General features: G+C 40.6%; 12 protein-coding genes and 1 long non-coding RNA gene across 39 annotated transcripts in view; 8 read left to right on the plus strand and 5 right to left on the minus strand.

Moving 5' to 3' along the window:
* Positions 1-5,449, minus strand: part of LOC144052927 (adenylate cyclase type 6-like) — a 55,885-nt gene extending 50,436 nt beyond the window's left edge. Inside the window, exons 1-4 of one of the 2 annotated variants that reach the window (XM_077567043.1) lie at positions 5,286-5,449; positions 4,285-4,424; positions 2,378-2,981; positions 2,102-2,296 (exon numbers count right to left, since the gene is read on the minus strand). In XM_077567043.1, the coding sequence (XP_077423169.1) occupies positions 2,102-2,296; positions 2,378-2,980 (798 nt within the window). In that variant the 5' untranslated portion in view covers position 2,981; positions 4,285-4,424; positions 5,286-5,449. Of the gene's footprint in view, positions 1-2,101; positions 2,982-4,284; positions 4,425-5,285 lie in introns of both variants that reach the window. The other variant, XM_077567042.1, reaches the window with a different exon arrangement.
* A 19,458-nt stretch (positions 5,450-24,907) lies between these two features.
* LOC144053142 (voltage-dependent L-type calcium channel subunit beta-4-like) lies at positions 24,908-34,739 on the plus strand. Of its 5 annotated transcripts, none has more exons than XM_077567259.1 (11): positions 24,933-25,004; positions 26,083-26,135; positions 26,873-26,892; positions 27,039-27,119; positions 28,872-28,930; positions 29,266-29,366; positions 29,434-29,585; positions 30,184-30,279; positions 30,857-31,027; positions 31,316-31,354; positions 31,431-34,739. In XM_077567259.1, the coding sequence occupies exons 4-10, from the start codon at positions 27,075-27,077 to the stop codon at positions 31,343-31,345; spliced, it is 654 nt and encodes a 217-aa protein (XP_077423385.1). In that variant the 5' UTR covers positions 24,933-25,004; positions 26,083-26,135; positions 26,873-26,892; positions 27,039-27,074; the 3' UTR covers positions 31,346-31,354; positions 31,431-34,739. The 5 variants fall into 5 exon arrangements, with proteins under 5 accessions (XP_077423392.1, XP_077423385.1, XP_077423400.1 ...); XM_077567274.1 differs by having other exon boundaries at positions 31,436-34,739; XM_077567266.1 differs by lacking the exon at positions 26,873-26,892 and having other exon boundaries at positions 24,908-25,004.
* Positions 34,740-37,415: 2,676 nt separating this feature from the next.
* LOC144053094 (voltage-gated delayed rectifier potassium channel KCNH8-like) lies at positions 37,416-63,865 on the minus strand. Of its 5 annotated transcripts, XM_077567164.1 has the most exons (16): positions 63,509-63,865; positions 58,735-58,968; positions 57,659-57,790; positions 57,408-57,547; positions 53,995-54,253; positions 53,744-53,901; positions 52,666-52,873; positions 50,351-50,728; positions 50,066-50,265; positions 47,624-47,873; positions 45,375-45,589; positions 41,316-41,590; positions 38,495-38,589; positions 38,369-38,418; positions 38,031-38,289; positions 37,416-37,940 (listed from the first exon to the last, which is right to left on the minus strand). In XM_077567164.1, the coding sequence occupies exons 1-16, from the start codon at positions 63,582-63,584 to the stop codon at positions 37,747-37,749; spliced, it is 3,123 nt and encodes a 1,040-aa protein (XP_077423290.1). In that variant the 5' UTR covers positions 63,585-63,865; the 3' UTR covers positions 37,416-37,746. The 5 variants fall into 5 exon arrangements, 4 of the variants coding, with proteins under 4 accessions (XP_077423290.1, XP_077423281.1, XP_077423271.1 ...); XM_077567155.1 differs by having other exon boundaries at positions 37,416-38,289; positions 52,693-52,873; XM_077567145.1 differs by having other exon boundaries at positions 37,416-38,289.
* Positions 38,818-59,070, plus strand: LOC144053181 (uncharacterized). Of its 3 annotated transcripts, none has more exons than XR_013294351.1 (4): positions 38,818-38,934; positions 39,439-39,526; positions 57,453-57,583; positions 58,751-59,070. It is a non-coding gene; the product is annotated as an uncharacterized LOC144053181 (long non-coding RNA). The 3 variants fall into 3 exon arrangements; XR_013294350.1 differs by lacking the exon at positions 58,751-59,070 and adding an exon at positions 57,687-58,166; XR_013294349.1 differs by lacking the exon at positions 58,751-59,070 and having other exon boundaries at positions 57,453-58,166.
* A 1,930-nt stretch (positions 63,866-65,795) lies between the features above and the next one.
* Positions 65,796-110,463, plus strand: LOC144053079 (protein FAM184A-like). Of its 3 annotated transcripts, XM_077567123.1 has the most exons (24): positions 65,796-66,326; positions 70,349-70,426; positions 70,589-70,723; positions 71,945-72,043; positions 74,495-74,701; positions 75,865-76,038; positions 76,119-76,280; positions 77,369-77,504; positions 79,814-79,995; positions 80,085-80,270; positions 88,618-88,740; positions 89,410-89,571; positions 89,801-89,922; positions 91,623-91,773; positions 95,610-95,724; positions 96,615-96,712; positions 99,350-99,503; positions 100,217-100,344; positions 100,793-100,977; positions 102,209-102,355; positions 102,436-102,553; positions 102,636-102,740; positions 104,192-104,317; positions 106,753-110,463. In XM_077567123.1, the coding sequence occupies exons 1-24, from the start codon at positions 66,108-66,110 to the stop codon at positions 106,759-106,761; spliced, it is 3,321 nt and encodes a 1,106-aa protein (XP_077423249.1). In that variant the 5' UTR covers positions 65,796-66,107; the 3' UTR covers positions 106,762-110,463. The 3 variants fall into 3 exon arrangements, with proteins under 3 accessions (XP_077423249.1, XP_077423242.1, XP_077423259.1); XM_077567116.1 differs by having other exon boundaries at positions 104,192-110,463; XM_077567133.1 differs by lacking the exon at positions 104,192-104,317.
* On the plus strand, positions 105,570-135,223 carry LOC144053112 (T-cell surface antigen CD2-like). 8 transcript variants are annotated; one of them, XM_077567188.1, is made up of 12 exons: positions 105,671-105,702; positions 112,351-112,451; positions 113,882-113,926; positions 120,064-120,215; positions 128,571-128,760; positions 129,242-129,532; positions 129,967-130,040; positions 130,612-130,786; positions 130,865-130,939; positions 131,019-131,096; positions 131,172-131,356; positions 131,478-135,223. In XM_077567188.1, the coding sequence occupies exons 1-12, from the start codon at positions 105,677-105,679 to the stop codon at positions 131,556-131,558; spliced, it is 1,473 nt and encodes a 490-aa protein (XP_077423314.1). In that variant the 5' UTR covers positions 105,671-105,676; the 3' UTR covers positions 131,559-135,223. The 8 variants fall into 8 exon arrangements, with proteins under 8 accessions (XP_077423331.1, XP_077423341.1, XP_077423314.1 ...); XM_077567198.1 differs by having other exon boundaries at positions 130,886-130,939; XM_077567205.1 differs by lacking the exon at positions 112,351-112,451 and having other exon boundaries at positions 105,570-105,702.
* pln2 (phospholamban 2) lies at positions 113,820-120,080 on the minus strand. 2 transcript variants are annotated; one of them, XM_077567301.1, is made up of 2 exons: positions 120,057-120,080; positions 113,820-114,430 (listed from the first exon to the last, which is right to left on the minus strand). In XM_077567301.1, the coding sequence occupies exon 2, from the start codon at positions 114,307-114,309 to the stop codon at positions 114,148-114,150; it is 162 nt and encodes a 53-aa protein (XP_077423427.1). In that variant the 5' UTR covers positions 114,310-114,430; positions 120,057-120,080; the 3' UTR covers positions 113,820-114,147. The 2 variants fall into 2 exon arrangements, with proteins under 2 accessions (XP_077423427.1, XP_077423436.1); XM_077567310.1 differs by lacking the exon at positions 120,057-120,080 and adding an exon at positions 115,590-115,781.
* Positions 135,224-137,174: 1,951 nt separating the features above from the next.
* On the plus strand, positions 137,175-200,486 carry LOC144062079 (prostaglandin F2 receptor negative regulator-like). Its single transcript, XM_077583015.1, has 15 exons — positions 137,175-137,569; positions 147,055-147,167; positions 147,254-147,512; positions 155,863-156,270; positions 161,302-161,733; positions 169,574-169,720; positions 169,819-169,979; positions 170,080-170,200; positions 171,405-171,624; positions 171,705-171,892; positions 174,888-174,995; positions 194,743-194,929; positions 196,003-196,121; positions 196,207-196,257; positions 198,628-200,486. Exons 1-15 carry the CDS (start codon positions 137,509-137,511, stop codon positions 198,738-198,740), a joined length of 2,688 nt encoding a protein of 895 aa, XP_077439141.1. The 5' UTR covers positions 137,175-137,508; the 3' UTR covers positions 198,741-200,486.
* Positions 200,487-211,877: 11,391 nt separating this feature from the next.
* Positions 211,878-235,524, plus strand: LOC144053190 (ATP-dependent RNA helicase DDX3Y-like). 3 transcript variants are annotated; one of them, XM_077567338.1, is made up of 20 exons: positions 211,878-212,211; positions 213,819-213,870; positions 214,123-214,170; positions 214,383-214,436; positions 214,507-214,713; positions 214,817-214,919; positions 217,522-217,635; positions 217,950-218,049; positions 218,129-218,264; positions 218,344-218,441; positions 221,011-221,109; positions 221,229-221,389; positions 226,185-226,329; positions 226,396-226,540; positions 226,692-226,742; positions 227,203-227,384; positions 227,461-227,578; positions 229,642-229,795; positions 229,895-230,019; positions 230,875-235,524. In XM_077567338.1, exons 1-20 carry the CDS (start codon positions 212,167-212,169, stop codon positions 230,952-230,954), a joined length of 2,217 nt encoding a protein of 738 aa, XP_077423464.1. In that variant the 5' UTR covers positions 211,878-212,166; the 3' UTR covers positions 230,955-235,524. The 3 variants fall into 3 exon arrangements, with proteins under 3 accessions (XP_077423464.1, XP_077423483.1, XP_077423473.1); XM_077567357.1 differs by lacking the exon at positions 226,692-226,742 and having other exon boundaries at positions 211,879-212,211; XM_077567347.1 differs by lacking the exon at positions 214,123-214,170 and having other exon boundaries at positions 211,879-212,211.
* A 425-nt stretch (positions 235,525-235,949) lies between these two features.
* tgds (TDP-glucose 4,6-dehydratase) lies at positions 235,950-240,012 on the minus strand. Its single transcript, XM_077583499.1, has 12 exons — positions 239,811-240,012; positions 239,663-239,729; positions 239,441-239,509; positions 239,240-239,330; positions 239,014-239,162; positions 238,188-238,286; positions 238,037-238,096; positions 237,923-237,966; positions 237,691-237,856; positions 237,572-237,627; positions 237,285-237,382; positions 235,950-236,711 (listed from the first exon to the last, which is right to left on the minus strand). The coding sequence occupies exons 1-12, from the start codon at positions 239,915-239,917 to the stop codon at positions 236,530-236,532; spliced, it is 1,188 nt and encodes a 395-aa protein (XP_077439625.1). The 5' UTR covers positions 239,918-240,012; the 3' UTR covers positions 235,950-236,529.
* A 442-nt stretch (positions 240,013-240,454) lies between these two features.
* Positions 240,455-246,246, plus strand: gpr180 (G protein-coupled receptor 180). Its single transcript, XM_077583488.1, has 10 exons — positions 240,455-240,678; positions 240,840-240,983; positions 241,339-241,433; positions 241,835-241,937; positions 242,033-242,213; positions 243,236-243,285; positions 243,372-243,529; positions 243,614-243,802; positions 243,867-243,944; positions 245,266-246,246. Exons 1-10 carry the CDS (start codon positions 240,540-240,542, stop codon positions 245,419-245,421), a joined length of 1,293 nt encoding a protein of 430 aa, XP_077439614.1. The 5' UTR covers positions 240,455-240,539; the 3' UTR covers positions 245,422-246,246.
* Positions 246,247-246,890: 644 nt separating this feature from the next.
* gart (phosphoribosylglycinamide formyltransferase) lies at positions 246,891-263,494 on the plus strand. Its single transcript, XM_077552522.1, has 22 exons — positions 246,891-246,950; positions 247,201-247,292; positions 248,555-248,704; positions 250,267-250,362; positions 250,427-250,601; positions 250,678-250,789; positions 251,406-251,474; positions 252,241-252,366; positions 253,404-253,491; positions 253,568-253,822; positions 254,914-255,145; positions 255,344-255,438; positions 255,515-255,624; positions 256,966-257,164; positions 257,242-257,493; positions 260,040-260,192; positions 260,302-260,505; positions 260,589-260,726; positions 260,802-260,932; positions 261,288-261,429; positions 262,973-263,088; positions 263,165-263,494. Exons 3-22 carry the CDS (start codon positions 248,560-248,562, stop codon positions 263,360-263,362), a joined length of 3,036 nt encoding a protein of 1,011 aa, XP_077408648.1. The 5' UTR covers positions 246,891-246,950; positions 247,201-247,292; positions 248,555-248,559; the 3' UTR covers positions 263,363-263,494.
* Positions 263,495-263,759: 265 nt separating this feature from the next.
* Positions 263,760-267,009, minus strand: hemk2 (HemK methyltransferase 2, ETF1 glutamine and histone H4 lysine). Of its 4 annotated transcripts, none has more exons than XM_077555066.1 (6): positions 266,730-267,009; positions 265,801-265,887; positions 265,640-265,730; positions 265,484-265,567; positions 265,253-265,394; positions 263,760-265,050 (listed from the first exon to the last, which is right to left on the minus strand). In XM_077555066.1, the coding sequence occupies exons 1-6, from the start codon at positions 266,864-266,866 to the stop codon at positions 264,935-264,937; spliced, it is 657 nt and encodes a 218-aa protein (XP_077411192.1). In that variant the 5' UTR covers positions 266,867-267,009; the 3' UTR covers positions 263,760-264,934. The 4 variants fall into 4 exon arrangements, with proteins under 4 accessions (XP_077411192.1, XP_077411209.1, XP_077411183.1 ...); XM_077555083.1 differs by having other exon boundaries at positions 265,640-265,740; XM_077555057.1 differs by having other exon boundaries at positions 265,801-265,890.
* Positions 267,010-288,358: the final 21,349 nt, after the last annotated feature.

Consider the following 288,358-nt stretch of genomic DNA (forward strand, 5'->3'; position numbering starts at 1 on the left):
ATACGAGTGTGAAAGCTTGTTTGTGTATATATATATATATATATATATATATATATATATATATATATATATATATATATACTGTATATATATATATATATATATATATATGAGGTCTGGCCAGGAATCCCGACTACAGTATAATGACAAGTTTTCTCCATATGATTTATTTGGTTGTTACTAACATATCTACACACACTTAAGTTTTTTTTTACTTCCTCCTACCCCTTTTTGAACATATAAACTCTTTTCTTTCTTCCTATTCTTGTTTTCTTTCTTTACTTCAATTTATATTTTAGACTTGTATTGCGTTTTCTTTGTGTTTATAAGTTCAATAAAGAACCCAAATCACAGGATTGTTGAACCAACTTAATTGAATTGCTTCAAGTGGTAACGCACAATTGAATTAGGTTAATCCAAGTTAATACATTAAGTTTAATTAATTATGAGGCCATTAAGTTTAATTAATTGAGTAAATTAAACTTATTTTGGATTAATTTAATTTAACTTTGATTAACTTGGATTAACTAAGGAAAAAGTTCCCCACGGGGAAAATAAAAGTATATCGTATCGTATCGTATCGTAACTTATTTCAATTGTGTGTTACCGCTTGAAGCAACGATTCATTTTAAACTGTATGAGATTCATTTTTCAAAAATAATTTCCATATTAATTCATGCATTTTGCAGGAACTATTTTTTTGTACGGACGCCGCCATTGTTGTTTACGAAAGCGTGGTAAGCCTGGTAGCGTTCCTAAAGGAACAATCTGCGATCGGAGAGCTCTCGAGAGCACGGGGGGTGGGGGGTTGGGGGCGGGGGGGGGATGCCATTTTGCCACTTGCTGTCGACTAAAGATGACATCAATGTTGCTCAGTTTTCTGAAGCCCAGATGTGATTGGTTGTTACCTGACACCTGAGCAACATTGATGTTATCATGTTCAGAGTAGTGAAGTCACATACATTAATTATTATCAAGAAATGTTTAAGGTTGAAATCCACTTTAACCTGGGTTTGATTGAACCCCAGGGGTTTGGTGAGTTAGGTGATTTTGCTGCTTAAAGGAATACTCATTGAGCCATTTTCAACAGCAAAAAGTTAACATTTTGTCCCAAAATAATTTGATAACTTCATTATTTTCCATGTACAATTAGTACCTTTAAAAACATTTTTTTTCACTTGTTGTCGACTAATGATGACATCACCTGTGCTGACCAATCATGGCTCACCTGTTTTCTGGGTTTGGTTGGCAAACTGTGACATGATTGGTCGTTCCCTACTTCCTCAGCACAGGTGATGTCATCTTCAGTCGACAGCAAGTGGACAAAAATAGACTTTAAAGATATTAATTGTGAATGAAAAATAATGAAGTCATCAAATTAATTATTGACCTTTTTATTGCTGAAAATGGCTTAATGAGTCAACTATCCCTTTAACTCATATTCCACTAACACAATATTAATCAGAATACCATACTTAGACAAGTGGGGCTGCAGAGAACATATTATTGTCAAAAAAACAATAAAATTGGGGGTTAACTTCCCCTTTAACTCATTTGCTCCCCAAAACGTCCAAGTACGTTTTATCTTAAATACTTCTATGCCCCAAAGACGCATTTATACGTTTTTTGTTGTTGTTTTATGCTCGAGCATACGGAAGGCTTTGATGCAGCCTCTGAACTAAAGAGAATGCTTGAAGCAGTGGTAGTTATTAGAGAAACGGCCAGCAGGTGGCAGCAGAGTATAAGAGATCAACCAGGGCTATGTTGCAAAAAGCTTTTTTCCCCCCAGTGTTTTCAACAGATTTGTGAATAATGATGAAAGAATAGACTCTAATCTTTCTTTTGGTAGGCCCATGTTTTTATAGCACTAGAACACAATATTCTGTGGGCCTTGCAAAATCAGACAAAATCCAGTAAAACAATTGGGAGCGAAGCGGGTTGCTTCAGTGAAAATGGCTGAGTGGGTGAATGACTTAAGATGCCCTTAGATGAATGTTGGCGGAAGTTAGCCTCGTACCCTCAGAAAACACCGCACAAACTCCACACACAGATTGTATTGTAGCCAGGACGGAAGCGTAAAGACAATCAAGCTGCAACTTACCAGCTCCGAGATGAACTTGTCCTGTTGGTTACGTTGCCAGGCCGTCACAGCGTGGATGACGGACAGCGCGCCGCCGCTTACGACGGCGGCTCTCATTCGGACAGGCAGCAGCGTGTAGATGATGTAAATGAAGAAGACGGTCCACCAGACGCCCTCCGAGGCACTGCGGGGGTTGACCATCAGCAGCCCGTGCACCTGCACCACAACCAGCACCCCGATTACGAGGTAGCTCACAATCCACATGTAGTCCTGGTGGAAGCAGTTGCGGTTGCACACCACCATCACGGCCAGGAAGAGCGTCATGGCCACGCAGAGGACGGAGACGTAGGCCACATCCGGAGTCCGCTGGATGCAGTGGAAGGCCAGCATGACCCCGCACACCACAACCAGAACCCCCATCAGCATGGTGAGAGAACTCTGGTTGAGTCGGAAGAAGTAGCGCTGGTACAGACGCTCCAGTTTAGCTGACTGGAACTTCTTGGAGTGAAAAACCCACACCACACGCATCCAGCAGTCGGCGGCGCTCATGGCCTTCCAACGGCCCTCGGCGGACTCCCCAAAGTCCTCCTCTTTCCGCCCCTCAAAGCCCAAGTCGACGGCCTTCAGACTCAGATCGACGCCTTCGGCCATCCTTTTCCCGTAGTGGTCCTCTTGCCATGCGCAGTGCGGGCCAAAGTTTCCTCCGCTCGTACCCGTTCGGGTGTGGTAATGCTGGGCGGCCACATTCGGGGGCTCCGGGTCCTCGGGGTCCCTGAGGCAACTCATGTAGCGAGAAGTGCACAGCGAGGACTTGTCCTTCTTCTTTTTGCCATTGCGCTCGCCCCACGTCGTCTTGCGCTCGTCCACTCTGCCCACAAAGAGGCCTCGCGCCCACGACATCCTGGAGACAGCGTGACGGACAATCAACACAAATCTTTGCAAAACCAATGAGTTGCAAGTAGTTTCTTGGTCAATCATTTATTTCTATGGACTATAAATGTACAGTGTTGTTCAACTGGGACATTTGGGGAAGAAAAAGTGCCTCAGAGTTCAAACAACTTGTGAAATATGAGCCGTCAGCGCTGCTCACTAGACGTCATTTCGGCCAGCTTCAAAAGATGAACTCTGCATGTTTATTTGGCTTTTTTAATGAAAGGACGAGCATGGAATGACAACAGGAAGAACTTAGCATGATGATAGCGTGCACTGATTCTAAGAAAAAAAGATGCTGGCGTACTTTCAGTCCAGGGTGTTTGGATTTAATGACTTGCTTGTTCAAGTGGAAGTCAACGTTAAACATTTCTTGACAATAATGTTATATGTGACCTCACTAGTCTAAAAATGACATTCTGATCATTTGAGTTATGAAGCTAAATCCAACTGTTTTGATCCATTTCAGGGGCGGCCATTTTGCCACTTGCTGCCGACTGAAGATGGCATCACAATTGCTAAGGGTTCAGGCAACGACCGACCACAGCTCACCTGTTTTCTGAAGCGGAGCTGTGATTGGCTGTTATCTGAGACCTGAGTAACTGTGATGTCATTTTCACTCGACAGCAAGTGGCAAAATGGCCGCCTTGTGATATTGCTTAACTCATATTCCACGAACGCAATACTAACCAAAATACCTTATAGAACATGGAGGGGGAATGGCGGGGTGGGGGGGGGGGGTGGGGGTGGGTGCGCTTCCACTTTAAGACGCAACACTGACTTTATATTGATAGATTGCCACTTCCTGTTTTTGTCCCATTGCTTTCGGCTAAAAAAGACACAGACAAAATCTTGTGGTTTTTTTGGGTGTGAAAAGAGACTTAATTTGGATCTTGTGTGCCCAGGATGGTTTATTGGAGTCTGTTCGCGATGTTTTGCAAAAGTGAGCGACGACAGAGTGCTGAGCAAGCTAGCTAGCTAGCACTCAATAGTTAGCCGGTGTATATGTTTGTCATTTGTGATGATTAAGGTGGAGTGTTTATTTGTGTGTTATGTTTTAGTCTTTTATTACTGGTCGATTTATTACTGGTGTGACAAGTAATAAAAAACATTTAAAAAAAAGTAGATTGTGACATTTATTACTCTTCCTCATTAAAGTTAACAGCATTTTTTGTTGGTATGTTTTCTTTACATACTTTTGGGGGGGGGGGGCACCCCCACCCCTGTAAAGAAAACCATGAAAATAGCAAGCACAGGTGCAGGTTTCCACTTACCTGGGTGGTCTGTTGGATTTAACACTTTGCGCTTAAGGCTAGTTCATGCCAGCGGGTGTACACATGTTTCTGCCGTCTCCCAAAGTGTTAATGTCTTAGCCCCGCACGCCACCAGTTGCCTCTGTAGGCCTTCATGTCTCCTGGGAAGAAAACAAAAGCACACAAACACAAATCAGCTGCAGATCACAATCAGGCCTCATTGCCTTCAAACCATAATGGTTCTTCTCACCAGTCCACTGCTCTCCGAGTCTATCGCAATAATCTGCTGCTGTCATGGGTGTGCTCCATTTGACAACAAAAGCCACTGGAGTGGCCACCAATCAGACATCAAGAGCTCTCTAACCACATGCAATTGTCCATGCGTCCATGTGCTCTTATGACTCACTCAAGATAAATCCAATGACACTGACCTCCAAACCTAATAAGCAAATCTCTGCTCTGGACGGCGGAGGACAACCCGTGTGGAAGTTGGGAGGTGCACGAGAGGCAGACGATCAGCAGCAAGAGCCCCGTTCCCAAATTCACCTCACACCCAGCGTTATGTCATACAAACTATGAACTAGATATCCGTGAGTGCAAACCATGGGAGCGGGCATGCCATTCCATTCCTATATACGACCAAGTGGAACAGCCAGACCGATGGTGGTGGCGGCGGCGGCGGCCAGTTGTTACATAACGGGACGCTCGCTCGGTCGACAGCCCTCCATGTTCACATGCAGCAAGCAGCACCCCCGCGAGTGCACGCCGCCGTGCAGCCCGCGTGCACGCTGCCCTCCCTGACTCATTCGAGTGCTGGAGCCAAACATTCCGCGGGGCAACTTCATGCGCGGCCGGAGATGTGCGGCACAGTCCGGATGTTTGGACTCTGAACGGACTCACGTGTAAAGTGGACAACGCGGCGGAACGGTGCGAAATTAATCAGCACTTTTCTGCGGCAGTGCCACTTTGACGCATTCGAGCGCAGGCTGCCGGGCGCGGGTCCGCACGCGCACATACTGTACCTCTGGCGAGGGACGATCTCACAACACCAGCAGCCGAGGAGCTCCAGGTCCACCCCGAGACTCCAGGATCCGTGTAGCCGCCGACAGTGGAGCTTGATCCGGATGCAGATGCGACTGTGTGCGCCTACGAGCTCCTGCTGAAGTCTGCTTCTTCTTCTCTCTCTCTCTCTCTCTCTCTCTCTCTTTTTCTCTCTCTCTCTCTCTCTCTCTCTCCCTCTCTCGCTCTCTCTGTGTCCCTCTCTCTCTCTCTCTCTCTCTTTCTCTCTCTGTCTCTCTCTATGTCTCTCTCTCTCCGCGTTTCAGTGGAGCGCATTAGCACCACCTAGTGGTTATTAGGTGCAAGAGTCCCGTTTTGGCCATCCATCCTGATATCACACTTGGAGAACAAACCTCATGTGCAGTGCTTGACATACATACGCTGCTAGTACCACTGGCAAAGTGCTAAATGTTAATTAGTAGAATTTTACCATGACTAGTCGTCTACCATCGCACAGTATTAGAAATATCAGTAGGCTGTATTATGGAAAAATGCATCCAGTACGCAGTATTTGTTGTTCAAGTGCGCTGAATATTATAGTCGGGACAAAGATGGACCTTAATCTATATTGAATAAATGCTCGTAGATGACTTTCCATATGCCAACAATTTAGGTGTAATAGTGTTGCTAGTGCAGCAAAGACGTTTACGAGTACATTTTATAAGCATACTTGTTGGCCAAAAGTGGTACTAGTAGTGGAAAGAATGTTACTAAGACAGTCAATTTAATAATTGATTGTATGCATTTATAGAAAAGCACAAATGACTCTCTAACAGCCAGTATGGTTTCAGAGCGGGCAGATCAACATCACTGGAAATAACAGAAGCGATTGAAGAAATAACAAATGCTCTTGATCAGCAAAAGTATGCTATTGGAATATTTATTGATATCAAGAAAGCTTTTAACACAATTAAGCATGATATATGAATTAACTGGAACGATTTGGCATCAGAAGTATTATGAAGCTCGGTGATCTTTCTTCATCCTACTTGTGCCCCAAGGGTCTGTTTCAGGCCCTAATTTGTTTATTTTGTATATCAATAACATTTGTATGTATCGGATGTTCTGAAACTGGTTTTGATTGCAGATGACACCAATATTTTTTGTTCTGGGGAGAATTTAAATGATTTAATGAATGAAATCACTGAAGGAATGGAAAAAGATTACAATCTGGTTGGACAGTAACAAACTTAAATTTAAATAAAACAAAACTAATGTTGTCTGGGAATTGCAGGACAAATGTACAAATACAAATAAATATTGATGAGGTGCAAATTGACAAAGTTGAGAAAATTATAGTGGAAGTCACACATCAAATACATAAATACCAAATTATCAAGAAGCATTGCAGTGTTAAATAAAGTGAAATGGATACTTAATTACAATTCGCTCCGCAGCTTGTACTGTTCCATAATTCTGCCATATTTTAGTTACTGCGTTGAGTTGGGGTAATAATTACATACTGTAAATTCAATCAGTTCATTTAATAACTTTACAAAAAAAGGGCAATAAGAAACAGAAGGTTGGATATTTGGATTATAAAGTTAAAATATATATATATTAATATGTTACCACAAAACATTTTAAAAATGTTTAGAGAGAAAGAGGCGGGTTATAAATGTAAAAAGAAATACAATTTAAAAACTAACATTATCGTACAAACAGGAGAAGATTCTGTATATCATTCTGTGATGTGAAATTATGGAACAGTCTATGTGAGAATTTAAAGCAATGTACAAATGTAAATCCATTTAAAACTAAATATAAAAGTCACGTATTTGTGGGATAGAGAGGGAGTGGCGACGAGGAGTGTTGCTGACATTTATGTTAACTATTGTTCGTATTTTGTCTTGTTATTGTTGGCTTTTTGGATCTGGGTTGGATTTTACTATCTTTTCTGTGGATTTATAATGATGATCTCTGAGTATTTATTTTATATTATTAATATGTAGTGGTTTATCATCACTACTTTCGTTGTCTTCAGTGTTTTTGTTTTTTTGTTTTTACCATTGATGAAGACTAGATATGTAAAGTCAGAAAATATGGAGAAGGGGTGGGATTTAATAAGTCATGTGACTTCTTTCTACTCCCTTTTAAACATGGAAAAATGATGCTAGGTGCGCTTTGTTGAATCAAGCCTGTTTTGTAGTATTTTTGTTATGTATGTTTATCATTCTCATTATTTTTATTATTATTATTATTCATATTCAAATAAACTCACTCAATTTTCAATAGCGCTTCCTCATTAGGGTCACCTTTACGGTGAGCTGGAGTCTATCCTAATGAGATGGAACAGTGGAAAACTGGTTAGCACATCTGCCTTGCAGATCAGAAGTCGTGGGTTCAAATCTGGGCTCTGGCTTTCCTGGTTCCTGAAGAGTGAATGGTTGTTTGTCTCTATGTGCCCTGCGATCGACTGGCGACAAGTTCAGGGTGTATTTTCTGCCTTTTCAGATAGGGGGCAGCACACGCACGCATGATGACAAACTGTACAGATGGATGCCTCACCCTTTGCTGTTGTCTTTCCATTGTTTGCCCAGCAAGCGACGCCATTCGTCACAAACAGCAACTAGAATTTGCTGGCAGGACATACTGTAGAATCAATAATGAATATGGGACGTGTTTTTGAGGGAGGGTCACAAACCTTTTTGAAAGTGACAGCTACTTCTTGGGTAATGATTTAATGCAAAGGGCAACCAGTTTGATGCGCACTTCTCAGGTTAACTGGTCTCTAAATTGTTCATATGTATTTGTCAGGAGCAAACCATTTCAACCTTACCCCCACACACACACAAAAAATCATATTTATTCTTTATTATATTTTTAATGCACAGTTTGAAATTTAACCCTGCGCTTAAATAGCAACATCAAAACAATAACAATTTAACCCATTCACTGCCATTGACGTCAAATATTCATTTTAACAATTTCTATTAGTTTAACACATTTTTTCATTTTTGTTAAGAGTATGAAAACCTATAATTTTTTATTGTACATTTAGAACAGAGAAAATTTGTGATTAATCGTGAGTTAACTCATGAAGACATGCAATTAACTACTATTAAAAATTTTAATCGCCTCTCGCTCCTAATTTTAAATTTTCTTTTCTTTAATCGCGTCAGGCGATTAGAATTTTTAATTGTAATTAATCGCATGACTTCAATAGTTAACTCACGATTAATCATACATTTTATATCTGTTCTAAATGTACAATAAAAAAAGTATAGGTTTTCATACTCTTGTTAAGAAAAGTGGAAAAAATGTTAAACTAATAGAAATAGTTCAAATGAATTTTTTACGTCAATAGCCGTCAATGGCAGTGAATGAGTTAAACAGCTCTTAAAGATTGAAAGGAAATCTATTGAACTTAAACGTTAAATGCAATGGAACTGTATAGTGATTCCTTGGTGGACCAGAGGCATATAGTAGATCATTTGTATTATTTTTTTTACTCGTGACTGCCACCCTCTGGCCTAAAGTGTAACTGCAACCTCTGCGTCAAGCTTGTGCATGGCGAATAAACGTCATTTTTTTCAATTTGGGTCTGATCTGAAGTTTGGGCTGTGCTCGAAGCAGGCATCTTGTTTGTTTGTTTGTTTTCCCACCAAAAAAAGTGAATTCCCTTTTTGAACGGCACAATAAATATATAACCAATAAGAATTAACACATAGCAGGTGCTGTTCAATTGTAAAAAATGTAATCGTTCGACAGCTCTAATATGTATCCCAAAAATCTGGTGCAGTGACTTCCTGTCTGAGGTCATCGAGTGGATGAAAGGATTCCTCCAGCCAGGTGTTTTCTTGCTCCCATCAAAAATTCAAAACACAAACCCGTCCCTCCCACTCTGCCGGTGCCTTAAAATAGCTGCCGCGCATCCATAATGCACCAGCAGCAGGACTCTGCCCTCAGAGGCTTTAAATGGGACGGACGGACAGACTGACAGACTGACATGTGCACTCCATGCTTGGCTGCAGTTCTCAAAACAGAAGCCATTTTCTGTTTAACTTTCAAACCTCCATTCATTCATGTTTTATTCACATTTATTGCTCATGTGGAATTGGAATGGATGCCTTGCTCCCTCTTTTCTCCTTACCACCCCCACCATTCCACCTTCCTCTACACTGTTTCTTGCAACCCGTCCTATGAATTATGAATCTTTGCTCGGGTGAGTTCCACAACTGGCACAGTCATGTTTTTTTATTTGTACTTATTGATTTAAGAGACTTCTAATGTCTTTTATTTTGTACTTGTAGCTGTGTATTACATTTAGTGCTGTCACTATCGAATATTTTTAGAGGCGATGAATATATCAATTATTCAATCGATTAATCGACTAATCGGATTCATTTTAATTTGCATTAAAGTGTATTACAAAAGCATTTTTTCCCTGATTACCGTTTATTGTCCAGTGGTTGGTGATTATTTCGTACTTTGTATTTGTATAGTGATAAAAAAAAAAAAAAATCTTCTTTCATGAAGGACTATAAAAATCAGTCATTTACTGTTGATATGCTGAAGTTAGATGATTTGGACCATTTTAAATAATAATAGTAAAAAAAATTTGTTTTAATAGTTATCGATGAATTTGATAATCAATTACTTGTTGATTAATCGATTAATTTTGTTGGCAGAACCCAGAAGGTTCAAATGCATTGTGATGTTTATTACTGAATTTAGAGTTACTGATGGTATATGCATCAATATTATTTGGTTATATGTTGACGCACTGACGTGTCGCAGAGTGTGATGTCATCAGTGTGAGACCGAGTTGAATGTACCTCGTGAGCTGAGCTGTTGCATTGCGATTAAAAGTCTGCGGCCCAGTTGGGTTCAAACTCGAGGTGTCAGGCGATTAAAATGTTTAATCGTAATTAATCGCATGACTTCGATAGGTAACTCACAATTAATCGCAAATTTTATATCTGTTCTAAATGTACAATATATTTTTTTCCCCCTAAGTTTTCATACTCTTGTTAACATAAAAGTGATTGATTGCTTTTATTGATTTATATACCTTCAGTTGTTCAAATGTATACGCATTTATAAGATAGTTCACGATGTCGGCGTTTAACATCGTTCTCCAGATCGTCCTTCTCCCTGCGATCAGTCCACTTTTCGCATCGTACCACTAGCGTAGGCTTTCCCTGTACAACTTGTGTTCATTGCTGCCCATTAAGCCCTTTAAAAGCGTCTTCTTATGATTAGTTTCGAATTTTTTAAGTGAACTTACTGAAAATGCGCAAAACGGACATGCGACTTTTGCCCGTTTCTATCTGTTCCGGCGAATATTGAGAGGGGACTCCGCCGCTCTAGGTGGCGCTATACACCATAGAGATGTGATCCACCAGTAATTCAAAAGAAGAAGAAGAAGACCAGGAAGTGACTGGGCCGTGCGATGACGTCGTATGAGTTTGCTTTTGTAATTCTTGATAAACCGTGGTATTTCTTTGCTTTTTTCCATCTAAAATTGCATTAATATTCGCTTCTTTAATTAATTCCAAAAATATTTCTGTTTCGTCGTCCCCCAAATACCTTACTTTAGGGTCCGACATTGCTTTGTGATTACAAACATACATGTGATGTAATATCAGGTCAAAGCGTGCAATGTGTATCCGTGGTCGCCTACGGTTATTAGCAAAACCTGTTTCCATTACTAAAATTCGCATTTTCCTTTTTTAGATACGCTTCAAAATCCACCCCATCTAAGCGTAAAACTTTTTTGAGATTTTTGGGCCCTTTTTCGAATTTCTGGCGTTTCCATTCAGTTTTATTTTTGCATTTCTTGAAAATTTGAATAAAAATGGGTGGATGGAAACCCAACTAATGTGTGGAAACCGCGAAAGACCAAACAATATGGCGGATAGAAGTTGGACACGCCCACCGACTGAGTGTTGTAAAATATCTATTATTATCCAACCAAAGCATGCGTTGTTTAACAACATCTGATAGCCTGTGTGTTATTGGTTTATGTGTACTTTCAGTACTTGGGCCGCTAACGATTTTCGAGAGATCACACAAGCTTGCTCATTTTCCCAGTATTACTTGGTTACTCTAGCCCCATAACCTTGCCAGCAAGCTGAATTCTCACAGTATTTGTTCACAAACACTATGAGAATCCATCTTGTACGAGCTTCGAGCATTTTTAGTTGGTAAAGATGTTTAAGCTTTTTTTTCCTGCTTTTTTTTCCTGAAATGAGACAGAAGATGCATTTTCTTCCGTTGCCCTGATTGGTCAAAACAAACGTGTCCAAGAAGCCACATGGTCCAATCAGCTCGAACTATTGTACAGAATGTCCCGCCTTTCCCGAGCACAACCCTAGTGGGGCGGTCCCACATTGATATTGTAAAGAACTCTCTTGAGTGAATTATAATTGTCAACCTGGCGATTGCCGGGTTACTAGCCACACCCCCATCCCGCTCATCCAATTACATTCGGATACTTTCATGGCTTTGCAGACAGTTGGAACTTTTAAAACTCAATCACCAATTCACGTAGACCTAAGGTGGGTTACTTGTACTGGGTGTGATAAGGGTGTTACATACAGAAATATTCTTAGTAATGCCAACATTACTGCATGACGGCAGAAAGACGATGCTTGCTCTTGAATTGTGTTACTTTTGTGAGGGAGGAGAGAGGCTGAGAAGGACGATATGCAGAAGCGATAGAGGCTTGCTGACGTATCAGCAGTGGCGGGCGGGGCGGGGCGGGGCGGTGTGGGGTGTGGTGGGGGGTGCTGTGCACAAAGTCCACCAGAAAGAACGCGTACGCTCATGCAACGTTGCACTTGAGTGTTGCCCAGGAGAGAGAACGCACCATGACCGCCTAGCAGAGCCGGAGCAAAAGAAAGCGAGAGGGATGCTCTCCCACCTCCCACCGAGTAAGTACTCCGCTTTTGCTTCCGCGTCTTTGCTGCATTTCCACGCAGGAAAAACAGCACATGGATGATGTGTGAGGAATTTCTGCTTGCCTTAAACTTTGAGAGGTTGAGTGAGCCGTGACCAAACGCATTTCACACGTGTTCGCCAGCAAAAAGGCACGGAGGGCGTCATGCGATGGTGCGGGTGGGCGTGCTTGCTTGGGGGAGAAGGAGTGCATCAGGGACCGCGAGGCTTCCTGTGCCGGGTCAATTAAATAGTGCATGAGACGGAGCACTAAAAGCCCGTCCCGTGAGGCGCAAAGTGCTTTCATTTGTGTGTGTGTGTGCGCGCATGCGTCAGTGTGCAACGCCTTGATTAAAGTTGATGAACCAGCAATGTTGAGATGGCCAACGATTGCAGTTCCTGGCGAAAAACACTGCTTATGCTTATTTTTCCGTGAAGCTTATTATCAGAGGTGGGCGCGTTAATGTATTTTGAGCGTCAGTCATTTGGCAGCAGTCGGGACATCCTTCCATCATCGTCAATGCATCAATATTTCATGCCGAACCGCATTTTAATCATCAATCTGTCATTTGCCATTGCTCAGCAAAATAAGCGTACGTCAATACGTCAGCAAAACGAGACGTCCGTCATTGACGGATTGACGAATTTATTGACGGATTGACAATTAAACTGATGGATGAAAACCTCCTTCCGGCAATGCTTAGTTAATTATTATTTTTTTTTAAGTTTGCCGTCAATCAGCAATCGTTAACAAAATGGGTGTCAGTTATTGACGGATTTAATAGATAGCATTCACATGACATCATTGTCAATGTGGGCCGTACACGGGTCTATGGAATGTCAAATGGGAACGGACAAAGAAGTGTCCGGAATAGCATAGATAAATCGAAAGTGTGTCCTGACCATTTTGATTAAGGTAAGTCTCATTGTAAGATGGTACAAAATGCTTTTACCATAATGCGATGGTGATACATGTGAGCCACTAGCTGTGGCTAGCTCTGGCTAAAAAAACAGATCCGGTGGTCAAGATGTTCGATTTTGAGATCTTTCCAAATAAATACCCTCCTTAAGGTCTCTATTTTCCGTTCCCAGCAGCCCAAAAGTTGAAATTGGTGTTAAAGTGTATGAAAATAAGTGATGAATCAACAATGTTGTTTTTGTTTTTGTTATAACATGCTAGCTCTAGTAGCTAGCGCGGTCTGGAAACCAGCTAACTTGGTTTAAAAATAGCCCAAGATGCTTCACCTCAAATGATAAATGTACAGAGCAACCAATAAAAGACAAAAGTACAGAAGACGCAAGGTTGTCCGTGTTTTCAAATTATACCATTGCAAGGAGTGTTCAATCTTCCGCATATGTTTTGCTTACACAAGTAATGTTAGAGGAAGCTGGGGGTGAAATTCATCAATCGGTGTAAACGCAATACAAACACAGCTGAGTCCGCTGGAAAGTTGACCCACCAAAAGGGGCCGACTTGCGATCCCGTGACGTCAATGAATACTATCTATATTGACGGAATGCCCAAAGGGAAGGTCCCAATGTTGGGGAAAGTGTTGGCTAGTGAGCATCAAGGGTGAATAAAACAATTCTTCTTGGGAGACACCGGCAGTCGGCTCGCTGCAATGTTCCATGCGGCAGTTGTGATGTTTTAACGCTATAAGCGCTTGCTTGTACGCTTATGTAGGGCACCATCACATATTGATAAGTCTGACATTGCCTCAGTCAAGAGGCACCAATTAGGCCCAACTCAAACCCAGAGCCGGAATGGGGTCAGCCAAGTAGCAAACACGTTGGTGAAGGATGCTGCAGTGGGCAAAATTGTATGCCAACTCCATGTGGATTCGTTAGCGAGTTAGCGCCGGCGTTCCGGCACAGCAGTTTGAGGAAGTCGGGGAGATGCTTTTTTTTTCTTTTCTTTTCTTTTCTTTTCTTTTCATGTGTCCTGTTGGACTACTTGTTTCTGGAGCTTGGTAGATCTTTTTTATTAGGGATGATAAGCTTCTGATAATGGATGGATGGAATGTTTTTTTTAGATCAAATTTTCATCAGCACTACTGGGGGGGGGGGGGGGGGGGGCACATAGGACCATGCAGTCTGTTTGTCCTGCATGTTATTTCAAATCTGCAAAAAACAAAAAACAGATTAGGCTGCTCACGTTCTAATGTCGGGCAGCATAAGACATGGTGCAAGTCAACTAAGTGATGTCTGCCATCTAGTGGTGAATTGTGATATTACAAGTCAAAACTATATAGTAGACCCCTGCGAACGACGAAAATCAAAATATGCCTAAGTAACACATACGCTCACTAAAATACATTTGAGACCGAGACTAAGAAGGACCACCTTTTAGTGACCCAGATCGAAGGAAGAAAACCTGTTTCGGTTGGTGCTCGATTTGTGTATTTTTTCCCCCCGAGCCTTAGCGTCACCTCTAGAACCTCCAATGTGCTTTTTCCATCAAAAACAGAGGTTGGACTCCGATTGCCCTCAATATAGACATGAATGTGAGAGTTATTCTACACTGTCATAGATTTAAATTTCTCTCCTCCATTGCGGTCTCATGAAAATATATAATAACGACACTGTTTTTGTGCTACCGGTGTTTAGCGGGAATGGCCACGCAAGGCCATTAAATCCACATTGTGAATGAAATGTGAAGATTGTGGTCGGCCTTGCTGGCTGCTTGGTGCATCGGCGCGTGCCAGCCTCCGCGTCATTGCCTCGTCCTTATTGCATCAGTAGCGTTCCTCTTTGCAGACGGCTAATGCAAGATGTCAGAGCGTCTGACCATGAGGGTTTCTTGTTTGTGCTGGCAAACAAAGCTGGTCTTGCAGTGACTTGAAAGCAAAGTGAAACCCCGGTCATCGTTTGCGCCCGCTATATCGTCCATTTTGAACAAGTGATGCTTTCTTCGTCTGTATAGTGCCGCTTTGTGAAGGTTTATAATTACTCTAACATCGATGCGAATGCTAAATGTGTTTAAAGCAGGTGGGAGGAGTAAAACCATGAAAACGGAAAAAAATGGTCTCTAATTGGTCTATGTTGGAGTACAAACCTGGCGATAAACAAGGGTTCGCAGTACATCTGCATTGGCTGCAGGAGCATCCCGTGGTAGCATTTGAGCACGAGCAAGGTGGATTTGCTTGAAGACAGGATGGAGCTCGTCCGTTTGCGCGGCTCTGCTATTGATCCGCTCTGCCCGACTCTGGTTGCAGTGTCAGGGGATGCGATGATCCACCTCTGCCCGGAATGCTGCCTCAGCTTCCTTTTCGCACGAAGGACGAGGGGCCTCCAATATGAAGAGAGCTTTTTGTCATATGCCCTTTGTGAACTGCTTTATTTCATCAGAACTTCTTCTTTGTAGATGCTATGGAAGATTGATTGATTGGTTGGTCTACCTGCTTTCACTAAGCCACACCCCTGAAACACAGCTTGACCAATCACAACCCATCATGGGACAGGGGTCTGACGTGTCCGAGTGATGTTCCTACAGTAAATGAAGACACACATTGAACGAGCTTTGAGTTACATTAACGCACTTAAACGATAATGATTAACAACCTTATGACGGGAAAAGTTGAGTATTGCATGCCGCAATGCATCCTGGGAACCGAATAGTGGCTGATAAGTACAAAAGCACACAAACAACAGATTTTTTTTTATGTCAGTTGATTTAATGTCCACGTTTACCATTTCTGGTCTTGATTACTCCTACTGCTTATTTATTTAAAGTGCATTCCAACAACTTTAACTCTTTGACTGCCAAAAACGTTAAATAACGTTTAGTAAAATCCTACAGAGTGCCAAAGACGTTAAAAGACGTTTGTTTCAAAACAGAGGTGAAACTAACCATTTTCTATTGTTGATTACTCAAAAACGGAATAAGGTAGAAACAAACTTTTTTTTCTGATGAAAGATGAGAGTCCAATCTTTCATTTGGTTGTGTTTCCATAGTCCAAACACATAATTTTCTATGGACCTTGAAAGATCAGTCAAAATGCTTAAAATCGGCTGGCACTGGGGACAACCTGTTTCTGAAAACGTCTGGCAGTCAAAGAGTTAATCTGTTTCATAATATTTTATGTTAAAGTTTGCTCAATGACGATATGGTACATTTTCAAAATCAATGATAAACATTTTCTCTGGCTGTAAAAACAAACAAACGAATAAACAGGAGAACAGGGATAATTTTGTCCTTGTTTTTTTTTTAGTTGCAAAATCCAGTGTGACATTTTACCCCATTTAGTGTGACAACTTACCCATTGTTGGGGCAACACGTCACATGTTCACTCCCTCTATTTGATGGCTTATAATTCTGCACTGACACAAAGTATGAAAATGACATGAATACTATATATATATATATATGATGCATTGATTCCAAGAAATATAAAAAGTGATACACCTAGCCTCGGTCTCCCCTACATGAACTTCAACCTAAATGCAAACGGGTTTGGGTATAAAATATTTTTGTATTGCTATACCACAAAATAAGCACTCAATATCCAAATATCCTTATATGGCCTTTCGCTGTCTTATTTTTGCCTGTCAGTTGTGTTTGTCTTTTCACATAGTTTTGAGGCCCCTTATGACAAGAGCTAAAAAAAAAAATCATCACACCTTTATGACAGTACCAGGAGGATGCTACGTGATGTAATATTCAACCGTTCCCTCCCTTTGTATTCTCTGTACGGGGAAGGTAGTTCACATTGCGTCCGTCTCAAAACCGCTTTGCTCTTTTCCGCTCTCTTCTGGAGGGAATTCATCAAAAGTCAGTAAACTTTGACAATCCTTCCTCCAAGAATGAGAAGTGAGTGCAGAAAGAGGTGATGGAGGTGGTGAGAAAAAGGGAGAGGTGAGGAAATGAAGGCACAAAAACCAGAGGAATGAGAAGAGAAGAGGGTGGAGGGAGAAGACAATGCTGAGCTATTATTAGACTGACTGAAGAGTAGAAAAAACAAAATTGTGCTAATCTCATATTTTTGTGCCGTCATCCTCTTCCTCTTGTCATTTTCTTATCTTAACATTGGATTAAGCAGCAAATGATCATTCAGGATGTTATTTTCTCCCGTTTCACTTCTCTTTCGCCTTGTCTTTATTCTCTCGCCAATTCCTCGCTTGCTTGGAAGTACTGCACCCCCCCCCCCCCACACACACACACACCAACTCCTGCTTCATGTTCAGCCCTAATGATGAAAATAGTCACCCTGTATTATTTGTCCACTCCAGTGTGTGTGTGTGTGTGTGTGTGTGTGTGTGTGCCTGTAGGTCTCCATTTCATTAAAAAAAAAAAAAAAAACATGTCAAGAAGTAAAGCCCTGTAGACATGTTTGCTAAAAGCTATGGTGGAGTGCACTTCATTCTTAGGCAGGAACCTTAAATGAGGCCGATAAGAGCGTGCGGCCTAAGAGCATAATGGACACCAAAGTAGGATCTTCAGTGCCCCGGGTCTGCATATGAGCCAGCCTGGAGAAAGCGCTTTTGCTTTAACACAGGAGTGAATAAATGTGCAGTAAATAAGTTGCGCATACAGAAAAATGGAAGGGCCAATTGAGCGTTCACCATTCATTGATTTTTTTCCAATCTAATTTATAATTAACACACTAAAACCAATACAGCAAGCATTGTGGTGCCTTGAGATATGAATGACCTGGTTTTTTCTTCTATTTTTTTTTTTTTAAATATCTGAGCTACCTTAAACAGATTTTTTTCCGCTTTGACTTATGAGTCCAAACTTGACGTGGCAGTGAACTCCTTTCAGCTCACATCACAATAAACAGCAGTTTGACAAACATTGAACAATTCATCGAAAAAGAGGCTTCGTTTAATGCCACTCCCAGTTTGTGAGTGATTTAGGGATGGCGGACCCAAATGCAGGAGAATAAGGCAGTGAAACAGGAATCGAGTGCAACGCATGGTACTTTAATGAAAAAGGTGAGAAGACAGCCATGACTGGATGGGACTGGACTGGTCGCCATGACTGGACAGGACGTGATTGGACTGGTCACCATGACTGGAACGAGCGTGACGTGACCTGATTTGCCTTGACTTGACTTGCTGTGGAGTAGCTATGACTTGGCTGGGGCTGTGGCGAAGACGACTTGGCTGTGACGAAGACGGCTCGGCGGTGAAGAAGACAACTTGGCTGTGACAATGGCTACTTGGCTGTGACAATGGCTACTTGGCTGTGACTAAGCCGACTTTGCTGTGACAACGACAACTTGGCCATGACAACGACGAACGATTTGGCGGTGACGAAGACGACTTGGCTGTGACGAAGACGGCTCGGCTGTGGCAAAGACGACTTGGCTGTGGCGAAGAAGACTTGGCGGTGACGAAGACAACTTGTCTGTGACAATGGCTACTTGGCTGTGACTAAGACGACTTTGCTGTGACAGCGACAACTTGGCTATGACAACGACGAACGATTTGGCTGTGACGAAGACTATTTGGCGGTGACGAAGACAACTTGTCTGTGACAATGGCTACTTGGCTGTGACTAAGACGACTTTGCTGTGACAACGACAACTTGGCTATGACAACGACGAACAATTTGGCGGTGACGAAGACGACACTTGGTGGTGACGAAGACGGCTTGGCTGTGGCAAAGACGGCTCGGCTGTGGCGAAGACGACTTGGCTGTGGCGAAGACGACTTGGCGGTGACGAAGACAACTTGTCTGTGACAATGGCTACTTGGCTGTGACTAAGACGACTTTGCTGTGACAGCGACAACTTGGCTATGACAACGACGAACGATTTGGCTGTGACGAAGACGATTTGTCGGTGACGAAGACAACTTGTCTGTGACAATGGCTACTTGGCTGTGACTAAGACGACTTTGCTGTGACAACGACAACTTGGCTATGACGACGACAAACAACTTGGCGGTGACGAAGACGACTTGGCTGTGACGAAGATGGCTCGGCTGTGGCTGTGGCGAAGACGGCTCGGCTGTGGCAAAGACGACTTGGCTGTGGCGAAGAAGAATTGGCGGTGACGAAGACAACTTGTCTGTGACAATGGCTACTTGGCTGTGACTAAGACGACTTTGCTGTGACAGCGACAACTTGGCTATGACAACGACGAACGATTTGGCTGTGACGAAGACGATTTGGCGGTGACGAAGACAACTTGTCTGTGACAATGGCTACTTGGCTGTGACTAAGACGACTTTGCTGTGACAACGACAACTTGGCTATGACGACGACAAACAACTTGGCGGTGACGAAGACGACTTGGCTGTGACGAAGATGGCTCGGCTGTGGCTGTGGCGAAGACGACTTGGCTGTGGCGAAGACGACTTGGCTGTGGCGAAGACGACTTGGCTGTGACGAAGACAACTTGTCTGTGACAATGGCTACTTGGCTGTGACTAAGACGACTTTGCTGTGACAACGACAACTTGGCTATGACGACGCAAACAACTTGGCGGTGACGAAGACGACTTGGCTGTAACGAAGACGACTTGGCTGTGACAAAGACTTGACACACGAACTTCCACACACAACGTAGACAATGCCCCCACACCGACTGGACAAACACAACAGACTAAATACACCAACACTAATGAGACACACCTGGGGAAGGGAAGACACACACAGGTGGAGTGGTTAGACATAATGAGACAAGGGAAGAAACCAAGAACACATGACAAAAACACCAACACTGTGGGCTAACAAGCTCGCATGCTAACTGATGGGTGTCGTCCAATAAGTCTAACGCGTGTGGGTCCACATAGGCTACTAGAGACACTTCATTAAACGTTAGCACGTTATTTAGCCTGTGGCTCACACTACAGACACTTTAGCATATACGGTTGTACAGGAATCATGACCTTTTGATCACAACAAGCATCCGGCAGCTAACCAGTAGAGCAGTAGACAGCTCGTGGCTAGAGGAAGAAGCTATTGTGCCATCTGCGTTCACTAAGTCTCATAAGCATCATAAAAAGATGGACGCAGAAAATTCAGTCAAAGATAACAAACACAACAAATCATGGAGAAACCTAACAAACTCAGCAGCAGATCTTTTATCATAGTAATTAGCTGTCTTAAAACAATGTAGTAGTAGGTCTGGTCTGGGTCCACATAGTGAGGCCGAGATCCGTATGTTGAAGACCTCTCATCAAAACAGCAAATCATTTTTGAAAGGGTGTTTGCCTTCCAGAAAGGTTCACGGAATCTCTTTAAAGATCGTTGCAGCTGTTCTGTTGTCTCTCGGTGGCCTTGCTATCACACTTGCTTTGTTTATCCTTAATTTGTCACCCTTCTCGTAGCTTATGCCAAATTGTGCTTCACTAATGGCAGACCAGCGATGTTATTCTTTAGCATGGCTTACAATAGGCCAATTTAAGGGAACACATTATGGAAATTTGACTTTTTAATTGCTGCTAAAGTGTGACATTACACAACCAAGTACCTAAGTTAGCTTTCTATCTCTAAAAACATTTCTGTGAGAAGGCCTCTATCCATTTAGCTGAATTGTGCCATGACAATACCGCCCCCCACATTGAGCTCCTGCTCTCCATGACTTGGCTTCTGGGCTGAGTGAAGATCCACTATTTTCAAGTGACTACAAGCCTAAATGTAAGCACATCTGAAGGTTGCACAGATTAGCTTCAGAGTTGGCAAATCCAGGTCTAGAAGGTAAAAACCCTGCCATAGTTTGACTTTAGCCCCTTGTGCAAGCTAGCTAACTAGCAGGTAAAGCAGCACCTAGGGGAGCTAGCTAGTGAGCTCGCTAGCTAGCTCCCCAGGTGCTCGTTTACCGCCCTCACATTGAGCTCCAGCTCTCCATGACTTGGCTTCTGGGCTGAGTGAAGATCCACTATTTTCAAGTGACTACAAGCCTAAATGTAAGCACATCTGAAGGTTGCACAGATTAGCTTCAGAGTTGGCAAATCCAGGTCTAGAAAGTAAAAACCCCGCCATAGTTTGGCTTTAGCCCCTTGTGCTAGCTAGCTAACTAGCAGGTAAGCAACGAGCACCTGGGGAGCTAGCTAGTGAGCTCCCTAGCTAGCTCCCCAGGTGCTCGTTTACCGCCCTCACATTGAGCTCCAGCTCTCCATGACTTGGCTTCTGGGCTGAGTGAAGATCCACTATTTTCAAGTGACTACAAGCCTAAATGTAAGCACATCTGAAGGTTGCACAGATTAGCTTCAGAGTTGGCAAATCCAGGTCTAGAAAGTAAAAACCCCGCCATAGTTTGGCTTTAGCCCCTTGTGCTAGCTAGCTAACTAGCAGGTAAACAACGAGCACCTGGGGAGCTAGCTAGTGAGCTTCCTAGCTAGCACCTGGGGCTAAAGCCAAACGGTAGCAGGGTTTTTACTTTCTGGACCTGGATTTGCCAACTCTGATTAGCATTAGTCAACTTTGTTATCCATGTTGGTTTCTGATACAATGGCACGTAATTGACTGCTTAAATATGAAGCTGTCGACGAGCGTGGATATGACACACTCATTGACGCATGTAGAGTGAAAATACAAGCGACTGAGTCTTTATGGACGCTTACTTTCTTCTTTCCACTCTGGGGCAGTAAAACTGTGAGAGATGTGCTAAGCACTCGTCCAGTGTGCTGCTGTGCATCAAAATATGTCCCCTTTATTCCTTGAAGTGACACCACGGCGTCCTGAATGAGGGATTGGCTGCTACTCAAAGTAGCAACGTGTGATGCTGCAAAGGCAGATGCTTGAGATTTTCGATCGGGGTGGAGCTGATGCTGATGCTGATGCTGATGCTGATGCTGTACACAGAGCAGCTTTACAGTCGCTGCATCACTCTTGTATAGGAAATTACTTGAGGCAACGCAGCGATGGCAGCTGTGAAGCACTCAGGCTGATGGTGCCTCCCTCCATCTCCCCCCCCCTCCCCGCGACCATAGGGGAAGGTGGGGGGCAATCATGTCTGACTCCAGCGCTACAGGACTGATCTTAAACAAGGTACGTTATGATGCGCTGGGCTTTGTTGCATCCCTCTGCAGGCAGAGTCTTGGTCACGAATCCTCCTTCCCCTCCCGTTTCTATATATAGACCAATTCACCACAAAGTTACACGTTCTTCCAGGTGGCAAAAGGCGAAAGTGTTTTCCGATGGCACCGCTTGTAAATAAAGCCTTCCGTATGCTTTGACCAAGGCAGAGTGATTGAGAAAACAGGCACTATGACTTGAATGATAATTTCATCCTTCTTATCGAGGGCTCGTGTCAGTGGAAAGTAAGAAGTTATGTGAGGTAAATTGCTTTGAAGTTGTTGTCTTTGAGGTTATTTAAATACTGAGCCACAGAAGAGGAATGGATTTGATTTTTAAAATCAACATTGCAACTAATTTCTGGGGGAAGGACAACTTATTTTGATACAACAGTTGTTTGAAAACATCCTCAATTGGTATATTGTCTGGCGATTAAAAGGTTTAATGGTAATTAATCGCATGACTCTCTTCTAAATGTACAGTAAAAATTACAATATTTTTTCCTGAGTCTTCATACTCTTGTAAAAGTGGAAAAATAATATAAATATTGCTGCATCTTTTAGTCATTGATACAGTAATTTCATAATAATTCATAAAATTTAAATAAAATTAAAAAAGATGTAATGTACTGTAAAAAAAACTTGTGTGATTTTGACTTGTGTTGAAGTCACTTTTCTGCCACTAGATGGCATAATTGCATTTGAATGACGGTGACACCTCAGTGCATTTTTCTTTGCACATTAAAAAGAGCTATCTAATCTTTGACATGAAGGAACTTGTGACCTTCTGCACATTTTTAAAATTGTAAAATACAACTTGACCCCAGTCTCCACATATATATGCATTATCATAAAATTTCTTACTGCTAAATTTTGACGTGGATGAATTCCCCCCCAGTACAGGCTTTTCCAAGTAAGTGGCGGTCATTAATTGCATATATATGTATATTTGGTGCAACTAACGTTAGTGTTAGTGCAACCAAGAAAAAGATTTGGGCGCAGTTGCGTGACAAGTAAAAAAAAAAAAAAAAAAGTTAGTCTGGAGCCCTAATTTACATTTTTAGTCCAAACGGGATAGATGAGCCAATCATTGAGAACGGAACACAGACTTCCGGGTCAGACATGTTAAATCTATGACCAAAATAAAGTTTGATATTGATTTGTGTTGAGGTCATTTTTCTGCCACTAGATGACATAATTGCATTTATAAGACGGTGACCGCGCAAGTGCATTCTTCTTTTCATATTAACAGCGATCTAATCTTTAACATGAAGTAACTTGTGGATTTCTTCACATTATAAAATACAACTTGACCCCAGTCTCCACAAATATATGCATTATCATTCAATTTATTGCTGCTCAATTTTGATGTGGGCGTGTCTGCTGCGTTGCGATTCCCCAGTTCAGGCTTTCCAAGTAAGTAGCGGTCATTAATTGCGCACTAGTTTTGACACCCCTAGTATATTGACTATTTCTCTTCACTCACTTTTCCGTCACCTTCAACTTGGCACTTCTTGGCACTCTTACATTCCTTCCAATGACTGCTTGGCTTCGAATGAGCATCTTGCTGGGAGTCCCATTTGTCAAATGTCATTTGGCCTCCAAGCAAGTCTTGACGTGTCATTGTGTTGTAAAGCCAGATACGATTTGTCCTAATATTTGCCACACCTGCATCTACTATGTTGAAATGCAGTTGGAACAAAAATACTCGGGGATGTAATGATTGGTGTTTGTTTATTTGTGTTGTCATTTTTCAGATGTTTCCCCATGTTTGGTTGATTTTATTGTGTTTCGATGAAACCAAGGTTGAACCATTTTTTATTATTATTTTGGGTTGTTGTTGTTGCTTACACTCTGGATTTGTTAATTCGGTTTTTCCTAATTATGGAGGCCCAATAAAAGTTTGCACCCGTTGCTAATGTTTGTTGTCAACCTGTAAACTGAATTGAAACGAATTTGTTAGCGGCTAAGGTGTTGTGCATCGTGTAGTAGTAATATAGCAACTTTTTTTTTTATATAAAATAAATAAACAAGCAAACAATAATTCTCTTTCTTTTATGTTTAGTAAACTTCAACTGGAGTGCCAATAAACAGGTCTCAAAGAATTGTTTACTCTTTGAGAAATTTAGTCTAGTGCATTATACACCAATTTTTGCTCACAACTCAAGACAAAAACAAAAAAAAGCTTGTATCTCAGACAAACCCGGAATTTGCGTCAGTTGTCCGCACAATGAATCACTGGACATGGAAATAGACAAAGAAATGTATTCATCTTCATATTTGATGGCAGCCATTCTTTCGTTCAGGGTTCCGCCAATTCCTACACTAGTCGACCCTCGGATTCCGACCTGTCCCTGGAGGACGACCAGGAGGCGCCTCGGCGTGAAGCCGAGCGCCAGGCTCAGCTGCAGCTAGAGAGAGCCAAGGTGAGATCACGAAGCTTTGTCCTTATTATTTGAGATTCTTGTTTGATATTTTCTACTTTTTTATTTATTTATTGTGAAAGTCGAAACCAGTGGCCTTTGCTGTCAAAACCAATGTTAGTTATTGTGGGGCCCTGGATGAGGACTGTCCGGTCCAGGGTGCAGCCATTAATTTTGAAACCAAAGACTTTCTGCACATAAAAGAGGTAAGAAGCCCGTCTTTGTGTTTTCATCACCTCTTTTCGACGCAAAAGATGCTCAAAGCAGCGTGCGATTTTGCCGTCCTGCAGAAATTCAACAATGACTGGTGGATCGGTCGGCTGGTGAAAGAAGGCGCAGACGTCACTTTCATCCCCAGCCCCGTCAAACTGGAGGCCATCAGGATCAAACAGGAGCAGAAAGCAGCAGCCAGGTCAGAGGTCATGCAGGCGATATTCACACTGTAGGCAAAAGGGGCCAGATTTGGAAATGGAGTATAAGTGGGGGAATGATGTGCATGGTTGCCTGAAATTAGCTCGCGCAAGCTAGCTGTAAGATTGGCGATTGGCAGCAGTAGCTAAAGTAAATTCTACACTATATTACTTATGTACTTCTATATTTTGTGAAACATAATCATAAAAAACTAGTGTTACTTTGTGTTTTTTTTATTTCTTCTTCAGGACTTTAAAAATTGGTGTACCAGCTATGGCCAATGTTTGTGCAATGGCTACGATAGATTTTTTCCCAATTGCTCATTTTTACCTTCTCACCCACAGACAGCATTCTGTGCACCGCTACCTAATTTAAATTAGTGTATTTTTTTACAGCGGTGCCTTGAGAAACGAGTGACCCATCTTTTGAAATACAAACACAATCAGCTGATTATTTATTTATTTTTGCTTTGACTTGAGAGCACAAATTTCAGGTGCGAGCGCTCTGTGGGGGCAGTGAACTCAATTCAACTTACTTCACATTAATCACCAATTTAGCAAATAGGAAATAATTCTTCAAAGAGATGCTTTAAGCTGTTTAATGTTTAAAAGTTTACAGTCGAACTGAATATAAAACTAGAAGAATTTACTCCATATTTAAAAACAACTACTGTACATATCTTAACGTTTAGTCAGCTAGCTTAATGCTAATGCTAACACATAATATGAAACACATATAACCCTTAAAGCAACTGATATTTAAAAACAACAACACACTGAAAGTAGATCTGTTGCTGTAGACAGAGACAACCTCACGTCGATTGCTTGTCTCACTGTTCCAAGACTTTTAGAAGGACGTGTAAACACTTCAAATGCGGCACACACCACAGCTTGCGTGCCCTACGTCATCCGCCCGCTGTCATTGCCCCAAAGCCACATTGCCACGACACCTTTTAATGAAGCTTTCCTTGTTGGCACGTCTGCTTCTTGTATCTCTCGGCTTTGCTTTGTGCTTTTCTCCAAATTGACACTCGAGGGGGATTCGCCCACGATGACACTTTGCATTTTGTCGCTCTGCAGGAAAGGAGGCAACGCGTCATCCGGAGGCTGGAGATCCACGCCGCCATCTGCAGGTATGTCGGGCTGGAAGAGTCCAGATGCCGAATCCAAGTCGATGAGGGACTGCTAGCCTCCCAAACAAGACCTGTATATAATATAATGTATGGTAGCAGGATGTGAGATTTAAAGTAGAAGTCAACCATAAACATTTCTTGACAATAATATGTTAAATGTGACCTCACTAGTCTAAACATGACATTATGATTAATATTACATTTGTGGAATATGAGTTATGAAGAAAAATCCAGCCATTTTGATCCATCTCAGGGGTCGGCCATTTTGCCACTTGCTGTCGACTGAAGATGACGTCAATGTTGTTCAGGTCTTAGCCTGGTAACAACCAATCACAACTCAGCTTCGGAAAACGGGTGAGCTGTGATTGGTCGTTGCCTGAAGCCCTGAGCAACTGTGATGTCATCTTCAGTCAACAGCAAGTGGCAAAATGGCCGCCCCCTGAGATGGATAAAAATGGCTAGATTTTACTGCTTAACTCAATTTCCACTAATGCAACATTATGAATACCATATTTAGACCAATTGGGGCTGCATAGAACATATTATAAAAAATAAAAAATCCAATGATTTGGGGGGCAGGTGACTTCTCCATAACCCCTGAAAGTGCTCCAATATTAGCGCCTCCTTTATAACCCACTGTGGCATGCTTTGCTAATGTTTTTCTGAACCAACCTAATGACAAATCACCTCATGAGATTCCTCCTTCTTATCTTTTTGCTCCTTTTTTGTTCTGAAAGCCAAACAGAAGCAGAAACAGGTGTGTGTTTTCCGCTAAAGAAATGCCTTCTGTGGCTCTGTCTGTGCATCATTAATAAAAATCTGATAAAACTATTCGGCATAATGCGTTTGCGTTCATCATTTCTACGTTTCGTTTAATTATTATTTTTTTTTAATCTGGTGTAGACAGAACGTCTCCCCCCGTATGATGTTGTTCCCTCCATGCGGCCGGTGGTGCTGGTGGGGCCTTCGCTGAAAGGCTACGAGGTGAGACTACTGCAGCCTTGATTAAAGTACTAAAAAATCAATAATTGAATAAAATGATCTTAACTCAAAAAGTAAAAGTCTCATACAAACAGTATACAACAATACAGTGGCATTTGCTCTGGGAAACCTTCTCCGCCTCTTCTTCTTGCTTTTGATTATTCAGCATCTCTTCCAGTAGAGCTCAGTGCTGCCTGGGATGTTGTGGCAAAATGTGGTACTACACAATGTGTGCAATGCTAAATTTTGACATGCTTTTTATGGACTACAAGTCCGTAAAAATGATGTCATAAAAACCTTTGACATAGCGCTGGGGGGGGACAGGATGTGAAGATGTAATGTATGGAAGCACCTAAGGGGGTTACAGAATAGTTATCCATCTTTAAATGCGTCAATATGATAAAAAATGGGATTTGTGTTAGAGAACAGACTGTAGTCACGTTTTTTCCCCTCTTCATTGTGCCAAGTCATTTGATTATTTTGTGTGTCTCTCATCATTGTCTTCATTGCCTATCATTTCTGATGTACTCCTTTCTCTCTCTCTTTCTCTCTCTCTCTCTCTCTCTAAATGTGGGCGAGCAAAGCCCAGCCTCCAGCCATCCATTTTGAACAACTTTGATAAAAAAAGAAAGAAAGAAGAGCCAGTATTCCTTCTTTCAGACAGAAACAAGCAAACTCACACCATCTGTGTCTTTGTCATCAGCGATATGAATTTCTCCTCTTCTATTTCCTCCAAATGTCAAATCACTTCATACTGGCTGGCCAGCTGCCAGCACACCTGACTGCCTTCACCAAATGATCAACTTTGTGTAGTGTTTTAGTTTTTAGGTGAATTGTTTTGTCTTTTGGGCTTTTTTGGCACGTTTCTGAAAGGGCAGTCGTGGTTGGAGATGAAGCCACGCCCACTGGAAGTAACTTGAATTAAAGTAAGCTGATACTGGAGCTCTACTTTCTGTTTTTGTTTCAGCGTCTGACTTGATAGCGATTGAGCAGCCCCCACCCTCATTACTTTTTTTTTTAATTAACTTTAATTTAAATCTTGTATGACTGTTGTCTAAATCTGTTTGTAATGTTGTACAAGAAAAAGCACTTAGTGAAGAACTAGCTATTTTGCGGATTGTTTTTTATTTTTGTCTAGTGCACTGTTAACTAAATTTAGGTCATTTTGTGGTGTAATTCTACTTTCGCTCACGAGGTGGAGACACTTTACTATGCATGAGTGTGTGTAAATTTGATAGAAGAAGAAGAGAAACAACAGCACGTGCCAGAGACTGACGTTTGCAAAAGAGATTATAGATAGAATTGATTGAACTCAATCATCTCCCATCTTGCGTTTTACACCAACAGTAAGCAACGGCTGTAGGTTCACTTTATAATATGCATCTTTAGGCACGTTTATTGATCTATATTGTGAGATGATAAGTTAAGTTTGTTTGGGGAGAAAACATGATTTGTTTACTGTGTAAACGAAGGGATGTTTGCACAATATTTTAGTTATCTCTCTCGATATTAACTTTTTAAAATGTCTATTATTTAATGACCTGAAAAAGTGCTGTAAATGCTATGAAAACATGCCTAAGGTGTATTTAATAGGGTATTTCTAACGCGTTTCACTTATTGTGGGGTAGTCTGGAACGTCACCCTCTCAATGGAGGGAGGTTACTTGAGTACAATTTTTGTTTGCTTTCCTCACCTCGGGTATAATGTGGAGGGGTGGAAGCGTGATTACCCTAATTGGCCTATTTGTATTTGTAGGTGACAGACATGATGCAGAAAGCCTTGTTTGACTTCCTGAAGCACAGGTTCGACGGCAGGTGCGTATAGATGTGTTGTTGATAAAGATAAGATCCACTGATTGTCACACCCATCGAAGTGGGGCGAAATTTGTTCTCCGCATTTGACCCATCCCCTGAGGGAGCGGTGAGCAGCAGCAGCGGCGAGCTCGCGAATCATGTGGTGATCTAACCTCCCAATTCCAACCCTTAAAGCTGAGTGTCAAGCAGAGTGGCAATCGGTCCCATTTTTATAGTCTTTGGTATGACCCGGCCGGAAATGTTGGGTGTTAATTGTTCATTTACAGTCCCTAGCGTGCACACGATTGTTGCCTCATGAAGCACAGACGTTCTGAATGAGATGATTTGTACTGTAGGATCTCCATTACGCGGGTGACTGCTGACCTGTCGCTGGCCAAGCGCTCGGTGCTCAACAAGAAGGCCATCATGGAGCGATCCAACACGCGCTCCAGCCTGGGTTAGTCATGACGTTATTAACCTTTTGTATGTGTCTATACCAACTCTTCTTTCCATGCTACTCTCAGCTGAGGTCCAGAGTGAGATCGAGAGGATCTTTGAGCTCGCCAAGTCTCTGCAGTTGGTGGTCCTGGATGCAGACACCATCAATCACCCTACGCAGCTTCTCAAAACCTCTCTGGCCCCCATCGTCGTCTACGTCAAAGTGTCCTCGCCCAAAGTAGAGCACAAACCCGCATTGTATACTTCCACTTTCAGTTACTTTACTCTCTGCTATACTAAAGATGAAAAATACTGGGCTGTATTGTGTCGGGGGGATTCACAGTAATGCAATTGACCTTCAGTGATTCAGGGGATTAATGCTCTTTGTCTAAAAACAACAACAAAAACAAAGGGAGTTTGAAGGAGAGAAAATGTTTGTTTGTTTTTCTCAATTTAAAACCGTTCCCAAGGGTCTTAATAAAAGATCCATGACATTCTTGGGTCAAAATCCACAAAGAATAAAGAATTACAGCTGAACATCCACTAGGAACGCTGCTAGAAACCAATCGGTTTTTACTTAAAAATACAATTTTAAAAGTGCAGAAGAACACTGTCAAACACAAATAATCCTTCAACTCTACAAGGGCAAGTTAGTTGAATGTTCAAGAATGTGCTAACACTGCAGATCTGCTTACCTTTTGGCTTGATTTACAAAAGATTCATTTCTTGTTGAATGTATCACTTAAGGCACTAAACACTCAAAACTAATTGGATATGATATATTTGTTTGTAGTTTGTAACTCCTTGTGTGTCTTTTGTGTGGGCTGGACTCTCAGGTTCTGCACAGGCTGATCAAATCTCGAGGGAAGTCACAGAGCAAACACCTGAACGTCCAGATGATGGCGGGAGACAAGCTCGCTCAATGTCCGCCTGTATGTCACCTCCCCAGATTCCGCCGTATTACACTTGCTTCTACATACACTTAAGCCCCCAAACTGGCTAACATTTAATTTAATTTAGAATTGATTGAAATGGATAGAAAGCTAGCTAGCTACATACCTTGCTAGTTAGCTAACAATATGGTGAATAAAAAAAAATTGAATTTTACGGTACGATAGATAGAAAGCTAGCTAGCTACATAGCTTGCTAGTTGGGTACCAATATGGTGAATAAAAAATAATTAAATGTTATGATATGATAGATAAAAAGCTAGCTAGCTACATACCTTGCTAGTTAGCTAACAATATGGTGAATAAAAAAAAATTGAATTTTACGATACGATAGATAGAAAGCTAGCTAGCTACATAGCTTGCTAGTTGGGTACCAATATGGTGAATAAAAAATAATTGAATGTTATGATTCGATAGATAGAAAGCTAGCTAGCTACATAGCTTGCTAGTTAGCTAGATAGAACATTAGCCAGCTCGCCACTCGCCAGACAGACAGATAAATAGAGTACATATGGATGGATGGATTAATATTTGCCAATCCTAACTATCCCACCACCAGGAAATGTTTGACGTGATCCTGGATGAGAACCAGCTGGAGGACGCGTGCGAACACCTGGCTGAGTATCTAGACATTTACTGGCGTGCGACCCATCTTCCTTGTTCCGCCGCCGTCAACTCGGCCCAGGACCAAAGCGTGGTCACCCCTCCTTCTGCTAACTCCAGTCAACAGGTATGCCAGCAAAACATCAATTTAGCGCTCATGTTAATGAAGTAGCGGGGGGGCACTCAAACTGCAGTTGTTGTATTGAGTCCCTTTTGAGCCACCGTAGGTTCCCTTGTGACCGGAATATCAGATACTACCTCCTATTAATTCTAATTTCTTAATTTTACTACAAACAACTGTTACTTATTTACAGCAAGAAGTTGTAAAATAACTACCACTACTTTTCACATTATCGACCCTGCTCCATGGTATGCCCCTATAGCTATATTATTAACCCCCATGTTTACTTTCTAGTTCTCTGAGACTCAAGAGTTAATAGAGTGACCACTTGCGGTAAGTCTTCCTCGTACTTCTGCTGAAACTATTGAAGGCCAAAACTTATTGACAATGTCCTCTCCTCGTTTGGAAGGCCAGGAGCAGCTTGGAGCGCCACCATGAGGCAGCAGCAGCAACATCTCTCCACTCTCGCGAGAACAGGGACCAACGGCAGGAGCTGCTGAAGCGAGACGAGCTGGGGTTTTGGGGTGAAACATGGCGATCACACACACCGCTCACTGCTGCCCTCTAGGGGAGAGCCACTTGCCTCCGTCGCCACGTGACAACTCAGGGTCGCTTTCTGTCCACCTTCCACTACACACAGATACACACGCAGTCAGTTGCTCCGAGTTAGCCTGTTCTACAGCGGTGAAGGTTAGACTGCCTGTCTGTTTGACTGTCTGCCTCTCTGTCTGTTTGTCCGTCAGAATAAAGCCCACTACACACGTGAGGATGGACAAAAACATTTTCAACTCGACAAGCAATACTATTAATACTACTATCCCTACCACATACTACTACTATTACCATTACTACTATCACTATTACAACGACTAAAAACCTACTACTAGTACTACTTACTAGTAGGTTACTACTCACTGCAACTATAGTAACTTTTAGTACTATTAGTAAAACTACTACTAACATCTACTATGACTCCTCACTACTGCTAGTCGTACTAGTACTTTTACTACTACCACTGCTACTACTACTTAGTACTTTTATGGCTAATAACTACTATTGCTATTACAATGACTAACTATTGGTCTGAGGATACTGCAACTATTTGGTACTCAGTAGTACTATTAGTAGAATACATTACTGTTATTACTAACAGTCCTATTACTGCTAGTTTAACCACTGACTACTACTACTATCATTATAACTATTACTCGTACTACTACTCATAATACCACCACTACTACTACTATTAACAACAACTAATACTATTACTACCCACTACTACTAGTAGTAGTATCACGTCTTACTAGTATTACTACTGCTTTACAATGACTAACTACTGGTCTTAGCTACTACTCAGTAGTACTATTAGTAGAATACATTACTCTTACTACGTATAGTCCTACTACTGCTAGTTTTACCACTAACTACTACTACTACTACTATCATTACAACTATTACTCGTACTACTACTACTACTACTATTATTCCCCTCTACTACTACTAGTAGTAGTCTTATCACATCTTACTACTAATACTACAGCTTAACAATGACTAACTACCAGTCTGAGGGTACTAATACTACTCAGTAGTACTATTAGGAGAATACATTATTGTTACTTTTAATAGTCCTATTACTGCTAGTTTTACCACGAACTACTAATACTACTACTATTACTCATACTAGTTCTAGATATTAATAGTAGTATTAGTACTTAATATTACTAATTATACTAACACTCCTTCTTGTAGTAGTAGTAGTAGTAGTAAATGGACTGAACTTATATAGTATTACTAGTAGTAGTAGTAGTAGTAGTAGTAGCCCTCTCTGAATTACTAATTCTACTGCTAATACTTTTACCCTTGTACTATAGTACTACAATTACTACCTATTCCTACTAATGACTAGTACTACTAGCACTGTTGCAATTGTATTACTAGTACTCCTATTACAATGACTAACCATTAGTACCAGGGTACTACTACTAGTATAACTACTATTTTGAGTACAACAGGTGTAACCGGCGCAAGCTGGACGTGTGTAGCGGGCTTAAGACGACAAAGGTATGTGGAAGGTTCCTCATTAACGCTCCAATGGCTGGCGTGAGCTGACATTCCAAACGTTCCCCAAAACGGCACAAATTGTTTCTCGGCGGTGGCGCCGCGTAATCGAAATCTTGAATCTTTCCAAGTCGCTTGATTTCCTTCTGATAACGCTCTTGTAGCCTTTTTTGTACAGTTTGTTTTCTACACAAAAGCGTAGGTAGTAGCTGATCACATATCTTTCTGCACACAGCGATGCATGTCAAGCACAGACTCGCAAGGGAAACTAAACTCCTTTATGCCATTAGAGTCACTTTGCAGTATATGGATGTGCAACTGCCAAACGCCTCACTTACTCAATTGCATCATTCATGACATCACTCATACTTATACCAGGGTCAGAGAAGAAAAATGCAAACACTAAATGTGTTTTTGTTTGTGTTTTTTTTCGTAAACTGAATCACACATTTTCGTTGCATTTACCGTAGCTGAGATATCAACATTGCATCCACAATAATAATCAAAAATGCTTCGTCAGACAAATAAATAAATAATCAACACGATACGAGTAGATAGTCGACACCTTCAGACTTTAATTTTATGTCGCCGTATGATTTGAAGATTTATGGATGATCAGAAGCAACCCTTCCTGTCATGGATTTTCACGTTTCAGGTTTATATCCACTTCTGGGAACAAATTGCAGTATGTCGAAAATGCACTCACATGAATTTAGCTAATGCTCAGCTTAGTCATTTTGATGACTTAAAATATGTATTTACAGTGTAAACATATTCCTATTGTTAGTTTTTCTTGCTTTATGTAACAGCCTATCATGTACGACGCATCAACTGGTTGTTATTGTAAAATAATCCAATGTGCATGACATCATTGTATTGCGGTTTCATCCGAAGGGGCGGGCAGGATGATGTGACCCACCAAATGTACGCATTATCAACACCTCATTGTACAGACTGTATGTTTGAGATGGACATATTATTAGAATTGTAATTAGGTTGTTTATCCAACTGCACATAATACTGAAAGGAAGCACACGGATTGATAACAAACACTACAGAAAGCATGTTTTTGTTTTTTTTCCTTTTCTTTTACATACTCCACATTTTACAATACAGCGATACCTCCAAGTTGGAATCTCTCCAATTTGGTTGACTTTCTAAACAAAAAGATCTCATTGAGATCAGCAATATTTGGAATATTTCATACTAGCCGTCATGTCACTTTCATGAAGTCTACAGGCAGTGATTTATTTAAAGGGTAAGTCAAGTCAAAAAGACTCTTGGGATTACTCCGCACAACTTTTTGTTCCAACTTCAAGCTGCCTCTGCATTCAGGGCAGGAGGGTGCAATTACCCCCCACCCCCACCCCCCTCCCGCTTGACATACAGCAGGCATGCTAACTGAACAATATGATGTGTATTCTTCTTCTCTGTCTTACAACCAATCAACTCCCGCATCCAAAAATGGTTCCAATCTGAAAAAACAAAAACAAAGCACACTTTCTTCAAGGAGGTTCTGTATGCAATACAAAGTGGAGCATTGCCCTGAAACACGGCTGAGACTATCAAGGTACCTCCTCAGGTATTTCGTGGAGTATGTTTGCACTACACTGTCTTTTTCTTGTCTGCTTTATGATGCAATAAATGCACTTACAAGTTCCGATCTGGCATCTCATGCTTTGTCTGGCCGGCAATGCGAACTTTGATGTCCACCGGTTATGGAGGACCAAAAAAAAAAAAAATAAATAAGAGTGGAAATAAAAACTGATTTAAAAAATATAATTCAAAAATTAATTGCAAATAAAAATAAAATATTTAATTTACTTGTATTTTTTTTTTTTATTGTTGTGTTTTATATCCGTTTTTATTTTCACTTTTATTGAGTTGTTTAGTCATTTATTTATGTTTTAATTTTGGCAGTTTTGGTCCTCCATACACCAAATAGAAACGTGCTTCTACAAATCTGTACTGGAAGTGACTCCAAGTGACCACTGGAGGGCGTGCTGTGTGCAACAACTTGCACCGCAGTGGAGGTAAACCAAATATTTGATCTGGATTTCATTCACTGACTGTTACAAAACCTCTGAAAAACCAAACACACAAAAACATGATACAATTGACGCAGTAAATTATTTGTGATATAAATTGATATATATATATATATATATATATATATATATACTATATACTATAAACAGTATCATAATGCCCACAATTGTAAATATGATCACGTTGTTTGTCACTTTGAACCTTTTAGCTTAGTATCAGTGTGTGATGAAATCATTTTTAAAACATCTGCATCATGTGAAAGAATGCGATGCACTTAATTTACCACTAGGGGGAGTCCTTGCTCCTTACGGATGTAGGAATTTAGTCCAGCTTGATTGACACGGTTGAGTCACTGATCGCTTATGGCCCGAATCAATGGTAAGTTCTATATAGCCTCCCTGTATATAAATAAGTAGTAGGCCTATTAAAATGTTCTTGTTTTAAATAAGTAAAATTTCAGGCAACTTACGTTGTAACAAATTTGGGAATATTGTTTACTGTAACATATTACCGCTTTGTTGCTTTGGCCACTAATGTGAGTTTTATTTGGGTTTTTAGTTGGACTTAGGCTGTGTCTCATTCTTTTCCCGTTCTAAATGTGGTTATTTTACATGTCCAGGAGTCACAGATCAAAAAGCAACTTGTGTGTTTTAATGTCTCAGACTTGAGATACGAGCACTGTATGGTTGCAGAAACTCTGCTCACGTCAAAGCAAACAGCAGTTGGGCAGATGAACAATTTATCAACAACAACAAAAAAAGAGGATTCAAGTTGTTTATTGATCCTCCACAGGTGAAGATAACTCTCAAGCTAAACAGAAAATTGCACCTTTCACTTCCGTATTGAACTTCAGATTTCAAATTGTATTGATTGTTAATGTAATAATGAAATGCAGGCGCGTGTTTATGTAACAGTATGATGAGATGATTGTACATTTATATGATTTTCAGTCATAATGTCCCTCTGAGATGTGAGGAGTGAGATGATGCGGCTGATGATGAAAATCAACTTGCAGCATTCAAATTATTATTAGACAAACCTCATCAAACGACAATTAAATCCAGTTTAATGCTGTAAAACGTGCCATCGTGTATTCCACATAAACGGGGACGAGTAGTGTGCCAATAGATGTTTTTTACTAGGGCCCGACCAATATGGGTTTTTGAGACCGATTTCAATATTTGGCACAGTCAAATTTCAATAACCGATTTATCGACCAATTGTATATACTGAATAAAATAAACAATTTTTTGGTCTCTAAATGCCAATAAAGATGTGAGTTTCAGGCAGAACATTGGATTTGTTGACAACACTTGGTCCTTTAGTATTTGACTTTACAGAGAGAAAAATCTGCAAAAATCAGCTCACTTTTTCACTTTTTTTTGCGGGGTTGTTTGAATTTCATGTTTAACGCTTGCGCATTTTGACGAATATCGGTATCAGCTTCTTCTTTTTTTTTTTAAATCTGATGGCTGATAAAAGGTCAATCTAAAACTATTTTACTCTCAGGGAACTATTTATTTAAATTTTCAGTTAACTTTTTAAGAGATGCTGTTGATTCTGGGAACATTGAGAAGCTTTTGTTTTTGTTCAACATTAAAATAAAGAAATGTGAAAGTTTAAGATTTCAGGTATTTTTTAAATTTTGGGAAACAAATATTTACGGATGGAAACTATGGTATTTACTTGTTTAAGTTTCCATTTCACTTTTTAAGACGAACTGATAAACTTGGGAGCTCCCTGAACATTTTTTTTTAGAAATGTAAAATTAATTCTATTGTTTGATTTAAAAAAAAAATAATCTACATTTGGAAAAGTCAGAAAATTGTTCAATAAACATGCTTTAAGACAACAAAGTCAAGATTGGCATTTGTATTTTACGGAAGAGGATGCGGGCCAGTGAAGAGAGAAAAAAAAGTTTGGCAGATTCTCATTTTAAAGTCAGAATAAAGTCAGAATTCTGACTTTAAAGTGACAAATCTCACTTTATTCTCTGAATTTTGACTTTAAAGTCACAATTCTCACTTTAAAGTCAGAATTCTCACTTTAAAGTGACAAATCTCACTTTAGTCTGACAATAATACGAATAAAGTGAGAATTCTCAGAATAAAATCAGAATTCTGACTTTATTCTCAGAATAATGACACTAATAAAGTCAGAATTATGTGAGAATAAAGTCAGAATTCTGACTTTATTCTCAGAATTCTCACTTTAAAGTCAGAATTCTGACTTCATTCTCAAAATTCTGACTGAATTCTGACTTTAAAATGAGAATCCTGACAAACTTTTTTCTCTCTCTCTCTCTCTCTCTTCACTGGCCCTAATCCTCTTCCGTAGTTAAAAAAAAGAAAGAAAAAAGAAACAATGCCAATATTTGTTTCATCCTTTTGACTAAAAATAAATATCAGCTTCAAATATCGGTTACCTGCCTCCTTGACTAGTAATAATCGGCATCGATATCGTCCCTGAATAAACCTTATCGGTCTATCTCTAATTTGTGCAAAGAGCCCATTACATCTTTACAGAGTTAAACTAACACAAGGTGATCAACTCCTAAAAATGTAACCCTGAAACGTTAACACCCCAATTGCTGCTGTGTTGTGTCGCACTCTTCACACTCATGGCTGCCCCTCATCCACAAAGCTGAGTTGGGTGGCGTGCTCGGCCCGCGACGCTTCTCCCCGCAGGTTCGAGAGGACCTCCTGCGACCGGGGTGCCGCGAGAACCCGCTGGAAGTCGAGCTCCGGAGGCGAGCGTGTGGAGAATGGCGGCTGGGGGTGGAGCTGATATCGGCTCGGCGCCGTACTTGGTCCTGTCAAGTCCAGCAGAAGAGGAGTGCAGGATGTTGAGAGGGAGGGGTTGGAGGAGGACCAGGAGTGAAGCCGCAAGAACTTTTGCTCACGTGGAGAACTGTGAAGAGATGGCGGAGCTGAGCAAGGGGACGCAGCTGCGCAATTACCAGAGGCGAGCGATCGCTCCACTGCATGCTGGGTAAAAAGGGGCGGAGCCGGGGAACACGTGTGCGAGGAGATGCTGGGAGGCGGGGTCACGGCGCCGGGGATCAGCAGGGTGGAGGGGTTGTGAAAAAGCGGTTTGAGGAGGCGGGACATTTCCTGAAGCTCCTGAGTCACGGTGGTGACCTGGCGGGAAAGGACCTTCATCTGGTGCGTGGAGACGGAGAGAAATGAGTCAGAGGTCAAATTGGGCCGGATGTCACGGGTTCAAGTGCAGCCGTCTTACCTGGTGTTTTAGCTTAGTGATGGTGTCGTCGTCGTCGTCGTCGGGCTCCTCTGTGGATGGCGAGTGCAAATACATCACGGACGCTTTCAAAATCGAGTGGACAGAAAGTGCTGCTTTGTTTGTTACCTGTGGCAGAATCGTAGCGGGAAAAATCCTGTGGAGTAAAATTAAACTTTGCGTCCGGACTGCTTTGGTTTTCGGTTTCAATGCCATCTACAAAGCTGAATGGGAGCAAAAATGTGTGTGTGTGTGTGGGGGGGGGGGGGGGGAGAAATCCAGAAAGTGTAAACAGATAAGATAAAATATCACAATAATGCAGTAGAGGATTCAGCATTTTGGGGAAAATACTTTTCTAAAATATTACACAAACTTTGGAATCCCAGCGACTCCAAGTTACATGTTATTATATGATTATTTTATTGTATATGTGCAATTGACACAGCAGAAAGGTTGTTTTTCTTCGAACATCGTGATGTCATCATACCGACCCAATCAACTTAAATGTCCAAAGCTGAGCAGTCCAGACATCAAATCATCCGCAGAAGAACTTCTCCTCTTTTGGCAAGGTAAAAGAATGATTTTGTGCATATCTTATCTAGGTTTTATTACCCGTTGAAGTAAACATATTGTCAGCTGTTGAGGCTCGTTGCTAAGTTTGACTAACATGGCTAGCTAGCTAGCCACTTAGCTATTATATTTGAAACACACACTGAAACAGGTTTTTTTTTTTTTTCACTTGGCCATCACCAAATCAATTCATGAAACTTGTTTCCATTGCAGTGTGCTAATTTTGAGCTTGCCAGCTGGTTTGGGTCATTAGCTTGCCAGCTAATTTGCCTCTCAGGTAGCTAGCAAGTTAGCTAATTAGCCAATTCAAAACAATTCCTTACTGGCATGTGTCGAATGCCGAATGTATTTCTGACATTTCTGCAATGCAATGCCCGTTACTCGGTGAAAACAAAACGGCGTATTCTCAGAAAATCAGGCCTAAAAGTAGTCGTGCGGTTGATGTTCCAACCGCAACTTGATGGAAATGGAAACTAAATTATCATTCCATGTTTTTCCCATAGACCCTGAACGCCACACAAAATGTGTAAAATCAGTGAAAAGTTTGAAATGGAGGCTAACAAGACAACAGGAGTGAGCGCTTCCTAAGTGGTAAGATTCGTTTTTGAGTTTTGAATGTGATAAAAATGTATTATTTTGTTTTCTACATGTTTTAGGTGTAAACCAGCTTGCATCATTATCTATATAAATGGAGTAACTAGCTGCTCTAGTTGAGTGACATTTGCGTTACGCGTTTGTCTTCGCAAACATGCTGGTTATCTAATTAAATCTGCTAATTAAAAATAGGCAGTACATGACTCTAATCATTCAAATAGCTGAAATTATCGTTAATATCTTACTCTTGGCTAGCCGGGATAACTCAACCACAGATCAAACCACCACAGCTGTGTGCTAGCTAACATACCATATGCTAGTCTTTTGACATGTTTTAGCTCACACGTTGCACATTTAAATTTTCTATGGAACAGTTTTTACATTGCTAGTATAATGTACAATATGCAGATGAACGAAGAACTAAATTGTTTATATATGTGGTTTTGATTCTTTCATATTTAATAATGTAACAATGTACGTGCCTCTTGGCCGTTTGTAAAGACATTCTTCTAACGTTAGACCATCCATCCATCCATTCTCTTAACCGCTTATTCCTCACAAGGGTCGCGGGGGGTGCTGTAACCTATCCCAGCCGGCTTCGGGCAGCGGAGCTGGTTGCCAGCCAATTGCAGAACGTTATAGACCAATTACATCTCATTTCTGTTTATATCGCCCCAAAAAAAAAAAAAACTCACATTATGAATTTAAAATACTCCCCCACAAATCAAATTACAATGACCCAAAGTCCAATGCTTTTTTTTTTTGTGAGTGGAGAGCTTGTATTCATCAAGTAAGACTGCCATTTTGACTTATGTGGTAATTGTGGCGTAAACTCGGAATTTTCCATTCAAGGTGGAGACATAGTTTATTAGTTTCGAATGTACTCTGACACCGATGCTATTTGTTAACTCTTTGACTGCCAAAAACGTTAAATAACGTTTAGTAAAATCCTATGGAGGAGTGCCAAAGACGTTAAAAGACGTTTTTTTTTTCAAAACAGAGGTGAAACTAACCATTTTCTTTTGTTGATTACTGAAAAACGGAATAAGGTAGAAACAAACTTTTTTTTCTGATGAAAGATGAGAGTCCAATCTTTCATTTGGTAGTATGTGTAATTCCATAGTCCAAACACATAATTTTCTGTGGACCTTGAAAGATCAGTCAAAAATGCTTAAATCGGCTGGCACCCACGGCATCCCTTTTCTGAAAACGTCTGGCAGTCAAAGAGTTAACCCATCTATGGAGTTTTGCATAGTTTGTTAGCATAAGGCTAAACCGGCTTTTCATAAAGGCAAAGCTATATGTTTGGTTAAAATAACAAGGTCCAATTCTCTATATTTGGACAACAACCACCATTTTCTACTAGTGAATGTTATTGCTATTCAAAAATGTTCCATTTGACTTTATTTATTAATTAATTAATTGATCTACTATGCACCAAAGAGAGCAGTGCTCCCAATTTCAATGTATTATACTTGCTGTACAATAACAATAAAGGTGTTCTATTCTATTGATGTTCACTCAACTGGAATTGGCAAGAAGCAGCTTTTTTGACGCATGACAGCAAACTGCTGCTTGTCATGAATAAAGTTGAGATGCGTATGTTCAATTTTGGTCGTCAAATCAACGACATATATCTAAAGGCACTACTGTGCGTCTACAAGATGTAAATTGACCTTTGCTTTGATTCATGCTGCAAGAAAAAAAGAAGAAGTGTGGAGTCTCACTGAGACTGGATGAAGGCAAGCTCAGCACCCTGCCTGGAGATCAATGATTGTTTTCATACCGAGGGCTAAGCTCTGGCTGCAGGCAGCTGAAGCTCACCACAGGAATCTGCAGGCTGGCGGGCCGAGCGTGATTGCCGGCGGGTCTGAAAGGTCTCGGCGGGAGCAGCGGCGAGCGCAGAGGGGAGCGCAGGGGCGAGCGCAGGCCTCGGCCCAGCCTGCCCGGCGGGGGCATCTTTGGTAGAGGCGAGTGTTCCTCCTCGGAGTTGGAGCCTTCCTCGTCCTCCTTGATGGAGGGGAGCTTCTTCGCCAGTCCTCCGTTGCTCTCGCAGTCCACCTGAAATGAGGAAGAGGAGGCGGGATGCAATGTTCATTCATGCCGGTTGTTGTTTGTGCTAGCGCTACATTACGGAGGCTATTTTTGTAACAGTGCATCTGTCATCCGTATCCTGATTCTCCAGTCAGTGCAAGGCTCGCTCGCTGCAGGTGTTTGCCAATTTGCCAGAGCAGTTTCTGCCAAACTAAGCAGGCCGACGCAGCAGACAGAGCGCAGCGTCTTGGAGATGCGCCTGGCGGAGTGGCCAGTAGACAGCTGGTCTCACGCAACCTCATTCATTCATGAATCAAACACTCGGAATCATTGTTATGGAGGACCAAGACTGCCGAAATAAAACTAAATAAATGAATGAATGAATAAATAAATACAAGTGAAAATAAAAATGGATATAGAAATTATAATGCAAAAGTTAAATACTATATATATATATATAATAAAAACGAAATTCTAAATATAAATGGAAATAAAAACAACAAATATATATATTTTTTATTTTCATTCATATTTAGAATCTCGTTTTTACATGGCCCTGGTTGATCTCTTTTGCTCTGCTGCCACCTGCTAGCCGTTTTTGTAATAACTACCATTTCCTCAACCGTTCTCTGCCATTGAGAGGCTACATCAAAGCCTTCTGTATGCTCTAGCATAAAAAAAAAAAACATTAATTTTTTTTTTATAAATAAATCCGTCTTTGGGACACTTAAAACATTTCAAATAGAACATATTTATACGTTTTTGGGAGCAAATTAGTTAAAAGCGTTATTTACTTTCATTTTTTTTGTGTGTTAATTTCTCACAGTTTTAATGGTTTAACACTCGATTTTTAACTCAATATGACACTACAGAATTTGCTGTGAACCCGGCCCAATTTGCCGGCCTGCGCTCGTCTGCAAAATGACCAAGAATGGCATTTAACACTCCATGCCGCGCAGAATTTCTACGGGTCACCAAAATAAAGCCTTATTAATTTCACAAAGCTGAGATGCTGCTGAGCTTTTTCGAGTAAGGAAAGTTCCCATTCATAGAGTTGCGCTGGAGCTCAACTTCATTCACTTCCTCACCACGTGTGTTCAGGGGTGCTCTCATTAAGAACCGAGCACCATTCACTCCTCCCTGCTGCTGCTTTCATCAAGGGAGGAATCGCCTCCATTCCTCTCCATCTCGTTTCCCCAGCATTTCTATCGTCTCCATCCAGTGCACGTGCGAGCAAGGCTGGTATTTTTAGATCACAGAGGTTTAATTTTAGCTGAGGTTTTGCTCTGAGGGAAGGGGGGGGGGGGGGGGAAGAGGGGCTGTTTGAGATTTCATTTTCAGTGTGCGCTCGCTGCACGTGTCGGGCAAATGTGTTCATGCAACGTCGGAATGCACAATGTGCATGACGGCACACAAGCACAAACGTGCTTAGTTATGTGTTGCCGAGTGCATTTGCGATGTGTGTGCGTAAACATAATTGAAATTGTTCATTATGCTTCCGCCCGCAGCCTCCTTTCATCTTTATGTTACAGCAGCTCATCTGCATGTAGTTGTCGTTCTATTATTATCCGGCTAGGGGTGACCCCCCCCCCCCCCCTGCCTCCCCGGGGTGACCCCCCCTCCCTTCCCCACCTCTCTTACAGCACTATATTTAGCCACGCACTGGATGGGAAAAACATGAGTGCAAGTCTAAAGATGAACGACCCGAGTGTGTGTAAGCGCTCGGTCACTTAAGATGAGAATTCGCTGTTCGGTTAGCAAAGTGTGCGTGCAACAGCTGAGCGCCATCTGGGAGCGTCTGGCATTGACACCAACTGTCTTTAGCGAGCATCTTTAACCGTTGGCTGAGGATTTGATCCTTTCTCCAACCGGTCCAGATGGCTGTTTTTGTTTTTAAGTGTAACGCCATCCAAAGCAAAGTGTTGGGTGGAAGAGCGGGTGGCAAAGCTGGGACGAATCTTCAAAAAAAACAGATGGATTCTTGCCCTAGATTTTCTGTCAGGCATTTTAAAAAAAATGGGATTATTTCTTTAGCAGCACAATTAGGAACACTGATGAGTTAACGTGACAATTAATTGGCAATCTGCTTGAGTCATTAAAGAGTTCTTTGCATGCCAAAAAGGCAATTAAGAAATATAATTTATTTAGATGAAATAATAAATTAACCAGAATTTGGATCCAAAGACTCCTTAACTCTTTGACTGCCAAAAACGTTAAATAACGTTTAGTAAAATCCTATGGGGGAGTGCCAAAGACGTTAAAAGACGTTTGTTTCAAAACAGAGGTGAAACTAACCATTTTCTATTGTTGATTACTGAAAAACGGAATAAGGTAGAAACAAACTTTTTGTTCTGATGAAAGATGAGAGTCCAATCTTTCATTTGGTATTATGTGTGTTTCCATAGTCCAAACACATAATTTTCTATGGACCTTGAAAGATCAGTCAAAATGCTTAAAATCGGCTGGCACTGGGGACAACCCGTTTCTGGAAACGTCTGGCAGTCAAAGAGTTTAAAGGGGAGGATTTTTTTTTTTTGCAGGACTCCCTCATAATCTTAGGATCGTGGGCGTGTAAGCATGATTAATGTGCACAAGAAACAGAAAACATGAGTGGATTCATTGTCACATTGTTTTTCTGATGACGAGAAGAAGACATGGTTCACGTGTAGCGCAAAGATTTATCGGGAATTTCAAGAGCGAATGAAAGCTTTGGGACCTGTGTGATGTTTACCCCAGAAATTAAAAGTAAGGTTCCATAGTTACGACGGTAAACATGAAGCATGTGGTCAGAGTGCTAAGCTACGCTGGTGGAAATTTGCCGCTCACTTTTGCATCCAAGCTTGAATGCCACTGGAAAGACCTCAAGACACCAATCCGACGTTGGCCAAATGTGACCGACGCCCCCAATCTGACACCAATTATTAACTCTTTGACTGCCAAGCGTTTTCAGAAAAGGGATGCCGTGGGTGCCAGCCGATTTAAGCATTTTGACTGATCTTTCAAGGTCCACAGAAAATTATGTGTTTGGACTATGGAAACACACATACTACCAAATGAAAGATTGGACTCTCATCTGTCATCAGAAAAAAAAAGTTTGTTTCTACCTTCTTCCGTTTTTCAGTAATCAACAATAGAAAATGGTTAGTTTCACCTCTGTTTAAAAAAAAACGTCTTTTAACGTCTTTGGCACTCCTCCATAGGATTTTACTAAACGTTATTTAACGTTTTTGGCAGTCAAAGAGTTCAGTACCTTATGCGCATGCGTGAGAACTAATCCCCTTCCTTACCATCGGTGCCGGTAGCCACTATTTCTCATTGTTAGAAAAAGGCAACGGGAAAGCTCGTGTATTTTTTGAAGGCTTTGCGTCATTAAATGCTCCCCGAAAGGTGGGCATTGTCATTGACAGGAAATGATGGAAGTGCCCACTTCTGGCTTTAAACAACCAAGAAGTAGCCCAGTTTCCTTCTGTTCCCAAATGACATTGCTGTGGATTTCTGTTCACTGAATCTAATCAGACGTAAGATGAAATGCTTTGGCGTCTCAGCATAAGGCCCTCATGGGGAATAAGAACTGTCGGGCCGAGAATGATATTTTTGTTTACGGCAATGAGCATAGGAAATTCGATTCATTCACAGTCTGGCCCCTGGATTCTTGCATCCCAGAAACAGATGCAGAACATGCTGAAGGCCTTCGCCATCTGGTTTGGCGAACATCTTGGGGACCCTCAGGGGTTCTGGAGTGTGTAACTTTCTTGTGCCCGCCGCTTATCGCGTGTTCAGTAAATTTATGGAGTCGTCGGCATCACCGTACCTCGGCGCTGTGTCCTTCCCTGAGGTTGTAGGTTAGATCGTGTTGGATCTCTGTAAGGAACTTCTGGGCGTAGTCGGGGTACAGGCAGAGAACCTCGCGAAGCCCTTTGAGGCTGATGTACTGCAAGTCGCAGTAAGTCAGAGCCTTCACACACGCGTTGGTCTTAATCACTTCTTCCTGAGTCAAGCAGTCGGAGCCAATCAGGTCGCCTCTTCCTAGAATTTGAAAAGAAAGGCTTGGTTAAAAGTGTAGCTGTTGCTTACTGATTCAATCCGTGGTCCAAACTAGGAGAGGGAGGAGGTGCAGCAATGTTTTTCTTTACTGTGGGATGTGGGAAGATGAAATTTTCAAGTGGATGAGATTCTCCGTGTTGCACCATTTTCTCTATTTTTCTTCCTCCCTCTGCATCGCATCGCTTCTGCGGAGCTGTAAATCCAAAGCGGCGCTGCCAAAGCAATTTGTGCAGCTGCGCCTCTGGCAGAAGAACAACACACCTCCTGCGAATGAGCGCACGGGAGCCGGCAATGACAACGTGCATGTCATCATGTTGTGCGTGTAATGTGTGCACCTACGCAGGCCGAAATGCTAATAAGAGCATAATTCACTTCATTATTTACACCAGCTAGATCATTAACTCTTTGACTGCCAGACGTTTTCAGAAAAGGGATGCCGTGGGTGCCAGCCGATTTTAAGCATTTTGACTGATCTTTCAAGGTCCATAGAAAATTATGTGTTTGGACTATGGCAACACACATACTGCCAAAACAAGATTGGACTCTCATCTTCCATCAGAAAAAAAAAGTTTGTTTCTACCTTATTCCGTTTTTGAGTAATCAACAATAGAAAATGGTTAGTTTCACCTGTTTTGAAAAAAAAAAAAAAACGTCTTTTAACGTCTTTGGCACTCCTCTATAGGATTTTACGAAACGTTATTTAACGTTTTTGGCAGTCAAAGAGTTAATACAAGCAGCCTATTTTGCTTCAATATGTGCAGCTGAGCTGAGCTCTTTGTGTCCACCTGAACGGTCTCATGTGTGCTATGAGGACCAGCGTTAGCGTAGAGTCGCAGAACTTGGCTGTGGAGAGGCTTTTAGTTTGCCAAGAATGTTGCGAGATAAGAATGCTGGATGTTGACATTGGCATCAGTGGCTGTTTTTATTTGCTGCTCTAAAATAGAGTGATAATTGACATGATATCATATTGTTCTATAAAATAACTTTCTGGTAGTCTTCAACTTTAAAAGCATCTGGTTCTCAATCATTTTCATTATTCAATAATTTGCTCAGATATCAGTTGTTAGCCGGATTTTGCGCACACACAAAAAAAGTCCATCCATCTAACCTTAATCTTTTTTTCTATTTTTTTCTTTTTTTCCTGGAGAGCTCAGTATTGTTCATTCGTTAATTTTACCGATTTGACATGTCATCATCATTGCTCTCCTTTATTATTATTATTTTTTTGGATGTGTATGTGCGTGCGTGCGAGTGTGTGTGTATTCATTACTTCACCTAAAACCTATTAAAAAAATCCCATACCGTTCACCTAAACCAAACACTTCCAGCCAGAGTCGTGAGGCCGTCAGGAGACCCGAGGAAGGACCAAAGAAAAGAAAGGAAAGTGAAATCCAGCACCGACCAGACACCGCCAACCAGAGTCTCAGAATCTAACCTTAATCTATTGTTTGTCCTCAATAAGGTCGCAGCTAAGGTGAGGCCCCATGCTAGCTAAATTTGGGAGAGAGGTGGGGTACACCCAGGACTGGTCATCAGCCAATTACAGGGCACATAGATAAACACACTCACAATCAGACCTCAAGCGGGGAAAACACACATAAATGCACACAGGAAGGACAGATCCAAGATTCGAACCCTAAACCACAAAGCTGTGAGGCACACGTGCTAACTACTCCCTCACCTCATTGCCTGCAAAAACTCCATGATTTGGAGACGGGTCACGTTGGACAAAAAATGACTGTGAAAATTGGGGTATATCCAGAAAAAAGTGTTTTTCAAATTTGACTCAAAAGAGGGCGCTTTCCTTCACTTATCAATAAATAATACACAAATCTTTAAATTCAAATTGAGACACGTGCAGTGGGCATGAATGTGATGAATTCAACGCTGATCTACAATAGGATTGTTTTGCGGCCCGTCTCAATTCGTCTTGAAACCAGTGGTGCTATCCAAGGTTTCGATCATCGTGCCGGTTGTATGATTATCACATGAAATGGAACAAAAGTTCTTTGCTACCCAGAATAGCGAGCACGGTGTTGTCCTTCAGCACTTCCATGGAGCCGGAGCACACAAAGTAGATGGCTTGTAGGGCGTCGCCTTGCCGGATTAGGAATTCCCCGGGAGCACAGAAGGACGTCTTGATGATGAGCGAGAGCGAGCGCAGGCATCCTCTGCTGGCTGACTCAAAGAGTGGCAGCTGCAGCAGCTCCTTGTTGAGGTGCATGGCAATGTCAGCCCTCAGCTCATCCGGGAAGTCCTTCAGCAGCTGTGGAGTGGATATGAATAAAATATATATCGATGGGGAAAAGCTTGAATAGAATATGACGAGAAATACCTTGGTGGCGCCTTGAGATAAGAATTGAATTTGTACCGTGAGCACGCTAGGAACTCAAAACACTCGCTTAAATCATTTTTGCCCATCGAAATGGTCAGAAATGCCATTCATTTGTGCCAACCTCCCCCTAAAAATGTTTTTCAATAAGGGAAAATACCACTGCATAAAATTGTAACGCATACAAATAGAATAATAAATAGAGCTCTGACTCACCCAAAATCTGCTTTTGCAATTCGTGTTCACATTAACAGGCGAGTACTAAATGAACTTTAATCGGATTCTTATTGTGCTTTCCTGAAAAACACTTCACAGCCAAACAAATGAAACATCCAATTTGATAAAAATGAGTGCATTTAAGTAGAGCCATACGGAATCCTAAGCGTTTTACCAAGCGCTATTCATTCCCTTATTTGAAAATATATCTCGGTATTGAACCAGAGTGCGTTGACACAGCAGTGTTAACCTAACAAAAGGTTTTCCTTTTTAGTTTAAAATAGCTTACTTCAACTTCCAGCACCCTTTGTTGTACCCTGGACAGCCATAGAATCCAGCTTTCCTTTTAATTGCTTTGGTCCAGTAAATCATCCGCATTGTTGGTCCAGCTAGCTAGTGCTAAGCTAACCTGTTGTTGCCTTTTGTATGCTGTTGTGACGGCGAGAGAGGCCAGCAGTGAAGTACCAAAGATAAAGGTTGTGATACGTCGCCTAGCTGGGCATTCTTGACTGACTTCTTCTTCTTTTGAAGGTTTCATTTAAAGATCATTCACCAGCCAAATACTCCCATACGCAGCCGCTTTCACACAAGTACTGTGACAAGAGTGTTGCCACCCAAACGTTCCTCTGCGACAATTCACGGGACTATATCTTTTCTGACTCAAATCTAAAAATTCTGATTCGGTGTGAAGAGGGTCTTCTGCCCAGATTTAGTCATAACAGTTTTAATTTATTTATTTCCTCAGTAGAACTTTTATCGGTGGATGTGTCTTTGTTAGTGATGTCACAATTTCTGCCAAGTGTCTGTAATCAATGATGTTTTTAAAGTCTTATCGTCATGACTGGGACACTTGTCTGTGGTTGACGTGTCTGTAATCAATGATGTTTTTAAAGTCTCATCTCATCTGGTGGGGGCTTTGTGGTACCGCCCCTTCAAGATAGTATAAGAATGTTGTGAATCCGCTGTAACTTCGCACTTGCGAGAGGCTGCCACCATTGCTGGGAGCTCGCTTGTGCCCGGAATATTCTGTAGAAATAAAACTTTCGAAGGAACTGTTCAATGATCTCCAGCCTGCATTCGGATAACCAACGTTCTCACTACCCGAAAGAAAACAAACACGCGGGAAAAAAAATGATTCATTTCTTCAACAGGTGTTGGTTTTTAACTGCCAAGTCACATCTCAGTTCAAGTCGCCGCTGATTTGTGCACAACCCTTGCGGTAACAATTAAATAGAATGCCAAGAATCAAACGGTGTGCGCATTGTGACATAATGCTGCAATTCAAAGTGTGGCCACTGGGAAGCAGTACAGTATGATGCAGTCATGCAGACACAGAGGAAGAAGAATCTTCTTATAGTGCTGGGATGGTTAGCCGGACGTCCGTCCACACTGTGAGTGACTCGTCTGTATTTAGTTGAACAGAAAACTTTATCGCATCCTGACTGACAGGCTTGTTGTTCTACTCCATCTATTGTTGTCCACCAGGAGGCGTTTTAGGCTTTTGGTCACTTGTGAGGCATCTGTTGATGAAGATCGGTAATTTGTTGCTGATATTTCATATCTCATATCCATATTTCTGTATGAGAACTGCTTTACATTTGTATTGAATATCTCAATCTTGTTGGAGTTCCAAATGGGTCAAAGTCCGTTAGCTTATGACCTGATTTGCTCTCTCATCCTTGTGGACTATGCTTCCCAGATACACTTTGTTTGATATTCCCTTCCCCGTCGGGTGATCAGAGTTTTGTGCTCGTTGTTAATATGTACTTTGGCTCCTTAAAGGTTGGCAAACACTGCTCTAGAATACAGAAACGAGGACAAAAGGCTAAAGTGGCGAGAATGAAGTGTCCTTAGAACTTTCTAGACTGTGACCGTGAGATGCATGATTTCATATTATTGAATATTTCTACCTCACTGACATCAATGCCATTGTTGACAGACCAGGTTGTCTGGAAACACTCCATCATGCGCTGCTCAAGGGCTTTGGGCAGCCGGTGCACTCTGATGAAGTCCTTCAGATCCTTGGTGCGGGTGTGGTAAAGGGAACGGCGGGAATACATCCTCTGGATGATGGCTGTCACGTTTCCAAACACCACGGCGTGCATTAATGCTACGGAAGAGACAAAAGTCAAACGAAGACGGCAAAAATCAGCAAGGAAACATTTGGTATGTGTCCAGCGTGGTGCTTTGCACACCTCCGATCAGCATGGTGCAGATGGAGAAGATCTTCTCAGAGTCGGTGTTGGCTGACACGTTGCCGAAGCCTACGCTGGTCAGACTGCTCAGGGCAAAGTACAGTGACGTGACATAAGAGCTCCGCACGGACGGACCACCGCTCAGCGCCGTGCCTGCACCGCCCGGCGCCCTCGCACGGGACCTGCTGCCGTTCCACTGGGCCGCACCGAACATACCCGCCCCGTTCGACGGCTCCAGGCCGGAGTTGTTCCACTGGCTGGAGTTAATCAGTTGTGGCGTCACGGTAGCTTGAGGCGAATCGGAAACCCCCAATAGGGAGGTGAGTGGAGCCAAGAAGTATGGTGTGCCCAATCGTTTGGCGAGCTCATGCAGCCAGCCTGTTGGGGACAAGGCATAAAAGTTTAACCGCCATTTCCCTGCTAAGCCGAGTGATCGATTCTCTGTCTACAGACTGTGTGTGCCCTCTGTCTTGGTCCTGTTGGGACTGCTGATTTACTGTTTTGACTGTGGTCAATTTTTCATAGTTTGCTGGGGGCTTTCTTTCCTGACTTTTTTTTTTAAAAAAAAAAGATTGTATCTTGTGCAACATGTTGTCCCACATGGTCACATTTTGTCTTTAGTCATGGTCCCAATCTTTCCCTTGCATCTTCTCCAGTTGTCTCTACTTGTGTAATTAATCTGTATGGATATAGTCTTGTCACTGAATGCGTTGGATTGTTTTGTCTTCTTGTATTTCCCCCCTTTGAATCTATATCATTATAATTAACGGGAGCAGCGGGCTGCATGGCCGAATGGTATAGTGGTCGTCCTCCGATCCAGATGTTGTTGGTTGGATCCCGGTGGATGCCGCTATACAAGTGAAAGCCTCAAACTCCATATGTTAGCTTAGCCACTAACTACCTTTCTTTGTAAAAATGACCAAACTGTGACAGCTCCACTCTTCAGTAGTCACACCAATGCAATTGTTATCATCCGCAGTCATAACAAGAACGGAAGAGTGATTTCTATGTATTTTGGGTCTGATAAGTGTAACGGATGTCAGCTAGCGCTCCCCACTGCCTTAAGTGCTACATTAGCTTTTAGCATACAATGCTAGTCTATTCAACTCCCGAGCAGTGAGGATTTGTGGTTGCTTGGTCGAGCCTGTCGCCACAGTTACAATTGATACTGTGACCCTAATTGAGAGAGGTTTCGGTGGTGAGCGGATGCCAGCTAGTGCTACGCAACAGAAGCCCAGGAGAGTAAATGCTCAAGCCCCCAAACCGCTGGCTAATGCAGATCTCAAGGTCTCAAGGAGCAAGTTTTACTTAACCCTGGAGAACCCAAGAACCCTTTTCTTCTTTGGAAAATTATGAATATACATTAAATGACTGCTAGCAACTACTAGCTCAGAGTTGCTAATTTATCAATATATATATAAAACATACTCCTAGGCATTCTGCAACATGATATGAAATAGATTAACAAAAAAAAAACACAATTTTACCATCTGATGGTTTGCTGAGAAGATGGTTTTGTTTGGATTGATTTCCAGCTCAACAAAACCGCATGTTTGTTGCCAGCCATCTTGTCACCACCACTCTGGCTCATGTAAGTGCAATATTCATCCACTAGATGGCCCCATGCGGGGGTCAGAAGTGGCACTCTGGACTTTTGAAGTTAAATTTGTAAAAAAAAAAAAAAAAAGGTCTTTGTTATTTGAGTAGCAGAACTTATAGGGGCCAAATTTGACTCCGTGGGTTCTCCAGGGTTTGTACAGTTCCACAAAGCTAGCTGGCATCCGTTGCATAAGCAACGCACACAAAAAAGCAATTAATCAAACCCCTTCTTGTATATGCAGTATTTTCTGGTCTGAATCGTGAGACCAAGAATAACAGTTAACATCACAAGTACCTCCCAACATTGTTATTTTTGGTGAACATAGTAGGAGGTGAGACAGATCGCCATCATTACGTTTTCTCACAAAAACATGCTCTGTGGATAAAATGATAAGGATAATTCTTTGACTTATCTTTGGAGGTGTGTATGTAGCTGCTTAGGATGGTTAGCATTACTTTTTTGCCATTTTGAGGTATGCTTGCATAAAACATAAAGTCCCCCAGATGATGAAATGTAATCACTTTGTTTATCTCCTGACTGGTCATTTATTGCAAGGGTGGTGTTATGCTATGCAATTGCTTAAAAAAATAAAAATAAAATCAGTGCTAGGAAATTGGGTCATTACTGTCTATATGAAATTGAACAGTAATGGAAAATTTGGCAAGCTTTACACTGCACATAACAGTTAAGACAGGAATCCTGTTCCGTCACAAACCTATCTCCCAAGAGGCGGGACTGTTACTTTCGATCTCGCTGCGGCCGATGAAGTACCAGACGCAGGCCATCCAGTGGCCCAGCAGGGCAAAGGTGGACATGAGCAGGGTGAGCACCACGGCACTGTACTGGGAGTAGCGGTCCAGCTTCTGCAGGAGTCTCAAAAGGCGCAGGAGGCGGACTGTCTTCAACAGGTGCACCCCGAAGTTCTGGGTCATGCACAAAAAACGTGGAAGAAATGAGGGGGAAAAAAACATTCAATTTAACTTGTCTGAAAAATATGTTTTTTTATTCACTACAAATAATGAGTCTTTGTTCATCTATCTATGCCTGCGATGTATAGTGACAGGCAGAGCAATGGAATGCTTTTCCTCTAGAGGGCAGACATTACAGTACAATTAACTGGTCTTTTAACCTGTTGCTTTTCACACAACAGACTATTGTAACATTTTCGTCAACTAAACAGTCCCACATTTTACACAACGTACGTCAATTTATGAGTAAATTAAGACAAGATCTTCAATATTTCAGTACTGTATACGAAGGTTATTATACTATTTTATCAAAATAAAATGAAACAAAACTGACTAAAACTACATCTGACATTTATAAAACTAAAGCTAATTGTAATCGTAGCAAAAAGGTCTTTAGTTTATCGTCTCTTTCAGTTAATATCGTACATGAGCTTTTGGGGCTCATTTTAATTACCAGTATTTATTTCAGTATCATTCTGTTTCCATACAGAAGAAAGAAAGTCAAATAGTCAGTTAATAATTGTAGTTTTAAATCTCGCACTCGAGAAATACTCCATAATGTTAAAAAAAACTAAAACTAATAAACTATTAGCTAAAGTGACACATTAAAAATAAATAAATAAATAAAATTGCTTTTCAAACAAATTAAAACTAACTGCATTTAATAAAAACAAAAGTCAAAAAGAAATAAGAACAAACCATAACCAACCCTGCCATATATATTTTTTGATGTTTTTTTGGGGTGGAATTCCGTGAGATTTTCCTCATGCAAAATATGAGCCTTGGCTCGATAATAAGAATTGTGAAAGACCGCGTTGGGCTCACCACGCTGATATTGAAAGCATAGAGCAGGTCGAATGGCAAAGCGGCGATCAGATCCACAAAAAGCCAGGATGTGACGTAATGGATGCAAATGGAGCGGGCGTCGTACACCACCTGACCGGACGTGCTCACGTAAGTGGTTCGGAAATTCAGCACGATATCTGAAACACGCACACAAACACAGACGCAGTGTTCTTTTTGCGCTCATTAACACAAAAAATGAAATATTGTCGCAGCATTAGGAGCATCCTCACCAATCATAAAAAGAATCTCCACCAAGATGTCACTGACACTGGGTGGGTTTCGTGCTGTCGACGCACCATCCTCTCGTACCTCCACTGCTGTGAAGCAGACATTGTAAGGGACGGTGACGGCGACGTAGAAGGTCGCCAGCAATATCAGCCAATCCCAGCCGGCCTTAAATGCGCCATAATGGAGGAGGATGAAGCGGGACTTCTGGATGTCTGCCACTTTGTACTCTGGCACCGGGTTAGCATTGGCTCCCAGAACACTCTTGTTATGAAACAAGAAAAGAAAAAAGAAAAACACGATGGTCAGTGAAGAAGCAGCATATGAAGCCAAATTAGTACTTATTCTTTACCTTCAAGTTTCAAGCAAAGCAAGTCCCAAGTTACTATGGCAAGAAGTCAAGCTAGCGTTCTCGCTAAATTTCAGACGGGCAAAATGAGTCAAGTCATTACTTGGATTAAGTCATAAATCAAGTCAAACTCTTCCTCACTCACATTATTTTTGTACATTTGCCATTTTCCACTCATCTGTACTTGCGTTAACTGTACGAACATATTCACAAGCACAGTTTTTTCTCGTAGTCCCAACTTTTATTAGGTTAAAAAAGAAGACTTTATTTAACTATGAGTAGTCTTAGCTAGGTCTACTTTGGCCAGTGAACTGTTTTACGCATACTGTGACACTTTTTAACATACATATTCAATTGGTAACATTAGATATTCATTCTGTAAGTCGCCCGACTCTATAAGAAGGTATGCAGAAGAGATTTAGAAGTGTGCGCCGTTTTTTTAGAATTACCTCAGATACACAAGGACTAGGTGAGGAGCTAAACAAAGCATGGCTCATCGATCCCTTATGATGAGTGCAATAAATGGGCAGACGTTTCCCTTGCCCGGACGCGGGTCACCGGGGCTCCCCTCTGGAGCCAGGCCTGGAGGTGGGGCTCGTTGGCGAGCGCCCGGCCCTGCACTCATGGGGCCCAGCCGGGCACAGCCCGAAGAGGAAACATGGGTCCCGCTTCCCATGTGCTCACCACTGGTGGGAGAGCCCAAAAGGTCAGGTGCATGGTAGGCTGGGCGGCAGACAAGGGCGGGGACCTTGGCGGTCCAATCCCCGGCTACAGAAGCTAACTCTTGGGACATGGAACGTCACCTCTCTGGTGAGGAAGGAGCCCGAGCTGGTGTGTAAGGCAGAGAAATTCCGACTAGATATAGTCAGACTCTCCTCCACACATGGCTTGGGCTCTGGTACCAATCCTCTCAAGAGGGGCTGGACTATTTTCCGCTTTGGAATTGCCCACGGTAAGAGGCGCAGAGCAGGTGTGGGTATACTGATTGCCCCCCCGGCTTGGCGCCTGTACGTTGGGGTTCACCCCGGTAGACGAGAGGGTAACCTCCCTCCGCCTTCGGGTGGGGGGACGGGTCCTGACTGTTGTTTGTGCTTATCCACCAAACAGCAGATCAGAGTGCCCACCCTTTTTGGAGTCCTTGGAGGGTGTGCTGGAGAGCTCTCCCACTGGGGACTCCCTCGTTCTGCTGGGGGACTTAACGCTCACGTGGGCAATGACAGTGAAACCTGAAGGGGCGTGATTGAGGAACGTCTCCCCTGCTCAGAACCCAAGTAGTGTTCTGTTATTGGACTTGTGTGCTCGTCACGGATTGTCCATAACGAAACACTATGTTAGAACATAAGGGTGTCCATTTGTGCACTTGGCACCAGGACACCCTAGGCCGCAGTTCGATGATCGACTTTGTAGTCGTGTCATTGGATTGATGACTAGAACCGTGGAGCTGTCAACTGATCACCACCTGGTGGTGTGTTGGCTCCAATGGCGGGGGAGGATGCCAGTCAGACCTGGTAAAGCCAAACGTATTGTGAGGGTTTGCTGGGAACGTCTAGCAGAATCCCGTCAGAAAGAGTTTCAACGCCCACCTCCGGCAGATCTTATCCCTTGTCCCGGGGGAGGTGGGGGACATTGAGTCAGAGTGGACTATGTTCCGCTCCGCGCCTTCATTGTTGAGGCGGCCGATCGGAGATGTGGCCGTAAGGTGGTCGGTGCCTGTCGTGGCGGCAATCCTCCAACACGCTGGTGGACACCAGCAGTAAGGGATGCTGTCAAGCTGAAGAAGGAGTCCTATCGGGCTTTTTTGGCCTGTGGGACTCCGGAGGCAGCTAACAGGTACCGGCTGGCCTAGCGGAATGCAGCTTCGGCGGTCGCTGAGGCGAAAACTCGGACATGGGAGGAGTTCGATGAGGCCATGGAAAACGACTTCTGGACGGCTTCAAGGAAATTCTGGTACACCATCTGGCGTCTCAGGAGAGGAAAGCATTGCATCATTAACACTGTGTATAGTGGAGATTGGGTGCTGCTGACCTTGACTCGAGAAGCTCTGAATTGGTGCAGAGAATACTTCGAAGACCTCCTCAACTCCACCAACTTACCTTCCTTTGAGGAAGCCGAGTCTGGGAACTCTGAGGTGGGTTCTCAATTCTCTGGGCTCGAAGTCACTGAGGTAGTAGCTCCTCGGGGGCAAGGCCCCGGTAGTGGATGAGATCAACCATGGGTTTCTAAAGGCTCTGGATGTTGTGGGGCTGTCGTGGTTGACACGCCTCTACAACATTGCGTGGACATCGGGGACAGTGCCTCTGGATTGGCAGACCGGGGTGGTGGTCACCCTTTTTAAGAAGGGGGACCGGAGGGTGGGCTCCAACTATAGAGGGATCACACTCCTCAGCCTAATGTGGTAAGGTCTATTCAGGGGTGCTGGAAAGGAGGGTCCGTTGAGAAGTCGAATCTCGGATTCAGGAGGAGCAGTGTGGTTTTCGTCCCGGCCATTGAACAGTGGACCAGCTCTACACCCTTGGCAGGGTCCTCGAGGGTGCGTGGGAGTTCGCCCAACCAGTCCACATGTGCTTTGTGGATTTGGAGAAGACAGTCGACCATGTCACTTGGGGAGTACTGGGTATCAAGAACCCTGATACGGGCTGTTCGGTCCCTGGACGATCCCGGTTAAGCGGTAAATGAAATGGACACCCGTACTAATCAAAGCTGTCTCCCTTCTTGACAACATCCGGAATTGCCAGAAAGATTTCACAGCAAAGAATCTCTCTTTTTTTTCTTGCATGTTGCCATCCTCTTTGTCCTAATTTTATAACTCAGTCCTTGAATCCAATTTTAATAAGCTCCATGGTGCATGTTTTTCCAACAAAGCTCCAAAGAAACCACCCTATCTTCGCTCTCTACTCACCATGCATACTACCACCCACACTCTTGTTTTTATCAGTTTTATTAACCTCTTCATTCCCAAGGTTAGATATTAATAAATTAAGGTTAGAAATAAAGCTTGCCCGCTTTCAAAACACAAAACAAATGGCATGCATGAGTCAAGATGTCATCAACAGCACCAGCAGTTCTCACATTGTTGATATTCAGCTTGCTCTTGGTTTTGTCTTGTTTCTGCAGGTGCCCAGAAAGCTGGTAGAGGACGGCCCGACTTCGCCGGCGTTCCACGCTGAAGCCAGCCGGGCGGCTGATCTGGTGGACCTCCAGGCCCGTTCCTTCATCAGAAATGTGGAAAGCACTCGTGAATTCTGGTCAGTCTGCGACTCTATGGCGTGTCTGTTAGACCTTTTCAGTTGTTTCATTGTTCAAGAGGATCTTGAGCTCACCGGTGTCAGACTCGTTGTCATGGTCCAGGTCTTTGTTCTCTGTGATATCCTTCTGCGAGACTAGGAACAGAACCACCTCACTCTTCTCATTCTTGATGGGCACAATGTCCAGCAAACACCAGAACTTGGAGCCTGCACAAAGAAAACTAGTTGGAGAAATACATTGCATTGCGAAAGTCTACACACCCCTGTTCAAATTACAGGTTGTTGCTTTAACCACTATTAACGTGACTTATAACATGTGTAACACATTTAAAAAGATATATTTGATAGGGGAAATTAAAAAATATTCAATAAATAAACTAGTTGCACAAGTGTGCACACCCTCATAACTGGAATGTGGCCGTGTTCATAGGTAACCAATCACATTCAAAGTCATGTTAAAGGGGAGTCAGCACCAGTGTTGGGCAGTAACTAGTTACTAGTGACGCGTTACTGTAACTTAGTTGCTTTTTACAATAACTAATACTCTAACACAGAGGTCCCCAACCCTGGTCCTCGGGGACCGGTATCCAGCCTGTTTTCCATGCCTCCCACAGCCAACACAGGTGATTCATATCATCAGCTAATCAGCAATCTCTGGAGAAGGCTGATAACGATCTCCACCTGTGTTGGCTGTGGGAGGCATGGAAAACAGGCTGGATACCGGTTCCCTGAGGACCAGGGTTGGGGACCTCTGCTCTAACACATGACTTTTATAAATACAGTAACTCAGTTACATTTGCAATATGGTTTATTAGTCAGTTATTTGATGAATGATTTAACTTAATAATTGAATTGTGCGACACTTGTGAGGATAAGCGGCTCATAATGAATGGATGAATATGAATAATGAATAAAAAATGAATTTTTATTGCTTTCTTGCAGAAAAGGGAAGGTTTTTTGCTCACACTGATTGTTGTTATTTGGAACTGTTCATAATTCAAAATGATGGTGAGCAGTGTTGTATTTGCACCAAACAATTTTGTATTTTTTAATCTTGTTCTCATTATTTTAAATCCCCAAAACGTGGCAATTGTACAAAGGTTGTGCATCTGAAGCGGGAATATCCCTTTTGATTCTCTGCCAGTTCTCACCACTCTTCTTGTATAGGATGATCTCAGTCTTAAACTCGCGCCGCTCATCCAGAGCTCTCTGCATCTGCGAGGTGAGGTGTTGGCGGGTCTCGCCGCCGTACAGGAAGTGGCACGTGCAACTCTTCTGCATGAGCTCGCCGCGGGCAAAGCCGGTCAGTTCACAGAAGCCGTCGGAGCAGTAGACGATGGGGTAGAGCGTTTGGACTTGGGCGTTCCCCAGCACAAAGTTGCTGTCTGGGGACAGCAAATTGAAACCATCAGGAAGACAAAGCGGCCATTTTCGAACGAGTTTCTGTGATTGCTTTTGTGAAGCGCCATTATGGGAGAGCAATAACATTTTCATTGTCTGCAGACAGAATTAGATCCTGTGGTTGGTTTTGTTTTTCGTCAGCATACAGTTCGACACATTGACTGTATGTAAATACTGTCAAATCATTTCCAAAAAGCTCAATTCATATTTCCTGCACGGCTCTCCCCGTGCTCGCCTCGGCTCTTGGGTCAGACTTAGCCGTGATTCGACTTCCTTTGAAGAATTCAACATGCCTGCTGCTTTTCCATCCACTTCCATTTGTCTCACTTCTCTTTCTTTGCTGCTCTATTGTTCTTTCCCAGAGCAATATTTGCTCCTCCATTATAATGGAGTCACTGGCAATTACCCAAACTAATAATGAGAGGAGAATGTACACGTGAATGTGCTGGAATGGAATCACGCCATTTGACAGTTGTGCATAATTCATTTTGGAGCAGAGCGAGTGAGTACGGCCTTCGTTCCAGCGGGATCATTAACGTCCATTCATGAGCGAATGTGGAGTGAGCCGAATGTTCACTTTGAAGGATGTGAACTGTTCTGAATGACTTAATGAGAGAGGATAGAAAGAGGAAAAAAGTCATTTGTGCTTGAATAAAGCACCGATAAAGCTCATGTAAATATGCTGGCCAGACTTGATTCAGACAAGAAGAACAAAGTAGATCTTGCTGCTTGTCCTGGGAGATACATTATATTATTTAGGAGTTATGTACCAAATGTGCTCGTTCTGGTTCGACACAATCCATTTTAGATAGCATCGCTGCTATTTGAAAAACTATGGAGCCCGCCAGGGAAATCACGAAAATATTTAAGATTGCAATATAACGCAGTACTTTGCAATGCTATTGCGTTTCCACGCAGTGACTTTAAAAATAAAAATTGCAAAATAGCTCAAATGATCTGCGAGAGAAGAAGACATTCCACTTCCGTCAACTATCATAAACAAGACAATTGCTTTGTTAATTCACTTTTAGTGAATATATGTATCGTATATAATAATAATAAAATAAATATAATTATGTATTGTGAAATAGCACAATGTTATTTTTGGAGGAAGATTTCCACTTCCGGGTCATTGATTTAATTGTAGGGCGGGGCTTGCAGGAGCATGGATGGCTTGGAGAGACTTCTACGATCTGGAGACGTCCGAGGCGAGGACATACTTGGCATGCAAAGGGATAAAGTATGAACTAAATGTTTAATCATCTAAAAGTGAATTAACAAAACAATTGGGGTGTTGATCATAGCCAAGGCTGTTGCTAATGACCCCAAGTGGAAACTCTCGCTCTCGCAAAACAATTTGCTTTATTTCACAATATTTTTTGCAAAATTCATTGCGTTAAAGCGCAATAGTTTAGCGTTTTATCGCAAATGCGATAGTTATTTTAATTGAACGCAATAGTATTGCAATACAACACAATAGCGTTGCGTTATATTGCAAAATATAAATATTTTTGTGATGTCCCCTGCCGGGTTCCGTACAAAATAAACATATTGCGTGATAATGTAGTGAGCCTGGCAGAGGACATCTCAAAAATATTTAAGATTGCAATGTAGCGCAATTGCAATTGTGTTATATGTCCATTTTTGTCTTTTTATTTATTTATTTTTACGTTTTAGGGATGTCTGTATTCAGTTTCATCCCCAAATCAAAAAAAATCGTCTTAAAATAATTGCCTAAATCATTTATTTTTGCAAAAATTATTTGTTTGCCTAAATCCTCTCATTGTGATGCAAATAGTTCAATTTTTTGTGTTTCCTGAAAAATTTGCGTTTAAATGAAAGATTATTTTAAGAAGGCGTTGAAATGTAAAAAAACAAAACAAAAATGGACATAAGTGTTTTTCACTTAACAGCGACGATAGGGTAGTTTGAAAAGTAACCAAATGATTTTGTGTTGTTTATTGAAAATGTCATTGAAATTTCATTGAAAATTGACAGGGTAAGAATATTTGAGGTACCATCTTTGATTTGGAACGTTCATCCATAAATGAGTGCACCAACTTTCCACAGCAAGCAAACCACCATTGATTTCACACATGCCTGACGTTATTTCGGGAGTCAATGAAGCACATGCGTTTCTGATGCATTCTTTTTTTTTTTTTTTACAGAAGAGCTCAGTATTGTTCATTCGATTTGACATCATCATTGCTCTCCTTTTTTTTTTTTTTTTTTTTTAAAAATCCAACAAATCAATTTAAAAAAATTTAATAAATGTTTTTTTTTTGTTGTTTTTTTTTTAAATACACACACATATATATATATATATATATATATATATATATATATATATATATATACCCTTTTTTTTGTATGTGGGTGTGTATGTGCGTGTGTGTGTGTGTGTGCGTGCGTGTGTGTGTGTGTGTGCGTGCGTGCGTGCGTGCGTGCGTGTATTCATCAGTTCACCTAAAGCCCATTAAAAAAAAATCCCATACTAATAATATAATATAATAATAATAAATTGCCAGATGCAGAAACATCAATGTAAGTTATCACGATGTAGTGGCTCTCGCTAACAGACAGAATTAAGTAACCGGAATTAGGTTAAAAAATTCTATATACGTAGACCATGTTTCTATAAATTTTGATATTTGGTTTTTATTTGAGGCAGATATTTTTTCCATTAAAATGTGATTTATGAGGAGGTTAGACCATTGGTCGACATTCAGAGTTTGTTTATTTTTCCAGTTAACAAGAATTGTTTTTTTAGCGATAGTAAGGGCTACAAGTGTAGATTGAAATTGTTTATGTGGTAAGTCAGTTGTTGTTAGGTCACCTAGCAAACACAAGTTTGGAGATAAAGGTATCCTACAGTCCAAAATAGCGGAAAGTTTTTCTAAGACTTTAGTCCAGAAATACATAATCGGAGTACATAACCATAAATGATGCATTCTTCAAGCAGTGGGAGATCCCGAGTCCTTATCCTATCGATTTTTGGCTTGATGTAACCCCACAGGAAGGCATCACATGGTGTGAGATCAGCTGAATGAGAAGTTCCTGGTTGAGTGGGTCGGTCCTGTTGGATGCTCCTCATTCGCTTGATCTCACACCATGTGATTAAAATTGTCGTCACATGTTGGTCAGGTATGCGTGAAACGGTGGCACACGCTTTGAGGTGTACCGGTGACATATGGATGAACATTCTAAATAAGATGGAACCACAAATATTTTCAGTTAAAATAAATTCCATCCACTTTATGTGTCAGCTACATCACAAAAATCCTGTTACGCGTGCTGATGAACAGAATGCGGAATCAAATCTTACCAGAAATATCTGAAACACAATTTGGATTTATGTCAGATAAAGGTACCAGAAATACTGTTTTTGTTCTGAGGATCCTCGTGGTAAGAGCAATTGAGGTGCAAACAGAAATGTCCCAAAATGGATTTTATTTAAATTATTTTATACTGTCTTGCCTTTGTCTGTGTGTGGCTATATTGAGAGCGCTGTTCATGTTGTACCCTGTTTGGCCACTGAGGGGCAGTGTGGTTCCACGCGATCTAATTCACTGTTAAGTTGTAGCCACATTAGAGAATAGAAGGAAAAAGTCACGATCAAGTTATCCCCCCCCCCCCCCCCCAAAAAAAAAAAAAATTCAGCGAAGAGCCGTTCTTTTGGGTGATAAAAGTGCAGCGAGCAGCGCGCTAATTAGCATTAGCGAGTCAGACTGGAGTAGATCATTACAATTCCTAGCACATCTATAGATTGAAGCGAAAATCATTGTCAATCAAATCATTTTGAATCAAATATCGTTCCTAATCGAAAATCGAGCCTGAATCGAATTGAAGACCAAAAAAATCGGAATCGAATCGTGAGACATTCAAAGATTCCCACCCCCTAATAAATATAGTTCCAAGTGATCTATCTAGATTTACTTTTTATTGTAACCAAATTCATTGGTTGTTTGGCTATCCAATCAAATTGACCACCCGGAATAATCATTGTCTGACCAATCTATTGGTTAATCAAGCCAATATGAGCTTAACCAGATTGGTAGTTTTTAGAGTGTACTTCTGCAAAGAAAATACATTTTGTTGTGTTTGTGGGCAGCAAAAGTGAAACCATGAAATAGCTCAAGTTGGTCAAATCACACAAAAATAGATGACTCTTCCTTGTTGATCGACCCCCGAACCCCGTATCTGATTTACATACATTTGGCCCAGTCCCCGCATGCATATATGATCAACACACCTTGCATCAGTGAACACATTCAGTCAACTCAACTGCAACCCGTTTTCAATGATTTGTGTCGCCATGTGGTTGCAGCGCGTCATCGGATTTGACTTCATTACCGCTCAAGTGCTGCTTATTAATCCACGAATGTTTGTGCGCGTGAAGGCATCGCCATCAATTCCCACAGCGGCCAAGTTAGCAACACGAGACAATTTTCATTAAAGTCATGACGCCGAATTGCCGTGAAACATCCGCTGCGCAGTAATTCCCTGCTAAGACTTTGAACTCACGAGTCCCGTCGAAGCGAGTGGCGATGGTGTCCAAGAAGGTGTTCTGCGGCGCGATCAGACCCCGCATCACCGGCATCCGCGAGCGGGTCGAGCCGCGTCTCTCCCGGCGCTCCGAGCCATGACTCTCGCCGGAGGTGCTCACGAAGCCCGGGAGGAACCTGGACGTGGTTCCCGGCGCGCCTCCTCCTCCTCCTCCTCCCAAACCTTGGAGGAGGGCGCCGAGCCGCGACACTCGGGACTCCACGGTGGTCCAAATTTGACCGGCGACCACCGAGCGGCTGAAAAAGGAGCGGAGAGAGGATGGAGAGGATGGAAGGCAGGAGGGGACCACAGCGAGGATGGTCACATTTACGCACGGGTGTGCTGCTGCAATCCCGCTCCTCCTCCTCCTCCTCCTCCTCCTCTTCCTCATCCTCTCCGTTTCTCCTCTCTCCTCACTTCATCGAATCAATGGTTATTCCCCTACTAAGTCGCTCTCATTGAATTGTTGCCATTCTCATCTTTTCACGCTTTGATAGATGGCCGCTCAAAAGGAAAAGGGCACAATGTCTTTGAATTAGCTGATGAGGTTCGCTCATCCAATTATGAAACATTTCTTTAGTGCATCTGGATGTGTTTGCGCTACAGTGACCTCGCATGAACTCTTTTATAGCACACCTGCTTTGGGCTGCAGGTGATGGAGTGATAAAGGGGAGAAAAGGAAGTGTCCATCACAGGTACCCAGGAGAAGAGTTTGACATTTTTTCCCTTCTCTAAAAACAGCACAACACACACACACACACACACACACACACACACACACACACACACACACACACACACACGCATACCTGTTTATTTGGCAAATTTCAGAAACAGGCCCGGTGGTGGTTTAGCTTGACACACCTTTTAAAAGGGTTTAGAATGATGGGAGTAAGGCTAAATCACTTCAAAAAAAAAAAGAGAAAAATTTAGCACACTTCAGAGCTTAGAAAAGAGGTTTACAACCTGAGATATCAGACCTGACAAAATGGTGGTTTTGGACGACACTTGAATTGTGGTTTACAAGGACAAAACACACACACACACACAAATAGACTTATACAGTACTGAAATAATGATTATTTTTGTCTCAATTTCCTCACGTGTATTTACTAACAATTTAAGAGCATTTAATCGTTCTGCTCGTCACTACTTTGCTAGCATAGCCTATTACGTTGATACACTATTTGTATAAATAACAGTTTGCGGTCTGGATAATTTCCCCACGTTACACCTGACCTGATGATTTGTCAGGTCAGACACAAGTGGGAGGAAATCGCTGGAAGGTGGTTTTCAAAACTCCATTTATCTGCCAAGGGTGTAGACGAAACCTTTTTTGTGAGAACATGGGGCCATCTGCTGGTCAAATATCACTCAACATACTCATGACCGGCAGAAGGAGGATGATGATGATGATGATGATGCTCTGTAAGTGCTTAAACAAAAGAAAAATAAATCATTTCCCAGCTTGAAACAACCCAACCTGTAACAGTGCTGGCTGACCTATTCTCAATATGTCCAGTTTTTATTGAAAAATCCCCGCCTCTGATTATTATTATTTTTTAGAACGTGTACGACGTCATCCTCTGACATAAATATGCCCTAAGTGACAAGTGCACATATTTAGCTCCAACCAGCGTAGTAGACATAGTAAAACGATTAAGCTGAAACAAGAGCGAGTGAGAGGAAGAGGGGTAAAAATCTAAAACCTGATTGGTAAAAAAAAGAAAGAAGAAAGGAAAATAAACATTTGTCATTTATTATAATGGTGTTTAAATGGCATGGGCCAGCATTCGGGATACTGAAGGTCCTTGGTTGATCTTCAAAATTATGCAGCAGCGTCCACATACTCTATTAACGCTTTCTTTCTTTCCTTTTTTTTTTAAGGGGAAAGGTGAGGTGAGGGGGTCGGGGGGAGGTTCCATTGATATTTTCTTGTCTGAGCCCCCCAGTGTGTGTGGAAACGTAGTGCAGCTACTTTAAAGTGCTTGTTGCATTTTAAACTTCCAACCACAAGATGTCAGTGTAGGACAATTGTCAACAACGGCCAAAACGCCACTGTGTATGACGTCAGTAAACACCCTAAAATCCAATTTGTACTGTAGAAACCTATTTTCTTTTTATCGTTTATTCATTCCTCCACATGGCTGGTACACAGTTGTACATAATCCAAATTCTACTTGGGTTATATGACAAGAGTTTACGTAATTTTATTTTTGGGATGTAAACTTTCCGACAGTCTTTGAAGGCATCACTGAGACGGTCTTGCGTCTCCAAGCTGGATGCAGGACGCCGCCGACCAGGTTGTCCTGCGTCAACATGTCGGCCGCCCTCTGCCTTAAATGAATAGTTGACACCGAGAGCCGCATTAAAAATAATAATAATAATAAATAAATAAAGGAGTGTGCACGCGCGCCATCGGATGAGCAACATCTGGCGTGCGTCTAGCAGCTGGTGCGTATACGATGGGACGCCCCCCGCTCGGCGTATCCCTGCTCACCGTGGCAGGATTGCCCGCGTAAATACCCCCCCGCCCCCCTTTCGGATCGAACGTCTTGTGTTTATGTCCCGGTGAAAAATGGCGACTGGAGCAGGCTGGCAGCCCGCGTACGGAACCTCGACGAGCGGCTCCAGCAGCAGCAGCAACGGCGGCGGCGGCGGCGGCGGCGGCGGCGGAGGAGCCGCCAAATACGTCCCGTCGTCAACATCCAGCATGTTCTACGACGCGAGTTTAACGATGGAATACACGCAAGACCTTCATTTGAAGATGAGCAAGAAGATTGCGCAGTTGACCAAGGTGAGCGATGTGCGCTCGGTGCAGGTTCGAGTGGAGTGGAGTGCCGAGAGGCGCTTTTTGGCGTGGGACGCTTGTAAACAAGTGATGGCATCTCAATGAATGAGTGACAGCCCGTGGCGCAGTGTGGCTGCTGTCACGTTGAAGTTCAGATGCAGCTTTGAAAAGAAAATAACAGGCTCGGTGGTTTGATTTTACACGTCTCGTGCCGCGATGTTTGTGTGTGTGTGTGTGCAAACTCCCAGGGTTTCCTGCATCACCAAATCCTGTGCTTAACCTGTGCACGTTATCACAAAGCAACCATTGCCACCAGAAAAAAGGAAAAAAAAAAGATGAGGAGGGGTTGGGATCTTACGTAATCTTAGGGGATGCAGGGTTTTGTCAGTCATTGCACCTGAAAGCAGGACTACTATGGTAGTATTCGATGTGAGGTGGCAGCTGTGAGTTGCTTTTAGCCGACTGGAAACACAATCAAAGTCCGCAGTGCGAGCAAGCACAGAGTAGAGGATGCAAAACAATTTTTTTTTTTTATGTAACGTAGGGCACAGACAAAAGGGGGCAGGTTTATGTGCTTTGTGTTGCCCAACGTGAAGCCAAATCACCTCGTTCGCGGTCCAAAGAAATTCAGGTCAGTTTAGTTGTGGATGTGGTGAATGTGACAGGCTCGCTGGGTTGGTTTCTGCCAAGTGCACGGCTGAGCTAAATCCATTTTGCTCCAGTTTGTTTTGGTTGCGTTCACAACAAAATCCTTTTGTCTTTTAATGACAACAAATGAGATGACTTTGACCCTGCAAGCAACAAAGACAATGATGAGGATTATTACTGTGACGAAACTACATCAGTTGCTTTTGCATCCCAACTACACTCAAATGGGAGTTTTATTTTGTACCCCCCCCCCCACCCCCCGGGGGGGGGGCTATGGCGTCATTGTGCAGCGATTAGCCAGGCAGGGCTTTTCTTTACCTTCTTATAGTGTCACAAGAGTCCCTTTCTTTTCCCAAAGAGAGTGTTTTCCAACATTTATTATACCAAAGGGCATATTATCTTGGAAACAAAATCTGAAAGATAATGTGATCATGAATATTGATACTGAAATTATGATGATCTTGTGTCACGTTACACACAGCCACTGTGAAATGTGGGACTGTTTAGTTGACTATTCTTAATAGCGATGGGCAAGTAAGCAGGTTAATCGAACCTTTAGTCATCTGGACTGCCCGTCATTATACGTCACTTACATAGATAGAATATATATATATTTTGTCTTAAATTGATATAGATTATCGTAAAAGTGAAATTGGATGATTTTCCTCGGCACACTTGATTATGTCCTACACCACCTGGATGGCAATGCCTGCCCTGATTTGCCAAAAAGAAAACAAAATATTCTATTACGCCTCGTGGTAAATAAAAAGTTGGTCCCTCCTTTGCAGCCACAATTTCAAATCTTGTAAAACTTTCGACAAGATGGGCTCATGTGAGAATTCTCGTCATTCATTGTGGAGGAACTTTTATGAGGTCAGAAGTCAGTGATTTTGGCTCCCAATCTCTTTTGTAGTTTATTCCACAAGTGTTTGATGGGGTTGGGGTCGGGGCTTTTCCACAACAAACTCATCCAGGTGTGCCTTAATGTACCTTTTGAGCAGGACTGTCAAAATCACACAACCTTATTTAGTTGATTGATGAAAGTTGATTATCCCGATACTGTTGTCCAGAGACTACTTTCTCTGTCTTAAACTGAGATCCCGTGAAGGCTTCAAAATCCACTTGAATTACTTACAATTACTTACTGACTGACTCAAGAGTAATTTATTTATACATTCGTAGTAATTTTCTGGGGAAAATGTAGTACGTAAATTTCTATGGCAAGATGAGGAAATTTGGAAAAGCATAATTTTCCAGAATTAATATAAACATTTTGCTCTCTCTCTGTTTCTCTCTGTGTGTGTGTGTATATATACATTAGGGGTGTGAGTTGCCTAGTACCTGCGATTCGATTCGTATCACGATTTGATTCGATACAGCACTGGAATAAAATATAAAGGCTTAATGTTCCATTAATATAACATTCTTCCATGCTTAATGTGTGAATCCTAACCCTAAGTAAGACGTTTTGTTGAATATTCCCATAAAAAATTAATGTTAAAAAATCGATTATATCGAATCGATTCGAGAATTGCGCGCTGTAATATCGCGATATATTGCCGAATCGATTTTTTTCTAACACCCCTAATATATATATATATTTATATAATATAATTAATGTTGATTTAAATATTGCTCATCCCCCACATCAACCATTCATAAATGAAAAAAATATAAAAAATAAAAGAAGTCCCATTCAAAATTTTTATTGAGCCAGGATTATGCTCAGATATATTCTTACCAACAATATTCAAGTTCCCTATACAGTACACACAACCTTCAATTTAGTACAGTTCTAGTTTATTCACGTTTATTCTCATGGAAAGTTTCCAACCCTACTTAATATTTACCTACTCCGCATCATTTAAAAAAAAGTGTAAAACATACTGGGAAAATTGCAATCTTTTTCCGTTAACTTCCATTTAGCAAGAAACGGGATGTAAACAGGCCACTAGTTTGGCACGTCAAATTGAACGATTAGCCGCTAACTAAATCATTTGTATTTATGTAACCATGGAAACGAGCTGTGCAATAATGAGAGCAAACCAGGGGACCACATGGACATTAAACACCTGAAAATGCAGTTGAGCTGATGCATCAGAAAATGGCTGCAGCAGTAACATGCCTCCATCATCATGAGAAGATGCGACTAGAAGCGTCGTCTTCAGAACCTTTTGTGTGTGCGTGCGCATACAAATGTGTGATGCGTCGTCCTCCTGAGAGACGACGAGGAATGCGAGAAGAAAAAAAAAAGAGATGAAAGCAGCAGGCATCATTACAATAATCATGTATAATTAAAGGCGGCTTCCATCAAAGGCTTGCGCGGAACAGAAGTCTCAAATGTAGAATGGACTTTTTAACGCTGGCCTCGTATCCTGTACATGAAGATGGAATGGAATTGATGGGATGGAATTTCTTTTTAATTGCGCATTTCATGAGTACAGAACAGTTACAAGCCATCCAAGAGACATCAAAAACAATGGCCAGCAGAAGGAGACGGAACGGGGAAGCCTGACCGGTCGCCAAAAGGGATGTCTCGATTTCTCAGAAAAATTAAAACATAAAAGGAAGGCGGAAGGGAAAAAAAGCGGCCCCAGACTATGTTTTTGTGAGGGAGTAGCGCAGTATGGATTTGGGGAGGGGGGGGGGGGCCTCAGCAAACACAGATGAATACAAAACAAACAACGACTTGAATACTTGGACGTGGAAGTCGGGTACGGGGTATCGGATGTGGACGTTACTGCCCAGGTGTGGCCTTAAGAAGTTGTCAGTTTGAATCCCATCAGTTGTTTGTGTTTTATTTTGGACTTCAATTCTATATCGCAGAGTGAATGTTGTGCCTTTTGTCAGACATAAATGAAACGTCTGTCTTTGAGTAAATAGAAATGTTATATGTCTCGAAAGTACTAGTGGCATTGGTTATGTGGTATTGGTGAGTACTCATATTGGTATCGGTCTAAAAAAAAAAAAAAATCGAAATTGCAATCTAACTAGAAAGTGGTGAATGAAGCAGATGTGGATGAGTCCTTTCCAGCAGGTTTATGATTCAGCTGGCCGTGTTCAAACGTTTGCTTTTGGAGGAGCGTTGGGGCCTCAAAAAGCGGAACTTTTATTTATTTATTATTATTATTATTACTTGAACCTCCTTCGTTCACAGGAGTATATCGTTCAACTGCAGCTCTTCTAAAGGAAGCTTATGCTTGTGGGAGCGAGCGAGCATGACTGAGGACGTGTTATTGTGCTTGATGATTGAAGTTTAATGCTGGGGAAAAACGGATTCGGTTAGTAAGTGTGTGCAATATTTCCTTGCCAGGATGAGACATTTTGAAAAATATCTTGAAAGCCACAACCAATCCTTATTCTGTCATCTGGTTTTCCAGGTGATCTACGCTCTCAACACCAAGAACGACGAGCACGAAGAGGAGATTGATTCGCTGAAGGAAGCCCACGAGGATGAGGTATTGACTATTTCATCAAGAGAATCCCCGAGATTTTGAATTATAAAACACGCAGGATGTTGGAATCATTGCTATGAAAAATTATCATAATAAAGCTATTGATGTATGAATCTATAAATAATTTCCAATGCTTCTTCAGCCACGCGTTTGTTTCCTGCTCAGGTGCAGCACATCGTGATAGAAACCCGAGACAAGATTATGCAGTACAAAAGCAAGATGGTAGACGAGGCCGACCTGCGGCGGCGGCTGGCCAGTTTGGAGGAATCTGTGGAACTGCATGAACACATGAAGAGACAGGTCACAAGACTTCATTTAGTTGTCGTGTAGATTTCGATGTCGTTCTCTTGGCTTCATTTTGGGTGCAAACGAGTTTCAGAATTCCAAATGTGCAAGTACACGTGAGCACGATGGAGCAAGCAGAGGTGTGGACTCTTTGACTTTAGACTCGACTTTAACAACAATGACTTACGACTTCACGTGGACTTGACCCTTCAACTTGAAAATACTTTCTTTTTTTTTTCCACACACAAAAAAAGATTCAAATGTAGGTTAATGATTCCGTCTCGGTGCATGTGTGTGTACGTGTGCGAGCTGGGCTGGCAGAGCGCCGTGTTTCTGACATGTCAGGGAAGCCGCAAACACACGCCGCCTACGCTAAGGCAAACTTCAAAATAAAGCTGACCATATGATATATTGACAGCAATGCAACAGCCTTAGCGCATTTTACTTTGAAGTCTGTCTGCATGGTGGCGTGAACGCATGCTTGACTACTTCCCTTTGACATTTTGGCTTGCATTATCAACGTTTTTATTGAAATTACATATTTTCTACCACCCTTATCATAATGCCACCCCGAAAGTATATTAAATAGATAATTTGGGACGCGAAGAAACCGCAAGTTAATTACGCCGTGATTGTATGATACGGTGCAAGTCTCCGGGGTTCGTGGCTAGTAGCTAGCTGTTAGCGTTAGCATCGGGTGCCTGGCTCGCAACAGTTGTTTGAAGCGAAGGGAGCGTGCCTAAAATTGCACTTGGATGTAATTTTCATTATTAAAAATAAATAAATAGAACTTCATTTATAATTATTTTTACAAAACACTAACTCAAACTGATAGAAATATGGCTACATCTTTTAGTCATTGATACAGTAATTTCATAATAATTCATAAATCAAATCAACGTGTCTGCTGTGTTGCGACTGGAATTCACCAAGTACAGGCTTTCCAAGTAAAATGTCATTAATCGTGCGTTAAAAAAAATTGTGTGGTTAAAGGAACTTTAAGTAAACTCAAAATTAATTCACTAATTTTGACACCCCTAAAAGATATTTTGCAGTACTAGCTTAAAATAGAGACGATTTATTTGTTTAAGCAGGCCACATAAAATGAAATGCCCCCGAACCATGAATTGCTCTCAACTGTCCAATGTGGTTGTTTGTCTCCTGGTGCTCTCAACTGTCAGGCCGAAGGTCGGTGACAGAATATTCACACAGCCCGTGATGGTTGTGGTCTTGCAGGCTCTAGCAGAATTTGAGATGTACAGACATAGAATGGAGGATTCGCAGCTCTGCACTGAAGCCCAACACACACAGCGAGTGGTTTCCATGAGCAGAGAGGTATAAACGCATGCACGCACGCACGCACATGCACACACACACACAAAAAGTGGGCTGAATGGAATAAATCAAATGCTACTAAAATGCTTAGTTGGAAAAGGACACATAATATATTAGGCTTTAAAAAAAAATACTCCAGTTTACGGTATTTGTCATTTTATACCTGATAGCCATGCCTTGCCATTTGCTTACATAACATGCATTATAAATTATTCTGTATTGTTAAAAGACCCTGTAAAATGAAAATCAAAGACTTGTTTCTAAATGTCTTGCACGTTTCAAAATAAATTCTGAAAACGCGTGCAAGAAGAATTATTGGAGAGAAGTTATTAAACTGATTTTCTCCATTCCAGATTTTCAGATTTTTTTTTTCTTTGTTGTTTTGCTGTGGCTAAATTGGTGATCATTGGCAAACGTGGGCGTCTGGTATAAGTTGCCTTTCCCCCTGTATCAAAGCTTGAGCAGCTCAGTTTGCATCAGTACTTTGAAAATGCTTCTTCTTGAGATGCTACAATTTAAATTCCCAAACGAATAGGTGACAACTGTTAATAGTGTTTCTTATTATGGCGAGGAAAGCCTTGCGATGACCCAGTGTGATAGATTCCAGCCACCAGAGGCCTTTAGCGTATAAATTATTAAAGGTAGATGTTAGACAAAGTGGCATTCATTTTAGTGGAACAAATTCAGCAGACACATCACAGCATTTGTCAGCAGAGAGAATTGTCATGATTTTTAGGCCTTCTTTGATTACATCATGTGTGTTTTATTTTTATTTTTTATAAATATATGGCAAGGTTGTTAACAACAGTCTTTTCTGTGGTGCGTCTAATTTAGGAGAATTTTTTGGGCTCACTTTTCAGGGATGTTAACGCTACTATACATGAATTGGTGTGTCAATGGCCATCTTTTATCTCCAGTGTGCCAAACATCCTGTCAGTGGCAGCTGCTTGACAAAAGAGTCATTGCTTAAAGGGGAAGTCAACCTTAAACATTTCTTGACAACAATACGTTATATGCAACCTCACTAGTCTAAACTTGGCATTCTGATTAATATTACATTTGTGGAGTATGAGTTATGAAGCAAAATCCAGCGTTTTTTATCCATCTCAGGGGGCGGCCATTTTGCCACTTGCTGTCCACTGAAGATGACATCGAAGTTGCTCAATGGCTCAGGCAACGACCAATCACAGCTCACCTGTATTCTGAAGCTGAGCTGAACTGAAGATAACTTCCACTGACCTGAATATATGACTTGATATCCAATGGGCCAAGACTTTTGAAGCCGCGAGGCCGCCATATTGCTCCTCCCAAGAAACGTTTCTCGGCATGCAATCCTATACGCTTACACTATCGAAATTGGAGAACATTTGAGACAGTACTTAGTAGAAACAGCATGATTTATCATGTGTTAACGTTGTTAAACATAAACAAGAGCACTTCAGGCGTTTTACAACTTGCCTTAATTACATGTATGAATTATACGCTTAATGATTTTTACAGGAGGAAACTTGTATATTTTTGGGGGGGATTAAAGAATTATAACTGTAATTCAACAAAAGATGCCTCTGGCAAATTTGATATTGGGGTTTAAAGAAATAAGAGATTAAAGAAAAAGGGGGTCTTCAAAGCAGCACATACCGTCCACTTGTTATTTTTATTTATTAATTTTTTTTACTTGTTAAAAACTGCCTACGAGCTGTATATGTCTAATCTGTATTTATACGTACAGTTTATGCAGTAGTCTGCTCGCGACATGGGAGGAGCAAGATGGCCGCCCTGTCGCTTCCAACGACCAATTCCAGTTCACCTGTATTCTGAAGCTGAGCTGTCATTGGTTGTTACCTGAGACCTGGGCAACCGTGATGTCATCTGCAGTCTACAGCAAGTGGCGAAACGGCCGCCCCAAGATGGATAAAAGATTTTGCTTCATAATTCATAAAAAAATAAATATTAAGATTAAAAATAATCAGAATGTCATGTTTAGACTAGTGAGGTCACATATAACATATTATTGTCAAGAGATGTTTATGGTTGACACTTAAAGCCATCTCAACCCAATAATTAAAAAAAAAAAACGTCTCAACTAAATAAATAGTACAATTTCATATATCATACCATGTCACACCACACACATCATCCATATCATCATTTTTCTGGTATTGTCTAAAAGCCGCAGCCAGTCCCTCGTTTTCCTCTTTGGATCAGCGAGCAAACTTACCGCCATGGCATGACATCTCACATGACATCTTTTCTCTATTTTTTCAACCCCATGTCTGTGTGATTCGTCGACGTGTCAGGTTTCTTGTGTCAGGCGGACCAGACAAGCTGCAAGCATTGGCTGATGTCAGAGATATTACACCTCAATATTTTTTTGCAACTACCGTGGGAGTTGGGCTCGGCGCAGCTCGCGCGCCTCCAAATAGAATAGAATATTTCCCGTGATCTCACTAGGTGGAGGAGATGCGTCGGGATTTTGAGGAGAAGCTGCGAGCGTTCGGCCAAGCTCAGGCCCAGTTTGAGGCGGATAAGCGGCGAGCGCTGGAGGAGCTGAGGTCCAACCACCGCCAGGAGGTGGAGGAACTGCTAAACAGCCAGCAGAACCAGAGCGCCACCTCCACCGAAGACCAGGAGAAATTGGCTGAGCTCCATAGACAAGAGGTGGGACAGAAAGGAAGAGAGAAGATGTTGACGCTCACTAACTTTGCCTTTCCGAGACAGTTTATGCAGCAAGTTACTTAAATGGGTAATTGCTGTTTTGGCGGCTTCATTTATCAATTGAACGAGAATAGGACTTCGTTGTTGTGCCGATGTGAGTTGTTGCATGTCATCCCGCTCTTTTACTCACATTTTTGCTTTCCTATCAACTAATATAACAGATATTAAAAATAACAAAAATAGACATCACAGTGTATATATATATATATATATATATATTAGTGCTGTTAAAGCTTTAACTTTGACAGCACTAATATTAATATTAGTATTAATATAATACTATATGTATATGAAATGTGTGTGTATGTATAATTTATTTGTTTATTTTTATAGTCTCTAAATAGGTTCCCTGCAGTCTTGATGCTTACATATCACTTTTTTCAGCAAACATGAAAAGCTGAAGTGATCAAGCCACAGATTTCTCTGCGTCATTTTTGCAATCTGATTTATAGGTTGCTGATTTACATTTATGCCGCTGTTTGTTTGGTCGAATTTTGTGAAATTGTTGCAGTGAATGCTTAACTCTTTGACTGCCAAAAACGTTAAATAACGTTTGGTAAAATCCTATGGAGGAGTGCCAAAGACGTTAAAAGACGTTTGTTTCAAAACAGAGGTGAAATTAACCATTTTCTATTGTGGATTACTGAAAAACGGAATAAGGTAGAAACAAACTTTTTTTTTCTGATGAAAGATGAGAGTCCAATCTTTCATTTGGTAGTATGTGTGTTTCCATAGTCCAAACACATAATTTTCTATGGACCTTGAAAGATCAGTCAAAATGCTTAAAATCGGCTGGCACCCACGGCATCCCTTTTCTGAAAACGTCTGGCAGTCAAAGAGTTTTAAAAGACTGCAAGTCAAAGTGTTCGGCAAGTTAACAACTTTAACTGAAGTCGATGCGGTAACTAAATGGTCTTTTATATTAATTTGTGGTTTATACATACATGGGAAGAGGAATTATGAACTCGCAATTTTGAGGGGAGAAAAATCAATCACAAATACGTTCTTTTTCAAAATCCTTTATTCTTATGGCAATAATTGCCAGTCTAAGTTGAAGTTGGGAAAAAGTACAACAACAAAAGCTGCCCATATTTGTTTACATGCAGGTGGAATCTTTGATGGAGAGGGTGGAAGAGCTGTCCAAGGACAAAGTGCGGGTGGTGGAGGAGTACGAGGCCAAACTGGCCAAGGCTCAGGAGTATTACGAGCGCGAGCTGGAGGCGATGACGCGGACGCACCAGCTCACCACCGAAAACCTGCTGGCCTGGAAAAGGACGGAGGTGGAAGCGCTCAAACGCCCTCTCACAACATAACAGGCAGCGAGTTCCGATTATGAATGCGATGACCTGCGCGTGTTCAGGTTGAGCTTCGGAAGGAGTTCCAGGCGCAGGAGGCGGCGCTGCAGCGGTCGCTGTCAAAGTTGAGGAGCGAACTTCAGAGAGCTCAGGAGGAGGCGCGCGAGAACCGGGACAAGACCAACAGACTGCAGACATCGCTGGTCAATGCTGAAGGAACCATCAAGGTAAAGAATGACGGCAATTGTGGAAGATGAATAATTAACCTCACTGCCATTGACAGCTATAGACTTTAAAAAAAAAATCATTTTAACTATTTCTGTTAGTTTAACTTTTTTCCTCCCATATTTGTTAACAATAGTATGAAAACCTTGATTTTTTTTGTACATTAAAACATTTTAATTGCCTGATGCCCCTACATTTTAATAATATTTTCTTTTAAATTAACTCTTTGACTGCCAGACGTTTTCAGAAAAGGGATGCCGTGATGCCGATTTAAGCATTTTTGACTGATCTTTCAAGGACCACAGAAAATTATGTGTTTGGACTATGGAAACACACATACTACCAAATGAAAGATTGGACTCTCATCTTTCATCAGAAGAAAAAGTTTGTTTCTACCTTATTCCGTTTTTCAGTAATCAACAATAGAAAATGGTTAGTTTAACCTCTGTTTTGAAAAAAAAAAAAAAAAAAACGTATTTTGACGTCTTTGGCACTCCTCCATAGGATTTTACTAAACGTTATTTAACGTTTTTGGCAGTCAAAGAGTTAAACAACAACAAAAATGTTACAAAATTTTTAATAATCCTTTTTTTTTTAATTAAGAAAAGATTATTAAAAATTAGAGGCGCCAGGCGATTACAATTTTCCTAATTAATCGCATGACTTCACTAATTAACTCACGGGTTAGGGTTAACTCACACACATTTTATATCTGTTCTAATACAATTTAAAAAAAATCTAGGTTTTCATACTCTTGTTAACAAAAGTGGGAACATTTTTTAAACTAACAGAAAAAGTTCAAATGAATTTTTGACGCCTATAGCCATCAATGGCAGTGGATGAGTTAAAGGGGAAGTCAACCTTTTTTTTGGACAATGTGTTCTATGCAGTCCCACTAGTCTAAATATGGTATTCTGGTTAATATTGTGTTAGTGGAATATGAATTAAGCAACAAAATCCAGCCATTTTAATCCATGTCATTAAAAAAAGCATACCAGAGTGGTGGGAGGTCTCATGTGATCCCGTGAGCATTTCAGACATAGGCTAAAATGGCAGACATCTTAAATCTTTCATTTACTGTGCGCTGTAGAATCTGCACAAGCAGCTGGAAGAAGCCATTCAGGACGGTGAGATTTGGGTGATGCAGCTCAAAGACACCGAGTACGAACTGGAGGGCTGCAGGGAACGAATACAGCAGCAGGCAACGGAGATCCTCCATAAAGCTAGTGAGCCACCAGCCGCAAACACACACACACACACACGCACACACTGGATGCATTTTTTCAACACCAGAACTACGGTAAACCCCCTCCATCACGGGGGGATTATGTTCCAAACCACTTACACAATCATATGCAAATCCACGATGTAGAAATATATTATTTAAATACTTCCTAGGCATGTTTTTAACTCATTTGCTCCCAAAAAAAACATATAAATACGTTCTAGTTTAAATATTATCCTGCTCCCAAAGACATTGTTATACTTTTTTTTTTAATGTTAGAGCATACAGAAGGCTTTGATGCAGCCTGTGGAGAAAAAAAAAGAATGCTTGAAACCATGGTCGAGATTACAAAAATGGCCAGCAGGTGACGGCAGAGTATAAGAGATCAACCAGGGCCATGTTGCAAAAAGGCTCTTTCTCCCACTGTTTTAAACAGATTTTGAGAATAATGACGAAGCTTAGCTATATTCTAATGCTAATTGCTGCAAAACGGAAACAGATAGAAATATACTTTTTCCTGATGAAAGAAGAGACTCTAATCTTTCTTTTGGTAGGTTCCACGTTTTTATAGCAGTAGAACACAATATTCTGTGGGCCTTGCAAAATCCAGCTTCAGTAAAAATGGCTGCGAGTGAATGAGTTAATAGCCTTTATGGCACTATAAACACACTTTAGAATTATATAAATACAAAATTTTTTTTTTACTACATCGAGAGAAAGATAAAAATATTGTACAGTATAACAGTATACTTTTCCTGTTTCTCCAAACTAGCAATAACTTACCAATTCAAAATATACATCAATAATCATGCCCAAATAAATATATTTTTAAATGAACCCACATCTATTGCTTACTGTAAGTGGAAAACACAAGAAGGGAGACGTTTGAGACATTTAATAATGTCTTTCGAGTCGCTCCAGCAAAAGTGAGGCTTAGCTTGAAATACTTCCTGTTTTCACTCCTCTTCTTTCAAAATCAGTGCTAAGTTAATAATAAATACATTGGTGTGCAGCGACCTAGTGGTCAAAAGTGAAGTTGCACCCAAAATAAACAGCACAATTGAGTTGTAGCTGGACAAAAAATAAATAAATTAATTAATTAAAAAAAAATCTAAATAGTGGCGTTTACTGTATAAAAATCTGCATTTTACAAATAAAATGCTGCTCCGTTTAGACACGGTAAGGGAGGTATTTATTGAACGTACTCAAGACAAAGGTTTTACACCACCTTGCCATGTTAGTTTTGTACATAGTAGTCATTTTGAAATAAAGAGCAGGCCTGACCCGATTTACACGTTTTTGGAGAAATGTTATTTCAGGTACTCTGGATTCCTCCCGCATCTCAAAAACATGCTCCTTTGCCGACAATGAAACTGGAAATAGTCCATATGTGTGAGAGTGAGTATGAATGCCGTGATATTTGTTTGTACGGTACGTGCCCTGTGATTGTCTGGCAAGTTGTCCGGAATGGACTCCGCGTGTTGGACAAAGATACTTTAGGCTTCATCCTAATTGCGAGGAGCTTTGATGCAAGTGGCTTCTTTCCGTCTCCTTCTTTGGCCTTCTTATTGCGCCAGTGTTGTATCTGATGACAGGCAGAGCGAATGTGTGAAATACTCGGATCTTGTTCCTTTGTTGTTTTGGGTTATTATCTTGCATTATCTTACATCATCAATGAAGATTAGTATGGCCGACCCAGAGGAAGCTTTGCAAACCCGAGCTTTGAGGGGACTTCCACTGTGTTTCACAGATTAGCATGCATGTTTGGAGTACATCCTTTAGCTTTTCCATCACTTGGTTGAAGGTTCATCTTTGAATCATCAGTGCATAAAATTGGAGGTTGATGCTGATGTCACGAGCGGTTGTGTTGGGTTCCTTCGTTACAGCTCTCCAAATGTTTCTGTCATCAACTGATGCTGCTGACACTCAGCATTAAGGGTTGGGATTGGCAGGTTAGATCACCACATGATTCCCGAGCGCGGCGCTGCTGCTGCTCACCGCTCCCTCAGGGGATGGGTCAAATGCGGAGAACAAATTTCGCCCCACTTAGATGGGTGTGACAATCAGTGGATCTTATCTTATCTTATCTTATCCTAGTCTGCCCATGTGGACACATGATGGTGGCCAAAGCACTATTTTCACATTAGACAAGGCTATGGCTCCTCATCTCACTTTGACTTTTTTACATTAACAAGACCCTTGTATAGAAAATGAATGGACAGACCAAATATTGTTACCAATAAGCCATCTTTGGAAATATCAGAAACATGAAGTAGTGGTTGTAGATTTGCTCGCTTTGATGTTACCCAGGTCAGATCGGATCCCTACAGGCCACCCAGATGGCCCACGAGGCATCCATCCGGAACCTGGACCAAGAGCAGAGCCGACTGAAAGAGAAGATTGGCAGGCTGGAGCAGGAGAGGGAGGCCCTGCTGAACCAGAACCAAGCGGCCAGCGAGCAGCACAAGCAGCAAGTGCTGAAACTGGAGCAGGTGCATTTTGGAGTCTCAGGAAGTGGCGGGTGGGCGGTGGGGGATGGGTGCAATCTCATATCATCACATTAACAGCTTCCTCTCGTCAGTCTCTGCGTGAGGAGCACCAGGGCTACGAGAAGGAGCTCTCCAGACTGAGAGCTCACTACGAGGAGGAGACGCGCCGCTACAAGGAGGCGCAGGTCAGGGCCTTGGAGGAGATCGAGGAGAAACACCGAGCCATGAGGGAGGAGGCTCAGCAGGAGAAGGAAGAGGAGAAGAAGCTTCTCATGATGGTGAGTCAACAACCGATCAAGTGTCGTCCTCTAACAGACGATAGTTTGTCCGTTAGATCAGATCAGCAGATTTGGGTCCATTAGTGGAGCTCAGTTTAAAGCGAACATGGTGAATCAGCATTTGGCTGTTATGCTGCATGCAAATGGAAGAAGATGCCAACAGAACGTCAACTATAAATGCCTTTAAGTCCAGGTTAAAAGCTGTTAAAAGTGGGGGGAAAAAATGTTAAACTAATATAAATATGGCTGCATCTTTTAGTCATTGATACAGTAATTTCATAATAACTTTGAGTTCAAATTAAAAATTAAAAAGCTGTACTGTACTGTAAAAAAAACAAGTGCGATATTGATTTGTGTTGAGGTCATTTTTCTGCCACTAGATGGCATAATTGCATTTGTAAGACGTTGGTGACAGCTCAGTGCATTTTTTTTCTTCATATTAACTTATTCACTGTCATAAATTCTTTTTTTTTTAAAGAATATAAAAAATTTGGGGCAATGGGTGATACATTTTTTTTAATTGTAATTAATCGCATGACTAGTTAACTCACGATTAATCCAAAATTTTTATATCGGTTCTAAATGTACAATAAAAAATTATAGGTTTTCATACTCTTGTTAACAAAAGTGTGGGGGGGATTTTAACTAATAGAAATAGTTAAAATTAATTTCTGACGTGAATGGCAGTGAACGGATAAAAAAAAAAGAAAATATGAAAAATTTGGGGCGTCAGGCGATTAAAGTTTTTAATCGTAATTAATCGCATGACTTCACGAGTTAACTTGCGATAAATCACAAATTTCATATCTCTTCTAAATGTACAATAAAAAATGTTCAAGGTTTTCATACTCTTGTTGATAAAAGTGGGGGGGGAAATGTTAAATTAATAGAAATAGTTCAAATGAATTTTGGACGTTTATAGCCGTCAATGGCAGTGAATGAGTTAAGCGCTACCTAATCTTTAACGTGAAATTCTGCACATTTTTAAACTTGTAAAATACATCTTGACCCCAATCTCCACAAATATATGCATTATTATTACATTTATTACTGCTAAATTTTGATGTGGAATTCTCCCAGTGCTGGTTTTCCACGTCAGGGGCGGTCATTAATCGCGCATTAAAAACATTAGCGTCGTTAAAGGAACTCGACATTAAGTCAAAATGAACGCACTAAATTTGACGCCCCTTAATTTTGATGAAGCTGCTTTCACCCCTTAATTTTGATAAAGCTGCTTTCACATGATTGATTCTCACGGCCCATTTAGTCATCTCTTTTGCTTCTTTTGACTCCATTTCAGCGGCAGCTCCCTTATTTGGAGAGGGCTCCGTGTGAAAGTCACATTGGCGGCTGAAACTCCATGCAGTTGCTGCTAGCGCCAAAAGTAGTGCCAATATTCTGCGCTCAATAAAAACGGGGTCTGAAGCCTGTTTAGACAACAACATACGACCAACGTGCTATGTGCGTATGAAAAATGAACAGCATGTGAGAGTTGTGAAGAGCAGATACTTTAGTTGAGCCACTTAAAGATTCCGACTTGAGACTTGCCCCGTGTGTGAGTCGATCGCATCGCTGGGTGAAGTTGATGAAATCTGGCAGGTAGCAACTTTCATACGCAGCAATTAAGACGTGCAGCCGCAGGCTTTTCTATCTCTCTCAGCTGTGCGGGAGCGTCAGCAATTAATTTTTGCCCTTCAGCAAAAAAACTTGTTTTAGATAAATGTATGGCTAGGAAATGCGCATCCCCCTCTCGTGACTGCACACTTTTAATTAGGCCAAACAACAGCTCCCGCTCTTTTTCTGTGCTCTTCCACAAATACGCGCATTGTGTAACATTTGCAGGACTGTTAATCCGTTTGCAGCCACTTTGGTTGGTTTGAGGTTGCACCTGCAGAAAACCAACTGGCCTTCAACGACAACAAAACCGTTAGGACTTCAGGAGGGATTGATTTTCGCATTACGTGCCCTTCGTCTCTCTGCTCTCCCCCCTTCAAAGGCTCATTGGAGCCGACTGCTAATTGGTGGATTTTCACCGACATGAAATCTTGCCTCCGAGCATTGTGCGAGCGTGTGGGGGCGGCAGATGACAGATTTTCCTGAAAGAATGAGCGAGTGAGGGAGAGGAGGAATGGATACAATGGATGTGGAAAATAATCCATATAGGCTGTGCCTTGTCATCTTTAGATGGATGTCTGTTTTTCTACGGGCACAAATGAAAGGGGATGTGGGAGGGTAGAGATGGCGGCCATGTAGATGTGGTCATTTTTAAAGCGCGGATTTAATCTCCCAGAAACTTTTAATCCCCGCGAGCGAGATATTAAAAAAGTTTCTAAAGCGATCCTACTAATTTCTCATGCTCTATTAATTCCAAATCCAGTTCACTGAAGCTCAGATGAGACTGCAGCAGAATTTCTTCAATCCGCCTGCAGGTGGCAGCTTTATTGCCCATGTCCAATCTTTCACTGGTCCTCGAGGAGAAATGGTTCTGCGGTGTGAATGTTGATGAGCGCTCTCTGTCGGATTAGGCTAACACCACCTGTCATGCGGATTGTCAAAGCTTTCATCCTCCAAATGGAGAAAGGATTTATGATGCGCATACAGAACCTTATGCCTAAATATTCCATTGAAGGTATTTTGTGACCAAATATGAAAAAGAACTGCCATCCTTTGACATCACGAAGGAGGCACGTCGTGACAGCTAAACTGGTCAAGAGAAATGCCGACGCTGCGAAAGCAGAGCTTGAAAACACAAGAAAAAACATTACTCAAAAGAAGTGAAGAATTTATTGAAGCAAAATGATCTGCCAATAGAACTAAACCACCCACCAATATATTGAAACTAGTGTCGCTTTTGCTACCTGTGCCAATAGAGTTAGTATTTCTTATTTTAAGATGAGTCATAACCAGTAGTAAAAAAAAACACACCCACACACACATACAAAACCTGCATTTACTTTTTTTTTTTTCCTGGAGAGCTCAGTATTGTTCATTCGGTAATTTTACCGATTTGACATGTCATCATCATTGCTCTCCTTTTTTTTTTAAATATTTTATTTATTTATTTATTTATTTATTTATTTTTAATTTTTTTGTATGTGTGTGTGTGCGTGCGTATTCATTAGTTCACCTAAAACCTATTGATAAAAAAAATCCCATACCGTTCACCTAAACCGAACAAAAAACAACAAAACCTGCATTTACAATAAATTACATATTTTACAGACATGTCATCATGCGATTACTCAACAGAAAATAATTTCGACGCCCTCTTAAAATAATCGTCTGAGTCATTTTTTTAATCCAGATTTTTCAGGAAACACATAAAATTGAACCATTTGCATCACGAGGAGAAGATTTAGGCAAGAAAATATTTTTGTTAAGAAAAAAAAATGCAACAAGTCCTCCAACAATACGATCACGTGTCACGTATTGTAGTTTAGCAACTTCTATCGGTCATGTTAAATAGCGAAAAATACAAAACTGAATCTCGAACCCGGATCATCTGGTCGGGAGAATAACGTCTAACCTACTGAGCTAACAGTCTAGTTATGATATTAGTGTTGACATGTATGTCAATTCGCCGTCACGGACTAATGCTCGGGGTTAGGAGGAGGTTTTCTGTGAGGTTGCAGAACATCAGAAAACATGTAGTCAACGAGAATAAAACATGTAGACAACACTAAAACAATCAAGATAAACACCCGTCGTCTGACCATTCGGACCCGGGTTCGAGCCTCGCTTTTCGATTTTTGCGCTATTTAACATGGCCGATAGATGTGGCTAAACTAAAACACGTAACACTTTTGCACCTTTTCAAAACATCCTATGTGGCTGTATTTATTAGAGGACTGTCTCAAAAAATGACTGAGGCAGTTATTTTAAGAGGGTGACGTTTTAATGGAGCGTTTTGTTGTTATTGTTTTTTTTGTTTTCTTATTTTGACTACCCGCCAAGGCTGCACTTATTGCACAAGCCATAAACTTGCAAATGAGGCTAGCGTTCCCTCAGTAACAAGTCCTTAAAGCAACTGTTCAAAACTTTTGCTGGCCTCCCTTTTATTTTGTAGATATTCATATTTTTACGCCCTGTCAACCTAACAAGCACGCAATTATTTTTTATTTCATTGCTCCACTGGTAATTATTTCACTCGGGGAGAGTGTTTACATCCAAAAATGCAAAGTAACAACAGGAGCGGGGCTGGATTCATATGGCATAAAAAAAAAAAAAACTTAAATTCAAACCCTTGACTGAGAAACCTCGAGTGAGAGAACAGGGCTAACTCTAGCTAACTCTAGCTAGGGAAATTATTAATAATCCGATATGACAGAATAAAGGCCTTTATGATCAAATAAGAGTGACTAGACAAAATAAAAGTGCCTCGTCCCGGACCAGAGCAAATGCACGGCAACAGACAACGTCATCATAAAGGGCATAGTAACTGCATATCAACTGAAAACATTAACATCATAACACAATGTCCCCATGACCATTTCACTCGGGGAGAGTCTTTACATCCAAAAATGCAAAGTAACAACAGGAGCGGGGCTGGATTCATATGGCATAAAAAAAAAAAAAAATCTTAAATTCGAACCCTTGACTGAGAAACCTCGAGTGAGAGAACAGGGCTAACTCTAGCTAACTCTAGCTAGGGAAATTATTAACAGGAGCGGGGCTGGATTCATATGGCATAAAAAAAAACAACTTAAATTCGAACCCTTGACTGAGAAACCTCGAGTGAGAGAACAGGGTTAACTCTAGCTAACTCTAGCTAGGGAAATTATTAATAATCCGATATGACAGAATAAAGGCCTTTATGATCAAATAAGAGTGACTAGACAAAATAAAAGTGCCTCGTCCCGGACCAGAGCAAATGCATGGCAACAGACAACGTCATCATAAAGGGCATAGTAACTGCATATCAACTGAAAACATTAACATCATAACACAATGTCCCCATGACCATTTCACTCGGGGAGAGTCTTTACATCCAAAAATGCAAAGTAACAACAGGAGCGGGGCTGGATTCATATGGCATAAAAAAAATAAAAAAACTTAAATTCAAACCCTTGACTGAGAAACCTCGAGTGAGAGAACAGGGCTAACTCTAGCTAACTCTAGCTAGGGAAATTATTAATAATCCGATATGACAGAATAAAGGCCTTTATGATCAAATAAGAGTGACTAGACAAAATAAAAGTGCCTCGTCCCGGACCAGAGCAAATGCATGGCAACAGACAACGTCATCATAAAGGGCATAGTAACTGCATATCAACTGATAACATTAACATCATAACACAATGTCCCCATGACCATTTCACTCGGGGAGAGTCTTTACATCCAAAAATGCAAAGTAACAACAGGAGCGGGGCTGGATTCATATGGCATAAAAAAAAAAACAACTTAAATTCGAACCCTTGACTGAGAAACCTCGAGTGAGAGAACAGGGCTAACTCTAGCTAACTCTAGCTAGGGAAATTATTAATAATCCGATATGACAGAATAAAAGCCTTTATGATCAAATAAGAGTGACTAGACAAAATAAAAGTGCCTCGTCCCGGACCAGAGCAAATGCACGGCAACAGACAACGTCATCATAAAGGGCATAGTAACTGCATATCAACTGATAACATTAACATCATAACACAATGTCCCCATGACCATTTCACTCGGGGAGAGTCTTTACATCCAAAAACGCAAAGTAACAACAGGAGCGGGGCTGGATTCATATGGCATAAAAAAAAAAAACTTAAATTCAAACCCTTGACTGAGAAACCTCGAGTGAGAGAACAGGGCTAACTCTAGCTAACTCTAGCTAGGGAAATTATTAATAATCCGATATGACAGAATAAAGGCCTTTATGATCAAATAAGAGTGACTAGACAAAATAAAAGTGCCTCGTCCCGGACCAGAGCAAATGCACGGCAACAGACAACGTCATCATAAAGGGCATAGTAACTGCATATCAACTGATAACATTAACATCATAACACAATGTCCCCATGACCATTTCACTCGGGGAGAGTCTTTACATCCAAAAACGCAAAGTAACAACAGGAGCGGGGCTGGATTCATATGGCATAAAAAAAAAAAACTTAAATTCAAACCCTTGACTGAGAAACCTCGAGTGAGAGAACAGGGCTAACTCTAGCTAACTCTAGCTAGGGAAATTATTAATAATCCGATATGACAGAATAAAGGCCTTTATGATCAAATAAGAGTGACTAGACAAAATAAAAGTGCCTCGTCCCGGACCAGAGCAAATGCACGGCAACAGACAACGTCATCATAAAGGGCATAGTAACTGCATATCAACTGAAAACATTAACATCATAACACAATGTCCCCATGACCATTTCACTCGGGGAGAGTCTTTACATCCAAAAATGCAAAGTAACAACAGGAGCGGGGCTGGATTCATATGGCATAAAAAAAAAAAAATCTTAAATTCGAACCCTTGACTGAGAAACCTCGAGTGAGAGAACAGGGCTAACTCTAGCTAACTCTAGCTAGGGAAATTATTAACAGGAGCGGGGCTGGATTCATATGGCATAAAAAAAAACAACTTAAATTCGAACCCTTGACTGAGAAACCTCGAGTGAGAGAACAGGGTTAACTCTAGCTAACTCTAGCTAGGGAAATTATTAATAATCCGATATGACAGAATAAAGGCCTTTATGATCAAATAAGAGTGACTAGACAAAATAAAAGTGCCTCGTCCCGGACCAGAGCAAATGCATGGCAACAGACAACGTCATCATAAAGGGCATAGTAACTGCATATCAACTGAAAACATTAACATCATAACACAATGTCCCCATGACCATTTCACTCGGGGAGAGTCTTTACATCCAAAAATGCAAAGTAACAACAGGAGCGGGGCTGGATTCATATGGCATAAAAAAAATAAAAAAACTTAAATTCAAACCCTTGACTGAGAAACCTCGAGTGAGAGAACAGGGCTAACTCTAGCTAACTCTAGCTAGGGAAATTATTAATAATCCGATATGACAGAATAAAGGCCTTTATGATCAAATAAGAGTGACTAGACAAAATAAAAGTGCCTCGTCCCGGACCAGAGCAAATGCATGGCAACAGACAACGTCATCATAAAGGGCATAGTAACTGCATATCAACTGATAACATTAACATCATAACACAATGTCCCCATGACCATTTCACTCGGGGAGAGTCTTTACATCCAAAAATGCAAAGTAACAACAGGAGCGGGGCTGGATTCATATGGCATAAAAAAAAAACAACTTAAATTCGAACCCTTGACTGAGAAACCTCGAGTGAGAGAACAGGGCTAACTCTAGCTAACTCTAGCTAGGGAAATTATTAATAATCCGATATGACAGAATAAAGGCCTTTATGATCAAATAAGAGTGACTAGACAAAATAAAAGTGCCTCGTCCCGGACCAGAGCAAATGCACGGCAACAGACAACGTCATCATAAAGGGCATAGTAACTGCATATCAACTGATAACATTAACATCATAACACAATGTCCCCATGACCATTTCACTCGGGGAGAGTCTTTACATCCAAAAACGCAAAGTAACAACAGGAGCGGGGCTGGATTCATATGGCATAAAAAAAAAAAACTTAAATTCAAACCCTTGACTGAGAAACCTCGAGTGAGAGAACAGGGCTAACTCTAGCTAACTCTAGCTAGGGAAATTATTAATAATCCGATATGACAGAATAAAGGCCTTTATGATCAAATAAGAGTGACTAGACAAAATAAAAGTGCCTCGTCCCGGACCAGAGCAAATGCACGGCAACAGACAACGTCATCATAAAGGGCATAGTAACTGCATATCAACTGATAACATTAACATCATAACACAATGTCCCCATGACCATTTCACTCGGGGAGAGTCTTTACATCCAAAAATGCAAAGTAACAACAGGAGCGGAGCTGGATTCATATGGCATAAAAAAACTTAAATTCGAACCCTTGACTGAGAAACTTCGAGTGAGAGAACAGGGCTAACTCTAGCTAACTCTAGCTAGGGAAATTATTAATAATCCGATATGACAGAATAAAGGCCTTTATGATCAAATAAAAGTGACTAGACAAAATAAAAGTGCCTCGTCCCGGACCAGAGCAAATGCATGGCAACAGACAACGTCATCATAAAGGGCATAGTAACTGCATATCAACTGATAACATTAACATCATAACACAATGTCCCCATGACCAAAATAAAACTCAGTCATAGCAAATATAACCATAAAACTTTCAACCATCTTTTTCCAGCTCCCCCCCGCACGGTCCTCCCATTTTTGACGTGCCTCTTTCAAGTGTAAACACTTCGTCTGCGCTGTGAATCTCCTCCCCAGAAAATGAGTCAGGAGTTTGAGATAAAACGTCTGTCTCTGGAGGAGCAGCGGGACCGAGTGCAGCAGCAGCTGGACAACTTGAAAGAGGAACTTTCGGCCAAACTCAACATGGCCAATCAAGAGGTGAGAAAATCACAACTTCAACACGCTTAATAAAATTGAGTTTTGGTTGGATTTTTCAAGTGTTGTGTTGATTCAACTCTTTTAATTGCATACAGTGAAAAAGTACATATTCTGAAATGTACTTGAAGGGGAAGTCAACCGTAAACATTTCTTGACAATATTATATGTGACCTCGCTAATCTAAACATGATATTCTGATTCATATTTGCGGAATAGGAGCGAAGCAGCACAATCCAGCCGTTTTTATCCATCTCTGGGGGCGGCCATTTTGTAAACAAAAAAAATTCGCTCATGACAAAATAGTTACCAGCTTGTGTTTGTATTGAGAAGAAAAATAAATTGCTGAGCACATCAAAACAACTGACAACTAAAAAAACACACACCTTGCCTGTATGTGTGTTTCATAGAATTCTTATTGCTCGAACCTGGTGTATAAGTCCTTTTTGTCACCTTTTTGTATTTTCTATGTTTCTTTTTTAACGTTGTCATCATCTGCAAAGACTGAAAAAAGTAACAAGCCCATTTTAACAGAATAATAAGTAGAAAGTACTGATTTTTTTTGTTGGGAGGTTCATGTCAAAAGTAGTCCGAAGAAAAAACACGCTAAAGTACAAATAGCTAAAAATTCCACTTAATTTATAGTAACAGTCGTATTTCCCGCCATTGCAGGTGTCCCACCTCCAGGAGCTGGTGAGGGAGCGGGACCAGAACGTGAACTCGGCACAGAACCAGATCACCTGCTTGAAGGAGACTCAGGAGAAGCTTAAGATAGAACTAGATGCCACCAGAGCCCGGGTTCGAGAGACCAGCAACCTGCTAACAGACCTGCAGGTGAGCAAGACGGGAGAATTCAAGTTGCATGTGACAGTGAAGATGATGAAGCAGGAGATTTTCTGAAAGCAGGAAATGAGAATTTGCAGAGCAATAAGTGCGGAGCCATTTGTGAGCTAACGATGATGGAGCCATTATGCGCTAATAGAAAGAGGGGCACAGGAAGTGTGTGCGCACTGTACAAGTGCAAGTGCAGGAACAGACATAAACACCTGCTATATGCTTGTAGGAGGAGATTGAGACCCAGAAACAGCAGCATGAAGCCCGAGTGATGTCAATCCGGACCGAGGAGAAGCAGAAGATGGACAAGATGGCCGACAACTTGGAACAAAAATGGAGAGAAGCGCTTCGGTAAACAAAGCCTCACTTTCTTATTTAGAGCCGCTTTGACGAAAGCCTGTTTGATGGAAGTCAGTAAAAACTAGAAACCTGAGACTTTACTGAATGTGTTTGGAAGTGACATCATGATGACATCATTGCTTGTTTTTTGACGGGCCATGATATCACTGATCTCGCGCAAACAGTCATATTTTAGAAATATGATATAGATATTAGAATAAAACTCAATTAAATACGTAATCATGTTTCTTAAACCAGGGTTATTATAGTTTGAGAATTTTCATTTTAGTTAGTTTTTATTTCATTTTGAGTTTTTTTTTTTTTTAACTTAGTTAGTTTTAATTAGTTTCAGAGTGGTTCTGTTCATTTTTATTCATTTTAGTTATTTAAAAAATGCTTAGTTTTAGTCAGTTTAAGTAGTTTTCTTTCTTTTTTTAAATGTCTATTACTTGTGAGCAATATTTAACTCGTTCACTGCCATTGACGGCTATAGACGTCAAAAATTCATTTTAACTATTTCTATTAGTTTAACATTTTTTCCCACTTTTGTTAACAAGAGTATTAAAACCTAGAATTTTTATTTATTTATTGTACATTTAGAACATATATAGAATTGGTGAATAATCATGAGAACTAGTGAAGTCATGTGACAAATTTTTAATAATCTTTTCTTTTTTTTTAAAATAAGTTAATTAAAGTTTATTTTAAAAATGTATTACTTTTTTTATTATAAAAAAAGAAGAAAAGATTATTAAAAAATTAGGGGCGTCAGTCAGAATTAAATTTTTTCGTAATTAATCGCATGACCCTCAGTAGTTAACTCACAATTAATCAAAATTTTTATATCTGTTCTAAATGTAATTTTTTTTTTTTAGGTTTTCATACTCTTGTTAACAAAAGTGGAAAACATGTTAAACTAATCTAAATAGTTCAAAGGAATTTTTGACGTCTATATGGCAGTGAATGAGTTAATAAACATCATGATTAAATGAAAAAAGTAACATTTCTTACCGAACGTTGCATTTTGGCTTAGTTCAATGAAAAAGCAAGCGAGGCGAGCCATTGGAGCCAAAAGTCAAGCAGGCAAATTGGTCGCCTAGTAGCAATGTCATCTGAAGGTGCTTTTCTATTGGCTGCTGCTGTTAGATGACATCACTTCCGTGTGACACACTTTCAAACGTCTTTATCCCGATTAATATCGCAATAAGTATCCTTAAAATCACATTAAAAATCATCTCCAAAGGTTATTTACCAAAGACTAAAACGAAGGACATTTTTACTATAATTATTTATTTTTAGTTAGTTTTGGAAACATAAATTGTAGTTTCAGTTATGTTTTTTAAAAAGCTTTTTTCGTTTTTATTTTATTTTGTTAACAATTTTTTTTTTTGAGTTGTATCATAACTAAAATAGCCTTCATCAAAACAACGCTTTTCTTTCAAAATTCTGAAATTTTTAAGTGACCCCAAACTTTTGATTGAATGTGAATGGTATGAATAGCAACAAGTGGCTAGTTAGGCTAATAGCCACCTTCTGTCCATCACTATATGGATGGACCAAAATATTTTTCTATATGAGTTGTACTAAATAATCATTTGGACCAATTAAGTGAAACTGAATCATTTCCCATGAGTCGCTGCACAGCGCTTGGGAATCACTCCATTAGGGGGAGTAACGTATTAAAAAAATAAGGTGCTTCCTTACCTCTTTAGTGAAGAAGTGCGACTGCTGAGGGAGGAGCTGAGCGAGGAATATGACGCCGACAAGCAGGCGGCGCTGACTCAGCTCTCACAGCAGAAGGAGCTGGAAATGATGGCCGCCAGGGAGAGCTGGCAGAGGAAGGTGGAGGACCTGCTCGAACAGGTAAGACTTCAAAAGTCCTGCTACAGAGAGCTGATGCCGTAAGTCGCAAAATACGGATTCTTGGCTAGTTCGCATTACATGAAGCTCTTAACCAATCGATTTCTAGGCCCGCCTTTGCTTGTTCAAGAACTTTTACAGGCAGTTGTAAATTTGTAGGTCTTCAAAAGTAAAGAAATATGAAAGATTATATGGATAAGTATTTATGTTTCCAAGACAACTGTTCTATTTCCTGAAACCAAATAGATAGATCCCTGAATTAGCTATACCAGAGATTGGTGTAAAAAAAACAAAAAAAAAACACACACAAAATAAATAAATAAATAATCTATATCACATGTTGGCCATTCTAATATAAAGTCTCAAGGTCTAAATTACCACTAACACTGGCAGTTGGCCACAGGTGGGAGCTGAGGGACGAAGACAAGAGCATACATGGACACGGGTGCCTTTTTGCTAAGTTGACTAATAAGCGATGTCTCGGAAAAAACAACAACAACAAAAAAACATGGTGCAGCGGGTACTGGTTAGCCCCAAGGACATCATAAGCAGCCTTCGGGTCTGTTCCAAAAATAGCTCACCAGTGATGGGACACTCTGACTTACTAAGAAGAATCGAAACTGAAGAAGTATGTTCAATTTATTTTTCTTTTATCTGAACAGGATGTACGTTTTTTAATAAAATAACAAAAAAATTTTTTAAATTTTTTTTTAATGGTTTGAGTTCAATAAGAAAAAGCTGTTTTTATTTACCCAAATATATAAAAAAATACATTTTCCAGCTCTCATTTTAATACTGTGATATAGCCATAATTTTGCTCACAGTCATCATACTGTTAGAATTCGATATTGGCTCATGCCTATAAAAATAAAAAAAAGATTGACAATTGATTCCTTCATTAGCTTTGTCCTGTTAACTCTTTGACTGGCAGACGTTTTCAGAAAAGGGATGCCGTGGGTGCCAGCCGATTTAAGCATTTTTGACTGATCTTTCAAGGTCCACAGAAAATTATGTGTTTGGACTATGGAAACACACATACTACCAAATGAAAGATTGGACTCTCATCTTTCATCAGAACAAAAAGTTTGTTTCTACCTTATTCCGTTTTTCAGTAATCAACAATAGAAAATGGTTAGTTTCACCTCTGTTTTGGAAAAAAACGTATTTTAACGTCTTTTAACGTCTTTGGCACTCCTCCATAGGATTTTACTAAACGTTATTTAACGTTTTTGGCAGTCAAAGAGTTAAGGGTCTTTTGGGGCGATAAATGGGGAACACCCTAGCCTGGTTGCAAGGTAATCACAGCATGCATTTAGACAAACAACCATTAAGACTCATCAATTTCCATATTTCTTTATTTATTTTTAGAAACAATGATGATCAGATATTTTTTTCCCCCCTCTGGTAATTAGTGTCAAGAAAAAGAATGAAATGATACATTTGAAATGTGTCAGAACTTGTTTTAGATCCGGCAAATGTGTGTTATTTGTATATTTGCACGGCCAGCTGCGTTCCAAAGACCGGATTCAAAAGTCCACAAGCATTCAAGGAAAATTTAAATTTCAAAAACGATTCACATTATTCAGGGCCATCCCACCTTTAACCGTTAACCGTCATCACCCCTCCCACTTTGATTGAGTGATCTGCTCTAGTGTGTCAGTGAACATGTTTATTAACAGTGAGCCTGTAAACAGCTTGTGGCTGTTTTGCACCATCCGCGTAATTCCCACTGCAACAGTAAATGAATTTATGTATTTTAATGTACTTTGCCAGCAGCGTTGTCCCCCCCCCCCCTCTTAATCGACACTATATGCATCATTTTAGCTTTAATAACAAGAAACAAACCTCATTTGTCAGCAAGTTATAGAAGCAGGGCTGCCCAAGCCGCTTCGAATGTCGAGCGTCCCGCCTCTGGCTAAGTCAGAGCTCTGCTGAGTCACAAACCGAAGCGCCAAAAGAGACTCGTCCTGATTTCTGCCAGGACGCCCGTGGCCTCGAATGCAAACACTTTGTGACAAACTGGAGGCGGCGACTACCGATGGCAGATTTGCCGGTCACAGCGTTGCATTCAATCATTAGCAACCAAATTTGTTTCTGTGAAAAACAATCCGTTGTTTTTAGACAACTATTTCATTTTCTCAAATTATTTCTGCTACTGTGGTCTCTCTCATAAAACATTTCACACAAAATCCATACTCACGGTTTGAGGTACACCACCTGCATAATCTAACAAAATCATTTATTCTACTCATTTGCTCCCAAAAACATGTAAAAATGTTCTATTTTAAATATTGCCATATTTATATTTTTTTTAAAGGATTTTTTTAGTGCTAGAGCATAAAGAAGGCTTTGATGTAGCTTCTGAACTGAAGAGAACGCTTAAAGCAATGGTAGTTATTACAAAAACGGCCAGCAGGTGGCAGCAGAGTATCAGAGATCAACAAGGGCCATGTCGCAACAAACTTTTTTTTCTCAGTGTTTTAAACAGATTTGTTAATAATGATGAAACTTTTCTATTGCTAATTGTAGAAATGTACTTTTTTTTCTGATGAAAGAAGAGACTCTAATCTTTCTTTTGGTTCCGTTTTTATAGGAATAGAACTCAATATTCTGTGGGCCTTGCAAAATCAGTCAAAATACAGTAAAACAGCCGAGAGCGAAGATGGTTGCGTCAGTAAAAATGGCTGCCAGTGAATGAGCCCTCAAATAGCAAAATAATGCAGACGGGAAATTGCAAACATCCTTTATGCAGTTCTGCACCAACAATACACAACAATAAACATCATGTATTGATTGTTATTGACTACCATTTTGACAGCATCAATCTGAGATAATTCTTCTTGCCTCGGCCAAGGTTCGACTGTGTAGAGGTAGAAGTTTAGATCACTATCAGTTCATTCAATTATCCAGTGACTACCCTGCAGATCTCTCAATTGAAAATTTAAAAAAAATCGACCTCAAGTGGCTGGATGCCATCAAATCACAAACTTCAGCTAATCTATAAAACACCCAGAACCATTAACAAAAAAAAGAAAAAGAAAAAAAAGACTGCCACCACCTATGCCACTAGCATACATTTGATAGATGGAAAAACAAAAATCTATATTTCAATAATTCATGAATAATGATTTCAGGATAAATGAAATGAAATTACATAAATTCTCTGCTGCATAATTTTCTCCCGGCATCCTGGCAATAAAGCAACGTCAGCCAAGGCCGTACACTCCTAACATGTCAATTTCATCTTGTTGTTGCGGCGCCATCTGCAGAGCTGCTTAGTCACTGGCCTACTTGGCCCCAACAGCAAAAAAATACATTCTTAATCTTACCTTCACTTAGAACCTCATCAAAATGTCATCAAACAAAAAAAAGCTAGCAAACGGCAAATCCAAAACAGCACCTCTGGCATCGTGTGCTTCCAACAATGTCATCATTGTAGTGAACAACACAGACAAGAATTGACCCTTCTTGGTTTTTATTCACTTCCAGATAATCCCATTCAATCCCGCTCCTCATCCTCGTCTAGTTCAAACCATCTAACCCTTACAGCTCCCCATTTCCATCCTGTTGCACTAAATCCTGCGGGGGGATTTAACTGCCGGAGGAGAGTCGTGACCTTCGCTGCCCCTTGAGCGGTCGAACCGTCACCGCATCGCTATCACCACAATATGTCTGATGTGGCACGCCATATTTTTGCTACATAGACCATCAGTGTGGACTTTCTCGATTTACTTAAAACAACCGCTTTTACTTACGGTAACATGAAGCCCCCAAGCGCCCCCAGCCCCCCCCCCCCCCCCCCACAGAGTGTAATCCTGGTGTGTTGTCCCCGCCTGCAGATCTCTCTGCTGAAGCAATCTCTGGAGTTGCAGCTGTCTCAATCGCAGGCCGCCCTGCAGCAGCTGCAATCTCAGTTCAGCCAGGAGAGGGAGCTACTCGGCCAGCAACTCAAAGGTAAGCCAGTCACCATTTGGGTCATATATTTAAAAGCATCGATGACAAAGTTGGGTGTTACAATCCCAGTTCTAGAGTTTGCATGTTTTCCCTCATGCTGGCGTGGGATTTGTTCGGCATAAAAACAAACAAACATGCATATTAGGCACAGTGAAGCCTTTAATCTGTATTATTTCAATTTGTATGTTTATAGTTCACACAAAAGAAATACAAGGTGCTCGATTATAAAGAAAATATTAATCTCGATTATTTTGGTAATGATTGAAATCACGATTAGGACGATCATTTATTTTTTGGTACAAAACAAGAAAATGTTTAAGCGTAAAAAAAATATTAAGTATGATTTTTGAAAGTTCCTTTTGGATGAAACAAAATTTATTAAATTAGTTATTTAAAATTAAAAAAAAAAAGGTGCAAATGTATACATTTAATTTATTTCTTCTTTTTTTTTTTTTACAATTATGCTGATTTTGTAATTGTGGAGTATTAATAATTGAAATTGTAATTGGATTTCGATTAAATGCACAGTTGTTTGAATGGCAACAACTGGGTTATGTTTTTTTCTTTTTTTTTTGAAGGATGTTTGTGTTTTCTTTTTACATCCAAGAAACTCAGGCTTCCCATTCTGTCTCCCACAGTTTTTTTTTTTTCATTTTCATTTTCATTTTATTTTCATTTTTATGTTTCTTTGGTGTGTTGTGACTATGAAAACAAATTCCTTGTGTATTTTACACACGTGGCCAATAACGGATGATTGTGATTTTGCTTCTGGACCTTCTATCATTTAATGAAAGAACTTTTCTGCCTGTCACTATTCATTGCTGATAGCTCACATCATGTCAGGTTTGTGTATGAACGTGATTGTTTACGGCCACGTTTCTGATTCCCAGAGATGCAGAGAGAGCATCAGAGGAGGGAACATCGACTGCAAGAGGCTCACTGCTGCGCACTGAGTACGATGGAGGAGGCTCGGCAGCACCAGATCCGGGTACAAATACGCAGTACGCACAAAACAAACGAGGCAAACGACACTGAACAAAAAGGCTGAGGTTAAAACGTCGCTTTGTTGTTTGTTTATCAACTTTGTTCACAACAGTCATTTAACTCTTTGACTGCCAGACGTTTTCAGAAACGGGATGTCGCCAGTGCCAGCCGATTTAAGCATTTTGAGTGATCTTTCAAGGTCCACAGAAAATGTTGTGTTTGGACTATGGAAACACACATACTACCAAATGAAAGATTGGACTCTCAGCTTTCATCAGAAAAAAAAAGTTTGTTTCTACCTTATTCCGTTCTTCAGTAATCAACAATAGAAAATGGTTGCTTTCACCGAAATTCTCTCTTTTGAAACAAAAAACGGAGAAAAAGAGCTTTTTGTGAAACGATGTTATTTCATGCACTCTAGTGAATTGTACACTTCTTTTTGTCCATGAATGATGCCACAAACACCTAAATAGTGCTTTACTTCTGTAAAACGCTTTCACCAACAATGAAAAAGTGTTTTTTGATTGCAAAATACGTTTATTTCCATTCAACAGTGTAACAATTTGACAAAACAATTTCGCAAACTATTTACAAATGTGTGCAACTGTGGTACTACTTACAATTATGTGGATGTTTCCAATACAGTTTTTCCTTTTGTAACGCAAGGAGACGCCAGGACTCGCACAACAGTTTACTTTCACTTTCGCATTGGTCCGTTTTGCGTGCAAACGTTACACTTTCTTGACGGCCTTTTTTTCCGGGGAATAAAAAGCAAGTAGCAGACTGTACACACTTCCTCCGATGAATATGCATTGGACTCGGGGCACTCTCCGTCGTCCGATCGAACGTCCGCCTGCGCGTGCTCGGTTGCGCTCCGCGTTACGACACCGTCATAGCCGCCGCGTCAGCGGTTCCAATTTCGCCGTCAAGCTCGGATTCACCTTCATCATCATCGTCATCAATGTACTCTTTTAGCGTTGGTCGATGCCTTTCGTCTTGTAAGTGTAGAGCTGCTTGCAAACGCTCGCCATTGCCCGTTCCCTCCTCCATCTAGCTCCATCTAACGTCTTCTACTGCCGCGTCAATGCTTCCCAACCACGGAGTCACCACCCTCGTCTTCATCATCGATGATGATCATCGTCGTCAACAATGTGCTTTTTCAGCGATGCTTTTGGTATTTGAAAAAAACGTCTCGGGCGTGAGCTCCTCGCGACCGGCCGCCATTTTTCCTTTGTCTTCCATTCTCATCTCCTGCTCGACGCTCTAGCTCCGCCTCTACTGACGCCCACCCGATCTTGTCAAAAGAGAGTCATCGCTGCCCTCTAGGGGCCAAAAATAGTCATTAGGCACAACAGACAGACTGGAAACTTTCACCAGACATGCGGAAGGGTTTCCTCTACCCGTTTCAAAAAAAAAAATCATTGGATGACGTCTTTTGACGTCATTGGCAGTGAAGCGTAGGTTTTTACTTGACGTCTTTAAACGTCAGTGGCAGTGAAAGAGTTAAACAGAGTAAAATGGCAAAAACGCAACCATTTAAAGCTGCAAGCAGTGAATAGGCCCTTGTTGTTCACCCTAGTAAAAAAATTGGTACGTTTTGGGGCAAATTTAGGCTCTGGAAAATGGATTAATTACTGAGGGGAATCTGGATACAGGCTTGGATCCAGGAATGAGTTTTTACCAAACTGAAACATGCAAGTAATGAAGCACAACATTATCTAAAGTCATCTCCTCCAGAGAGGAAATTATAGCAGCTGCTTTGGAAAGGCTGAGCCGGGTTGATCAATTTATCCGACAAAAAAACAATTTCTTTGTGGAAAGCCAGAGAATGAGTTACAAGCTAGTGAGGAAATGACCAACTGGAGAGAATGGACGGACTAAGTCAAATGTTTTATTTCTTTAATTTTCCTAATTTCCGTGCTAAACGGTTCCAAAAAAGTAGCCCAATTGCTCATTGTTGCCTTTATGGCTAATGTGCTACGATAATATATTTCTGGCAGAAACCTTTCATGCGCAATGAATAATTAATGAGATCTTGATTGCCCCATTGAACAAAATGATGAGAGGACCTTCCTTCCTTGCTTTGTTTTAAATGTTACTTCAGTTTCTGAAGGCTAAGCTAGATGGAAAAAAAGGACATAGTTGTTTTGATGACATTTTCTCATCCTGGTGTTCTGCCGTTATAGTTTCCACTTTGCTGCAGTAAATCAGGAATTTCTGTATTTCTGGACTAATAAAAACTTTATTCTATTCTACACTCTAAAAACAGTTGGGTCAAAAATAACCCAACTATGGGTACAAAAATGGACCGATCCTCTATTTTGGTCAATTTGACCCAACTTTGAGTCAAGAAATGGGCCTTTTAACTCATAAATATTGGTCAGACCCGGTTACTTGGGGAAAAAAAAAAGGGTCATTTTGTATATAAGAAGCCAGAAAATTGGGTCAAATTGACCCATCAAGTGGATCAGTCCATTTTTGATCCATAATTGGGTTACTTTTGACCCAACTGTTTTTAGAGCGCATTCCATTCCATTCTATTCAATTCTAGTCTACGTCACCTTGTCAGTAAGGTTTTTCCGTTCCTTTTCCCCTTCGCGCTTTATACTTTCTTCCTCCTCTTGCTCCCGGTCACCGTCAGGCCCTAGAGGAGCGTCTGAAGCAGGAGCAGAGAGAGGAGGTTCATGCGCTGAAGGAGGCCCACAGGAGGACCTTGGACATCCTCAGACAGCAGTCGGATCAGGAGCTGCAGACGCTGCGATTTGAACTGGAAGATGAGGGCAAAGCCAAGCTGGGTAGATGCCACATGCAAATTTTTTGTTTGGACTTGGATGGTGATGTCATGCAGACGATATTCGCTTCTAGATCTGTGGTGTCAAAATGAGTGCGTTCATTTTGAGTTCATTTAAAGTTCCTTTAACGCCACTGTTTTTTTTAAACGTGCGATAAATGACCGCCCCTTACTTGGAAAGCCTGTACTGGGGCAGCAGACACGTCCACATCAAAATTTTGCAGTAACAAATTGAATAATAATGCATATATTTGTGGAGACTGGGGTCAAGTTGTATTTTACAATTTTAAAAATGTGCAAAATGTCACTAGCAATATGTAATATGAAAGAAAAATGCAATGATGCCATCTAGTGGCAGAAAAATGACCTCAACACAAATCAATACCCTACTCATTTTTTACAGTACAGTACATCTTTTTAATTTTAACTACATTTTATGAATTATGATGAAATTACTGTATCAATGACTAAAATATGTCTATTCTTTTAACATTTGTTTCCACTTTTATGTTAACAAGAACATGAAAACTTGGGGGGGGGGGGGGTATTGTACATTTTATTGTACATTTAGAAAAAAAAATTTAGATTAATCGTGAGTTAACTATTGAAGTCATGCGATTAATTACGATTAAAAATGTTAATCGCCTGACACCCCTAATTTCTATATTTTGGAAAATTGCAGTTTCTAGCATTCTTTTTTTTGTCTCTTTGTGGCAGCGTCACTCCGTGCTGAGCTCAATCACCTCCACGCGACAGCTATCGAGCATCTAAAGCAGATCCACCTGAAAGAAAATTCGATTGCCAAAAGGGAGCTGGAGAAGGCCATGGAGCACAGTCGCCAACAGGTAACTCAATTTATTATTATATTATATTATTAGTATGGGATTTTTTTTTAATGGGCTTTAGGTGAACTGATGAATACACACACGCTTGCATGCACACACACACACACACACGCACATACACATACTCACCCACATACAAAAAAAAGGGTATATATATATATATATATATATATATGTGTGTATATGTGTATATATATATGTATATGTATTTAAAAAAAACAAACAAAAAAAAAACATTTATTAATTTTTTTTTAATTGATTTGTTGGATTTAAAAAAAAGAAAAAAGAAAAAAAAAAGGAGAGCAATGATGATGTCAAATCGAATGAACAATACTGAGCTCTCCCGAAAAAAAAACGAAAAAAGAGAGAAAAAACTCAGCAATTAACTCAGCAATTTGCAGCTTCCGGGAAGTTCAACCTGACTTTTCCCACTCTCTGCTTTATGCAGGAGCAAGAGCTGCTGGTTCGTATCTCCGACTTGCAGGCGGAGGTGTGTTCCCGTAACAACCGCATCACAGATTTGGACCACGAGATCCACACTTTGAACGAGACTATCGACACCTTGACCCGAGAACTGGAGTTGAAAGGCAAAGAGGTGCTTCGGGTCCGCAGTGGAGCTAATCATCAGATAAGGTACTGCATGCTAACTCTTTTTTACATTCTGTCTCGTGAATGAGTACATAGGAATCATTTGAAAACCAAAATCGAATGCCTGATACAAAAATACATCCGTGATACAATACATGGCGTTGTTGTTGCAAAGTTATGCTTTTGATTAGTCAGTTTAGCCAACTGCTAACAAACAATGCAAAACACCTGACACGTGCTAACAAATAGAATTGGGCTTGCGTTATTGTCCTATAAATCATTAATATTTGAATACAAACAAAGCAACATACGTGGACAAATAATCCAAGTATGAGCCGTATGTTGGTTGCACTGCCCTCTGGTGGCCAATGCAAACAACAGAAAGAGCAGAGCATTGTCATATTAAAATGTGGCTAAAATGGTTTATTTGCATTTTATTAATTTTTGTCAACACTGCATGGTTTTGTAAACAACATTTTAAAGTTATTTTGTCTTATTAGAAGCACATTTAAAATGTGTGTGTGTGGGGGGGGGGGGGGTGCTAAAACAGATTAATTGCATTTCCATTCATTTACATCGGGAAAGTTGATTTGGGATGTGTTTTGAGTTGCGATGTGGTAATGAAAGTAATTGAACTTGCATCTCAAGGCACCACTGTATTATTTAATGTTTTCATTGATTGATTGATTGACAGGGTTGGGAGGGTTACTTTTAAAACGTATTCAGTTACAGTTATAAGTTACCTGCTAAAAAAAATGTAGTTAGTAATACTATGTAAGTAATGTAACTATTACTTTGGACTACTTTACCAAGTATGCTCAAAAAGTCAAAATAAAACAGAAATATCACCACAATTTATATTTCTATACAGTGCGCCCCTCCTATTTGCAGGTGATAGGGACCCGGGCAGCCGACCAATAGCAAAAATCCTTGTATAATTGGCAACCATTGAAATGCATGTACAGTATAGATATATTGATTGATTGATTGATTGAGTGATTAGTTGAATTCATTGTAGGATTTGTAATCCCTCCAAATAATCCCATTTTTTTAATAAATGTACCTGTAATCTGATTACGTGTTTTTTGTTTTATGTAACTGTAAGGTAATACAGTTACATTTTTTTGTAATCTGATTACGCAACGGCGGTACATGTATTCCGTTACTCCCCACGCCTGTTGATTGATGAATGGATGGATAGATCGATGGATTGGGCAACACGATCATCCGTTTTGATGATGAGTTTGCGTAAATGTTCCGTCTGTGGGTTCTGCAGGGCTCATGAGCAAGACTTTGCTAAGAGGCAAGAGAGGGAACTGGGAGAGCTCAGCGTGGTCCATCACAGAGAGACTCATATCATGCTGGCAGACTTCAACAAGGCTCAGGAGGTCCTCAAAGACAAGATCACCGCTTTGCAAATAATGTAAGAACCAGTAAGAACGCTTCTCACAATTGCCGTCCTCCCTCGCGTCACCTTTTCCTCTTGTTTGTCTCCTTTTCCAGTCTGGGGGGGACAGAAGAGAAGTTGAGGAACCGAGAGAGCCGTCCTGAAGATCTGCATCTCATCGCCGAGCTCCGTGAGATGGTCACAGAGAGAGAGGCTTTGGTCAAAAAGCTGGTGGTGAGTCGACTGATATCTGTTTTTGTGTGAGAGACTTTCAGTTTCCGCTATTGTGTTGTTGTTGCGTTGTGTTTTTAAACAGGACGACAAAAAGTTTTACCAGTTGGAGCTTGTCAACAGAGAGACGGGCTTCAGCAAGGTCTTCAACTCCAGTGCCAATGTTGGGGTCATTAACCCTCTTATCAAGGTCAGTGAGTGTGTCGGACAGCATCAGTCTGTGCCAGATGACAAAGTCCTTGCACTAATAATGTGTGTTCCGCAGCGTATCTGCATGTTTGCATGTGATACGCGTGTTACGACACGTACACGACTCAATAGTTTGTTATTGTAACCTGTATGTCTTACTGTCAAGATGTCAAATCACAGCCGATTAGCAGAGAAATGTATGTGCTGTGCAGTCTTTCATTCCAATATCACATTCATTATTTATTATTATACATATATTAATTAATATTTTTTTTTTAATTAAAGATTGCCATTTAATCTACTGCAATAATTATTTAGTTACATTAAGTTTGAGTAGTTGACGCCCCAATAATCCCCCCTCTTCCATAATGTTCATAATGTTTACCATTACCCATAAATACAGTGGGGCAAAAAAAAAAAAATAGTTGGCCAGTTTCCCATAGACTTCCTATTGGATTTTGTCCAAATGCTTTTTTTTTTTTTTTTTACCCCACTCTATACCACAATGTGGCATTTTAGGGCATTTCAGAAATACCATATAAACCACGTATGGGCATTTCTGTCTTTAAATGAGACATATTCATTCTAAAAACCTTCCAAACACACATTTAATACATGGCGGGTTCTGTTTTCAAAGATGCTCATCAAACATGGCACCACGTAACAAAATACTGAGTGTTCATCAAAAATGAGACTGAGGTTTTATTTGTAATCAGTATTTTTGTTATTGTAGCATTACTCAATTTGAACATTAACGTTGCTCTTAAATATAGTGAAATAAAATAATGAGTTAGTTAAATTGTATTGGGATTGATAAGGGAAATAAATGTTAAAAAACAATATTTTGAACATTAAGGTGGTAGTCAACCTTAAACATTTTTGGATAATAATATGTTGACAAACATGACATTCTGAATAATATTACATTTGTGGAATATGAAGCAAAATCCAGCCATTTTTATCCATCTCACGGGGCGGCCATTTTGCCACTTGCTGTCGACTGAAGATGACGTCACAGTTGCTCAAGGCTCAGGCAACGACCAATCACAGCCCACCTGTTTTCTGAAGCCGCGCTGTAATTGGTTGTTACCTGAGACCTGAGTAACAATGATGTCATTTTCACTCGACAGCAAGTGACAAAATGGTCGCCCACTGAGATGGATAAAAACAACTGGATTTTGCTGCTTAACTCATATTCCACTAACGCAATATTAACCAGAATAGCATATTTAAATTAGTGGGGCTGCATAGAACATATTATTGTAAAAAAATAAATAAAAAAAGTAGTTAAAATGAACAAGAAATCATCAATTTGTCCGTTTGTGTACTACAGGCAGTGATGAGAAAAGCAGCATGTTTCTGTGCAACGCCACCTCCGTACCAAATTGCTGTCTTGCTTACCATGCAGTATCCCCCCCCAACCCCGACACGCCTCTCTATGTTTGTGTGTAGTCAAAACCAGGCAGCCAATCAGATCACCGCTTGGCCAGCTTTCCTAGCCAGTCAGCTCTCCGATTCGTCAGCCCTCCCACCGTGAGTCGTGCGAGCGAGGAAGCGGAGGGTCGGGAAGTGGAGGAGGTAGGACCGGGCCCATTTGCGCCTCCCCACTCCCCCCTCCAACGCTCCCTCCCCCGGCTTAAGAAAGCCCCGCCGCTCCTCCGCCCCTTCCCTCACATCCCTCAGCATCCGCCACCTCTTCCTCCTCATCCCCCGCCAAGTCACACTCATCCTCTTCATCCTCAAGAGCCGCAACATCAGGCAAGTTGTAGGAGGTGAGGACGCTTGTGTGACTTGCTGCCTCGGCTGCCTTCAGATGATGCGGCGGCCATGTTTTGCTGCCCCCACTCCTCATCGTCTTCCACCTTCCATTTGAGTTTTCCTTACAACCATCCTCACCCTTGTGTTAACCCCCTCGCCCCCAAACCTTAAAGGAGTGCTATTTCAGGCAAATTTAAGACCCCGTCCTGTTTTAATATGCGGAGCGCGCCGCCCTCAGCTGACCTCACTCTTGTTGCGTAATTCTTCATTGACAGGAATACATTTTTAAAATGCACCAAAAATAACCACGACAATAAGGAACCTGCCGTAATCAAAAAATCATGACTTAATCAACCATTTTTGTAGTCATTATACTTCTATCGTATAATTCCATCTCTCCACCAAATTACCATTACAGCCTTTGAGACGTTCTTCAAATCTCACTCCGCTCTTAGTTGCTTGGCCAAATTTACAAATCAGTCCCGGCGGGAATTCAAATTTATAGCAACAAGAAAGCACAGGCTGCAAATATGAGACTCAAGAAAACATCCATAATATCTTTTCTTTCTCTCAGAGGGGACCTATGAGCATCCATAATGGAAACTGTGAAGGACAAACACTAAAATCGGATTCATCAGGAGAAAAATAACCTATTCAGCTCCCAAAAGCAACGAGCAAATTTATTCTGCTAAACCGGCTAAACGACTCTAATTTGCACCAGTAGGTTACTCGGTTTTACTCATAAGTTTACACACCCTGGCAAAATCTTTGTGAAAATTGGCAATTTGGGGGGATAATAAATAAATACCAACTTGAACATGGGCAGGGAGGGAGAGAGGGAGAGAGGGAGAGAGTGAGAGAGTGAGAGAGTGAGAGAGTGAGAGAGAGAGAGAGAGAGAGAGAGAGAGAGAGAGAGAGAGAGAGAGAGCACATGCTGGTTTTATGCTGCATGACGTAGAGAGAGAAGAGCCCCCTTGCGGCAGGAAAGTAGCGGTGCAGCTACAATGACGAGAAGGGCTAAAACTAGCGTTTATCTGTCTACTTTCCACCCAAGAGCATTGACAGTCACTTTGATGAAAAGGACATGATATACATGCGCTAGGTGGACACGTTGGATTGCAGATAAAGTGTCAGGAGGGCGCTTCTTTTTTTTTTTTTTCCTTAACTCACGATGCTGCTATGTGGAATTACCCCCTCTTACATTGGTGAGTGCTTACAAATCTGATCATAAAAAAGCTTTACAAGTTTGTACAATCCGGATTTATTTCCCCTTTATGTGTGCTCAAAATGCCATCAAAGTTAGCCGTTTCACACAAGTCTTGCAGTGTTATTTAGGTACGTTAGCAACTTAGCAGCTGCTAATTGGGCTGCGGCCGCCATCATTTATGCCGTAAAAAGTCTTCTTTAAAGTGTTGGTCAGTTTTGCGTGTGGTAACAGTGTCTGCTGATTCAGCCACCATGTACAAAGTGCTTCACCGGTTACGCATTGATTCTTCTTTTGGTGGTCCACAACAGCTGTCAATCATTGTTAAAGTGTGGCGTTTACCGTGCACTCAAATTGACCGACGCGTTTTCTACGCTGCCAAAATGGTTGCGCTGACGGCCATTTTGGGACGCGTGAAATCAATGTCCGGATCTCGTTTTTGTCATCATACATCTGATTTGGAAGTGCTTTGTCCAGGGTACGGCGTGGGATGTTGGAGGTTAAAGTAGTTATTTTAAACTGAAAAAGTTTACTTTCTGGGTTGACGCACCGGAGTAGGCTACGCTGACATACGTTTGAATGATCAAGATAAATCACGATATACTGTAAGTGGACGCCACTTATCATTTTTGATCAAATTCGATTTTTCATTTTTTGGACTATGACGAAAAGAACATTGAGTAAGCTATTCGAGTTGATTTGGTCTTTAATGTCAATACGTTTAGCGAATGCAGCAAACCAGAGCTCTGATACACAAACACACGTTACAAAAGATGCCAGACTATGTAAACTTATGAGCACAGCAGCATGTGTGGACCTGTGAGTCTTTAGTGTGCTCGTTTGGTGTGTTTTTATGGCATGTTTGTGTTGTTGGTGACCCCGGAGGTCGATAGTTTGTATTTGTTCTGACATAAATGAATGCAAATGTGAGGTCATGTGACGTATTGCCTCTGATACGACGACGACGCCACCGATATGAAGACACGTGCATGTCTGACACTGTCTCACCCCGCCCCGTCATTTTAACGGATGTTTTTATTCCCTCCCGTAGCCTTCATGAGGCAAATGCAGCGGCGTCAATGGAGACAGGGAATATCAAAGATTACACTGCAAAAAAAGAGCAGCTGTATGCTGACTACTTCTCTTTCTGATGAGCAAATGGCAATTGTGTCAAACGGGGATGCAATGGGACACAACTAAATTTGGACAACGATTCAAGTGAAGATAGCAGAATTGTAATGTAAGTGTCAATCATCACAAAGATGAGCGAGGCATGACTATTTCTCTTTGTTCTGTTTTGCACATGATATGTGTGGTTGATGTGAAGTCATTAGGGTCAATAAGCAGGAATTTTTCGAATGCTGCTTTCGGCCTCCTCTGACCAATTTTAGCTTGCCGTCTCATTGCATTGACTGCAACCTCTGAGCTCACTGTGAGGCACCTCAGCAGTCTGGGGAGGGGAATCATTTACTTTTTTTTTTTTTTAACAATTCTAATATTTATACTATAACAAACAACTGTTTTTTTTATGGTCTGTCATCAGGCCAGAGACATGTAGCGAAGAAGTTGTAGCTGGTGATCTTTTCTGCTTTTATTGATCAGGTTCCACATTGAACTGGTTTGCTATGTGTCTCTGTCTGCACTCCAGACCATAAGCATGCAAAAACAGAGCACTTAAAAAAAAAAAAAAAAAAAAAAAAAAAAAGAAGCTGCTGTTGCTCACTCGAGATGTCTTGGTGTGTTTACCCATGAAAAAAAAAAAAAAAAAAAAACTTGACTTGAAGGTTTGCACTGTTCTTGTAAGTTTTTTTTTCTTCTTTTTTTAAGTGTGAAATTTTATGATGTCCATACAATATCCGGCACAGTTTCCAATTGCATGATCATCATCTGCCCGGACAAATCATTTTTATTGTTTTTATGGGAAGAAAAGTGAGTCGCCAAGAAAAACAGATGTTGCTTAAAAAAAAAACTCGTAATTGACATCTTTCCATGTACCAAAAGATCACACAGTGACATATTAATAACCAAGTGACATTTTTTAGTGGTGAACTGTCAGATTGCAGGAAGTTCGCTGCCCCGATAGGCCCGCTGATCCTCTCTTCCAATATCATCAAATCATGTTTTTTTTGTTGTTGAACTCGTTTTGCCTTCATCGCCAACTCTCTCCTCATCTTCTTGCATTCTCAAACAGTAATTCATTGTACTTTTAAGGGTACAATAACTTGAAACTTGAATTTGCCTGTAACCTTTTGTTCCTTTAAAGTAATAATTAGGTCTATACAGTATGCTGTATGGTCATATTGATTTAACCTTGAAAGACAGAAATGGACATTCACTGTAGCCCTATTTCTGACAGTGTTTCTTCCATCTGCTACATTTTTGCTGTTTCCCCTTGTAGCACCTGATAATGCAATAATTTCCTGAAAATGCAAGCCTGAAAATGTAGTAAAATTTGCACTTAACATGATAAAAAATATAATGAAACCCAATCATGTGATAATTGCACCAATAATAATGTCATAAAAATTCTGACTGATTTTGTATGAACATTTGAGCTGTCAAAATTAATCGACTATTTTAATAATCAAGTCATCATTTGGAGCTATTTTTCAAATTTATAGTAGACCAAATCCTCTGATTTCAGCATATCAACAGGAATTGTTGACTGATTTTTGTGTTTCTTCATGAAAGAAAACTGATGATCTTGCGCGTTTAATCAAAATAAAACAGTTGCAAACATCTGTTTCTACTTTGGAAAACAATGACCGCAAATAGTACAACATCAATTGAAGTATGAAATAATCAAATCACTGGTTAATAAACAGTAATCAGGGCAGGGTAATCAGATTAGTCGATGAATCGATTGAATAATAATAATGTCTAAAAATATTCGATAGTGACAGCACTAATGAACATTTTTTTTTACCAATAATATTTTATTACTTTATCATGAGCTCATATCCCAAAGGTCTCTGGGGCAGAGCAGTAATAATCGAGTGGGCGGAGCTTACATTGATGAACTCTCTGTAGAGGTTGTTTAACACTGAATAAATCAACTCTGTCAAATAACTCCAACACAGACCTCCTTATAAATCAGACTATGTTAAAAATTGAAATCAACTCTAAAACATTTAACACCAACATTTTAACACTTCAATTTTTCAAGAAAAAAAATGTAAAAAAAACTAAAACTTTCAGTTTTAAGAACAAAAAAGACCCACTTAAAAATGAAAATGTCATCCCCAATACATTATCGGTAAAAGTGTTACTGCAAAATCAGTCAGGATGTTTTATTACATTATTGGTGAAGTTATTGCCTTATTGGGTTTTGATACATTTTTGATAGTGTTCAACTTTTATTAAATTTTCAGGAAATGAATTCATAATAGACTCCTTTGTGAAGCCAAGTAGCATCAATGCTTGGAGGGAGCTGAAAGGCTTTTTTCGAAGCTAATAAAAAATGGATCTGAGAATGTATCTTTGCAAATCCCAAGTGTTGGTCCAGACATCATTTTGGACGTCAATCCATCTTCCTGAGCATCATCATGCCTTTACACTATTCTTTCCTTCTGAACTTTAAGAACAGGACAATGAATACGGAAGATTGTATCGTTTTGTACACTGAACCACAGCTTAGGTTCGTTCCACTTTGTACACTGTGATGACACACTGAGCTGTGATGACGTTTAAGATTTGGGTCCTGTGTAATTATTCCTTTGCATCGAATTGCACTTCTTTTTTTTTCACGTTCCTTTTCGACGATGATAGAAGGTTCAACGTTTGTCTCCTGAGCATTGTTGACTTTGTTCAGACCAAGAAGCACATCCTCGATTTTTGTAAATATATGTAATCACTCCTCTGTTGTGATTGAATGTTTTCAGATGTTCACAAATAATACAAACTAGAAACATACACTCACTTCCAAAAGTTAGGAAAGGTCAAATTTCACTTTTTAAGATTTTGGCTTTTGTTTTCAAAATATTTATTTCCCTCGATTTTGTTTCTTTGCATCCATCGTCTTCCAGCTGAAGGGGCGGAAATTCGTATCTGAAACATTTCTTCACCAAACGTCCCAACTAGCAAAAGCAGTGCCAGTGACACTTCATGTGAAAATTCCTTCAGTTGCCATTGTGGCAAATCCAGGTCCAGAAAGTAAAAACTCTGCCCAATTTGGCTTTAGCGCCATGTGCTAGCTAGCTAGCTAGCTAGCTAGCTAGCTAGCTCCCCGGGTGCTTGTTTACCTGCGAGGGAGCTAGCACGAGGGGCTAAAGCCAAACTGTGGCAGGTATTTACTTTGGGGACCTGGATTTGCCACCTCTGTATTTAATATATAGGATATATTTACCTGTGTGAGAATCTGATGCGTCCCGTGAAAGTCTTCTCAAAATGTAACAGCTGAGGCGCGACTCGTGTGAAATGATGGAACACTGCCGCCCGTGAACCATAAACAGCAACTCCTTTGGATAAACGGAGTCTTTTATTTGTGTGGTGTTATATAAAGTGCGGTCCAAGGCTTGCTTCCTTTCACTTTCAACTTCCTGTTGTCAAACTGCAAAAAGAAGGTGGTTGTTGTCACTGTCAGTATGAAAACCGACCCGACATTTGGTGCCCAAGTTTGCATTTTAAGCTGAGTTGAAAGTGGATCATCCTTGCGACTTATATACTTTTGTTTGTCTTGATGTAAATGTACAACAATTATAACAATGTTTATATTTATATCATTTCTGTTGTATGTTATCAAACAGTAAAACTCTGATTGTGACCTTTTGGCTTTGGTGTGAGGTGATTTTTAGGCAAGGAAGAATATTATAAACACCAATGTACTCATGTGCTTTATTTGCTAGGCTAGCCAGATGCGTTTCTGGCCTGGTAAGTTGCATTACTCTGCTTGTTATTTAATGTAACTTGAAAAGCACGAGCTGCTTGCTATATGCGAAACGGTGTGCCGACATTACGCTCACCTAAAATACCTTCAAGTGAAGTCACACTGAGGTGATATGATGATGCAACATTTTAGGTATAGATTGATTTATGAAGAGAAATGTGGTTTTTGAAAATGCATTCAGGGAATTTGAATTATGCAAATGACAGCCCATGACGAATAAATGAACTTGTTTGTAACCAGTACTCGGGCTTCCTCCCCATTTAAAAAGTAGCTAAACCAAAATTTGTCAAAACCTTCTATTGTATTTTAAATGTGCATATCTTCATTGCAAGCTGTTGTTTACCAGTACATACATCTTCTAAGTGGTTATTCTAAAAAAAAAAAATGAAAACATCGCATCTACATTCACGTAGGCCTACTAGCTTATGGGGGCCGCTGTGGTGACGCGGTAAATGTGAGACGAGACATTTTTAGGTATTTTTCCCCCTTTCTTCTGAGAGCTCAGTATTATTCATTCGGCAACCTTCCCAAGTCAACATGTCGTCATTGCTCTATTTCTTCTCTCTCTCCTTTAATTCAACTGAAACCTGTTAATTCCAAGACCCTTCACCTTAACCGGATACTTCAGAGTCCCGCCAGAGTCGTGAAGTTTTCAGGAGACCAGAAGAAGGATCAAAGGAAGGGAAGATGAAGCAAAGTGAAATCCAACACCACCCAGACACCAACCTCCACCCACGGAGTTACAAATCCAGAATCTTTCACCAACCCCAGATACATCTGAATTTCAACAGGAGTAGGGAGACACCAAGAGACCAGAGGAAAGACTAAAGAAAGGAAGGAAGGATAAATTAAGCAGAGTGAGATCCACCAACGCTAACCTCCACTGATTCAACGACCAGTAGGAGAAGCAAATTTTTTGAGTTTCAGTAGATTCCTGTGTGGTGGATCTGGCATGCATGAGAACCTCCACCAAGGAGGGGAGCTGTTGATTTTTAGGTCTTGTTACTCTTGTGAGTGTGTGAATTTGCAAGAATGCAATGTGTATTTCCCAGTTCCGCCTCAATATGCAGCTTTATTCACTAAGAAAACCATACATAGACATACCAAAATGCTGGAACGCTTAACTGGACAGAGGTGGCAAATCCAGGTCCAGCAAATCAAAACCCTGCCACAGTTTGGCTTTAGCCCCAGGTGCTAGCTAGCTAGCTCCCTAGCTAGCTCCCATGGTGCATGTTTACCTTTTAGGGAGCTAGCTGAAAATCATAAAATGCCATCTTGCTTGGGTATGTATTATGCCTTATATTGCTACCATATATGTGCACCAACATCAATGCAACATCAGCCTAAAATCATGTTCTGTCACTAATTTCAGATGCTAAAACATTGCTAATTTATTTATTACGCTATCATTAATTTAAAACCATCCACATGAGTCTGTGCTGACACCACCCACCAAAGACTTTAATCATTTCCAAAGCAGATGAACATAGTTACGTCAAACTCTTTTCCAAAGGTCTTAGAGCCACGAGTGATGCAATTATTGAAACAAAGAGCTAACTAAGCAGTTTATTGGGCGGAAATGAATCTGCACGATGTTTACCTTTTGTAGCTGACCAGTTCCAATTCTTACTGAAGCATTACAAGGATCCATTTAGCAAAACAGGCTTGCACAAATGTATCGAGTCAAAATAGTTCCACATTCGTGTTGCATGCACGGCTGTTCAGATCAAGGGAAGAGGTAGAGTTTTTTTTTTTTTTTTACAGCACTTCTCTGCAAAATTCATTTTCATCTTCCAGCCGACACATTTCAATGGCTTTGATGTCACTTCTGGATCTGCAGCTGATGATTTTGCCCATCCACTATGGTGAATACAGGAATTATTTAGTTTAATTTTTATTCCTTGAGCAATAATAAGAGTACTGTGTTTTGACTAGTGCTGGCATGAAGTGTTAATTTTGTTAGCAAAAAATAATTTCAACATATTTTTCACCGGACTAAAACTAGACTAGACTGGACTAAAACCCTCATTAATAAACAATAACCGTGACTAAATCAGTATGCATTTTTGTGGACTAATGAAGACGAGATGAAAATGTACTTCACTTAATAAAAACTGGACTAAAATCTATGAATATTTTAGCTCATGAACAAAAACAAGATGAAAATTATATAGTTTTGAAAAATCTTGTCTGCTAATCTGTCACTGTGCAGTGACACACCCCCTTTTCAAATCTGCAGCTAGCAAGTGAAACGTGCAAAAACACATGGGACAGACAGGAGGTGGATTCACCGTGAACGGTAAACAATAAAATAAAATTATAGTTATACACATCAATCCAATGGCTATAACGTCCAAATAATGTTAATCCGACCGCTAACTGATGCAGGCTAACTTGCTAGCTCCTAGCATGGAGCCATAGTAGCCACTTGTTGACATACTGTACTTGTGCGTCAAGTTGTTTTATCATCAAAGAGATGAGAGAAAATTTTACGTGAAATAGTTTTAGATCCAAAATGTTCAACATTATCTGCTGACAAAACATAAAAATGATTGTCCTGACTAAAACTAGACTACCGGTAAAACGTTGACAATTTTTGTTGACTAAAAGCTAGACGATGTTTTCTTGGACTAAAATAAAGACTAAAATGGTAGATTTATAGGTTACAAAAAAATGGACTAATTTAAAACAGGATGAGGTTGACTAATAAAAACTAACTTTATTTTTGCTTTCAACATTGTGTTTAGTTCTCCTTAACTCTTTGACTGCCAGACGTTTTCAGAAAAGGGATGCCGTGGGTGCCAGCCGATTTAAGCATTTTTGACTGATCTTTCAAGGTCCACAGAAAATTATGTGTTTGGACTATGGAAACACACATCCTACCAAATGAAAGATTGGACTCTCATCTTTCATCAGAAAAAAAAGTGTTTGTTTCTACCTTACTCCGTTTTTCAGTAATCAACAATAGAAAATGGTTAGTTTCACCTCTGTTTTGAAACAAACGTCTTTTAACGTCTTTGGCACTCCTCCATAGGATTTTACTAAACGTTATTTAACGTTTTTGGCAGTCAAAGAGTTAAAGTATCCTAGATTTATGTACTATATACCGTGTCCCTCACTGAAAACGACTTACAAATCTCATTTCCTGCAACAATATGCAATGAGTGTCATTTTAATGGCGTCAGGCATGCGAACGTCACCTCAAACAGCAAATGATGTTCTTACGGACGCCATTGTTGCTTTGTGTTTATTTAAACGTGTACATCAAGTGATGAATTTCATCTTTCGTTCTCAGGATGGGAGCGTGACATAAAGCAACCCGTGGAAGTCCTGAGTAGCTGTGAGTTGTTTTTTTGTTTTTGTTTTTTTACAGTTAATGTGGCACATTGTAGTAAATGTGCAAAATTTCCAACTGTTTACAGCGGGCAGGTGCATACTGTAGCTCACTCATCCTTCAGTTGAAATAAATTGCACCGAGTCGGTGACAGCGGGAGAGAGACATGCAGTCACACAAGGAGTGGATCAGTGAAGTGTGAGGGTGGCCGGTCGGCAGACGCCACATCAGCTGCTCAGCAGGACGATGATGTAGATGAGGAGCAGGCAGATGAGGATGAGGGTGAAGTTGACAAAGAGCTCCTGCAGGTTCCTCTTGGCCTGCGGGGTCACCTCGATTTGGGACGCGCGGCGGATGGCCGACTTGGTGATGTGCTGGACGCGCTCCATGTTTGGACCGTTGCGGTTAGCTCGAGCTGAAGAGAGGCAACGGCGAGGGAATCAGGTCATGAAGGTAGCGCAGGTGTGGAGTTCGGGTTCGGACTGGTTTTGCAGCACAGCGCTTTTATCTCTGCGGGTGAAAGAAAACAGGAAGAAGTGTCATGAGAACAAATGTTTCAAGCAGGGATGTCAGGCGATTATTATTATTATTTTTAATCATAATTAATTGCATGACTTCAATAATTAACTCGCGATTAATCACAAATTTTATATCTGTTCTAAATGTACAATAAAATGTACAGGAAAATATTTTTGGGTAAATTTTCATACTCTTGTTAACATAAAAGTGGAAAAAAAATTAAACAAATAGAAATATGGCTGCATCTTTTAGTCATTGATAGTAATCTCATAATAATTGAGCTAAGATGAAAAAGATGCACCGTACTCTAAAAAAAACGAGTGTGATATTGATTTGTGTTCATTTAGCTGCCACTAGATGGCATAATTGCATTTGTAAGACGGTGACAGCGCAGTGAAATTTTCTTTTCATATTAACTCATTCACTGCCAAAAATTCATTTGAACTATTTCTATTAGTTTAACATTTTTTTCCACTTTTGCTAACAATAGTATGAAAACCTAGGGAGAAAATATAAAATATTGTAAATTTAGAACAGATTAATCGTTAGTTAACTAGTGAAGTCATGTGATTGACGGGCCTAATTAAAAAAATAAAATAAGGGGCATTTAATTGTAATTAATTGCATGATAATTTTATAGCTGTTATAAATGTACAATAAAAAAATATAGGTTTTCATAAAAAAATCAAATGAAATGAATTTTTTTTAACTAATAGAAATACTTTACATACATTTTTGACGTCTATAGTCGTCAATGGCAGTGAATGAGTTAAGAGCTAGCTAATCTTTAACATGAAGTAACTTTTCAAATTGTTCAATATGCAACAAATATATGCATTATTATAAAATGTTTTACTGCTAAATTTTGACGTGGACTTGTCTGCTGCGTTGCGACTGGAATTCCACCAGTACAGGCTTTGATTTTTTGACGTCTATAACCGTCAATGGCAGTAAATGAGTTAAAATAATCGCTGACTGCCCCTTTAATCCACCCGATGGGTATCTGTGAAAGTGCCGACTGAAGTTTGTATTTTCCGCCCTTGGTGGAGGTTTGCGCTCAACTGTCATCCTCCAAACAGAACGGTCCACTTGTGAGCGATTCCCCCTTCGAAAGTGTCAATCTAGCTGAACTGCACGCCCAACAACTCACCAGCGTTCAGCACTCTCCTCTCACTCGCTCCCTTGTGATCATGTGACCCGGGCTGTGGCATAGCACATGGTGTGATGATAAGAGAACTGCCCGCAGGCGCCAGCTGAGGTCTGACGATGCCGGACCGGCGGGAGTGGCAACATTGACGTCACGACAACAATGTGAAGTCAAAAGTCGCCACGGCTGCTTTTACGCATTTCTCCATTATGGTCACGCGGCAAAAAAGTCTGCCGAGCTTGATGGGAGATGAACGCCGGCACATGGGATGACATTTGAAATGTCTGTCATCGCGGCTTTCAACCGCTTTTATGATCCGATGCGGGACTTTCCTCTCAACAATGCCAATGTGACAAAGTGACCATGCTTTTTGTATTAGCAGCTGCCGCTAACAGTGGCCATCTTGCGCTTCCTATGTCACTCCTGGCAAGTTCTTTGTTATTATTACTGGCTAGTCATCTTTGAAAGATTTGTATATGGCACTACTGTATTTTTATCATTCTGATTTGTTTCTTCCCCCCTGAACTCTTGAGTCGCTCATTATAACTCGACGTGTTAGCACCTCGTCCAGCCTGCGCAAGATTACGATTTTGAAGTGCGCCGGTCTGCTCATACCTCCAACCTCTGGCCTGGCTTTAGGCATTGTTCAAATTATTAGAAGGAATATGTGGAACAGTGCGGACAAAAGTATTGAGACACTCTCTATTACACCTTCTAGAAGTGAAGCATTTTATCCAGAAGAGCATTTCAGGTTTCACATGTGGCGGCTTTTCAAGGTTGTCCTCAACAAAGGCATCCAAATCTGCTTTTATGGGTCTTGCTGTGTACGCTTGGGAAAAGTCATGCTGGAACAGAAACGGGCCTTCCCCAAACTGTTACACAAAGCAGATTGGCCGTAATGTCAAAGGCAACAAAACGCCTGATTGATGACGTGATTAGGATTAGGGATAGGCAAGTACCGTTACCGGGTATCGGGCCAATACCCGACCTTAGTGACGTAAAATCACATATTTTGATTGGAACTTCTTCTGACTACTTGATTCTTAGTTTCTTTTTTTTTTTATTATTAAAATTCATGTATTGGGGGGTATTTGAAAATTTATTTTAATTTCATGCAATTTTAAGAAAAAAAAACACTATCCTGGGATATGTACAGTTGTGCTTGAAAGTTTACCTATGAGCGCACTTTATGTTGAGAAAAAGGCTTAATGCCCATAAAAAACAAAATACTTTGACAATTGTTTTGATATTTTCTGAGGCTGAAGTTGACATGAGTAGAGATGTGCATGCGAATTTTGGTGACAATTCATGACATGTTTGTGTCATCAAGCAACGTTGAGCTTTTGTACACCTACAGTTGTGCTCATAAATCTACATACCCCAAGGTGACATCAACTTTTAGGTCTTTCTTTAAAATGGAATTAGTAAACATGAATGTGAAACTGGCATGGTTTGAAATTTCACAAGTTAAAGTTGTAACACAATTATCGACCTTAAAGTAAGAAAATGGCCTTTAAGAGGAACCCCGACTGTGATGACAAGTTTGCTCTATATTCTCATATAAAGACAGCAAGGTAAGTCTCCGTAGCGTTCCTAAAGGGACGATCAAAACTCTTGAATGTGTCTGGTGAATGACAAGAGCACGGCGCCGGGGGGGGGGGGGGGGGGTGACTACTGATCGGCTGTTGTTTCTTTAGGAACGCTACAAGTTTCACATAGCCTGGCAGAGAGCCAGCCGCCATTCTACATCATTACGCACTCAGTGCGTTGCGACGTAAACAACAATGGCGGCATATGTCCAAATAAAGTTTCTACAAAATGTATTCAACTGGAAATGATTTTTGAAAAATTCATCTCATAGATATGCTAGTAACAACTAAGGGTGTGAATTGCCAAGTACCTGGCGATTCGATGCAGATTAAGCCCGATAAGAATCTATACAGTACATTGATTATTGCGATTTATTTTTTTTTTACTCAAATTTAGAAAATACTCATCAGTAAACTTGTACATGTACACTGTAAGATTTATATGAAAATGTATTTATTTATCTGAAAATTCAGGCTTATAACTGAGCCACTGCATTTAACAGGTTGCAGTCCGTTTCATGTTTGAACAGCACTGAAATTAAATATTAAGGCTTAATGTTCCATTAATATAACATTCTTCCATGCTTAATGTGTGAATCTTAACTCTTACAGGGATGTGATTTTTCCGCTAATTCGCGGAATTCCGCTTTTTTTTTATCTCCCCCCCCCCCAAAAAAAAATCCGATTTTTTTAATTTTTTTTATTTTTAATTTTTTTAATTTTAGTAGTTCATTGTGTATGCACATGACTCCGACAGATAACATCTTCTGCTATAACAAAGACATTTGTGGTATGCTCTAATATGAGTTACTTTTCATTTGGTCATGATACAATTATTTGTTCATGAAATTTGAACTCTTCAACATTATTTATGTGTTAACTTTGTAATCACATTAGTTAGATATGATGATATTCTCAGTGATAGTTTTTAAAAGCAAAGGCAGTCCAATGTTTTTGAATGTGACTGATTTTGAGTTGACTAAAACTGCCATTTTATATGGGATAGTTCAATATACATTGAAAATTTATGCTGTTGTTTTGTCTATTTCTTTGTCATGTGAGTGCATTGAAAGTACTTAAAAACACGGAAAACCCATGAGCGAGTGCCAGCGGCCCCCAGACCCCCGGCTAAATTTTCAGATAATTTCACTTTGGTCAAATCACATCCCTGCTCTTAAGTAAGACGTTTTGTTGAATATTTCCATAAAAAATTGACGTTTAAAAATCAATTCGGCCGCATATTGAATCGATTCGAGAATTGCACACTGTAAGATCGCGAAAAATATTGCCGAATCGATTTTTTCTAACACCCCTAGTAACAACCAAATAAATAATATAGAGTAAACTTGTCCTTATAGTCGGCATTCCTTTTTAAGCTTTTATAAAGACTTAAAACATGTGATTCATGATCAGACCAACTAACTTGGCAAATGATAACTCGATCATAACTACCTACTGATCAGTCAATCAAAGAATAATGTAATTGCGCCCCTCAATGAAGCTGTTCTTTATTTTTCTCGGTTCATTCCAATTTTTCTTTTTAGTCAAATGGAATTTCAAATTTCTACGTCATCCCTAACTTTTTGTCATTTCAGAAATATACCTGTGACAGCATAGAAGTGACAATATCACATAATCCAAGTGCTGAGTCAGACAGTCAGCTGTCCCTTTGTGGAACAATGTGCAAGTAATCCTGGCTTTCTCGCCGCTAATGAGTGAAAATAATTCAGCGTTGCCAGTAAATCCGAGGAGCTTTCCACGCGCCTATGCTAAATTCAGCTCCCGTCTAGACAAAATAGATTTTAAATCTTCATTTTTCAGCAAGTCATCTCTGTGTCGCCACTTGCCGTCTGCACTCTATTTGGCCTTGATACATTTTTTGTCAGTCTGCTGGAGAAATCAGGCTGTCTTATTGTTCATTCTCAAGCATGCGTTCTGAAAAATAATATTTCCATCTTGTGTTTTCATTTCAGGATGAGGCGACAGTCAGTGAGCAAGACTATGAACACAAACGGCTATTGTTAGCTCCTCTTCACATGGCATCAGACCAGTGTGGCTGCGAAGCGTCATGTGGTTGCTTGTCAAAGTAAAAAAAAAAAAAAAAGTCTTGTTGATCATGTCGGCAAAAGTGATCACATGCTTCTCAAAGAACATGAGGCGAGCTATTACATCATCATTTCAAGATGACAGCTGACGGGTGCCACTGCTTTCCTTTATCTTTAGACTCATTCATAGTTTCCATCAAACTGCATTTCAGCTGCTATGGAAAGTCGACACGCGTTGCCGAGATGACTCGAAGTGATGATGGAGAAGTCATGAAGGGAAAACATGTTTGATGACCGCTAAGCTCGTTTTGTAAGTCAGTGAGCTGATGTGCTTTGGATGTCATTTAGCGACAAAGTCCAAACTGTCAAAACTGCGAGCACGCGTCACCGCATCAAGTGCAACTAAGGAAATCCAAACCTTATCATAATGTTAATTTTTATTGACAATGTCAGAGTCATTTAACAGATTGTTCATCATTGTGGTTGAAGTTTGCACTGCATCTTAGCAGAGCTATTTTGCACTTTTTGGAAGGATGCTTTACAGTTCCACATCTGTACAAACAAATGAATAAATATACTATTAATTAAATTCCTTTCTGAAAGACTCAAAACGACTGAGCACAATTAGATGAATGTAACTCCAAAATGTGGGATACAGCTCTTGTATTGATCTTATTGGATGGAGTAGGTGTACCTAATGAAGTCACGGAAAAGTCGTGTCATTTGCTCGAAAGTGATTCAAAGCCTCCCAAAACGAAAATCTGGCCTCCTGCCCCACAAGCAACAGAAAATACTGACATTCTTCCTCTTGATTGTGTAAGGCTGTTGCTTCTTACCTTGCAGATGGGAGCAGGTCTGACTGGTGCTCGAGAGAGCAAGAAATGTCGGATATTCGAGGCTGTAAACACACGAGAGGGCGGGAGCAAGCGAGAGAGAGGAGAGAGAAAGTCATCAATCTGGAAACGGGAAGCCTCAACCATCCCCAGCAAGAAAAAGTATGTTGCCACTTTTTGGATTTAGACCAAATTACTAAGTGTTCAAAAATAAAAACAGAAAAGTAGAAAACAACATTCCCTGCTCTGGTCCAGAAATATAAAAAAAAAAATCTAAACTTAATCACTAAAGTCAATAACATTGTTTATTGGATATGATTTCACACTGACATTTGCTATGGCGTGTTAAAAAAAATAAAAAATAAATTAAGTGAACTAACTGGACATGAAATGTTAATCCTCTAAAAAGGCTGGGAAGAAACTGCAGTCAGTGGTGAAGATGCATTAAGGAAGACAAACACTGTGAATTAAAGATAATACAAATGTTTTCTCGGCAGGTACATGAGACAAGCTGTGAAAGCTTGTGGAGTCTTAAGAGAGATTTAGTGCCGGCTGGAATGCGAAAGTGCCTGAAGAGGCGCTAAACTAAATGCGCTACAGTGTGTGTTCATCATTTAACTGACTACAGCCGACAGATTTACAAATTGAAGTCAGCGATTAAGCAAAACAAAAGAAAAAACTCAAGGTCTTCCTTTCTTACGCTAGCTTTAGCAAATGCAGCTCACATGCTTTCTGTCTTTACGTCTTCTTCTACTGGACTTTCTTTTTTCTTTTTTTTCCTGCTGCAAAGAATGAACTTTTTTTTTGTTTTTTTGGTTCCAGGAGCTGCACAGCTTTGTATCCTTACATGGTGAAAAGATGACTGATCCCAAACTAGAGTGAGAGGATGAGAGAAAGAATGAAACGGCTTCTCTGGCATGTCAGCACGTCTTATCTAACAGTAGAGTAGAGGTGATAACAATTGAGATGCTGTACTTAAATCAAAGGTCAACACTAGATTTGTTGTTTTCGTGGTCTTATAAATAAATAAATAAATAAATAAATAAATAAATAAATAAATAAATAGGAAGACAGTGGGATCACAAAAGAATATCTTGGTGCCTTGAGCTACAAATTAACTTGATGCTATTGCTAATTAGCATCTATATTGTGTTTTATTTTAAGCTGTTCTTGACAATAATATGTTCTATGCAGCCCCACTAGTCTAAATATGGTATTCTGTTTAATATTGCGTTAGCGGAATATGAGTAAACAGCAAAATCCAGCCGTTTTTATCCATTTTAGGGGGCGGCCATTTTGCCACTTGCTGTCGACTGAAGATGACATCACAGTTAGGTCTCAGGTAACAACCAAATCAGCTTCAGAAAACAGGTGAGCTGTGATTGGTCGTTGCCCGAGCCCTTGATTTCATCTTCAGTCGACAGCAAGTGACAAAATGGCCGCCTCCTGAGATGGATAAAAATGGCTGGATTTTGCTTCATAACTCACAAACGTAATATTGATCACAATGTCATGTTTAGACTAGTGAGGTCATATTTGACTTATTATTGTCAAGAAATGTTTAAGGTTGACTTCCACTTTAAACAATAATTTGAACACAAAAACTTAGACACATAATAGGGTTATAATTAGGGACGGGCGAGTACTGATACCAGGTATCGGTAACTGTGCTGATACAGGCCGTATTTCAAGGTATCGTACTCATGACGGTGGCCGGCACTGGTATCGGCTTCCCCCTACTTGCCGTTTTCTAATCAGGAAATAGAAATGAAAAATTAGAGGAATAGAAAATTGCCATTAATTTCATCCAATTTTAAGGACAAATACTATAATGAGATTCATAACTTTTTCTTTAAAATTATCTGTCATTTATGGGGGAGCGGGGGATTTTCAGTATCTAGTGGTATCTGTACCTGGTATCGCTAACTACTCAAGAGTTGTGTATCGTATCGGTCTGAAAAAAAAAGTGCTATTGAACATCCCTAGTTATAATAGTTATGGAATTTTGTTATTTATTTCATTTTGAGTGTTTTTTCTTTTAATTTAGTTTAGTAAATTAGTTTTTTTTATTGTGTATTTCTTGTATGCAAGATTTTTTTTTAAATCACGTTAACTATGGTGTAGTAAAAATTCAGCAAAAATCTTATTCTTAAAACTATCCACACATTAAATTTTGTTGGCAATTTCTAAAGTGGCTTGAATTCCTGTTGACAATCATTAAAGTAAAGTCTACCATTTACTTATATATGTATATATGTATCCCCCCCCCCCTTATATGAAGTTAAAAGGAGAACACGGCTGTGCTGTAATACCAAAATAAATGCATTTAACATCAACCCCAAAAGGCTCATGTATTAAATGAATCGCTAAAGATGAAAAACAGAGGACATTTTCAGTATGAATATAGTAAAAGTTTTAAAAACAATAAATGTAGTTTCAGTTAGTTATTATTTTATAAAAACATTTTTACTTTTATTTTATTCCATATGAAACAAAACCTTTTTTCAAGTTTAGTTATTTTGTTAGTTTTTGCTAACGAAAATAATCTTGGTCGACGGACATTATGATGACGATATATATGACTTTGTACTCACAGTCATGTATTCTTTATCCTCTGCATGAAACAAGTAATAATAATAATAATGACATGCTGAGAGGCAAGTTGAGATGTCCCAATGAAGCGCTGTTATGAATTCATCATCAGGATCTTTATCAGGGTTCTGCAGAACTCGCTGATGATCTGATAATTTGATTCAGCTGTGTCGGATTAGTGGGACATGGAAAACAGGCTGGATAGTGGAATGGTGCCTTTGGATCTGGACAAAAGTGTGGCGACAGGAATTTGCTTTTCGGTGGTGGCTTTATTGTTTGTACGCACACAATTGAGTTAATGATCATCAATATCTATTCTTCACTTTGACCTGTACGCGAAACATTACGAATATTCGGAGCAAATTGCCTGATTGCAGATCTTTAGGAGTTCGATCAATGTAGCGGCTCTCCATTTTGACACGCGATGTTGGCATGTCATGAAATGTTTGGTCTCCTATCTGCCGTCACCATTCAAGTTGCTATTTTAGGACATGCCCTTGTGTCTGAGGAGCATTTTTGGATGATGTCAACAATATTCATAAGTGGTGTTTTCCAGCCCGCATATTTTTATTGTCTTGTTTTTCTGCGGATGAAGTGGAAGCAGCCCGGACCCCTTCAGCTTTGTTTACACTGGACGAGCTCGTGCTGCTGTTGGCAGCGTTACCCACATTCCCTCTCTGGTTGACAATCTCCCCAATCCCCCCCCCCCCCCCATAATCCCCCATGCCCCTCGCCCCAATCTCCCACATCGCCCCTTCATCACTCCCACTCTACTCCAGATTTAGACCGCTATGTGGAGTGGCCCGTCTCTAGATTATCCCCACAGGCCTCCTGCACATGAGGATTTATCATATTTATATTCATATTTATGGACTTATGAATACCAGTGCCAGTCCTATTCTGAAACTGATGGAAATTACTATTTTGTCAAAATTTAAAAAAGAGGGAGGGAGTAACAAACAACATTTGACATTTACTCCATTACTTTTACTTAAGAAACTTTTTTTTGTTGATAAATTGTAACTGCCAACAAGTTTTAAATGCAATATATTGCATTTTTGTTGGTCAGCAGAAACACTACTTTTACTCCATTCCATTTGCTAAAAATATTTTTATCTTCAAATGTTTATATTTGTTTATGCAATCTATTTTGGCTCGTCCGTGAGTGTTGTGTCACGTGACTCTTTTTCACCAATCCAATGTGACTTTCATCGCATTTGACTCCATTTGGCTCTTTGTGTGACATCACTGACCCACGCAGAAAAAAAGTTTGAGTGAAATCTCACCTGCGACCCACTTAAAGCGGAAGTCAACCAACCCCCCAAAAAATTCTTGACAACAATATGTTCTATGCAGCCCCACTAGTCTAAATACAGTATTCTGGTTAACTCTTTGACTGCCAGACGTTTTCAGAAAAGGGATGCCGTGGGTGCCAGCCGATTTAAGCATTTTGACTGATCTTTCAAGGCCCACAGAAAATTATGTGTTTGGACTATGGAAACACACATACTACCAAATGAAAGATTGGACTCTCATCTTTCATCAGAAAAAAAAGTTTGTTTCTACCTTATTCCGTTTTTGAGTAATCAACAATAGAAAATGGTTAGTTTCACCTCTGTTTTGAAACAAACGTCTTTTAACGTCTTTGGCACTCCTCCATAGGATTTTACTAAACGTTATTTAACGTTTTTGGCAGTCAAAGAGTTAACTCATTCACTGCCATTGACGGCTATAGACGTCAATGGCAGTTCATTTGAACTATGTATTAGTTTCACATTTTTTTCCACTTTTGTTATCAAGAGTATGAAAATAAAATAAAACTCTATATAAAGAAAGTTCACAAATCCCATGTTGTTCTCAAGAAGGATTCCACATCTTAACTCTTTGACTGCCAAAAACGTTAAATAACGTTTAGTAAAATCCTATGGAGTGCCAAAGACGTTAAAAGACGTTTTTTTAAAAACAGAGGTGAAACTAACCATTTTCTATTGTTGATTACTGAAAAACGGAATAAGGTAGAAACTTTTTTTTTCTGATGAAAGATGAGAGTCCAATCTTTCATTTGGTAGTATGTGTGTTTCCATAGTCCAAACACATACTTTTCTGTGGACCTTGAAAGATCAGTCAAAAATGCTTAAATCGGTTGGCACCCACGGCATTCCTTTTCTGAAAACGTCTGGCAGTCAAAGAGTTAAATGTAGCCCTCCCATTTTCTTTTAAACTTAATTCATCAGGAGTTAATGTGAGTTGCCTTCAGTATAATCGCTCAAATCCAATCCCGAGATACCTGTTTGCACATTCACAATACCCTGGTCATACCAAATCAAGCTGTGCACCTCAACAGTGACATTTTGTTTCCCTCGTCCGATTGTGGTCAAACCGGAAACTGAAAGGAAAGACGCTACGTCGAACAGAATAGAGACTAACACACCACAGCGTACCGCAAATTTATGAACCCTATCAAGCTGCACTCAGCAGTCCTATAAAACATGTCCTAATATGTAAAGTGAAGCTGCCTGTACTTGTAGGCATCAGGATCAAGCTCTGGTTTATTATTGATTGTTTGTAAAAGCGAAAGGTGTTTGGAATTGATCGGCGTTAATAAGCCTGATTGGCTGTGGAGTTTTGTAGCAAAAGACGGTGATTGAACCCCAAACGCTCGTGTGGTGTCTTTGGTCGGTTTGTTGGACCCGCGCAGTGGAAAAATATCTGTTCTATTTATAAAGGCCCATTTAACAGAACAGGGTCATCTGTGTCACACACAGGAACACAAGCAGTCAGGATGTGAAAAGTCACTCGTGTTTTTTAAAAAAAAAAATTATGTAATCACTGAAAGTGAAATGTCCAAAACACCAATCCATCCAGATGCTATTTTCAGATAAAGTTTTGACATTTTAACAACATGGATTCGTGCAAGACTGCCAAATTGGATTGACTCTGATCTTGAAGTCTTCACTAGGTTTTATTAGGTACAATTAAAGGACATTCAATACAAGGACTTTATCACTAAAAACACAATAAAATGCGAGATCATCCAACAATGCCGTAGTTGCAACAAACGGCATACCGAGACATCTTTCCAATGTTTTGCTCTTCTCACGTTGTTTAAAAAAGGTTGCCAAAATATCAGAAACAACTCTGGAGTTTGATGGATGACAGTTTGATACCAATGAAAAGTACGGCCAAGACATTAACTCATTCGCTGCCATTGACGGCTATAGACGTCAAAAATTCATTTGAACTATTTCTATTAGTTTAACATTTTTTCTCTACTTTTGTTAACAAGAGTATTTTTTGTTGTACATTTAGAACAGATATAAAAATTGTGATTAATTGTGAGTTAACTAGTGAAGTTGTGCGATTAATTACGATGAAAATTTTTAATCGCCTGACGCCCCGAATTTTTATCTTTAAGCGATTACATTTTTTAATTGTAATTAATCGCATGACTTCTCTAGTTAACTCACGATTAATCACACATTTCATATTTGTTCTTAATGTACAATACATATTTTTTTTTCTAGGTTTTCATACTCTTATTAACAAAAGTGGGAAAAAAAAGTTAAACTAATAGAAATAGTTCAAATGAATTTTTGACGTCTATCGCAGTCAATGGCAGTGAATGAGTTAATTGTAGCAATTCGGCACTTACTCTCTCTGTAAAGGCAGACTTTTTGGTTCACTGAACAGCAATTTTTTTATGATATGCAAAGATGCACATAATGTCAATCCAAATGGCAAGTGACCTGCTCAGTACATATGCTACATTATTGCACTTTGAAATGTAAATCGTAAAGAACAGGAACTGTGGGATAAAAGATATATGACAATGCATACTTCGTGATCCAAAGCATTGCAACACGAGTAGCATGTAGAAGATGTTATTATTAGTAGTATTATTATTATCATCATTATCATTTTTATTTAGTGGTGTCAAAATGAGTATGTTAATTTTGAGTTATTTATAAGTTCCGTTAATTCCACTAGTTTTTTTTAACGCGTGATTAACTTAGTCACTGCCATTGACGGCTATAGACGTCAAAAATTCATTTGAACTATTTCTATTAGTTTAACATTTTTTCCCACTTTTGTTAACAAGAGTATGAAAACCTAGATTTTTTTTTATTGTACATTTAGAACATATATAAAATCTGTGATTAATCGTGAGTTAACTATTGAAGCCATGCAATTAATTACAAATAAAAATCTTAATCGCCTGACACCGCTATTATTATTATTATCATTATCATTATATTATTTCTTTATTTTTTATTACCGGTATTATTATATTAAGATGTTTTTAATGCTGGTTTATTATCAATAAATAATACATGAAAACGATGTTATGTCTTTATTAGGAAGTCAAATTATAGTTAACTAATAATATTTTTTATTTTAGTGGCTGAATGTAAGTTCTCACAGACAGCCAATGAAATGTGAATTTTGTATGAATTTGAAGCGGCATGGTGTGCTAGTGTTTAGCACATCTGTCACAGTTTATTATTTTTATTTTGTGTATGTTAATTGCCTGTGTATGTTGATTGCTTGACACGCCCCCACCCCCCCATTTATGGCCTCTTTTCAAGCACATCATTTTTCCCCAGATGTATTTTTGTTGTTGTTTGGTTTCATTTTTTCATTGTCCTCCAGGGGGTTAAGAAAGATCAGGGCATGTCGTTAATATTTGTCAGCCGTGGACCTTTGAAGCGCTTTGAGACTCTTTTGGGACTCAGGACTATATAAATAAATATGACTTGGTTTAACTTAATGGATTTATTGTAAATAGTAAAGTAAAACAAATGAGTGAAATCAACCATTTTATGTACACAGTAACTAACTTCCATTATTAAAATAATGTGTTATGTCACTTTTTAGTTTTTAACCTATGACCTGGATCAGCTTCCCAATTAACTCATTCACTGCCATTGACTGCTATAGACATCAAAAATTCATTTGAACTATTTCTATTAGTTTAACTTTTTTTCCCCACTTTTGTTAATAAGAGTATGAAAACCTAGAAAAAAAATTATGTATTGTATATTAACTCTTTGACTGCCAAAAACGTTAAATAACGTTTAGTAAAATCCTATGGAGGAGTGCCTAAGACGTTAAAAGACGTTTTTTTTCAAAACTGAGGTGAAACTAACCATTTTCTATTGTTGATTACTGAAAAACGGAAGAAGGTAGAAACAAACTTTTTTTTCTGATGAAAGATGAGAGTCCAATCTTTCATTTGGTAGTATGTGTGTTTCCATAGTCCAAACACATCATTTTCTGTGGACCTTGAAAGATCAGTCAAAATGCTTAAATCGGCTGGCACCCACGGCATCCCTTTTCTGAAAACGTCTGGCAGTCAAAGAGTTAAGAACAAATATGAAATGTGTGATTAATCGTGAGTTAACTAGAGAAGTCATGCGATTAATTACAATTAAAAAATGTAATCGCTTAAATCGCTTAAAGATAAAAATTCGGGGCGTCAGGCGATTAAAAATTTTCAGCGTAATTAATCGCACGACTTCACTAGTTAACTCACAATTAATCACCATTTTTATATCTGTTCTAAATGTACAACAAAAAATACTCTTGTTAACAAAAGTAGAAAAAAATGTTAAACTAATAGAAATAGTTCATTTTTGACGTCTATAGCCGTCAATGGCAGCGAATGAGTTAAAAACCAATAGTGGTCCCTGAGCTCAAGAGTTTGCCCGCCCCTGAGTTGCAACATATAATGATCATTGTGTAAAATATTCCAACCATGCAAACTAAGATAAGAATTTAGTGGCTGTATCATAGGCAATAAATCAGCATTTGAAAAAGTGCCACAGCGTTGCCAAGTGGGCAAACAGACCCGTCGCATCTGCCAAATTCTTTTTGTCTTACAGGAAAAATCAAAAGCTGCTTAACTAAAGCTGCAATTTGTTTCAGTCAAGAGGTGGGCCCCAGGATCACTTCCTTTTTGAGGCCATGCAGAGAAACAAGGTTCGACAGGAAGTAACCTTCATTCCGGCAAGCAGCTCTTCTTGCCAGCCAGCTATGAAGCGGACGCTGAAGGTGCACATGTTTGCTTCATCGATTGCCTCCCTGCTCCTCATCTGCTGCCGTCTTACCTCCGCAGGTATACAACTTTCAAACACACTGCCGTCATAATTGCTTTTGGACGTGATTGCTAACAGGTTTTACTTCTTAATACTACTTTTATGGAAATGATCCCGTGGTTGATGATGATGACACGCAAAAAAAAGGCTTAACTGTAATTTAAATGAAATATTGGCTTTTTCCCCTTTCAGAATTTGAGCTTTGCTGTCATTTAAAATAAGTTTGCAATCTGTTTTGAATTCAGATTTGTACGTCAATCTTCCAAATAGAAATGTATGTTAATATATTAATCCCATATATTTATTCAAATGAGGTGACTGCGGTGGCAAGTGAAAAATTAAAAGAACATGAAATGAAGCAAGCAAGGTTTATGTACAGGTTGACTCATTGGAACAAAAGAAAGAAAAATCAACTTCTGATTAAAAAAACAACAACTAGATAATCAACTCATTCAGATCGTTTTTAAATATCCTTTTCCTTTATTTTCTTTTATTCTATAGACTCCCAGGATGGTTGTGACGCTTACGGCGCCGTCGGGGGAAATTTTTCTGTGCCTCTGGACCACAAACTGCAAAAAGTCGAAACATTGAGATGGACGCACAACAAGACCAAGATCTTTCATCGGAAACCAGACAAGCTCATCAAGGGGAAGCAGGACGATGTTTATGAAAATGGATCCCTCAAGCTGACAAACCTAAAGAGAAGCAGCGAAGGCACATACTTTCCGGAGGTTCATGATACAAAAGGGAAATCCATGTTAAATGGGAAAAGGCTATATTTGTGTGTTTTGGGTATGTAGCGACCACATGTCGTTTTTCACTTTGTTTATGACTTTGAAGGAATTGCCGTTTGCTTTATGTTTGAAAGCAGCCGGTCGTGCTTGGAACGACGCCAACGACGAGCCACCACCTCTTTAAGATTCATGGTTTATTCACAAATCTTTTTGATCGTGACGCTCCTCTTCAAATCAGCCCTTTGCTTATTATGTGAAATAATTATTGAAATATTTTTATAGATTTTATAAAAAATAAAAATACAATCAGATTATTTTTGTTAAAAAAAAAAAAGAGTAATACCCTATAACATTTTCTGCAGCTAAATAACTAATTTGCAAGTTTTTCAGTGAGTGCTGTAAAGTGTTAGTTCAGATACAAACGTAATTATTTTTCATGTTACGGTAGGAGTAGCTTTAGCGAATAATTGTTGTTCTTTCAAATTTGATCAGATCCTGTTTCAAGGCCTGGATTGAAAGTGGAATGTTTCTTGCCCAATGTGAAATTCACATGCATGCCTGGTCAGGTAAAATACTTTTTTTTTCTTTCTTTTTTTTCTCTTTTTTTTTTCAATGTTGCCAAAACACAACCAATTGAGTTCCAATGCATTTTGGATAACCATTTGGCAACATAAAAAAAATTATACTGACTTTTTTTCATAATGGAAAGTGAAACAAAATCAGCAATTTCCTTATTTTCACATCATATAACGATAACATACAAATGCATCCATGCTTCTACTTTTGAACCTGTGTAGAAAGACAACATATATATTGTGGTACCTCATAATTTGAACATAATTCATTCCTGCGAAGTGTTCAAAGTCCGAATTGTTCAACCTCCAAAACATTTTTTCCTATAGGAAATAATGTAAATGCAATTAATCCGTTCCCAAGCTCCAAAAACAGAAAAATTCTATTTTAATTTCTATTGATGTTTTTTACATTTACATCCTGTACAGTATTTAAACCCCCCCAAAAATACATTTTTTGTTGTGGTGTGATGGCATCAGTGGATAATAAATGCTATGTTAATGCTTGCTTTAGTCTAGTGCTGAGTTAGCATTTAAGTTGAGTTTAAGTCTTTTTGACCCACAGATGGCAAATACCACCGTCAAGTGGTTTCAGAATAACGAGCTCTTGGCCCACGAAAATGACTTGACTGTGCTGCGAGTTGCCGAAAAGGTGACGCATGATTCGTTCACATGCGCAGTTTCCAATCAAGTCAGTTCCATGAGCAGTGGGAGCGTGAAACAAAACTGCGTTGACTCAAGTGAGTATTAAGCAGATGATCGATGATCTCCGTTATCGATGTCACATGTTCTTCTCTCGCACTGTGGCGTCATTAAAGGCTCGTCTATCTTCCCCAAAGAATTATTTGGCCTCGATTTTAGGATCATGGTGAGCATCCTGGCCGGCATGGGAGGTAAACTTGCTTCACCGCTGAAATGTGCTCAATTTCAAGCACGTCTTACAATTTATTATTACTTTTTGTCCTTAATCAGGCGTCGCTCTGTTGCTCATCGTCATCTTAATTGTTTGTTGCGTCCGAGCCATGCGAGAAAAACATAAACGAGTTCAAGGTAAGACAACACATACGATTATCGATCATATAAAATAAGAAACACTCAACACGTTCATTCATTCAATCCCAACAGAGGAAGATGAGCTCCGTTTGGGGTGGACCAATCCCGAAGGACGGCGTCCTCAATGTAATCACCCAACCAATCGGCATCATCATTCTCACGGTCAAACTGGACCTCGGCAACACGGCGACAAACAAGCCGGCGAGCCGCAGCGTCCGAGGGGCCGACCTCAGGCCAGCGCCAGAAGACCAACACAGGTCGGAGGAAAAACCGGTGTCGCGTGGTGGAACGCCAGGCTTATCAAAATGGCCTCTCAAAAAGTTTGAAGGCGTCAACGTGAACAACTGAAACTGTCACCTGTTTCTTACTTCCCTGTAGGGATCCAGACTTGCAGGCACAGACCAGCAGGTTCCTCCTCTTCCTAAGCCGAGGAAGAAGACTCCGGCGCAAAGAATGTGACGGCGCGTGAGAGTCGCTCCCTTCAGATATCATTAAAATAAGCATCATCTCACACTATTTACCTTCACTTATTTAACTCATTCACTGCCATTGACGGCTATAGACGTCAAAAATTAATTTGAACTATTTCTATTAGTTTCACATTTTTTTCCACTTTTGATAACAAGAGAATGAAAACCTAGGAAAAAAAATTATTGTACAATTAGAACAGATATACATTTTTTGATAAATTTTGAGTTTAAATAAATAGGTAAATTTAAATTTAAATTAAACAAAAAAGAAAATATTATTAAGAAATTAGAGGCATCAGACGATTTTTTTTTTTTTATTGTAATTAATCTCATGACTAATCACGTTTTATATCTGTTCTAAATTTACAATACATCTTTTTCCTCGGTTTTCATACTCTTGTTAACAAAAGTGGAAAACATGTGAAACTAATAGAAATAGTTCAAATGAATTTTTGACGTCTATAGCCGTCAATGGCAGTGAATGAGTTAACGACAGCAGATAGAAAAAGTCTACACACCCCTGTTCTAATGCCAAATTGTTGCGATATAAAAGTATTCAGAGCGAAAAAATATAGAAAATATTTGAAAACTTTTTCACCGTCAATGTGACCTATAAACTTACTATCTTTTTTATTTTATTTTGCATCTTTTCAATTGGGGAAGCAAAAATAAATTAGACTAAGTGCAATTTCTGCAGAAATTGCATGGGAATGCTAACAGCTGAATGCTAATAGCTGAATGCTTATGTAGTAAGTTGAAAGATAAATGATGTGAAAATGACAAAGTATGAATTGTAGTTGTAACATAAATGACTAAAAAGAACACAAACCCGGGAGGCGTGCATTATTTAAGCAAGTTGAAATATATATGGGCAAGTGTTATCTGAAAGTACCCTCCATTTTTTTAAATTGAAAAGTGAAACGAATGATATCCAATGGAAAAATGCAAAAAAATCAAAAAATCACTCAATAGCGCCACCTAGGCATGCAGTACCCTCCATTCATTTAGATCAGAGGTGGGCATTGTGGGCCGAAGTTCTGCAGGTTTTATGTGTTGCCCTTTTCCAACACAGATCGGAAGAACACAGTAAGTTAATTCAGTAGAGTCAATTTTAATCAAAACAGAGTCTGTTTGGTGCCACTCTAAACAAATTTTTTTTTACGAGCAAATTTGCTTGTGCCATGAAAAAAAATTATTAAAGATTCTTCACTCAGAAATTCAAAGTAAATCTTGCGAGGAGAGGTTTTGACTACATTTGACTAGTTTTTTTTTAAATATTTTATTTAACAAAACAAAGTTGCAAAGTTGAGGAACGAACTCATGACCTCCAGCTTGGGAGACTGCCACGCTACCACCTGAGCTATGCCACCCCTGCTTGCTTATAACGAACAGGAGTTACAAATATTCCAGCTGACATGAGCGATATAATAGCACGCAGTAGCAGCTGCATGGCCGCAGTGAGTAGATTGGCTGTCTCCCAACCTGAAGTTGCGGGTTTGTTCCTCAACCCTTGAATTACTTCTATTATCTTTTTGTATTTATTTACTCTCTTCATGGGGGAAAAAAAAGGGAAATGATGATCATGGGCTTATTTTATTTTCACATAAGAAAATCCTGACATTTGAAGAGGGGTGTGTTTAATTTCTTTTTTTTTTTCTTCTTCGTAATATCCACTGTACATTAGAAAACAAAATATCAGCGTGACCTGTCAGTATGATGCAATGGATTTCAAGAAACACAATAACAAACATATAGTTTAAATAAATGCCTTTCTGAGCGTGTCAATATTGTTAAACTAAGAAATATTATCTTGATGAAGAACAGCTCTTGCGATGAATCTTGTTCGATCGTGCGGCGCTATTAAATGTTGTGGCCAGTCATTGTATATAGCGTTGAAGGACTTTTTCTAAGATCTTGTATTATGACACAAAATCTTATTGTAATGACATACAGTACAAAGAATCAAAGTTGTTATCTATGGTAAAAAAATAATGAATAAATAAAAATCAATGATATGAAAATGTTTATAAGGCATAATCAACAGGCTGGGCAAAAAGTAACAAAGTATTAAAATTGTTAATAAAACCCATATTCCTATTACAAATTTAGGATTAAACACATGACATCATGTTAATGACATACGGGGAAATGAAAGTAAAGACAAGAAGATAAGAAAAAACAAAATAAGATGCTATCCTAGCTTGCACCTGAACAGTCAAGTGACCGACCATCTGGAAAATAACGAGAGAGAAAAACACATTAAGAAACTTCCAAAAGTGCCGTACTAAAAACTATTAATCATTTCCTATGCCTAGTTACTTTTTACTCACCCTGCACATTTTGAAAGAAATTACAGTACTTTAAGTTCAAATGTATTTCATTGTGTGAAACAATTTATATAAATGAATCTTTTTGTATTATTAAAAAAAAAAAAAAACATTTGAACCTGTATTTAAACAGTTTTGCCTTTTTTCATGTTCATAAATGTGCAGATCTTTATTTGAATTCAAATGGACTCATTAAATACGTTTCCAATGTGAGGATGTCAAACTGTGTCAAAAGACAGACATTTTTTGAGTGGCACGAGGTACAAGTAAAGTTTGGTGGGGGGTTGTGAGTTTTGTAAGCGGCCTTTCTGCAACGCTCTCAGCAGATGCACAATGCTGATGCACAATATTTTCTGCAGATGTGTTTGTGGTTTGTGTTCTGGCGGTGCTGAGCTTCTGCATAGTGCAGAATTGTTAACGGAAGACTGCAGACTGTTTTGTCACACTGCAATACCTAATTTAGACATTTTATTCGTCAAATTGCTTGTAATTAAGCTCGGTCACATTTATTATTATTTTTTTAACATGTCACGCTCCCCTATTTATCCAGTTATTGTAATGAGAAGTAATGAGGTTTATGTATAATTAATTTCACTTTTATACTTGCTGCTAAATTATTCACAGGGTCGCATTTTATTGATGTCAACTCAGCACTACATTACATGGAAGTTGGATAAAAAAAAAACTGCATTGGTCCATGATGTCCACAAGATGGTAGTGTTGTGTTAAATTCATCCACTTTATAGTATTTTGATGCTCCTTGTATGATAAAAGTTGAATTGGGTCTTTCAGGAGAGGAAACGTGAGAATGTGTTTTCATTTCTCTCTCCACGCTCGCACGCACGCACGCACGCACGCACACCGCAGACACTTGACGTCGCTCTCCACATCCTCAAATGTCAGCTGAACGATGACCTTTGAGCCGGACGTTTGTTGCTTCCACTTGCTTAGTGTAGCATCAGTGTGACGTCATCCCTGAAAGTGCGGAGTCAGGATTTGAACTTCTAACCTCAGAAGTGTAACCTCAGAAGTGTGATGAGCAACCACCCAACCATCGTGTCACCTTAATGAACGAGCCGACGGGTCAAGTGTGCGAGTGTGTGTTCGTCGGTCGGGGGTCGAGATGCCGCCCAGAGAGCTGCTAGCCTCGCAGCTAGCCTCGCAGCTAGCCTCGCTGCTAGCCTCGCTGCTAGCCTCGCTGCTAGCCTCGCTGCTAGCCACTAGCCGCTAGCCGCTAACGCAAGCTGGCAGTATATTGTACAATGTCAACCAATGACTGTAGTTAATTAGCATTTTTCCCCCATATTAAACTTGCCATTGCACATGATTTCAGGATATTGTGTTGATGTTGGTGGCATCAGTATATGATGGAGCTTGAACGATACAAGAAAAGTCGTTGAGTTAGCCGACTTGCACAAACTGCCATTAGCTGGCTATTGGAATGAATGTTTTTTTTTCCCTTTTTTTCTACTTTATTAAGCATATTCAAAAGAACAAGTATACAAAGAAAGTTGTATACAATTGAACAAACACGTGCCAGGGGGTACATTCAAAGAGTTTATAAGTTGTACAAATACTGACCGTTTTTAAAGCCTTTTTGTTAAGTGAGCTACTAATCAATTTTGTATAAGAAATAGTATCATTATGAAAGTGTTTAAAGTTAGTTTTTTGGTTTCTGTATTTGCATTTGTGGAGATAGAATTGAGCTAAAATGATCAACAAGTTTATAATAAAATATACATCATTTGTTTGCTTTCCATAATAAAATAAAACATTCTCCCATTTTAAACTAAAGTCTTTGTGTAAATGTGAAGTAATAAATCCACAAAAGTCCTTCCAAAAAGTTGTAGAATGTAAGCAGATCCACAAGAGATGCTGGACGGTTTCAGGATGACTTCCACAGAAAGAACACTTTACAATGTCCCTTTTGAATTTGTTCATATTCTGATTTGCAGGATAACATTTGTGAAGAATTCTATATGAGACTTCTTTTACCTTATTTGTTACAAAATAAGTGTTTGGGATTGTTCATACTTTTTTCCAGTCAATATCATTTACAAAAGAATTCCAAAAAGAAATCACAAGAGGGACTGGATAGAGTCTTTGAAATAATGCACGGATATTCCTATTACTATTTGTGTAATGTGTCAGGCAGATTTTCCCAATATACGTTTCCATAGGGTTGGGTAGAGAAACACATAACATATTTGATTGAACACCTTTAAATAACATTATTACACCAGTCGGAATGGCATAAATTGATCATTATTGTTAAACAGCTGTTTCACAAAAATAATCTGTTTCTCAACCCAATTAGAGAAAAAACAAAGTTTTAATTTTGTACACTATATTTTTATTATTCCAAATCAGATATTTATGAGGTGAGAAGTTGCGCTTAAAATTAAGGGACCATGCTAATAGAACTTGTTTGTGAAACTTTAGAGGGCTTTACCGGAAGTTTATCTATATTGTAGTCACATATTGGAGTGAATGTGTGGTCACTGGTCTGAGGCAAACCAGGGTAGCTGATTAGGGCCCCCAAGAAGCCAGGGGGCCATCTAGTGGCTCACTACAGTAAGGTGGAGATCTCATTTTGAAAGTGCGTTCCAAATACAGTATTAACCTGCAAAATAATGAAAAGGAGCTATTTATCTGGGAGTGAGAAATGAAAGTAGAAAATTTGAAGAGGAGAGACAAAAACTGTGGAAACATAAAAAAAATATGATACAAATTAAGTGCCAAAATGTGTATTTTCTGTATTGTGTTAATTTACTAAAGTACTTACCAACAGTGGTAGTGTGTGGTAATTTGTGAAATAAAAACATTTACTGTTAATATTTTTTTTTGTGGTTGATTTATTAAAATGGTGTCAAACACTTGTTTGGGCCCCTTCATTTCTGCTTGGGGCCACAACAGACCCTAGAATCACCTCCGTGTGTGGCGGACCGGATTAAAGAAAGCAGCGGCCGGTATGTGGCCCCGGGCCTCACATTGAAGTGAGAGATAGGTGAGTGATGACGTATGCTTAAAGAAGCAGTTGAGAAGTTGAAGTCGGTCATGTTTGCTCATCCTGGAATAAAGGGAGAGATTGTAAACGGTGCCGGTGCAAGAAATCACTTGGAGACCGTGCTGTGCCGGCAATATGTGTCACATAAAAGCTAATTAAACTAATACGTCATGCGGCATAAAACCAGCGTGAGTGCGCTCTCTCTCTCTCTCTCCCCCCCCACTCCATCCCCTCTCTCTCTTTCTCCCCTTCCCTTCCCCTCTCCTTCAAACCACCTAACTTCCGGCCGCGCTCTCCCCGTCGTTTACCTGCCTCCGTGACTCATATCCCGTGTACACATTACCGTCGGCCCCGTGTCCCAACCACACAAGCGCCCGTCCATGTAGGGACGGCGAAGGTGCGGATTTGTCAGCGTGCTTGAAATCGCATTGTGGGCATCCCATTTGTTTTGCGGCTCCGCCCGGCGAACGCTGCTCAAAGTGCCTGGCAGAGTTTCTTCTTGAAGGGTCCGACCGCCTGAGCCGCGCTAGCAGGGGGACACTTTTTACCCCCCACGCTGGACGAAGAAAGAAGTAGGGTGGGGGGTTGAAGGATATTTTCGAGCAATGGAGAGAGGAATGATGGATAACTACGTCCTGACGCTGCTCTGGGTTACGCTCATGTTCGGTAAGACGTCTTCTTGCTTGATTGTTGAAAAATGAACTCGAGATACGCGCCACCGGAGGAGACGAATCTCAGTTCACGAATGTCCATTTTTTAAATGCTCTTCCTGTTCGCGACGGGCGAAATTAATTTTCAACATTTGCGTTGTTCGTGTTGAAGTCGATACCACACGCTAACGAGTTCGGGTTATGTCTACGTCACCCAGGAAGCTCAAATTCCAACACAGCAGTCACTTTTCCTCCAATTTGTTTAAACTACAGGTCGTTGCTGTTGTGTTTTTGCCACGGACTTAAAAAAGTTGATATGGAAGTGGAGGCAAACGTGTCCTAATGGTTTTTCTAGCTATAGTTTTGGATTATAGTTGTCGGGATTCCTTCCGGCTATGTTAAGCAGTCAAACAGGCTGTTAAATCCAGTGTTGTATATTAGGCTGTGGTTGCCTTGACAGCAGGTGGTTTGTTGGAAAATAGAAAATGAAATTGTTCACTTGTTTGATTAGCTAATTTTTTTGAGTCAACACATGCAACAGAACACTGAAACAGTACTTCCCTAGTTAGGTTTCTAGACTCCCCGCTGTGCATGAAAGATCATGGAAAGATTTTTTTTTTTTAAAAGACCCCCCCACAAAAAAAGTGTGTCATTGATTTGGACTCATGGCCCCCCTATTAGCCATAAGGACAACAGCTAGTCTTTTAAGGGCCGATGTGGAGGATTCCCCATAATTGCTAGGGGTGGCAATCTTTGAATGTCTTACGATTCGATTCAGAATCGATTTTCGATTAATAACATTTTTTTTTTTTATTCACAATGATTTTTGCTTCAATTTATAGATGTTCAAGAAATCGTAACGATCTACTCCAGTCTGACTCGCTAATGCTAATAAGCGCTCTACTCGTGGCACTTTTATCACTCAAAAGAACGGCTCCACGCTGCAAAAAAACAACAACTTTTATTGGAATAACTTGATAGTGACTTTTTCCTTCTACTCTCTAATGTGGCTACAACTTAACAGTGTATCAGACCGCATGGAACCACACTGCCCCTATGTGGCCAAATCGGGTACAACATGAACAGCGCTCCCAATAAAGGCACACACAAACAAAGGGAGGACAGTATAAAAGAATTAAAATAAGATGGATTTTGGGACATTTAAAATCGATTCTGAATCGTACTAAATGAGAATCGCGATTCTTATGAGAATCACACTTTTTTTTTTTGGGCACACCCCTAATAACTGCAGTGTTATTGTTTTGTCATTGTTATATGGGCCGGTGTCAGTCGTTTCTCGGGGTCTTCTTGAACTCGGGGCCCCTCATTTTCCCGGCTTGCCTGCACCGTTTCAACTTCTAATTGTCTGTTCAGTAAAAAAACGCATAATCTGCGTTTGACCTGAGTTCACCTAATTGGGGCTAGTTTTATTGAGAAGCAGCATGTTTCTACCTTTATGGTTGTCAGTTTAGCCTTCAATTTGTACCAAAAGGCCATCCGACTACTCAGTCATCAGGCAAATTTTCACCAAAGGGCCAAACATGATTCTGATCCTGACGTATTAGCATATGTTTAGTCATCGGAGCTGTGTGAGTTGGCTTCATTTAGTGTTGTGTCAGATGTTTAAAATGTCGCAAGCTCTCCTTTGACGAGTCTAGTGTGATTCTGCAAAAGAGAAAAGGGGGAACCCGATAGCTGCTGTTTAATTCCATGAATTCCCACAAAGGCATCAATTTATAAAGGGAGGAAAAGAAAGAGGCAATAATACGTAGCGGCGCCATGATTGGCATCAGTGAAATATTTGAGTGAAGGAAACAGCACAAAGAAAGCATATAGAAAAATATATTGGCTTATATAATATTAACAATACTGCACAACATCCAAAAAGACGATTTGAAATCGTTCCCCAATTTACAGCTCAAGCAGCTTCCTCATTTGGAAGAAGATGATTTCCAAAGTTCCAGGAAGTTCTTTGATGGGATCACGTTTTTCCACGTCAAACACACCTGAACAAACGTTCCCCGACCTGAGTTTGTGCAGTCCCAAAATGGATACATATACCAATTTAAGCATTCATGTGGCCTAAACGGAATCCTGCATTCAGTACCACGCAACATTTGAGCTACGAGAAAGAAATACAGCCGAGGCGGTAAGAATGCATCGTGCCTTAGAATCGTACTCTTGATTGAACATGTCCGTCAAACCGGTTACATAAGAAAAGAAAATGCCAGTTGTTTGTGCCCTTAAATGATTAGAGCCACTTGCTGGCAGTCTTGAGATAAACAGTGGATAGAATAAAAGTCAACACACCCCAATTCAAATCTCATCTTATTGTCATAAAAAAAGAAGAAGACCCAACACAGTTCTAAAAATCTTTCCACCATTTAGCTAGTACAACCCATTTAATCAAAAATAAATACATTAATAATAATAATAATAATTGGAGAGGGGGAATACAAATAACCACCCAAAATGAATGCGGTTGCACAAGTGTTCACACCCCCTTACAAGTAGAATGTGGCTGTAATCATAATGACCAATCACATTTAAAGTCACTTTTAAATGGGACTCAGCACGCACACGCCACCCTAAAAGTGCCCCCGATTTACTCCATAACATTTCAGCTGTTCTAGTATGCTTTTCCTGCCTTTTTTTTTTAAATTATTTCAATTTTAGCAGACTATGGAGAACCAAAACTGCCAAAATTAAAAATAAATAAATTACTAAATAAATAAATAAATGACTAAAAGTAAAAATGTATATAAAAAATATAATTCATGTATATATATATATAGTTGTTTTTATTTCCATTTATATTTATTTTTTGGATTACATTTTAGAATTATATTTTTTATATCCGTTTTTATTTTCACATTTAGTCTTTTTTTTTGGCGGGGGGGGGGGGGGGGTCAGTTTTGGTGCCTCAAAGCAGGCTGCTATTTCACCTGTCCATAATTCCTCGCACCTTGTTTAAAGCTCCAGTTCCATCTGAAGAGAATCAGCCCCAAAGCTCGATTTTTTTTGTCGCCACTGTACTTTCATTTTCAAGCTTGATTTAAAGGGAAAACTAATTCTTAGACTTTCAGACTGTTGGATGGATGGAAAGTCCAAGTAGTATCACTATTTTATCTGACAATATAAAATAATATAGCTTTTTAGTTGCATTTTCCATTCTGGTCGTCAAGGTTATTTTTCGTATTATTTTCCTTGTTCTAAGAAAAGGAGAAAGCACTTAGTTTACCTTCTTCCAATTTGGTGGGAAAAACACTCTCTTGGCCACGGACGCTGACAAGGCCAGCCACTTTAAAAAAAATACAAATAAATGCTCTTGTGTGCTGCTCATGGTAACATGTTGCTAACATGTACAGTTTGTTGATAGTGGATTATGTTTTCATACAATAGTTTGATTCATATAGTTGCTCTTTGGAAAGAAATCTTTACAAACCCAAGAAAAAGCATAATGATGCACTCGCGCCAGCAACCGAGTGCTGCTCTCACGTCATCACGTTTCTGATCGTTTGCTGCTCATTTTGAGGGGGGGGGGGGGGGGTAGACGGGGGGTGTCATGCTTGTCATCCCAATTCAAACTGGAAAGACTGAGAAGATCACGTTTCATTGAGTGCGGAGAAAAAGTGAAAGTGAGCTGAGCAACCTTTCAGTATGTAAACAATGATGACATATGAGTGTCATCATTTTTCTTAAAATATTTTTTTGGAAGACATCTAAAGTAGGGTTGCAAAATTATAAGAATTTCCCAAAACTTTTTAGTGACATTCACAAGAATTTATGGGAATTGGCAGGAATTTACATAACTAAAAGTCGGTTCTAATGGACTAGGGGTGTTAGAAAAAATCGTCAATATATCTCGATATTACAGCGGCCAAATCGATTTTTAAACATCCATTTTTTTATTGTAATATTCAACAAAATGTCTTACTTAGGGTTAAGCATGGAAGAATGTTATATTAATGGAACATTAAGCATCAATATTTGATTTCAGTGCTGTTCAAACATGAAACGGACTGCAACCTGAATTTTCTGATAAATATATATATTTTTTTAATACAAATCTTACAGTGCACATGTACAAATTTACTGGTTAGTATTTTCAAAATTTGATTTAAAAAAAATCGCAATAATCAATGTGTAGATTCGTATCGGGATTAATCGGTATCGAATCGTGACCTATGAATCGTGATACGAATCGAATCGCCAGCTACTCGGCAATTCACACCCTCAATCCAAACGGAAACCACCAGATTTCATGCAAATCCAGTTCAAATATCAAGGCTCCGTTGACTGAAGGTGTTTAGCAAAAAAATGCATTTTTATTTGCATTTTGAACAGCTCTTTGAATTGTGCATTCTGAATGGAACTTTGTTGGTATTTTTTGAGGAACAGCAGGTAGGATTTATTGAGCTAATTTTTGAATGTGTTGAGTAATAGTTAACTCGACATTCTTGCTGTACAGTATCATTCAAATAAAATGTCAAACTTGACACGGTGTTCCTAAAAATCAATTTGTTGAAATGTCGTGTGTTTTATTATTGTTCATGTGTGATTCGAACATAAACATAATATCTTTCCATGAAATTACCATCAATTTCCATAAAGCACATTAAAAAAAAAAAATCAACTTCCCTATTTACCACAAACTTCCTGGAAATGTCCATTAATGGCACGCAGAGCGTTACGTTATTTTGCAATCACAGAACTTACAAGCTCAGATACTTTGGAACAAAAATTCCCGGCAGTTTGAAGAACCCAAGTTGAAAATATGTAGGCTGGTTTAGAGTTGACAGGCGAGGCTGTTCAACTGACACGTTTCAACGCCTGGGAACCATCAACCTTCCGCTGAGTGCAAAGGTCAGCTCGAGCCCGGACGTGGTCGAATGTTTTTGGAATCGATTAATCTATCGATTATTCAATCGATTAATCGACTCATCTTATTCCCAATGAAGTGTGTTACAAAAGCATTACTGTTTATTAACCAGTGATTGGTGTTTATTTTGTACTTTGTTTTCGTATAGTGATTATAAAACAAGGCGGATTGATGTTGTATTATGTTTCCGTTTTGGTCATTGTTGTCCAAAGCAAAAACAGATGTTTGAAAATGTCTTATTTTGATTTAACACAGAAGATAATCAGTCTCCTTTCGTGAAGTTTTACAGAAATCAATCAACAATTACTGTTGTTATGCTGAAATCAAATGATTTGGTCCATTTTGAATAAAATAAAAAAATGGCTCCAAACGATTACTCGAAAATAGTTGTGGATTCATTTGATAATCGATTACTTGTCGATTAATCGGTTAATTTTGACCGCTCTAATGACAATGAAATCTAAATTGAAATTCATTTGGGGTATATTCTTTTAACGTCTTCGTTTAAGCACTTACCAGGAGATAACTTGTTCTAAAGTACTTGTAATTTTAATTGAGTAGTCTGTTGCTTTACTAAAAGTGTCAAAATAAAATCAATCAATCGTAACTACTGTGAATTAATAGATGACTGAATCTCAAATAATGTCTCACGTGCGTGCCACAACGATAAAACAGCCGTTGTGATTGATTGAACCGATCGCATCACAGTTGTAAACAGTTGACAAGAGATCCTCAATCGGAATGACAAAAAAAGTCTCCGTGTTAAATTGTAAACGCGGCTAATGACATTAGCCCGTCGCTAATGAAAAGAGAGAGGATGAATTGTAAACGGTCTCGTCTACGTCAATCTCGGTCTTTCTGCTTCCTGGGCAATCGCTGTAATCTGCGGACGCAATCATTCACATGAATTCTCTTCAGCTGCAAATCACTTCTGTTTTGTCCTGTTCCTGCTCCTGCTCCTCTTGTCTGCATGTTGATGCGTGTCCACTTTGTCAACTAAGTGTGTAATGGGTGCACGGTGTGCTGTGGCGTAAACAGGAGACCAGTGGGCAACCGAGTCAGCCATGCTTGTTTGTGTCAAACACAGAATGTCTGTAGTTCTTGGTACTCTATTAGCATGTCTTTTTTTTTTTTTTTTTTTAAATGTAAGGCTCCTTCATTACATTTTGGTAAAAATGTGACTTTTTAGTATGATAAGACATCATGTTCCAATGTCATCCCTCCATCCATTTTCTATGCTGCGTCCGAGTCCGAGGCGTTCTGGCCAGCCGGCTGTTTGAGCTGTCAATCACCAGATTGGACTCGTACTCGCACATCATTTTGGCTTTGACAGCTTTTTCTGAACTTGACATGAAGTTGCCGATTGTTGTTTTTGGTGTCGTTTAAAAAAATCGAATAATCAATTTTCCTTTTCCAGCCTGATATCGATTCATAAAACCCTGAATCGATCTTTTTTTCCATAAATTCATAAGAAAATATCATTTTAAAGGCTGGATTTTTTTGTATCTTACTGTTTTCTTGAAATTTTCTGTTCACATGAATTTAAAACTATTTTCTTACATTGATGAAAGACCGGTTGTTCAATTCTCGGTTATTTTAACCACTGTTTTAACCCCTAACCGCCGGTTAAATTCTTAACCCACCGTTAACTAACCGACCGTTGAATATGCGTTGTTCAAAACATGGTTAGTCACGCGGTTAGTTAACGGCACCGTTAAAGTTAACCGTGCCGTTTATGGCACTGGTTAGCACAGATATATCCCACAATTGCTCGTTTTGTTTACTTCCGGGTCGGCGAAAGAAATGGATAGTCTCCAAATGACTAGCCATTTTATTTATTTATTTAAGTTTTTGTGAAATATATTTTTTTATTCATTATAATTTTTTTTTTCCTACTGTGTATTTTAAGTGAATATTTTGCGTAGTATTTTTGCCAATATTTTTGGGGCATAGAATATTGCATGCTTTTGTTTCTCATATTTGTGTCGGTCTTGTTTTTGTATTTACATACTTCTAATATGTGTATTTTTTTTTTAAATGTCATACTTGTAATGATTACTAATATTTGTAATTACTGTTTTAAATAAAAATTAATTGCAAAAATATTATTATAATTTTAAATGAATTTAACGTAAATAATTAGCCTGTATTCACATTGTTGTTGTCTGTTTGATTATTGACGTGAACGCAAACAAGAAACATTACAGGTCACTAAATGTTGGGCAAGTTCATTTTTAGAACTCCTCTTAAAAAAACAAACAAACAAAAAAAACTCTTCATCAGAATCATCAGCAATGTCAAAGCCGAGCCCCCTCGATAGTTTTGAACAAGATAACAGTGCCGTTAACGGTCGGTTAAATCTACTTAACCAGCGGTTAAAGCCATAACCGAGTTTTAAACAACCGGGCCCTGACTTATTGCAAGTATATTTTTGAATTACAATTATGAAAATATTTTCACTAATCCTTGCTGATGTCATTGTTTGAGTCATAAACTAAATCATTTAACCAGTTACTTATAAAAAAATAAAAATAAATATTTAATTTGGAATTCAATGTTTGTATAGTTTTTTTTTCATATCCCTGATATTTAAGAAGAATTGATGTCCCATAATTAATCCTTTTAGGATTGAAATGAAGGCAAGCGAATCGAATAAAAAAAATCAAAAAAAATCAAAATCCAATCGAACTGAACTCTTGTGAATCAAAATCAATATAATTAGAATTGATACCAAGCCCTAATTTTTGTGCTGTGTGTGGAAGTCGGAAAACCTGCAGAGGACAAAGACAGATGCGACCTTTGCACGGGAAAATATGGATTGAAAATGAAACCTGAAGAAATACAAACTGTGTAATATTTGTCAGCGAAAGCTTTTTTTTTAATCGCACTCTCACGTGATCTCATCTCATGTCTTAATGCTCAGTTTGAGATTATTTTTTTCATTTCACAAAAAACTCATTAAACAGGTTTTGAAGAGTCTGTATCTGTCATATCTCATCAGATGAATTTGTAATTATGGACGAGGAAGTGGCGCAATGGCACTCTTTAATTTATTTCGTTTCATTCGTCTTATTATAATAACCGAATAAATTGCTGCTTTCAGGGTTAGCTTTTAAACTCGAAAAATATTCCCGGACTCGACATCGCGGTGAGCATTCACATTTCCTTCGGGTTGTGGGCGTGACCGCCCCATGAACAGGTCTGATTTGATGAATTTTATTTTTGCTTGAAATTTTTTGTTCTTGTGGAAAATTCAGCCCAAGTCTGGTTTAAACTTGAATTTTGGTCGGCATGTCTATGGTTACTATCTCCATTTTTTTATTTTATTTTCAGCCATTTAGGGCCGATTACGATTTTATTTTTTAATTTTTTAATTAATTTAATTTATTATAATTTTTTTTTAATGTCTGGCCGATTACGATTTTAATCTAATAAATACAAAAAACGTTTAATTAAAAGTGTCATTTATTCCAAAATAATTACTGTGCAAAATGTTCAGACAACAATAATGTATATTGATTCTAAATCAGTTTTAACATGAACTTAACATTCATAGTTAGCAAAATTGCAACTCACAATAACATCTGGATGTAACACAACATGAGAAGAACAGCTCTTAATAATCCCGAAGACAAAATTCGATTTCACCATTTAGCTAATTTTCAACGATTCCATTTTCAAAATGACGATTAATCGAATTAATTCTATTTATGGCCCAGCTCTTAGTGGCTATCCATTAGAAGTGGGAATCTTTGACTGTCTCACAGTTCGATTGGATTCAGATTTTTGAGTCTGCAATTCGATTCAGAATCGATTTTCGCTTAAAAATGATTTGATTTTCAAGGATTTCTCCTTCAATTTATAGATGCGCAAAGAATCGTCATCTACTCCAGTCTGACTTGCTATTGCTAATTAGCGCACTACTCACGGCACTTTTATCACTCAAAAGAACGGCCATTCATACAAAACGCTTTGGGAATGTTATACAGAGAAGCATGTGAACGTTACTCAGCGGCATTTGCTCTTCTTCGGCTGCAAGAAAACAACTTTTATTGGAATGACTTGATCAGGACTTTTTCATTCTACGCTCTAATGTGGCTACAACATCAGAATGCGCGGAACCACACTGCCCCATAGTGGCCAAATCATGTACAACATGAAAAGTGGTCCTGATAAAGGCACAAACCAGGGCAAGACAGTATGAAATGATTTAAATAAAATCGATTTTGAGATATTTAAAATCGATTCTGAATCGTACTAATTGAGAATGACGATTCTTATGAGAATCGATTTTTTTTTTGGGGGGGCGCACCCATACTATTCATAATAGAAAAGAAAAAAACCCTCTTAATGTTACCCATCATTTTGTTTGAAATGGTGCAGCCCGTAAGATGTTATTCGGCGCCCCCCACTGGCAGAAATGTGCCAACGCATATCTCCTCTTGCCTCTCCATTTTCCATCAAACTCCAAACGCTTGCGTCGAGTGCTCCGTCTGGACCAAGCTTTTGCTCTCGTTTCATGCTAATTAGCATCTCACCTTTTGACAAGTAACAAATGTTTTAGCTTCGGCTGTGTTTTTGTTCTCGATGTAGTGATTGTTGTTTGCTTTCCGCTCAAGGTGGGTGCTCGGCCCGGGTGGTGACGGTCTCTCCCGGCCCCTTGATCCGTGTGGAGAGTCAGCCGGTCTCCATCAGATGCGACGTCAACGACTACATGGGGCCTCGTGAGCAGGTGCGTTACGGTCTACTCCGCCTCGGGTTACCCGGGAGCATTTTTGTTTTCGTCTTGAGCTGAGCTTCTCGTGCGCTGGCCTGCAGGACTTTGAATGGATGATGTCCAGGGAGGCCAACGGCCAGCGTATGAAAATCATCTCTACCTTCGACGCCAGCTACTCCCACGCGTCGCTCAGCAAGCGCGTGGCGTCCGGCGACATCTCAGTGATGCGTCTCCAGGACAACGTTGTGGAGCTGAAGATAGCCGAGGCCAAGTCACAAGACGCCGGCTTCTACTGGTGCCAAACGCCGAGCACCGACTCGGTCATCAGTGGCAATTATGAGGCTCAGGTCCAACTCATTGGTATGGGGGAGGGGTGTGTGTGCGTGTGTGTGTGTGTGTGTTTGTGTTTGTGCATGAGTGCTGCCATTAGTGCAGCGTTTGACCAGGCTAGCTAGTTTGACTTTTTAAAGTGAGTTGATCTGCCTACGGTTCATTTAACAGTCAGCGCCATGACTTAGCGACGCTCTAGTGAACATGTTTAAACCCGAGCGCACGAGCAGCCACGATTGTTTCTTTTGCAAAGTTCACTGGCTTGCGTTTTGACTTTCACGCACGAGGATCTCCGTGAAGTCCATCAGAAAAGATGCGCAGGTCATGTGGTCAACCGCTTGCTCGCTCGTACCGGCATCCAGACAGCCATTTTCTATACTGCTTCCATTATCAAAAAGTAGTATACTTTAAGTACATAATATAGAGTATACTTAAGTATACCTAATTTTATTTTTCAAGTCAATTTTGGCCCATTTTAGTACACTTAAAAGTATACTTAAGTATATTTTAAAGTATGTTAAGTATACTTCAGCATTCTTTCAAGTATACCTTATAGCAGTGGTCCCCAACCTTTTTTTTCACCACGGACCGGTTCATACATGTCCACAACTTTGGCGGACCGGCAACCCAGTGGGTGCTTGGCTGTTCGTCGGCTGATCAATAAAAGGCTACCACAACAAACGCAAGTCCACTACCATAACTAGGGTAACAAAACGCGACTGAGATGATTAGCATCTTGACACGTGTCAAGAGTCCGTCGTAAACAGAGAGAATCTGGTCTCTTTTCAAAATAAAATTGTTTTAAGCCTCGGCTAATCAATTAACCGGAAGTACAGTAAGTTTTTTTTATTCTTTCAACTGAGCGGGCCGGTCCAAAGGTGCCCACGGCCCGGTACAGGTCCGCGGCCCGGTGGTTGGGGACCACTGCCTTATAGTATATTTAGGTACGCTATTAGGTATACTTAAATATACTTAAAAGTATACTTTGTTGTATACTTATGTCCACAGTTTAGTTGACAGCAAAATGGCCAGTGATGAATTGACAGGAATCGAACCGGCGATATCTGGTACCAAAGGTATCCAGCCACATGGTGTTTAAGGCTTTATAAATACATTTAACATATAATTACTTCATAACGAGTACCTTCTAAGTATATACTACAGTATGTCAACTTTTAGTATATGTGTCAGTACACTTAACATTGACTTGGTGGAGAAAACTTCCAATAAGTATAAGAAAAGTAAACGGGAAGTATACGCTCCTAATTTCGAGTATACTTCAAGCATACTTAAATATACTTGTTTTTTGTAAGGGTTATTATGACGATCCGATACCATTTTCGATAAGTGGGGTGCGAAACGATTGGAGGTTCGTTAGTTTCTCTCCGCTCTTACAAACGCTTACTTCAGTGTTTGGGATAGCTTAGCAATTAGCTATTAGCTTCCCGTCTTTCTGACCGGCTTCCCGTCGTCTTCGTCGTAACGTTACCAGCTCAGTGGGCTAGTGGTACAGTGTCCGCCCTGAGACTGGGAGGTCGTGGGTTCAATTCCCGGCCGGGTCATACCAAAGACTATAAAAATGGGACCCATTGCCGCTCTGCTTGACACTCAGCAATAAGGGTTGGAATTGGGGGGGTTCGATCACCATATGATTCCCGAGCGCGGCTGCTGCTGCTGCTCACCGCTCCCTCAGGGGATGGCTCAAATGCGGAGAACGAATTTCACCCCACTTAGGTGGGTGTGGCAATCAGTGAATCTTATCTTACTTTCACAAGTGAAGCTTTTTTTGCTGCCATGTATAAGTTCGGCTACGTACATACGGTAAATGTCAGAACGAACTTTTGCCATGTTAAGCCACGTTAGTGATCAAACATCCAATTTGAGCATTTGTGTCACACCGAGCAGCGCGTACGGAACAGGATACAAAGACATAATCAACATGCGCTACCGCAATTGGATGGTAGAGTCCAAATCTCTACTTTTGGCCAAATTCATACTTTATCTACATATTACGTAAAAGTTGTTGTTGGGGCGGCAAGAAAACAGACGGCCGCCAAGTAAAGCACTGAGGAGAAACTTGTGATTCTGTTTGATTTGACGCGCTCACATCTTTTAAATCAAAAAACAATTTTCCGATTCAAACCGTTTTTTTGTTACACCCCAACCACATCGTAACCATATATGTTCCCTCGGACATTGTTTCTCAACCCAAATCCTCCGGTACCGCTATCCAGCCTGTTTCCCACAGCCAACACAGCTGAGGACCGTTACCAGGCTTCATGTAGAGCTGGCTGATCATTTGAATCACCTGTGTTGGTAGAGAGAGACATGGAACACGGGTGCTGGATGGGGGTACTCGAGGACCGCGGTTCTAGGAAATGACGTGCATCACGTGGGACTCCTTCCCACTTTGACACCATTTTGTAAAGTCTCCTTGCAACTTGACCTTGGACTGATTGCTCACCGAAACGAGCAAGCCTGTGAGTCAGGCTTTGCCTAAAGCGGGTGGGGAAAAAATGGAAGATGGACGCTGTTGATTTTGGACAGTTACTATTCCTCTAAGTGCTTCCATCAAGCGTTGAGACACTCTTTTGCTCGGATACCTCCGAAATTGGTATAATTGGTAAATATCTCAAAATAGCTCAAAATGCAAATTTTTCTTGGGATTGGTGCGCCACTCATGCAACCAGAGCGCCGCTCAGCTCGGGTCCTGCGTAATTCGGCCTATTTTATGACAAAAGATGTTGAAACTCGTCTGCTCAGCATTTTCCTTTTGAATTTAATTGGCTTTCTGGCCTGCGGTTAGCCATTAACCAAGTAAATACCCTGAATATTTAACGGGGCTGTCGACTGCTGTCCTGATTCCAAACATGCAGAAAGAAATACAAAGGACGCATGTTTGGCATTTCATTTTTTATTTTTTTTCCTGGAGAGCTCAGTATTGTTCATTCGGTAATTTTACCGATTTGACATGTCATCATCATTGCTCTCCTTTTTTTTTTTTTTTTGTATTTTTATTTTTTTTTTGTATGTGGGTGAATATGTGTATGCGCGTGCGTGCGTTCATTAGTTCACCTAAAACCTATTAAAAAAAAAAATAAAAAATCCCATACCATTTCCCTAAACCAAACACTTCCAGCCAGAGTCGTGAGGCCGTCAGGAAACCCGAGAAAGGACCAAAGAAAGGAAAGTGAAATCATGTTTGGCATTTCTAAAACATATTTGACTCAAAAAAGCGGTGATGCCCGAGAACAGGTTATTTAGCTCCATAATGCACAATCATGTTCAGCTGCTCCCGAGCTCGGCTCCCCTGGCACCTTGTTAAATTTAGACCTGAATTAACTTGGCAGAACTGTTATGTGGATCGTGCGTGCGTGCGTGCGTGCGTGCGTGCACGAGGTGAAGAATATTTATATTGTGTGTGAGGGAGGGAGGCGCTTGGTTGTTAGCTGAGATGATGAGTCGGATTTGCCGCTGCAGGGTGTGTACCAGTCGAGACTTGTACACTGTACACCACACACACACGCACACACACACAGGCGGCATCTATCTCCCCGATGAGGATGTTTGGTTATGTAAGAAACAAGTGAAGTGGAGGTCGCTGCGGGTTTGAAAACTCGGTTCAGGCTAATTTTAATTGATAGTGCAAAACGTGGATTATGCTTTTTTTTCTGCCTTCGCTATCTGTCATCAACACTCACGTCACAGCCAGCCTGACCACAAGTTGCCCTGGACTGCAGCGGTGGCATCACTAAATCCTAATTCTTTTTTTCTTGACAATCAAACCCTGATCAAGTCTTTCTTCCGAAAATGTGCCAGGTCCCAAACAGAGGTTTGCAGAATACATAATGTGGATTTTAAAGGTCCGCACATCCCTGTTCGTATGCCAGATTCTTGTGATATAAAAAATTAGACCAAGATAAATCGTTTAAAAACGTTTCTCACCTTTTAATGTGTGATATAAACTCTATTATTCAACTGGGAAAAAAATATTTTTGAGAGGGGAAGTAAAAACAAGAAACTGAAATGTTTGCACAAGTGTGCACACCCTCTGATAACTGGGATGTGTCAGTGTTCAGAATTAATTAGTCAGCACGCACCTGCCATCTCCAAAAACATAAGTTCTCGTAGGCTTTTCTTGACATTTCTTGCCTGAATGTTTTGTCCACTAACACTGACCGGTATTTGGAACTGTTCATAATTCCCTCCACCCAAAATGATTTTAGTTAAGGAAAACTTAACGAAAAAACTAAAATTCCAAAAACAATCTCAAAAACGAAATGAAGATAAAAATGAAAATGCTTTTTTTTAAAAAAGAAAACTAACTGAAACTACATTTTATGCTTATAAAACTAACTATAATTATTGCAAATATCCCTTGTTTTAGTCTTTGTTAATTAATTTAATGCATGAGCCTTTGGCGATGATTTTAAATGTGATTTTAAGTATTTTAATTTTGATATTAACCGGAAAAGGTGTGTGACACAGAAGTGATGTCATCTCGCAGCAGCCAATAGAAAAGCACCTTCAGATGATGTCATTTCTAGGCAAGAATTTAGTGTGATTGACTTTTTTTTTTGTTGACTTTTTCATTTAACTCAGCCGAAATGCACCGCGAGGTAAGAAATGTGTTACTTTTTTGTTTTTTTGTAAAGCATACAGAAGGCTTTGATCCAGCCTCTCAACTGAGGAGAACGCTTAACGCAATGGTTGTTATTCCAAAAACGACCAACAGGTGGCAGCAGAGTATAAGAGATCAACCAGGGCCATGTTGCACCCAACTCTTTTCCCCAGTATTTTCAACAGATTTGTGATAGCTACATTCTAATGCTAATTGCTGCAAAACGGAAACAGAAATATATTTTTGTTCCTGATGAAAGAAGAGACTCTAATCATTCTTTTGGTAGGTTCCAAGTTTTTATAGCAATAGGACAGAATATTCTGTGTGCTTTGCAAAATCAGTCAAAATCCAGTAAAACAGCCGGGAGTGAAGGGGGTTGCTTCAGTGAAAATGACTGGGAGTGAATGAGTTAATTAATATTACACAAACACAATATTAATCATAATGCTATGTTTAGACCAGTGGGGGCGCACAGAACAGATTATTGTAAAGACATTTTTAGGGGGTTGACTTCTCCTGCTCTGACTTCCATTTAAAATGTGTTTTAATCTGATCAACTACATCCCAGTTATTAGAGTGTATGTACCTTAATGCAACCACATTATTTCAGTTTTTGATTGCGCTGTATTGCAAAAGCCTGCACTGTCTAATGAGATTCGACACAAGTGCAAAAAGATAATAATATTCAGTTCCAATTGCCACCATCTGAGAGGCATTTATTGTATTTGCAGTTTATACTATTATATTTTGAGAGAGAGAGAGAGAGAGAGAGAGAGAGAGAGAGAGAGAGAGAGAGAGAGAGAGAGAGAGAGAGAGAGAGAGAGAGAGAGAGAGAGAGAGAGAGAGAGAGAGAGAGAGAGAGGAGAGAGAGAGAGAGAGAGAGGAGAGAGAGAGAGAGAGAGAGAGAGAGAGAGAGAGAGAGAGAGAGAGAGAGAGAGAGAGAGAGAGAGAGAGAGAGAGAGAGAGAGAGAGAGAGAGAGAGAGAGAGAGAGAGAGAGAGAGAGAGAGAGAGAGAGAGAGAGAGAGAGAGAGAGAGAGAGAGAGAGAAATTGAAATTGAAATTGAAATTGAAATTGAAATTGAAATTGAAATTGAAATTGAAATTGATAGTTTTGGTTTGAATACATTGAATAAAGTTTGAGAAAATGTTGACAAAAAGTGACCTTAAGCCCAGGATGGCAGTCGACTTTCGTAACACTCCCCTTGGGTGTGTTTGATACGCTCACCATGTGATCTCACACTTCTTGCTCTAACTTGTCAGACATGGCGCTGGTGCTACATGAATCACTACAAACTTGTAGCTTTCACGTAGCATGTTTGGCATTAATGAATGTCCTGTGATTGATCTGTTCACCGGTAACCCTGCACAGAATAAGCAGCGGAAGATAAACTTTTAGACAATTTTTACCGAAAGCTCACGTTTCCCTCAGGCTCATTTTTATTCTCTGTGAGATTGTCTCTCCTTGAAATTAGAAGTAGGGCACAGGGAACATCTCAGGAGAAGGCAGAACTTATTTTCCATTATGTTTTGTGTTCTTCCTTTCATTAGTTATTTTATTTCATCGCAAAAAAAGGAAGAGGTCTTAACGCCATGACAACAACAAGAAAAGACACGTGCTAATGAGAGCGCAGGCTTCCTGATTGAATGCCAAAAGGATTTTATTGCAAAGGGAGTTTTCAACACTTACTGGATTTTAGCAAGGAAATCAGGTTTCTCATACAGTGCTTCAAAAATACATTAGATCACCTTTCATAAAAAGACCTTCATGGAGTGCTTTCATTTGGACTCTTTCAATGTCCGTGTATTTTGAGATTTTACCAAGAATGAGTATTTTGAATTCGCCTTTTCTATCCAATATCCCAAATTAGCTGTCTCACTGCGCTACTATAAGAAACCAGAAATTAATCAAGTATATAACATGAAACTACAAAAAAATAAAAATAAATAGACAAAGTGCAATTTCTACAGAAATTGCGTGGGAATGCTGGAAAACTGAATTATATTAACTGAATGCTAAAATTTGAATGCATGTGCTTATGAAGGAAATTGAAAGATAAATTATGGGACAATTACACATTTTTAACTAGAAAAATTCCCGCGGAAATTTTGAATGGGACTGCTGACTCTTTGGTAATGAGCTGAACAGTTTAAAATTTAAACGACTGGAATCGGTCAAGAAATGTGGAAGTTAACCATAATCTAAAAATATGTCACTGTCACTTTAACAACGCAAACCCATTTTTGACTTGGAGCCGTCACGCGCCCCACATTCCATTGAGATTCTATGAGAGACGCACCCCTTGAACAAAAGCCTCTCACGATTTAACGGTTCAAGATACAGATTCAAGAAATGGCTCGTTAGAACGGCAAGGGTTTGGGGAACACGAGCATGTTCTCATTTTTTTAATCGGATGAAAAATGGCCAAATGAGAGCAGGTTGAAAACTTATGATTTATCAGAAATGAAGAGCGAACGGGGCCTGAATTTAACATGGCAGAGATAGGCGAGTTGGTCCGACTTGTCCGAGCTTAAAGGGAAAATAAAGGTACTAAATGACACCTTAGCCAAATACAAGTTAGTTTGTCTGAAAGAAGACACTCGTGACTACAAAATGTGAGAATTTGACGTCTAGTGAGAAAAGATTGTGGCCATGGTGACAACTTGAAGTGAAACTTTTGACTTTTGGCAAGAGATTTGTTGCTTCCCGGCACTCTGGCTAATTGCTAAAACAGAGTGTGTTAAAATGCTATATGACTCACTGTCTTTGAACCCGCACAGAGGGGAGAGCTTTCATTCCTTAAAAAAAATGTCGACACTGAGCTAAAGATGGGAAAAATTCCTACAAAATGAGCTAAAATTCGTATCGGTCGGATAACGTATGCGTGCACAGCGTGTCTTGGAAAAAGGTGCTTGCTGTGTGATTTTGTCTTTCCATTTCCCATTCATTCCTATGGCACTTTTTGGGGTAGTTTTTGGGGTATTGTGTCGCCGTGGTAAGTGGGAATTCCTAGAAAAATAATGCCGCACCGAGTCAGATCGAGCCGCATCGTTTGATACCTCATTTGTCCCGGTGCGATCTACGGTACGGGCCGCATTTTTGCGGAAAAATCCGTGGAAGATGATATAATAACCGCAATAAACCCATTTTTGTAGGATAGTAATATGTGCTGCTTGCTACGCTCAGCAGTCCCATAATTATAGTTAAATGAATAAAAAAAAAAAAACTTGAACTGCAATCTGTCTAAGGTGGTAGTCGAACCATCGCCTCCAGTTTACCGGTCAAAGCTCCGCCCCACTAGCCCCTGAGCCACGGTGGACTCCAGGTCGTCATCATTGAAGTGTTGTGAAACGGTAGTGAAGGATGTCTTGCTGAATGCTGAGTGAACGTGTTATTTAATTAAAATCATTAAATATAACGTGATAAACAAAGGATAATGAAAGATTAGAATTGTGTAAAAATAACAAATGATCAATTGTGGATGAATGATAAATGAAAAAAAGAAATGCTATAATCTGGTGGGATTTAATCATTTGCTTTTCAGCATTCCCACAAAAGAACTTCTCTTCAGGGCATAAAAAAATAAATAAATGGTGGTTTTGTGAATATGATAAAAACTGTATATTGATTTTTTTTAAATACTCTCATGAAGCTGATCATTTACTACCAGTTCAAGAAACCTTCCTCAAACTGTCCTCTTCAACACAATCCCTCTTTCATTCTCCTTATGCTTGATCCTTTCTTTTCCTTTCCGTTGCAGTCATCGCAAACACGCTCAAGGTGAGCCCGCGGGCCCCGCCCTCCGTCGTCCCCGAGGGCAGCGATGTCACGCTGTCCTGCAACGTCACCCGGGAACTCACCCAGCCCACCTACCTGTCGCTCACCTGGTCGCTGAAGAAGGCAGGAACGTCGGAGGAGATTTTGACTTTTGGCCCCCAGGGCGACGTGCTCACCGGGGCCAAGTACGCGCGCCGCTACGCCGACGGCGCCATCCGCTTGGCGCCCGGGAAGAACGGACTGTTTGAATTGGTCATTTCCAGAGTGACCACGTCTGATGAAGGGATTTACGAGTGCAACGGAACCGAGTGGACACATGAAAATGGGGGCAAATGGATTCCAATTGTGGGGAGCGCAAAGGAAATGGGAAGCGTTGCTGTTACTCCAACAGGTAAGAAGCACTCGTATTCTTAAAACTCGGAGGAGGAACTAAAAATAAGAATACAAGTCAGTTGGCAACGTTGGCTCCAGGCTCCATTTTCGTCTTCTGAGAAATCCTTGGCTGCACTCGCCTGAAAATGCAGGAGCAGGTGGCGAGACCGGGCTTCAAGCTTATGCTGTTGTGTCCACGCAGTCCTTTGCTACAAAAACGATGCTTTTAGAAGCGAGCTGCACATCCGAGGCCTTCTCGCCGCATACTTTAACAAGTAGGTGGCGAAAGAAAGCCACACATTAAGAAACACAGTCGTGGCGTGAAAAGGTGATTTGAGTCTTCCTCTCTGTCCTCGCTGGACTTTCAAAGTGTAATGCGTCACATGAGGCAAATTGCAATTCCAATAGGTAGCTTCATTGAAAAATAGACATGTTGGACAGTCGGACGTGGTTAACACGATCATTGACGGAACAGCTAATTGAGAGATTTTTGTTGGTGCTGATTGCATAGATGTGCTCTTTTGACTGTGAAATGGTTACCGGTAGTCTGCTAGCTAGCAGGCTAGTTCATTATCTTTTGCTAAATGACTTAATGACAAACTTGGTTTGCTATTTTCTACTGTATGTGCTATCTATTAACAGGGATGTGATTTTTCCGCTAATTCGCGGAATTCCGCTTTTTTTATCTCCCCCCCCAAAAAAAAAAAAATCCGATTTTTTTTTTTATTATTTTTTTTTGTATTTCATTGTGTATGCACATGACTCCGACAGATAACATCTTCTGCTATAACAAAGACATTTGTGGTATGCTCTAATATGAGTTACTTTTCATTTGGTCATGATACAATTATTTGTTCATGAAATTTGAACTCTTCAACATTATTTATGTGTTAACTTAGTAATCACATTAGTTAGATATGATGATATTCTCAGTGATAGTTTTTAAAAGCAAAGGCAGTCCAATGTTTTTGAATGTGACTGATTTTGAGTTGACTAAAACTTGCCATTTTATATGGGATAGTTCAATATACATTGAAAATTTATGCTGTTGTTTTGTCTATTTCTTTGTCATGTGAGTGCATTGAAAGTACTTAAAAACACGGAAAACCCATGACCCCTTGTCCCCCCACCAGGGCACTGCCCTGGACCTAGCTGGGTGCCAGCGGCCCCCAGACCCCGGGCTAAATTTTCAGATAATTTCACTTTGGTCAAATCACATCCCTGTATTAACTATTTGTGGCATACACTTGATTTAGCCCGATGGGATGGGAACTCTCTGAAACGTTTGACTGTAAAACTAAGATACATGAACGTTTAACGTTTTAGTTATTTTTACGTTTTGGAAAAATTATTTACTGTAGAAAACTACAAGGTACTGTGATATTTACTTGTGTAAGTTTTCATTTCACTTTTTAAGACATACTGATGACCCTGGCTGTTCCCTGGCTGAACTTTTTGTTAGAATTTGAAACAAAAATGTTTATTGTGTAAGATTTTTATTTTATTTTTACAAAGGGGGAGGGGAGGGGGGGATTTGCAGCAAAATTAAACATTTTGCAAATCTGAAAATTTTAAAAATACAAATTCCAACTCTTAACTTGTCATAAACCATATGTTTAAGACAAGTTAACTCTTTCACTGCCAGACGTTTTCAGAAACGGGTTGTCGCCAGTGCCAGCCGATTTAAGCATTTTGACTGATCTTTCAAGGTCCACAGAAAATGTTGTGTTTGGACTATGGAAACACACATACTACCAAATGAAAGATTGGACTCTCATCTTTCATCAGAAAAAAAAGTTTGTTTCTACCTTATTCCGTTTTTCAGTTATCAACAATAGAAAATGGTTAGTTTCACCTCTGTTTTGAAACAAACGTCTTTTAACGTCTTTGGCACTCCTCCATAGGATTTTACTAAACGTTATTTAACGTTTTTGGCAGTCAAAGAGTTAAGAGGAATTTGTATTTTTTAAATTTCTTAAACCAATACTTTCTTTTCCCTTTACTGAAAATGAATATCGGCTCCAAATATTACTTTGTTATTGGTCTCTTGAATACTAATAATCAGAATCGGCCCTGAAAAAAACATATCAATCAGTCTTTATTTGAGGTTGTACAGAAAAAAAAAATTTTTCACTGATACTCGTAAAAGAAACTAAAGTGTGTAAATTACCCTAGTCAGCATTTTGCAAAAAAAAACCAAAACGTGTTGCACAAAAGCAAACCGGTAATGGAAACACGGAAATTTCAAGGAAAAAAAAAAACCTCTCAAATATCGCAAACAAGTTTTTCCACTCTTGTGTGTTGCTTTTTGAGATACGTCGTCGAAATAGAAGTACTTAGCAAAAATGTAATGATGTTTTCTGGTTAAGGATAATGGAAGCCAGTGTAGCGTCATCACGGTGGGTAGTGGTTGCCTGTCTGCCTCACAGTGGCTTCAAATCTCTGCTCGAACCCTTCTGAGCGGAGTTTGCAAGCTCTCCCTTGCTTCCATGGATTTTCCGTAGCTACTCTAGATTCCATCCACAAAAATGCTTTTTTAGGTTCATTGTCAACTGGGATAGGTTCACCCGCTTTGTGTGGACGGAACCGAGGCGGGGGGTGGGGGCGGGGGTTGACAGGTGACCCTTTGCTGTGTGTGTGTGTGTCTACATTGGAATGGCATCCTTTGCGCTGTGTCCTCGGAGCCCGGCTGGTGACCTTCACTGCTGGAGTGTTATTGTCTTTTAGGGGGCGGGGGGGCTACGCACGCACACACATTCGTCGTTGTTGCCGTAGCCACCATATCTTATATCTTTCTGGCTCACAATGTTTCTTAATCTTAAGCACTGGAAAACACTCTGACTGATTTATAATGAATCTGGAGTACAATTACGCACACATTCACACACCGCACGGGTCCGGGGTCCGTCGTGGTTCTTGTTGACTGAGCAAAGAAGATGAGAAAAGTCAAACAAGAGTGGGCTTTGTCTCATTTTGTCCCGCTCCAGACGCCATACAGAGACTTTTCCCAGCATGCTGCGCTCTGAGGTTGCTAATGGAGACCGTGTCCAAGTTGTCGGTTTGAAGATACTTGCAACCATTTTTAATGAAGCTGTCTTGTGAAAAAGCAGCGCAAAGTTCCTACTTGGCATTGGAAAATAATGCTATATATACTTGATTCATTTGTAAAAGAAAGAAAAGACAATATTCTTCAATGTTGAATGAAAAGGAACATAAAGAAGACAAGTCTTATTGTCTCTGCCCCGTTTCTCGGTAGGGCTGTCAAACGATTACATTTTTAAATCAGATTAATCACATCTTCTTGATTAATCCCGATTAATCGCTTAATTAAAAAGAGCACCTATTATGTGTTCTTCTTTCGACATTTAATGTTTACGAGGACGTCCATTTTTTGATCCACTGCATACGCTCATCCTCTTATTCTCATCAGTTAATTACTTGCATAATTTAAAATGGAAAAAAATGACCCCAAATTAATTTTGACACGAACAAATATCCTGAATATCATGCACAAACTTTTTTATAAACATTTATGAAGTGTTTTCCTTTAATGCATTAGTTATGTTTATTGCTCAAACACAACCTGTGCTACCTTTAACGTAGCCATCCACTGTCAAGCTAAAGGCTAATCTGTGGTCAAAATTAATAATGTGATTAATCTGCATTAATACATAATTAATGCGATGTTTTTTTTGTGATTCATTAATTAGTTACCGCTTTAACTTTGACAGCACTAAAAGGTCAAGTAATTCTAAAAAGCAACATATACAACAACAAAAATAAATAAAATTGTGATAGCTAGTCTCAGAGTCACATCTGTACTCGGTTTACAATTTGATTTCTGACCTTTGTAACAACAAAAATGACAATGGCATAATGCTCAAACTTAATCTTGTTCATATTTCTTTAACAAGCTGAATTTCGTCATTCATATAAATATAATTTTTTTATTTGGATTCTTTGATTACTTCAGATAACGCTCCATCATTCTGGCCCTTAATCTTGTTTAAAAAAGAAAAAAAAAAATCTGTGTTCCTTTTAACTTATACTTTTTTTTCTCTTTTTTCAAATCTCTTTTTTGAATATTCAATTTCAACGTTTTGTTATGCGCCTTAAGCATAATTTGCAGAATACTGTAATCTACTAATTTTAACTGAAATTTTGTGAATTGGTAGATTACAGTATTCTGCAAATTATGCTAAAGGCGTTGCCATTGAATATTCATATTTACAGAACCTCTCCAGTTTGGAGGCACTTTGAAAGAAATGAAATATGAAATGAAAAAGAATTGTGATTTGGTTTCTCCCCAAGTATTGTGATTTACAATGCAAAATATCCACCCAGCTATTTTGTATAGCACTCGTCCTTGTTAGGGTGACTGCAGCCTGTGCCAGCAAACGACCATTTTGACTTCTGTCAACAATTCCGAGCCGTCAATGAACCATTCATTTTAATTTTCATTCATCATATTAACTCATTCACTGCCATTGATGGCTATGGACGTCAAAAATTCATTTGAACTATTTCTATTAGTTGAACTTTTTTTTAAATTTCATTTCATTTTTTTATGAAAACCTAGAAAGAAATGTTTATTGTTCATTTATAACAGATATAAAATTTGTGATTGTGAGTAAAAAGTTATGCGATTAATTAAGCTTACAAATTTTAATCGTCTGACGCTCCTAATTTTTTGTATTATTTTCAGGCGATTATTATTTTTTTTATTGTAATTAAGTTATAAAATTATGTTGACTTCATTAGTTAACTAACGATTAATCATACATTTGATATCAACATTTTTTTTTCTAGGTTTTCATACTTTTGTTAACAAAAGTGGGAAAAAAATGTTAAACTAGTATGAATAGTTCAAATGATTCCAAATGAGTTAATAAGAACGTGTATTCTTAGTCTTTGTGTGCCGTTACATCTATAATATTCAGCACTTAATTCTGAAGGCCTGCAAAGTCTGCATAAAATCAGCGTGTTGTTCTTTTTTTTTTTTTTTTTATCTTTTTTTGTGATTGCTGCCATCTGCTCTTCTCCTTTCAAGGTCAGTCCCTCAGCGTGAAGGCGTCTTCGTCTTCCTCTCCACCCTCCACGAATCTGCACCTCACCCCAGGTGACAAGCTGACACTGCTTTGCTCCGTCACTGCCGACAACCTGCCCTCCCTGTCCCTGGAAGTGTCCTGGCTGGCCAACGGCCGGGATATCATCACGATGGAGCGCGGCGGGGTGGTGATGATCTCCAATATGTCCGCCAGCTCGGCGCAAACAAATCACGGGGAGGCCAGCCTAGAGCGGACCGGGGCCGGCGAGTACAAGCTCGCGGTGAGGCAGGTGAGCACGGAGGACAGAGGAGCTTATGCCTGCCGCATCCGGGCCTTCATCGAAAAAGGAGGAAAGAGCTCCGGGGGCGGAGGACGGTGGCACATGGCAGCCGAGAAGACGTCCAGCCCTGTGATGGTGAAGGTGTCGCAAATCAGTGAGTCAAACTTTTTTTGTAAAATTTATAGAAATTATACCATACATACAGATAGATTTTATTATTATTATTATTATTTCAAAACTATTTCCAACATTGATGTGACTAATAAACCGTACTTCACTTTCTATTCCCCCCCAATTGAGTTAATTAGAAAAAAATCTAGAAAGTGAAAATAAACAACTGAGCTAAGGTTTAACTTTTAGGCCATAATTCCAAAAGGTATGTTTGCCACAAACTCAACACTAATCACCCATATAAAATAATAAAATAAAATAATGAAGTATGTTGTTGGCATTGTTCTTTGGGGCTTTTGTTTTTCCGGACAGTGTGATAAACGGTTCCAAAAGAAAAAAATAAATAAATCAGCGTTTGCAGAAAACCTTCAGGCTCCCAAAAAAGCCAGAAAAGCCTACTAGCACATCTGAGCTTTATTTACGGTGATGGTACTTAATTAAATATATGCTGATTTAACATGAGTTTGAACGTAATTGGTCATTTGTGAACAGCCACAACCCCAGTTACAAGAGGGTGTGCACACTTGTGCAACCACATTGTCTCCATTGTTTATTTGTACTTGCCCTCTTGGAGATTTTTTAAAATTGAGTTGTACATACCATAGTTCACATTTAATGTTGAAAAAAATTTAGAACTGATCTCGTTCTCATTTTTTTTTATTATCACAGCATTTTAGCATTTGAACAGGGTATGTAGACTATTTTTATAGTCTAGATTAATTCAATTTACAAGTATTTATATTAATTTGCAGACTAAAACTTTCCACATTAAAGGGGTAGTCAACCCCAAAAATTCTTTTTACAATAATATGTTCTATGCAGCCCCACTAGTCTAAATATGTTATTCTGTCTAATATTGCGTTAGTGGAATATGAAGTTAAGCAGAAAAATCCAGCCATTTTTATCCATCTCAGGGGCCGGCCATTTTGCCACTTGCTGTCGACTGAAGATCACATCAACATTACTCGGGTCTCAGGAGACAACCAATCACAGCGCAGCTTCAGAAAACAGGTGAGCTGTGATTGGCTGTTGCCTGAGCCCTGAGCAACTGTGATGTCATCTTCAGTCGACAGCAAGTGGCAAAATGGCCGACCCCTGAATTTTGCTTCATATTCCACAAATGTAATATGGAATATTATTGTCAAGAAATGTTTACGATTGACTTCCACCCGTACTTTATTCAACCCGTAATCGATCGAATCAGTCACATCAATAGCATGTGCGAGCTGCCGCTTGGCTGATGTGTCCGTTTTCAGGCTAACAACTTGTGAACGTACCAAAAGGACTCTGAATGTGTTTGCACATGCTCGCGCGTGCACAATTGTTTGTGTGTGTGTGTGTCCCACATACTGAGGATGCGGGACTGTTCTAACTGGTAGAGCTCCTCCGCTCTAGCCTGGAGGTATACATTCCATCAAACCTTCATCTGCGCACACACGTAAGCAACCCCCGCCCCCCCCGCACACAGGCAATGTTTTTTCGGAACTTGTTATGGAAGTGCACACATGATTGCCGTCACTCATACGAACACACTGGGGGTAATTCCTCTCACCCTGGGTTGTACTTTTGAAGTGTGTGTGTGTGTTGCTTTGTCAGCTGGAATTGTTGTCAATAAACTTCTCCAAATGTCAACTTACAAGCAAACTGTATAGCAGAGGTTCTCATAGTTTTGGGACCCAGGAAGCCCTTATAGTATATTATAATATTATGTTATAAGGGGCGACGTGTAGCACTTTTTTGTGTGAGTGTGGCTTGTGAGGTTATGACCTCACGCTTTTGAAAAATTGTTCCGGCACGGCCAATAGTTGCCGCCCGAATGGTGAGAAGTCCACTCAAGTCAGCAGCGACGTGCCGAGTGTTGACAGAACAACTCGAGCCGCTTTTCTTATCTGCTCTTCATATCACACACGATGGCATAACCCCAAAGGTCGCGTCCAACGCGAGGTTGTTTCGGCAACAACGTTCCTTTCCTCGCAGGGAGGCGCAGTCCGCCACCGTCGTTCAAACGGCAGCGCTGCAATTTGGACATCATCTTTCCCATTCGATTAGCTTTATTCACAATCACATCAAAATTCCATTCGAATTTTCACAAACAAGAAAGGAAGAAGCAAACCAAAAACGGCAAGGTAAAAGCTTCAGCATATTTTGCCTATCCCCTTTTTTTCCGTTTTTTTCCCCTCCAAAAACGATAAACGTCAGCAAGACAACCTTCAAGAGAATTCTAAGGAACAAAACAAAATGAATACAGTTTTTTTTATTTTTATGAAAAATTTTATCAAAACAGTCAAGCCAACAATCAAAAGTTCTGACATTGTCTTTCGTTTATACCTCAATTATATATTTCTTTAGTTCTAAGCATATTGAACACTAGATTTTCTTTTCATTTTCATAACCAATCCACAAATTAACACTTATAACACATCATTGCTTTATATTTGTAATATTGCTATATTATTATATTACTTCTCTTGTCTCTAACAACTCTCAGATTTCAAGCAACTTCAGAGTACTCATAGTACTTTTAAATGTTTTATTGTATTAATTTTGAGTTTTAAAAACATTTGTTGTATTTTAGTATTTTATTGATTTAAAAAAATATATAGTTGGTTTTACTATATTTTATTTGTATGAAAGTGTGCGGATCTCAATGTCCAGCACTTGGAAATGCTTGTTTATCAAATGTGCTATAGAAAAGTAGTGAATTGGACACGCTGGCAAAGTAAATTGTGTATTAATACATTTGCTGTTTAAATTCAACTAAGTCATAAAATATAACAATATTTGGATTGATAAATAGTCCATTTGTTGGTTCAATATAGTTTGATTGATTAATAATTATTGTACATCTTTTTAGAGTGTTGGTTTAATATTAGGGGTGGGAATCTTTGAATGTGTCACGATTCAATTCAGATTTTTGGGTCTGCGATTCGATTCAGAATCGATTTTCGATTAAGAGCAATTTTTGCTTCAAAAGGATTTGATTGACAACGATTTTTGCTTCAATCTATAGATGTGCAAGGAATTGTAATGGTCTACTCCAGTCTGACTCGCTAATGCTAAGTAGCGCGCTACTCGCGGCACTATTATCACTCAAAAGAGCGGCTCCACGCTGCAAAAAAACAACTTTTATTGGAATAACTTGACCGGGACTTTTTCTTTCTACTCTCTAATGTGGCTACAACTTAACAGTGTTATTAGACTGCGTAGGACCACACTACCCCTAAGTTAGGTACAACATGAACAGCGCTCCAAATAAAGGCACACACAGACAAAGGCAAGACAGTATAAAATAATTTAAATAAAATCGATTTGGGGACATTTAAAATCGATTCTGAATCGTACTAAATGAGAATCACGATTCTTATGAGAATTGATTTTTTTGGGCACACCCCTATTTAATATGTTACTTCATATGACCACGCACAGTACCGTAAGTCGTTCCACCAACTCTCAGAACAGAAAGTAACAGACTTTACTTTTATTATAGTCATTTAAGTAGACATGTAAATAATGCCGAGCTAAAGCAAAGGGGCCGTCGTAAAACCACAAGTCCTACACTACAGGTCTAAAAATCCAAATGTTGTCTGATCAAATAAAGCTTGCAAGCTGAATTTCAACTGCTGACTTCAAGTCCAAACGTTACGTGCCGTGCAGTTAGCCCACTAGTAGAGCAAGTTGGCTCCTCAGTCAAGCAGGTTAATGATTTCAGCCAGCACACTAAATCGGGAATCCCAAGGTCTCTTTTCACCCGGCTGCTATGCGTCATCTGGATGTCTGCTGCTGCTGATAAGTACACAAGTAGAGTTAGGCTCGTTGAAGTGACATAATTCAGAATGTATTTAACTGTTATTTTTGCTCTGACGGGCGCTTTTCTCACGGCTGTTGACTCCCTGCAGCATTGACCCGCCCATAGCACCATCTGATTGGTTGCTCGTGTGGTCAATAAGCCAATAAGCAGCAATTAGCGGCTATTAGCTTGCGAGCTAACCATTAGCTTGCGGGATATTCGGTTAGCTCGCGGGCTAACCTAATTTAGTGTTTTTTAGCGGCTATTTGGGAGTTATCCCGGGGTTAGCGAGCTAACAGCTCGCGAATTAGCAGCTATTTGGGAGTTAGCGTGCGGAAGCCACATTATAGTTGGTGCAAAAGCTAATGGCAAACAAAAAACCTTTAACATGTTACATATCTGCAAAAGCTGTTTATGGTTAGCCCAAATTAGCTGCTATTAGCCCGCGAGCTAACCGGCTAGCTCGCAAATTAATGACTATTAGGTTAGCTCGCGGGCTAACCTAATAGCCGTTTTTTAGCGGCTATTTGGGAGTTATCCCGGGGTGAGCGTGTGGGTGAATGGTTAGCCCGCGAGCTAACAGTTAGCCCGCAAATTAGCGGCTATTTGGGAGTTAGTGTGCGGAAGCCACATTATAGTTGGTGCAAAAGCTGATGGCAAACAAAAAACCTTTAACATGTTACATATCTGCAAAAGCTGTTTAATAAACAAGTCCTTAAAGGCATTTAAGCTGTCAAGTGCTGGCTTTTTTAATTTTATTCTTAAAAATGTTGATACCAACTTTTTTTTTTCTTTCCTGCAAATGTACAGGGTGTCCATAAAGTCTCTTTACCATTTAAAAAAAATATTAAAAATGCAATTGATTAGCTATGCTACAGCGAACATGGCAAGAAATCGAGTACCGTCTTGATGTGCTTCGTGCAACTAATGGTGCCCATGTAGAAGTGTATTAGAAGAGGTAAAAAAAAAACTTTAATAAACGCTGAATACAATAGAACAAATCTAAATAAAATATCTAATCAATTGTATTTTTAATAAATTTTTGAAATGGTAAAGAGACTTTATGGACACCCTGTATATCGGCTTCAAATATCGGTTTTCGGCCTTCCTGACTACCGATTATCGGTATCGGCCTTGAAAAAAGCATATCAGTCTATCTCTAGTTGGGATATGTCTTTTTTTTTATTATTATCCGTCATTGTTTTTTGGGAAATTTTATTTATCATAAGTACAAATGGTATCGGTATCAATGAGTGCTTTAAGTATCGGTATTGGTAAAAAAAAAAAATAAAATCGAACATCCCTATAAATAAGATCACTAATTGCTGATGGCGGCCTGTGGCGTAATGTTGAGCTCACACCGTGTGGCTTTAAGTCCTCCATTGTTGTTTATAATCATTTCTCTCCGACTGATGCACTCGATGGAGCGCCAGCCGTGTGACATGAGAGCAGTTTCCCGCAAAGCAGTCACCTTTTGCAGCGTAGAGCCAAATACAGCTGTGGCAAACCAAGTTGGTGCCGCTATGATATCACACTACAGTATAAAAATAACGGAGGCTCCTCCTATATCAGATCAGGGTTTGCTGTTCCAAACTGTACCACAGTGGCTGCAACACTTGGTTTCTTGCTAAATAGGCCACGTGTGTTGTATGTTGGCTGAACTGTTTTTCTCTTATTTATTAGCAACATACATTACAAATACAAGACGTCATATACAGTATATTATTTCAAACCCCTTCCTTAGCAAGCTATATTATATTTTGAATGGCTAGTTTCTTGTAAAGCTGGTTTCAACTAATTCTACTCTTTACCAGGGCAGGACAAAAAAATGAAATCTCGATATTTGCGCAACGTAGAGTTTTACATGCGCATGTGAAGGAAAAGTGAAACAAGGCGAATCGGGTGGTGGGTGGTTGGTGTTGTCGCAGCTCGGATCAAATCAGTGTGTCGCGCCCACGCTCTCCGCTGGCAACACAAAAGAAAGACATGTAAGTGATGGCACTTTTTAACAATTCATGTGTCATCTGCTTTATCTGAGCACAATAAATATAGTATGGAAGTCTGCTTCTTGCCCTCAATCCTTTTTAAATAGATAATACAAACTGTTTGTTTTAAGGTTAATTGTTGTATAAATGAGAACAATCAATTTGTCACTCTACATTAAAGTTTGCGCCACTGAGTGGACTGGAGACGGGTCGACATCAAAAGTTAAAGAAATCCAACATTATCCAACGTGAAATTATTTATGAATTAAAATTTATGATGATGTGCAATCTTTTCTTTTTCATTTCCGCCCCGTTTCCTGAAAAGCAAAATTGCAGATTTTCTGCATGAAATTGTGGCCCAATTTCAGTGTGATCCAGGAAAAAGGAGTCCTGGTTGGTATCAGTGATGCTCTTCTTGTGTTGCTTTACTAAATAAGACATTCCAGTGAGTGAGAGTGGCACATGAATAATTGCCAGGGAGGCTTCACACGTCCTCATCCATCAAAGTGTGTGCGCGCCTGCGTGTGTTTGTGGGGGTGCTTGAGTCTTAAAGCAGATGGTGACTGTGCGTGAGGCGCCGCGACGTCCAAATGACTTCCTTCCAAACCCTGTTTTTTTTGCCAAATAACTTTTACATTTCTATATCCTGTTGACAATTTGAAGCGGCAACGAGGCTAAAAAATATGACCGACGTCACCCGGCCCCGCACCTCACCTCGTGCAGGTTGTGTGCTTGCGCTTTGCTGAAGTGTAACGATGCAATCTGGAGGGCTGACCGAGAAACACACACACCTCATCTCGCACCGTCAACGGTGCTATTGCCTTTTTCTTGCTGCGGTGCGGCCTGGCTTCTTGGATTGAAGGTCCAGAGCACAAAGAGGCAATCACGGCGCTGCACTCGCCGGACAAAACCTGGCGCTGACGGATGAAAGTAATGCGCCACCAGGATGGGAATCATTTCTCCAGTGGCAGCTCAGTAGCTAACTGTGTTATTATTAGAAGTAAGCTGTTGTTCAAAGAAGCGCTGCTCATTATGGCGCTGCTGAAACGGGTTCGAATAGCGCTTCCATTTGTTTTACAATAGATGTGATCATACTGATTACAAGGAAATATGACTTGGGACTGTTTACCTAGAACAGGCGTCAGCAACCTTTGCTGTCAAAATTTGACATTTTAGGCCAAATTAAAAAAAATCGGATCTTTTTTTTTTCTTCTTTTATAATTTTTCCTACTTCTTTTTTCATAAATTTTAAAGACTTTTTTTGCCTTTCTGTAAAAAAAAAAAAAAAAAGGAGGACATATGCAAATTTTCTTCCTCTCTTCCTTTTTTGGAGATTTTATGGCAAATTTTTGACCTTTTTTGCTATCAATCTTCTGACATTTTTGGCCATTTGGTGGACAATTTATGGTAGTTTTTTTTTATTTTGTTTTTGGACATGTTATAATTAATCTTTGATCATTTTCTTTTCTGCCTTGTTTTAAATAAATTTTCTGACTTTTTGGACAATTCCAAAGACATTTTATGGTTATATTTTCAACCTTTTTTCTTTTGTTTTTGGACATTTTCAGGTAACTTTTAAAACTTTTTCATCCACCTTCCGTCTCCTTTTTTTTTTTTTTTGGACTCTGAAATTGTTTGAATATTATTCTTTTTTTTTTTTTAATTTAATGATTAATTCATTTAAATATTTTTCTCTCCCCCCAAAAAAGAAGCATTCATTTACTTTTCTACAACTTAAAAATTTGGACTGACTTTATTTTTATTTTTTATCATGAATTCATTAAAATATTTTATCTAAAAAATAAAAATACATATTTCTAAAAAGTATTCATTTCTACAAATTTTTAGAGAGCCACTGAAGAGGGACTAAAGAGCCCCATGTGGCTCCAGAGCCGCAGGTTGCAGAACCCCTGACCTCAAAGCATTAGCTCATATTAAATGCATAAATTGTTTGGGATTCTAGCGTTGCTAAATGCTGCAGTGCTGTTGCTGGTGTTCAGTCAATATCTCGAGCACATTCACCATCATGCTTTACTTTCTCATTTCCTCAGAACCAAGCTTCACGCTGGATATTGAGACCATCGTTCACCCCCAGATGACCAGTGAGCCGACAGAGTTGGCTTGTCATGTAACCAATATTACACATTTCCCCTTGGGAGGCCGGCTGGGCGTTACATGGGAGCACATCGCACTTCCTGGTACTTTAACGGGGGTCAGCGGGCACATAAAAAAAAAAAAAAAAAGAATTATGAAGAAAAAACGTGTTTATGGTATTGAATCTTTTTCATTGCCGCAGGTGCTGCCAGCGAACCTCAGGCTACACATTCTATTGGCTCTATGGACGGCTACGGCAATCTGTTGCCAGGCGCGATGTATTCCGACAGACTGGAGAGCGGCATGATGTCACTGACAAAAGTCCAGCCCGACACGTTCAAACTGCGATTCCTGCGTACACAGGTAGTGAAAATTTGACGACCCAACAATGGGCCAGTAAATGAGATGCTTAAATCCTCATTTGTGAGTCAGCTGACGGCTGCATGGTGCATTCCGCCGACAGGAGATCGACATGGGCCAGTACGTTTGTGCCGTCTCGGCGTGGAGTGTCAGCAGCCAGGGCGACGTGGTGAAGACTGCTGAGCAGCAGAGTTTGCCACTGACGGTGCGATGGGATGCCAAACGTATGTAGAACTATTTTAACTCTTTGCTCCCAAAAACGTATCAAAACGTTCTATTTTAACTATTGCCATGGTCCCAAAAACATATTTATTGTTTCTTTATACTAGAGCATACAGAAGGCTTTGATGCAGCCTCTGACCTGAAGAGGTCAGCAGTTGGTAGCAGAGTATAAGAGATCAGCCAAGGCTATGTTGAAAACAAGCTCTTTCCCCACTGTTTTAAACCGATTTGTGAATAATGATTAAACTTAGCTACATTCTAATGCTAATTGCTACCAAACGGAAACGGATACAAATGGTAATTTTGGTAATTCCATGTTTTTATAGCAATACAACACAATATTCTGTTGGCCTTGCAAAATCAATTAAAATCCAGTAAAACTGATCGGAGCGAAGGGGGTTGCTTCAGTGAAAATGACTGCGAGTGAATGAGTTAATAATTGAGTAATCGTTTGGAGCATTTTTTTTAAATAGAAATTGTCAAAACAATCAGATTTTAGCATCTCAGTAATTAATCAGTAATTTCTCAAGTCTTTCATAGAAGAAGATTGATTAGCAAATCAGTTTCAAAAAGGTTGCCCCTTTTTTTTAATCACTATAAAAATACGAAATAAACAACAATCATTGGTAATCATTTGTAATCGGAGAAAAAAATGCTTTTGTAAAACACTTTAATGCAATTGGATCCGATTATTCCATTACTCAATAGACTAATCGATTCTAAAAAATAATCAATGGTGACAGCACTAGTTTTTATTATCTCTCAGCCACCTATTCACATGTTCTCTGAATATTGTATTTGTTTTCTTTTAGGAAGCTTATTATTTAGTCATATTGTGTGAAAAAATGGATATTGTGCCTTGGAGTCATAGTAACCCTGCTGCTGTTAGGTCTTATGAATGATCTTAATGTCCAAACTACATTGGCATTATTTGTAGACTTCAGACAAAGTCCCTCAAAAGATCTTTTGTCTGCTCCTCTCTGTAGACTTCCCCCTCCTCCACATTCACAGGCTGAACTTTGTGCCCTAATTGAGCCATGATGTAATAGCATTGCTCTCTGGGCACTCACATCTGCTCTGAATCAGTATTGCTTATCTTCCTGTTATGGGGGATGCCCCCTTCAAGGGAGCGTACATTCCGTGCAGGATGAATAATGTCTTTCATAAAGCTTGAGGAGCCATTCATTGATTGGTGGTTCTTTCCAGGTCCGTCGTTGAACGTTGCAGCCAAACGCATTCGCGAGGCTTCCGTGGGCGGCGCTACCTTTGAGATGAGCTGCACAGTGGCGACCCAGAACCTCGGCGAGGCGGGCTACTCGGTCCTCATCCAATCACAAGACAGTCTGGAAAGCAACGTGAGGACCATCATGACCCTCAGCCCCGACAGCGTTGTGCAGCATGGGGGAGCCACAGACCCCAACAGGAGGTGCGTAGCTTCTCGGGGGCACCAGCCAACGTGGCTAGCGTTTCATTAAAGAAAAATATGTCCCTTTCCTGTCCATTCAGAGACAGTCTGGTTTTGACCAAATCCGGCCCAGCTGAGTTTCGGTTCCGCCTAGGGGGCGTCCAGTTGTCAGATCGAGGTTTCTACTGGTGTGACATCACGGCATGGACAAAGCAACAACCTGGTCAAACATGGACCCGAGCCACGAGCGCAGAGTCCAATAAAGTCAAGATCGACTTTCAAGAAAATGGTGTGTTCAACATATGGGAATAGTTATAGGAATAGGGTGGCCTAACGTCCTGGTTTAATTTGGACAGTCACAGCTTTGAGTTACACAAGTTCTGTCCTGGCGTTCCGTTTTGTTTTTTGTCCAGTCAACAAGCCAATTGTGTGGGCCATGTGTATGTTCACTCATTTGCTCCCCAAAAACATCTAAATACCTTCTATTTTAAATATTACCCTGCTCCCAAAGACGTATTTATACGTCTTTGTTTTGTGCTAGCGCATACAGAAGGCTTTGATGCAGCCTCTAAACTGAAGAGAACGCTTAAAAGCCTTGGTCGATATTACAAAAACGGCCAGCAGGTGGCAGCCGAGTATAAAAGATTGCAAAAACGCCCTTTCTCCCACTGTTTGAAACAGATTTGGGAATAATGATGAACCTTAGTTACATTCTAATGCTAATTGCTGCAAAAAGGAAAACAGATCATGATGAAAGAAGAGACTCTAATCTTTCTTTTGGTAGGTTCCATGTTTTTATAGCAATATAACGCAATATTCTGTGGGCCTTGCAAAATCAGTCAAAACCCAGTAAAACAGCCGGGAACGAAGGGGGTTGCTTCAGTCAAAATGGCGGCTAGTGAATGAGTTAGAAAGGACTTTAAAAAGATACTTGACTCATGAGCCATTTTCAGCAGCAAAAAGTTAACATTTTGTCCAGAATGAATGAAACAAATTATTAACTTTTTACGTTTGCATCCTCGCGGAACTAGAACGACTTCCTGCTTCTATGTCAAAGAATCATTTAGTCCGACCAAACGGAAGCAGAGCGTTTCTGGCGGCGCGTTTCCAATGTTACTATGTGGTGGCGTGGATCATTGGTAGAGTGGTCGTCTCCCATCCGTGAGGTTGCTGTTCAACAACGTGCCTGACGTTAAATAACGCAAGCAAGGACCGCTTAGTAGTCTAACAATATGCCCAATGTAAAATACACAAACTCCAAACTAAAGCTAGCATTAACATAGCATTTATCATCCACTGCCATCACAAAAAGGTATGGTAGTTTTTTTTTGGGTTGAAATACTGTAAAGTACTGTAAATGTAAAAAAAAACATAAATAGAAATTAAAATAGGAATTTTCTGTTTTTGGAGCTTGGAACGGATTAATTGCAATTACATTATTTCCTATGGGAAAAAATGTTTCGGAGGTTGAACAATTCAGACTTTGAACACTTTGCAGGAACGAATTATGTTCAAATTCCGAGGTACCACTTTATTTAAAAAAAGAAAAAGAAAAAGAAAAGAGATACCGGGCCCGAGCAAAAATGATTGGATAATGGCGAGTGCATTTGTTGACTTGTTCATCGCTGTTAAACTGTCCACCAAGATAGCATTTAGCATTAGCTAACTAGAAAAAGTTTAATTTCTGCAGAAATTTCCACATGCCAGTCAAGTGCTTTAACCACCGCACTATTGTGGATATGGACGTATTTGTCACATTGTATGTAAATATAGAGCAATCTAGTGCAATACAAAACTGAAATGTCAAATGCTATTTAATAAAAATAGATGTTAAATCATTGGGCAACTATTTCAGAAAATGAATTTGAAACCAAAAAAATCCAAGCATGAATTGAACCCTGACCTTACAGTCATTTGCTGAATTATTTATTGATTGATTTTCAGCAAAATTGTAGTGTCTCGGTTTTTACTTTAGAAAATCTTGCCACCCTACGAGAGAAACGTTGCATACAAGTCGACCACCCACACTTGTCAACGGCTCACGATATAAAACACCACTTTGAACGTGCACATACCTGACCTACTTTACTTTGTTTGATGTGAACGGGAGGCAGTAGGAACAAATGTTCAAGATGGAGTAAACTGTTTAAGGCGACGGGATGAGCGCTTGGAACATGCCGAAGACGGAGGAGGGATGAAAGGAGGAGGAGCTTAAGCGAGGCTCCTGCTTTCACCGAATTTGTCGATTTTTCTCCCACGTTTCCCTTTAACGCTCTTGTTTTTTCTCCCCCTCCCTTTTGGGATGTCTTCAAAGCAAAGCCCTTTGACCCTTCACTCAGTTCCAGGGATCGACACGGCTGCTTACCCTTTCCCCGTGTTTGTGCGTGCGTGTCGTTTAAGTGTTCATGTACAGTATTTGTCGACGCATTTTTAGTTGACCCCGCGTGGAATATGCACATGCGGTCTCAGAAGCTCATTTAGTCTGAATTTAAGGTGACGTCATCCAATAAGAATAATATAACATAATATTGCAATGTTATGTGTCAGTCCGTCATTGAGTGACTTCAGTATCACGAAAGCCAAACATTCCTCTCACGTCCCAAAAGATTTACCGGTGCTCTTTTTCCCAATATTGCCGTCAAAAAGAATTTCAAAGGGTCCACTTGTGTTTTTACAACCTGGGTCAGATTCTCCACAGCTGGGGCCCCAATTTGTGTCTGGATGTTATGTCCAAAACAGACTGTTAAATATGAAAAAGATGTTATAAAGTGTTAGGAACACTTCAGCTAAATGTCCTTAAGTGATGTCACAAGTGACCTGAACCTATCCCGGTATCTGAGGCTGAATTGTTGTTGTAACTTATTCCTCCATTATTACTGCCATCCTCAGGGAATAGAATGGGAATGTACAATATATTTTACAGGTTTGTCTTTAACTCTTTGACTGCCAGACGTTTTCAGAAAAGGGATACCGTGGGTGCCAGCCGATTTAAGCATTTTTGACTGATCTTTCAAGGTCCACAGAAAATTATGTGTTTGGACTATGGAAACACACATACTACCAAATGAAAGATTGGACTCTTATCTTTCATCAGAAAAAAAAGTTTGTTTCTACCTTATTCCGTTTTTCAGTAATCAACAATAGGAAATGGTTAGTTTCACCTGTTTTGAAAAAAAAACGTCTTTTAACGTCTTTGGCACTCCTCCATAGGATTTTACTAAACGTTATTTAACGTTTTTGGCAGTCAAAGAGTTAAGCATATCTACACATTGTTTGTTTTTCAGGACCCTCCTTCTCCATTGCCATCGATTCAGACACCACCACTGTTTATCCGTGGCAAACAGCTAAGATGAAGTGTTCCCTCCGCGTCTCTGGATCCTCACCAAAGACCGGTACAACACGCACACACACACACACACACACACACACACACACACACACACACACACACACACACACACACACACACACACACCATTGGCTTCCATTACATACATTCTAAAGTCATCTCCGGAAGCCCAACCCTCACCAAAATTCTATTTTAAAACGTATGAACAACCAAATTGTACCCAAAAATTGCAAATAACCTCCTGATGATTATCTAGTGCTGCACATGATTCATTTCCTCATTCATAAGTCATAAATCGCACAGAGGTGGCAAATCCAGGTACTGAAAGTAAAAACCCTGCCACAGTTTGGCTTTAGCCCGTGATGCTAGCGAGCTAGCCCCCTAGTAGATAAACGAGCACTGGCAAGGCGCTATCTGTGACCCCTGCACGATCTGAGGCAATCTGATGTGCGCATGCGCAGCAGGTCAGCCATCTTGTCTCGCTAACCTACGGCAACGACACAAGGACAGAAAATATAGGTACGTACAATCGGCAGTACGCATTTGTAAAATTGAAACAATATACAACAAATTGATATTGTCTTGAGATAGATAGATAGATAGATAGATAATACAAAATAGTAAACGCTAACATACATAAAGGTCACCACTTGAAACTAGCTAGCTATCAAGCTATCTAATCTTATCTAAATGATCTGCTCTTTCTACTCTATCAAATTTTTTCCCGTTGCATACCACCAATTGTAACAGGAGATACTTTTTGTTTTTGTGTGGTTACCGTAGCGCCTCAGGGGTCACAGCGCCTTGACAAGCACCATGGGTGCTAGCTAGGGAGTTGTTTAGCTAGCTAGCCCCCTTAGCAGGTAAACGGCTTGAATACCATGAGCGCTAGCTAGAGAGCTATAGCTAGCTAGCACCTGGGGCTAAAGCCAAACTGTGGCAGGGTTTTTTTTGTTTTAAATTTGTTGAGTATACATTGAAATCAGTCACTTAGTGTTTATTATTTGTGATTCCAAGTTGCACACGCGTTTTCCTACGCACATAGAGAAATTCACAGAACTACAGCTGCGGTGCACAATTTGCATATGTGCCGTGCACACCTGTCAGTCAGGAGCACTGCTAATAAGAGCGCTCTGCCTTTGAGTGTTTTATGAGTAAAAGTGTGCGCGCACACACACATACACACCATTAACTCATTCACTCTGACAGTATTTAGTGCTGCTTTAAAACAAGTTGCATTTACTAAAATCATAATGTAAGAAATTGCACGTTCACCTCACTGTATCGGTTACATTAAACACTGGTCAAATGAATTGATTTTTTTTTCCACGTGTCTTCCATCCCCCCCTCTCCCCTCCCCCATCATTTCGCCGCAATCTCCTTACGATACTGCTTTTATCTGACATGTAGCCATGCCTTCAACCCGACCGCCTGCTTTCTAAAGAGCCATCCCGTTTCCCTTCATCCTCACGCATCCATTCTGTTAATGTAAACATGTCACATGAGCTCATGTGCCACTCCTTGCCTCCCTCAACCCATCTGTCAACATTCCTCCTCATTTCTCGCCTCTTTACTACACCAGCCGTCGCACGCTTTCTAAAATAAATCCCTCGAGCAAATTGATCAAACACGCGACTCCTCACCCGTCGCTTGTCGGCTTGTTTGGGTTTTCTTAGCAGGATGTTGTTTCCTGTTGTGTTTTATACATATCGTATGGCAACATGTTTGTGTCCTCGCATGAACGTGTGCATGCATGTAGCGTACAGCCTGTGGGAGTAAATCCTGCCAATGCCATGGACTACTTCCAGCTGCAGATGAGAATTATTAATTAAACTTCTCACATTCATAGTCCCTGGAGCAGCATTGTTCTTTAATAGTCTTGAAAGCGCTGATGCATCAGGTCAGTGAATTGGACTCCCAGTTGCTTTCCTGCCCATTTTGCAGATCAAAATTCCCAAAGGTAGGAGTGTCACTACCCGGGTCACGAGATTGAGTTGCGCACAGGGTTGAATTTTAAGTAAGAGAGCAGCAAGCGGGGTGTCATGTGACATGCATCGACGGGGGTGTGCCACTTTCGCTAGCCAAGCATTTGCTTCCTCAGGTGTTGTGGCTTCGTTCGCCTGCTAGCAAACAGCTGCAGTGGGTGTGACAATGTTGTTGTTGTTGTTATAATACCAGTCCTGCCTTCTTTTTTTTTTTTATTCCTGCATGCACGTCGTTCAGAACCAACCAAGATGGCGGCTGTTACGTCAGTGTTGCAATCAGTCTCATTTTTAAACTTGAATGTGGATATTTTGGCATTCTAGGTAATTAATTAATTAATTAAGAATCAGGGCTATTATGATTTTTGAATTTTCATTTTTGAGTTTTGTTTTTTAAATTGAGTTACTTTTAATCAGTTTTTAGGGTGGTTCTCTTTCTATTAGTTTTAGTTATTTAAAAAATGCTCAATTTTATTTAGTTTCAGTATTTTTTTCAATGTTTATTACTTATGCACAATATTTAATAAACACCACGGTAAAATGAAAACAGTAACTCGTTTCTTACCTAGCGTTGCATTTCGGCTGAGTTAAATGAAAAAGCAGGCGAGTCGAGCCATTGGAGCCAAAAGTCAATCCCGCCAAAATTGTGACGTCATCTGAAGGTGCTTTTCTATTGGCTGCTGCTAGATGATGTCACTTCTGTGAAACACACTTTGAAACGTCCTTATTCCGGTTAAATAAATATGCGATTAATCGTGAATTAACTATTGAAGTCATGCAATTAAGTCTGATTTAAAAAAAATAATCGGCTGACAATCCCAGTATATTTATTAACTCATTCACTGCCATTGACGGCTATAGACGTAAAAAATTCATTGAAAATATTTCTATTAGTTTAACACTTTTTTCTACTTTTGTTAACAGTATAAAAACCTATATTTTATATTGTACATTTAGAACAGATATAAAATTTTTGATTAATTGTGAGTTAACTAGTGAAGTCATGCGATTGATTATGATTAAAATTTGTAATTAATCACACATTTCATATCTAAAAATTCTAGTTTTTTTTCATAATCTTGTTAACAAAAGTGGGGAAAAAAAAGGTGAACTAATAGAAACAGTTCAAATGAATTGTTGACGTCTATAGCCGTCAATGGCAGTGAATGAGTTAAATATACTTAAAATCATCCCCAAAGGCTCATGCATTTAATTAATTACCAAAGACTTAAATGAAGGACATTTTCGCTATAATTATAGTTGTGTAAACATAAAATGTAGTTTCAGTTCGTTTTTGTTTGTTTAAAAAAAAGTTTGTTTTTTTTTCGTTAACCAAAGTTTTTGAATTTTAGTTTTAGTGTTGCCGTTGCCGAGAATGCACAAACACGACAATAAGACATCGTCATGAAGCTGTGCTACATGGAATTTTTTAAATACTAAATCAAAGTAAGCAATCCAAGTCTATTTTGTTTAAGTCTTATGTTTTTACAATCATTCTTTGAGGACCCTTTAAGAAAAAAAAAAAAGTAGATGAATATAACCACAAGAGTGCAAAAGTGAATGATGGTGATGGCATCGCTGGTTATGAACTAATTTGAGAGCGTTATGATCAATCACTTGAAATTGAACGCCTCCTTGCCCCTTGTGCTTCCAAATGAGTTTGTGTTGAGAGCCCATAGAGCAGTCGATGATGGCGTCAACAAGTTCAAACACTCCCCCAACACCATGCATGTATTCCGTTCATTGATTTTAGCTCAGCCTTTAATACTCGAAACCGAGGGTCACCCGCCTTTTTGAAACAGAGCTACTTGTGGGCTAATGAGTCATGTGAAGGAAGGGCTTGATGCGTGCTACTTTGAAATCACACGTTTTTGCCTCTTAATATATAATTGTATAGTTTTATGAATAATTAATTATATGTGACGATACTGACCAGGTTAATGATTTAAAATACATTTATTTACAGATACTGTAAATAAAATGACAATATCTCATCACTGCTAAGCTATTTTTAGAACAGGCCAGCTGGCTATTCATGTGGTCCTTTCGGATCTAATCTGTGCCAGAGGGCCCGTCAAACTAATCAACTCGGTGCCGGATCTTTAGTTTCTTCCCGAGCAGGGTACGGTGTGTTGTAGGAGCTTCCTGTCTCGCGCCATTTAACTAAACACAGAGCCCCCAGGGTTGTCCTCTCACCCTGGTTGAAGAATCTTGTGCCTCAAACAACACAAATAATCTCCTAATCCGTTTCAACCAAGCTATTGTAGAACTCCTTCTCATGTCCTTCCTAACCATCTGGTATAACAGCGCTGACTGCCAAGCACAAAAAAAAAAAAAAAAAGACTTCAACGAATCAACTAAAAATCATCGGACTCACTCTACCGCTAACAAACAATACATTGGAGCAAAAATCTCTCCAATCGCACCCACCTCGCTCAACAGATCCTTCTTTCACTGCCACTGACGTTTAAAGACGTCAAGTAAAAACCTACGCTTCACTGCCAATGACGTCAAAAGACGTCATCCAATGATTTTTTTTTTTTTTTGGGAAACGGATAGAGGAAACCCTTCCGCATGTCTGGTGAAAGTTTTAAGTCTGTCTGTTGTGCCTAATGACTATTTTTGGCCCCTAGAGGGCAGCGATGACTCTCTTTTGAAAAGATCGGGTGGGCGTCAGTAGAGGCGGAGCTAGAGCGTCGAGCAGGAGATGAGAATGGAAGACAAAGGAAAAATGGCGGCCGGTCGCGAGGAGCTCACGCCCGAGACGTTTTTTTCAAAGACCAAAAGCATCGCTGAAAGAGCACATTGTTGACGACGATGATCATCATCGATGATGAAGATGAGGGTGGTGACTCCGTGGTTGAGAAGCATTGACGCGGCAGTAGAAGACGTTAGATGGAGCTAGATGGAGGAGGGAACGGGCAATGGCGAGCGTTTGCAAGCAGCTCTACACTTACAAGACGAAAGGCATCGACCAACGCTAAAAGAGTACATTGATGACGATGATGATGAAGGTGAATCCGAGCTTGACGGCAAAATTGGAACCGCTGACGCGGCGGCTATGACGGTGTCGTAACGCGGAGCGCAACCGAGCACGCACAGGCGGACGTTCGATCGGACGACGGAGAGTGCCCCGAGTCCAATGCATATTCATCGGAGGAAGTGTGTACAGTCTGCTACTTGCTTTTTATTCCCCGGAAAAAAAGGCCGTCAAGAAAGTGTAACGTTTGCACGCAAAACGGACCAATGTGAAAGTGAAAGTAAACTGTTGTGCGAGTCCTGGCGTCTCCTTGTATGCAGGAGAGCGTTACAAAAGGAAAAACTGTATTTGAAACATCCACATAATTGTAAGTAGTACCACAGTTGCACACATTTGTAAATAGTTTGCGAAATTGTTTTGTCAAATTGTTACACTGTTGAATGGAAATAAACGCATTTTGCAATCAAAAAACACTTTTTCATTGTTGGTGAAAGCGTTTTACAGAAGTAAAGCACTATTTAGGTGTTTGTGGCATCATTCATGGACAAAAAGAAGTGTACAATTCACTAGAGTGCATGAAATAACATCGTTTCACAAAAAGCTCTTTTTCTCCGTTTTTTGTTTCAAAACAGAGAATTTCGGTGAAAGTAACCATTTTCTATTGTTGATTACTGAAGAACGGAATAAGGTAGAAACAAACTTTTTTTTTCTGATGAAAGCTGAGAGTCGTAGTATGTGTGTTTCCATAGTCCAAACACAACATTTTCTGTGGACCTTGAAAGATCACTCAAAATGCTTAAATCGGCTGGCAGTGGGGACAACCCGTTTCTGAAAACGTCTGGCAGTGAAAGAGTTTTAAGTGGAGCATGCCAACATAGTCCAGCTTGTGGTCAATTTCGGAAATCCGAATTAATCAGTGGAATTATTGCGCAATTTGTATTTTCTTGACAAATACAGCTCTCGCGGGTCGTCATGAGTTGGGTATGTATGCTGATACCTTTTGTAACTCAGTTGAGCAACTGTGCAGATGCATTCCTGAGAGGCCACTGAAAGCGGCTCTCGTGTTGGAGCTCGTTTTGATGATGGCCTTATTAACGCACCTTTTGATTCTCCCTCACTGCTTCATCGGGGATCATTTTTATTGCAACAAGCTGCGACAATCTCTCTGAAATAGTCAGTATGATATATTTATGTTTCTCCAAATGTGTTACATTTGATGGTGGGAAAATGATCTTCTAGGCACTTAAATTCATGGTTAAAACGAATTGTGTCGCGTTAGGTAAAACAGCCCCTCATTAACACGATTCACTATTCAGCTAATTGTGGGTTTAAACAGGGACGAGGGACAGGTTGAATGCATCATTTTCTGCTCGTCAAACTGAAAAACAAAACATTCCGAGGTCACGTTGGTGACAACTCTAAGTAGCAGAATATTCTGTGTTGTTGTTGTTGTTGTTGTTTTTTAGCAGTTTTGTTTTCAGAACATAAGGGGCAGCTTTTGGTACTACTATGGAATGTGGAAGAGAAATTGATGAATTGATTTTATTAATTGTTGGACGCATACTGTATTGATGTGTTCCTCGGTCTGCTCAAGAAGGAAGAGGACCAAACAACAACACAGGTTCTCCTCTAAGAACCGTGCGCCAAAAAAATTGGGTGGGAGATGGCATAGTAAACTGCTACCTTTCGTGGATGGTTTTGGAAAATGAAAACAAATAATACAATACATGAGTTTCTTTCAATATAAATTCTATAAAACTACAAATGGTAGGCTTCACAAAGGCCATCATATAGCAGGAAATCTTTACAGTGTTCCCTCGTTTATTGCTGGGATTACATTTTTTTTTTTAAAAATATACCCGCAATAGGTGAAATCTGTGAAGTAGTCAGCTTTATTTTTTTTTTACATTTATTACAATAAAAGCAAGGTACTATTTATTATAATGTTTTAAGGCTGTTAAAAAAAAAATCACTACACACTACACTTTTCTCAGACAGGCATTAACTTTTCCCTCAACCTTCATAATTTTAAAAATAGGTACAGTACTGCAAAAAAAAAAAACATGAAACAGCGATAAATGTGAACCGTGTTAGAATGAGGACATTTTGAGATACAGCAGTTTGAGTTAATCGATGAAAAGTATATTGGAGGAGAAAGGTATTGCAATACGTCCAAACTCTAACCACCTCGGCGGCTTAGTGATAGAATGTCCGCCCTGAGACTGGAAGGTCGTGGGTTCAGTCCCTGGCCGGGTCGTACCAAAGACTATAAAAATGGGATCCATTGCCTTCCTGCTTGACACTCAGCATTAAGGGTTGGAATTTGGGGGGGTCAGATCGCCAAATGATTCCCGAGCGCGGACCCCGGTGCTGCTCGCAGCTCCCTCAGGGGATGGCTCAAATGCGGAGAACGAATTTCGTCCCACTTAGGTGGGTGTGACAATCAAATGCTACTTTAACGCAACAGTTATAGTATTTGGCAGAAAAAGGAGGATGGCACTTTTTGGCTCGTTGTGAAATGGAGTTACTACTCATATTACTCTAGAATTCAAAATGAATAAGACTTTAAAAAAAAAAAAAGTAAACTCGTATAATGACATCATGATACACTCTAGTCAGGTTTCCATCCAAATGTTTCGAAATTTTAAGGCGAATTTTGTGAAAATGCGCAAAAACGGACATGCGACTTAGGCTCGTTTCCATCCACTTTTCTTTTGCAAATATGCGCCGCGGAATGAGGTTGTGGTGAGGAAACTTTGGGATAATGGGGAGTTCCAGGTGGGAATGTTGGTTTTGACGGACTGAATGGACGTCGTTTGTCTTGTTGGCTTCCCCTCCCGGCATGTAAGTGAAGTGTGTCGTTACATTGAGAGCTGATGTTAATAAAGCCATCTAAAATTACAATCATGTTTTTTTCTTTAATTAATTATAAAAAGAATCCTGTTTCTTCGTCTCCCCAAACATATCTTACTTTATCATCCGCCATTTATTGTGACGTGCGTGTGACGTAGTATCGGTCAAAACGTGTGACGTATATCCAGTCTCGTAGTCGCTTATTCGCAAAACCTGTTTCCATCGCCAAAATGGGCGGTTTCCTTTTTTCGATACGCTTCAAAAACCACCCTCTCCAAGCGTAAAAAATTTTGGGCCTTTTTTTTTAATTTCTGGCGTTTCCATTCGGTTTCTTTTTCGCAATTCTGTGAAAATTCGAATAAAAATAGGTGGATGGAAACCCACCCACTGTTTTGCCAAAAACCAAAGGAGAAGCAAAAAAAAAATTCACATTTACATACAAAAATGATTGGAACATGACTTGTTCACTCTTGCTGGAAAAAGCTAATTTTCAGTGACCTTTTTTTTTTTTTTTCCAGGAGAGCTCAGTATTGTTCATTCGATTTTACATCATCATTGCTCTCCTTTTTTTAAAAAAAACAAAAAAACAAATAAATTAAAAAAATTTAATAATTTTTTATTTTTATTTTTTTAATATATATACATATACACACATATATATATATATATATATATATATATATTTTTTTTGTGTGTGTATGTGCGTGTGTGTGTGCATGCGTGCGTGCGAGCGTGTGTATTCATCAGTTCACCTAAAGCCCATTAAAAAAAAATCCCATACTAATAATATAATATAATAATAAATTGCCAAATGCAGAAACATCAATGCAAGTTATCACGATGTAGTGGCTCTCGCTAACAGACAGAATTAAGTAACCAGAATTAGGTTAAAAAATTCTATATACGTAGACCATGTTTCTATAAATTTTGATATTTGGTATTTGGTTAATTTTCAGTGACCTAAAACACAGTTTATATTAAAATAAAATTTAAAAAAATAGAAGAAACAGCACATTGAAAAATCAAATATTTACTTTTTTTTTTTTTTGGGAGGAAAAAAATCAAATATTTACAATACCACTGTGGTTAATGTAGACATGGCCTTGACCCTACAACACCAAAAACATATCAAATCTTTTTAACTCTATGTTGTGTCCTCTCAGCCTGCCGCTACTTGCCAACTTGCTCTCCCATTGGATTGACTGGCATGTTCTTGCAGTCATGGCAATGTGTACGTTTCAGACACGCGGCATGCCGTGACATCACCAAGAAAGATTTAGCAGTACCGTACCTTTGTAAAGCTCTGTGCATTCTGCGGCTTTTCTAGAACACATCGAGATTAACTCTTTGACTGCCAAAAACGTTAAATAACGTTTAGTAAAATCCTATGGAGGAGTGCCAAAGACGTTAAAAGACGTTTTTTTCCAAAACAGAGGTGAAACTAACCATTTTCTATTGTTGATTACTGAAAAACGGAATAAGGTAGAAACAAACTTTTTTTTCTGATGAAAGATGAGAGTCCAATCTTTCATTTGGTAGTATGTGTGTTTCCATAGTCCAAACACACAATTTTCTGTGGACCTTGAAAGATCAGTCAAAAATGCTTAAATCGGCTGGCACCCACGGCATCCCTTTTCTGAAAACGTCTGGCAGTCAAAGAGTTAAAGTAGAACACAAGTTCGAGCGGTTACCATTTTAAGAGGCCTCCTCACCGTTTTTGCTGGAGACCAAAGTAGAACCACATTGAAGGCATTGGAATGTTGGGTTGCCAGCCTTGTTTAGCATTAGCAGGTGGACAAAATCATGTATAAAATCATTTATTCCACCTCCTTTATAAGAAAGATCGAAAAGGTGCAACTGCCGCTCCTCCGCCACCCTATAATGGCCGCCACAGAAAGGAAGCGAATAACATTCACGTTTATCATACTTGCACTTTGTGACATTCTCCGAGCAGGTGATTAGCACCTGCCAAATTGTTGCTTTCGAACGCCTCTGATGAATGCGTCTTACCATGTTTTTGGCTCCCGAGTCTGTCGGCCCTCCTTTTCGTTCCTTCTTTGCTTTGACTCCTTCTCCTTCCTCTCCACTCTCACCAAATTACCCAGCTGTCTTTGCAGGGGCGACAGGCAGCCGTTAATTAGCCAATCTCACGCTCCGTTAGCCGGCCGGGGAGACAGAACGAGCGAGCGAAAGAATAGGTGGTGATGTGGAGAGGGAGCGAATGAGGCAGAAGTGGAGGCCGCTAAACAGACTGTTAAAGTGAGCAACAGTGGTGGAGGGTGAATAGCGCAGCCAGTAAATGGGGGACGAGGAGGCTTGAGAATGAGTGGAAAGTTTACCGAGTTGGGAGAAAAAGCTTGTAGAGAGGAGGGGAAATGAGGGACAAAATTGTCCTCCCGCAGTCGTATGGCAGCGTTGATGAAAAGCATTTGCAGTCATGTCTGCTAATGTTTGTTGTTGCACAAAAAGGTGCAAGGGATGAACCAGCATCCAAACGTCACAACACGATGAATATCATATGAACCTCATGATACGATAATCATCACAGTATTGTGAGGAGGTTAACGAGATGGAAAGTGCTTATGAGACTGCATAAAAACCCGCGATATTGTAATAAAAAAATGTTTTTATTGGAAATAAGGCACGGTATTGTCTTCTTTTTTTAAACTTAAGTTAATAACAGCAGTGATGAAGAAAATAGGCTTAGCCAAGTCATTTCATGTGCTCTTACTGACTCAGTGGCGCAAAGTACACTCTAAAAAGAGAATTGTTGACCAACTTAATAAAATTGCTTCTAGTGGTACCACACAATTGAATTTAATTAATTCAAAGTGATATATTAAGTTAATCCAAAGTAAATGCGTATATTGAGTTTCATTAATTATGAGATCATTAAACTTAATATATTCACATTGGATTAACTTAATTCAATCGTGTGTTACCACTTGAAGCAATTTTATTAAATTGGTTCAACAATTCTCTTTTTAGAGTGTCGTATGGTCTATTTATTTCACAATGCAGTATTCAGCTGAGGCAGGCAAAAAGTTAAGAAAAAAAAAATAAAAAAGAGATTAACAGAGATGTTGACATTTTCTTTCTGGTATTGATTCATGGGGGTGATTACTAATGTGGTGGCCAAAACATTCCTAATTAAAATTAAACTGCACTATTAAACTAACCATTAGAGGGTGCTAGAACGACACAAATGCAATACAACCTTGCCTCTTTAACACATGCTGCTTTTAACTCATTCACTCGCAGCCATTTTGATTGAAGCAACCCCCTTCGCTCCCGGCTGTTTTACTGGATTTTGACTGATTTTGCGAGGCCCACAGAATATTGTGTTCTTTTGCTATAAAAACATGGAACCTACCAAAAGAAAGATTAGATTCTCTTCTGTCATCAGGAAAAAAAGTATATTTGTAACTGTTTCCTTTTTGCAGCAGTTAGAATTATAATATAGCTAAGTTTCATCATTATTCACAAATTTTGTTTAAAACAGTGGAGGGAAAAGCTTTATTTCCAATTATTGATCCCTTATACTCTGCTGCCACCTGCTGGCAGTTTTTGTAATAACTACCATTGCTTTAAGCATCCTCTTCAGTTCAGAGGCTGCATCAAAGACGTCTGTATGCTCTAGCATTAAAAAAAAAAAAAAGTATTTATACGTTTTTGGGAGTAAATGAGTTAATATCGTGACGCGCCGACGACAATATTGAGTAATTTAAATTTTTGCGATATTACAGTGATCACATCCCTAAAAGATGCGTCACAAATATGAAAAATATAAATAAAAAAAAATGGAGGGGGGGGGGGTGAGTCACAATAATACATTTGCAATGGAATCATGTAAAAAATAAATAAATAAATGAAACGCCATTGAAATAATATTGTTTTGTCCCACTTTTAGGGGACCTCCAAGAATCGCAAAAGTGGTGATTACATAAGTATTTAAAAAAAAAAACAGTGGACAGATGGATTCATTGACGCTGCTTGAAATTGCTTAACATTAAATCATCACTGTTCATCTCAACATGTTATCCAGTAAAAGCTTCAAAATGGCTCACTGACTTTGATGTATGTATGTTTGTATGTGCTACGTTTTTGTTTTTTTTTGTTGTTTTTTACCAAGATGAGATAAACAGCTTTTCCCAAACACTGAGGTGGGAACAGGATTTTTTGATTCAAGTTTTATGCACCTAAAGTGACGTCCTTAACTCATTTTTAATCCCCGAAATTATTTGTTATATTCAGCAACTTCCAGATGACTTGAATCAAAACGTGTGTGCTTTTCGACTCAAGGCGTCGATCATCTTATGCTACTGATAAATTCAAAGCAAACAATAGGAAGAAGAGGGCTAAGAAAGTAAGATGCTGAGAGATGAAGTGAGAGCGGGTGCACGGCGACGGTAAAATTAATTAAATATGTTCAGCAGATTCCAAACAGCAAAAGAATGCAATGATTTTCACTCCATTAGTCCTGCAGTTAAAGACGACTTGGAGGAAACCTCAAAGCGCATCTCAAAATATCAAATTCAGCTCTTAGTTAAGAGGCCAAATGGCAAGCGGGCAAGAAGAAGAATTCATCTACTGTAGATCTTTTTCAGCGCTCGGCAGTAATGAGCGATGTATTGCTGCCCGGCAGCTTTGTTTCTGAGAGGCTAAATGGTGTTTTTATCTTTTGTCGGGATTCCGCTCTGCTTTATGGCGCGGAGAACTCGCAGCCATTTTCATTATAAGCGCGTGTGGTAATTGTCGGTCTTTTGCGTGTCAGTGTTTGAATTTCAGGCAGTTTGGAGCCTGGGAGTCTTCTCCAGGGATTAATCGGGAGAAATCCAATCAGGCTGTTTTCATTTCCGCAGACGGCCATTTTAGTTTTATGAGCTTCGACGAGAGCCAGATAGTCAGTTAGAGGTGCGCTGTAGTTCTCACTTTGCCATCGCTACGCTGCTTCTTATCTGCTTAATGAAGCCACCGCCTCACTTTAAAGCGTGTAATGAAGCTTCTGCTGTTGGGGAAGTTCTGCAGGTTGACTGGATCTGCCTCCGTTACTGCATCCCAAATCGCTTATCGTGCTCAAGTTTCACAACATGGACAAACGTATCACGTCACCTGAGCATGAACACGTTCACTGGCAGCCATTTTCACTGAAGCAAACCCCTTCGCTCCCGGCTGAAAACATGGAACCTACCAAAAGAAAGATTAGATTCTCTCCTTTCATCAAGAAAAAAAAAGATTTCTATCTGTTTCCATTTTGCAGCAATTGGCATTAGAATATAGCTAAGTTTCATCTTCATTGTTCACAAATCTGTGGGAAAATCAGCTTGTTTGCAACATGGCCCAGGCTGATCTCTTATACTCTGCACGCCAGCTGCTTGCCGTTTTTGTAATTACTATCATTTCGTCGCCCGTTCTCTGCAGTTTAGAGGCAGTATCAAATCCTTCTGTATGCATTAGCGTGAGAAAAAAAAAACGTTACAAAAATCCGTATAAATACGTCTTTGAGACACTTACGTATTTATACGTTTTTGGGAGCAAATGAGGTAATCAGTGTTTCCCACATATTAGAAATCTACTTGGACTTTTGGTTATTTTACACTTCATATTGTGCTTTCCAGTGAGTAAAAATGTTGGTAACACACTACTCAGTGACACCATATTTTTTGCACTTATTTTGTATTAAAATTAAAAAAAAATATATATATATATATAAATAAAATAAGGCTGTCATATCGGATCATAAGCGAAAAAACTGGATCGGGACAGCGAAAAATACACATATTGAACCTTAAAACACCATGTTTGAGATGTGAATACAAAATTCCAAAGGACACAAAGTGCTTTGCGAGCATAAAGTGCGCAGAGCTAGCCTAGCTAGACAGTTTGCCTTGTTTTTTTTTTTCCAATTTACTTAGCATGTCATATGTCATATGATACATAAAATAATTCCGTTTTTCAAATATGGCTAGTTATGTCAGCTCACCTGGAATCTTGCAGATTAGTGCTCGCACACACACACACACACACACACACACACACAGCTACTGGTGGCTAGCTAGCTGGCTAGCTAATTGTAGGTAACATAGCCTAAAGCTCGCTTCGGGGCTGTATAGTGGAGAGTGTGAGGTTCCTTATGAGGCTATAGGTAACACTATAGGTTAGCCACGTTGCTTATGGGTTTATTATTGCATGTAATACGCTACATAAAACAATCACTTTTTCAAATATGGCTAGTTATATTTTCGGTTCTTTTCTGCTCACAAAATAGTCTCGTGTCTTAAGAAGCTGCGCCGGTGAAACAACGTGATTGGACTGGTTCAGTGGTTCTGCTGCGACAACGCAGGTGACACACGACGTGCTTGTTTGGTCGGGGCCCAAAGGCTCCTCCGTCCTGTTTCTACATCTCTTCGAGCCTCACGATCCACAAGTGAGTGACGGCGAACTAACGTTACATGGGGTATATCCGGTCGTGACGCGTTTTTTGTTTTTTCAATATTTTTGTGACATTTTCTTGAAAACGTCTCGGGCGGCGGCCAGTTTACTTGGGCGGCCCGTGTGGGAATCACTGTTGGTTACAGTTACAGTTAGTTATTGAGTTATTGGAGTCAGTCTGTGAAGTCTGCTCCTATTTATCCACGGTGCATTTGTGAGGTCAGAGGTCGCTGATGTAGGGAGGTAGGCATGTGCGTCTCTCCACAAAAGACGATTCGATACGCGGGGTGTGAAATGATGAAGTGAAACAATTCGATTCGTTTCGACTTGATGGGATCACGATTGGATGTGGTATGGCTTAGGTTGAGAGGTTATGATGCGATGACTTTTTTGTCGTCATTTTACATCCTTTCGAATGAGGATATATCTCTCCAAGGAAAAACATTTCAGTACGTATCTCAATCTATTTCAAAGCACCAAAACAAGGTCGCTGGTCTGCTTTCCGTTCAAAATGTCCATCCTAGCAAATGATTGTGCAGCACGTCAGTGGGCGCAGCAACGTCCGCAATGAGCGCATTCATGTAGCAGGACAGGCACTGTAGGTCCATATGGGGCCACAGCTGTGAGCCAGCCTGCGGGATGAGCCTCATATAGGAGGTGGTAGAAGAGAAGCTCAAGGTGTCCCCCCTCGCAAAATGACTCCCCGTTGTTGATTTAGGGTTGTGTGATAAACAAAATAATCTCTACACTCACTAAGTATTCTAAATCCCCCGGCGCCGTCCGCCCCTTCTCGCGCATTCTCAGTCATCACCACTGTCAAGAACAAAGAAAGTAGTGGATGGGGGATAGAAGACTAACTGTAAGAAAGACGAGCTTACTAAAAATAGATTCCATTCCTCGAACACGGTTGCCCTCACCAAAAACAAGCAACCTGACTTCGTAGCACGACGCAAAAATGGCTTTGATTATGAACTGGAAATGTAAATGGTCATCCATCTGTTGTTGTCAGACTGGGAAGAAGAGCCCGTGCGATTATACAAAGGATTGGGTTTTGATAGTCAGTACACCTTAACAAATATGCAAATACGGTGATACTTGGACAAAAGAGTGCCTGACATGAATTTTTTTTCAGGCGATCATTCAGACGATTTTTTTTGTTTTGTTTTGACTTTTGAGATATGATCACTGTATGGTGGAAGTCCTCAGAACACTTTACAACAAGCAGCAATTTGGCAAAACAAAATTATTCCTGTTTATCGCCACTCCCAATTGAAGTTTTCTGTCAAACTAAACAAAACCGACAATTACATTTAGCTAGTTAGCTTAATTCTGACAAACAAACTAAACCATCCCAGATAGGCTAACAGATAGCATCAATGCTAGAGCAGTATATTGTATTAAGCAACAGATTTTTAAACACAAACACTACATCAACACGTGTAAACATCAACATCTGCGAAAAATGAGTCATGTTACTGTCGTTTACTCACTGATCTGTATATATTACTGGATAGCCGATAGCTCATACGCGCAAGCCGTTGAAGCCACAGGGCGGCCATCTTACCCCTCCCATCTCACAAGCAGACTACTGTATAAACTATATGTATACGTACAGAGTAGACATATACAGTTTGTAGGCTCTTAGTGTGGGGGGTGGTGTGGTGTTCACTATTTTTTTATCAATTGGACGGTATGTGCTGCTTTGAACACCCCCTTTTTCTTTTTTATCGCTCAGACCCCAATATTAGATTTGGCAGAGGCATCTTTTGTTGAATTACAGTTATAATTCTTTAATAAATAAATACAAGTTTCCTCCTGTAAACATCATTAAACGTATCATTTATACATGTATTTAAGGCAAGTTGTAAAATGTCTAAAGTCCTCTTGTTTATGCTTAACAAATTTAAAACATGATAAATCATGCTGTATCTACTAAGTACTGTCTCAAATGTTCTCCAGTTTCGATACTGTAAGCGTATGGGATCGTATGCCGAGAAACGTTTCTTGGGAGGAGCAATATGGCGGCCACGCGGCTTCAAAAGTCTTGGCCTAACGGCTATCCATTTATATACAGATCAGTGAGTTTATTGTATCACCAGCAGTAGTTGTGAAACTCTTCTTTGTTTGTGTCTTCACTACTGTTATACTGCCCCCCGGTGGGTGTCAATAAATAATCGCATAGTATTATTTTGTGTGAAATGCGTTCTTTAGCTTATTTTTGTAATGCCACTACAAATGTTTCCGTTGCCGGATGCCTGACCACTTTCCAGCAAATTGGGAAAATTTTGCTTTGTGGAAGGTCATTATTGGCCAAAGACAAAACACTTTCATTCTGTTGCTTTGTTGTTTTAGTGTCTTTTAATATGTAAATAAATCGGTCATTGGTGGGTGTCTGATTAAGATCAAGGCCTTTAAATTTTTGGGTGTCAGTCGATTTATTGTTGTTGTTTTTTTCGTGCATGTAAAGCTACAACTGATTTTGAAATGAGAAGTTGACCTCCATCCTTCACACCCATTCTAGTGATGTGTTATTGTTTTGTCATTTACACTTATACATAAGTTCGGGTTTTGTGAGCGCCATCTGTCAAGCGGATCAATAAATATGGCATCTATACAAGTCGACGGCACAATTGACTTAATAGGTTTGGAGACATTTTGTTGAATAAATCAAAGGCCAGTGTATAACAACGGGTACGGCAACTTTTCCTTTTTTTTTTTTTTTTTTTTTTTTTTTTTTAAGCGCAGCACTTGAATTTGAAAGCCGTTCAGGAAGCGAGCAAGCCTTGGAGAAGTTGAGATGTGATTCATTACTCCGCTCCGGGTGACTTCACTCTTTCCTCTTCATTATGTTCGCTCCATTCTCTTCTCTCATCCACCTCGTTTCTTCATCTATCATTTTCTCGCCTAACACCCACCGTTTTTTTTTTTTTCATCATTTTTTTTTTTCCCCCCGCGCGTTGTCATTTGCAAACGCTGTGTTGTTTCAGTCATCGGCGTTATCTATTTGTCTCCTAAATGACAGGCTGACGGGGGATGTCATCTGCTTCTTAGTGTCCGTTTCTGTGTTTGCATGCTTGTGCGTTTGTGTTGATGCATGTTTATGCATGTATATCAAAGCGTGTGCATGTGCAAGTGTGTGTAGGAGGCACTACTGTGCTAATAGTTCTTCTCCCTGACACACTAATGACTGGTTTGTGCTCTCTCTCTCTCTCTCGCTCTCTCTCGCTTGCCCTCCCTCCTGGAAATAATTAGTTCCCCCCTCCTCCAACGATTACATCTATTATCATAATTCTCTCTCATCCCCGTTTGCTTCCATTTGTCATTAACGGCATCCTTTTCTTATGCTGCCTATCCATCAGTTTTATCACCCTCGCTGGGAATGGAGCAGCCGCCACCCCCCCCCCCCCCCCTACGTACATGTTCATGATGAAACTGCTCTGGAGGTTCTGCTTCAGACTGTATTTGCGCGTGTGCGTGGCAGTCGTCAGAGCCGCTTCCAAAATACCGCCATTAGCCGCATTTGGAAAACGTGACAGACACTTCTCCGTAAATGTTATGCTTCAAACGCATAAATGGCGCCGATCGTGCCAGACTGGCAGCATGTCTTCGCTCCAAAGGGGATTTTGAGGAATCTCAAAAGTGCATCCTGCAATCTGTAGTTTGCATTCCTAATCCATCAAATAGCCACCAACGTCATTCTGTGTTGTCATGTTGGCTTTTATTTCAGAAGCCTTGTTGTGTTTGCAAAGAGTTTAAGCTTAATAAGACTAGTCAAGGTGTTCGGAACAACATTTATCAACCATGCAAAGAAAAGCTTCGAGATTCTTTTGTTTCTCTGAAATTTTGAATTATTTTAAAAAGGGAATTGGCCCAAAAAAAAAAATCTCAATATTTTCAAAAAAATGACGACTATTTGCAACTTTGTTATTTTAACTCATTCACTGCCATTGACGGCTAGAGACGTCAAAAATTCATTTAAACTCCCCTAGAAAAAAAAGAAAAAAAATTCATTTAAACTATTTCTAGTAGTTTAAGATTTTTTCCACTTTTGTTATCAAGAGATATAAAATTTGTGATTAATCGTGAGTTAACTATTGAAGTCATGCGATTAATTAAAGTAAAAAATTTTAACCGCCTAACGCGATAAAAAAAAAAATCATTTAAGGGCGTCAGGCGATTAATTTTTTTAATCGTAATTAATCGTATGACTTCACTAGTTAACTTGCGATTAATTACATTTTTTATATCTGTTCTAAATGTGCAATAAAAAATTATAGGTTTTCATACTCTTGTTAACAAAAGTGAAAAAAATAGAAATAGTTTAAATGAATTTTTGACGTCTATAGCCGTCAATGGCAGTGAATGAGTTAACAAGAAAATGCACATAATTTGCTTTTGCTGGGCCACATAAAATGATGTGGCGGGCCGGATGTGGCCCTCGAGCCTCGAGTTTGAAACCTGTGCCTTAAATGTGTGACTTTTTCCCTTCTCCAAAATCAAAAATCACAAACACTGTACTGTACAACGAGCCACCAGCACAGATTGCATTCACATGGCAAATGTATCTATAAATACATTTTACTCACACATTCCAAAAACGAGCCTCTTACATTATTCATTTAAAATGATTTGACATTTAGAATGTACAAAAAAAAAAAGAAACTGTGTTGAAAAACTCCCCTACTCTAGGGTTTACATGCAGTCAATGTTCGGGTTAAGGTCAGAATTCTGTTCCAGCCTCCCCAAAAAGAACAATGATGTGTTTTTTCAGGAAAATAGTACTCTATAAAGTACTTTATACAACCTTTTGTATGAACAGAATTTATATTATTATTATTATTGTCAATTCATTGCGACTCCTGGTGTGTGCAACTTGGCCACTGCTGCAGTCTGTGACGTTTCTCATTCATTACATGTTAGCATTAAGCTAATGCACTTAAAGGCAAAGTTATGTGTTTGTTTTAAATACAAATCATGTAATACTCAATGTGTTTTATGTTTCGTTGAACAGTAATCTTCAATTGGGAATTTAAAGGGGAAGTCAAACTCACCCCCAAAATTATTGTTCTTGTTCTATGCAACCCCGCTAGTTTAAATACGGTATTCTGGTTAATATTGCGTTAGTGGAATATGAGTTAAGCAGCAAAATCCAGCAGTTTTAATCAATATCAGAAGGCGGCCATTTTGCCACTTGCTGTCGACTGAAGATCAATGTTGCTCAGGTCTCAGGTAATGGCAAATGTATCTATAAATACATTTTATTCACACATTCCAAAAACGAGCCACTTACATTATTTCTTTAAAATTATTTAACCAGGAAAAGTTTATTGATATTAAAAAAATCTTCTTTACGAAAAATGTCCGTAGGTTTCAGCCTGAGTGTGAAGGCTTGTTTGAATGTGCCCTGCACCTGCTGTGTAATCGTTTTCACCTCTCTTCCTTCGTCAACAACGAATTTTACACAACCGATGAGGAGAAAAAAAAGAGATGAATGGAAGCGCTTGATTTTTGAAAAAACTCGTCTGTGCCTGCGTTCCTTTCAGACCACCTCGCCTACGAGGTGCGCTGGTTTTTCACCCGGCTTCGTGGTGGACCGACAACAACGCAAGTAGCCAGCGTTGACCGCTTTGGCGTCGTGAGGAAAGAGTTTCGCAACGCTTCCAGTGACGTTTCCATGGAACGCGAGGACACGCACTCGTACACGTTGAACGTCCACGGCGCTCATGACAGGTGAGTGTGCGCTCTCTGACGTCATATTTACTGTAAGCTGCTTTTTTTTTACAACTCTGTTATGAGTGTTACTGTACTTGAGTGGGATTTTCAGGATCAATTCCATATTATGGGGATACTTGACTCAGTGAGCCATTTTAACACTAAGAAGTTTTTTTTTTCTATAATTAATGTGATAACTTTATTATTTTTCACGTACACTCTAAAAAGAGAATTGTTGAAACAATAATTGTTGACCAACTTAAAATTGCTTCAAGTGGTATATATTAAGTTTAACAAACTCATAATTAATTAAATTTAATATATTTACTTGGGATTAACTCAATTCAATCGTGTGTTACCACTTGAAGCAATTTTATTAAGTTGGTCAACAATTATCTGTTTAATCTTAAATTGGTTCAACAACTCTCTTTTTAGAGTGTACAATGAATACCTTTAAAAACACATTTTTCCACTTGCTGTCCACTGAAGATGACGTCATCACCTGTGCTGGGGAAATAGGTAGCAACCAATCAGGGCTTACCTGTTTCCTGGCTTTGGTCAGCAAACTGAGCCATGATTGTTTCCTCTACACATTTGGCAAAATGTGTTTTTAAAGATATGAATTGTTCATGAAAAATAATATATTTTTTCTTCTTAATTATAGACAAAGTATTACCTACTTACTGTTGAAAATGGCTCAATGAGTCAAGTATTCCTAAAATATGAGTGTTAGATGCATTAGATAAATCAATGATGTAGAGAATAATTTGGGGCCTAGCACTGACCCCTGGGGGACACCGCAATCAATGTCCAATATCCTCAATGCCAATGATGTTGATGTGTTTGATCGGAATCCATACTGACTTTCGCTGAGTAATTTGTGTCTGCCCAAGAAGTCATCCAACCGTTTATTGAACAGCTTTTCTAATATTATGGGAAATTGTGAGAGTAAAGCGACAGTTCGGTAGTTTGCGAGGAGGTGCTCGCTACCAAAACGTCTTTCTACAAGTCGGCTTCCACTTAATTCCCGAGTGCGAGTCCTTTTTCTACCTCTGCGAGTTGTGATCCTAATAATCTGTTTTGCCTCCTAGTGACAGCGGGGAGTACCACTGTGTGGCTACCCCCTGGTACCTGTCCGCCTCCACAGGAGCTTGGACCCAAGCCGGGGAGTTGACATCTTCCCGAATCTTCCTGACGGTCCGATTCGCCGGTGAGGAGCGTGTGCGCCCGATGTGACGTTTGTGCTTTTCCGACACAAATTCACCACATCTTCTGCTTTCTTGTTTCGTTTGCAGTGTGGGAGTCCTTAAAGTTGCCCCTCTTGTACGGCGTTTCGGCATCAATAGGTAAAATCACGTGCACGCTCGCGCACGCTCGCGCACGCTCGCGCACTGCGCATCTCTAAGGCAAGGATGTGACATGAGCCAGGCTGACTAAAGTGTAGCCGACGCCAATCAATAAAATCTGCTTTAGTTGGCACCGAGGCCGCTTTTGCTGGGTGCATTCCAGAACGCTGAAATATTGATGGCAATTTTGGTTTCTAAGTTTCTGTAGTCTCAGAGGAGGAAGGATGGCAGTTGAAGCGGCGGCAGAACAGCGGCGGTCTTCAGAAGATTCCTCCCAACCAATTGTAGTGCTCGTGTGTTCGGAACTTGTCAGATGGGAGCGTCGTAATCAAAAATTGAATGTGACAAACTGGAAAAACAACAACAACAGTTTAACCATTGCGAGATATGCCATAGCCAAAATTGTTGGGATATTCGGTACCTCTTTAACTCTTTGACTGCCAAAAACGTTAAATAACGTTAAGTAAAATCCTATGGAGGAGTGCCAAAGACGTCAAAAGACGTTTTTTTTCAAAACCGAGGTGAAACTAACCATTTTCTATTGTTGATTACTGAAAAACGGAATAAGGTAGAAACAAACTTTTTTTTCTGATGAAAGATGAGAGTCCAATCTTTCATTTGGTAGTATGTGTGTTTCCATAGTCCAAACACATAATTTTCTGTGGACCTTGAAAGATCAGTCAAAAATGCTTAAATCGGCTGGCACCCACGGCATCCCTTTTCTGAAAACGTCTGGCAGTCAAAGAGTTAATCAATGGATAAACCCTTTTTTTCCCTTTTTTTTCATATGTAATATTTTTATTCCTTAGAAGTAAAAGGCCAACGCCATAGAACAAAAGCTTGTAAAAAAAAAAAAAATTGTTCCAGAAGAGTGAAGCCTGTTCCCCATTTTCTCTTCCTGTAACGTGGTTTTAATGTCCAGAGGTCCTTGCCACCTTATTGTGTGCCTTTTATTGCACATGGACGACGTCGCCTTTTTTTTTTTTATTTCCGAGCACAATCTCCACTGCAGCATGATATGAAATTGCTCTGCAGTCTGTCATATTGTTATATCGTATAGCAACACTGATAAAGGAGCAGTTTTGTTATTATGTATTTTTTTTTTTCGTTTTTTTATGTGCCTACCCGCTTGGAGACGTGCACATCCCAAAAACAAACAATAAAAAAAAAAATCCTCCTAGTCCCAACCTTAGTTTATATTACTTAAATCTGGAGTCCCCGTGTGAATTAAGTTTTTTTTTTTTCCTTTCTTTCTTTTTCAAGAGCTAAATATTTATTTTGTGGGAATGTTTATTTTTTGGAGGCTTTTTCAGAAGAACATTACAATCATAAAGTTGTTCGAATTTGGCCTTTTTCCCCTCCTTAAACTTTATTTGGGAAAAATAAGATTTCATTCTCGTAACGGTTAAAACTTTTTATCTCAACAAAATAGGTGTTAACATTTCTTTTCTTGGTGAAAAAAATATACATTTATTCACATTGCATTCTGACTTTTTTTTTTCTTTAAAAATGATCAATTTGTTGTAACATTACAACTTCTTTTCTTCATAAATAGCTTTAATATTCCTATGGTATTTGCCAGGACTCGAGTTGTCTCAATCCGATCGTGTGATTTTCAGCTGATCGATTGAAAAATATTCGATTTTTGAATTTTCTTCATTTATAAAATAATTTTAAAGTATTTTATTTTTTTTTACTTGATTTGAACCATTGCTGACTTACGGCCATACATAAAGTTATTATATTGAGATTTTTTTATTTATTTTTTGCCAATTTGTAATGCATTGCCAAGATATCGGATTGAGACTCAGTATTGACACACAGATGTGTGCAAAAAAAAAAAAAAAAGTAGTGATTGTGATAACCAGTGGCCTAGTGGTAGGCCGGGTCATAACAAAGACTAAAAATGGGACCCATTTGCCTCCCTGCTTGACACTCAGCATTAACTCTTTGACTGCCAAAAACGTTAAATAACGTTTAGTAAAATCCTATGGAGGAGTGCCAAAGACGTTAAAATACGTTTGTTTCAAAACAGAGGTGAAACTAACCATTTTCTATTGTTGATTACTGAAGAACGGAATAAGGTAGAAACAAACTTTGTTTTTCTGATGAAAGATGAGAGTCCAATCTTTCATTTGGTAGTATGTGTGTTTCCATAGTCCAAACACATAATTTTCTATGGACCTTGAAAGATCAGTCAAAATGCTTAAAATCGGCTGGCACTGGGGACAACCCGTTTCTGAAAACGTCTGGCAGTCAATTAATGGTCGGAATTGGGTCAAATGTGGAGAAGGAATTTCACCCCACTTCGATGCGCGCTTAACCTGTAGTGTTTAATTGCTGCCATTTGAACCCTTATCCTGTGCGCAGGTGTGGGCCTGTTCTCGCTGGTCCTGGGCCTGGTTTGCGCCCAGTGCTGCTGCCGCAACGCCGCGCACACTCCCCGCTCGCGCAACAAATTGATGGACCTGGAGATGGACTGACAAATACTTCCCCCTGCGCCTTCCCACTGCAGCGCTCCCAAGAAAACGCAAACGCACAACAGACACGCGCCCGCCAACGACTTGTGGGACACTCACTCCTTTCCCCGCAGAGGACGTTGGGAGTGACATGGGCGCCGCGTTTCTTTGGGAAGTGCTTTCAGCGCTACTCGGAACCATTTCAGATCTGCAGTGGAGGAACAGGGATCCCCCCACCCCCTGAATTTTTTTTTTTTTTTTTTTACTTCTACAGGCACAGGCGATTTCACTGCCATGTGGGAATAAAGGACCACGTATCTAGCAAACACTAACAAGTGACGAGCTCAAGCTGCCCCGTGCAAAACTCCAGCCACATTTTGATTGTGTTAGTCGAGCTTTGCGGGTTACAAGTGGAACCTTTTTGTCAAGTCCGACGGCCGACCAACGGTGACCGTTCAGTCAGCCTGAGCCGCCTCGTTTCTGTGGCGACTCTCGAGAGGCCGCAGAAGGTCGGCGTACAACCCCCACCACCCCCCACACCCCCTTCCCCCTATCCCACCCCCACCCGCGCAAGAGGCATTGCACTAGCAACCCCAGAGTGTTCCTACCTTAACAAATGGACGATAACTACCTTTTATTCTCGGCTCTAGTTTTTGGGAAATTAAGAGATTTTAAAGTGGGAGAGATTTTTATGCTTCGCAAGGAGACATGCCGTGTGTGCGAGCGTGTGAGTGATGTCACTTCCTGAGAAATGTTTTGTGTGTGTGTGTGTGTGTGTTGCGTGCACAGTGCCATTGTGCATGTTGTGTTTTATAGCACTGAGTAGTGAGCAGCGGGAGCCGTTATCAGGGTTACATCAAACACTCCCAAAAAGTTGCTGTCACTCCACCACTCTAGTCATGTGTTCGCCCCCCCGTCCCCGCCAAAAATAAGATCATATATTGCTTTTGATTTAAGATCATTTCACTTTCCAACAATGAATGCATCCTCCATCTTTGCTCTGTAAAGCAAGGCCAATCCGCCATATTTACTGACCTTGTTGAGTGTTTGTTTGATTGAATAACAATTGAACTGTTTTGTGGTGCCTTGAAATACGACTGCGAGCAAAACACTCAAATCATCTTTGCCCATTGAAATGAATGGAAATGCCATTAATCCGTTCCAGCCTCCCCAAAAAGAACAATGATGTGTTTTTTCAGGAAAATAGTACTCTATAAAGTACTTTATACAACCTTTTGTATGAACAGAATTTATATTATTATTATTATTGTCAATTCATTGCGACTCCTGGTGTGTGCAACTTGGCCACTGCTGCAGTCTGTGACGTTTCTCATTCATTACATGTTAGCATTAAGCTAATGCACTTAAAGGCAAAGTTATGTGTTTGTTTTAAATACAAATCATGTAATACTCAATGTGTTTTATGTTTCGTTGAACAGTAATCTTCAATTGGGAGTTTAAAGGGGAAGTCAAACTCCCCCAAAATTATTTTTCTTGTCCTATGCAACCCCGCTAGTTTAAATACGGTATTCTGGTTAATATTGCGTTAGTGGAATATGAGTTAAGCAGCAAAATCCAGCAGTTTTAATCGATATCGGAAGGCGGCCATTTTGCCACTTGCTGTCGACTGAAGATGACATCAATGTTGCTCAGGTCTCAGGTAACAACCAATCACAGCTCAGCTTCAGAAAACAGATGAGCTGTGATTGGTCATTGCGTGAGCAACTATGATGTCATCTTCGGTCGACAGCAAGCGGCAAAATGGCCGCCTTCTGATAGTGATTAAAACTGCTAGATTTTGCTGCTGAACTCGTATTCCACAAATTTAATGTTAATCAGAATGGCATGTTTAGACGAGTGAGGTTGCATATAAGATATTGTCAAGAAATGTTTATGGTTGACTTCGGCTTTAAACAACTTCGAGCGCTCTTTTGCGACTAATTGTTCTGAATCTGCTCAACTGCCACCAGACATCGCTCACATAATCGAATTTTTGCCCTCAAAATAAAGCAAAAAAAAATGAATACAAATCGTCCAAAACCATAGCTCGTATCTCATAAAACACAAGTGAGCTCACTCGTATCTCAAGGCGCCACTGCCGTTTGGTCACGTTGGATTGCACAAATGCAACGAGGTCCTTTCTGATCCGCGTGTGCAGCTTTTTCTAGAGCTTTCAAGTTGTGCTTCAAGCAAGCAAAACTAGTATGCGACCTTGGGAAGGGCAATATTATGTGGTCGTTAATTATGTTTGGCCCCGAGTCCGACTCCTCGGGGCCTGATTGACGGCGCCTGTGAAAGTGCAACGACACTATTCAAATGAGGCACTATATGCAAGCATCCTTATTTCATGTACACGCATATTGAAATACGTTTGTGCCAAATTGTCAACTAACAAATGCCACTGACAGACATTCCCTCTTATCATGTCCTGTCGTTTGATTGCAACGAGATGTGTTTTCTAATAAATAGATTTGTAAAAGTCTGATTTCAATTTGGTGGTGTAACTCCCCCTTGACTCCGACACGCAGTAATAATAAAAGTGGCTGTCTCTTGACGTGTGTGTTTTGTGTCGCGCAGACAAGACGGATCGGAGTGTAAATAAGGCAGCGGGTGTTGGTTTTTGTGGGCGGGGGCCGAGGATTGGCATTCGCCCCCTCGCTCCGCCGAAAATGAGTTTCCCCGAAGGATCTGGCGTGGTCGTGAGCAGCGTTCCCACGCGTTGAAAATGTGGGCCGCTTTTGCTTTTCGGCGGCACGTGCGGTTCAAGCCATCAATCATTTTGGAAAAACTTCAAAAAGTCGCCTCCACTCTTTTATAATTCAACACTGGGCTGCATCTTACCGTCTCCCGTCTTCTCATTAGTCTTACGGGATTCTCATTCTGTTCGTATTCTCTCATCCTCCATTTGTCTGTGGCGTCGCTTTCCCCGCTAACCCTTCCGCACATCCTTCATTGGCTCCGCTCTCGCTCTTGATTGAAAATGCAGATGAGCCTCGGCCGTTCTCCCGGGTTTTGATTTTAGCACCACTTCAACGCCGGTCTCTCCATCCGTCCCCGCTCGCTCTCATTTGCATCTCACGTGGAGAGAGAAGTGGGATCTGGTGGCGTCTGCTCGGCGTGCGCGTGGTTGCTAGCGTGCTCTCCCAGGGTCCACTTGACCCACTTTCCTGATCTTGCTCTGTGTGTTCACTCCTGTCATGGATCATTTAGTAATGTGGTCTCCATGCAACTTCCTCGGCCCTGCGCCGTTCCGGCGACATTTTGTGGTGAGCCCGGCACGTATGGAGAACGGCAGCGAGTGCGTTCGCTCACCAGGAGACGTTCTTTCTTCTTTTCATTGTGAACAACACTGAATGTTGACACAAGCTCCATCTGCTCCATCAACGGTTATCATCCACTTTAAGCCAGAACTCTCCTTGCTAGAAACAAAATGCAGATCATCTACTCAGGCAGATTTTACTTGGATTTTATGTTCTGACAAATGTGACTAGTTTGTTTCAGTTTAAACCTTTTTTTAAATGGCTGAGGTTGTGCCACCAAATATACACCAGACAATTTAGACTTTTTTTGTTTACTAAATGAATCCAGTAGAATCTGTGGGCGAGAGTGATAAATTGGTGTTTGGTCATTTAGCAAAGCATAATGGCTAGCCTGCTAGCATAGCTAACGTCAATGCTACAGCACGCTATCTATCAAGCAAAATATAAAATTATTTAACCACGCCATCAACCATTAATTGCAAATTATGGTCATCTTGGAAGCAATTTACCTTACATAACATCATGTTTTCGATACTTCACATTCCAAGTTTACACCACAAGTCAAAATGGTGGTCTAATGCTGCATTCGAGGATGGTAGGAAATTGGACTTATCCGAGTTGTTTTTTCCCAGTTCTGACCTGAAAGCTTTTGAGGTGAACTAAACAAACAAAATGGCGGATAGCTATAAATTGCTTTTTATTTTGGTCCTCAAAACTCATTTTGACCTCCAGCAAACTTGCCTTCTCGCAATTTTGCTTCATTTATCGTTTTTAGCTTATTTCATAAGCTTTTCATACAGTTCAGTGGTGTAATTTCATGCAGGCAGATAGCGACATACTGTCACGTACGTTGTGTTACGTAAAGTTATGTTGAACATTTATGAATGAAGAAAGCTAAATTGTGTTTTACCGTTCACGGTATGTGTTTCCAAAGGGGTCGCCAATCCATTGTAGAGTGACGTCACATCGAATTCGGGGTACTTACCCGACTACGCCCACCCCGTTTGCCGTTTTATTGGGAACAGGTTCACTTTTGTGATTGTAACAATAGTACAGACCATATGGGTCTTAAATTTGAACTGGAATTTCTTGTTAAAAATCAGAGTGGTTACTAAAACAGCGCCCACCACCGCCACTACAACAATTGGTATTTACTATTCTTAATACGGGTTCAAACTTTTTTGTCCAGGGATCCCTTGTAGTGGAAAATATTTTTACAAGGACCCCTTTAAAAATGCCCACGCTAATAACTACCATGTGCTCGTCTAAATTCTTTTTTCCTTTTTTTCCCCCATGTCAACATAAATATTCATCACCGGTTTAATAGAAAGGAGCTATTGTAAACCGAATTCAATTGAGTTCAATTCAATATTTATCCGGACCGTCATTACTAGCCAACGTCAACTACTTCCACTAACAAAATGGCTACAAACAGAGAGAAGCTAGATTACGAAAGCAGTCAGTTTAGCTAACTATTACATTAAAAGCATTAAACTGTGGTATTTTTTAAAGTGGTTCTCAAACTTTTTTGGTCCAGGGATCCCTTAAAGTAGAAAATATTTTTACAAGGACCCCCTTGAAATGCTAGCGCTAATAACTACCATGTGATCATTTAAATGCTGTTAATTCTTTTTATGTATTTTTTTTTAACATGTCCACCTAAATATTCATCACCGGTTAAATAGAAAGGAACTACTGTAAACCTAATTCAATTGAGTTAAATTCAATATTTATCCGTCATTACTAGCTGACATCAATTTCTTCCACTGACAACATGGCTACAAACAGAGAGAAGCTAGCTTACGAAAGCAGTCAGTTTAGCTAACTATTATGTTAAAATGCCTCAAACTATGGTATTTTTAATAAGTGGTTCTCAAACTTTTTGGGTCCAGGGATCCCTTGTAGTCGGAAATATTTTTACAAGGACCCCCTTGAAAAGCTAGCGCTAATAACTACCATGTGATCATCTAAATGCTGTTAATTCTTTTATGTTTTTTTTTTTTTTTTAAACATGTCCACCTAAATATTCATCACCGGTTTAATAGAAAGGAACTACTGTAAACCTAATTCAATTGAGTTCAATTCAATATTTATCCATCATTAGCCTACTAGCCGACATCAACTGCTTCCACTGACAACATGGCTACAAACAGAGAGAAGCTAGATTACGAAAACAGTCAGTTTAGCTAACTATTGAGTTAAATTGCCATAAACTGTGGTATTTTTAATAAGTGGTTCTCCAACATTTTGGGATCCCTTAAAGTAGAAAATATTTTTACAAGGACCCCCTTGAAATGCTAGCGCTAACAACTACCATGTGATCATCTAAATGCTGTTAATTCTTTTATGGTTTTTTTTTTAAACATGTCCACCTAAATCTTCATCACTGGTTTAATAGATAGGAACTACTGTAAACCTAATTCAATTGAGTTAAATTCAATATTTATCCGTCATTACTAGCTGACATCAATTTCTTCCACTGACAACATGGCTACAAACAGAGAGAAGCTAGCTTACGAAAGCAGTCAGTTTAGCTAACTATTATGTAAAAATGCCTCAAACTATGGTATTTTTAATAAGTGGTTCTCAAACTTTTTGGGTCCAGGGATCCCTTGTAGTCGGAAATATTTTTACAAGGACCCCCTTGAAATGCTAGCGCTAATAACTACCATGTGATCATCTAAATGCTGTTAATTCTTTTATGTTTTTTTTTTTATTTTTTTAAACATGTCCACCTAAATATTCATCACCGGTTTAATAGAAAAGAACTACTGCAAACCTAATTCAATTGAGTTCAATTCAATATTTATCCATTATTAGCCTACTAGCCGACATCAACTGCTTCCACTGACAACATGGCTACAAACAGAGAGAAGCTAGATTACGAAAACAGTCAGTTTAGCTAACTATTGAGTTAAATTGCCATAAACTGTGGTATTTTTAATAAGTGGTTCTCCAACTTTTTGGGATCCCTTAAAGTAGAAAATATTTTTACAAGGACCCCCTTGAAATGCTAGCGCTAATAACTACCATGTGCTCATCTAAACGCTGTTAATTCTTTTATTATTTTATTTAACAGAGAGAAGCTAGTTTGCAAAAGCAGTCAGTTTTGCTAACTTTTGATAAAATAAAAAAAAAGAAGCCACAAATATGTTGCCAAGCTTTTCTTTTCTTTTCTTCAGATTTACGTGATACTTTTATTTCAGGGACATTAATTGACCCCAAAATGAGTCCGTTCCTTCCAAACATCCTAAGTTCTGTATTCCCTGACATGTTGGACCCTCTCAGAGCTCTCACACACGCTGTCACCGCCACCCAGCACGACCTCCCCTTACATGGTGTGTCATGCACACGCGTGCACACAAATAACTGGTGGTGTGAATATGAGTCTAGGTTGGCTCGGTGGCACGCCGCCAACTAATGGCTTGCTGAAAGACAGGCCTGCAGCAACTGCTTTGCGCACACGCTGCAAAGAATGTTTACCTCATCTAAGGAATGGTTATTAATACTCTTCTTGATGACAAAAACGCGTGTGATGGTGACTGTGCTAATTAACGCTCGCTCTCGCTAGTCGGGAAAAGCCTCAATCGTCTGCGTATGAGGAGAAGGTATCTTGGATATAAAACGCCATGGTTGAATTCTGCCCCTTTTGCTGAGGGTATCTCACCTCGCCTCGACACGCGCGTGCGTCTCCGCTAATCGCCAACAGCGTGTATTGACATCCTAGCTATAATTCCACATTAGACTGCAGTGATCTCAGCTAATGCTCCATAAGGGAAGCATTAAAGCGAAAAGGGGGATAAGGAAAGTCACTTGAACTCGTCTGCAGCTGTCAAGGCACTTGCGAGTCTTCCGCAGTTCACGACCCCTGAACGACTTGGCAGAACCGTGGCAACGATAGCGTAACCTGTGTGTGGCTCTTTTTTTCAATTGGACTCGTCTCGTGTAGCGATCCTAGTTTTAGTCTTAGTCTCATAAAACATACTAAAACTAGTTAGTCTTACTATACTGTTGGATGAAAATGCTAAATGTGTCATATTTTAGTCATTTAGCCAAAATGGTATGTTTGTGTTTAGTGTGTTTGAGTTTTTCCTCCAAATTGATTGTAAGCACGCTGCTAATATGCTACATTTCATTCCATGTTTCAGACGGTTACTCAAACTTGGGTCAATATAAGAATGCGTTGCGGGGAAAAAAATATTACATGTTCTGCGTGTGAAGGTGGTGACGTGACGTCACATTAGCCCACTGCTAACTTTAGCCTGAAGCTAGCCAGCAAACCCATTTACGGCAGGAGTTTTGTGGAAGACTTTACTCACAACTTTATCACAAGCCAACTGTCGAGTAACGTAGGTACGATATACAGATATGGTACGAGCTCGTTGTAACTTACCTTCGAATGAACATCGGCGTGGCAAGCACACGTTACGACGGTCTGAAAGACCTCTCGCTGACATTGTCATCTTGTCCAATAAATGAAAACTCCCGTCTGGTTATGCTTTCGTTTTTTTATCTCATCACCGTCGTGAAAAAAGCGACATCAACAAAATCATTTCAACGTAGTCATCATTGGCGAAAACGGCTTTTGTGATGTGATGCAGGTTAGCTGGCGTCATGAAATCAAGGGTGAAGAATGAGGGCGAGAATTGGCTGCTCACACATAAACCGTCTCCAATTTCTGTTTGTTGGATTGTAAACGTGGCCATTAAATCCAGCTTGACCCGACTCTGCCCTCGATCTGCGGGAAAAGCAGACATCTTATCGAATGGCATGTCTCTGACTGAGAATAAACCAGATATTAATTGGCTAGTCCACAAAAGTGGCGACGAGCCATCGCACACGTGCATTGTGACCCACACAACGGCCCATTAATAGACATCTAAACCCTCCATGAGGTTTATGTGTCACAAATAGCAACCAGACTGAGACTCCATAGAGAGCGCAGATTTCCACCAGGATCAAACCATTCCCAACATGTCACGCCGCTTCATTTCGTTGGAAAGTGCACCCATTCATTTTCTATTCTATCATTTGAGACAACAGCCGCGTTCGAACCCGAACGTCTGAACTGCTAAGCGCAATTTGGTTCACGCCTTGCAAATTAACAATGAAATGCGTAACCTCGCGGGACCCTGTCTTGTCGCGTTCACCATGTACAGAACGGCGTCGCCAAAATGTAGGTCAAGTCATCTTGAAAGTGCGACGCCATGTTTGCGTTCATGCGGGCAGCTCGCTATCAATCAGCGGATTTCACGGTCACATAAACCCAGAGAGCGAGGGAATGTCGAGCAGGGAGCATGTTGACATCAAGCGCCAGCCCCAACGCCTCATAAAATGAAGTATTCCATTACACCGCCTGTATATATTGGCAAAAAATAAACAATGTGAATTCAAATGCTTTATGCATAACCTTAAAGCAGGAGGACGAATCAAAGTCGCCGCGTCCGTTCGGCCTTCAGACTCTGTAATGCCTGCTTTGCAATGGATTATGAGAAACGGATGTGAGCCAAAGCTGGCAAGTTGGTTAGTTCGAACTTTTGTTTTCATGACACCTTCTAAATCTCTGAAAATAAATAATGATCATTAAACATTGTAAATTAGACAGTTTTTGCCTGTAAAGTGAAAATAATTGTCTTGAAAATTTGATACAAAGAAAAGAGTCAAATTTCAATGAAAAATAAATAAATCACAATTATATACATTCAAATGAGGCTTCAAAAATTGTGAAAAATCAGTCCGTTCTATGACCTGCTAATATGAATGGCGATCTCATCTAGTTTGCACATGTTTTCTGTAGAGGTTCCTCCGGCCACTAGGGGTCACTGGGGGATTAGATTTAGAGCACTGGCTCGCGTAGCAGTTCACCATTTTGTTATGTTGCGTACGGGACATGTTGTTGCCACCATAGATATCTATAAAGACGCGATGTCTTACGGCGCAGAATCCAACGTTCGCACACGGCGGCCATCTTGTCCCAGGGCAGGCAGTCTGGTCTGTTGTATTTATTGACTATGAGTGATCTAAACTCTGTTATCTCACTTCAAAACTTAACGGATTTACACACGGTTTGCTTCCTCACAAACTTGAATAAAGTAGCAATAATTCTGGATGAATATTTATTATCTATATGGATTATTAATTATTATCAAGTATGTAGTATATTAACTAAGCTTATAAACTAAATTGCTCGATAATCAGTTGATTTTTGGTAAACCGCTATTTTGAGTTATTTAAAAGAATGTGTACGATAAAAACATACTTATGAATGAGAGAAGCAGAGCGAGGTGACTGGAAAGATGGCCGCCCTGTGCAAACGTTCGATTCCATTGCCCAGCAGCACGAACGAGACATGTGGTATTTATGAATTCACTTTACAGGCCATGTATTAGTCAGTCGGGAATGAACGAAGTCTTGGAACGGCACAAACAAGCCAGCATGCTCGACCATGTGCCCTTCGTTGAGAGAATGAGAGAAACATCATCTTGAAGAATAAACATGTTCTCTTCTTTTCGGGTGGTCTTCATCAAAACAAATGCGCACGTGAACGTCGGCCGGTAAAATATGCCAACCTCCTTTTTGCTCTCCTCGTCTCGGCTGCTTCATGTTCTCTTGGGTCAAATTCCAACAATGGACGAGTGCTGCCTGCAGCCATATTTCCAATTAATTTTTTCCACTGTGCGTGTTACTGCGGGATTTTATTTCTCCTTTTACACTTCAGACGCTATAAGAATGCTTTCGCTGTCCTTACCAGTCTGTCCACCAGCTTGCTTTCAGTTTGGGCCTCCAGAAAAGTTGGCTTTTTAAGCATTTTCGGGTATCATCTGGTGCAGACAGGTGGAAATATTAGCATAGAATATATTTACGAGACAACACAACATTTACATAATATTACTCGTGTTACTTGAAATCAAGGAATGGGGAGGGAAACAAAACAAGAGGGACGAGCTGCCATATTCCCTGTCGCGCATCTGTCAAGTTCTCCCTCCCAAAATTGCTGAGTCAGGAGTGAGCGTCAGCATTTTTGCGGGCGTGCATGTGTGCGGCTTACCACACTACGGTAGTATACTGTATATTTACAAGAACCCCCGAGAGATAGCTGAAGAGTATTTCTTCAAGGTCCTATCCCCTATGTGCATTCAAAAGTCCAAATTATGACACTTTTACTTCTACATTATGGCTAATACATTTGTTGTCTTATGGAAGAGGAACAAAATACACTCTCCTTTAATTGTCATTTCCTTATGGCTGTCTGTCTGACACACACACACACACACACAGTTTTTCTCTCGACATTGACGCACATGTAACCATAGCAACAGCTATTCGTTCATCACCACGTAATGAATACGATTTATCCACCAAAAAATACATTATAAAAATGATTTAACCATCCTGCCCAAACACTTCAACTCCACCATCATGGCTGAGCCAACTGACTGGATCTGTATTAACACATCAAACTTGCACTTGGTGCTTGTGCAAATTTCCCTCGTGTTTTTCATTAACCCAAGGGGACCAGCTACCCCCCCAACACAAACTTGACAACGATAAACATGTTGGAAGTGATTTTTCCATCTGCCTTTCATTCCTTCCACCATCTGCCACCGCCAGTGACACTGTTTGCAGAATAGTGCACCCCCTTCTGGTCCATGATGAAATGTGTACGTGAGGAAAGATGGGGGCAAGCACCACAGATTACTAACCCTCACCCCACCCGCTTTCTTGTGCATCTAGTTGCAGGGTTATCATGGGGGGTGCTTTCATTTAGTTTTCTGCTGCTCATTATACGAATACACATTCATACAGAAGATTACTTCGTCTAAGTTTACATTTTTAAGGGCTAATGAAATCCAATGCAAGAGCGGGCAGAAGGAAAAAAAAAACTACCTTTAAACATAATGATGCTCAGTTTTGGTGGACACTGTAATGGGAAACTAATTTATCATTATTGGTACTGAAAGCTGTTTCTAATACTCAGTAAGACTGCAAAATAACTACATGATATAACATTTTATGACGGTTTCATTGTTGTATTCATACGCGTACTGTTCAGTACTAGAAGGGAGTTTGATTTTTTTAAGAAAGAAAGAAAAAGAAAGATGTCTGATCTTAGGTGCTGATGAATAGTCAATGAGCTGTTTTTTTTTAAGTAATATAGCACCATCTAGTGTCTTGTTGCAGGACTTGCAACAATTTAGTGGTCAAAACGTATACCATCAGCTTTGTGATAATAATACTTCTTTCACTTTCAACCATCAGCTTCATGAATCGTGATTTTCAGTCACAACAGAAATGAATATGCGAAAGAGTGTCTAAATGCGCAACTATTGTGTGTGGACAGAAGCATACTACCACTAAAATCTCCCGTCTGTCAAATATGGTGAGTGTGTATCATGGTAAGGGACCGTTTTGCTACCTCATTGCTTGGACTCATTGCCATCATTGACAGAACCCCAACCCCAAAGCTTAACTCATTCAATGCCATTGACGGCTATAGATGTCAAAAATTCATTTGAACTATTTCTATTAGTTTAAAAATTGTTCTACTTGTGTTAACAAGAGTATGAAAACCTATATATTTTTTTATTGTACATTTAGAACAGATATCAAATTTGTGATTAATTGTGAGTTAACTAGTGAAGTCATGCGATTAATTACAATTAAAAAAATGAATCGCCTGACGCCCTGAATTTTTAATAATCTTTAAGTCGCGTCAGGCGATTAAAATTTTAAATTGTAATTAATCGCATGACTTCCATAGTTAACTCACGATTAATCACATATTTTATATCTGTATTTCTAAAAAAAAAAAAATCTAGGTTTTCATACTCTTGTTAACAAAAGTGGAAAAAAATGTTAAATGGTCAAATGAATTTTTGACGTCTATAGCCGTCAATGGCAGTGAATGAGTTAACAAGACGTTCTGCTGGAGACCATCTGTCTGATGGGTGATTCAGCTATAGTGGGCCTCCCAATGTTCTCAAGAACATCACCCATGCTGGTTTCCTCAAAATCCAGCTCATGTGTCATTGTCATTTCAGGTACAGTAAATTCGATTACGTTTTGACTGAGCACTCACAATAGTCAGTACTGCTTTGTGTGTTTCTCTTGAATCCAGGTCAAAGTCCACACTTGAATCTGACTGAATTGCTCTGGCATTAACCTTTAAAAGGCTATTCATGCTCAAAACCCCTCTGGCGTTGATTAATTAAAGCAATTATGCAAGCAAGAGTGGGCCAAAATATCTCCACACTCCACAGAGATGTGAAAAGACTCAGTGCCAGTACAAGAAAATGCTTGATTTTGGTCGCTGCTGCTAAGGGTAGCCCAATCAATTACGTTTAGGGGGCAATCACTTTTCACACAGGGCCATGTAAGTTTAACCCCCCCCCCCCCTTTCACTGATGAAAGAATTTATTTAAAAAATGCATTTTGTGTTGTCTTTGATTATTATTGAAATATGTTTGATGATGGGAAACATGCAAAAATAATAATACTCATTTAAAAAATCAGAAAGGGGACAAACACTTTTTCAACAACAGATGTTTTGTTTTGGCTTGATTAAAACAAATTAACATGGCCTTTATATTTATTTTAAACGTAATTTTATTTTGCTTTGTAAAATGAAATCTTTGACTGGTTGAGAGCAAACTTTCCTTCAGATTAAATAGTTTGAACTTTTTTGTACAGTACTGAAGTTGTGACCTTTTTTTCTGTGCAAAAATGATATCCGGATAATTTGATCCAATTCTTTATACATAAAACATATATTCTCTCCCGACGATAAAACACCTTCAAAACATGAGATATTATTTTGTGATTTCCAATTAGTTTTTTTACACGTTCTACTGGACCTTTATGATACCTTTATTTTTCAACCCTCACCGGATGTTTTTTTTTTTCCATTTTGTTCACGCGTGCTTTCTTAACACATCTTTATTCCCAGCTGTAGAACAAATCGACATCAGCTGGGTTTGCATCAAGTCCCACCTTTGGTCAACAACGTAGTGGAATTTTAAGCGAACTTCACCGTGCGTTCTGCAAACTGTCGGCTATTCTTCCAAACGTGCCGAATATCTCTTTTGTCGCGGCGAGGCACGCGACAAAGGGGCGATAACGTTACATCGAACCCCGGCAAACAAAGAGGTCTTTTTCTCAACGTCAACATTTTTCCTCCATATTCCATAGTGATGAGTCATGTGTCCGTCGAGAATGTCCATGGTCTAGAACAACAGGTAAGCAGCTCGTTTGATGTTGCTTGTGGCGTCATGCGAAGAGAGAAAAAAAAGTCTTAGAATGATGTTAGCATACCGGCTAACAACCGCTAGCGAGTTGCTATCGTGCTAGCATTGGGTGCGCTTCAGTCACTACAAATGCGGTGTGGTCAACCTGTTATGCGTATTTCGCCCCAATATTTTTTGACGTACTGTTGCATTTAACATTATCACAAATACATTTGCCCAAACGTGTTCTTTAATGAAACGTTATAGTGCTCATAAATTGTGATTTAATGCCGAAAAGCGATTGCAAAATAACAGTGGGCCTCCGTCGGCGCCCTCCGGTGAGCATATGAAACGCATCCATCCGCTATTATCTTGACTGCGTTTGTCTTGCAGCTCGACACAAAATAAAATGGAGGTGCGCTAAAGCTTCGAGCCTGTGGAGTTGGCACGCTCAAAATGCTGCATTAGACAGCGCGACACAAGCTGTTGTACGGGTTTTGTACTCTCATACCTAATGAAAATGCTCAATTATTCTGCGTCACGAGCCACGTAGGAAAATGCATCTGACTGTCAACTGTGCTTGGTTGAGCCAAATCAAGAGATTTCGAAAACAGTCCTCATATTGCCCAATGAAATGAACAGGACGCAACATTGCAGTCATCATTTAATGAAGTAATATCTGATATATGTTCCCAGTTGCAATCCAAGACAATTTGCTGAAGGTTTTAATGCGGAATTGAATCCCACGCACTGGTGAATGGCACATGTAGTTCTGTGCAAAAGTCTTGGCCCACCTCTCATTTCACTTTTTGTCATGAACGATTTTCCACCATTTAGGCTGTTGCTGACATTGTAGTGTTGTAAAGATAGTGTACTGGCGCTCTTGCTATTAAATTAATTTTAATTTATATTTTATGGAGACCATTTTTTTTTATTTCATTGCAAAGTGATTTCTATTATAGCCTATAAAGCCTACCTACCGAAATGATGTTGGCATGTTAAAAAACTTTTTTTTTTTTTTTAAATGTGTTCCTTTTTCCTTTCGGACAATCAATTTACAACATACATAATTACTGAGGGCTGACGGGATAAAGCCAAAACGTATTAGTTCCCGTCCCCAGAGTACATTAGGGCGCAGATTATCAAGATGTTGATTCGTCGAATATCTAGTTGAGTAATTATCAAGTTGTTGATTGATTCTATAAGTTCCTCTTCCCGGTGGTATTTGTTGATCAAACGTTGAGGCATGTGGGAAGAGCATTTCACTTTTATACCCGGTGTCGCTGGCATTGATAGATAAACAAAAGAGATAGTACATCATTTGTAATGAATAATTGTTGGAAAATTTAAGTGAAATTTGAGGATTTCCCACACCTGATGGCATAACACATTGGCAGGGAATCATGGTATAGATATTTTAGATTCGACTTAACTTGGTCATGTACTGCATGAAATTGAGGTACAACTAGTGGTTCCTTGAGATACTGTACATGTGTGTGACCCAAATTGTATTTTGGGATAAAAGTTGGCCCTCTTTTTGGGGTGGGAGGGGGGGAGGGGTGTAGGGTTTTAACGTTTATGACGCAAATCTTTGCTAATACTTGTGTTTCCATCCCCAGCTTGCTGTCCTAGACTTGAATGTGGCAGACGGACAAGGTGGCGGCACCAACAGTAAGCACTTCCTATTTTCTTTCATGTTTTTTACCTGTGAGATCAGTTGGGAACGACAACCCATGCTGATAAAGCAAGTGATGCCTTGGAGATATAGAGGCAACTGCATGCAGCCATAATTTGGCGCTGTGTGTGAATGTTGCACAACACCACCTCAATTTGTCACATTGAGGATGTTTTTAGGTTTTGATTGTATGTACCTGCCCTATACTGATTATTAGAATGAGGCTGATGTCTCTCTCGTGTCTGCAGGAAGATACATTCCTCCACATTTACGGAACAAAGATGGTCCTAAAAATGGTGAGGAGCATCTATTTAGTGCTTCTTCCGACAAAATACTTTATATGAATCCTAGAGGCCCCACGTGACTCAGAATGCTACGTTTTAAAAAGCTACTAACTTGCTGCATTCACTTCACTGCTCTCTCGACAAAGTGTCCACATTCCACCTTTTTATTGAGTTGCATTTGTAACAGGTGAAACCATTGGTGAATTATTCTCTCTTTATTCCAGGAGGAAATGTCTTTGCTGCCAGGGCAGGCTACACCATCGCACCTGCCGCCGCCTGTAAGATGCCTTTCGTCTGAACTTTGAGTCGCTGGTCGACAGTTATTGAGTTACAGTTCTCTCTCTCCAGTTGGTTGGGATGGAGCCCGCGGCAACTTTGTCAATGGCTACCATGACAACCGCATGACTGGCGGGAACGCTTACAACCGTGGCCCGCCTCGCATGGAGCGGGGCCGAGGGGGCATGGGCGGAGGCGGCTATCGTGGCAACAGAGGTGGATCCTTCAATCCCATCAACCCTGCTCAGCCAATGGCCTTCGGCTTGTATGAAAACAAAGGTAGTGATCCTGTTTGACCGCGTGTAAACATTGACTCGAATGCTTGCTTGAGGAAACCTGACGTCTTTTTTTTTTTCTTTCTTATGTTCTACGGCCTTGTCAGACGCTGGCGGTTGGAACACTGCCAAGGACGCCTACAGCAGCTTCGGCAACAATCGAGGCAAATCTGCTTTCTTCAATGACAGAAGCAATGCAAATCGTGGACGGTGAGATGATAGTAAAGTTCTCCCTTTCCATTTAAGGCCAAGCTTGATGAAAGTTACTGAATAAATGCGTACAAGTAAAGTGTAGCCTCGATTTACTGACAGTTCCCCGTCCTAAGAGTTTTATTTTAGTTGCAAGCAATTGCTTGGTCAATTTGTTTTTGCGTATGCGTTTTTTGTGCTTTATTTCCGAGCCAAAATTCGAGCAAGATTCGTATACGACCCGGTTGAGCCAAGTGAAAAATGAAACGTAAATTAAAGGGGAAGTCAGTTAAATGACAGTAGAAAATTTGGTTTTGAAAAAAAAGGTGAAATAAAAAAATTATTACTCCAAATAAGCTATTAAGTTATCTGCCAACGAAACAAGAACATTTGACTTAAATTTACCTGCAAGATTTTGAAAAATAAGAAAATAATACAAGGCTCACATTAACCACAGCGGTCTTGAAAATAGTATTTTTAGACTAAAACCAATTAATATTGACTTTTTCAAGCTGTCGAACTCAAAATTCCGTTATGTTCCGTCTTCAATTCCGCTTATCCGGGGTCGGGTCGCGGGGGCAGCAGCTTTAGCAGGGAAGCCCAAACTTCCCTCTCCCCAGCCACTTCAGCCAGCTCCTCCGACGGGATCCCAAGGCGTTCCCAGGCCAGCCGAGAGACGTAGTCTCTCCAGCGTGTCCTGGGTTGTCCCCGGGGCCTCCCGCCGGTAGGACATGCCCGGAACACCTCCCCAGGGAGGCGTCCAGGAGGCATCCGAACCAGATGCCCGAGCCACCTCAACTGGTTCCTCTCAACGCGGAGGAGTAGCGGCTCGACGCTGAGTCCCTCCCGGATGACCGAGCTTCTCACCCTATCTCTAAGGGAGAGTCCGGCTACCCTGCGGAGGAAACGACCCACAGCTCGTGACCATAGGTGAGGGCAGGAGCGTAGATCGACCGGTAAATCGAGAGCTTTGCCTTTCTGCTCAGCTCCTTCTTCACCACAACGGACCGATACAGTGTCCGCATCACTGCAGATGCTGCACCAATCCGCCTGTCGATCTCCCACTCTAACCTACCCTCACTCGTGAACAAGACCCCAACTCCTCCACTTGGGGCAGGATCTCATCTCCGACCCGGAGAGGGCATTCCACCCTTTTCCGACTGAGGACCATGGTCTTGGATTTGGAGGTGCTGATCTTCATCCCAACCGCTTCACACTCGGCTGCGAACCGCTCAAGTGAGAGCTGAAGATCACGGCTTGAAGAAACCAACATCATCTGCAAAAAGCAGAGATGCAATGTTGAGGCCACCAAACCGGACCCCCTCAACGCTTCGGCTACGCCTAGAAATTCTGTCCATAAAAGTTATGAACAGAATCGGTGACAAAGGGCAACCTTAGCGGAGTCCAACCCTCACAGGAAACGAATAAGACTTACTGCCGGCAATGCGGACCAAACTCTGACATCGGTCGTACAGGGACCGAATAGCCCGTATCAGGGGGCCCGATACCCCATACTCCCGAAGCACTCCCCGAGGGACACGGTCAAACGCCTTCTCCAAGTACTCAAAGCACATGTGGACTGGTTGGGCGAACTCCCACGCACCCTCAAGGATCCTGCTGAGGGTGTAGAGCTGGTCCACTGTTCCACGGCCGGGACGAAAACCACACTGCTCCTCCTAAATCCGAGATTCGACTTCCCGACGGACCCTCCTCTCCAGCACCCCTGGATAGACCTTACCTGGGAGGCTGAGGAGATCTGCCAATCCAGAGGCACTGTCCCACTGTCCCATGCAATGTTGTCGAGACGTGTCAACCACGACAGCCCCACGACATCCAGAGCCTTTAGGAACTCCGGGCGGATCTCATCCACCCACGAGGCCCTGCCACCGAGAAGCTCTCCAAATTCCTACCTACTCGTTTATGTTTGGCCAACTTAGCCTGAGTGTCAAGGAGGGAAGTAACGGGTCCCATTTTTAATTGCATTTGGGTATGACCCAGCCAGGGATTGAACTCACAACGTCCCAGTGTGAGGGTAGACACTATACCGCTAGACCACTGAGCTGGTACTATATTTACTGGAAAGAGGAAAAATGGACTTAATAATTATAACAAAACCACAAACTGATGATTTTTACAAGAAAACATTGCTTACAATAAAGTGCTATATTGCACTTTTGTTTGATTGTTTTCACCCCCCCCCCCCACCATTTTTTTTTATTACTAGATTGTGCAAAATCTTAAAATAAACTAAAAAAATGAATTATGAAAGCCCAGTTCAGGACCTTTGATGTTGGGTAGTCATCTTATAATCTGGAAAATGTTGGTTTTAAGCCTCAGTACTTAAAACTGTCTGCTGACACTCAATGCTAAGGCTGCTTGAACAAATAAGACAATTAAGTAACAATTATCTTAAAACAAGCAGAATGATCTTGTCCGACAATTTTATTTTAAGTAAAAATAACTTGTAAAAGCAAAATAAGCAAATTTAGGGCGACGAACTTGCTCATGGAACAAATGAAACTGTTAAGTCAAGGTACCGGTGTCGTTGGAATCCTATTTAGAACATTGTAAAGGTTGCGGATGCTCATTTGTTAGACTTAACTGTATTTTTTTTCCCCCTTAGGTTTGACCATGGTGGGTACAGTGGTGGCGGAGGTGGGAACAGCCGCTGGGTCGAGGAGCCCTGCACTGAAGGAGACTGGTCCAAACCGACGCCACTCAACGAACGGCTTGAGCAGTAAGTGGGACCAAAGACAGGAGGAATAAGGAGGAATGTCAATATGGACTTAGACTCCAACAAAGTGTCCGGTCTTGTGATATCCAGTACAACAGCTTTTTTTTGTGGCGAATTTAGTCAACTTTGTCACTGTGCTGTGCGAAACCATTCATGGTGGCAAGCTGCCTTTTGGTAATGACTGACGGATTAGGAAGTAGCCTGCAAACTAACTTTATAAGGCCCCCTTTTTTTCTTTTTTTTTTAAGCAGAGCGTTAAATATGCTTGGACAATAATCCGCAAATAGTATTCAACTGGTCCTCATTCTTTTCTCTAGCGAATTGTTCTCCGCCAGCAACACTGGGATTAATTTTGAGAAATACGATGACATTCCTGTCGAGGCCACCGGGCAGAATTGCCCTCATCACATTGAGAGCGTAAGTCAGAATGGAATGTCTGTTACGTTACTTTCACCCGTTTTGTTTTGCAAGTGTGACCAATGCACGTGTCGTGTAGTTCCAGGACATCGACATGGGTGAGATTATCATGGGCAACATTGCCTTGAGTCGCTACACCCGACCGACCCCTGTCCAGAAATATGCCATTCCAATCGTCAAGTCCAAACGAGACCTCATGGCCTGCGCGCAGACGGGTATGACGTCCTGCAATAAGTCTTAATATGCAGAACCAGATGGAAGCCACACAACATTTTTGCCATGTTTTGTGCGTAGGTTCTGGGAAGACGGCGGCATTCCTGCTGCCAATTCTCAGCCAGATCTACGCTGAGGGACCAGGAGATGCTCTTAATGCAGCTAAAGCCTCTGGGCAGGTGTGGAATTTTTTTTTTCTACTTTCACTCCCCTCCCAAAAAAGAGACAATGCCTTTTATTTTTACTGTAAACTAAAAACATTTGGGGTTGACATCAAACGTATGAGACAAAAGATCAGCATTTCAGCTTTGATTTTCAAGTCGATACAGAATGAATATGATATACAACTTAGAAGCTTGCACCTTTTGTTCAAATGCATCCATTGTGAGCAAAAAATATGGATTGCACGTGACTGCCTGGTTTGTTTTGTTGCCTTGGTACTGTAGAATTTACGTTTTAGATTATTCAAGCAAACTGTACAGAATGTCTACGCCGATCAGTCAGAAATGCAACCGGAATGGAAACCAGACAGCTGCTTTCAGGGATTTTCAGTGGTCTTAAAGGCACAGTGTGTAGGATTTAGCGACATCTAGTGGTGAAGTAATAATTAATTCATAAAATAAAAAAAAACACTAATAATTTTAATAAATATGAAAAAAATATGTTCTGTCACATCAACGTACATTTAAAAGAAATTATCGTCTGTCTGGTAATCTAATAATATTATATAGGTTATGCCGCACCTTTCGGGAGGCTGACATGATCGCCGCCATCTTTCTGCTACGGATACACGAAGGAGAAGAATTTCGCAAATGTAGTAATTGATGGTGGGCTTGTGAAGTGTGGTCTCTCTGAGGCACCGTAGTGCGAGTGCCTTTAATTTTAGGTCATTGCATTCTATTGGTTCACCACTAGATGGCACTCATTTCTACACACTGTCGCTTTAATGCCTTTTGGAGTTCTGCAGAAACATTTTGTCTTCCACATAGTTGTGATTTCCTTCCTCATGCAGCAAAACAAATGAGGAGCTCATCAGGGGTGAAAATGAGGAAGGTTTTAGACCTGCCATGACAATCTCTAGACTTCAACCCTGTAGAGCATGACATTTAACACACCTCTTATGCAAAACAATGTTTAGAGTTGATAGCAAAAAAGCGGCAATAGCCTAACTGTTCTGATACTTTTGGTAGGGTGTGTATTGGCATTACAGCCTGGACTGCATTGGATCCAAATGTGACAATCACTCACTAGCAAATCAGCAAACCGCTACCACTTACAAGACTTAAAGGGCTCATATTATTCAATTTTTCAACATGCTAAAATAGTTCTCAAATGTGTAAAAGACATGTCTGAAAGACATTTTTGCAATCCCTAAATCGGCCAAAAAAAACGCTCTTTTCAAAACAGCTTGTTTTAGTGGTGTGTCACTTTTATGTAAATGGCTGCGCCAGTCCACGCCCAGGCCACGCCCAGGCCATACGAAGGGGTCATGGTAGCCATGTGCTAATGTTGTGAATGGAAACGACTGGCCATGGGAGCAGAAGAAAAGAAAAATACAGACATGTCTTTTACACATTTGACAACTATTTTAATATGTGGAAAAGTGGCATAACGTTTTACCATAAGAAAAAGTAGCATAACGTTACTACAGAGACTATGTTGTAGTTTTAGTTTGTGATTGTTTAGGCAATGGTTATTTTGCCGTAACCGGCAAATCTCCCGCAAATGTTATTCTGCCGTGAATGTCTCCGATTTGCCGTGAATGCTTGTAGACATTTACACGCTGTTAAGAATAACGCAAATGTGCACATTTAGGCAACTGCGCGGTCGCAACGTGCAAGCCGTCTCGTCGAGACCACTTAGCGGCCGGTTAGCATCACAAAGTCATGCTGACTAGGTGGCGAGTTGACAAAACAACAATACGCAACCACTTCATATTACCCAACCACTGCTTTATCATATCTGACCTCTTGTAACCAAACAACCTCCACACGACAAATGTAGCTCCCGTTTTAGGCAGTAAAAATACACCAGTAATATGGTAGAAGGTGCACATCTCTTATTAGAAAGGATAGGAAGGAAGGCTAAATCAAAAATGTTAAACTTATGTTTAAACGTGTTGCCAATTCAGGTCTGAACAGGCTTTCAACTAACAAAACAGTCCTTTGAGAAATGATGTCCGTACACGTCCTTCAAAAATAAAATGAATCCACTGTCTTCTCAAAGACTTGGGACGAAGGAGGCAACCACTTTTTCCTGGTCATTGTTTCCCCTTTTAGTATTTGCGAGCAGGGAGAGAAAAAGAAAGGCACAGTCTGCTTCTCGAATTTCAGTGGGCATAAACCTTTACCAGAGGTGGTGCCACTAACCCGAGGGGTTTGGGTCAAGTGCACTGCCGTGTCTTTTTGACGTCACTAAATCTGCCCGTTTGAAGCACACATCTTAGAAAGGACGAGAAAGCTAAAGAAGTCGCGGACGGACTTTTTTCATACCCGGTTGGACAGGCCGGGGATGCATATGACTGATAGAAAACCCCACTAAAGTGCATTTTCATACTATGGCACCTTTAATAATGTGTGCCATAATTCATACGTTGTTGTCCTAGATGGAGGTAGACGGTATGCTCAGCTGTACTGTCCTTATTTCTTTGTCAATTTAGATTCAGTTTTTTCTGACACGGATGTTAATCTACCACCTACAAACTGCTGTTGATTGAATACCATATGATAATTATTCCACTAATTGTAGGAGAATGGAAAATATGGCCGTCGTAAGCAGTACCCCATTTCTCTGGTCCTGGCCCCTACTCGAGAGTTGGCGCTACAGATTTATGATGAAGCCAGGAAGGTAGGTTTCCATATCATATGTCAAATAAAAAAGAATATTCATAAGTTTACCCTTTTTTTCTTGTTTAACTCATTCTGCATTGAAAGGCGTTTAAAAATAACATAATTATTGTGTTTTAGTTTTCATACCGGTCCAGAGTGCGTCCCTGCGTCGTGTATGGAGGAGCAGACATTGGCCAGCAGATTCGAGATCTGGAACGAGGGTGTCACCTGCTGGTGGCCACCCCCGGAAGACTGGTAGACATGATGGAGAGGGGCAAGATTGGACTTGACTACTGCAAGTAAGATATGGACAGTAGACCTCCGCCAGGGAGCTTTGATGTTTGTTGGTTGACCGGCCCACATTAGTTAACGTTTTAGTGAACATACACAATTTTACTGTTCGTGTATCAATGTCAAATAGATTAACATTCCCTCCAACGATATTCATATTCAGAGGTGGCAAATCCAGGTCCAGAAAGTAAAAACCCTGCCGCAGTTTGGCTTTAGCCCCAGGTGCTAGCTAGCTAGCTCCTTAGCAGGTAAATGAGTACCATGGGAGCTAGCTAGGGAGCTAGCTAACTGCGGCAGGGTTTTTACTTTCTGGACCTGAATTTGCCACCTCTGTTCATATTGCATTTGATCAAAAATGTAATTTACAATTGAATGCTCTTACAAGAACACGATCATTTATTTGAACAAGTATGTGAACATTGAATGGACAACAAAAAGGGACTAATAAGCATATGTACATTAAATGGGCCCCTCCGTGAGTCATCACCTTATCGTGGTGGAGGGGTTTGCGTGTCCCAATGAGCCTGGGAGCTATGTTGTCCGGGGCTTCATGCCCCTGGTAGGGCCACCCAAGGCAAACAGGTCCTAGGTGAGGGACCAGACAAAGCATGGCTCAAACGACCCCAATGATGAGTACAAACATTGGATTTTCGTTTCCCTTGCCCGGACGCGGGTCACCGGGGCCCCCCTCTGGAGCTAGGCCTGGAGGTGGGGCTCGAAGGCGAGCGTCTGGTGGCCGGGCCTATACCCATGGGGACCGGCCGGGCACAGCCCGAAAAGGCAACGTGGGTCCCCCTTCCCATGGGCTCACCACCGGTGGAAGGGGCCAAAGGGGTCGGGTGCGCAGTGAGTTGGGTGGCAGCCAAAGGCGGGGGCCTTGGCGGTCTGACCCCCGGCTACTGAAGCTAGCTCTGGGGACATGGAATGTCACCTCTCTGACAGGGAAGGAGCTCGAACTGGTGTGCGAGGCTGAGAAGTTCCGACTAGATATAGTCGGACTCACCTCCACACACGGCTTGGGTTCTGGTACCAATCCTCTCGAGAGGGGCTGGACCCTCTTCCACTCTGGAGTTGCCCACGGTGAGAGGCGCAGAGCAGGTGTGGGCATACTCATTGCCCCCCAGCTAGCCGCCTGTACGTTGGGGTTTACCCCGGTGAATGAGAGGGTAGCCTCCCTCCGCCTTCGGGTGGGGGGACGGGTCATGACTGTTGTTTGTGCTTATGCACCGAACAGCAGCTCAGAGTACCCACCCTTTCTGGAGTCCTTGGAGGGTGTGCTGGAGAGCGCACCCCCTGGAGACTCCCTCGTTCTACTGGGGGACTTCAACGCTCACGTGGGTAATGACAGTGAGACCTGGAGGGGCGTGATTGGGAGGAATGGCCCCCCCGATCGAAACCCGAGTGGTGTTTTGTTACTGGACTTCTGTGCTCGCCACGGACTGTCCATAACGAACACCATGTTCAAGCACAAGAGTGTCCATATGTGCACCTGGCACCAGGACACCCTAGGCCGTAGTTCGATGATCGACTTTGTAGTCGTGTCATCGGACTTGCGGCCGTATGTGTTGGACACTCGGGTTAAGAGAGGGCGGAGCTGTCAACTGATCACCACCTGGTGGTGTGTTGGCTCCGATGGCGGGGTAAGATGCCGGTCCGACCAGGCAGGCCCAAACGTACTGTGAGGGTCTGCTGGGAACGTCTGGCAGAATCCCCTGTCAGAAAGAGTTTCAACGCCCATCTCCGGCAGAGCTTCTCCATTGTCCCGGGGGAGGCGGGGGACATTGAGTCCGAGTGGACCATGTTCCGCGCTTCAATTGTTGAGGCGGCCGATCGGAGCTGTGGCCGTAAGGTGGTTGGTGCCTGTCGTGGCGGCAATCCTCGAACCCGCTGGTGGACACCAGCGGTAAGGGATGCCGTCAAGCTGAAGAAGGAGTCCTATCGGGCCTTTTTGGCCTGTGGGACTCCGGAGGCTGCTGACGGGTACCGGCTGGCCAAGCGGAATGCGGCTTTGGCGGTCGCTGAGGCAAAAACTCGGGCATGGGAGGAGTTCGGTGAGGCCATGGAAAACGACTTCCGGACGGCTTCGAGGAAATTCTGGTCCACCATCCGGCGTCTCAGGAGAGGAAAGCAGTGCACCGTTAACACTGTGTATAGTGGAGACGGAGTGCTGTTGACCTCGACTCGGGACGTCGTGAACCGGTGGGGAGAGTACTTCGAAGACTTCCTCAATTCCACCAACACGCCTTCCTTTGAGGAAGCAGGGTCTGGGGACTCTGAAGTGGGCTCCCCTATCTCTGGGGTCGAAGTCGCCGAGGTGGTTGGAAAGCTTCTCGGTGGCAGGGCCTCGGGGGTGGATGAGATCCGCCCGGAGTTCCTGAAGGCTCTGGATGTTGTGGGGCTGTCGTGGTTGACACGTCTCTGCAGCATCGCGTGGACATCGGGGACGGTGCCTCTGGATTGGCAGACCGGGGTGGTGGTTCCCCTTTTTAAGAAGGGGGACCGGAGGGTGTGTTCCAACTTTAGAGGGATCACACTCCTCAGCCTCCCAGGTAAGGTCTATTCAGGGGTGCTGGAGAGGAGGGTCCGTCGGGAGGTCGAATCTCGGATCCAGGAGGAGCAGTGTGGTTTTCGTCCCGGCCGTGGAACAGTGGACCAGCTCTACACCCTCAGCAGGATCCTCGAGGGTGCGTGGGAATTCGCCCAACCAGTCCACATGTGCTTTGTGGACTTGGAGAAGGCGTTTGACCGTGTACCTCGGGGAGTTCTGTGGGGGGTGCTTCGGGAGTATGGGCTACCGAGCCCCCTGATACGGGCCATTCGGTCCCTGTACGACCGATGTCAGAGTCTGGTCCGCATTGCCGGCAGTAAGTCGAATTTGTTTCCGGTGAGGGTTGGACTCCGCCAAGGTTGCCCTTTGTCACCGATTCTGTTCATAACTTTTATGGACAGAATTTCTAGGCGTAGCCGAGGCGTTGAGGGGGTCCGGTTTGGTGGCCTCAGCATTGCATCTCTGCTTTTTGCAGATGATGTGGTGCTGTTGGCTTCTTCAAGCCGTGACCTCCAGCTCTCACTGGAGCGGTTCGCAGCCGAGTGTGAAGCGGTTGGGATGAGGATCAGCACCTCCAAATCCGAGACCATGGTCCTCAGTCGGAAAAGGGTGGAGTGCCCTCTCCGGGTCGGGGAGGAGGTCCTGCCCCAAGTGGAGGAGTTCAAGTATCTTGGGGTCTTGTTCACGAGTGAGGGTAGGTTAGAGCGGGAGATCGACAGGCGGATCGGTGCAGCGTCTGCAGTGATGCGGACGCTGTATCGGTCCGTTGTGGTGAAGAAGGAGCTGAGCCGAAAGGCGAAGCTCTCGATTTACCGGTCGATCTACGTTCCTACCCTGAGCTGTGGGTCGTGACCGAAAGAACAAGATCCCGGATACAAGCGGCCGAAATGAGTTTCCTCCGCAGGGTAGCCGGGCTCTCCCTTAGAGATAGGGTGAGAAGCTCGGTCATCCGAGAGGGACTCAGCGTCGAGTCGCTGCTCCTCCACGTTGAGAGGAACCAGTTGAGGTGGCTCGGGCATCTGGTTCGGATGCCTCCTGGACGCCTCCCTGGGGAGGTGTTCCGGGCATGTCCTACCGGCAGGAGGCCCCGGGGACGACCCAGGACACGCTGGAGAGACTATGTCTCTCGGCTGTCCTGGGAACGCCTTGGGGTCCCGTCGGATGAGCTGGCTGAAGTGGCTGGGGAGAGGGAAGTCTGGGCTTCCCTGCTAAAGCTGCTGCCCCCGCGACCCGACCCCGGATAAGCGGAAGAAGACGGACGGACGGACATTAAATGGGATAAGACATTTTACACTTAACAAAGCACACTTGCAAGAGTTAGGCAGCTAACACTTCCAGTTAGTACTGTTATCTTGAAACCGGTTCTCACCATTTCTGGTGCACTACTAAGATGACTGACGCAAACTTGAAGACAGCAATAGTAATTGTAGAAGGATTTCCCATCATGCTTTGTTGCCGTTACTAGTAACATGTGATTGTGTTTTGCCTCTTTTATGTGTTATTTTTGTTCAGACAAGGGTTTAGGGGTGTGAATTGCCTAGTACTTGCCGATTCTATTCGATACCGATTAATCCCGATACGAATCTATACATTGATTATTTCGATTAAAAAAAATCTACATTTAGAAAATACTAATCAGTAAACTTGTACATGTACACTGTAAGATTTGTTTGAAAATGTATTTATTTATCTGAAATATCATTACAATTGCTGTCTGTTTCATGTTTGAACAGCACTGAAATAAAATATTAAGGCTTAATGTTCCATTAATATAACATTCTTCCATGCTTAATGTGTAAAGACGTTTTGTTGAATATTCCCATAAAAAATGAATGTTTAAAAATCGATTCGGCCGCATATTGAATCGATTCGAGAATTGCGCGCTGTAATATGGCAATATATTGCCGACTCAATTTTTTCTAAACACCCCTACAAGGGTTAATATAGTTATATTGTTATTGTTTCTATTTGTGGATTAAAGTTTTGCTACGTTTGTTATTAAATTATTATAACACGGTGACACCCTTAGTAACAAAGGCACGCAGTCAGTGCTATATAAAATATAATAGCCTATAGATGCAGCTTTGGAATTCCATTTAATTGGCAATAAGACAATCAAATTAAAAAGACGTGCACGCTCTTTGAAACGAACCCACCGGGAATTGTCCCGCCTCTCCAGATGGCCCAGGCCGGGCCTGGTTGTGGTCGTCTTTGATTGTCTTCAGTTTACAGCTCGACGTCTACTCTTGCCGTAGGTACCTTGTCCTGGATGAAGCGGATCGAATGCTGGACATGGGCTTTGAGCCTCAGATACGGCGCATCGTCGAACAGGACACCATGCCTCCCAAAGGCAGTCGGCAGACCATGATGTTCAGCGCCACCTTTCCCAAAGAAATACAGGTGCGAGCGTTCATCTCTGTTCTCACCGCAGCAAAAACCTGTAACTCGTGCTTCTTCTCCCTGCAGATTCTGGCCAGGGATTTCCTGGATGACTACATCTTCCTGGCGGTGGGACGAGTGGGCTCCACTTCAGAGAACATCACTCAGAAGGTGGTTTGGGTGGAAGAGAGCGACAAGAGATCTTTTCTGCTGGACCTGCTCAGTGCCACAGGTGAGACTGTCGGAACGCATCATCGGTCTTCTGCCCCGGTAGCAACGTTCCACATACGTACACAAAAGCAGACACAAAACGTGCTTCCTGTATTAGTGTGAGGGCAAGTGCAGTAGTTGGTGTTGATGGTTTGGTGTGGTTTTATCCCAAGTCATCCCCAGCGAAGTGCAGGACAATACTGGAGAGAACATGGAGAAGCCTGGTAAGCTCTTTACCAGAGAAACTCACAATCACAACGTTTTTTTGTTTTTTTTTTTTTGTATTTTTTTGTAACGACAAGTTTGCTTACCTGCCTGCGGTTCTCATCTTAGTGTGGTATCTCATCGGTTCTGTGCATCCTGGCATGAGTCGGATCTGTAGTCGAACATGCCAAAAGTTTCTATTCCAAAAGTCATCTATCTGTTCAGCGTGTTGCTTTTAATCAGTGGTCATGGTTATTATTGATATTATTTTTGATGTATTTCTGCTTGTTTTTATCCATACGTCCTGCCGTGCATGTTTTTCATTTGTCATCACCAACATAAGCAGCCGTAATATTTCAACAGAGCTGGCTAAAAGAACTATATTGTTGTAACTCGATCCTCGCTTGTGTTTTGAAGCTCATTTGCGAGTGAAATATGCGAGTTAACTCTCAGTTGTTTCTTTTCTTTTTGGACGACTAGGCAAGGACTCGCTGACTCTGGTTTTTGTGGAGACCAAAAAAGGCGCCGATGCCTTGGAGGACTTCCTGTACCGAGAAGGTTACGCCTGCACCAGCATCCATGGCGACCGCTCCCAGAGGGACAGAGAGGAGGCTCTAAGCCAGTTCCGATCTGGAAAATGCCCCATCTTGGTGGCTACAGCTGTCAGTAGCATTTCAATTGAGCAAAATGCAGCACAGCGCGTGTATATATTCACAAACTTCTTTTGCTACCACTCAGGTTGCAGCCCGTGGTCTTGACATCTCCAATGTCAAACACGTTATTAACTTTGATCTGCCGAGTGATATCGAGGAGTATGTCCACCGAATTGGACGCACGGGACGAGTAGGAAACTTGGGTAAGATGATCTGCTTGTGTCACCGTGAGTGCCCGCGGTAGTCGGGTTTCCATCCAATTGTTTTGAAAAAAATGTAAGCGAATTAACTGAGAATGCGCAAAACACACATGCGACTTCTTTTGCAAATATTGAGAGGGGACTCTGAGAGATGTGATCTACCAGCAATTTAAAAGAAGAAGAAAAAGACCAGGAAGTGACTGCGACAATGCGATGACGTCGTATGAGTTTGCTTTTGTAATTCTTAATAAACCGTAGCGTTTCTTTGCTGTTTTCCATCTAAAATAGCATTAATATTCGCTTCTTTAATTCCCCAAAAATTTCTGTTTCGTTGTCCCGCCAAACAGGCCTTACTTTAGTGTCCGCCATTTCTTTGTGACTATACAATCGTATGTGTGACGTACTATCCGGTCAAAACGTGCGACGGTCTTGTCAACGTTTATTTACATAATTTTTTTCCGACACGCTTCAAAATCCACCCCCTCCAAGCGAAAAAACTTGTTTGCGAATTCTTGAAAATGCAAATAAAAATGGGTTGATGGGAATCTTTGAATGTCTCACGAATCGATTCCGATTTTGGGGTCTGCGATTCGATTCAGAATCCATTTTCGGTTGAGAACGATTTTGGATTCAAAATGATTTGATTGAGAATGATTTTTGCTTCAATCTATAGATGTGCAAGGAATTGAAATGATCCACTCCAGTCTGACGTTAAAAGCGTTTTTTGTTTTGTTTTTCAAATTAAAATCAAGTCCAACCTGAGATTCACTGGGATGGTGTCCTCGTTTTTTGCTCATGTAACTAAATCAGTCACCAAACCTCCACTAATCATAATTGCATTAGCTGTTTGTATGCAAAACACTTGATAAGGGTGCCTTCTTGTGCCACTCTTGACCACACAGCTAATTCATTACGCGCCATCCGTAGCCTTGTCAGTGCCATTGAGGACGCCTTATTACTTACTACCCGTTGGCAACACTTTGCAATCACTGCTTCAAAGCGAAAATTTTGTCCCAAATTTTCTCTACAATAATTTGCTCTATGCACCCATTCAAGTGTTAACATGGCATTCTGATTAAAATTGTGTTTATGAAACATGAATTAAGCAGAAAAAGTCACCAATTAGTACCCAACTAGCCATTTTGCCACTTGACATCACAGTGCTCACCTGTTTTCTAGGTTTAGCCATGTCACATTCGCAAGCTGAGACCTTTGGCACTGTGATGCCTTTTTCAGTCAACAGCAAGTGGCAAAATGGCCGCCCACTGAGATGGATACAAACTGGTGGATTTTGTTGCGTAATCCATGTTACACAAATGCATTATTGATCAGAATATTGTTTTTAGACTAGTGGGGGTGCATAGAATGTAATGTAAAAAACATTTTTGAATTGGCTGCCCTTTTAAACGAAAGAAAACAGAATGATACCAGGGATGTGATTTTTCCGCAAATTCGCGGAATTCCGCTTTTTTTTATCCCCCCCCCCCAAAAAAAAATTCCGATTTTTTTTATTTTTTTTATTTTATTTTTTATTTTTTATTTTTTTTTTAGTACTTCATTGTGTATGCACATGACTCCGACAGATAGCATCTTCTGCTATAACAAAGACATTTGTGGTATGCTCTAATATGAGTTACTTTTCATTTGGTCATGATACAATTATTTGTTCATGAAATTTGAACTCTTCAACATTATTTATGTGTTAACTTAGTAATCACATTAGTTAGATATGATGATATTCTCAGTGATAGTTTTTAAAAGCAAAGGCAGTCCAATGTTTTTGAATGTGACTGATTTTGAGTTGACTAAAACTGCCATTTTATATGGGATAGTTCAATATACATTGAAAATTTATGCTGTTGTTTTGTCTATTTCTTTGTCATGTGAGTGCATTGAAAGTACTTAAAAGCACGGAAAACCCATGAGCTCCGGGGGGCTTCGCCCCCCTTGTCCCCCCACCAGGGCACTGCCCTGGACCTAGCTGGGTGCCCCCAGACCCCCGGCTAAATTTTCAGATAATTTCACTTTGGTCAAATCACATCCCTGTGATACGTTTTCCCCTTCAGGACTGGCCACATCGTTCTTCAATGACAAGAACGGGAACATCACTAAAGACCTGCTTGACATCCTGGTGGAAGCCAAACAGGAAGTTCCTTCATGGCTGGAGAGCCTGGCCTATGAGCACCAGCACAAGAGCAGCAGCCGCGGGCGCTCTAAGAGGTCCACACGCAAACGCACACGCTTTCCCCTGGAGATGTTGCGTGCAGTCCATAACAAAATCCATTCATGCTTTGGTTGAATTTTGGATTGCTTTTGCAGGTTTGCCGGTGGTTTTGGAGCCCGTGACTATCGTCAGACGGCCGCTGTAGGCAACGCTGGCGGCTTTGGAGGGCGTGGCGTTCGGAACCAAGCAGGACATGGAGGAGCCCGTGGCTTTGCAGGAGGTAGGGTTGGGATTTTCTTGGCAATTTTAGGAAAATATCAACATGACCTCTGTCTTTGCTAGTGTTCATTTCACCAATGGAAACTAAACCAAAATAATTTCGTCAACACACATTTTCACCGGACTAAAACCCTCATTAATAAATAATAAGTGGGACTAAATCAGTATGCATTTTCGACGAGACGGAAATGTACTTCACTTAATAAAAACTGGACCAAAAAGTTATGGACATTTTAGTTCATGAAGAAAAACGAGACGAAAATGATATGATTTTGTAAAATCTTGTCTCTGCTAATCTGTCATGTGACACACCCCCTTTCAAATCTGCAGCTAGCGAGTGCAACATGCACAAAAACATGGGACAGACAGAAAGGAGGTGGATTCACGATGAAAGGTTAAAAAAAAAAGTACATTATACTTATAGCGGAACATTAATCCAACGCCTGTAACGTTCCAACATTAATGTTAATACGGCCGCTATCTAATGCTAGCTAATTTAGTAACTCATAGCATGTTGATATACTGTCATTTTGTTTCAACTTGTTTTTCATCTAAAAGATGAGAAAGATTCATGTAAAATTGTTTTAGATCCGAAATGTTCAACATTGTCTGCTGACAAAAAAACAGGGGTGTAAAATGATTGTCCTGACTAACACTAGACTAAAAAGGTGACAGTTTTGTTGACTAAAATTAGACAAATAAAAAAAAAAATTCTTGGACTAAATTAAAGACTAAAATGCTCGATTTATAGTCGACTAAATAAAAACGAGATGAGGTTGATTATCGTGTTAAAATCTACCAAGCGAGATTGCAACTGGACGAAAACTGAGACAAAATTGAAAAATGTCTTCTGCAGGTGGCTTTGGAACCTTCTACACAAGCGACGGCTACGGCGGCAACTACTCACACTCTCAAGTTGACTGGTGGGGCAACTAGACTATTAATTCTCTCACACACACACACACACATTTTGTCCCCTCCCCACTCAGCTGTCTTCATTTCTCAACTCTGTTGTCCTCGCTCCATCTGCCGCCCTAGTCAATCAACATTTAGAAGCTATGTGCATGCGATTATAAATATACTCATGATGCCGCACCCCCACAACATCCCTGGACAGGACAGTGTACTCTAAACTTCTTTCATGGTGAAATCTCACAACAGACTACATGGCAAAGGGATTCTTCCATTTGGTTCTTTTTCAACATTCCCCCCCATGCGGGATGCTTTCTTTGTGTCACTTTTCATATTTGAATTTTGGCTTCGACACGTTTTTGACAGTCGAGCCTCTCCCTAACCTCGGGTCATCTTTGTGTTTCACGCATGTCCAACGTACAAGTAAAACAAAAACAAAAAAACAATAAAAAAAAAAAAACAGCACTGAGACATGAAACCAATTCAGACATAGGAAGTGGCTGAAGCCTCCCATCTGGAAGAGAGGCCACAAATATTATTCTTGTTTTTGTTTTTTTTAACCTTTTCTTTTAATTGAAGTATGGATATGCAGGTTTCTTGTCTTGTAAAGATGTCTGAAGAGACCCAGGAAATTCTGGGATGGAAATTTGAATGCTAGCAAGCATCGTTGCCCGTCCCTTGAAATGTCAGCTAACAGAATCATCGGACAAAATAACAACAAAGTCAAATCATTTGTTTCTGTACTGTGCCTTCAAGAATTCGAGCTTTTCTTATTTCTGTTCTGTGAAGAAAAAAAAAACATATTTAATGTCATGTATGGGTTTGTTATCTTGATTTCTCTTTGGAAGGAAACAAGCTAGACTTGAACTAAATCAAACCTTGGCAAAACTAAAAGTTAAACTAACTAAACGTGGTCAAACTGCCGTGAGGAAACTCCCAACGTGATTCCTCATCCGGTCCGCTTCTTAAAAGCATAAAAGCTTTGTGGCTTTGTACTTGTAGAAATCGGATGTCAATCCTGCAGCTCTGCTTTGAGCTTGAAGTCAAGGAGTTCCTCGCAGAATTGCCAAAAGTTGGTATTTCAGCAGTTGGGCCACTGAGGAAGAATTGGACTAAGCAGTGCAGCAAACTTGCATCAGACTTTAAGGCTGTATTTTATTTAATTTTTTTTAATCAAATAGTGAGCTTGCTGCCTCTGGATCGTTAAGTCTCATCAAACAGTGCCCATTTCTGTTGTGCCAACTCTTGGCGTTCCTATGCTCCTGGAAACTTGACTCCGCCTCCACCCACAAACTTTACAAGCCCTTTTTGGCCAAAAGCGTCTTTCAAGGGGAAACATGACTAAAAAGACTCCGAGATCCAAAATTCCCTGCTCACTCTATCCTGGAGAGTCACATGAAGAGTTTTCTCTTTAAAAAAACAAAAAAACAAAAACATATTTATCATTCCAGTATTGCTTTGAGTGTTTTTGGATTTGCTGTGGTCGGGTTGAATGCATACAACATCGGGCCTGAGTTTCCCAGCAGGGCAGCAGAGGTTCGAGGGGGAGTAAGACGGATAGATTGTTTACTTTTGAAGGTTTGAGATTGGCAAACTACTAAAGGATGATGATGATGATGATGAGCCACGTGGCGAGTTGGCCCGCGACACAACAGAACCACACGTTAAAGCAAAGCAGCAAAATGAGGACACAATTGCACGCGGCCCTGCTGAAGAAGACGATCCCACCTTGCATTCGGAGCGGAACGGCAAAAATCAGGGTGTGAATTTTATTTGATTTACATGAAGAAATTCACATGTAGATAACATGTAAATAGTTGAGTGAAAATGTGCTTGTTCACTCAGTGCTGGGCTCCGCGTTGCCCAGGGAGCTGAGTTCAGTGGACAATTTGATTCCAATAGAATTTCTCAAAATGGCAGCCAAGCTCTGGGCTAAGACCATTGGACATATGCAAGTGTTGTTGTATTTTTTTGGTCAAGCAATTTAGACATGCAAAAACAAGTGTTGCAGTTCAATAGAAGGTTTTTTTTTTTAGTTCAGGCTTTTTTTTTACCCCCTTTTTTCTGTCCTCTGTTCAACTTTTTTTTTTGGTGTTCATTTCTCTGCGTTACACTGAGAGGTTGTGTAGTTTGTTGGGAGGTCACATTCAATGTAGTCCCTAAAAGCAGAATTTTGTTGACGTGCAGTGGGGGGGAGCTCTTGCACGCCGTAACGAATCCCATGAAACGTGCGTCTCGCTGTAGTGACGGGGATGAGCGTCGCACAGATGTGGTCAAAGACAGATTGACGCATTTGGGGCTGAATTGGCTCAGATTTTCAGCCCACGGCGAAAATGACAGATTTGACCACAGGGGCTGTCATGTGAGTGACGCTCACTTGACACCAAGTAGACGGTAGGCTTGCAAATGACAATCGGCATGTTTTGGTGCCACAAACCCCGCCCACTCTCCGTTAACTTCCGCAGTTCATTCAACAGAGATCTTCTTGTGGTTTGCATGCACTTTGCTGTCATGAACACTGACGTGCTCGGTGCCTTGAAATTCTTCCTTCCAGGCTGAAGTAGTGTGTGTTGGGGCTGGGTGTTCTCACACACACACACACTTGTAACTTTTAGTTGACTTTAGCTGCTCGTAATTGTCTCAAACCTGTAACCTAACGTTGTTTATTACCAGCAGGTTAGCCTGCTGATTTTAGCATTTAGCTTAAAGCACTGATTGCACAGTTTCAGGCATAGCTGCTGTAAGTTCCCCCCGCCCCCTGCTTTTTCTGGGTCTGTCGTTGCCCTCTGGTGGTGAAGCTTGGTACGTCACACATAGTCTCCATAGCCAATCATTTACCTTTTGATGCCTTAAATTCAAGACAGATAGTCCTAATACACTTGATGGTGTTGCCGTTGAGTTGTTTGTATGGGTGGCACCACCATGGCCGAGAATTCTGAGCTTCTGTGGTAATTTAGCAGACTCTAGAGACGAAGAGGTGGAACAATTTCATGGTGCTATGCTCCCTTTGCTGCGGCCTGCAGGCCTCCCGTTTGTAGAAAGACTGAAAAATCCTATTAAGTTTTTACAAAGTTCTTCAAATGTCTTCTGTAGCACAGGTCCTCCAACACCTCTCAAGAGGAGTGTTTGTAGTTGCCAAAAGGACGACACATCCTCCGTAGTAATATAAGAAATGCGTGCGTGTGTGCGTTTGCGTGCATGTGGGAAAGGATGTTACAGGTGTGAATCTCTGTTTGTGGAGACCGGTTTGAGTTGTAGTTCAGATTAACGGCAAGATCCAGCTGTTTGCACCCAAAGTTCTTGTGTCTACTTTCGCTAGTTTGTGTAATTTATCAAACATTTTTGAGAAATATTTATTTTTATAAGCCTAGTGCAAATGTTTAAAAAAAGAAAAAAAGTGACTTGACCAAAAGACAGTGAACAAAAACACTGGCACATGAATGTTGAATGTCATTGGTATGAGTGAAAATTTCTATTTTTCTGGGGTAGTGTGAGCTTTTTAATAACGGCGTAATCGGATTTCTCTGCGTCCGTCGCGTCACAAGCTGTAATGGCAAACTTTGACCAAACAATTGGACCTCCAACAGCATTAGCAGTCGCCGGCTTTGCAGCAGATGTAACGTATGGAGAGAAAGCGATTACCTTCAAAGTCTCATTGGACTCAGATCCACCGACCTGTTTGTTCAACAGGTTCCGATGCCAATTATGATGATAATAATAATAATAATAATAATACACCATTAGCAGCCATTTTCAATTGGCCCCCCAAAAATTATAATTTGAGACTATTGTATCGAATATGCCAAGGTTTGGATTAAATTGTAAGAATCAAAAACCATTTTGTAAAAAAAAAAAAGAATGAAAAAGAAAAAAAAAACATGCAGTACAAACATGTCCAGATTCGCTCCAAGTCAGTTTTTTGTTGTTCATTAGTTTTTTGACACTTTTCCTTCCTGTTGATACCCTTTGTGTGATTGTCTATCAAGTGGGGATGTTCAAAGTCTATAACACAGAAGTTACTGTGGTTCTATTGCTATGTTGTTGTGATCTGCATATTTTCAGGCACAGTGTGCTCATGCGCTCACTGCTGAGCGTCCGGCCAGTCAGGAAATGGGCGGTCCATGTATGATGACTCGGTGTAGCGCTTCTGCCTCTTTGCTCCAGAATGCAACGGGGGCCACAGCACATGCCCCCCCCCCCCCTCCCGAGTCGGTGGCACATCCAAGATATGCAGCCTTTTGTATTCCAAAATTTGCTCATGTAAATTGATGGCCCTTTAAATCGTTGAAGGAAATCTGGAGAATGGAAAAAAAAATATACAACAGGCTAACTTTTTTGGTTTTATTTCATAAGGTGATTAAAAAAAAAAAAAAGATGTTCTACTCCCAGTGCATGAAGCCTGATGTTGTCACCATTATTGACTGGCCAGACAGTTCAGCGTGGACACTCGGTGCCACAAGCCTGCTAGTTAGTATTTGCTTTGTGTATTAGTTTAGCAGTTGTGCACGAAGAGGAGCACTACACTAAAGGAAAAACAATATTGTGCATCCGTTGTGATTTTACCACAATTAAAGGTTTGGATTTGCAAAACTAACCTGCTTTTCGTCCATCTTGGCTGTCGTCTGTACGCCGGAAAGTGGTTGGAATATTTTGTATGCAGTTAAATATTGTCAGCTCAAATTTGGGGTAACGCGAAACGGCTGCTGCGTCTCCGATGTTTATGTCACCGCATTGTGTGCCAGCGGGGCTGAAAATGTCTCGCCTTCCTCGACCTCGGCTCCTGGCAGGAGTGAGTCGAGCACCCGGCAGTTACATTTATTATATTCAACGTAAGAAAAAAAAAGAAGAAAAAACACAAAGTCTAAATTCATATTTCATTTCAGCTCAAGCTATAAATCCTACTTATAGATTTAATTACAACACACTTGAATCTTTTATTTTTTTCTGTCCCTTTTATTTCAATAAATTCTTACAGCATTTCAGCTCTGCAGCATTCACACACACACACACACACAACTCTTACAGAAATTGCATTCTTTATTAAACCAGTGTTGTTTCTTTAAACTCAACTTTGATCATAGAGGACTCTTAAATACTGTACATATTTTGTTTCGGGGGAAACGAGTACAAAAACATCCTCTCCTTCCTGAGCCGTCACATTTTCACAAACCCCCAAAACCACCCACCCTCACCCAGAGCCAGGCCGGGAGGTGCGGCTCGAGGGCGAGCCAAGCCGGTCGGATGCACAGAGAGTTTGGTTGTCCGATGTCCAGCTACAGAAGCTTGCTCTCGGAATGTGGAATGTGGAATGTCACCTCTGTGGCAGGGAAGAAGCCTGAGCTCTGGTGTTTTGAGGTCAAGAAGTTGAGATGAGATTTTGTCTGGTTTGAATTAACACAGTTTAGGTCGCTTAATTTATTATTAATATTATATTAATTTCTGGTGTTAATTTAGGACCCCCCCCCCCCCGGAAGAGCTTTATAAAGTAACTGCGAGGGAAGACAAAGGATGGACGGGAAATAAAAAAACCCAGTTGGACTACCCCAAAATAAGTCCGCTTGTCCGTGTCACCTGAGATAAAAGTGCTTTCACGTTTACTTCACAGTGCTTTGGTCAAGTGAAGCTGCGCCCCCTGCTGGTTGCTCCAATAATGCTGTACAGTACAACTAGAGGGCGAAGAGGAAGTCTCCTGTTCGTTCATATCTTTCAACATGTTTTGAACTTCTCTCGAGTCTTCTGGTGCGTCCGACCAAAAGTCTGGGTGGTCCTGGTACCATTTGACTAAAAACAACAAAACACACAGGACATGGATAAGCATTAACTCATTCACTGGCAGCCATTTTCACTGGCCGCATTCGCTTTGAGTTGTTTTCCTGGATTTTGACTGATTTTCCAAGGCCCACGGAATATTGTGTTCTATTGCTAGAAAAATATGGAACATACCAAAAGAAAGATTAGTCTCTTTTTTTCATCAGTTAAAAAAGTATATTTATATAAGTTTCCATTTTGCAACAATTGGCATTCGAATATAGCTAAGTTTCATCATTATTCACAAATCAGTTTAAAACAGTGGGGAAAGAGCTTTTTGCAACATTGCCCTAGTTGATCTCTTATACTCTGCTGCCAGCCATTTTTTGTCATAACTACCATTGCCTTAAGCAACCTCTTCAAGTTAGAGGCCGCATCAAAGCCCTCTGTATGCTCTAGCATAAAACCCCATAAAAAAAACATAAAACCGTCTTTGGGAGCATGCCGATATTTAAAATAGAACGTATTTATACGTGTTTGGGAGCAAATGAGTTAACATTCTGGCTCTGGTGTTGTGTGTTTGGCCTGTGTGCGTGCCTATTGTACCAGTCCGTTTGATGCCATCAGGCCAGGAGACCTCGGCCTTCCAGCCCAACTGCTGCAGCTTCTCGCATCTGATGGGGTAGCGGATGTCGACCTTTGGCCTGCAGAGCATTCTCAATTAGTGTCATACCGAGAACCGCATTTTTGCTTAAGTTGCAACCCAGATAGAAGTTCAAAACGATGAAGAAAATGTTGTTGGGGGGTTGACTTCCCCTTTTAAGAATCACTGTTTGAGATACTGATAAATTGATGATAAATGCGAAAGGATGAACGAGTCGATTTGGTCTCACCTGTCCGGCACAAACTCGAGCCAGTCGTTCAACTCTGCTTCCGGCACGTTTTGTACCTTAAAACGCAAACCGCAGGGTGTGACCTCATCGGCTGGTTTGCAGTCTGCGTGTCAACCTACCATCTTGACGAGTTCCCTGGCCAGTTGCACTATGGCTATCTCACAGTTTGAGCCGATGTTGTAAACTTCTCCCACGATGCCTTTCTCCAGAAGCACCAGGAAGGCGTTGACGGCGTCGTCGATGAAAAGGAAATGGCGAGATTTGGGGAGCGTTCCCTGAATGGTACTGTCCAACAGAGACCAACGCAGTCAGGACCAAGCGCTGTATGACCTTTCAAAATAAAACGCCTACCATTTCTTGCTCATTTGCAAGAGGGTGAGAAACTTGGGGATCACCTGTGAGTATAAGAAAAGTACCTGTACTTAGTTACTCCTCGCTACTGCTACTGAGTCCGCTAGTTTGTACCTTCTCAATGTATTGCTGGGGACCGTAGATGTTGTTGCTCCTGGTGATGATGACGGGAAGCTGAAAACGGTAATCCAAGTTAATAATACCATCAATGTCGCTGATTGTGTCCAATTTCTACGTCACGTGAAAGCAACTTCTTTCTTCGCACCTTGTACTTTTCCCAGTACGACCTGACCAGGTGCTCCGCTGCTGCCTTCGAGGCGGAATATGGGTTGGAAGGCCTCACGGGACTGTTCTCATCAAACACCTGAAAACCACAAGCGCATGATGAACGCATGTGTCGTGACTTGCGGTGGATATAAAAAGTCTACACACCCTTGTTTAAATGCTTTTTTTTGTTGTTGTTGTGATATACAAAAATGAGACCAAGATATTTAAATCCGTTTCCACCATTGTGACCTTTAACTCTTTGACTGCCAAAAACGTTAAATAACGTTTAGTAAAATCCTATGGAGGACTGCCAAAGACGTTAAAATACGTTTTTTCAAAACAGGTGAAATTAACCATTTTTTATTGTTGATTACTGAAAAACGGAATGAGGTAGAAACAAACTTTTTTTCTGATGAAAGATGAGAGTCCAATCTTTCATTTGGTAGTATGTGTGTTTCCATAGTCCAAACACATAATTTTCTGTGGACCTTGAAAGATCAGTCAAAAATGCTTAAAATCGGCTGGCACTCATGGCATCCCTTTTCTGAAAACGTCTGGCAGTCAAAGAGTTAACCTGTACAATGCACACACCGTTTAGTGCCTCTGATTAAACCCCCAATAAAGTTCAGCTGTTCTAGTAGGCTTAAAACTGTAAATAATTACCTCCACCTTGACTATGCCCCAGTTACAGCTGAAGAAAAATGGTCGGTCCCATTTTAAAAAAAAATCATCTAAACCTGACATGAATCAAAAGTATTTTGACTTTTTATGTCCTGTTAAATGTCTTGCTAAAGCAACTAAATGACAAAATGAATCCTCCAAACCTCATCTAGACTAGATCCGTACACCTCATCAGTGCTGACGTAGATGAAGCGCCGAAGCCGGTGGCGGGTCCGACTGGCAGCCGCCAGCAAAACTCGAGTTCCGTGGATGTTTACATGCTGGAAAGTGGCTGGGCTTTGGAAAGATGAATCTGAGGGAAAGACCAAGAAGACAATTGTGGTAAATAGTGCCGTGGCTGCCCAAAAAAATTCTTGAGTTGATGCTCACCAACGTGAGTTTTGGCGGCCAAGTGAAAGATGACATCAATGTTTTCTTTGTTGAAAATGTGGTTCACCAGCTGGGAGTTACATATGTCCCCCTGTTACACAAATACATCATTGTGTAGACCGGAATTTAAATGGCTTTACATACGACGAACAAATCGTGCCCCCCCAAAAAAATCACTTCTCCAAAGGAGCAACTTATTACCTCGATAAAAGTGTAGTTTGCTCTGTCTTTAATGCTCTCCAGACTCTTTGGGCTGCAGCAGTATTCTAACTGGAAATAAATCACTTGTCCATCACACTTGAATCCTAAATCATCACAGGTAGCGATGACAAATTTTCCTAAATCAAATTTTTCAGCGACTAATATCTCCCAGTATCAAGATGTGCATTTACGAAACAATTGAAGTTCATAATGAAAGCTTACATTGTCCAAGTTATAAATTTTCCATTCAGGGTGACTTTGAACCAGGGAACACACAAGGTGAGAGCCACTGTTCGGACAGAAGAAGATTTAAATAATAATGTACATATAGAATTTTCGTAACAGTATGGCTAATATTACGTCAACTCACATAAACCCTGACCCTCCAGTCACCAAAACAGTTCTAATGGAGTCCATCTGTCCATTCCGTACGGTCCCCTTTAATCGTTTTACACGACTGTCTTCGGGTTGACTCATAACTTCTTGATCTTGGAAGAATGTTCATGTTTATGACCCGACATGTTCATGTCTATTTTTTCTTTTATACTGCTCAGCGCGGCAGTAGGCGCTTGTTTACGGTAGTGTTGACACGTTGAAAATAGGTGGAGCATATGTGGCTTAATTCGGCCACACTCCGATCGGTGATTGGTTGAAAACGCATGATGAGTCAAAGTTGTTTTTGTGATTGGTTAGATTCTTAGTCCATCAGTTTATCAACAGTACCGGTTGGACAAAGTATGAACATAAAGCTAACTAACAAAGCCGGAAACAAATTACAACTTCCGCAATTTAATGTCAAAATAAACGTTAATGTAATAACAACTGGTGAAGTGAGTATGATATATCATCAACGAGAAATCAAATTTACATATTTTGATGAAATTTCATGTCTCTTATTATTTTATCACTGTCGTATCTTCACGAAAACCATTGATGGAGTAATAAAATGTCTCGGCATTACGGGCATCAACGTTTGACTTCCGCTTTTTTGTGTCCATACGTGTAACTTGATGCGGGAGGGATATCTCCTGGTTTCGTGGCTCAATGAAGTGATGAGCTAACATTTATTGGCTAAAACGCAAAGAGTATTGCCTGTAAAATGTCGTGTTTATTAACTGCATTTACAGCTTCGATACTCTTATCTACGCAGGCTTTCGGAAAAACTGTAACAGGACTTTTTAAGACCGAAGTAGCGAGACAGCATAAAGGCCAATTCATCACTAAATTCATGTATCAAGGTTAGACAGTTTTTGTCATTTCTACTGTTATGATCAGGATTTTCACTTCTGTCTGTGTCTTTTTTTTTTTTAAATTAATAATGGCAGTTTTTCAAAAACAGTGTAAAGATTTTGGACACATTTAAACGTTTCACTGTTTGACTATCTGTATCTGTCTCAAGGTGCTGATGGTTTGTTGGTCTGTCAACTGGACAACCCTTCACTAGCTGCAGAGAAGGAATCTCGACTGCTCCTGTATCCAAATGTGGAGGAAGATTGGGACAACCTTAGCTGTTCTGAAAGGCTTACCAGTGCCCAGTTTATCAGTAAGAAGTTTGCAGCAGGATACATTTAATCACACCAGATATGCACTTGTGCTTGTTAGTTTAGGTAAACTTATGAGCACAACTGTACATATACAAAAGCTAAGCATCACTTAATGACACAAAAATGCTATTAATCATCACCAAAATTCACATGCACATCCGTCGACTTCAACTTGTGAGAATATCAAAACAATTGCTCAATATATTGGATTTCATGGGCATTTAAACTTTTCTCACCACACAATCTGTTCTCATAAATGTACATACCCCGAGAGTACGTCAACTTATGAGCACAACTGTTTACGCAGACAGTCGTGCACTTGAGCATTCACATTGGTGTATTTTTCCTCCTCAGTTTCTCTCAGTCAAGAAGAACACAACCAGACGATTCCTCAGCACTCGTCCCCAACAGTGTGGAGCGCTCTCTATGTAGACCGATACACATGCCAGGTAACTTGAAAAGGCTGACCGGTGTTTACCAACCTTTATTGTGCACGTATATATTTCATGAGTAAAATCTCATGGCACACCACAAAGCAAAAATGTCACAAAGTATACTGAAATCAGGATCTTACAAGTTGCCATCTAGTGGATGAGCATTTTGTTTTTGGCTGTCATTATGGCATAGATCATTTAGAAAACCAGGTACATTCTTTTTTTAATGGCAACAACATTTATTTCAATAGGGACAATTGATTTGCTATACAAATATTTGGACATGGAACAAATTACTCGTAAGTCAAGGCATCGCTGTAAATAATAATTTCCCTCGGCCAGTGATGATCTCTCACGACACACTAATGTGTACAGTGTGAACGTTTGAGTCTGTTTATGATCTCGATCTCCACTAGGATGCAGTGATTCCCTCTCATGATGACCTCGGGTTTACTGTCCTGCTGCTTAATGCTGATTCCGCGGGAAACCCCCTGGAGCACTTTAGTGCCGAGGAAGCAGGTGAGAGGTCCCGTTGCACGCTCAAGTTCTGAACCGTGACTGACTAGTTGAAGGCTAAATGCTCGCACTTATTTCTTTATTTTCCTCTCCTCAAGGTCTCCAAACGTTTTACTTCCTGCTGCTCCTGGCGTATTTTGTGGCTTCATGTATCTACGTTAAACCACTGTACCAGGCGCTGAGGAAAGGTGGTCCCATGCACACGGTCCTGAAGGTGTTGACTGCAAGTCTGGCCTTGCAGGGGTGCTCTGCCCTTTGCAACTACATTCACATGGCCAGGTAAGAGATGACATCAACCAGCATAAGACAAATGAACTATATTTACTCATTCACTGCCATTGATGTCTATAGATGTCAAAAATTCTTTTCAACAATTTCCATTAGTTGAACATTTTTTTCCCACTTTTGTTAGCAAGAGTACGAAAACCTAGATTTTTTTTTATTGTACATTTAGAACAGATATAAAATTTGTGATTAATGGTGAGTTAACTAGTGAAGTCATGCAATAAATTAGGGGCAAATTTTTTAATCGCCTATAATATTTTTTTTTTTTATCGTGTCAGGCGATTTTTTTTTTTAAATTATAATTAATCGCACGACTTCAATAGTTAACTCGCGATTAATCGCAAATTTTATATCTGTTTTAAATGTACAATTTTTTCTAGGTTTTCATACTATTGTTAACAAAAGTAGAAAAAAATGTTAAGTTGAAATAGTTGAAATGAATTTTTGACGTCTATAGCCGTCTATGGCAGCGAACGAGTTAATCTGGTCTATGGGTAGAAAAAGGATGGCGTGTTCTGGTGGTCTGCTAGGAGAGCATCAGTCACGATAGCTATAAGGCCGTCCGCAGACCAAGTCATTTGGTCTAGCCTAACTGAACTTTCCAGCCTTTTGTGAGGTTCGACAACTAGATTTAGGAGTGGCCGATTATTCCACCGCTGGTTGCAGATTACAGCCAATTTAAAATAGCAAGATCCAGGTGGCTGCATAGACGTATAAATACAGTTTATATACATATATCATCATGTATTGTGTAGCAATTCTTAGCATTTTTTTATTTCATATTACCTAGGGATGAAGCTGATCATACTTATTTATTGACTTTTACTCAATTTTTTATGGCTTCATAAAAAAAGCTTATAAAGGCTTGCCGTTAAACATCACAGGGCGTCCATAGATTAAATTGCTCTATATAATTGTCTTTTTTTTTTTTGTCTAAAGGAGCTGCTCACTGCTATCAGAATGTGCTGTTGGCATGAAACATTGTTGACATAAAAATCCACTCTTGCATCCGGCAGGTACTCCCGAGACGGCATCGGCATTCCACCGATGAGCGGCCTGGCAGAATGTATGTCATCACCCCTTTCCTAAAAATCCGGCATCCATTTGTAAACTCGCACACCAAATGACGTTTGACTTGTTGTTCCTGTGCAGTCTGGGCTATGACCGCTCAAGTGTCCATGCTGTACACGTTACTGAGCCTGTGCGCGAGCTGGTCCCTGAGTCGAGGCCGCAAACCTCAGTCGCGACCCCTGCAGTGGGAGCAGTCGCCGGCGTCCACGGCCGTCGCCGTCTGCGGCGTCATCCTGCAGGTGCGTGCGCTTTTGCCAGCTTGCTTTTGCCAGCTCGCCTTTTGCGCGGCGTATACGGAGATACTGACGGTGCCGCACCTCCAGGGTGCGCTTCTGCTGTGGGAGCAGCTCTCTGCGTCCGAGCGCCAGCATCGCAGCCATCAGAGTCTGCCGGGCATCCTCCACATCGCCCTGAGGGTGACGCTGGCTCTTCTGCTGGCGTCCGTTCTCTACCAGATCACCTCCACCGAGAGGAGCACCCTGAAAAGAGACTTCTACCTGTGCTTTGCCAAGGTTGCCCACCCTGGCGTGCTACTTGCCGCTGTCGCTGGTCCTCACCTTTGCCTTTTCTCCGCAGGGATGCTTCCTGTGGTTCCTCTGCCATCCTGTTCTCGTCCTCGTGTCTGTCATCTTCAATGAGCACCAGAGGGAGAAGGTTTGGCAGCCTTTTAGCATCGTTAGCAGATGTGGCTAAAGTATGTGCAGAGGGCGGGACCAATGAGACCTGACCAGTAGGTTTTACGGCGTGTGGAAGAGGCATCCGGCTCAAATTGTGGTTTCAGAGTAGGGTTTTGAACTAGCTTTAGCATTTCTGAGAAGAGTTTTGAACTAGGTTTCAAAGTAGGATTTTAAACTAGGGTTGGGTTTGAATTTACGACTTTAACCTGTTAAGCGCAAAATTGCAACATTTACAGTATGCGTTTATCTCTAATTTTCAAGCTCCAACCTTGAGAAATATCAAGACTGAATATTTTACTGGAAAAACTCTAGCAGTTAAATGGTTTAACCAGGGTTCGGGTTTTAAACAGAGTTGGGGTTTCAAACTATGGTTAGGGTTTTAAACTAGAGTTAGGATTTTTCAAAGTAGGGTTTCAAGTTAGGGTTATGATTTCAAATTGGGCTTTCAAACTGATTTTAGGGTTTCAAAGTAGGATTTAAAACTAAGATTAGGGTTTCAAAATATGGTTTCAAACTGCTTTTAGGGTTTCAAATTAGGGTTTTAAACTAGGGTTAGAGCTTCAAAGTTTGGTTTTAAACTAAGGTTAGGGTTTCAGAGTAGGGTTTTAGATAGTGGTTGGGGTTTCAAAAGAGTGTTTTAATGAAGTAGTTTCAAACTTGGCTGTGAATGTTCATTTGGGGTTAATTGTAGCCGCGTGAAATAGCGACACTTGTGTGTTGACTCCCTGGAGCTTGAATGTGATTGGTTAATTTAAAGACAACTGCCAGTTAGAAGAGAGAGTGCACACTCACGAAACCACATCATTTAAATTTTTGCAGTGATTCATCTTGGGCTCATTTTTTATGTTGCAAAAAGGGACATTTGAACCTGGATGAGTAGACTTTTTAAATGCACTGTAGCGATTATTGGCTCAAGCGAAAAATGTTTAAAATTTCTTTGGGTGACAACAAAAAATACATTTTGTAATTTTTTTAAGGGGATTTTTTTTCTTTTTTTTTTAACAATATTTTTGAACCCCAGGTATTATTCAGGCTCTTTCAGTTGACAAAATCAAACTGTTCTTTTAAATATTGCCGTGAATGGGGGAATATTTGTATTTTGGGACAACAAGAGTAGAAAGTACAGATATCTGTTAAAATTCAAATGTCAGAAAAATCACTACTCAAGTAAAATCTACTTTCTAGGAATTACATCAAGAAAGTGTTTGTACTTCTTTACTCCTTATCACTGATCATTTGTAGCAAAAAGTTTTTAAAAAAAACTTGTCCTCCACCGTTTTGCTTTGTATTTTCTGCAGGTGGTCACCATCGGTGTGATTCTGTGCCAGTCCATCTCCATGGTGATCCTCTACCAGCTTTTTCTGTCTCGTTCCCTCTACTGGGAAGTGTCCTCGCTCTCCTCCGTCTCGCTACCGCTCACAATGTCCAGGAACCACCAGAGGGGGCGCTACTGAGCATGTTTTCCTGGCTTGACGTGGCTTCACCTCCCACCGTTTGGCAAGACTGAGCCGAGAGGCAGAGAAGACGGGAGGAGTCGTTGACCTTTGCTTTGTTTTCTGGGAAACGATGGATGAGGCCGAAGAGCAGCAGCCTGCTTCCAGGGAAACAAAGGCAGGACCACAAGAGATGGGCGGACCAACAGGACAACAACATAAAACGGATGGGCTTGTTGTAGATGTTGAGCGCTATTTGTGTTTTGTTTTATACATATATAAAAGATATACTATACAACACAGGGACTCTTAGTGGAATTGATGTATTACATTAAGAGACAACCTGACGGTGATGTGGGGTGAAGGTTTATAAGAAAGTCTTTTTGAGTACGAGCAAACAAAAATGTGAATTTAATTGCTGGTAATATATCATGCATAATGTTTGTTTTGTGAGTCTATCTCGTGGATGAAAGGCATTAACCTCAAACCTTTCAAGCGAGTTAAGCTAGTTCCAATTTCTGAATGCATGACATTCAAATATCTCCACCTCATTTCACACCTGATGCTTGAAAACACTTTTGTTGAATTTATGTACAGTTGAAGAAAATGTAAAAACTCAAAAGCAAGTGGTTAACTATTATTGTTTTCTTCTTCACAACCTGTGGCAATATGTGACCTGAAATAAATCATTTCAGGGTAACAGTGCACAGCTCCTTAAATCTTTTCATTTTTAGTGTTTGAACCCAATGCGGATTACTCCACCATACCTATGACCCCAGATCTTGCTCTTTGTACATGATAAACTTTTTGGTGCAAATTTATTATTAAAAATAAATTTAAAAAGTACACATTTTGCTGTGACACATTATATTCATCTTGAGATGTTTGGACACATTGAATGCCGTACACCTGTGTTAAAATATTGGTGGTGTCTTAAATTCAGCACGAGTATTCTAATAAAAAATCAGAAGGTTACAGTGCTATTTAAAACTAAAATTGTTCATCTTTATTTTTAGTTATTTAACATTTGTCTTTTTTTTCTTTTTTTTAATAAAAGTATAATTCATTTATTTACAGAATATCACATTACTTTGACAAAAAAAAACTTTTTTTAAATTTGACTACTTACTATTAAAAAAAAGAAAATAAATAGAAAGGTTCAATGTTACCAATCACTTTATTTAAAGTAAAAAAGGAAGAAGTTTTTTTAATTGAAATTTGTGGAGATAAAAAAAACTACAAGGTATCTCAGTACTTTTTGTTTACGGTTTGTGTTTTCCTTTAAGTTGAATGTTTCAAGATACAGATATTGGCTATTTTATAGAAATATAATGGTAAATAACATTTTGAAAGTGAATGGTAAATCTATTGCCCTTTTTTATTGGAAAAATAAAGTAAAAGTCAAGCCGTCAAATGGATGTCACACGACAATATCTATCTATCTATCTATCTGAAATCATATGGTCGAACTACAAGTCCCATGATGCATTGGGTTGTGTGCCATCCCAAGGAAGTTGGACAACTCTCCCTAAACGGCAGTTCGGAAGAAGGTAAGATGCAGAATATTTTTATGAAACAATAATCGATAGCAACTGTACTTTTACATGTCGTTTGTTACATCTAGAAAACTTTATGTATCTTATGTTAGCATTTAGCGCGGTCAAGCACATCCGTACCATAAATGGGATCCACGTGGTATGTGCGTATGTATGTGTGTGTGTGTGCGCGTGTTTTGAGTTTGCGTCTCTGTATTTAGTTTGTCTTGTATGTGTGACTGCGCTTTTGTGTGCGTGTGTGCAGTGCACGGTCGGTGTGCAAGGTTGAAAGCAGACAAGACGCATCCGCCTCCCGACCGGGCTCCGGCTAATTCCCGCTCTGTTAAAAAGTCTCAGGTTGGTGTTGCTATGATTCTGGAATGTAACAAGCTGCCGATGAACTTATTCTTTTGCAAATGTAGACACAGTTAAATCAAATTAACAATGGATGGATCGATTGGAGTCGTTTTTATCGTGTTGCTGATGTTGCTAAAAGTGATGTTCTAACGTGCATTTCGGTTTTGTTTTTCTTCAACGTGTCACGTTTGGCTTGCTGGATGATTTCAACGAAATTATTGTTGATCAGCTTTCAATTCTTATTTCGGTAAATGTGGCGAATTTGAGTAGAAATTGTTACAAGACATGGTGAAAGTTGGAGTACTGTACTGATTTCAACATCCGTTCTTAAAATACATCTGAACTGTGCTCAATTACAAAAAATGGGTGTTTAACTTAATGCTCTCTTAATGAAAAGATGCCCCCCCCCTCTACTTTTTTAAAACCATGTTGCAAGTCAATACTTTTGCAGTTTTTAAAACCAAGAACCATCTATGATGGACTCACTTTTTTTGCTCTCAAAACTTGAGTACATGAGGTGCATGTGCATTTCCTCTCTCAATATGTTGAATATGTGTCCAGAGTGGAATTTACCTCTTGCCATTTTGTCGTTATCTACGTAGGTTGAAAACAATAATAAGCCTGTTTTGACAAAGAAAGTACAAACAACTAAATACCTGAAACATATAGTTAAGTACAGGAATTTGTACTTAATTATTTCCCACCACTGCTGTTCCGTGTTTATATATTTTTCAAAATACAAATGTGTGGATTTGGCCTGGGTTGAACTCTGCCCTACACTTTTTGACATTTATGTTAATGAGTGTGATTGGTGCACACTGATACGCATAAAACCTGTAACTGTTGCGCTTGGGATAAGGAAGACAAATTGCATCAGTCGAATCGAAGCGTTCCACTGATGAGATCACGTGGGGGGCAAACAAACGTCACGAGGGTCGTAGTCATCGTGACTGTCAGCTCTTTGTCTCTTATTAAATTATCAACACAAGGTTGCAACTAAGTAGAGAAAAAGAATCCAAAATGTTTACTCAGTTTTTTTTAGAATAAAGTCGTGTACGCTCAGACCCCTGACAAGAAGCTTGTCGTTGTGGTTTGTGTTTTGTTCTGCCTGATTGGTCCGTCGAAGTGTGACGATACAACATAATATACGACTGCAGTTGTTTGAAAAGGTCAGCGCTTCCTCACCGCTCGACCTTTTCAAACAACCAGTTTGCGCAATTAGACGACACGGAGTGGCGAAAGGTCATTTTGCCGTCTCGCAGGTTCCATGGCTGAACGGGTGCTGGTGGTTGGCGGAGGAGGGCGCGAGCACGCTCTGGCGTGGAAGCTGGCCCAGTCGCCGCACATCCAGCAGGTCCTGGTGGCGCCGGGGAATGCGGGGACGGTGAACTGCGGGAAAATTTGCAACTCGGGTAAATATCATTTGAAGTATTTTTCCTTACAATTACATTCACTTTTCTCTCATTTCCCTTTTTTTCTTCTTCTTTTTTTAACAATAAAACACTAATATTTTATTTATTAGGATGAAAAAAAAACATTCAAAATATCTGCTCTCACTGCCAGTACCAGTTTTCACTGAATTTACCATGAAGTTGTGTACTTTGTATTTTATTAAAATTTTAATATTCAATGCTCCTTTTGCGGTGTCATAAACCAGTTATTTGCCTGTAATGTAAATATTCACGTGAACAATCATTAATTTTTCATACAATGTTAGTATAGCATCTGAGTCTGTCTAAAGTCACTCCATATGGAGTTCCATGAGTGCCAAAAATATAACTTTTATCTCCAATAGGCTTATCCTCTCCAGTTGAGCCAGCGTCCCGCCGTGAAATAGACGTCAGGGGATTTGATTTGGCTGTGGCGACTGGAACAACTTTGTTCAATCAGTATCACAGCCTCGACTATAGACGGACGGCTGCCCTGTAATCATGGATTGCAGCTCCCTAGCGAGCTCCCCGGATGCTTGTTTACCTGCTAGGTAGCTCGCTAGCTAACTAGCACAAGGGGCTAAAGACAACCTGTGGCATTGTTTTTACTTTCTGGACCTGGATTTGCCACCTCTGCTAATGAGCCAAAAATACAATAGGTCAATTTGGTGCTACTCAAGAGGTGGCAAAATCCAGGTCCAGAAAGTAAAAACAATGCCACAGTTTGGCTTTAGCCCCTGGTGCAAGCTAGCTCCCTCGTAGGTAAATGAGCACTACGGGAGCTAGCTAGGGAGCTAGCTAACTATCACCTGATGCTAAAGCCAAACTGTGGCAGTGTTTTTACTTTCTGGACCTCTTGTATTTTTGGCTCATTAGCAGAGGTGGCAAAATCCAGGTCCAGAAAGTAAAAACAATGTCACAGTTTGGCTTTAGCCTCAGGTGCTTGTTAGCGAGCTTCCTAAAAAAAAGAAGAAAAAAGAAAATCCACTGTTCTCAATTTCACAATTTAGCAAATTTTTAACAATTTTTAAAATGACAGTGTATCAAATTAATTCCATTTATTGCTCGGCCTTAAAACAAAAACTTTTTTCTGTCAACAGTTTTTAGCTTTTTTTTGTGTCTTCATGACCAAAAGCTAAAACACATACACAAAAAAACCATGAGTACACCAAGAATATGTTTGTGTGGACATGACCTAAACAATGATGTCATCACAATCCTCTTAATTGGCCAAGAATGTAAAAACACACAATAAATGTGTTTTTGGTAGTATGAGCTATGTTAGCGTTGCGGTAACAATTAACAATGACATACAAGTAAGTACATAATGTAGTACATAATAAGTACAAGTACACAACTGCAGCTGGACGGAGTCCAGGAAAAGGTTCCCCACGGGGAAAATAAAAGTGTATCGTATCGTATAATGTAAGGCTACCATTAGTGTTGTAGTAGCGACCAATGACAAGCGTGCAAATGATACGCAGAGTAACCTGCAGAGTGCAGCAATTGCGATACAACTAATCAATATCTCGTCCTCTCTCCAGAGGTGTCGGTGAACAACCACGCCATATTGGCTCAATTTTGTAAGGACCATCATGTTGGGCTGGTGGTGGTCGGGCCCGAGGTTCCGCTGGCGGCAGGTAAGTTCCGCGTTCCCGCTCAAGTCTTCCTCAGCTTCTTGATGGCCGACGCCGTCCGACGCAGGTATCGCGGACGACTTGACGGCGGCGGGAGTGCCGTGTTTCGGCCCGTCTGCCGGAGCCGCCCAGTTGGAGGCCAGCAAGAGCTTCTCCAAGGCCTTCATGGAGCGCCACGGCATCCCCACAGCACGCTACCGCTCCTTCACAGACGCTGACCAGGCCTGCCACTACATCCGCACGTCAGTTCTACCGATTTCTTAAGAAATTGCCCTGACAAAAAAGGAAAAAAAAAAATCTGTTTTTTGGGCCTCCCAGGGCTGACTTTCCGGCGCTGGTTGTGAAGGCCAGTGGCTTGGCGGCAGGGAAAGGCGTTATTGTGGCACAGGACCAGGAAGAAGCCTGCCGGGCCGTCGAGGACATCATGAAGGTGAGTTGCATGTGATGTACGTTGAGCAATATTGAGTGGATTCTTGTCATCTTCACTACGAATAGTGTAATATTGGCCGGCCCGATTACCGGCGCCGATATTCAGCATTTTGACAAATATCATCCATTTTGAAGAATCATATGGCCGGAAATAGATCCCGAGCTGTCAAAGTTAATCGATTAATTGACAAGTTATTGATTATCAAATTCATCGACAACTATTTTTTTTATAATCGAGTAATCATTTGTAGCTATTTTTTTAATTTAAAATATTCCAAATCCTCTGATTTCAGCATATGAACATTAATTGACAATGACCAAACCGGTAACATCGTTCAACATCAAAAGCTGATAGGTGCAGTCAGAGTAAAACAGTCAGGGCTCTTCGTACTCAGCTGGGCATTGGTCACATGACCTTTTTAAACGGCACAATGCACCTGTAACTTCAGGGAATTCATTATTTAAATATTCTAGTGCTGTCACTATTGATTATTTTTAGAATCGATTATTCTATCGATTAATCGACTAATTGGATTCATTTTCATTTGCGTGAAAGTGTATTACAAAAGCAATTTCCTTATCTCTAATGTTCACTTTTTGTCACTGCTGAATTTCAGGACCGAGCATTTGGGGCTGCAGGCGACACGGTGGTGGTGGAGGAGCTTCTAGAAGGAGAGGAAGTATCTGTAAGTTTTTGCACACTAAAGTAGCAAAGCGAACAGTTTGCGGTCGCCAACGTTTTTTTCTGCCTTGGACTAGTTTGGGCTAGTTGTTGTAGCTACTTGGAGCCTTGCGCTACTTGGCAATCAGAACCTTTTGAGTTAGCCTGGGCTGCTCTGAATCCCTCTCTGTCCCACTGTCGTATGGTGTTCCACTGGGTTCGATTTTGGGGCCCCTGCTCTTTTCATTGTATTAACTCATTCATTTGCAGCCATTTTCACTGAAGCAGCCCCCTTTGCTCCCGGCAGTTTGACTGATATTGCAAAGAATATTGTGTTCTTATGCTATAAAAACATGGAACTTACCAAAAGAAAGATTAGAGTTTCTTCTTTCATCAGAAAAAAAGTATATTTCTATCTGTTTCCGTTTAGCATTAGAATATAGCTAAGTTTCATCCTTATTCACATTCCTGGTGAAAACACTGACAAAAGGAGCTTTTTGCAACATGGCCCTGGTTGATCTCTTACACTCTGCTGCCATCTGCTGGCCGTTTTTTTTGTAATAACTACAATTGCTTTAAGCCACCTATTCATGTCAGAAGCTGCATCAAAGCTTTCTGTATGTGCATCCATAAAAAACATTTTTTTTAAACACATAAATATGTTTTTGGGAGTGAAGGCCAAAGTATTAAACATGTTAACACGTTTTTGGGTTTGACTTAGTTCAACATGTTCATTTTTGGGGGCCAGTTTTGATAGCTTTATTGACTTATTCTTATCTCTTCACTTGCAGTGTCTGTGCTTCACCGATGGCTCCTCGGTGTCGCCGATGCCTCCAGCACAGGATCATAAACGCCTGCAAGACGGCGATCGGGGGCCGAACACAGGTGGCATGGGAGCCTACTGTCCGACTCCTCAGGTACGTCTGGACGTCATAATAAATAGTTAAATAAATAGTATGCTCAAATAAATAAATAAATAATAATAATGATGATAATAATAACAAATAATACATACAAATATCTAATTATTAAATTGCATAAAAAGTCTATTATAATAATGATGGCTACAGAGAGTCAACTAATCGAGTATGTATAATTAGATTGATTGATTGATTGATTTATAGGGTCTGTGTAATGGACTTGATGCGTTGAAGCCACTGATCCGAATACAGGTACTGTATATGACTGGATAGCCGATAGCCCATATACGCCCGTGCAAGCCGTTGAAGCGCCAGGGCGGCCATCTTGCTCCTCCCATCTCGCGATCAGACTACTGTATAAAAAGTATACGACATACAGATTTTAGGCATATAGCTCGTAGGCAGTTAGTATCGGGGGGGGGGGGGGGGTGTTGGTAGGTGGCGGGGTGGTCACTATTTTTTAACAAGTTAAAAATAAATAAATAAATAGCAAGTGGACGGTATGTGCTGCTTTGAAGAACCCCTTTTTTCTTTTATCACTCAGTTCCTTAGACCCCAATATTAGATTTGGCAGAGGCATCTTTTGGAAAATTAGTTATAATTCTTTAATAAAAAATATACATGTTTCCTCCATTAAGAAAGTTGTAAAATGTCTGAAGTTAACAAATTTAAAACCTAATAAATCCTTCTTTTTCTACTTAGTACTGTTTTAAATGTTCTCCAATGTTCTCCAATTTCGATACTGTAAACGTATAAAACCGTATGCCGAGAAACATTTCTTGGGAGGAGCAATATGGCGGCCTCGCGGCTTCAAAAGTCTTGGCCTATCTTCTATCCAGTCATATATTCAGATCAGTGGTTGAAGCCGTGTACTTCTCTGTTGGGGTCGAAGAAACATTTAAAATGTAAACTAATTCATGCGTATAGTGACAGTGATCAAATGTAAAACATTTAGGAATTATAATGCAAACGTTTTTTTTTTTTTTTATTGTGACTTAACCTCCCTAAAGAATCTTTTCCTTTGCGTGGCGCAGGTGAGCGAAGAGCTTCTGGCGCAGATCCGAGAGTCTGTGCTTCAGAAGACCGTGGACGGGATGAAGCAAGAGGGAACTCCTTATGTTGGTGAGCTAGCCGTAGATTTCAGACCCATTTGTGACCCAACACCTGACATCAACATCATGGTCATGTGACCCTGCAGGAGTTCTGTACGCCGGGCTGATGCTGACCCAGCAGGGGCTGAAAGTTCTGGAGTTCAACTGTCGCTTTGGAGACCCGGAGTGTCAGGTCTTGCTTCCGTTGCTGAAGAGCGACTTGTATGAGGTCATCTTGAACACCATGAACGGCAAGCTGGCCCACAGCGCCCCCGAGTGGCACCGGGACAAATCTGCCGTCACGGTGGTGATGGCGAGTGCCGGTTATCCTGGCGCCTACAGCAAAGGCGTGGTCCTCACTGGTAAGTGCTCGGGGTGTGAATAAAGTAACTATGGCAACAAGAGGGTGCTGTCATTAATTTCCCTTTGGGGATAAATAAAATCAGTGATTGATAATAGGGCTGTGCAATTCATCGAAATTCAATTACAGTTTCAATTATTATACTCTTACTAATTGTAAGAATAAAATAAAAAATAAAAACGATTATTAACTCATTTGCTCCAATTTTTTTTTTATAAATATGTTCTATTTAAAATATTACCATGCTCCCAAAGACGTATTTATCCATTTTTTACGAGTTTTTTTTTTATTTATTGCTGGAGCATATAGAAGGCTTTGATGCAGCCTCTCAACTGAAGAGAATGCTTGAAGCAATGGTTATTACAAAAACGACCAGCAGGTGGCAGCAGGGCCATGTTGCAAAAAGCTCTTTTCCCCACTGTTTTAAATAGATTTGGAAATAATGATGAAACTTAGCTATATTCTAATGCCAATTTCTGCGAAACAGAAACGGATACAAATATACTTTTTTTTCCTGATGAAAGAAGAAACTCTAATCTTTCTTTTGATAGGTTTCATGTTTTTATAGCAATAGAACACAATATTCTTTGGAACTTGCAAAATCAGTCAAAATCCAGTAAAACAGCCGGGAGCGAAGGGGGTTGCTTCAGTGAAAATGGCTGGTCGAGTGAATGAGTTAATACTAATTTTGGGTTGTTTGAGTTGTTTAAATTTATACATTTGCACTTTTTTATTTATTTATTTAATTAATACATTTTGTTTAATCCAAAGGAATTTGCATAATTACAGTGTTTCAAATAATTGTATTTATTATTATTATTATTAATATTTAATGTTATTTAATTTAAATATATATATATATATTTTACATTTTCTTGTTTTGGACCAAAAAATAAATAATCGTCCCAATGGTGATTTCAATTATTACCAAAAAATAAAATTATCGTGGTTAATATTTTCGTCCTAATCGAGCAGCCCTAACTGAGAAGTATGTGACTTTCCCTAATCTTGTAGCATCAAAAAATGTCATAAGAGAGCAAACGTGAATCTGTGAATTCTATTTATTTTCTGACCCGGGTTCTTCCGCACCAGGTCTGTCCCAGGTTGAGGACACGGGGATCCAGGTGTTCCACGCAGGTACGGCGCTGAAGGACAAACAAGTGGTTTCCAGCGGCGGCCGCGTCCTGACCGTCGCGGCGGTCAGGCCAACCCTGGAGGCTGCGCTGCAGTCGGCCAATCAGGGCGTGGCGGCCGTGGGCTTCCCCGGCGCCGTGTACCGCCGCGACATCGGCCACAAGGCCATTGCCCATTTCAAGCAGCGCAGGTGTGTTTGAATGCGGCTCAAAACATTCCGTCTTCTGTATGCTCACGAATAAACCAACTTTGGATGAGCTCCTCGTTGTTGTTTCTTCACTTGGAATTTCCAAATCGGTTAAGCTGATGCGTTTTCAAACTGAAAGCGTCTGAAGTCATCAGCGGTGGGACGTGACCGCAAACAGTGATTTGACCGTGTGTCTGACAGAGGTCTGACCTATAAGGACAGCGGTGTGGACATCGCCGCTGGCAACAAACTTGTGGACATGATCAAGCCTCTGGCCAGGGCGACTTCCCGTCCGGGTAACGTTTCATTTCAAAAGCATCTCTTTCCATATGCAGCAAATATAAACGTGTCTTTTTTACATGTTCTCTCCAGGATGTAATGTTGAGCTGGGAGGTTTTGCTGGACTCTTTGACCTGAAAGCGGCAGGGTTCATCGACCCAGTCCTGGTTTCTGGAACGGATGGAGTTGGGACCAAACTTAAGGTGTGATTGATCAATTTCCGTCAATTAGGTCATTTTTAAAGCTTTATGCATAATATCAATGGCGTTGGGGAGAGTGGGGTCATTTGTGCCAAGTTGTCCCTAGTAATATAAGTGTTGTTGTGTATATGAAGACATTTGCACTTTGCAATAAGGCACATTATTGTGTATTATTGAGTTGCGAAATGATCACAAACTCTCGTTCTGTCTTGAAAGCACTTTTTTCCCGCCCCTTCTGCTTTGTGGAAAAATAATCACGACGAAAATTCACACATTTGGTGAATAATCCGTAAAATCAATATGCTAATAAAAAAAAAGTGTGACGCGGTAACGTGCACTATAGTGAGAGACGATGGTCATAGTTTTAACTCATTTGCTCCCAAAAACGTATAAATATGTTCAATTTAAAATGTTTTATGTGTCCCAAAGACTGATTTATAATTGTTTTTTATGCTAGAGCATACAGAAGGCTTTGATGCAGCCTCTCAACTGCAAAGAACGGTTGAAGAAATTGTAATTATTACTCAAACGGCCAGCAGGTGGCAGGACAGCTAAAGAGCTCAACCAGGGCCATGTTGAAAAAAAGCTCATTTACTCAGAGTAAATAAACAAACTGAAACACATAGAAATATACTTTTTTTTTACCTTTCTATTGTTAGGTTCCATGTTTTTATAGCAATATTACACAATATTCTGTGGGCCTTGCAAAATCAGTCAAAATCCAGTAAAACAGCTGGGAGCGAAGGGGATTGCTTCAGTTAAAATGACTGGGAGTGAGTTAAGGACCATTATTGCAGACCTGCTTGACTCACTGAGACATTTTCAGCAGAAAAAAAGTTAATATTTTGTCCAAAATGAATTAGATAACTTCATTATTTTTCATGTACAATTAATGCCTTTAAAAAATTATTTTTCCACTTGCTGTCAACTGAAGGTGACTTCACTTGTGCTCACCCGTTTTCTGGGTTTGGTCATGTCATCTTCAGTCGACAGCAGGTGGCAAAATTAGTCTTTAAAGGTATTAATTGTACATGAAAAATAATGATGTTATCAAATTAATTCTGTACAAAATATGAACTTTTTACTGCTGAAAATGGCTCACTGAGTTTTAATTCAAAAAGTAAAATTTCTCCCCAATATAATTTATGCTCTTTGTCTTTTTTTTTTCTTCTCCCCAAAAAATAAATAAATAATCATTTTTAAAGCAATTATTATGAATGATTTTGTAAGTGCTCATATTTAAAAAATAAATAAATTCTGTCATAGCTGATAAAAAGCGTATTTTCACTTAAAGGGTGACATTTTGCTGCCGATTGATTTTCAAAATCTGTCTCCCTCATCCAGATCGCTCAGGCGTGTGGGCAGCACGGCAGCTTGGGTCAGGACCTGGTTGCCATGTGCGTGAACGACGTGCTGGCTCAGGGTGCCGAGCCGCTCTTCTTCCTCGACTACTTCTCATGCGGCAGGCTGGACGTCAATGTGACCGCCGCGGTTGTCGCGGGTATCGCCAAAGCGTGCGAGATGGCCGGCTGTGCTCTGCTAGGTAAGCGGAGAAGCAGCCTCCAGCGCTTCTGTAGTACTGTGCCGCCATATTGGACCAGCATCCTCGCGGGTGTCCAGGTGGAGAGACGGCAGAAATGCCCGGCGTCTACGTGGCGGGGGAGTACGACCTTGCTGGGTTCTGCGTGGGAGCGGTGGAGCGGGGGGCGCTGCTGCCTCGACTGGCGGACATCACTGAGGGAGACTTGTTGATCGGCGTGGCGTCCTCCGGTATCCATAGCAACGGCTTCAGTTTGGTCCGCAAGGTCTTGGAGCGAACGAGTCTCAGCTACGGCTCCCCGGCACCTTTTGGTAATCCAGGACAGACTGTTGGTAAGTGTGGGTCTGATAGAAGCCGTCGATCCAACACATTTAACTCTTTGACTGCCAGACGTTTTCAGAAACGGGATGTCGCCAGTGCCAGCCGATTTAAGCATTTTGACTGATCTTTCAAGGTCCACAGAAAATGTTGTGTTTGGACTATGGAAACACACATACTACCAAATGAAAGATTGAACTCTCATCTTTCATCAGAAAAAAAAGTTTGTTTCTACCTTATTCCGTTCTTCAGTAATCAACAATAGAAAATGGTTACTTTCACCGAAATGCTCTGTTTTGAAACAAAAAGCGGAGAAAAAGAGCTTTTTGTGAAACGATGTTATTTCATGCACTCTAGTGAATTGTACATTTCTTTTTGTCCATGAATGATGCCACAAACACCTAAATAGTGCTTTACTTCTGTAATACACCACCACCAACAATGAAAAAGTGTTTTTGGATTGTAAAATACGTTTATTTCCATTCAACAGTGTAACAATTTGACAAAACAATTTCGCAAACTATTTACAAATGTGTGCAACTGTGGTACTATTTACAATTATGTGGATGTTTCAAATGCAGTTTTTCTTTTTGTAACACTGCCCTGCGTGCAAGGAGAGGGAGCAGGATTTGCACAACAGATACGCTTCACTTCGATTGTCCGTTTCGCGTGCAGACGTTACACTTTCTTGACGGCCTTTTTTCCCGGGGAATAGCAAGTAGCAGACTGTACCCACTCCTCCGATGAATATGCATTGGACTCGGGGGACTCTTCGTCGTCCGATTGAACGTCCGCCTGAGCGTGCTCGGTTGTGCTCCGCGTTTTCCGGTGTTAGCATCGCTAGCCCGTGAACCTTTATGACGTCGTCATAGCCGCCGCGTCAGCGCTTCCAACTTCGGCGTCAACCTCGGAGTCACCATCATCATCATCAATGTGCTCTTTAGCGTTGGTCGATGCCTTTCGTCTTTGAAAAAAAATTCCCAAGTGTGAGCTGCTTGCAACCGGTCGCCATTGTTCGCGTCCTCAGCCATCTAGCTCCGCCTCACGTCTTCTACTGCCGCGTCAACGCTTCCAACCTCGGAGTCACCATCATCATCATCGATGATGATCATCGTCGTCATCAATGTGCTCTTTAGTGTTGGTCGATGCTTTTCGTCTTTGAAAAAAACTGCTCGAGCTGCTTGCAACCGGTCGCCATGTTCTCTTCCCTTCCCCAGCCATTGTCCCCTCTAGCTCCGCCTCACGTCTTCTACTGACGCCTACCCAATCTTGTCAAAAGGTAGTCATTGCTGCCATCTAGGGGCCAAAAATAGTCATTAGGCTAACTAGATTTGCTTGAAACTTTCACCACAGCTGGGCAAGGCTTTCCTCCACCCGTTTCCAAAAAAAAAAATTGGAGAACGTCTTTTAACGTCCTTGGCGGCCCTCCGTAGGTTTTTACTAAACGTCATTTAACAATTTTGGCAGTCAAAGAGTTAATTACTCTTTTTTTTTTTTTTGTTTGGCTGATATAATAAGTAAATATATTCGTCAAAAACAAGACTTCAAGCTGTTTATTACCACTCTCAGCTGAAGTTAAATGTCGAACCAAACAGAAAATAAAGAAAATACGCATCATGTATTTAGTATCAAGCGATGTTAGATTTTAAGCAACAGATTACTCAACAGAAGGGAGAAAAAAAAAAAGTAATTTAAAGGAGCAAGGTGTCCTCTACTGCCCCTAAGTGGCCAAGGTGTGCGCAACACAATGTCGCAAACTGTTTCTTTGCTCCTTTGTGGCTACAAATTAGTTTTTCGTGTGCACATTATGCATAATCCGTGGCCACAAATGTGTCTTTTTTGGGGGGGACACGTTCTATGCTTATTGTAATGCCAATAAATTTTGCCTGCAGCGCCGTAAAATCAAGAGATGTTATAATACAGTTAGTTAGTTATAATACTACACAAAGTTTAATATGTTAAACTAAACTAAAACTTTATGTTAATATATATATAAATATATTATGTAACATGTACATGGGGATTTGGATGTTATGAAGGATCTAAACCGCCCAGATAATAAATAAATAAATAAAAGTAAAAATAATCAAAAATTAAATAACTTCAAAAAGTTGAAATTAAATTTTTTTTAAATAATCGAGATAAAAAAATATATAAAAAATAGTTGCGGAAATAAATATAAAAATAAGTAAATAAGTAAATTTCATACTGCAGACACTACATCAGCCCAAGACACGCTGAGACACATTCCATGCTGACTGTGTCTGCGGAATGAAATAAATATAAGAGCCCAGCGTTTTTATTTATTGATTGATATTTAATTCTAATTCTCTATTTCTTTTTGTCGTCATTTCCACCTTTATTTGTATTTTGAATTTCGTGTTTATTTCAGTATTTAGCATTACTTTTATTCATCTGTATTTATATTTATATATTTTTCTTATTTAATTTTGGAGTTTTATACCTGTTTTTATGTTCTCATTTGTATTTATTTATTTTGGCATTCATGATCCTCCATAGGATGTAACCATCTTCCTTTTATTGTCCCAATGACCTTCAGGGGAGGTTTTGCTGACCCCGACAAAGATCTACAGTCGCCTGCTCCTCCCAATCCTGCGCAGCGGTGTTGTCAAAGCGTACGCTCACATCACTGGAGGAGGACTTTTGGAAAACATCCCTCGGGTTCTGCCCCAGGAGATGGCCGTCGATTTAGGTGGGCAAGCACGCATGCTTTATGTGACTTATCGTTTGCATTTTTTTCTCCCTGAGCTTTCTAGTCCAACTTTCACGAACCGCACATTTTGTGCGTGGAACTTTTTCAGATGCGTCTCGTTGGAGCATCCCTCCGGTGTTTTCCTGGCTGCAGACGGAGGGCGGCCTGAGCGAGCGTGAGATGACTCGCACCTTCAACTGCGGCCTGGGTGCGGTGCTGGTGGTCGCCCCCGTGGACGCTCAGAGGGTCTTGCGACAGCTGCAAGCCCGCGAGGAGGCCTGGATCGTGGGCGCACTCGCTCACAAGCCACCCGGTGAGACTTTGAGCGTCAGGATCCTCCAATTGGGGAGACGCGCACACACATGACACACTTGCGCTGTTGATGTGTTACTGCAGGCGCCGAGTCGGTGGTGGTCCGAAACCTCAAACACAGCCTGCTCAACACCGGTCCAGCCTCCAAGAATGGCAGTTGCCTCGATGATAGCACCATTCCGCACAAGAGGACCAAAGTTGGGGTTCTCATTTCAGGCACAGGTGTGTTTATTATTTCACGACGCGGGTTCATAAAATGGCGCCGATTACAAACTCCTGTTGGGTTTTGTCCTGCAGGTACCAACCTTCAAGCTCTGATCGAGCAGGCGAAGCGCCCGTCGAGCTGCGCAGAGATTGTGGTTGTTATCTCCAACAAGCCTGGGGTTCACGGTCTCAAGAGAGCGGCACTGGCTGGCATCCAGACACGGGTACGAGTATTTAGAAAGTTTCTGTGGCGACAAATACTGATGTTTTCATATGGTCGCTGCTGGCCGGAATATCTAACATCACAACTATTCAGACAAAAAATGGTATATAACGGTAGATGACACCTTAAATCCAAACTTTTCATCTTGAGGCCACGTAATGCTGCATAGCTCCCGCAAAGTGAAAGAAGAGTTTTACAACATGTCGGACCGATTTTGCTATTTTGAGCTTTAAATGGGCCATTGTGGAAAAATAACAAACAACGTGAGGAAAGACGATTTGCGCAAAACTGATATTGACCATATTTGGACATACCAAGTTTCCGTACAGTGACCACGTGTGTGTAATTGAAACTAGGTGGTGGACCACGAACTGTACGGGAGCCGAGTAGAGTTTGACGGCACCATCGACCGCGTGCTGGAAGAATCTGGCGTGGAGTTGGTGTGTCTGGCGGGATTTATGCGGATACTCACGGGATCTTTTGTCAAGAAATGGAACGGTGAGTTGAAGCTCTGATCATCACTACACAGTTGTGCTTGAAAGCATACATTTGGGGTATGTCAACAAATCAGTGCAACTTTATGGTGAGAAAAAGGCTTAATGCCCATAAAATACCAAATACGATGCGGCAAGTGTTGTAATTTTGGTGATGAGTCATATCTTTTTTTTTTTTTGTGTCATTAAGCAACCTTTAGCTGTTGTACATTTACAGTTGTGCTCATAAGTTTACATACCCCGAGGGCAGGGGTCTGGAGGCTCCCTGTCGATCTAAAAAAAATGTAGAAATTAATAAAAAAAAAATGCATACTTATTTTTAGATTTTAGATGAAATATCCTTTAAATGAATTAATAATTACATTAAATATATCTATATATATTTAAAAAAGTGTCAGTCCAAATGTTTAAGCTGTCAGAAAAAGAGCAGCGAAAGGTAGATGAAAAAGTTTTAAAATTGATTTTAAAATTCCAAAACATGACCACAAAATGTACAAAAAGGAAGATGAAAAAAAGAAAATTACTATAAAATGTCTATGAATTTGCCAGAAATGTCAGAGAATTGATTAAAAATAGCAGAAAAGACAACGTTCAAAAAGTAACTATGAAAAGTCCAAAAACAAAAGAAGAAATCCTGGAAAATTACCATAAAATGTCCACAAAATTGCCAAAAATGTCAAAGAATAGTTTTTTTGTTTTTGTTTTTAAAGGTAAAAAAGAAAACATTCAAAAAGTAACTATAAAATGTCCAAAAACAAAAGAATAAATCCCAGAAAATGTCCCAAAATTTCCAAAAATGTCAGAGAATTGCTTAAAAAAAGGCAGGAAAAAAACATTCAAAAAGTACCTGTAAAATATCCAAAAACAAAAAGAAGAAATCCTGGAAAATTACCATAAAATGTCCACGAAATTGCCAAAAATGTCAAATAATTGCTTTTTTTTCTAAAGGAAGAAAATAAAACATTCAAAGGTAACTATAAAATGTCCCAAAACAAAAGAAATCCCAGAAAATTACCATAAAATGTCCACAAAATTCAATGTCAAATAATTGTTTTTTTGTTTGTTTTTTAAAGGTAGAAAAGAAAACATTCAAAAAGTAACTATAAAATGTCCAAAAACAAAAGAAGAAATCCCAGAAAATGACCACAAAATGTCCCAAAATTTCCAAAAATGTCAGAGAATTGCTTAAAAAAAGGCAGAAAAAAACCCATTCAAAAAGTAACTATAAAATATCCAAAAACAAAAAATCCTGGAAAATAACCATAAAATGTCCACAAAATTGCCCCAAAAAATGTCAGAAAATTGATTGCAAAAAGGGCAGAAAAATGTCATAAAATAGCCATAATATGTCCATAAAATTGCCCAAAATGACAGAAAAGTCTGAAAAATTACACCCAAAAAATCCAAAAATGGAAGATGAAAGTGAATCTTTAAAAAAATGGCGTAAAATGGCTCTTTTGACAGGAAAGGTTGCTAACCCCCGCTCTAGGATATGTCAACTTTAAGTACAACTGTAAATCTTCATTTCTTTCTTTGTCTCATCTTAGGTAAACTTTTGAACATCCATCCCTCCCTGCTGCCCTCCTTCAAGGGTGTGAATGCCCAAAAGCAAGCCCTTCAGGCTGGGGTGCGAGTCAGCGGCTGCACAGTCCACTTTGTTGCAGTAAGTCGGCCACGTTGTCGTCCGAAACGTCCCGGCATCAGCAAAGCCAAGATGAAACTTTTCGTTTGTCTGTCAGGAGGAAGTGGACGCGGGGGCCATCATCGTGCAGGAGGCCGTACCCGTGTTGCGCGGCGACACAGAAGAAAGTTTGTCCCACAGAATCTTGGAGGCCGAGCACAGGGCCTTCCCCGCAGCCATGGAGCTGGTCGCCAGCGGGGCCGTCCATCTTGGCGAGGACGGACGCGTCGTCTGTCGGTCCACTTTACAGCAGTAGTGCCAATAAAGTCAAGTAAATGTGTAGTTTGGCGCTGTAGCAAATACAACATTCCAGATTTGCATGATTGGTGAATGTTTGTCGGATAAATGCAAATGATGCACATTAAAGCAACATTTCTATAGGATTACATCCTCCTTGGCATGTTTTCATTTGTGGTATGTTCAGCTTTCGGCATCGATGTTAACGTAGTCCAAGGTTCTAGAAAATTCACTTTGATATATTTTTTTCTTATTTCATTCTTTAAAAAAAGAATATATTTTTCCCAGTAATTGTGCTTTTAAACATTTTTAAAAAAATATATATAGACTGAGCTTATTTGTTTTTGATATTATCAATTGATTGATGAAGGTTCTCCAAACCATTAACGATGATGTGCAAAAGTTCATTTTCCCACTCAACTTCATATTTATTTTATTAACAAGTTATGCTTTTAGAAATGCATACAGGTGGAGTGGCAACATTTCTTTTTGACTGACTGAAAGACTACACGCAAACAGAAACAATATGATCGCTGACAGGGTGGACATTTTTGGTTGATAACATTTAATGGAGGACCATCAGCAACGTGATTCAATTAGCAAGCTGACTGTACTATTCAACAAATATTTTAACATTTCTGACAAATTTAAGACAGAGTGGACATGCTAAACTTGACAATATCCCACTATATATAAATACATGATGAAAATGATGAAACAAGTGTAAATATTGATTCTGTAACTAACGATCCAGTAATGACAGGGTGGACAGCAATTTCAGGGACATGTAAAATGTTAAACATGATTATGCAAACGGAATACACCCAAAAATGTTTACTTGTAAAAAAATGGTATAAATTAACTCATTCACTGTTATTGACAGCTATAGATGTCAAAAATTCATTTGAACTATTTCTATTAGTTTAACTTTTTTTTCCCATTTTTGTTAAGAGTATGAAAACCTAGAAAAGCATTTTTTTTGTACATTAAGAACAGATACAAAATGTGTTTGTTGTTTTGTTGATTAATCGTGAGTTAACTAGGGAAGTCATGCGATTAATTACGATTACAAATTGTAATCACCTGATGCCTGATGAATTTTTAATAATCTTTTCTTTAAAAAAAAACACAATTTGCTTTTTTTATTTTTAATAATTTGTTTAAAAAAAATAAAAGATTATTAAAAATTAGGGGCGTCAGGCGATTCAAATTTGTAATCGTAATTAATCGCATGACTTCACTAGTTAACTCATGATTAATCACAAATTTGATATTTGTTCTAATACAATAAACAAAAAAAATCTAGGTTTTCATACTCTTGCTAACAAAAGTGAGGGAAAGAAAGTTAAATAGAAATAGTTCAAATGAATTTTTGACGTCTATAGCCGTCAATGGCAGTGAATGAGTTAAGAAAAATGAAATAGAGATAAAATAGTATAAAAAGAATAAACCCTATTTTCTCATTTTACTTGTATGTGTGCAAAAATGTTTGGCAAATCGGCCACTTAGGACGTCAGATTTTCACGATTCCATTTCCACGATGACTGTGATCCTGATAAGGACGCTTTAGCGTGACCTTGATCCTGTAAGTTCACCTGGCTTTGCACTTATGGAAGCGCAACACCGTCAGCCTCTCGTTTCCGGCTCTGGTGGACAGGTGAGGCTTTCCCTGCAGACCGTATCCACTCAATATCTGGATGATCTCCTCTAGGAAGTGAAGGAAAAGCAGCAAAAATATGAAAGAATCCATGACATTCCTCACAGGTGTGAATGTCTTTTGAAGTCTTCAAGATGATCTAAAAAAAAAATCGATCTGCCAGTGGCAGGTACATAGTAGTGACAATTAAACATTTTCTACCCCTGCTTCTCTCGTCACCATAAATGAAATATTCTCAAACGTTCCACGCACCTGGATTATTCTCGGCTATAATGACCAAGTAGAACAGCCCTTGACTGGACAGCAACTGAGACACGAGCGGTAGAAATCTGTCGGTGACCTCGCGGCCTCGCCTCCCACCGGCCCAAGCAGCTTCTATACCCGTGCTGCCCACCTTGATGACACACAACCAAAAAGAAACCAAAACCTCCTCCTCCATCATCTCACTTTAATAAGACTTTCAAGTGAAAAGGTCGAGCCCACCTCGCAAGATGGCGTGACCACGTACGGCGGGTTGAACACGAGCACATCCACTTGTCCGCCCAACCGGGGCAGGAGGCTTTCCACCTAAAGCAGAGCGCAATATCAAAGCGGCAACTCGAGAGTTGAAGTTGAGCGCCGTAAAAAGCGGAATCGGACCAGGTCTGTGACGATGGGCTCGAGTGCCACGTGGTTGCGTGATGCCGTCTTGTGGGTGCAGAGTGCAGCGGCGGGATTCACGTCTGTGCAACTGGTAAAAAACTACACTCTTGGTAACATGGAGGCGAGCGGAAGCAAACCAAAGATGTTGATCAACTCACAAATAGATGGCCGAGGGTCCCAGCAGGGACGCGAGGAACGCCGATACTACTCCGGAGCCGCTGCCGACCTCCACACACACACACGGCCTACTGGAAGCACAGACAATATTTTATACATTGCTCACAAAAAGTTAGCCATATTCGGGTGAAATTTCAGGGGCAAACATTCCAAGTTGATTTGACCTTCTCTAAATGTTTGAATGAACAACTGTTCAGTGTTTCAGTACTTTTTTCCACAAATGGCAACATTTTTTATTTGAACGCCCACACAACTAAAATGAAACATTTACTTGTGAGGATAAGCGGTTAGGAAAATGGATGTGAGACGTGAGAGTGCTTCAGTAGTGTGTTTTCTCAATGTATGAGTGCTCCAGAATTTTGTGTGAGAGTTAATCCTATGGTCATGCCCCTGACAGTCTCTCACACATAACTCAAAACGGTTCAGCAGTATGCGTTTCAGTAGGTATACCAACTGTATGTGAATCTTGCAAGTATGTTTAAAGGGATACATGACTCATTTAGCCATTTTCAGCAGTCTAGAATTAATTTGAAAAATTCATTGTTTTTCCATGTACAATTAATAAATACCTTTAGTTAAAAACGTTTTCTGGGTCGGTCACGTGACGTTAGCAAACTGAGCTATGATTGGTCGTGATGTCATCTACAGTCGACAGTAAGTGTCAAAATGTGTTTTTAAAGGTATTAATTGTACATTAAATATAATGAAGTGATCACGTTAAATATAGACAAAATATTTACTTACTGTTGAAAATGGCCAAATCAGTTCCCTTTAATTTGTACGTAAAGTGTTTCTAATATGTGAGAGCGCTTGAGTGTTATTAATCGAGAGAGTGTTTAAGCAGTGTTTTTTGGCAATCTTTATTTACGTCCCTTCAAAGCAATATTCGCAGCCGCCGGGCGTGTCTCACCTCATTTGCTGGAGCTTCTGAGCATCCTTTTCCAGCGCGTCAATGAGCAGGAAAGAATCCTCCGACGGATCGTAAACTTCGCTGAAGTCTCCCCGTGCGGCGTGATCGTAGAGCGGCGTGGGGTAGCTGGCCGACATGTCGACCTAAACGCACACCTGTCTTCTGCTCGGCTAAGTCATGTGCATGTAGTGGCGCCGATCAATTTCAATGAAACTCGACACAGTTGACACTTGCTCGTCAAACCGTATAACGCATCCCGTTTACTTCCTAGTACGTCACGGGTGTGCATGTACGTAGTACGTGATGACGTTAGTCTGCGTCTTTGTTACTTGTGGGATAGGGCTGCCACCGTGTGGTCATTTTTGAGAACTGCTTGCCTTGCCTTGAATGAATTGTTATTCAAATGAATTATTTCTTGCAGATGATCAGTTTCAAATATTGCGACCATTAACACAGTCTTTTGAACAATTTTCTTTTCCTGTTACTAAGCAACATTTTTGTCGAGTCGCATCCTTTTCAACTGCACTGAATAAATATTGGCCCTGCTGCAGTCTTGTGTGATTATGTTTATTAATTGTTAAAAATGGTCTAAACTCTTAGTCTGATATCTGAAACTTAAGTGCGTTAGCGTGTGTGTTTATGGTGAATTTGTGTTGGAGTTGCAGTGTAGACTGAGCACAGTGAGCAGCTTCAGATCGTTCAATAACCATGCTGCTGATGCGCCCCACGGCGGCCAATTAGATGTACTGCTGCTTTTGTCGAGCCATCCAAATGCCTCCATGAGTCCTTAACCAACATTTAATTTTGGCGTCTTCTATTTTGATTACTTTGCTGAAGTAGGCGAGTGGTCTTCCAAGGTTGACATGCAACAACACATGTATTACCTACTAGTCTGCTACATAACCAAAATTGTACAAAACGAGAATATTGCATAAAATAAACTAATAAATGTCAAGAAAATACCTAAAGAGACCGTAAAGTGAACTCAAGGATTTATTTCTAAATAAATACACACATATTTGAAGATAATTGCTGGAAACGAAGATGGATAATTATGTAGTAGTAGTGACGCATTCACACGCCCACGGACATGTTAAATGCTTTGGTTACCAAATGAGAGAGAAATTAACACCCCCAAAAATGAAAGGAAGTAATTAACACCCTTTAACATCACGAATAACATAAAAAGTGTGATAAATTGAGGGGAATCAACACTTTAAGTCAATTTGAGCAATAAACACTGAAAAGTGGTCTTTGGGTGCTGTCGCTTGCCATCGGTGCTGGCGGCGCGGGTTCGCTTACGCCTGGAGACTACGTTTGTTCGTGTGACTGTGTGTGTGAAAGAAACAAACAAACACTGAAAAGTGAACGGAAATAACACTTGGAGGTGTAAAAACAAAAAAAAAATCACTTTTTGGTGTCAAATAAATTAACACAATTAGTGGTGTTGTAGATTAACTCCAACAAAGTGTTTAAACTTTAAACTTCCGCAAGTACAGTATACATTTAACTCGAAATGGGAGAAAACTACATAAACTCGGGGGAAAGTGTTAAATTCAACACTATGGGGAGTTAAATTTCCACTTACAATTTTACTGTACAGTTGGTGGAAAAAGCCAATTGTAGCAGATTTGACAATTTCCACTTGATGTTCCTAAAATAGCTCCTAGCACCTTACAAACTTCTCTTCTGCGTTCAAGAAGTTGGACTTGAACACTGTTGACATGACCGAGTCCTCCCGGCTGGATTCATCTCTTGTCTGTGTTTGACCTCCAAGTTCCCCCTTGACAAAATCTTTGCCTCATTTCAATGCTAATGAGCTGTTATGGGTGTTTTCAAAGCCTAGCCGCTATTTATTATGAATCAGCTTACCCACGAGGCAGCGGCTAATCCGCTCAATCCCCGCAGAGCTGCCGCAGCCCGAGAGGTCAAGTAGATAGTGTTTAAATAGACTCGCCTCGTCTTTTGATTCGGAGGGAGCAGTACGATGACCTGCACGACGTACTGTAATGTCTATTCATCATTTTGCTTGACCACAAATCCTGTTGGGGGGGGGGGGGGGGGTCACAGGGGATGTTGCGGGGAGCCCCAGTTGACTGATGATGAGAGGTCGGGCTTACCCTTGACTGATCAACAGGATTGAAACAATAAAGCATTAGCATTAGCATTAGCATTAGCATTAGCACGAGGACAGCTCGAATTTGCAATCTGAATTGTTAGGCTCACCTTCCATCTTCTCACCTTCAAACATCTCTCGGATTGGATTTGAGCATTGATCTATCCAGTGTTCCCTCGCTACTTCGAGGTTCAGTTATTGCACTTTTACTCCATCACGGGGTTTTTGTGCGGGTTTAGCTCACAATTTTGCGGGTTTTCGAAACGAAAATATCAGTCTGCTTTCACGGAGGACTACTGAAATCGAAGAATATCTACTGTTGTAAGGCTACATTTCCAAGAATTTTCGACAATTTCTAATTAATCAAGCTCTCTACATGATTAATAGGTTATCAAAAATAATTATGGATTCATTTGATCATCAATTGTGTGTTAATTAATCATTGCGGCCCTACTTGTAAGTTTTATGTACAATATTTAAATCTGTTGTTAGATAAATATTGATTATGACCTGCTCCAGATGTTGCGTGCTGCCATATTGCTTTTTTTGTACTAGTGATTTCTTGATGCCAAATTAGAGCTGTCAAACGATTCATTTTTCTTTAGATTCATCTCATTTTAGAATTTTGATTAAGGGCATCTGTTATGTGTTCATTCTTTCAACATTTAATGTTATGAGGACGTCTTTAACATTTTCTGATCCACTGCACACGTCTCATCCTCCGCTTTTTCGAATCAGTTCATTACTTGCATAATAAAAAAAAAATGGCCCCAATATTTTGATATGAAAAAATATGAAATATAATGTCATACACAAATATTTATTAAATACGTTCATGCATGTAGTTATATTTATTATTCAAACACAACCTGTGCTACCTTTTTAACGCAACCATCCGGTGTCAAGCTAAAGGATCATCTGCAGTCAATTTTATTTATTTCTTTCTTTCTGGAGAGCTCAGTATTGTTCATTCGGTAATTTTACCGATTGGACATGTCATCATTGCTCTCCTTTTTTTTTTTTTTGTACGTGGGTGATTATGTGTGTGTGCGTGCGAGCGTGTGTGTATTCATTAGTTCACCTAAAACCTATTAAAAATAATCCCATACTGTTCACCTAAACCGAACACTTCCAGCCAGAGTCATGAGGCCGTCAGGAGACCCGAGGAAGGACCAAAGAAAAGAAAGGAAAGTGCTGCAGTCAAAATTAATAGTGTGATTAATCTGCGTTAATACATGATGAACGCGATCATTTTTTGGTGATTAATCACTGAGTTAATGCTTTAGCTTCGACAGCACTATACCAAATGCATGGCTCACTGTTGTATTTTATCGAGTTCAATCCAAAATCTAATCAACTATACAGACTGGGATGCACATTTTGTTCCGCGTTGATTCAATTTAAAAGCTTCGAGCGACGGTGCCGTTATTACACGCAGTTAAGGGGGGAAGAGAAGAATACAAAGTATATGTAGCTAGCCATGAATAAAACAAAATTCCCCGCGATAATGAGCGCGTTGCTGCTAAGATCTCCTGCTGTCCTAACACTCAATGTAAGGCAACACCAAATTCCAACAGCTCCACACAAGCTCAGCAGCAGCTTGGCGGTCTCGCCCATGAATACAAATCCCATCGCTTGCCACTTTCAATTACCCCTTGAAAAAAAGGCTTGTGTGTAGGAATCCACAAGGAAGGGTGTGACATGTTCTATTAGCAGCTAGCGCATCACGCGCATCATAGCGCAGATGAGAGTGATCGTTTATTTCGGGTCGTTTTTCACACAAATGTCGTTGGCAGATGTTGTGCCGTCAAGTTGTTATCCATCCGTCTCTTGACACGTTTTGCTGTTGACTTCCTTGGCCTCGTGACATGAAAATGGTTCTGGTGACATTCACCTGTATTTTGCTGCTACCTAGCTTGTCGCGCCTGAGGCTGAGCTGACATGCATTGAGGCTCAATCAGCAACGCGGTGATTGAAAGGCCGTCTTTAGCTTAAGACTCCGGCGGCACGCAACATGCTATTAGCTCATGACGCAGCGCTGTTCGCTTGTCACTTCAGCTCGGCGTGCTCACAACAACACAGCGGGGACATTTTTTCTCAGCAGTCACCTGTCCTCGCGTGGCTGCAAAAGCAACTTTCACAAATAATACAAGGTCAAGTTGAGAAGAATGACGCAGCGACCTGACGTGACGTTCGGGAGCCATCTGTCATTTTGTTACCTCGGAGAGCTGTTAGCAGGGGTGACACGGGGGATTTTGGCCATTGTGAACAAACAAACAAAAAGTCACTTAAGAACCCTCAACGTATGAATAATGTTTTCCAATAACCTTGTCAGCCATGGGTCCTTAGGATCATTATTACTAACGGCAGGTGGCGGTTCACAATTCACCTCCATTTGTATGGCATTGTTTTTTTGTGGAACTGTCCTCAGCTAATTGCTTAAAAAAAAGTTACGCCCTAAGACGCAACAAGATGGCGCCAAGGCCCTGGCAAAATAGTAACATAGTAATGGGTGTCAAGGAAGTAGTGTTGCCTTGAGATCCAAAGTTGACATGCTCGGTTCTCAAATCATCTTTCCACATTAAAATGAATTGAAATGCCGTCAATTCGTTCCAGGCTGCCCCCCACAAAAAAAAAAAATACAAACATTTTTGTAATGTTTTATTTAATTTCAAAATAGCACTTTATAATATTGTGGTGTACTTTGTAAAACATACAGTAATTTAATAAAATGTAAAGAATTAAACCACTTTTTTTTGTTTGTGCCTCAATTCAATGAACATTGCTCCTCTTGTACACGCCTGGGCCACCTGGGAGAAATATATAAAACATATGGATATACGTTCAAAGAGACAGTCACAGCTCCTCTTTGCAGAGGATAATTAGTATTAAATATAAATATCAAATGTTTGAAAGGTTATATGTTATAACACCACAAAACCAATATTATCCATTAGTCTATCAATTGTGTTTTGCATTGTTTGTTAGCGTTATGCTAGTTGACAATTCTTTTTTTTTTTTCTTAAAATTTTTTTTTCCCTTCTGGAGAGCTCAGTATTGTTCATTCGGTTTGCTCTCTTTTTTTTAAAACTTTTTTTTTAACATAATTTTTTTTTTAAATTTATATTATCCTTTAGTCTATCAATGGTGTTTTGCATTGTTTGTTAGCGTTATGCTAGTTGACAATTCTTATTTTTTTTTTCTTTAAATTTTTTTTTTCCTTCTGGAGAGCTCAGTATTGTTCATTCGGTTTGCTCTCTTTTTTTTAAAAACTTTTTTTTTAATATAATTTTTTTTTAAATTTATATTATCCTTTAGTCTATCAATGGTGTTTTGCATTGTTTGTTAGCGTTATGCTAGTTGACAATTCTTATTTTTTTTTTCTTTAAAATTTTTTTTTCCTCCTGGAGAGCTCAGTATTGTTCATTCGGTTTGCTCTCTTTTTTTTAAAACTTTTTTTTAATATAATTTTTTTTTAAATTTATATTATCCTTCAGTCTATCAATGGTGTTTTGCATTGTTTGTTAGCGTTATGCTAGTTGACAATTCTTATTTTTTTTTTCTTAAAATTTTTTTTTTCCTTCTGGAGAGCTCAGTATTGTTCATTCGGTTTGCTCTCTTTTTTTTTAAAACTTTTTTTTTTTAATATAATTTTTTTTTTAATTTATATGATCCTTTAGTCTATCGATGGTGTTTTGCATTGTTTGTTAGCGTTATGCTAGTTGACAATTCTTATTTTTTTTTTCTTTAAAAATTTTTTTTCCTTCTGGAGAGCTCAGTATTGTTCATTCGGTTTGCTCTCTTTTTTTTTAAACTTTTTTTTTTAAATTTATATGATCCTTTAGTCTATCAATGGTGTTTTGCATTGTTTGTTTGCGTTATGCTAGTTGACAATTTTAAAGATATGAAAGTAGTAACTCGCAAGTCTGATTTTCTTTTCTTTTCTTCCTTTTTATGTAGCTTTCGAGGACAAACCAAATAGGGGTCACCGTCCTGTACTTGTAACAAATCAGAAACGGCTTTGTTTTTGAAGCGCACGCGTTCATACGTGACGCCAGTGATAGTGAAGTGAGCACGACCGTACTACGGCATGTCAATCTTTCATCTTTGACAAGTCCCACATTTCTAGACAGCCTTTTGCTAAACATGAAGCATCTCCTCAGACATCGTTCTCATTCTGTCCTCCTCTTATAGTTGTGAAGTTATTCAGCCTTCAACGAGCCGACTCTGGGAGCCTCTGTTTATTTGTGTGCATGCGTGCTTGCCGGGATTGTTTTTGAGATCCCCCAATCTAGAACCAATTTCTATGCAAATGCTCTGACCCGATTTAGAGTAAGCTGACTGTGTTTGCCGCCTGTGTCGCAATACAGGCTACATAAAACGTCACAGATGCTCGTAATTCTGGTCGGGTGTCAAGTTTAAGTTCACTAAAAAGTGAAGGCCACGCAGCCGAGGGAGGCCGTCATTATTAAGCACGGGGTTGCCGTGGCGCATTTGTCGATTCAAAACAGGACAAAGGCCCGGGAGGTAAATTGCCTGAAAAGTGCCATCCAGGCAACGGATATCAAAACAAAAGATTACATGTGAAAAACCATAACTATGAATTTTTAGATTAACGATGTTCGTGCAGTTGATAGATTTGATTTGGTTTCAAGGAACTCTGCTACTCCTTTTGTGTGGTATCGCTGGCGTGCTGCTGTTGTAGCAAAAAAAAAAAAAAAAAAAAAAAAAAACTCTTGAAGACATGAGTTTCCGTCTGATTGCAAACAAACCTGTGCTAATTGTACAGTTAAGAGAAAATAGGAACAAATCGCAAATAACTCCTGTAGTCTGTAGTCCTGTAGAGTTGCAAAAAGAACCATCTGTCAGTGTATAATTTCAGCTTTAAATGAATTAGTGCTGCAATTAAAAAGAATATTGTTTAGGAATTGCACTCTCGTAAGGAATTATGTTCCAACCCACACCCGCAATAAGTGAAATCCATGATGTAGAAATTACACTATTTAAATACTCCCTAGGCATGTTTTCATAGCACTTATCCCTTTAATGTCTTTAAACACACATTTAAAACAATACCAAAAAGGAGCACAGTCTTGATGGGGTCAGGGAGCCTTATTTTGAGGGTTTACTGAGCTGATCGCTTGTTTCTCGACACATCACACAAGGGAACGCTGACAGCTGTGACAAAAGCTGGAGTAAAAGCCAAAACTGTCAGCAAGCTAAGAGAATTCTCTTTTCACTGGAAAAAACATTTGTCTGAAAAAGGGAAATCTTCAAACCTATAATATAATACAATTTAAAAACATATATTGAGAGAGAACAAGAGCAATGGATAAGAAAAAAAATTACAAAAACTAACAGACTTAACTTATCGTCTCACAACATACACCAATAATCATGCTCAAAGGTTTACTATATAAAATGAAAGTACAGCCATCGCTTTCCGTAGGCGTGTGATCTTTAAAAAAAAAAAGTAGAGACTTAAAGATTAACGAGGATTTCAAATTCAATAATCTTATAATCTTCAGGTAAAAAACAGGCTTTTTTGAAATACTTCCTTTTTTCACTATACAGGCGCTCCCCTACTTACGAACGAGTTACGTTCCGAGCGATCGTTCGTAAGGTGAATTTGTTCGTAAGTTGCTTCAGCGCTGTATTTTGTATTATAATTTATGTTTAAAGCCTATATAAGTATCTCTTTGACTCCCAAAAACGTTAAATGACGTTTAGTAAAATCCTATGGAGGAGTGCCAAAGACGTTAAAAGACGTTTTTTTCAAAACAGAGGTGACCATTTTCTATTGTTGATTACTGAAAAACGGAATAAGGTAGAAACAAACTTTTTTCTGATGAAAGATGAGAGTCCAATCTTTCATTTGGTAGTATGTGTGTTTCCATAGTTCAAACACATAATTTTCTGTGGACCTTGAAAGATCAGTCAAAAATGCTTAAATCGGCTGGCACCCACGGCATCCCTTTTCTGAAAACGTCTGGCAGTCTGTTTAAGGCTTGTATAAGTAACCTGTATTGGTTTGTACTGAAAAAAACATTGAATAAAATGGAGAGAATACGTACAGTACTGTACTACGTATGTTAGAGAGAGAGAGCGAGAGACACACACAGTATGTACATGTACGTAATAAGATAAATAAAATGAAGTTTAACTTACTTTTGGAAGATGTACTCGATGCTTAAGGAGATGATGGAGGAGGAAGAGGAGGATTTTATATCATGAGAGGGTCTTCGTCGTCGCTGGAATGGGCTTTAAAAGTTACTTCCTCCTTCATGGTAAAGGAATATAAGAGTTTGTGTGCGTGGGGGTGAAATACAGGATGTGTGTGATTAAAGGAATATAAGAGTTTGTGTGCGTGGGGGTGAAATACAGGATGTGTGTGATGGACGTGGGCGTGTTAGGAATGGAATGTTGCCAACAAAGGATGCTAATTGCAGGGGGAGATGCAGAACCTGATAAGATCAGAGTAGGTTGTAAATCACATTTGTTTTACACCGGGGCGGAAAAGTACAAAACAGGAGAAGCCACCCAGTGACGCTGCGGATGAAGATCGGCCAATGGAAAGCAAGCTAAAGTTAAACTGCAGAAAACACATAGCCAATAGAAAAATGCCAGGATGCCTTTGTTTCTGTGTCATTTAAATATTGTGTAGTATAACTATTCACTGGGGCAACTCGGATGAGACTACGTTGGCTGCTTGAGACAGAGACGTATAGAATTGTATGGGTAGGGACCCGGGACCCCAGCTGTTATGTATTAGATTTGAGTGTTAGGAATAAATCCACTCGTGTGTGAAGATGCCGGCTTCCTGATACCTTTCTATTGCAGAACGAGCATGCTATTGTTGGATGGGTGATAGTTTGGTAAGGTCACAAATTGGAGTCAGATTATTAACTTAAATTTATATTAATATAGAAATAAATTCCAACAATGGGGACAGGCGTTTCTTCCTCTTCCTCCTCGACACGTTGCTGAGCCTCCAATGCTGGGTGAGCTCTCACAGCGCCAAGCGTCGGTATTAGCGGCGGAAAGAAGCACTACTCGGAAAAAGGCGCGCATACAAAATCTAATTTACCGAACATTTTTCGACATACTGTACGCGCAGACATGTTCGTATGTACCGTTGTTCGTAACTCGAATGTTCGTAAGTAGGGGAGCGTCTGTACTTCTTTCAAATTGACACGTCAAAATAAGAGTGCCGCCATCTAGTGGCAGAAAGTCGAATTACACACAAAACAAACAGAGGGCAAAACAAAATGGTTCAAACGGTACGAAAACAAATCTGCAAACCTGCGAAGAGGGTGTGAAGGGTCATTTTCAGAGGATTAAAAGAAATGTCTGATATTATTCACATACAAACTACACAATTGCTGGCAAATACAGCACACATACCTCCCATCGAACTACAATCTTCTTCAAGTTATTTTACGTCTTAATCATGCCAAGTCAGGTGTAGTTGCATTCACCGCGCTCGTTATCTATCCTCCACCATGACTGCCGTGACAAATTTTTTCTAGCAGTTTGAAAGTCTTGCCAGGCATCCACGGCAATCACAGCGTGTCACGTTTGCCGAATCTTTTACTCGGCTCTGTTTTAAAACAATGCCGTTTTGTCTGTTTTGTTGTTTGGCGTTGCCGTGGCTACCAGGAACCAGGAAGTGTAAAAGTACCTTAATGTCCTTAATCTGGAGTTGTATCTCATTCTCTTAAGCATGCAGCCTGTGCCAAAGTCCGACAAAATTACAGTCAACAATTCCTCTAATATTGCTTCAGTGACTTCAAACTTAACGCCTGAAACAACTAAAAGGCCAACTTGCTTTGCACAAGCACTCACGTCTTACTGTGAGCCACTTGAGCCAGATGCTGCCGTTCTGTCATTTAGTCGACTTCTCAAAACCAAATCAGTAATTCATTTCCCCGCCTGGACCTCTTCAGTGATGGCTTCTCAAAAGAACCAGCACAGGAGTCAAACAAAAGGGAATAAGAGATGTTTACGAGGTTATATCTTTAATAAGCTCCCAACTCGGGAAGCTTTGTGCTCCCCAGATGTGTGTCAATTGTTTTATTTGGAGTTTGCAAAGCAAGAAGCGGTTTGTCCCCAAACTCTCTCAAAGAATGTTGTGACCGTCTTCCTGCTGCCGTGAGCACAATTATTAATCCTTAAGCATTTTAGCTGAATACAATAATGTGGCGGTTGCCAAGCGACCAGACATTACCGGACACAATGTGTGCACTCAAGTGGGAAACATCAGCGGGATTACTTCCTTAATTGAATAGTTTCCAACAAATACACGTATTACAAGCAAGACCATCTAATATGTTACGCGTTTGTGACGGCACAGCTTTTCCTATCATCTTTTTCTCTGTGAATTCGTTACAGGCTTTGCATCTTTGTGCCCCCAAAATGAAAACAGGATGTTTAAAAAGGATGCAGGCTGTGCACCAACATATTTTATTTTTTAATAGTACATGCCTCTACGGTAATAAAACCGGTTGTCTCGGGATCATATTCTGTATTACGGTATTCTACTTTAGTTAAACACGAGTAATCACAAAACAAAATGCGTAGTGTGGATATTCAAACGTCTAAGAAAAGCTTTTAAAAGCATCCATCCAGCCATGTTTTAGTTTGGTTTTGGTCTTTTGTGTTTATCATCCCGGTCCCCTTGTCTTCCAATCAGCACCCTCTTGCCCATTGTGTCACACGTCCAGGCCTGTTCGTATCTCCTTTTTGTCTTTTGTCAGTGTTCCTAGTTTCCTGTTTGCCTTTTGGTTTATCTTTTGGAAATAAAATCCGTTTTTTTGTTGAAATCCTGCAAACCTGCCTCGCCTCACTACTTCCCGCACTCGAGTCCTCAACATCCCACACCTGACAGAACCCAGAAATGACTCAGCAGGAAGCACATGGCGACGCTCTGCTCCCCCTCAGCCTGCCGACCGCCACCTTCCTCTTCGTGAAGGATCTCTTTTTTCTTTTGTCTCTTGTTTGTCTATGTCCCCCCTTCACTCGTTGTCTCAATTCAGATCTTTCCGAGATTGAAGACGGTCTCCTTTTGGTTAATCTCCTTTCTGACTCCGATGATTTTAATTCAGATTTTGATTTTCCTGTTTTTTTCCAGCCCTTCTCAGTTTTTGTCCCAGTTTTCTTTTGAGGAACCCATCCCCACAGCATCATGTCAACGTGACCTTTAATCGGGCACCCGTTTTGCCATCTATGTGGTGGCCGGCTTAAAGGTCACCAATCCTCTTCACGAACATCAGCCCACTTTTTCAAGTCACGCAACTGCACGTCTTTCAAGCCACAAAACACCGTATCTTTTCCGGCACATAAGTCCGTAACCAAGTCACGTTGTCTCGAACCTATCTCCACATCACTTCATTTCCCACCATTTTCTTCACCTCTTTCCCTCTACCGTGCACACCTCGTAGCCCCAAGTCACGTCCTTCCAAGTCTGCCCCCACATCAATTCGTTCTCCCTCGTCCTCTCCTCGTCATGTTTCTTCTAGTCCTGAGTCTTTAGTTCCTGTATCCTTGGTCCCTCGTGGCTCCAGTGTTCCCCCACCTTTTTGGCGGCAGGCTGATGAGGTCCCTGCTCCACGGCAGCCTCAAGTCCCCGTCCTGGCTCCACCGAAGCAGCCAGCCCAAGTTCCGGCTACTCGGAAGCCTCAAGTCCCTGGTCCTCGTCGGCCTGAAGTTCAAGCTCAGGCGCTGCTGCCCCTGGCCTCCTCCTCGCCTGTGCCGCTGCCGCCCCTGGCCTCCTCGCCTGTGTTACTGCAGCTCCATGTTCAAGTGCCTGCTCCTCAGCTGCTGCAGCTTCAAGCCCATGTTCCTGTTCTGGCGGCGCAAGCCCTGCGGCCGCCCTCCGATTCCCCTTCGGGCGGCGCAAGCCCTGTGGCTTCGGGCGGCGCAAGCCCTGTGGCTGACATCGGATCCTCTTCCGGCGGCGCAAGCCCTGCGGCCGCCATTGGATCCCCTTCAGGGGGCGCAAGCCCTGCAGCTAACATCGGATCGCCTTCTGGCAGCGCAAGCCCTGCGGCCGCCATCGGTTCCCCTTCCGGCGGTGCAAGCCCTCCAGTGTGGCATTTGGGACGCCCTCCTGAACGGCCCCGCCGGGCTCCCCTTGTCCGGCACCTGGGACGCCCTCCTGACCGGCGCTGTCGCGCACATCTCCTCTGGCATCCGGGACGCCCACCTGACTGGCCCAGGCGGGTGGGCCGTTCTCCCGCCTCAATGCCCACCTTCCGCCCGCCTCTGGAGTGGCGCTGTAGCGCAGCCACAGGGAGTTAACGGAAAGCGTAGGAGAAGAATCAGCGAAGAAGACGAAAACTCTTTTTCCCTAACTTTATTGCAATCTATAGAACAAACATGGCTTTGCATGTATAAAAAAAAACTGGAAAAAGACAGACACAGGAGAAGTGACAATGGTGGGTGATTCAAGCACAACACCGCTTATTGAACAAGGGAATAAAGAAGCAAAATATTTTGCTGCAAAATCATAAGCAAGCTGAGGAGGCTGCGCAAAATGACTACGACACGGCTATCCGCCATTGGTGTTGACAAACAGGCGGTCACGCGAGAATTGCCGCACACGTCATCAATCTGCGACAATGCGTCGTCATCGAGCTGCGACCATGACGTCATCACTGGAAGAGTATCCTGCATAAGGTGTCCAGACGGACGCGTACGCCCCGCGTTTTGAAATCTCTCCACTCTGGAGCCCGCTTTTAAAAGTGATCGGTTTCAAGCTCCGAAAAACCGCACCATTGTGTGGACGAACGGCCAAAACGGTAAGAAACTTGTGAGGATACATTGAAACTGGCTTTCGTGTGGATGGGGCCTGAATCGGGCCTTTTCACCACACACGTACCTGCTCTCATTTAAACCTAATTTGGTTAAAGGACTACAGCGACCCCTTGAGGCGCCACTTGCTACATAAAGTTGGAATGGTCCCTCCTTTGGCCAAAGAAGAAATCAAAAGGCAGAATTAGACCTTTGAACTGAGGTCTTGTGAGACAGGATGGTCAAATTAATCAACGTACGACTTTTCTGATCTACCAATCAGTGTTTTTCTTTAACTCCTTTTACCGCCAAAAACGTTTAATGACGTTTACTAAAATCCAAATGAATGCCGCCAAAAACGTCAATTGACGTTTACAATGTTTTTTTTTTCCCACAATGGTCAGTGGAAGTTGTTGCGCAACGCTGCCTACTCAATGGACTTGTGAAATCACAAACACCCACTAACTATGGCCAGCAGATGGCAGCATTGTTTCTCTTTTCAATGTTCTGTCGGTGTATGCAATGGCAATGAAACATGGCGGATCTTAGGAAATAGAACGTTTTCAAGGATGACGTGAATGATCAAAACCTTTGTCACATTAAATGAAATTCACAGAGCCTCACTGTGTATCTTTTCACAAAAAGCTACTTTTCTCCTTTTCTTTTCAATTTTCGCTCAATGTCAATCAAATCGTTTATTTTCAAATGGTGATTACTAATGAACAGAATAAGGTAGAAACATACTTTTTAATGAAAGAATGGAACATGATCTTTCATTTGGTAAGCAGCATGTTTGTGTAGTTAAAGTACACAATAGTAATAGTTTGCCTTGAAAGATGAGTTGAAATCGTTTGGTACTGTCGGGGTTGTTGTTTGGATAACGTGCGGCAGTCAAAGAGTTAACTCACCTCTCTGGTTTACATCTTAGGTCCTAAGACTTAGGATCACAGGAGCTAAAACCCAAGCAAGCTGTTTGCAGCCCACCCTGCTGGTGTTGACAGCGGCGTGGCAAACCCCAAACAAAATTCGACTCAGTCGAACGTGCCTCCTCTGGGATGCCCCGAGTTAGTCACCCCTGTATGAAGCATGAAGAGGTTGTTGACACCGTGACGCTCCGCTGATCCAACAAGTGGAAGTCCACGCTTGGCGAGGTGCTGTTGGTCTGCGCGTGTCGATGGAGATTTAGTGGGGATGCTGGTGGAGGTTCGGTGTAAGCAGCATGACTTTCATTGTTGACCCATGACCCGCGCCGAGGGACTGTATGAAAACATGGAGCTCAAAGATTGGTCTGGAGGCGCAAGTGGCACATTGTGAGCATGTGACAGCGAACTCCATTATAGTGAGCGCAGAGTGAAATGGGAGCATGTGAAAGGCTCAACATGATGGCGGCCATTATGAGCCGGAGATGGAGAGGCTGGGGGCGCAGTTGGATTCTCTGTTAGTAGTTCTTACAATTTTCAAGTACTTTCACAGAACAAGCCACACTCAATGGATCATTGACCCCTGGCCATCCATCCAACCGTTTACTACCATTTATCCTCTTTAGGGTCATGGGTGAGCTGGGACGTTTCGCACCTGACTTCGGGTGGGGTACACCATGGATCTGTTGTTAGACAACCATTTGCACTCACATTTACACTACATTGATAGGGTGTTTAATTCACTGCATGCTTTGGAATTTATAGTAAACATATTTGTGGGAGAAACAACAAATCAAAATGAAAAAGAAAAACATCAATAATAGATGCCTCTACGAAAATTATTTATAAATGCCTATATTAATAATTTAAACTAACTATGTACCCCAAATCACTTTAGTATCATTTCAGACTCATCTTAAATGACTTTAAAAAAATAATGGCTTTCAGATCATTTGATATTTAAATATAAGGCATAATATTGCCTTTGCAATCAGTAAAAAATAGTGCTGTCAAAGCTGAAGCATTAATTAATGAATGAATTAATTAATCACAAAAATATATTAATCATGTATTAACGCAGATTAATCACACTATTAATTTTGCTTAAGATGATCCTTTAGCTTGACAGTTGATGGTTCCGTTAAACGTAGCGCAGGTTGTCTTTGAGAAACAAACATAACTACACGCACTAAAGTAAAGCATTTAGTAAATGTTTGCGTTTGACATTCAGAATATTTGTTCATGTCAAAAAATTGGGGTCATTTTTTTCCCCATTCTAAATTATGCAAGTAATTAGAAAAAGAGGATGATGAGCGTGGATCAAAAAATGTTGGAGACGTCCCCATAACATTAGATGTAGAAAAAAATAACACATAACAGGTGCTGTTGATAAAAAAAAGCCTTTTTAAGTAAAGGGAGACTTGACTCATTGAGCCATTTTCAGCAGTAAAAAGTTAATATTTTGTCTATAACTAATGTGGTAACTTCATTATTTTTCATGTACAATTAATACTTTTAAAAACAAATGTTTGTACTTGCTGTCAACTAAAGTGTCACGGTGCGGAGTGGAGGGCCCAAATGCAGGGAGGCAGGAGAACCACGGCAGGGATGCATGTAATGCTGAAAACTATTTTTGAACAAAAACACTACCAACGGTACTGGGTAAACAAAAGCAACAAAGATCTGAAAAGACCAAAAATCAAAGTAACAACAAAACACAAGAGTGGCGACAGCGACAATGATCCAACAAGGACTGAACAAAACCAGGGAACTAAATACAAGCCAACTGACGAGACAGCGAGAGACACCTGGACAAGACACAAGTGGCTGAGGGCACGGATTGGTTGACACGAGGAAGGGCGGGATTACACTCAACAAGACCAAGGGAGACACACAACCAAAAACAAAAACCAAACATGACATAACGATGACATCACCTGTGCTGAGGAAGTAGGTAACGGCCAATCATGGCTCAGTTTACTGACCAAAGCCTGAAACAGGTTTGGGGAGTAACGGAATACATGTACCGCCGTTACGTCATCAGATTTCCCCAAAATTGTAACTGTATTCCATTACAGTTACAGGAAAAAAAAAAAAAGTAATTAGATTACATGTACATTTATTAAAAATGGGGATTACTTTGAGGGATTACAATTTCTACGATGAGCAAAAGGGGGCGAGAGAGAGAGAGAGAGAGAGAGAGTTTGGGGGTTGGGGTGGCGGCGGCTGAATATTCTGACCTTCCTCGGGTGTGCAGTTTTAAATAATTGAGTAGCACTGTATAAGAGCCATAATTAGTAAAAACTATGGGATCACTATGAATATTTAATGACAAATTGCAATATACTGTACAACCAAATTGTGGAATATAGAGAAGTAAAACACTAATGACTTTTACTGAGGGACTTGACGTAGGGCAAGGTTTCCCGAACAAACACAGGACCCACCTCATCAAACATCACTTTTAGGCCCTCTTGTGCAGCCTATGCAATTATTGCAATGCAGATGTGTAACGCATGGTGGGCGCACACAGATGGGAAACGTAATTACTGGATGTTCCTGGGCTTTGGTGGGGGACGAGGGGCGAGGGGGGTGGGGGTGGGGACTGTCACAAACACGAGCTCATGAAACGGAGACAGCCACATTTGTCTAGTAAGTCTGGAGAATTTAAATCACTTGCTACTTACAAAGCATATATGCTACTTTCTTTTAAGATTCATTTCCAGGCAGGGCGTCCAAAGGGTGGGGACAACAAGGGACGGCAGCTCCCCCTATACTGCTCCATCTATGATCCTTGATGAAGGGGCTTGATGGGTATAAATCTTGCTAATCTTGCTTTTTTTTTTTTACTGTAGTAAACACCGGAAGCCATTATTGGTGTGGACACAATAGCCCCCCCCCCCCATCCCCTCCCCAAGAATCCCAACCCCAGAGATTAATGGTAAAATGAGACCCAAAAAGGACTGTGACCTTGACTCTTGGTAGTCTCAGCAAGCTGCTTCTGCTCCCCACTGACATCCCCTGACCCACTAGACAAACTCCCCACATTCCTCTCCTGTTTGTCAATCAGGTGTTTGGAGGTCATATGCTTCCTGACATATTTGTGGAATTTGTGCGTATTCCTCTAAAACAGTGGTCCTCAACCCTGGTCCTCGAGGACCGGTATCCAGCCTGTTTTCCATGCCTCCCACAGCCAACACAGGTGATTCATATCATCAGCTAATCAGCAATCTCTGGAGAAGGCTGATAACGATCTCCACCTGTGTTGGCTGTGGGAGACATGGAAAACAGGCTGGACACTGGTCCCTGAGGATCAGGGTTGAGGACCACTGCTCTAAAAGATGAAACTTTGAGATAAGATGAACTACCACCGATTTTTTTTTTTTTTTAGACTTTTTACACTGGGACATGCTTTGCACACATCATATTCCTGGCCAGTGGAAATCCCAACAACTGATGAGCAAGAACTGACAAATGATCATGACGACTGCATAATGTGCAGACAAGGCCTGACAGAAACTGTCGCAGATCGTCAGTCAGGTCACAAGGAGGAGTAAACGGAATCCAATACAGAGTCAACTGATTGAAAGGGAACTACAACTTCAGTACAATCCATCAGCGGCAACCTGACAATGTCAGTCAAGACTGAGCGTGATCATCATTTTAAAGGCAGAATAACAAACTGAATTGAATGAAAGATTTGACTCCCTTAATAATTGATGGTTCCTGTAAATGCTGTGCAGCTCGTTGGAGTTTGGCAACTTGGTTTGCATCTCAAATGTAAGTGGGGTGTCAGTTTATGATTTTTTAATTATTATTATTTTTCAAATATAAAGACTACAGTGTGCTCTGACTTACATACGTACACATTTGGGTTACATCTGTATCGTAATAAAGGAATTTTGCCATAAAGCAAGGATTGCCTTTAACTCATTCACTGGCAGCCATTTTCACCGAAGCAACCCCCTTCGCTCTCTGCTGTTTTACTGGATTTTGACAGATTTTGCAAGGCCCACAGAATATTGTGTTCTATTGCTATAAAAACATTGAACCTGCCAATAGAAAGATTAGAGTCTTCTTTCATCAGGAAAAAAAAAATCAGTTTTGCAGCAATTAGCATTAAAATATAGCTAACTTTCATCATTATTCACAAATCTGCTTTAAATTGTGGGGAAATGACCGTATTTTCCGCACTATAAGGCGCACCTAAAAGGCCATTAATTTCCTCAAAAACCGACAGTGTGCCTTATATATAGATCAATATTGGTTAAGTGTGGCCACCGTAGTCAAGGGTGCGTTGTCGAAGTAACAACGGTTAGAACGGTAGTCCCACACCTGAACAAGGCTGGCAGATATTGTAAATATGGATATTTTATAACGTTTGAACAATGTTGAGTTATTGTTATATTGTTAATACGGAACCATATTGTGTCTGCACTACCAGTAACTTGTTTTGGGAGTAAACAGAATTGAATACACTGGTTTGTATTGTATTACTTGTAATAGATATTGATTAACTGACTCATCTGACTGTTTTGTTGACATTCCCTTTTGCACAGCTCCATCTAGTGGATGATTAACGCAACCCCAGCGCCACTACAGTAGCTTCTATTCTATGCGCTTTATAATGCGGTGCGCTTTATAGATGAAAAAAAGTTCATAAATAGGCCATCCATTGAAGGTGTGCCTTATAATCCAATGCGTCTTATAGTGCGAAAAATACGGTAAATTGTTTTCAACATGGTTGATCTCTTCTACTCTGCTGCCACCTGCTGGCCGTTTTTGTAAAAACTACCATTGCTTCAACGGTTTTGTGCAGTTGAGAGGCTGCATCAGAGCCTTCTGTATAATCTAGCATTAGAAACATAAAAAACGCACAAATACGTCTTTGGGACTCTTAAAACATTAAAAATAGAACGTATTTATACGTTTTTGGGAGCAAATGAGTTATGTGCAACTCGACCATGCAACCCTTGACCACTATGACCCAAGCAAGTTATTACTCTGTCTGTTAAAACCCAAACGGAGATGGATACAAAATGCTACATAATAATTCCTGGTTTGGTGCTTTTGTGTAGTGAACCTGTCAGTGCATCCATGTTTGAGTGTATGTTTTCAGGCAGTAAAGGGGAATCAATGAGGCAACTCTCATGCAGATGGATCATTGACCAATGGGAGTAATGGTCCATAAACAGCCAGCACGCCATTGGATACCTGTTGAGACAGATGGAGGGGTGAAATCAGCAAATCAACAAATTCACCTCTATCGTTCCAAGTCTTGAGATCTAAAGCCTCGCAGCTGCACACCGTGGTAACAAAGTCAGACAACTCAAGCTGAGCACCAGTCAAACTGCAGGGGGTTAAGCAGTTCAGCTCATTGAAGTGCATGCATGGTATTCTTATCTCATAATGGCACCAGGTGACCCAATGGGTCAGGAAGGCCAAATTATGAGTTCCCTAAAAAGCTCATTGATATTCGTTGCATTATTGGACCCCGTGTGGTCATGCTGCATATATGTATGCGCAGCAGTGCAAAAGCGAGTGCTCTGTGCAGCGAGTTGGACGTGCGATATCCTTTTTTTGTTTTTTTTTGGAGAGAGCTCAGTATTGTTCATTCGGTAATTTTACCAATTCAACATGTCATCATCATTGCTCTCTCTTTTTTTTGTGTGTGTGTGTGTGTATGTACGTGAATATGTGCGTGTGAGTGTGTGCTCATTAATTCACCTAAAACCTATTAAAAATCCCATACCGTTCACCTAAACCGAATATTTCAGTCGTGCAGTTGTCAAGAGACCCGAGGTAGGATCAAAGAAAAGAAAGAAAGGTGAAATCCAGCACCGGCCAGACATCACCTACTACCCACCAGGTTACCAACCAGAATCTCTCACCAACCCCAGAAACATCCAAATTCCAACAAATTAGGGAGACTTCAAGAGACCAAAGGAAAGACTAAGGAAAGGAAGGAAGGATAGATGAAGCAGAGTGAGATCCACAGACATCAGCCTCCACCGATTCAACGACCAGAGGAAGAAGCAGATTGTGTTTGAATTTCGGTAGATGCTGGTGTGGTGGATCCGGCATGCATGAAAACCTCCACCAAAGAGGGGAGCCGTCGACCCCGGCCAGGACAGAGCAAGCACAACATCCATTTTTTTTTTTAAAGCACCTGTCCTCATTAGCTAGAGTTGAAGCGGAGTACACCATTGACCGGTCAGTCGTCAACCACAGGGCACATATAGACAAACTGTCATGTTTATTTTCAGTCTTGTTTACTCCCTGTCATGTTTTCCTTGTGTTTTCCCCTTGTCTTGTCATTTCCTGTTTTATTGTGAAAAGTCTGACTCCTCTCGTTTCTGGTCACTTGCCCTTCCTCGTGTGGTGTCTGTGTCAGCCCTGATTGTGTCCACCTTTCCCCATTACCTTCATGTGTCATCCAATCAGTGCCCTCAGCCAGGTGTGTCTTGTCATGTCATTAGTGTTGGTGTATTTAGTCGGTTGTCTCCCCCCTGTCTGTGTCGGTTCATTTTTTGCTGTTGCCACGGTCGTAAGTCTTTCGCCACGTCACGCTGACCTCTTTGCCTGATCAGGATCCATGTCACGTTGTTAGTCTCGCCTTAGTTGTTTTGTCATGTTTAGCTTCATGTTTTGTTAGTTCAGTTTATTTTGTATTTTGAAGTTAGTTTTTTTGATTAGATATTAAAACCTCTTTTTGGACTGCACCTCTGCCTTCCCGCATCTGGGTCCTAAAGCCCCCACCTTACTGACACAAACAAACATCCACGCTCACATTCATACCACAATTTAGAGTCTTCCTGCCCTCTTTGAAGTGGCTACCATGCAGAGTGACAAAAATGCCGCGCTCAGGTCCGGCCCATTAGCATAATGATTGCGATTCAAGTAAAAGTCATCAAATGTAACACGCTACGAGCACAATTGTAGAGTCTTGCTCCAGTGTCCTTGCTTAGCAGACAAAGCAGAGAGGTGTATTCATTCTTGAACCCTGTGGGAGGACCTGCAAAATCCATCTGTGCCTTTCCACCCCTGCACAAGAGCTGAAAGGTCACTCAGCTGTCAGGAAGTAAAAGTCAATACCTCAACCTTTCATGCATGTCTCTATACCGTGTCACCGTCACAGCTACACAATCTCGCAGTTGGGCTGCTTGCTGGATGGGACTTTCTCGCTTCTGGCTCTGACAGTCCACATTCTCTCTGACTGCCACAGCCAACCTTATAGAGACCAGGATACTTATCCGAGAGCCAAATGGGATGAGGCTATAGCAGCCACAAAAAATAAATACATAAATAAATAAATAAATAAATAAAATAATGAGGAACCCAAGGGCAGACTTTTTCCTCTTTCAGACAAATGCTTGTATGTGTGCATGTACTGTTTTGCAAGACAGGACACAAAACAAAATAGCACGTCATGACATGAAACAAAACTAAATATAACCTAGACAACAAAAAACAGATCATGACAAACCCAGGCAATGCAAAAACCCACAGTTGGCTCACCCGTTAAGCAACTTCTAAGGGCACCGTGGCCTCCAGGCAGGACCACAAAAGTGAGACGAAAATTCACCTTCAATATCATCTTACAGCTATTAATATTAAGTACAGACGCTCCCCTACTTACGAACATTCGAGTTGCGAACAACGGTACATACGAACATTTCTGCGCGTACAGTATGTCGAAAAATGTTTGGAAAGAAATGCTGTAAGTTCGATTTTGTATTGCGCGTAGCGCTTCTTTCCGCCGCTAATACCGTCGATTGGCGCTGTGAGAGCTCATTGGAGGC

Source organism: Vanacampus margaritifer, chromosome 1 (assembly GCF_051991255.1).
Source record: "Vanacampus margaritifer isolate UIUO_Vmar chromosome 1, RoL_Vmar_1.0, whole genome shotgun sequence".
Classification (NCBI taxonomy): domain Eukaryota; kingdom Metazoa; phylum Chordata; class Actinopteri; order Syngnathiformes; family Syngnathidae; genus Vanacampus; species Vanacampus margaritifer.

Bases quoted from the DNA above. Each gene is read 5' to 3' on its own strand.
- LOC144053142 (XM_077567266.1), top strand. From the start codon at position 27,075: ATGCGGCCGGTGGTGCTGGTGGGGCCTTCGCTGAAAGGCTACGAG. The intron at 29,367-29,433 runs GTTAGTCATGAC...TGCTACTCTCAG, and splicing joins CAACACGCGCTCCAGCCTGG to CTGAGGTCCAGAGTGAGATC. The intron at 30,280-30,856 runs GTATGTCACCTC...TCCCACCACCAG, and splicing joins AGCTCGCTCAATGTCCGCCT to GAAATGTTTGACGTGATCCT.
- LOC144053112 (XM_077567188.1), top strand. From the start codon at position 105,677: ATGTGGAATTACCCCCTCTTACATTG. The intron at 113,927-120,063 runs GTGAGTTGTTTT...CTTACCTTGCAG, and splicing joins CGTGGAAGTCCTGAGTAGCT to ATGGGAGCAGGTCTGACTGG. The intron at 130,787-130,864 runs GTGAGTATTAAG...GCGTCATTAAAG, and splicing joins ACAAAACTGCGTTGACTCAA to GCTCGTCTATCTTCCCCAAA.
- LOC144053079 (XM_077567116.1), top strand. From the start codon at position 66,108: ATGGCGACTGGAGCAGGCTGGCAGCCCGCGTACGGAACCTCGACGAGC. The intron at 72,044-74,494 runs GTATAAACGCAT...TGATCTCACTAG, and splicing joins TGGTTTCCATGAGCAGAGAG to GTGGAGGAGATGCGTCGGGA. The intron at 100,978-102,208 runs GTACTGCATGCT...TGGGTTCTGCAG, and splicing joins GGAGCTAATCATCAGATAAG to GGCTCATGAGCAAGACTTTG.
- hemk2 (XM_077555057.1), bottom strand. From the start codon at position 266,866: ATGTCGGCCAGCTACCCCACGCCGCTCTACGATCACGCCGCACGGGGA. The intron at 265,891-266,729 runs GTGAGACACGCC...CTGTGCTTCCAG, and splicing joins CAGAAGCTCCAGCAAATGAG to TAGGCCGTGTGTGTGTGTGG. The intron at 265,395-265,483 runs GTGGGCTCGACC...TGTGTCATCAAG, and splicing joins TGGTCACGCCATCTTGCGAG to GTGGGCAGCACGGGTATAGA.
- tgds (XM_077583499.1), bottom strand. From the start codon at position 239,917: ATGAGTCAACCCGAAGACAGTCGTGTAAAACGATTAAAGGGGACCGTA. The intron at 239,510-239,662 runs GTAAGCTTTCAT...ATTTATTTCCAG, and splicing joins AAATTTATAACTTGGACAAT to TTAGAATACTGCTGCAGCCC. The intron at 236,712-237,284 runs GTACAATAGGCA...TGTTGTTTTTAG, and splicing joins TGATGGCATCAAACGGACTG to TCAAATGGTACCAGGACCAC.
- LOC144062079 (XM_077583015.1), top strand. From the start codon at position 137,509: ATGGAGAGAGGAATGATGGATAACTACGTCCTGACGCTGCTCTGGGTT. The intron at 161,734-169,573 runs GTGAGTCAAACT...TCATTTCCTCAG, and splicing joins GGTGAAGGTGTCGCAAATCA to AACCAAGCTTCACGCTGGAT. The intron at 196,258-198,627 runs GTAAAATCACGT...TCCTGTGCGCAG, and splicing joins CGGCGTTTCGGCATCAATAG to GTGTGGGCCTGTTCTCGCTG.
- pln2 (XM_077567301.1), bottom strand. From the start codon at position 114,309: ATGGAGCGCGTCCAGCACATCACCAAGTCGGCCATCCGCCGCGCGTCC.
- gart (XM_077552522.1), top strand. From the start codon at position 248,560: ATGGCTGAACGGGTGCTGGTGGTTGGCGGAGGAGGGCGCGAGCACGCT. The intron at 253,823-254,913 runs GTAAGTGCTCGG...CTTCCGCACCAG, and splicing joins CAAAGGCGTGGTCCTCACTG to GTCTGTCCCAGGTTGAGGAC. The intron at 260,933-261,287 runs GTACGAGTATTT...AATTGAAACTAG, and splicing joins TGGCTGGCATCCAGACACGG to GTGGTGGACCACGAACTGTA.
- LOC144053094 (XM_077567145.1), bottom strand. From the start codon at position 63,584: ATGCCGGTGATGCGGGGTCTGATCGCGCCGCAGAACACCTTCTTGGAC. The intron at 57,548-57,658 runs GTGAGCTCAAGA...TTTCTGATGAAG, and splicing joins TGACAACGAGTCTGACACCG to GAACGGGCCTGGAGGTCCAC. The intron at 38,590-41,315 runs GTATGAAAACAA...GCTCCCATTCAG, and splicing joins CAGCCAGAGCTTAGCCCTCG to CTTTGTAGATGGCATTGAAA.
- gpr180 (XM_077583488.1), top strand. From the start codon at position 240,540: ATGTCGTGTTTATTAACTGCATTTACAGCTTCGATACTCTTATCTACG. The intron at 240,679-240,839 runs GTTAGACAGTTT...ATCTGTCTCAAG, and splicing joins CACTAAATTCATGTATCAAG to GTGCTGATGGTTTGTTGGTC. The intron at 241,938-242,032 runs GTGAGAGGTCCC...CCTCTCCTCAAG, and splicing joins CTTTAGTGCCGAGGAAGCAG to GTCTCCAAACGTTTTACTTC.
- LOC144053190 (XM_077567338.1), top strand. From the start codon at position 212,167: ATGAGTCATGTGTCCGTCGAGAATGTCCATGGTCTAGAACAACAG. The intron at 214,437-214,506 runs GTAAGATGCCTT...CTCTCTCTCCAG, and splicing joins CATCGCACCTGCCGCCGCCT to TTGGTTGGGATGGAGCCCGC. The intron at 218,265-218,343 runs GTATGACGTCCT...TTTTGTGCGTAG, and splicing joins CATGGCCTGCGCGCAGACGG to GTTCTGGGAAGACGGCGGCA.